The sequence below is a fragment of the Talpa occidentalis genome, unplaced genomic scaffold, assembly GCF_014898055.3.
Source record: "Talpa occidentalis isolate TD23 unplaced genomic scaffold, MPIMG_talOcc4v2.1 talOcc4.7, whole genome shotgun sequence".
NCBI lineage: Eukaryota > Metazoa > Chordata > Mammalia > Eulipotyphla > Talpidae > Talpa > Talpa occidentalis.
In genome coordinates this window covers 66581582-66825374 of record NW_023605083.1, presented here as the reverse complement: position 1 = coordinate 66825374, position 243793 = coordinate 66581582, and the positions used below count along the sequence as shown (strand labels likewise).

Below are 243793 nucleotides of genomic sequence, written 5' to 3'. Positions count from 1 at the left end.
TTAAAATGTTTAAAGAACTTCATCAGAAGAAGCTTCCTTTGTGTTGAAGGCTAGCCTGGCTGTGTGTTTGTTTTAGTTTTATTTTTTTAATTTCTGGAACCAAAGGTAAAGACCTGGACAGATTTACCAGTGCCAGCATGACATGGTAGACTATTGCTCCTCTCCTCCCCCTTCCTACCTCCTCATATTCTCCCTCCCTCCCTCCATTCTTTAGATAATTTGGTTTGCAACACTGTGTGTATTTTAGGGGTACAGGTCCACACCTCTCCAGAGGTATTTTAACACACCCACTGCCAAAGTACCCCTAATCTTTCACTAGAGTTATTGGGCCCCTTCCTTTTTACACCGTCCCTTATGGTGGCCCTAATTCTGCAGTCAGATTTCTGGGGCTTATTTTGTGTGTTCCTTTGTGTTGTTTCTTTATATTATACATGTTGGTGAAATCATCCAGTATTTGTTTTTCTCCTCTAACTTCTTTCACTTAGCATAATTCCCTCCAGTTCCATCTATGTTGTCACAAATGGCAATATATCATCTGTTTTACTGCTGAGCAGTATTCCATTGTGTATACATACCACATCTTCTTAAACCACTAATCTGTCCTTGGGACTTGGGTTGTTTCCATAACTTAGATATTACAAATAGTGCAGCAATGGACATAGGAGAGCACATATCCCTTTGAATTAGTGTTTTTGCATTTTTGGGAGTAGACACCTAGGAGGAGAGTTGCTGGATCTTATGGTAGATCTATTTTTAATATTTTGAGAACTCTCCATCCTGTTTTACATAGGGACTAGACCAATCTACATTCCCATCAACAGAGTATGAGAGTTCTTTTTTCTCCACACTTGTTTCTGCTCTTTTGGGTATGGGACCTCCTCATGGGGGTGAGTGCTATCTCCCTGTGGTTTTGATCTGCATTTCCCTGATAAGTGATGATGAACATTGTTTCATGTGTCAGCTGGCCATCAAATGTCTTCTTTGGAGAAGTTTCTATTTAGCGCATTTACCCATTTTTTTAATTGGGTTATTTTTTTTTTCTTTTTGTTGCATTGTATGAGTCCTTTGTGGATATTGGATATTAGCCCCTTGTTGGATATATAATGTGCAAATATTTTCTCCCATATTTTGGGGTGTCTTTTTGTCTTAATGATAGTTTCTTTCACTGTAGAAGCCTTTTAGTTTGATGTAGCCCCATTAGTTTATTTTTACTTTTGTTTTCCTTGCCATTGTAGTCAAGTCCTCAAATAGATCATGAAACCAGTGTCCTGGAATGTTTTTCCTATGTTATCTTCTATCTTTTCTTTTTAAACTTTTAAAACCATTTTTTATTAGACAAACTAAAACTTAGCATAATGGATTAAAAGTATTAATATATCTAAAATTGAATATTTCCACTTATCTTGAAGTGATAAAGAAGTCATTTTCCTACTTGATAGATTAAGCAGCTAAAGCCCAGTGAACTTTTGTGTTTTTGTGTGTTTGTTTTAGGGATGGGGAAGGAGGCAGAGAAGACACTACAACTATCTCCTACCTTCCAAGAGCATCTCTCTGTTCCCTGACTCCTGTCTCTGTAGACAAATCCAAGAATACAAAAGGCTATATGAAGACTTTCTATCTTGATCTTTCTATATGAGATATATTTGCATCGTTTCATGGAATTGCTCTTTAAATCTTGTTTCAATCTTCATATTGAATTGAGCTTAGTAAAACATTCTCTTTAATCATCTATCTTACTTTGCAATAATCAGTCATCTGGCAGAAATCAGCAATAGTTTTTTATGGATGTATATATATATATATGTGTGTGTGTGTGTGTGTGTATTTATGTACTTATTTATGCCTTCCTCATATCCTTCAAAAAATTTGACCTCATAAAGTGTGAAAAAAAAAAAAAAACCCTAAGGGTACTTCTTAACTTCCTACCTTTACCCTTTTATGTAATTTTTATTGATATCCCCAAAATGACCTTTTGTGCAGAATTCAACATTTCAACAGATAAACACAGACTTTGACCTGTCTTACAGTGGTTCTGCCAGCCAACAGCTCAGTGGACAGAGCCAGTAACTTCACCTTAAGGTAATGCCTGTGCAAGCACTTAAATGCTTCTAGTGTATTGTGTTTTAATTCTTTTTAAAAAATAAGTAGCTATTAGAACAATGCATGTGTTATTAATACTTGTCATAATAATTCTCACACAAATTAACATAATCTGTTGACCCAGTTCTACACACTGTGTATTTATCTTAATTTTAGCAACAATTTATAAAGTGGGCACTTTTATGATTTCATTGAACAGATGGGAAAATTGAATCTTAAAGCAATGTAATAACTTTCCATTGCTACCACATGGCTATAAGATGAAAAAAACTTGGGATCTGATAGGTAAACAAAAAGATAGTAAAACTTCAGTCTGGTTGCACATTCATTTGATGAACCCGATAATTGAGTGTTTAATTGTGACGAAAAGTAGGAAAATTTGCTCAAGCATATTGTTGAAGGTAGCATTCAAACATTGTAAGTAGAAGTGATACTCATTTTGGTTCCTGAAAACTGAGCTTTCTTATGTAAGAATGTTTTTCAATTTTTGCATATGCAAAATGTAGGTACTTTTTAGGAATTATTTGTGTAGAAGATTGGGTGCTTACTGGCTTCAACCTCATGATGCCATGATCTTTTGAGCCCAGTGTTGGAGTTCCTGTTAGTATGTACAGATGCGAGTCCTCTAGTTCCACAGCAGGTAAGAACCACACCACACATAGTGAAGCATACAAGCTATAATATATTTTCATAATATAGAACTTTAAGGTATAGTAATCAACAGTGGCAAAATATTTGTCTTTGACATAATTTTTGTGAGATCCAACCTGTAATTGAGACCAGAGAAAATAGGATGGAAAAACAAATCCATGAGACCAGGATAAAAATATCATGAACAGCAAAATATGTCTGAGTATTTAAAACCGTATAGAAAAAATAAATTAGATGAACAATTGTGTAAATATAAATTAAAAAAGATGACATTCTTAATAAATAAAGTTTGCTATTTACATTTTTATATATTGCTGAAAGACTTAACTTAGATCCATAAAAACACATAAACAGGAAAAAATAAAACCCAAAATAGGAGCAGCAAATTTATGCGCGTGAGGTACAGAGAAAGGATTGGAATCATGTTTTGGTTTTGGTGTTTTGATTGTTTTCTGTGTTTTTTTTTTTCTTTTTTATATAGTAGGCCAGTAGAATTCTCATGAGAACAGATTTTAAGCACTTCAATGGAGAATCATTTTTTTTTGGTAGTTTCCAGAAGGTGCCAAACAGATTTCAACATCATTAATAATTAGAAATACCCATAATAATTATAACAATAAAAAGGTATAATATGATACATAAATATGGAAGAGCAGTTGTAATATGAATACATTTTCTCTAGACGAGATCACAGTTTTATTTTGTAAATATTACATTTAAGTATATATATACACACATATATGTACAACTATATATACATGTGCATATATATGTAAATTTATATTTATATATAATATCTTTATATAGATAGATATCTGTGGACAGGTTATTGATTATAGAGACCCAAGAAAGCAACTCAATAATCGCTCAAAACTCTCCTCACTGACTGCTGGTGTAGAGTTTAAGAAGCCCCGAGTTGTTTACACTCAGAATGTCCTATCTTCCTTTTAATGGAACACTTGATGTGGAATTTTAAGTCAGAGAAGTGATTTTAGGAACTCCCTTCCTCTATAAAATTGGAAATGGCCTGGAAGTCTTGAGTGGAGAAGAGTGAACTGGCTTTTACACTGTAGGAAGTCATTGGCTTAATCTAATTATAGAGCTAGTCAAGGCCAGAATAAAGAGGAAAATCCAATTTCCCTAAAATGAATATTCTTAAACAGCAAGCCTCTCTCTTAAAGCAGATTATAATCCAGGAACTCCAGCTTTCTGCTTGGACATTTCCAGCGAACATTCCCTGTCTTTCTGAAATGGCCCATGGGCCGGTGCATTCTTGAAAAATAACCCCTGGACTTTGTGTCAAGCCTCAGCGCTCACAGATTGCCACAGCCCGTGCCAGACCTCAGGGCCTCACAACCCCCTGCCCTCGTACTGTGAGGTAGGTAAGTAGTCGTCTCCCCCATTTTGCAGCTGGAGAAACGGAGGCAAATGGGGAGACAACTTGATGACTTGTTCCAGGTCACTGAGCAAATGGCTGCCTGGGGCCAAGAATTCCAGGTTCTTATTCCAGGGACAAAAATGCCTCTCTGGGCTACTGTACATTTGTTTAAGAAACAACAACAACAACAACAACAACAGTTACAACAAAGAATTGGTAGAGATTTGGCAAAAGTTGACTAAATGAAGAAAGTAGGCTTGTATTTATTCACTAGTTGGTTTTGGGGGGTTTGCTTTGCTTTGTTTTGCAAAAGCTATGGGAATTACCTGTTGGTCATGTAGCAGCTTTTTAAGAAAGTGGACTGTGCTGTGTGATTCTAAGTGCGGTCTTTGTAAAGCCCAGTGCTCTACTGGTAAATACAAACATTTCAGACTGTGAAAAGTACATCACAATATGTCTCCTTGGAATTTGGTAAACCAATTTCCAAGCCTCCCCCCAACTCCCTTCTACCACTGATTTCCACCAGACAGACAAAATATGCCTCAATAACAACTACTACTTATCAAAGGGGGAAGATGTCAGATTTCCACTGTGTGCAGAGAGTTAACAGTGTTAAAAAATTCCGCTCCATGTCTCCTCCTAGGGAAATCTTTCTTTATGCTTGTGTCTACCTACATGCTCAGTCTTCTGAATAAACAATTTCCTTTAGGAGCACAAAAATAGGGTCTTTATTAGCTTTTGTTTTTAATCATGCAGGTTTGTTCCTTTTCATCTTGTCTCCTATGACTCGCTACCTGTACAGCTTTGTCATCTTCAATTTCTTGTTTGCCCATTTGAAGTAGTTCCAAAAAACAACCCTCAAAACTGTCAACTTGAATCTATAGTTCTCTTCCTTCCTTCCCTCCTTCCTTTTTTTTTTTTTTTTTTCAACACAGGCAAGACCTATAACAAACAGTTACAACCAAGTTAAAGCGAACCTGGAAGGGAGGTAGTTGGAATCTGTCTCAATGAATTATTTTCAACAAATAGCATTTAAGCATTGGCCAAGGTGGAAACAGGTCAAGAGGACTGTCTCGGTGGTGACTCTGCACACTGAAGCCAGGAGGGGCAGCAGGTACCCTCCATCTTCAAGCTCTACTGTTGATGATCATTGATCTCTCCTGAACCCCAAGTCAGCCACCAAAATGGACTTCCCCAGGACTGTCTGCCCTGAAGAGGTGGCTGGCACAGAATCTGGGGGTAATGCAAGTCCTCTAGGGAGACAGTGAGGATTTTAACTTGGAAAGGCTTCCCAAGACCAGGCTTGGAGAACTGCCCACCTCCTCTTTTCTCTCTTGCTTATAACAGGGTAATACTTCTTCAGACCCAGAACCCCCAAGTGTTTCAGGGCCCCTGAACTGCTGCTAGACAATAGAGTTTCAGAGCTGCCGCCTTGTGAGTATTCCATTGTCCTAAGCAGGAGATGATCCAATGGATGAGACTGTGAGTTTATTTCCAGAAAGAAAATGAAAGTGGGATCATTTGTATTGCACATTGTAGGAATGGAGCTGACCTTCTTGTGCTAAGGTTTGAGAAGGGCACCTGTGAATTATACCTGCCACGTGGGCAGAGGGCTGGCCAGCAATTAAGTCGCTCTCTTGCCTAGTGTCCTTGGCAGATATGAATTTGTAACAGGTTGAATGATGGTAAGGAGAGTGGGGGGATCTTTGCTCAGATGGGCTCAACTCAATCTGTGGCTCTGTGGAAGTCAGCCCCTGGGAAACTTTGCTCAGCCCAAGTGGGTGGGGAGAGATGAGGGTGTTGGTGGAGAAAGAAAGCAGATGAGGATCAATTTCAGGGACGGTGGTGAAGGTCTTCAGTGGCTCTGCCACCTCACCACTAGTCATGTCCTCTTTGGGTCTTTGAGACTTTTTTGCACTATTGGTGTAATAAACAACCAGGAGGGCTGACGCTGTTACCTTTCTTAGTCTGTAGCTTCTAAGCTAACACCACACAGGTCACTAACTCAGCCAGGGCAAGAGAGGGACTTTAAGAGTTGGCAAGAGTTGAAAGATACAGCAGAGGAGTAATGAGATGCGATCAATTCTATTTCCATAATTTGGAGGGAGCTAAGGTTTGGCCCTAGTGACTACAGAAGGGAGAGAAAAACCTGCCCTGAATATAAATGAAATATGAGTTTCTAAGGAGGAAACAAAGGGTTTGCGCCTGGCCTTAACAGTGGTGGCAGTCTCTCCCTTCTGGAGCCCAATTTAGGTTTGTAACATGGAAAAAGCAAAGTAAACTCTCAGAGCACTGCATCCTGATTGGTGGGCACCTGTGCGAAAAGCACCTGGAAAGATTTCTTAACAGCCCACAGGTGGCCAATAGATGTCTTCTCAAGTGTTCTTGACCAGCAGGTAAGTGCTGTTGCCAGTGACACAGTAAGGTTTTTGCAGTTATTTTTGGTCCCTGTGGGAGAAAGGGTGTTGATTCCAACACTACCTCGCCTTGGAGGGTCAGCACTCATGCCTGGTCTTTTCCCTTCCAGGGCTAGTCTTTGTTGTTGTCTGTCCTAGACTTGAGATGACCTGGTTTTCAGCAATCTTTTTTTGAGACATTCCTATCTCCTCGCTTTCTTAGTTCTGGGTCTCAAAAAATGTCAAATCCATTCCCTCCCCCTCATTCTGTGTTAGTCTCTTCCCAAATGATTTCATAGGGTCGGTAACTGACTGAAAAGAGTGAGAGAGAAGCCAAAAAGAGGTGGGTGCTTCCAGGTGTGTTTGACTAACTTCCCCTTAACTTTTGGAGGCTGAACATGGGAGAGAGGGACGGGCACACCAGTAGCTGGAAGACTATCAGGGCAACGGGATGACCATGTTGGGTTGTTGGGGACTGAGGCTGCGAACTCTTTGGCTTCCTTCAGACGGCCCTCTGGAACAGTCTGGAGTGATCATATCCAAGATGCTGCTCTGTTCCAGAATCATAGATACTCAAAGCAACAGTGAGGTCCTCAGACCAGAGCCTCCTCTAGCCTGCAGAGTGAGAAGACTGGGACAACGGTAATAACTCAAGGGTTCCTACAATTTCAATAATCTCGGGATGGCTCCAACATCATAGACATTTAACACTGTTCCACTTGATTATAAAATCTAACACTGGCTTCGACATTCTGGACTCAGTGAAGGTTCCAGCATCTCAAGTCCCTTGACTTTTTCCAGGGGGAAAAGTCCACCCATGGGGGACTCCTCTTGCAGAAGGGCTGAGAAGTGAGGAGCTATGGAAAAAGTGTGGGTCACTTTTAAGGCAGACTGTTTGGTTGTGTGGGGTTTTTTCTAACGTAGTCCTACCATCTTGGGGTACTCAATGTATAGGATAGAGCAGCAGGAAAAGTAGCAGCAAATGTGGTCCCAAGGCAAGATTTGGGGAATGGGTGGGTTCTGGAGGGATATCATGGCCTCAAGCAGGGGGCTGGTATAATACCTTGACATGGAATCTTAAGCCATTTCCAGCTTGACCTCAAACCCTGGAGTAGGGGTAAAATCCCTCACGGCAGAGGAATGATTGAGGGGGGGGTGCTTTGCATACCTTGGATTCTTTACCTTTTCTTGGGTCCTACATCCCTGGAAGGCAGGTGATCAGAGACATTTCACTTCCAATCCCAAAGAACTGCACAACTGTGCAGGCCTACGTATTCTAAGCCTCAGGGTGTGAGCTATCTTGGCATCTCAACACTTGGTCTTAGCAGTTTGTGCAACTCTCTTTCTCCCAAGGACAGTGTTGGCTAGGAGCTTGAGAAAGGAAAGTTTGCTCCAGTATCTCTCTGCTCAGTCTCCAAAACTGCCCTCACATGCTGTCTGCATGGGTGCGTATGCATGCATAGGTACTAACCACAGAGATGCACACTCCTAGGTACAGAACTTGTTTCTTGCTGTGGTCATGTGGCAAATGGTTAGAATTTTAGGAGGCTCTGGGACTGCACACTCTATGTGCAATCCACCTAAGACTTTGGGATGGGATTCCATTCCATCGTTCGGCAAGGTGAGACTTGGTTCATGTGCCCCCACTTAGTCCTTCCTTGGAGAAATTAAAGGCAGACCGGTTGGGCGCTAAGGATCCCTGGTGTGGAGAGGCCATTCCGTTGAGCAGCTGACGGTGAAATCAATACCAAAGGGATGCAGGTCCTGGCGCTTGGAATTCTTTCACAGCTCCTTGGCCTTCCTTAGCCATGATTGTATCCCCGGAGGTCTTTCCGGCTGTGTTCTTGGGCCTGGGGGTCCCGACAAGCACAATCACCTTGTAGGTCACAGGACATAGGGAAAGGGGTGACCTGCAGAGACAGAGAAGAGGTGAGCCACGTGGTGGGACTAGAGAGACAATTTTCAGAATGTCAGGGCAGGGGTCATCATTGGATTTGTGGGGGCAGCAGAGTCAAGTTCAAGCTGTGACTTGTGCTTCTCACTTAGTCCCATGACAATTTTTACTATGGCAATTATCATAGTGATTTCCATTTTCAGGGGGGCATTCACTAGGGGCCAGGCAATGTGCTCAGCATTCGCTAAACAGGAAAATGCAGAAAACTCTGACATTGAGGCTGGGTACCAAAACAATCCCTGATGTTCAGAAAGGGGCCAGTGTTTGTCCAAAGTCCTGGGGGACAAATCTGGTTCTTCAAGTAGGGCAAGCTACCTCTCTCTGGGGCTCAGTTGCATAGCCGTGGAGCTGATCAACTGAGACCCACCTTGCACTGTGAACTCTCAGGGTGCAACAAAATCAAGGGTTGGTTAAGGGAATTGTCCAGTGGCAGATCTCTTATAGGACCGCTGTGGTGATCCAGTAAAATAAAGGTTGTGAAAGTATCTTCAGAGAACAACTCTGCACATATTGGCAATTCTGATTTGGGGAAGCCTTCAGGAAAACAACAAAAGCATGTCTCAGCAAGTTTCTTCCAAGGACACCTGAAATCTTAGAGTTTGTGCAAAATCTGGTAGAAGGATCTCAGGAGCATATTTCAGCATCAGAAAAATTGAAAGGTATGCAATGTTTATGTTTTGATATATGTATGTGTTGAGAAATCTGGGGGAAGGATAAAAGGAAATGAAAATAAATCTGAAAATTGGGGGAAAAGGGAAAACTTAGAGGCCTGAATTTTAGTTTTCAGTATATCTTTTCACATGCTCAGTGACCTTGGGCTGGCTTTCCCTTCTAGAAACCGATAGAAAAGCCCAGCAAAGCAAATGTCTTCCCCATGCAGCAGATAAGCTGTCTTTCCAAAGAGCACAGTACAGTCCCTGCCTGAGCCCCAGCCTGGGCGACCAAAGTGGATTTCACCTCATTGCATCATGACATTTGCATACAGCTTTCCCCAGAGGGTCCCCATCTGCGCAGATGGGTTTAATGACCTCATTCGCCTCCTGCCTGGACAGGGTCTCCAAGTGCTCAGTCTCAGGGAGCATCACTGTCTTTCTAGCTCATGGACTCACTTGCCATATCTGAGGCAGCTTCTCTGTCTCATTGCCTTTCCTCCCCACTCACGTTCCCTGCCATTCCCCCTCCCTCCAAACCGCTCTCTGTTCTGCAATTTTGCAATAACTTAAAATATGGGAATTTGGCCTCCTTGGAGGAGCAGGAGTTAAGTCTCAGCTATTGCCAGCCACCAAGGCCTGAGTTCACTCCCCAGCCAGGGAGCTGACCCACATGGTGCAGCAGACCTCTCTTGTCTCACCCACTTCTCCCCTCAGCAGTGTATTTCAGTAGATCCACTTGTTCTGCTCCCCATTCTGTCTCTGGTAAATCCTCTCACCCCCTTCACCTCTGGCCTGTACTCCAGTTCTTGCATGCATAAGTAAATAAAAAATCTTTTTTTAAAAAAATTGTAGGACTGAACAGGGGACTTAAGGAGAAACCCCAGCTCTCTTTCCTCTTTAAGTGTGACCTTGGGCTTGTGACAATTTGAGCCTCAGTGAATGCATTCATTAGATGGAAAATAGTGAAAGCACACACCTCTGGAGGCTGTGATAGGGATGAGGGTAAAACTGCTGGAAAACACCGAGCACATGGAGCTTGATACGTGCTCAGTGCTCAGCCATATCTCTATTCTGTGACCCTCTCTGACCCTTTATTAGCATTGCTGGCTAATGCATCTTTTTCTTTTATTTTTTGACATTTTATTTTTTAAAAAAGATTCATTTATGCATACAAGAACTGGGGTACACACCAGAGTTGTGGGGGGTTAGAGGATTCACCAGAGACAGAGTGGGGAGCAGAACAGATGGACGGACTGAAATACACTGCTGAGGGTAGCAGCGGGGGAGACAGGAGTGGTCTGCTATGCCATGTGGGTCAGGTCCCTGGCCGGCCAGGGATCGAACTCCTGCTGCAGAGACTGTGGACAACCTCACAGTGCTGTGTTCAACCCCTTGCACCACCGGGAAGGCCCATTTAACTTAGATTCATAGGTGCTGATGCTGTGGTAGGCAGCTTACATCTTCTCCATGCACTCCCTGTCTTCTGTTTACAACTACCTGCTATTCCCAATTCAGGGCATTTGCTACCCAGCCTCTATGTCTTTGTGGAGGCTGGGTCTTCCAATCTAGATCATTGTTCTGCAACCTCTTCACTCAGAAGATGTTAGAACTGGAAGAGACATAGAGAAAGACCTTCCCATCCTAGTGGGAGGGCATAGCCAAGTCTCAGTCTGACAAGTGGGGTCTGGAGAAAAGAGTACCACATGGGTTTGGGGGCAAAGCCTGGGTTGGCATCCTCATTTGCCTCGTATCTGCTGGACAGTTTTGGGAAAAAGTCCTTTACTGCCACAATCGTTAGTTTCTACTCTGTCTATTGTAGGGTGATTAAAAGAATACTGTATTGCATAGGGTCATGAGGATCAGAGAAGAAACATGTGGAAGCCCCAGAGTGTGCACATGGAATCAAGTTCCTCACAGCTCTGATGTCACCATCTGTGACACCTTACTGCCTGTCGCCCCCTCCCGGATACGGGCAGAGCTCTGTCCTCAGCTCACCCATCCCTTTATCTGTCCCCACCTTGTCCCTGCCCACATCCCCACATTAGAACAATCCAGCTACCCCTCATGTTGTCTGCACAATTTTCCCCCCTAACTCCTCCCGTTGGGCTCTACAACCCATAGGTTCTCTCAGAATAAAACCCAAAATCCTCTCCACAAGTTCAAGGCCTCACATGGTCTCACCACCACACACTTCTCACCCTCAGCTATGTCCCTTCTTCCCTCACTTCCCAGGGCTTGTTGATTTTACAGGTTCCTCAAATACCATTAAAGCCCCTCTACCCTCACTGCTTGTTCCTGTTCATTCTCCAGGCCTTATCTCAGGCACCACGTCCCCCAGCACAGATCTGACCACAGACTATAGCATCACCTGCCTTTACTCCACTACATCCCAACTGCAGACCCTTCTTGGACGGACAGACGTCTGCACGTGCACATGGCTCAGGAGGGGGCCATGAGTGGGGAAACACATGAAAAACACGCACACGCCTACCAAATACAAGTCAGGGAGCCCCTGCCCTTGCACCCACTCACTGTGTGACTGTACAAGTTACTGCCTGTAGCGTCAGTGAATTAACAGATCTTTTATGCCACGAGCCTCTGTGGCTGTCGCCTGTGGCCTTGATAGTGTTGATGCAGAGGGTGCTTGGGAGTGGGGGCACCCATGACTGATGGTGGATACCTGGAGCGTGGGCACGGGCATATGGAAGTGTGCACACCTGAGCCTGGAGGCTGGGTATAAGGACTAAGGGAGGACAGCGTGGGATGATGGCTACCAAGAGCACGGGTGACTACAGAAGAGTTGAGACCACGAGAGAAGGCCAGATAGCACCCAGAAAAACCACATAGAGATTTGGAGGGGGGCTGGGTGGCTCAGATGCCTGCCTGCCCCACAGCCCCCCTCCTGCCCAGCCCCTCCCTGCCTCCTTGCATGCCAGCTTCCCTGCCTGGTGTACCTGGTTCCCTGAGAGAGTATTAAAGCCTGAAAAATCCACTGAGGGCTCCAGGACTCTCCTTTATCCATCTGCCTGAATCGATAGTGAACCTTCTCTTTGCTAGACTTCAATTTACTTCTCATACATTAGGATTTGATTTTAATGATCTCTACCTTCCCATCTCTGAAAATCCTTAGTCTGAAACAGAAGGTAAAACCCTGGCCAGAAACTTCCTAGAAAAATAGGCTTTCTCCAGGAGCCCTGCCTTGCATGTTCCTTTCTGACACCTCCCAGTTCTATCCACTTCTCCAAAACCAGCAGCGAGCAGGCCCTGCCACTGTGAGCTGCTCAGGCCATCCGGCCATGCTGGTGATGGCGGCGTGTGTGGCCACCTTCTTCCCTCCCAGAGCCAGCCCAGGCAGTTTCAGCATCTTCCCCCAAGGTTCCTCTGGACCCTCTGGGAGGGAAACCCCATCAGAAAATACCACGTTCTAGAGGTCTGGTCTCAGTGGCAGATCCAGAGCCTGCTTGTTTCCACCGCACGCTTATATACTCAGCCCCTGTACCGCACCCTCGCCAGGAACCGCAGAGGGGACAGATGGGCTCAGGTGGGCTCTCCGTGGAGGCGCCACCCAATGCGGGGCAAATCCCTGGCAGCTGTGCTCATCAAGCCCTGTCTGTGAGAAGAGGGCGTCGTAAAGATCTCACAGGGTCCCAGGGAGGAGTCAGTGAGAAGGTGTCTCCAACCAGCTGGCAGGGGACCCTGCACAGAACACACAGCCCTGCCCATCCCCTCTATCACCTGCCTGTTCAGAGTCCACTGGGGTGGGGGGCGGTTTCCCCAGGTCTCCACCATCCTCTCTGATCAAGGGCCTGAAAGTGGGAAGAGAGAAAGGTGGACATCACCAGGCTCCAGCACCTTATAGCTGCTCCTAGGTGCTGGGCGAGAGGGAAGCCTGTCAGGACAGGTTCACAGCAGCAAACACATGCTTTACAGCAGCGAGGCCCTCCATGAGCCAAAGGACTCCCACAGCCTCGCTCCTCGGCTCCGCACAACCTTCAGAAGGCATCTTTGTTAGTGTCTCACCTTGCAGATGAGAAATTGCGACTGCAGTATGCTTCAGACAAAACACTTGCCCCAGGCCCTTCACTACCAGTCACAGAGAGGACAGCAGGATCCGAAACCCCGCTGTGTGGAACCAATAGTCCCATCCACAACACTTCTCAGTGTTTTCCCCCAAGAGGCCGGTAGAGCAAGAAAAGGGTCTGCACCCTTTGCACAGAGAGGGAACTGAGGCCTGGAGAGAGGAGTCACATCCTGATCATCAGCTCTGAGTTGGACCCCCGGGTCTCTGAGTCCCCAAGCAGCCACCCACCTTTCTCCCAGACAGCCTCCTAAGAAAACCTGCCACCCGCAGCTCAAGCACATGGTGCCCAGTTGACAGCTGGGATTCCCAGCAGCATGGGCTTGGCCTAGTCCATAAACCGCATGGCCACCCACTCGGAGATTCTGTCAACAAGCCCAGGTTAATGATGGGAGGTCGGAATCCTTTCCTCTTTAACTCTGGGCTGGAGATGATGCTTGGGCACAGGGCTTTCTCCTGGGTGAGCTGCCCAGGCTGACACCTCCATGTGCATGTGTGAGCGGCTCAGGAACGCAGCCCAGGCAATTGCACCACCAGGCCCTGGCTGCAGGTCTTGTCTGAGGCGAGGAGACAGGCAGGGGCTGGATTCTGACTCAGACTCCACAGGAAGGTAACAAGTAAAGAGCATGCAGCAGGGAAAGCAAGAGACACCCTGTGCTGAAGCTCAGGAAACCTTACCTGCCTTCCTCTACCCCCACCCCTACCCCCCGGCCTGCTGTGGGACCTTGGGCAAGTCACTCCACCACTCTGGGTCCCACCATCTTTGGAATGTTGCTGGATGTCAAGTCTCAGGGCTCCCCTGTGGCTGAGCTTGTTGAGGCTGCGGGGCCTATGTGTGGGGCACAGGGCAGACAGCTGATGAATACAGAGGCCAGTGTGGATGTGGGTAGGTGGAGGATAAATGGAGAAAAAGCATGGGCAGAGTAGAGGGAAGGGCCAGCCTAGATGAGAAGAAGACTTGGTTGATTCCTTGCTCTGCTGTTGACTCCGCGATACAATTAGGCCAGTTACTTCCTTTGGGGGCTGCAGTGTCCCTATAACATGGAGACAATAACAGTCCCACCACATATAACTATTTTGAGTCAAGTGTAAAACTCAAAGCCCTTAGCACACTGCGTAGGCTCCACTACGTACTCATTAAATGGTGGTGGTGGTGGTGACGATGTGGTGGTGATACTGACAATCAGGATGAGGGTGACAACTTTCTGCCATACTTAACTCCTTCATAGGAGCAAGCTAACATGGGTCTAATCCATCCCCAAGGAAAGACAAAGCTCAGCCCCAAATGAGGAAAGCTCAAATACTCTTGCAGCCAGTGACTTCTGATCAAGGAGGAATGAATTTAACCTGCTGAGCTTTTGGCCTGTGGTCTTTTCCTAATCTTTCAATTTAAGCAGACCCCTCCCCTCCCAGGAAGCCTCCCAGGATCTTCTGAGGCTAGTTCAGTGCTTAAAGTCAACCAGCGCCCCCACTGCCCTTTGGAGAAAGTTCAGTTTCCCTGCTTTGGTTTATAATGGCCTTATTTGTTCCTGTAGGCACATGTCCTCCTCCCTCCCTCCTGCACTGAGATCTAGCAGTACTCTGGAGCTGTTGTTTCCCTAATACACTCCCTTAGAGGTGGGCATTTACACGGACTGTGCCACTTGCCAGAAACACTCCGTTCAGCCGCATCCTTCATCTCTGCTCTTTCCCCTACTCCCCCGACCTGGGTAGGACCCACTACCCCTTTCACATCTCATTTCTAGTGTTGTCCTCTGTTTGACCCCCCTTACGGCTGTGTCTTCATCGGCCCTTATGATATTCAAAGTGCCCGACCACTGGACCACGAGACATGGCTGGGGCTGGGTCCATCTTGCTCATGGCCCGGCAGAGTATCTCAGAGCGTCAGAATATCAGTGTACACAAGAGTTGCGTGCTCTTGCCCTCATGGATTTGCATTCTAGTGGCAAAGGGGTAGGGACTGCCAGGTAATAATAAATACGTTTTATAGTACGTGTGAAAGTGATACATGTTATGGAACGAATAAAAAAGCAGAAGCCAAGGCGAATGGGTGTGGGTGTGCTAGGGGTGAGGTAAAGTGGGTGGTCAGGGTGGGGCTCACTGAGAACATGACATGATGCTCAGGCAGACTTAGAGGAGGGGAGCAAGTGAGTCATGAGGATGAATAGAGAAGAATGTTCTCAGTCAAAGGAGCAGCCAGTGACAACGGCTTTAAGGTAGGAGCTGGCCTGGCCTGTGCAGGGGACAGCAGGGAGTCCGAAGGGCTGGAGTTAAGGGAGGGGACACACCATGAGTGGGAGGCGAGGTCAGCGAGTTCATGAGGGTGGGGAGAGCACCTGGGGCCTTGTCTGTCATTGGGAGAACTGGTTTTTATTCTAAGGAGTCACTGAAAAGTTTCACCTAGAGATTTCTCTAGGTGATGCTATCTGACTTGTTTTCCAAGCATTCTGGTGGCTAAGTGGAGGTGGTGGAGTCACTTGTTACATCCTCAACTCCCCAACACCCCACCCTTCAGCCTGGCCCACTCTGCTGAGCAGGCTGCTCTCTAATAACTACGATCGTCTTCCCCTATTAGCTATAACCACAAGCCTCATTAGTTCAATGGGCTACATTAGGGCCTATGTCCTTTCCCAAGAATCCAGAGTCCATTGTCCCCTAGATTTAGCAAAGAAATATGGCAATCCTACACTTAAAGTCATCACTTAGGCATGTGACCCTGTGCTGGGACACGCTTCTGGGATTAAACTCTTCTTACTCTTGACTGGCCCCATCTCTGACTAGCCTTCAAGTCCTTGTTTCATCATCACCCTGCCCAGGAAGCCATGCTACTTTTATCTGAGTTTTCAGGAGACAAAAACTTCGGGTGAACCTGGCATGCCCAAGGTCACAGAACCTAGCCTCCACCCAACTCCCAGACATCTTCCAGAACCAGCCTCTTAGCAGCCGCCTGAAACATGATATAGTCAGTATTTCAGTATTCTCTGTACCTTAGAGAGCCTAGGTGTGTGAATATGGCCAGGCTGTTCCCCTGCCTCCCTTCCACATGCCACTTAGAGGGATTCCAGTTACACACGACTACTTTTGTTATCAGGAGGGGTAACTGTTGAAGCAACATTTCTGGAAATCCGCTCTGTATTCAAGACTCCTCAAGGCTCCAACAGGAAAATAATAATCTGACACACTGAGAAGCTGAGTCCTGCCCTTCCTGTCTGCCTTGCTCCACAGACAGGTGTCTGGGTGGGAAACTGGTCACCCCTGTCAGACGGAGTTTCTGCATCATCTTGTTTCGTCTGACAGCTGAGTCCAGGCCACCACAGGCAGATACGCTGAATAGCAGGTGTCTGTGCAGACCAACAAGGAGAGGAAGGATGGAGGAAGCAGCGAGACATCACTCTGGGCCAAGGAACCAGGAGGCTCTGGCTCTGGGGACTGGGAAGAGATTTAGGTGGAAAGCTGGCCAGAAGGAAATGTGGGAGAAGGCGCAGAGTGCTTCATGGGGGACTCTAGTCCAGACAGTCTATGAAGCAAGAAGCCACCAATCAGGGGAAGGGAAGGCTCAAGCCCTCGGAACAGGGCTGAGAGCAGGTGCTGCGCAGCTTGGGCACACTCGGTTTGCATCTCAGCTCTACCACGCCTGCCTGTGTGACCTTGACCCTTCCAAGCCTCAGCTGCATTGTCTGTGAAATGAGAATGAACAGACAACACCTACAAGAGGGCTACTGTGCAGATCAAATAAAATGACACATGGTAAAGCACTTAGTACCATGCCTGGCCAATAGAAAGCTCTCAGTAAACAGTAGTGACTATTACTGGTTTGGAGTCCGGAAATCCTAAATTCTACATGGCTCTGTCACCTTGTACGAATGATTCCACCTCTCTGAGCCTCAAATTGCTGGGTGGTTCTGGAGTTGAAGAGTGAGAATGTACACAGAGGTTTCCCACTCATGGCCAAGAACATGGCAAGTGCTCAGTTCACGGAATTCCTCTAATTTGGGACGCAAACCTCCATATCGATGAGTTTCTGAGAGGCAGTGGGAATGCTGATGGGAAGGGGATTTTCCCACCAAGACTACAGGTGGGGACTGAAAGGTCTAGCAGGTAGGGGCAGAGGAATGAGAGGAAGAAAGCCAGCTCTCCTGCCCGCAAATGGCTTCCTGCCATGGAAGCTGCAGGCAGGAAGCTGGGCTATTTTCCGCACAGGGGAAACTCCTGTCTGGGACATCAGGGGTGTCTGGTAAGCCAAAGAGCCTCATCTCCTCCCCACCTTGACTTTGTTGCAGGGAAAAGTTACTTTCACCAAAATTTGCCAAGAGGAGGGGCCCACACCCCAGGGACCACAGTGAAATGTCACTTGTGGGAACTGGGAGAAGCAGCCCCAGGAACCCCAGCACTAGTCCTAACCGCCACCCCCCTTCCTCCTCTCAGACTCGGCCCCATGCAGGACAAGGAACTGGGCTCATGAGACAGACAGGGTAGGAATTTTGCACGCACAGCCACTGACCTCAAGCCTTCCCGAGGTGCCCTGCGCCAGGCTCACCTGTGCAGTGAGGGATACACGTGACCTGACATGTCGTGGCTGACGTGAGGATTAAACAGGTAACAAGTGAGGACGAGCATCCAATGGAAGTGGCATTCATGAAAGGTGCCTTGTGTTACGCTCTGCTCTGGGCTACTGGCTTTAGCAAGCAGCCTACTGCGGGGATGTGTGTAAGGAAGAAGTTTTCACTAAGTTGGAATTTGTTTAGAAGTTAAACTGGGACTTATGTTTATTCTATTTTTTATCAAGTTTTATGTTTATTTGCCATTTGTTTACACAACGCTGTAATTTGGGGAGTTCAGGCTCACACCTCTCTGTGCACATGCTCCACTTCTGTGCACATGCCCTTCTCGAAGGTCCACAGGACTTTTCTCTCCTCTCCTCCCTTGTAGTCATCATATTTTTCAAAGTCTAAGTTATTTTTGCTGTGTTTTGTCATCGACTGGGAAATTGAAATTGTAAGTATTCTAGCTTTGACTGGAGACACCTTTCTGCAGATGTCAGACTGCCAGGGATTTCAAATCCGCAGAAAGCCCCAAATACTTCCGAACAGCTAACAACTATAGCAGAGCCATCTGCACCTCCAGAGAGGCCTCTAGGCACTCTCCTCCGCCTGATGCACACACAGTTCTCTCCATTCTCCCACAGCTACCTCTCACCCCCACCAGGAAAACTCCTACTCATCCTCAGGTCTCGCCCCTGCCTTAGGGAAGCTTTCCGGGACTCCTCATTGTTCTCTATAGCATCTCATCACCTTCCTCCATTGCCTCTCCCAGGTAACTGAATGTGGGGTTGTGCACATCGCTGCTTAATGTCTGACTCCCCTAATACACAGTGAGCTTGGCAAGGGCAGTGCAGGGTGAATTGATCAGGCTTTTTAGGCCACTAGCCTCTGTGGCTATCACTTGTGGATACAATCATGTTAATACAGAAAGCACCTGGGAGCATGGGTGGGGGGCACGCGCACCTGATTGTGAACACCTAGAACATGCGTAAGTGTGCACACCTGAGCCTAGAGGTCAGGGCTGTTAAGGGCATCGTCACACAGAGACGGGCATGGGGAGATGGCTACATGAGGGCAAGTGGCGTGACTACAGAAGAGGCGAGACCACGAGAGAGGCCAGAGAAAAAAGTGTAGAGATTCGCAGGGGTCTGGGGGCCTCCTGGCTCCCCTGCCTGCCTTCCCTTCGCCCCACAACAGGCAGACACCGCATCGGGATGCGGCCATGTGTGTGCACACAGCGAACATAGTGCTGGGTGGATAGAGACCCTCAGGGAACCTCATCTCATTCCATGAAGGCAGCACAGCCGCAGCCGAGCTCTGCAGCCTGGGCCGGCAGAAAAAGGAAGAAGGGGCTCTTTACCCACAAAAAGCTGAAGTTACATTTCTAGTATGGATGTAAAACAAGAGGCAAGAAAAGACTAGGAAGCGTCTCTGGGACTAGCAAAGGACTCTGGGTCCTCCGCGGAGGGGCAGTCTGAAACCGCCGCAGCTGAACTCATTACAGCAACAGAGTGAAAATGGCCCCTGCATCTATGTTTTACATATAGATAAACTTCAGTGACGATAATAACGTGGAATCAGCACCTGAGCCCTCCTCTCATGACTTCATGTCCCTACCATGCACGCTGTAGAAATTGCAATCCATTTAAGAAAGTTTCCCAATAATATTTTATGTTTTAGTATGTAAGTTATGGTTGGTAGGAAAATTTTAAATCAGAGCTGCTCTTTCTCCAGCTGATAGTGTCAGATGAATTGAGTATCATAGTTTGACATAACCTTCTATTTAAAACAAACTTCATCGTCCATCCACTTGTAAAAATGCCGATGGCAATGGAGTGAAACAGTCATGGCTGTACACTATTCCTTTGGCAGTAGCTATCAAGAGCCTTATAAATGCTCGCACCATTCTCAGAATCCATTGTAAAAAAATAGTAGGTGTTTTTGTGCAAAAATGTTCAAGAGCATCATTATTTATCATTGTGAAGAAGTGAAATAACTCAAAAGATAAAATAAATTTCAGAGGAGAATGGTTATGTAAATTATCATACATCACGGCCATAGGATACAAAATGCTACAGTGAAAACTAAAGCTCAGAATTGTACACTAATATCAGATAACTCTTATGTGGCAAGTTTTTTTTGTGCTCAATAAAAAATCCAAAACTGGAAGTTCAGTGATATATACAAATGCCCACATACTCATAATAAAACACACCAAAAGGAAAGCGGTTGTTATCTTTGGGTTATAATATAATTCAGTGAATGCCTTTGTTCTCCTTGATTTTCTGGGTTTGCCAAAAAGCAAAATATGTATTGGTTCATAATTGGGGAAAATAACAAAATTAATTCATAGAAAATAATTGTATTAAAATTAAATGCATTAATACATTATTTTCTTTACTGGGTTTGACCAGAAAGTGTATTCCAAAAAAAAAAAAAAAAAAAAAAGAAGGAAAGAAGGGGTGTGGGCAAATTCTGATCCCAGAGAACCCAGCATCCTTATCCATCAACTAAAAGATGCAATAGTAATCCTGTTTGACTGAGTTCCTTGGGTCTTGCCCTGTTCATCTCTGCATTTGAGGGTCACATCTTTCTTGAAGGAACTCACTGTCTTAAGGATGCTGAAACACAAAGGGATGGGGCAGGAGGCCGGAAATCTCTGTTCTATCACTCTCTCAGCCCCCTGGGACAAACAACTCCACCAATGGCTCTCAGAATCCCATAAAGAAAATAACAAATCTGTAGAGGGGTTGTTCCCTCTAGGACTATGATTCTTTGCCCTTCCTGGCTCAGGAACATAGTTCCCTCCTCTTTAAAATGAGAGATTACCTTAAGATCTAATGATCTTTCTGTTCATACTGCAGAGAAGTATAAAAAAAAGAAAGAGTCTCCCATTAAGTCATTCGTCACAAGAACATTTCAATTTGGGCTGACCACTTCTCTCCCAACTCCTGGCTAGGGCCCAGATGCTGGGCCCAGCTCTCATCAAGGGAAAAGAGGAGGTGGCTGCTCTCCCCTGAGTGGCTGATATGCATCTTAGTTAAATATTCCAGTTTCAATATCAACGCTCACTTCAATCCTGTTGCATCCTAATACAGAAAGGAAGCAAATCACAACCAATGCCCTCTTCTTCCATAGGTGTGAAAACCAGAAGATGTAACAAAATTATCAGAGGCCATGACTGACCTTGTTATAATGTCCCATCTCCTTTCGTCCTCCAGACTTTACCCTATCTCCTAAAAATGCCATTTCTGTCTAGGATTTCACATGCTAGTCCCCGACCGCAGACATTCTTCTCTTGGCCATTTCTGCACACCATTCACTAAGCCCTTATGGAAGATACTGATATCCTTGACAGAGTCTTCCCCGCCCTCTTGCTTGGTCCCTCACAGCACTCCATCCTTCCCTTCTATAAGAACACATTGCATTTTTGTCTCCTTCCAACATAACTCTAAGCTCTGAGGGTCAAGAACCACTTCTGCAAAGATCATCCATGAGCCTCCAAACCCGGCTGAGTGCCCGCCATGTTATTAGATCAACACTGACCAACAAGAGCTACAGTCAATACAATAAAACTTGTAGACGAGTGCAGACATGACCAGCACGGGCTGTGGGCTGCCCAGCCTGCAGGGCTCATCCTGGACAGCAAGTGGAGAGACCCCCGACCTAGATGGGTACACCAGCCTACCTTTTTAGTCTTCACGGTAGAAGCACAGCAATCCCCACCATCGTAGTTGCAGAAGGCTCGGTTGTTGATGGCATCACAGTAATTGTCTCCCATGAAGGGCTGTAAGAGACAAAGTCAGGAAGGAAAGGAGGTCTTGTTAGACTCTGGCATGATCATAGGAGGATGGGTTCTGTCACGGTTTGACTGTCTCTCATCTCACCAACCTCACAGTCTCCCTGGTTTCAAGCCCCAAACCCCTGTAGGGTAAATGAAGATGGTCAGGCTTCCACACCACGAGTCTCTGTGACTATAACCTGTGGCCTTGATTGTGCTGATGCAGGAGGCACTTGGGAGCATAGGGTGGGGCACGCATGCCTGATGGTGGACACCTGGAGTATGGTGTGGGCATGCGTAACTGGGCACACCTGAGCCTGGAGGCTGAGGCTGTACAGGCTGCGCCACACAGCATGGAGAACGGCTACAAGAGGCAGGACCACAAAATGATGCCAGAGGGAACCCAAAGAGAAAGAGTAAAGATTTTCTGGGGGCTGGGAGGCCTGTCAGCCTCCCCCGCTTTCCCTGCCTGGGAAGCCTGCTGGCTTGCCCTACAACAAATGGTGCAGAAAGAGCATTGAAGCCTGAAAAAGTCACTGAGGGCTCCTGGACTTTCCTTTAACCATCTTCCCCAACCAATAGAGAACCTGCCCTGTGTTTGCGGCCAAACCAGGGTCTAACACAGACAGAGCCGCGGGCAGGCAAGAGTTGTGCCGAGAGGTGTGTGTACACAGGTACGTGGCTGAGCCCCAGGGTCACTGGGGCAGTGTCACCTCTTTTGCCATGATAACATGCACCAAAATGCTGCGTTCACACAGCAAGCAGATACAGCACATCCCCACTGCTTTTCTCTGGCAGGCCTTCGGAGATCTGCCCGTGGACTCTGCTCTGCACCTTCTGTACATGCCATATGTAGCAGACTAAAGAGACCAGTGCCCCTTCCTTAGAATTAAAAAAAAAAAAAGCCTTGATAAAAGAGAAAAAAAAATGAATGAAAATAGTTCATTTTTTAGTTTGACCCCTGAGAAAAATGTCCAGTCTCACTAGCAACTTTCCTCTCTAATCACCCTTCCCTGTAGTCACATCCATGAATCTGCCCATCCATCCACCATCCATGCTTCAATCTACCCTCCAGTCAACTCTAGTGATTGAGTGCCTACTGTGTGTGACACTGTAGGGTAAGGAAAAATGTCAGGCTTTTCTGCACTCCCGCCATCAGAACAGATGATCCTGGCGGTCCTGAATGCATGCCTGATGGCGGGTACCTGGAGTAGGGTGTGGGCATAGGTAGATGGGATTCACCTGGGCTGAGACTGGGCTTTTAAGGGCGGAGTCACGGTGATGCCAGCAGAAGCCGAAAGAGAAGCCGAGAAAGAAGTAGCAGAAGCCGAGAGAGAAGCAGAGAACACCAGAGAGCCCAGATAGAGTGAAGACTTGCTGGGGGCTGGGAGGCCTGCCAGCCTCCTGGCCCCCCAGCATCCTTGCCTGCTGTGTACCGGGTAAACCCCAATAAAAGCCTGCAAAAAGCCACTGAGGACTCTGACTCCTTCCTTACCTGGTCTGCTGGATCATAGAAAACCTGCACTGTGTCCATTCCTGACCTTTCAGACACATTGCCATTAAAAATAAAGATGCAATTGTATGTCGAAACAGAGCTCTGACTTCTTTAGACCTTATACTACAGTGAGAAAACAGACTTTAACCAAATAATCAAATGGCCCAACTTCAACTCTGGTGAGAACGCTGGAGGAAAGGTACCTGGCGCAGTCAGAGGAAAGAGCAGGAGGATCTGACCTACTCAGGAAGCTTCATCAAGGTGCTCCTGAGGAAATTTTTCAGCTGAGACCATGAGATGAGTAGGAGTCAATTAGATGAGGGTGAAGGGAGAATTTTCTAGAGTGGGAATAGTGTGTAAAAAGCACTGCTACCTAAGAGATTTTTCGTGTTTCTCATGCTGTTACTCCTATAATTTGTTCTGGCAAAGAGCTCATCCTTCAAGATCTAGCTCAAACATCACCCCTCCAAAATGTCCTCCACACCCCCCAGGGTGCCCTGTGCATCCACAGCGCCTTGCACTTACATTTTAGAATCCTCTTTTTACTTGTCTATCTCCTTTAAGTATCTGGTAAGTTCCTTCTGGACAGGAAACGTGTGCCATCCATTTAAATATCCTAGATTTACTAGCAAAATGCCTGGCGATTTGAGCAAAACTTCAGCAAATATATGTTCCTTCAATGTTACTTAGTAAAACCATATAGAGGGATGGGTGGAGGAATGGACGGACGGACGGACGATGGGCAAGATCAGCTAAACAGTGAATCAGGGGAAGAGGAATCAGGGAAAATAGTTACTCGGCGAAGGCCACTGGAATCCTCATTGCCCAGAGCTGCGCCAGGCACATATTAGGGACTCAGTGACGTGCTGACAAATGAGTGAACAGTCATTTCGGACACAGCCTGAAACAGAGGGCAGGAGGCTCAGGGGCCCCTTGCTCTGTCAGGTCCACCTCTAGATGGACTGACTCCGGGCTGGTAGTTCCTCCCTTGGTGGCTTTGGATATTTTTTTCTAAGCACACTTTTCAGCCCCGGACTAGAGACAAACTAGGAGCTCTAAGCTAAGGAGGAAAGACACCGAGGGGCACCTGCAAGGGCAAGGCGATAAGCATCAGCAGCCGGGCGCAGAGCCTGACAGGTGAGGGTCTCAAAGTGCTGAGTCAGAGGAGGGATCCAATTCTGCTGTCACACTGGTTGCCCTGACTGCCAACTCAGCAGGACGAGTGCCCAGGTAACCCAAGCTTTCTTTCTCCGAAGTGCTGGAATGATCCAGAACAATGGAAGGATGCACAGCCGCAGGGGTCTGAGCTGAATCTTGGGAGAAGCACAATGTCAAGTACCCTGAGCACAACCACAGAGGGTCCCCCTCCAATACACAGAAAGAAATGTATGCCCACGGACCGTCCTATGATACTTACAGGTCAGGGGATGGCTCATGGCAGGAGGTGAGCTGGTGGGAGAGAAAAGGCACAACCAGGCGCAGGGCAGGCAGGTTAGGCCAGGGGACCCGGAGGCTGGCAGGCCTCCCAGCCCCCGGCGAATCTTTACTCTCTTTTTGGGTTCTCTCAGGTGTTTTCTCGCGCTGTCTTCCTCTCACAGCCATTCTCTGCCAAGGCGTTCTCAGTGGGACGCCGCCCTTACAGCCTCAGCCTCCAGGCGCAGGTGTGCCCACTCCAAGGGTCACAAGCGCCCCGCCCCACACTCCCAAGCGTCTCCTGCTTTCAAGGCCACAGGTGATGGCCACAGCGGCAAGCGGCGTAAACTCCCGACCATCACTTTTACCCTACAACTGGGCTCATGATTTGCTCTGTGACTATTAGGCTGTTAACTTTGGGCTACCCATCTCCCTTCTGACCCGCCGACCCCACAAATGAGTGGGGTTAGAGCACAGTCTGAGCCCTCCAGTTTTGAGCTTACGTCAAATTTTAGATCTGGCCACTGTCTAGCTCTCTCTTAGCTTCTCCATCTTTGAAATACAAGTTTACATTTGCACATCTCAGGGAGTATTTCGGGCTCTGACCTTTTAAGAATTTCATCAAATACATTTTTCTTGAGCACGTTCTAGTCCTTTTCACTTGCATTTTCTCGAATGGGCTCTGGGGAGACTCCAGGGCTTAGGCATCCACCTGGATGGGATTTGGGTCTGCTTTCTCACTGCCAGCTGAGCACCACCAGGGGCAGAGACGCTGAAATGTCTCTGAATCCCGAGGACAGCAGCTCCCTTGAGAACACAGGTGAATACAAGAACCCTGTCCCTGCCCGTCCCTGAGCTCGTCCCTGAGAGGCAGAGACGGCTCTCTGTAATGTCAGCTTCCCAGAATGAAACGCCTCAACTGCCAAGCCAGAGAACTGAAGGATCAAAGAGGATCTTCCACTGCCAGGTCAACAGTTGGATCTAAGGTGTCTATATTACTTCTGGGGTTAAAGGTGGAGTGAATGACCAGCATGTGTGGCACAGGAAGTGACCTACAAATAATGGTCATCAGCAAAGTGGGGGTTTTTAAAAGAGCAGTCTCATGTGGTTCCACCAAGGTTAAGCATGATCACGCTGCTAAAATTCCTAGCATATGATGGATGCTAGGTCAGAGGGCTTCTCCTACAACTGCTTACAGATTTAATATCGTGCTGAACACAGATTTTGGAATCAGAAAAAGCTGTCTTGGAATCCTGACTCTGTTATCTAGTAGGTGTATATTTGGGTATATCTGTTGATAACTTTGGGCCTCAGTTCCATGGCCTGTGAAATGGGACTGCTGATTCTTGTCCCAAAAGTCTACACAAGGGATATTTGCAGCACTTACTAGATACAGGGGATGGTGGGATAAAGAGAACAATAACAATAGGATCACTTCTAGCGACTTACCTCACAACCTTTAACACAGTGGATGAGAGAAGGGTGAGGGTACCACTTGAGACCAGCTGTGCAGACAACTCTCTGGAGAGAGAAAGAGAGAGAGAGAGGTTAATGGGTTTGGGGGTGGGAGGGAGCCATCTTGCTGGCACTACATTCAACCACACCACCTCTTCTTGGATCTTCCAAGTCCTGACCTCACCCTGGCATGTCCATGGACAATTTTTCTGGGTACTTGCAATATCAGAAGCGGTAATATTAAAATATTTGTGTTCATCGGAGGTGTCACAATTCTGTCTTTCCCAGCAAGAATAAGGGATGAAGAGGAGCAGAAGTAGGGGATGGAGGTATGATCAAAGCGGCCCTCTGTGGCAGGAGTTGGGGATGAGGTGTGAGGAAAGGGGAAGGATAGTGTGTGCATGTGCATGAGTCTCTGTTGTGGCCATATGTGTGCATGTGAGTGTCTCATATGACCCACACAGGTGACTGTGCATGTTACATGTGATATTCACATGTGTCTTGTGTGTGTGTGTGTGCATGTGTGTGGCTGTTGCAGGAAGATGGGAGAATGGTAAGGAGCAGGGTTTCCCAAAGCAGGCGCCGAGGACCACTCTCACCAGCATTATTGCAGGAACACATTCGATATGTAGATTCACTGGTGCTGCCTTAGATGTGATGAATCCAAATCTCTGAGGCCAGAACTTGGGACTCTACATTTTAACAAGCCTCCCAGATGATTCTGATGCACACTAAAGTTTGAGAACAGTGAACTGAGGATGAACAGACTAACCTTTACTTGGAACCCTGGAGATGCAAAACACCTTTCTTGCCTCCACCTGCTACCAGGTCACATCAGCCTGCTTGCAATTCCATGAAATTGCCCACACTTTGGTATCTCTGTGATCTTGTTTGTGCTGTTCTCCTTCACTGAAACAAATGCCCTTCCCCATCTTGTCAACTGAGGAATCTTTAGTTATCTATTAAATTTCTGCTCAAGATTGACTTTCTCTGTGGTGCTTTTCCTAACCTCTCGGGCTAAGCTTACGGGTGTACATATATGTAGTTTTCTATAGCATCCTTTAATGATGGTGATTATGGTGAGGGTAATTACAACTGCAGTGTATTGCAGTGTCTTTTGGGAGTTGAGTATTTTATGCGTCATCTTATGTATTTCTGACCATCATGCAGAGAGGTGGACGCAGAGAGCTTTGTGACATAAGAAGGAATTTCCCAAGCTCCATAGCTGGTAAGTAGAGAAACCAGGATTGGATGCTAGGCAATTGTTTTGGAAGTGATATATGGCAGCTCATAACATAAAATCCCACATGATGATAATATTTAAAGTAGGTGAAAAAAATAATAGATAAAACTTGGGAGACCATCAGGATGGCAGAATAACAGTAGAAGTCCCCTGCTCTGTTTTGCTATAGATGCCTTACTTCTCATGCCAGATTACAAAAATTTCTTTAAAGGGAATAAAGATAACCAAGAGGCAAATGCTTAGATTTGCAATGAGGGGTAACTGTGTTGGGGCTAGCCACAGAAGTCTCTATGATCAGGGCTTGTCTCTTGGCTGAGTGCCAGTTGATTCATTTTAAGAAATGAGCATTCACAGGGCCAGAATGTGGCAAATCCATGTGACCAAACCGTTCTCTCCCTGAACACGCTTATATGAAGGCCAAACTGTAATTAAGTTTCTTGGTAAGCTTGGGATTAAGAGAATTGTGTGAATCCAAACTCTGGCCAAGATTGGTCTTTATTCTCTGCTCTGTAGTATATCTGCTTGACCCTTGGATATTCCATGCCTTGAATGGTACCTGGCACATAGAGAACACCCAGTAAATATTTATGCTATAAATGAATGGGTTCTCTTGAAAATAGATATAATTATCACAATGAACAATATTTTCTTTACTTGTCTTCCAGTCTTCTAGAGCATCAGAAGAACACTCACAATGACTAGCAGTGTCTAGTTTAGAAGATCAATTTAGTGTAGAATGAATTCAAGATCTTGGATAAACAACATAACTTGATGATCTGCCAACCAGTCTTGCAATGTGAAATCTAGTAAATACTCCCCTAATGCCGCTACTGACATGGTGATCTAAGAGAGACCTTCGGCATTGGAGTTTGACAGATGAGGCTGAAATTCTGACTTGAAATTGCATTGTAAATTTCTACTCTAGGTTGTCCATCTGTGAAATGGACACAGAAAATGTCATATGCTTGTGCTGATGTACTGAGACAAGTGATATGGAAATGGTTGATTAGAACCCAATTCTTGATGTTTCCAGGGATTACTCTGGGTTCTAGACATGCTGTCCCACTGAGATCAGGCACAGAACACAGAAAATAAATACATGTTGACCAAATAATGGAATATCACTAGTTCCAGTGTTTCTTCCTTCCAGCTTTGCTACTTTTGGGCCCTGTACTCCCAATCGTAGGGCCAGAAGTGGAGAGAATCACCTGCTTTCATTCTCTGGAAAACTTTAGTCAGACTTTCATTTCAGGGCTATTGGAGGGGCATTTGGTAATGGCTCGAGAAGAAGAAAACAGCGGGGTTAGGATCCACTGGGTATTTAGTGCCCATCCCTTCCCCTATTTATTTGAGAGCTAATTTAATCCATCTGGAGGAGTGACTTGGTGTGGTTGTATGAGTTTCTGTCAGTTGAGGTTTACCTGACGTGAGTTCAGAAAAAGGACTTTTATACTATCTGCCTGAGCCTATTTATCTTTCCAAGGCTTTTGGATTTTCCACTATTCCTCAGGGCTGCACGCCCCACCTGTCTCACTACAGGGCCCCTCTGTATGTGAAGAGAACTGGGAAAGAGGATAGGCAGCAGGATCTGAAGGAAAGACTAGGCTGTTTACACCACAAGCTGGGAGATCCCAGATGGCGCCCCTCAAATGTCAGCCTTGTTCCTTTTGATGCCAGTGAAACATTTAGCATTGAGAGAGGCCTTCCAGGTTGGTTTTGTAAGTCAGCTTTCATTTCCTACCTTCCTGCCTTTCTTCCTGGCTATAATGACCATCAGCATCAGTACCACCACCACCACCATCAGTAACATCAACACTGACTTCATCACCTTCACCACCACCATCATCACCATCACTACCATCATCAATCCCACCAGCACACAAACACCATCATCTTCACCATCTGCATCAGTAACACCAACACTACCATCTTTACCTCCACCACCACCATCACCACCACCACTACCACCATTGTCATCACCTCCAGCAGCCCTATCAGCATCTCTGCTACCACCACCACTATCCACCACTATCATCACCAGCATTACCACTATCACCTCTACCACTACTCTCATCATCTTCATCATCATCACCAACACCCTCGTTATTCTCATCCTCATGAACCAAAAAAATCTCCTGTTAGCCAATCTCTGTGCTCAGAGCCTTAATTTAATTCAATGCCTATCATAACTAGGAGATAGAATCATGCACATTTGGAGTAAAGAAATACCAAAAGGCCAGATAAGGCAAAACAACCCCTAGAATGCTGGCTAAGAACTGAAGCTACAAGAGGGGGAGAAAAAGGGTGGGGTGGGACAATAAAGTGGGGAGAAGGCACAGTGGACTGTGGGGATGGACTGGATTTTCTTTGGTCTTGAGTGTGGTGTAGTGATACACCTGAAGGGGGAGATCCTATACTTCTAAAACACAAACACCGATGCATACCAATGTCACAGAAAGGAGAGGGAGAGAGGGAAGAAAGACTTTGAAAACAGAAGGGGATTCTGGTTTATAGAAGAAACTGAGGCACGAAGAACTTGAATAACCTGCCCTAAATCATACAAATAGGCAATGACAGCAAGGAATAAACCCTGATGAGTCCGATTTCAAAGTCTGTACTTTGAACACTATATCCTCCTTCAAATTCCCCTAGCCCCTGAAGCCATATGTATAAAATAGAGGACTCTTCTTACTGAAAATTCAAGGTTGAGGAAGACAGAGCTACTTTCACACCAATACAGTAGGGACAGAGGGGCTAAAAGGTAAAGGCCACAGAGTTGACGACATCTGAGAAAGCATCTTCGGAGAAACTCCCATCCTGAGATGGGATCTGATGCCATTTACCAGCACATCCCTGGGAAGCAACCAGCAGCCATTTTTCCTTTATTACTGATACTGTACATTCAGCAGAGGCTGTAAGGGTAGCTGAAATGCAGATTTCTGGAAAGCTGGGTCCTTCTTCAATCCTTCTTAGGCTAGAGGCTCCCAGTCTTGAGGCCTCATCTCCTTCCTGGGAAAGTGGGGACTAGTTCCCACCTCAGAGGTGTGTGTGGTATGTGTCTGGGTGTGTGGTGCATGGTGTGTGTGTGGTATGTGTGTATGTGTGGTATATATATGGTGTATGTGGGGGGGGTTGCAAATGAAAGTTGGAAACTGCCTGATCTCATGTGCCCTCACAGCAGGCATTCACTCAATGTCACTTCTTGCCTGTCACCTTCTTACCCCGGGGACAAAGGTGACAGGAGCAGAGCCTTGTGCCCAGCTGGCCCTCTGCCTTGAAATGACTCTCAGAGGCACCCCTCAGAAGTAAGGAGCCCTCCAGGCCTGCTCTGGCCTAGCCATGCCTGCACCAGCAGCTCAATTTCTGTAGCTCTCACCACACCAGGGGCAAGGGTGTAGCAAAGGCCAGCTTTTCTGCCTTATTCCTGGAAATCATCAATCTCTGCCCTTCGTTCTCCTCCCCTTTTCTACCACATTTTTTTCCTCCTGGATAATGAGGCCTCCGGAGACCAGTGGAGGTCTGAACCTCGTTATGGCTCTCTCGGTAGGCCGGCATCAATAAAGGCCGCAGACCAGGGAACTGGGTGGGGGCTGGGCCGGGCAGGCGGCGGGTGGGCGACTGGGGAGGGGGAACTTGCAGGCTTTCAAATCCCTGGATTTATTTCACAGTAAATTATAACTGAACTCTTTAGTGCCCGGGGCTCATAGAGTGAGGGTGGGAATTCACTCGGGCGGGGGGCGGGGGGGTAGAGAAAAGGCCTGAGTGAGAGCTGGACCAGGACGACCTGTCTGAGTCCCAGGCACAGGCACCTCAGGTGCTGGAGTGAGGGGATCTCCTGCATCTGGGTAAGAAGGTGAGCCCCTGCCCTCTGCATTTGTGGGAGCCAGGAGGGTCAAGGCAGGGAGGCTCCTGCTCCTTCCTGTGTGATTCTGGCCTAGTGTCCCCTCTGTTCCTTAGTTTCTCCCCATCTGTACAGCAAGGGGCTTGTCTTTGATGTTCTCTGATGTCCTGAGATGCTGATCTCTGGGCTCCTGCATGCACAGGATCAGGGTTGCCCCGGGCTTGGGGAAGGGGAACCACGTGTTGAGTGGAAGTCCCCAGAGGGGAAGGGCTAGGGAAGTGGCACTGTCTTGCAGATGCCTGGGAGAGGCAGAGGCAAAGAGACAGAGACCCTGGATGTGGGGGAAGGGAAAGAGGGTAGGCAAGAGGGAAGTAGAACAAGATGATGGAGGAATCAGGAGAACGAAGAGAGAAACAGTGAAAAGAGAGGCAGGAGAAAAGGGATTAAGTTGGAGATGGGAAGAGAATGGGTTGGTGGGTGGGGAGCGTGTGGAGCCGAGGAGGGCAGCTCCAGCCACCAGGAGCGCTGACTAAGCCCTCACGAGGGTGCCCTCAGTTCATTTGAGAAACAGGACACCCGGGATCAGGTTCTGCCCAGCTATCTACTGTGATCTGTAGCCTCGGGCAGACGATAGCTCCTGCAGCACCCTGTCCTCCAACCTCCCAGACAGAAAGGCTGGTGGACAGAGATGGAGCAAAGAGCCTCAAATGCACACCTCTGCCTCCTTTCTCACGGTCTCTTGGGTAAGCAGCCAGGGCCCAGAGCTAGGACCTGAACCTGGCATCCGAGCTGCCGTGGCAGACAAGAGTGGGGTCCAGTATCCAGTCTGGGAAGGATCAGTGACTCCCAGAGTGGCAATGGCTGTGGGGAATTAGGGCCCACGTGGTCTTCTGGTCAGGGGCAAGTCAGCCTGGTGCCCTGGGCTGAGCACAGGACTTGGCCTCAGCCAGCACTGCCCTCCCAGCTCTTGGGGTTCATGAGCACAGGGACAGAGCCCCTGCACCCCATCCCCCCACAACATCCTGAGGCTTAAATGCAATTCTGTGTACCAGGTACTGGGCACACAAACAGTAGGTGCTTCAAAAACGAGAGGTGTTACTGGGTCCCTATCTGAATATTAACTGCTTTCCCAATTGAGTTAAAAAAAAAAAAAAAAAAAGCCTGAGAAAGGTGCCTGAACCCTAGGCTATGGGATGTGGAAGGCGCCTGCCAGACCAACTCTGCACACTCAACCTGGAGGACATTGGTGCCTCGGTTTCCCCATTTGTAACCTGGCACATAGTCCTTTTATTTTTAGGATGCCATCAGGATTCAGCAGGACAGTAAATAAGAGGTCCTTAGCACTGGATCTGAGTGATGGAAGGAATTAGAGGATCAGGGACTGGAGGAATGGTGGACGTGCCCCCACCCCGCAGGGCAGGCGTGACGATGAGGTGGTTTAACATGTGTGGAGAGTCTGATGTGGAACGAGAGCCTGGGAAGTGTTAAACAAGCTCGTGTCCCTCCCCTTAGCCTCAGGTGGGTGGCCCCAGTCACTCACCTCTACCCGTGTGGGGTTCAGCCAGTGGGGGATATCTCGGACGCTCACGTTCACTGGCAGGATGATGGACTCGCTGTTGTGGTCCAGGCATGAGGTGGCACACTCCGCCCCTGCAGGGAAGCAGAGCATGAGGTAGAAGCTCAGCCCTAGTCTCCTGACACCCACCAGCTGCTCCCCCATAGTACAGGCCCTGATACTCCCTGCTCCCTAGCGGACTGGCCTATCCACTTGGGAAGGAGTGAACTCCCCAGGGGTATCTGGTGTCCTGACTCAGTTCTCTTGCCTCCAATCCAGCTGGACCCACCACCATGCTCCTATGCTCTGTGTTCAATTCGGTCACTCTCCTTCTCTGCTGGAAAACTGCTCCAAAGCTCCCCAAATCCAGGGCTAAGTCCAGCACCCTTTGCCGGGCATTCTTCTTGTCTATCTCATCTCCCACTCACCACCTCACGCTTTGGTTTGTCCAACCATGTTGAACCACCTTTAGTTTTCCATCCAGGTCCCACATTCTGTGCTCTTGTTCACCTGTCCCCCACCCTCCACTGTCTGCAGGTTGCCCTAGGGGCAGTCTCACCAAGGGCTGGCCCTGGTCCTGGTGCCTCCTTTCCACAGTTACAGGGCTACTCTGGGAGGGCAGGGATGAGGCAGGTTCTTCTCGGGCCCACCTGGGTGCCCGACATGCAGTGGCTACTCAATGAACACCCACTGAGCTCTGTACCCCTCGCCTTCTCCTTCCCTGGGGGAGACATGCTCACACCCTCCCCTGTACCTTCAAGCCCCTGCCCACTGCTCTTTAATTGGTGCTTTTGACCTCCAAGCTTTATGGCACCCCTCATAGCACCCCTCACCAAACGTCACAGAACCACTTCTCATTGGTGTGGTGACTGTGAGGTTATATCAAGCTCTCTTCCCTGCTGGACTGTAAACTCCATAAGGCCCACAGTAGCCTGTGTTTCCATTCTCTCTCCAGAGCTGGCACTCTCCATGGCAAAGGGTAGGCACTCAATAATTATGTGTGACATGAATGAGACAATGATTGAAGAGTGCATGGATGATTGAGTGAGTGAGTGACTAAGTGGCACAACAAATGACCAAGCATTTAAAAAGGAGGAAGCGGGTATTAATGGATGAGTGAATGAATGAATGCTGGATAAATGGATAAAGGAAAGAAAAACATGAATCTGGGAATGAGCCTGTGAAGGCATGGATGACTGATCAGGACAGGGCTGGCACCAAGAAGTAGTCCAAGGACTTCAGGGAGAAGACAGTTGAATTTCGGCTGTGGGCTGTCAAGTTAACTGTAATTTGGCTCACTCATTCTATGCCCTGACCCCATCTAACTCTGAAGCCTCCTGAAAACAAGTCTACCCATGAGATGTCCCCAGGACTCCCTGAAGGTGCTCATTTGTGTGGGCAAATAACTGACATGTCAGAATCAGACTCAGTGACCGCTAAGGATGGTCCTTCCATGAGGCGATGCCAAGACACCTTTGAACATTAAATGGTGCATGAGCGAGAAATAATGCCTTTAAGAAAAAAATCGCTCTCTATTAGTCATTCTAAAGCTGACTTTAAAAATCCACCACATACACTCACATATTCACATAGTTTATCCATTCAGCATCCTTTCTATTGCCACCTGCTCATCCTCTTCAATCTAGTAGATTCACGAGGTCTGAAGAGGTGGCAGGGGCAAATGGCAGGCCCATGACAATGTGTGGACAGCCTCTTCATTTTAAACATGGGGACACTGAGCCCAGAAGTGAGGGAGACGAGACTTGCTGGGTGATTCTCACATCGCTCCTTCCTCTGCAAACCCAACCCCATGACAGGTGTCATCACCTCCACTTCTCAGGGAAGAGAGCACACAGTTGGTGCACAGAATTAAAACGCATGTCTCTCTGACTCCCATGTCCAGTGAGGGATTCAGGGTATAGCTACACAGAGGGCAGAAGAGGGAAGATGGCATTGGCGAGGGACAGAGATAGGAGAAGGACCAAGAAAGAGAAAAGAAACTGGAGGATGCAATAGCACACACACGGGGAGTGAGGCGTATGAGGGGGACAGTTCCTCAGAGCTCAGGGAAGCTCAGTGGTATGTGGATCACGAGATTTACTCTACTCTACAGGAGTGTTTGTGAGACGTGGTGGAACAAGGCTGGGGCCATACAATTCCTCTGAAAGAAAATGCAGCCTCTGAGAACTAGACAAGGGCTATCTTATCCCAAAAGGGGGAAAAAAATGGAAGAAATCAGGTCAACACCAGAGGCCATTGCTACCCACTGCATCTGAATTCCTCTTCTGTCTCTGTCTGCTAGGCACCCTCCCCCACAGCAGCTTCAGCCTTCAGGACCAGGCTGCTGTGTTGTGATACATGAGCCCTAGTTGGCATCTTTTCAAAGTGGTGATCTCATCAGGCCCTGCCTTTCCTTTAAGAGGAGTCTGGAGGGTGGCAGCCCTAGTGCGGTCCCACTTTGGAGGGCTGCTCACACCCCAGAAGACTCCCCAGGCTGCTTGGACAGCGGCCCAGAGCCAGGTGCTCTGGACGGCTCCAGAATGCTCCCTCCAACTCCTAAACTCCACCCGCCCCCCCCCCACACACACATACACGCACTGCTCACCCTTACTTACAAGATCTTTGTAGGTGAGCTCTCCCAAGGAGGGGCACAGGCTGGGAAGTAACATGGGGGGACATCTGGATGTGGGGAGGGCCAGGGAGCCCAGGAGTGGGGGTGGACAACCTGTTCTTCCTTCTCACTTTTGTCCTCTGTCTGTGATGCTCTCTCTCTCTCTCAGCTCTCCGTGGTGTGCCCCACCACCTACCCGAACTAGCACATTCATGCAGGGAATTTCCACACCGCAGTGGAAACATGGCACAGGGTGGGGAAAGAGTCAGGCCTCAGCGTCATCCAGACATCTTTCTCTTTTTGCTTTGACCATGATAAAGATTAGTGGGTAAAGGACTGCTGCTGTCAGACCCTCCCCCCATCTCTAGACAGTTCAGAAGGTGAATAGCGATCCCCGTACCATGGCTCACCTGCACGTTGTTGGGACAGTGAACACAATGTATGAGTCACTTGCCTTTGTGTTGGTGGTGTATACGCGGTGCATGAGTGTGTTATGTGGCTGATGTGTACATGCTAGGCATGACCTTACCATGTGATATCTGTGTTTGCGTCCATGTTGGATTATTAAGCATCTGTCTTGTGTTTATCTACACAAGATTGAATACATTTGACTATGTCAGTGGATGTATACATGCAAGAGTCTGTTTTTAAAGGCTGTTTAATAAAAGCCTCAATTACTAAATTGGGGTATTTTTCCCAGGGCCACTCAGTGCCAGTCATGAATATGACTGAATATTCACTTGCATATCCTGACTGAGATGGGAGTAGGGACCCGATCAGAAACCTATGTCCAGAACCACACACATCCATCAAGAAGGTGAAGGCCTTGGCCTAGAGATAGAGCAGCCAATGTCATTCACTATTGGCCCAATCTTCTCAAATATCTCTAAAGTGGGTCCTGCAAGGCCTTACCTCTCTGCAGCTCTGCTGCTGCAGGGCCTTTGGAATGGCAGCTCTTAAAGTAAGATCTTAAAGTGCCTCTGAACCGTCAGAGAGAACCCACTCGCGCTGGGTGTTTTCTGGCCCAGCGGGAGCATGTGCCCTGGAGTGGATGCATGAGTCCAGATCCCTACTCTAAGCTCAGATGAGGAGCTTCTGCTCTCTGAGGCTGTGTTTCTTCTTCTATGGGAGGTGGCAAGGTCCTACGGGCCTCCACTCTCCCACTGCAGGCTCACTTCTAGACATCGCTCCTGGACAACTCTCATTTTGCTGGGTAAGAATACATTGGCTTCTAAGGCTGCCAGTGAGTGCATGCAGAGATAACCTTCTGCTCCAGACAATCCTGGTGATTGCCCCATAAATCACATTGACCATGAGAAAGGACATCCAATTCCCTGGGCTTTTCATCATGGTCAATTAGGGAATCAGCCCAAGAGGTTGTTATCACTCTCCTCCGCTGAGGTCAGACTCCATGCACCCCTAGTTCCCAGGAGCCCCAAAGCCCGTGCCTGATGCATCTGTCCAGAGGCTGGTTTCACCAGCAAGCCCCGGCATCAAACCCATGTTGTCTCCCTTCACTGTGGCACTTTGTGAGCTGGCCTGTCACCATATAAACAGTATTTTGAAAATGCTATTTATCTTCATTTTGGAGGCAACTGAGATGCCACAGAAAGAACTCAGTTTTGGTTGTTAGGTCTCAGGATCTGGGGCAGGTTCTGTTCTCCCTTCAATTTTCTCATCTGCTAAAGATTACTGAGGGACTAGCTTATGATGCCTTTAAAGATGCAAGACATAATCCATAGTAGGTATGCAAGAATGGTTCGTTTTTGTGTGCAAATTTTAAAATGAATGACAACTGGACCACTGCTCTTTTCCTAATACGATGCTGTGCTTTCTGATCTCCTTCCTTTTGCTCACATAACTGCTTCTGCCTCGAAGACCTTTCTTATTCAGGAAGCTTTTGCAGAACCTCATCCCTTTCTCTGGGCACGGGTCGGCGCGTCTGCGCTCAGGTGTAACTATGCACACACACCCGCCATGATTTTGTCAATGTCCCTGCCCTTCCCTCTCTTTCTGGAAGGGCCCGCTCTTTCTCACCTTTGTCTCCCTCAAGACTCACTGGGAGAGGTACCCCATTACCAGCCCCGACATGCCCCTCCTGCTGCACCCTCGGGAGCCCATCGTACCTATGGCATAGCCTTCGGGGCACTGCAGCTTGAGGTGGCTGTTGAGCTGGTCCGGGGCGGAGCACTGGCCTTGCATCTCCTGGCAGACGTGGAAGGAGCCGCTCCAAGTGCCATCTTTCCGGCAGTGGATGACATTGCTGCCACGACCCTGGACACCACAGAAAGACATTCAGGATCCCGGCAGACCCAGGCCCCAATAGGATAAGTCTCTCAGAATAAAAAAGGAGTCATTTCTCACCTCCCGGGACTCTGAAAGTGTTCCAAAACAATTTCTTAATGATGATCCAAATTTAAGCCCTCTGCAATGGAGGCACTGACAGTGTTTCCATTTTACAGATGGGGAAACTAAGAACTCGGATTGAGAAGACATTTGCACAAAGCTTCCCAGAGAGCTAATTCCCAGGCTGCCCGCATCCAAGCTGAGTGGTCTTGCAGAGATTTCAATTGGAAGTGAATGACTTGTTTTATTTTAACTGAGAAGGTAGTTGCTCATATGCACCCCCACTTGTAGAGTGGGGTGAGCAAGGGCCCTGGAGCTGATGTGAGGTGGAAGGGCTACACCAAAGCCTGTTTCTTCTCAGCCAGTGAGAAAGCACGTCCTATCAGGGCTTATTAAGTGACCCTGGACCCCTGAGAAGCTTCTCTTCCAGGGCCCTTCTTTGTACCCTCGCCCCTCCTTTCCTCTCTTTTGTTCCATCCCATACTACCCCCCAATCCCATCCCCTCCCACCAACAGTGGTACCCACACGGTGGTATGGGATATTCCTACCTGCCCCCTCACTTTTTTGTGAAAAGTTAGTAATAAAAATGATTTTATATATTTCTTAAAAAAAATTAACTGAAGTAACATTGGCTTATACTAGAATCTAGGTTTCAGGAGTACAGCATCATGGTTGTAGAGCTATATATGCTGCATTATGATCCTTATACAAGTCCCTATTCCATCCGTCACCATACAATTCACCCCGTTCACCCATTTTACCTGCGTCCAATCCCCTTTCCCTCTGGAACCCACCTTTCTGTAGTCAGAATCTAAGAATTTGTTTTAGTTTCATTTGTTCATTTGCCCCCTCCCATTCCTTAGGCATGCACAGTTCTCAATCATTTGCAAAGTGGTAGACTAGGGAGTTTGCAGACCTGATCCTTTCTCTTAGGCCCCAATGATTCTGATGGGAGGTCTAGCTTTGTAGAAATTCAGAACTATCCCTGAATTCAAGGGCCCTTTCTCAGTGTTTATTCTATGCCCAGTTCTGTGGGGTTCAAAAGGAAAATGAGCCAGTCCCTGCCCCAGTGAGCCTGAGGAGGGTGAGCAGGATGGTCAGGTGACCACCCAGTCATAGCACCATGACTGTGCTCACTGTGTTGTGAGGGGGCCATCCAGGAAGGCTTCTTAGAGGATGTGATATATGCAAAAGCGTTTTCAAGGATGCATAGAATCACTGGCAGTAATTGAAGGGCATCCCTGGAAGACCAATGAGTGTGAGCTAAACAAGGAGGTAGAGTGAGCAGCAGGGATCCCTGGTGGCCCTGGTCCTGTGATGCAGAAAGGAAGCAGGGGAGGATGAGCTGGGAAGGCAGATAAGGGATGGGGCCCTCAAGGTCAGCTTACAGAGTTGGGGCTCAACCCTTGGAAATGGTGACTCTTGGGTGTTTTCTACACAGGAGTCCATCTCTCTGAGAACAAACAGTATACTCTCTTCCAGCCTCAAGCTTGTCAGAAGAAGAGAAACTCCACATGAAGCCAGAGTGGTGGCCTGGCTCCACTTGCTCAAACATCTATGGAATGGCTGCATGGCCTTCAGCTTCCATTCAAATTCCTGTGCCTGGCCTCCACGACCTTCACAGTCTTCAATATGCTTAATCCTGCAGCTCACTGCTCCCCAAGCAGCACTGCCAATCTTGAATATCAGTTTAAATTGCATGCATTGTGTATTTCAGTACATCTGCTTGTTCTGTTCTTCACTCTCTCTGGTGAATCCTCACACCCCCATATCTCTGGCCTGTTCCCCAGTTGTTGTATGCATAAATAAATAAATTTTAACAAAAATAAAAAATAAATAAATCTCCTGCATTGTCAAGTGTATCTATGTTGCTGCCATACTTCCTGGTCTTGGCTCCAGGCTTCCTCCCACACCAGGCCTCCCAGGCACACAGCCTCCTAACCGAGTGCCACCAGGTGCTGCAGAGCTCCCGGACTTAGGGTCCCTGATGCACAGCACCTCTTGATTTATCATCTACTTTCCTCTAGATGTTGAGTTTCTCGAGGCCCCAGACACTTCCCTACTCCTTCCTGCATCCTCAGGGTCTTCCACAAAGCCGAACAGCTTCTGGCCACTCGGTTGGGCAATTTATTCATCACTCAGTACTTATTTATGTTCAAGAACTGTTTAACAAAAGATGGAAAGAATAGGTGAAGTGTTATGAATTGTTTAACAAGCAGGAAAATAAATGAATGGATAGTTGAGGAAATAAATGAGCAAATTAGTAAGTGAATGAATGAATGAGGAAATAAATGGGTGTGTGTATGAGGAGGAGATGAATGCACTCTTTGAAAGGGCTGGTGTGAGCTGAAGCGTCCCTGTCTGTGAAAACAACTGCAAGGAGACAGGATTCAGAAGAGAAAGGGGAGCTCCTCTTTGGGCCTCTCCTAGGTCAGCACAAAGAGGGTGTGATTGCAGTGGACGCCCCTGTGGTCATAGAGAAGGGTGGCCCATCCCGAGCACACAGCTGCAGGAGGACTTGCAGAGTCCACTTTCAGAGGTGGTGTGTAAGCTCAGGGAAATTCAGGGACAGTTTCACGTGGCTGCAGAGAACTATGACTCTCCCTCCTGGAGCCCCAGGCCCCAAGCCCCATGATTCGACTGGGCCTTCAGAGGAGTAGGAAATTGACCCCAATTTCCTGGAGCCTTGGCCTGGCCTATGATGCATTTGGCCTGCAGCCCCTGAAGGGCTGCCGACCTCAGCACTACGTGGGCCAGAGCCGGCTGCGGAGCTCAGTCTGCAGCAGGGAATGTATTCGAACTTGCTGGAAGCTGCTCAGGGAATTTCAAAGTTGGGAGGCTCTAGCACAGAAGGTGGCACAATAAAGGCATTGCTTTTGCTGCTTCCAATCTCTCTGTCTCTCTGTCTCTCTCTCTCTCTCTCTCTCTCTGTCTCCTGCCTAGGTCATCTGGCACCTTCTGTTACTGACTAAATCTGCTTTACCAAATATGGCTCCTCACAGTTACACAGACATGTTTATGACTGACAAAAACAAAACAAAACTAAACAAAAAGCAAGATGGCAGCCTTCTGTTAAGATACCTTAGCCTTCCAAACAAGACGTGCTCATGGGGGGCATGCCAAGTCTTCCACAGTGAGACCCGGAGGACCTTCAGTGTGCTATTCTGCCGGGCACTCCTTCTTCCTTCGCCGCCTTGCAGGCAGACCTCTCTAGCTCCTCACTTGCCCCTGCTGTGCCCTTTGCATGGCAGACTTTCTGGAGCCTCTCCAGATTTTCAGGTCCTTCTTAGGATTAGATCTTGATGTGCTCAATGCAGATCCTCAGAACAGAGCCTTGCTGTTGAGTCCAGGTTGCCAACAGAACAGCTGATGTTGAGAATCCAAACTGGGGTGCCCAGAGACCAACTTCTCTGGGTGCTGTCAGGGAACCCACTGCTGTGTTGGGTCCAGGTGCACAATACTGTAGGCTTAGGTAAAATCTCTCACAAGAGGATTGATGCCCCTCTGGCGAAGTGTTTTGTCGCTCGGTGCTCGGGCACCCATCTTAAAAATCATGGTGTGCTCTCTCGAACTCTCCTTAGCTACACAGATCACTAAAGTGCTGAAGGCTCTTCATCACATAACAATGTTGTTGGAAAATACCTATTATGTGTCAGGCACTTCATAAACATTTTAAAGTCCTTTTAACAACAAAGAAGAAGCCCAATAATTCCCCTTCTACAGTCAGGGAAACTGAGGCTCAGCTAGGAATTGATAAAGTAAGTTTTTAGATGATGCTATTGTGGTGGCTAAGCATGTGGACTTAAGCCAAACTGCTTAGGTTCAAATCCCAGCTCTACAGCCTGCTCGTTGGGCAGACTTGGGGTGTTCTTGAAGTTTTCTCTACCAATTCCCTCAGCTGTTAATGGACACAGAGTCTACTACCCGACAGATTAGCATGACTGACTTCTTTCATGGGAAACATTCAGTGTCAGTTAAGACTCTTAACTGCTCTGTTGAACTACTTTAGGGGAACTTCAGAATCAACTCAACTGTCACCTCCATTATAGAAGCCACAGCAACCAGAATGAAGGGCAACATGCCCCGTTCACGGAGAGTGCCAATGCCAGAGCCAGCCCTCTGGTTTGTGAGCTTCTGCGCCCTTACAATGGAGGAGAGAGGAGGCGGGAAAGGCGAGAGAAGAGGCGGGGGCAGGGGGGAGACGAGTGGAGAGGAAGAAGTAAACTTTTAATGAAAATGAAAATAGAGAAAATAATGGCACAGAGAAATATGGCACACTCAGAGCAAGACAAGAGCCGACATTGTAGTGTCTGGAACAAATACTAAGCTTTGGAGGCAGCCTGCCCTCATCACAGGTATCTCAGTACCACCACTTCCTCTGGATATGTAGGGAAAGCACTTTGACTCACTGAACCTCAGTTCCTTGTCTGTAAAATGGGACAGTAAGCCCAGGTGCAGTGAGCTACATGCAATGATGTGTGAAAAGGACTTAGCCAGTGACTGGCATGTAGGAAATGCTCCACCGCCTCAGCTGCTATTGATTGCCTCTTCTCCCAGCCAATGCTGTCATACATGTTAGGCTTCCTCCAAATTAGGGTGATGTGTAGCCCCAGGAGTAAGCGTGGACAGAGAAGGCAGCTTGTGCAATAACTTAAGACTTAGTGGGCCATTACACAATGATGCTGTTTAAGATTCAACTTTGTTGGTAACTTGCTGTGTGACTTGGGGTAAGTCCCTTTCCCTCTCTGGACTCCAGTGGTCCCAGATATAAAATTAGAGGGTTGCAGTGAGAGATCGCTGAGGTCCTTCCCAGCTCTAATTTCACAAGGATGCATTATGCTTCTGACTTCCTCTAGGAGGCCCTGATGCCTGGGCAAACATTTGACAACTTTGAAACTAGAAGAGAAGCTGCTTGCACTGCACACAGGAGAGCTGCGCTTGTCCACAGCAGGACCCCAGAGGGGTAGCCGAGCTGCAAGCCTGAGAGGCAGAAAGGCTTTACAGCTATTCTCTGTGATCCTTGCAATCCACTCCCAACCTTCTCTAGCTCCTGCTGGCTGTTCACATCTACATAATTACATCACTTCTCCAAAAGGCAGCTTCCGCCTCTTCCTCTCCTGCTGCAGCCACTGCACACACATCTCCTGCAGACCCCGCCCACTCCCAGGTCACCTCCACGGTGCCTCTTGGGATGGCTGCATTTGAGTGATCACCTTGGACAGCTCAGGGGCACCTGAACTGGATTAAATGCTGAGCCGATTCAATCCTCTTTCCAGCCCCTGGAGATGGTGTCCCTGCCCTTTGCCACCAGCTGGCCTGGGAATGTCTGGAGGCAAGGGAAGAGCTGGACTGTGGAGTCACTCACCGCTGCCTGCAAACTCAAAACCATGGGCAAGAACTAAGCCTCACAGGCCTTCTTCCTTATCTGTAAAATGGGCATACTGTTTTCTGTTCCAAAGATTTATGGCAAGCTGTCAAAATGAGGGAAGGTCTATGGCCCCAGTTTAGCATCCAGGAAACACTTGAAAAGAAAAAAGCTGGTTTTAAGGTGCTCTCTCTTGGTTTGCAGTATAATGACACTACAATTGCTAGAGGTAAACTGCCTGGCCTGGTAGCCACTAAACAAGTTTGGCTATTTACCTTTAAAATTGAACTACTTGAAATTAAATAAAATACAGTATCAAGATGTTCAGTCACTCTTGCCACACTTCAAGTGCTCCATAGCCTCCTATGGCTGGTGACTACTACATTGCACAGCGCAGAGATGGAATATTTTCCTCTTAGCAGAAAGTTCAACTTCACAGCACTAGTCACGAGAGCTATATATTCTGTAGGTGTATTGAGCAAGAAATCAAGTTTCCCTGTGATTTATCCTAGTTTCCCCATTCCACACCTCAACTTTTTCCATGATGGATGGACCCTTCTCTGATTAATGGGGCTAGCTGCCAGCAGAGGGCTAACTTTCAACTCACTTCCTTTGTTTCTAGGTTCCATAGGAGTCCAAAAGGAATTTCAGGGATTCTTCCCATTAGAAGTGACCTTAAAAGTCACCTAGTAGATTTGTGCTTTCCATGCCAGGGCTGCCATGTATGGTGGCACAGGCTGTGCACTATACAAGTTTACAGGCCATTCATAGGTATTCCACTTTCATTACCACTTTTCTTTTTTATAGATTTTTATTTTTTTTATTTACTTATGCCTACAAGAGCTGGGGTATAGGCCAGTGTTTGGGGTGGGGGTGAGAGGATTCACCAGAGACAGAGTTGGGAACAGAACAGATGGATCAACCGAAACACACTGCGGATTCATTGCCACTTTTCATCGTCACAAATAGACTCTGAGATAGGTATCGCCATTCCTCCCCCCAACCACCACCATTTTATAACTGAGGAATCAGAAGCTGAAAGAGTTAAGTATCTGCCCAAGCCCTTCAGTTAGTAAGGAGTGGAGCCAAGATTCAAACTCAGAGTTCAGAACCCAGCCTTGCACTGGCTCTCAACAAATGAATGAAATGGATGTTTTATTTGTTAATTTGCTTTTAGTGTCAGTGGAAGGGAGTATGTGCATCTCTCCTCCAATAGTCCCTGTCCTCTCCTGCCAGGATGTGAACTTGTTTGGAAAGCAAAGACTTCCCATTCCACACACGCTGTTTGATTCAAGATGCTCTGGGCCGTACATTTTTGCTGTGTTTCCAGGCAGCCAGAGGGGATCTGAGGTGAAAACTAGATTTGGCTCTCAGGCCCCTGGTCTGAGGGTAGAGGAAATTCATTTTCAGTACAAACTAGAAACATCAATTGTATTAGGAGCCCATTTGGCACGCGTCCCCTCATTTTTGAGCCGACAAGCAATACCCTGCTCCTTCGCGTCTAGCCTCTCCACCAGTTGCCAAACAGAACTGCTTGAGTCGTCTGATAAATTTACATTTTCCTCTCCTTTAAATACAAACTGCCCAGGAAAGGTACTTGGCAGGCCGCAGGCAGACTGGGTTTCAGTTCGATAACATGACCATGGCCAGAATATTATTTGGCTCAGAAGTTTGGGTAGCTGTTAGCAACAGTTTTCTGCAAGGGAATGAGAATGAAGCTGATCAGCCCATGTGAGGCCATGGTAATCTCTGGCCTTTGTTTGTCCCTGCACTGGCTTCTGCTTCCCTGGCAGCCAAGGATGGGGATGACTCGGGTGCACGGATGTCCATATGTGTGTACTATCAAGGGTTTTCAGGTAGCGCCTATTGGACCCATTCTGCCCACCTTTGGGGGAACAGGGGCTCTGATTTTGACTCAGCTGACACCAGCTGTGTCACTTTGGGTGGTTGAATGACCACTCTGAGTCTTAGTTTTCTCATCCGGAAAATGAGGGTTTGACAGGGATCAACCCATCACTGCAGTTCTTTTTCATACCCTAACATTTCTTGAGCACCTACTAGGTGCCTGGAACTGTCCCAGTGCTGAAAACAGGGGCGATTAAAGATGTGGTCAAGGATTTCATGGCTTAGCAGGGAATAGAAAATGAATTACAATACAGTGTGGCCAATGAAGAGGGGGGCCCCAAGGAGGAACACTGAACCCCACAGCGAAAGGAGCATCAAGAAAGTTCCCAGAGGAAGGGATGCCTGAGCTGACTTGAAAGACTGGGAATAAGGGGAGCTATTGAAGGTAAAAAGCAGAGGTCAGAGGGGCACTCAGGCTTACTGGTGATGCAGAAGTAGCAGCAATGCCACCCTGAGGAGTTGGGATATATCTTAAGGGAATTGGTGTCACTGCTTCACCAAGAGTTTTAAGCAGAAGAATTATCAGGATCAGATTGATGCTCGAAGCAAATCACTCTGGGATGTGGTTACTGCAGAGAGAAGCAAGGGAATAAAAGCAGGAAGATGAACAGGAGGCTGCAGGGTGGCCCAAGATATAGCTGCCGGCAGGCCCGAGTTAGGGTGGTGGCCTGTGATCAGGAGAGATGTCTTTGCAGGAGAATGGGTAGGACCTGATGACTGTCTGGATGTGGAAAGCATCAGTGGAAGGAGCTGCTGATGAGCCTCTGGTAGTACCTGGCACCTGGCAGTCACGGATAAAGACTAATAAGCACTGTATGTAGGTAAAACCCACCGTGGGTCAAGCTGGCGCAACTCTGCCTCCTGTGATAAAGTCTTCCGTACCCCATGAGGCAAGAGGCATGGGGAACCAAGTCTACAGGGCTGCTTTGGTCAAGATGGAACTCTTGGTAGGCTTAGAGTTTCTCTGGAGCAGCTGGTCTCTCATTTTCCCTTCCCACTCTTGAGCCCCTGCCCTCTGAATGGTGCTGGGGCATACATAAAGATTAAGGAGAATTCACACTCAGAATACGCTCACCATAGATGGGCAGAAGTGCTGAGCTTCCAGTTACATGCAGAGTGAGAGACAGCTCAAGCCCTGCCTTCTCCTCTGCTCTCCTTTCTTTCCCAGTGTTTCCAAAACAGCAGGTCGAGACTAGAGGTGGTTTCCTTTTTCTTTAAGCTTGGGGAGCCAGTGGGTATCTAAAGATCATGGTAGTCTTGTGATTTTAAATTGTTTAGGCTCCGGCATGGGTGGTAATGGAGGTAGAGAGCTGGCAGAATAGCCCTGGACACTCCTCTTGGAGTAACTCAACTTGGATCAGGTTCCACACTTGGGATTCCATACATGATTTCCTTTGGAAGGCTTCCAATACTAACTTTTGCAAAACTAAGAATCTCTGATCAAATAAAATACAGTAATATGGGGCTATGGGATGAGGCTCAGAGAGTTCACAAAGAATGACAGTCAGAACCTAGTTTCTTAACCTCTACATTGGTGACATTGCCATCATACAATGCTGGCCTCTACAGAGTCTACCAGGGGAAGTAGTTCTTAAGACTACAGGCTGGTGCTTGGTAAGCAGAGAGGCCCAGGCATTGGCCTCATTTGCAAAGCCTTACCTGGGCAGCATCACTCTCTTCACACTTGATCCTGCACTCGCTGTTGAACTGGAAGCCGTGAGTGCACTGGTAGAGCCCATGGAATTTTGGTGGAGGTGGGTCGCAAGTCACTGGAACACAAGCTCCCTCCTGCCAGCTGCCATCCTGGGTACACTGAGTCTTGAAGGCCCGTCTTCAAGGAAGAGATAAAAGCAGAGACTTCAAGGACCAGATGGCTAGACCCAAGGCCTACCAAAAAACCCCAGCTCCTTGCGAGCCAGCTGGCCTCTCATTTCCCTTTCCCATTCTTGATTGATTTGACCTGTCTCATTTCTTTATTTATTCCTACATGTTTGATTGGGTGGGGGTATGGTCTGGGACTAAGGAAAATTCATTCATAGAACGTCTTCAGCAGCAGCAAGCAAAAGCTTCAAACTGTCTCTTATTTACTCGTGGGCTAGAGCAAAACTCAAGCTCTACATGTCCCTTGTTTCTGCCCTTCCTTCCAGAGTGTTCTGATGGCCCAATGATGACGTGAACACCCACCACTGAACAGCTCCTATGTACACTCTGCAAGCAGTTTGCATGCACAACCTCCTTTATTCTTCGCAAAAGTCCTATCCGGTTAACTATTATTCTCATCCCTATCTTACTGCTCCAAAAGAGGCCCAGAGAAGTGAGGTCATCTACCTGAGGTCAAACAGCCAGTAGGCAATTATTAACCATGCCCTTCTAGATTCTCACAGAGCAGAATGGAATCAACAGTGAGTACTGCTTCCAGCAAAGAAATGAGTGCTTCCTGCTCACCAACAGCCAGCCAGACCTGGCTCTTCTCCCCCCCAGCACCTATGAGTTTGCAGGCCCACTTACTTCTTTGACTTCCGAGAGGAGCCGGGCACATGGTATCCGGGTTTGCACTTGTACTTGCAGAAAGAGCCCACCTTGTGCTTGTTCTCTCGGCATCTGGCAGTCTGGAGGTCTGCATTGGCCACCGGGGGCGGGGCGAGGCACATGAGCTCACACAGCGCTTCTGGGAAGGACCACAGCCCATCCTCCATACAGGTCAGGAGGCTGTTGTTGCCTGGAGGACACAGGCAGACAGGGTTAGCAAAGGGAAGGCAGGGTCCCCGATAGCTGCGTTCATTCACCACCTGCCTGGACTTGAGTGAAGGTGAAAACCAAAGGGTCTTCCTCTTGCAAGCCTAAATCCTTCCACTACAACTGTGGAGCCTCCAATGAGGGAGGGAGCTGCTGCCACGGAGAAGCAGCCAGCCAACTTGGGGCATGACTTAACCCCAACCCAAGGTGAACTAAAATTCAGGGCTGGGAATTCCTTATTCAGAAACTCTTTTTTTTTTTTTAAGATTTATTTATTTATGCATACAAGAACTGGGGTACAGGCCAGAGGTGCGGGGAGTGAGAGGATTCACCAGAGACACAGTGAGGAACAGAACAGGCAGATTGACTGAAATACACTGCTGAGGGGAGCAGCGGGTGAGATAGGAGAGGTCCGCTGCGCTGTGTGGGTTGCTGCCTGGCTGGCCGGGGATCGAACTCATGCTGCAGAGGCTGCAGACAGCTTCACAGTGTTGTGCTTAACCCCTCGCACCACCAGGGAGGCCTCTCATTCAGAAACTCTTATACTGCATAGAAAAAAGTCTGATGCTCCCTCCATCCCCCTCCTTGTGTGTCAGGTGGGCATCTGAGCCCAGAGATGCAGGCACTAACAGCATAAACACACTCCAGAATCAACCCCATGGTCTGAAAACAGCATGTTGTGTGACCTCAGGCTGCCGCTCTGCTCTGGGCCCTCCTGTATTTGCCCCAGCCGTTCTTCCATCCCCCCATGGCTGGAAGTGACAGCATCGTGGTTTCTGGAGGTCTGATGGGCTTTCCAGACCCTGCATTCAGTGACGGGCTGCCAAAGCAGCTGAGAGCAACATTCCCCATCACCGTGCCAGCTCTGACAAATGTGCTGATGGCCATCGGGAAGCTGGCCCAACGGGAACGTTACAAATAAAAGCAAAACACGGAGAGTTCAGCTTTTCACTGCCAGGTCATATATTATCGACCCACGGCCTGCCCAAAACCTCCCCAGGACAATTAAAGAAGGACCTAAAACATGGGTTTCTCGACCAAACTCTCTTCTTCCTGGTTATTACTGAATGGTGTTGACAAGCAGGGCTGGAAGCACGTCGGAGGCTTCAGGATGTGAAGGTTGGAAGGTTGGAGGGGTGAAGTGAGAGGGGTGAAACTGACATTTTCTGACCATCGACTTACTGCACCCTGAGTGCTTGTGAAATGTCATCTATTCTCACAACAGTGCCCCAAGGGACTGTTCTGTGGAATTAGAGACTCAGAGAAGGAAGTGACTTGACCAAGTTCTCAGAGTTCAAAAAGTCCAGAACTGAGATTTAAAACCAATCTGTCTAACTCCAAAGCTGGAGTTAATCTTCTTTCTTTAATGGGAAGTTGAGTCAGCAGCCGTATTCCAAGGGAGCTCAAAGGGAGAGTCCAACCCAACTCTCTGTCTCTCGGGGTGATGAGATGGTAAAATAAGACAGAATTTATTCAAAATGTCCAGAAAAGTGCTGTCAAATTCCTCTTTTGCTTCTGAGCTTTCTCCTTCCTTTTCTTCCTATTTCCTCTCTCTCAACCTCCCTCCTAACTTTTGCCTCCATTATCAGGTGGAAAGGAGCATGGAGGGGCACCATATGTTCTTCCATATATGGGACCAGGCAGTGGACAAAACTAAAAAACACTGAAGGCTCTGCCCTCTTAGAGTTTATGTTCCAGTATCCTGGAGCATCAGGACAGAGCACAACCAACTGCACTCTAAAGCACATTTCTTCCTGTGCTACTTGGAAGTGGTAAGAGCTCTGGAGAGAAGTACAGCAGAAAGAGGAGAGAACACTGCAATTCTGTGTTGGCGCCTCTGCTTCTCCTGTCTCATTCATTAACTTCTTCGGTCTCCTTGCCAGTGTGATTCATCTAGTGAATGTGAGATAATCTGTTGTCTGTAGATCCCACGTTGATAAAGTGAGATGCTGCAAACTAGAGACATTTCGAAATCAAGTAAAAATATCCAGAGTTTCAGAGGAGGATCCATTTGGCTTCTGATGGAAGCAGAGAGGCTTCCAGAACACCAGAGATTACAAACTGCTTTTGACATTGCTTTTGTGATGGGGACAGTGGGCAATGTTTTGGGGGTGTCGAGGCATATCCGAAGCATCACTGGGGAGGGGAGTTATAAAACATAAAGTAAGCATACCCTCTTTAGAGTCTCCAAGAAGTGGGGAGTATCTGTGAGAAAAGTGTTGGGACTTGGAAAAAGTACAAGGCGTCAGTTATGCAAGCCATAGCCGTGGTACGAAAGTCATGTTTCTCGTGGGACGAAATAACATAAAAATTGCAAAATGTTACTCGAGAGAGACAATGTACACTAGCAACATAAATTCTAGGAGGGGATAAGCAGGAGTTAACAGTGTGCTACAGTCAAAGATAGAATTCTAAGAAAGGAGGAACGGGCAGTTCAGGACCATGGACACTCCCCCCCTGCCCAACAAAATGGAGCCAATTGCAGACACTGAACTGGGCAGAATCAGTATTTTTAGGAGCAAGATGTTGCCACTACCTGCATCCACCACATGGCTTTGAAGCCAGTATGGGATGCCATAGGCTGTTCCTGCCCTGCTCTCACCACCTTGGTGGTGAGTGCTCTGCTCCGAAGGATGCTTACCACTCACTGCCTCGCCATTGTGCACCAGAGACCTTTTGTTCTGCTTAGGGATGAGTGTTCTGCTCACATGCAGAGCACATACAAGACTCTGAGGCATCCATGCCTCTGCACGATGCCCTCAATCGGCAATGGGGTGAATGAACATGCGGGTTTCCAGAGTTGCAATAACTCTGAGGAGTGCCCTACCTTCCTTGAAGGAATGAAGTTGGGTACCATGGCAACAACTGGCTTTAGGAACAGACCTCTGGTACTTCTATGTCTCATGCTTCCTGCTCCCCTCACCTACCTATATTCCCTAGGGGAGCCTGGGTTAGGATAGGGGGTGAAAGCATGGAACTGGATTCCCAAAAAGGGGGGGTGACCCTGTGCCCTCATCTCTTCATCTTTTAAAGTCAAGACAATAAACCTTGCTCAGCCTATCTACAAATGTGGGGAAGGAAATTTCAAAGAAGTGTAATGATTGTTAAAATAATGGTTAACATGCTGCCAAAAGACATGTGCCTATTTTTACTCTTTTATTTAAGAGGCTACCCAAAAGGTCCAAATCTTGTTGGGAGTGTCTTTATGACTTGCAATTAAGCTAGAACAGAATAGAAGCAACAAAACGCCAGGAGACCTAAGGCCTGGTTTTCTGTGTCCCTCCTACGTGTGTTGGCACTATCTGCATCCTAAGGCCAAGGCTGCAGCTTATTCATTCTTTGATTCAGGAACCCAGCTTAGTGCCAAGCCCATAATAAGCCCTTCTCACCACTGGTTAGCTACTTAGTCTCATGAGTCTCCCAGTGGCCCTGAACATGTCACTTTATTCTCTGGCCTTAAACTATCTTTTGGTTCTCACACAGCTCTAACAATTTAGGATGTGAAAGGATATTGGCCACTGAAATATTTTTAGAAAACAAAAATGCAGCTAGCTGGACAGGGAAAAGGACAAGCAAGCACTTGGAAGGATATGTTAGCCAAAGGCTAGTACCAGTGGACCTGAATAGAGATTCCGTTTCACTGCCCTTGGTAAGGAAAAAACCTTAGCAAAAGTTGCAGAGGAAAGCAAAAGGAAGGAGGACCAGGAACATAAATAAAGAAGAGGTCACTGTATAAGATCCCGGGCCACGTGGGGCAAGAGGAAATGAGATCAGAAATGATTTCAGACTGGTCGCTTTCCCGAAAAGAGCCAACTAGGACTTTAGCCACCACCGGGGCTGCAGAAGATCAGAGGAAGAAACCGAGGCAGAAGAAATGGAGGCATCAAGGGAAGTATGTAAACCTTTGTCAATCTTAATTCTGAAGGCACACTTCTAGGCTCCTGGGATCCCATGTAGTGAAAGAGCACATCTGAGCTGGACTTGGCAGCCCCAGAAAGTATGTCAATTGCTCAGTAAAACTGGGCTCTCACTGTCCCAGCCTCGGTGAATCAGATTACATTTTGATTGTTTGTCCAATTTTTTCTAAATGTCTGAAGGGAATTACACCAACAGCTGTCCATCATTGAGTCCACAAGGTAGGCCTACAAAGAATTAGTAGAGCCATTTTCTTGATCTTTCTTATAATCCAGTCTGTCATCAACCCTACTTGGCAGTGAAAAACTGAGGTCCTGAGATGGAAAGCAAATTGCTCAGACTAGAGCGGGGGCTCACCCCAGGCCTGTCTGAGTCCTTGGGGCTTTCCTGAACCCACTGCAGGGTCATGCCCAGGAGCAGGACCAAAGAGAAGTTGCTGTCGAGAGAAAATCTCATGGAATCAGGGCACGGGGAGCATCCCCCACTCAAGAACGAATCATGTAATAAGGCTTCATTATCTCCACCTCTCCCCACTGTCCAGAATGCTGCCCTCACTTCAAGTTTCTTTACCACGGGGGCCCATTTATACCAAATGTTAGACACGAAGGGAAGGAAGGAGGATGTCCCCCAGTGAGATCACACTCGGGGAAAACTGGTGGATAATTGGTGGAGAGCCCTTCCTAAGAAGAGGAAGAAGGGAGCCCGAGATGGTGGAGACCTGCCAAGCAGGAGCGCCGGTGAGCACCGCGGACAGACTTGCATTAGGCAGTTTCTCCAGATCGGTGGGAGGTGCATGCCCAGCATGGGATACCATTCCTAGGGTCAGGACCCCTAGGTGCCCTTCTGGTACCCTTCTAGGTGCCCTTCTTCCACCCATGGGCCTCATTTTCCCCTCTGCATAATGAAAAAATTGGCCCTGATGACCTTCCAGGCTTCTTCCAGTGCTGATGTTCCATGTTTGATGGGAAATCTGGGCTAAGGAATATGGTTTCAAAAAGGCCAAAGGGTTCAGAGGCAGCAGATGAGAACCCTGGAGTAAGAAGAGGCCAAATTCTGAAAGCTTGACCAGCCATTCCGAGTGGAGTGTAGTCAGGGAGTCCAGAAGGGCTATTTAAGAGATGAAATTGGTCTCACTCTATGTCCTTCGCATGGTTTACACCTGAGAGTGGCCTTTCCTAAGCAGCTGTGTGGTCCTGGGGAAGCCCCTTCTTCACGGTGACCCTAAGTCCCAGGCCTAACAGTCTGCCTTAGGTATCCAAAGCTCTTTTGACCCACTGACATCCTCCAAACTCTCCAGGGAGAAGATGAAGAATGCAACTTCCATTTGGGAGTGGTTTGAGAATTCCTCTTAGGAGGTCACCTGTTAGTGGGGAAGGTCTCTTGAGGAAGCCATGAGGATAAAGCTGGAGTCTCTGGGGCCTGGCTATCTGCTTCTAAGAAAGAGGGATGGCTCTTGTCCTGAGAGAGGACAGACAAGTTGCAATTCCCAGAGGGAGGGAGGTTGTAGCAGGACTCTGAAGGGAGAGGGCAGGGGCGATGGCAGAGAAGATTAATCACTGGGCACTGTAGGATGTGGTCAGTGTCCATGTCCACCCAGCTCATGTCCCTATCTGCAGTAAAGTCTAAAAATCAGAATGTCTCAGTGGCCTTGGGAGCTTATAGAAACTAGAGAACAGATTCAGTTGTATATGTGAGATTATGTAGGAAAAACTGAGATTGAAAAGGCAACAAGATATAGAAAAAGCAGCCAAGCCTTTAAAAAAAAATGACCTTCTTGGTAAGATGGAGGCCTGCCTGCTCCAGGCATCCCGTTCCACAGTCAACATCAAGGGCGCCCACATGGTTGAGTGGAATTGAGGCTAAGTATTTTGTAAGCAGTGCTGCATTTTTGTCATTTAATTAAACATTTATGATTTTGAAGGGTTTTTTTCCCCCCTTGAACTTGAACATTTTTTTCCCCTTATGCATTTTGTAGGTTCTTCCTAAACTTCTGGTGTTTATTTGATAAAGAACCTTGGCAGAGGTCATTTCAAGGATGTGAATTCTCAGGATATTTTGCATTCATCTTGAAAAGGGCTTGGAATTTTCAGTGAAAATTAAGAAAAATTCACATACAAGTTGAGGGGCAAGAGGGTTCTGCATAACACTAGGATGCCTGGAGCTGCTGGGTGTTAGTTGCTCTTTGAGGACATTAATCTCTGGGTCCTAGGGAAGAGGGGGCATGAGGGAGAGCAAGTCTCCACAGCACCCAGGATTAAGGCCTTCACGGCATAAAGAGGGTAGGGGAGGGGAGGGGAGAGCGTTCACTGCAGGCCCTCACAGGGGAAGAGGAGCACTTACTAAGCACTGTCTGTGGGCTGGCATTCTATGCATACCACCCCTTACTCCTCAGCCCCACCCTTCCACATGGGCACTGCAAGCCCGTTTTACAAACCAGGGTGATGCTGATGCTCAGTGATGTAAAATTGTTCTCTTGAGTTCAAACACTTGTTAAAGGGCAGAGACAGGAATGGAACCCCAGTTTGTCTAATTCTAGAGCTAGAGCTCTTTTTTGCATAAATCAAGCTCCTGGGAAAGGAAAAACAGAGACTGGAAGGGAGAAAAGAGAAGTAAACAAAAGTAAAGTACAAGGAAAGATATTTTGTTCTGATCACCTCTTTAAACCTGGTTTGAGAAGAGAGGTATGAGCAACTCAAGAGACAGGTAGCAAGGTCTTTGTGCAGTCTTTGCTGCCAGTAGATCCCAGGGGAAGTCTCAGGCCTGGATTTTGAGCATCAGATGATTCTGAGAACCAAGGCACATGAAGCGCCAATGGGGCTTCCTGGGTCAGTGTGAGAATTCTTGTATTCTCAAGGGAAGACCTACATTGGGTCAACAACGATCAAAACGACGGTCCTCCTGAGGTCTTGCCTCCACAGTGGGGTCACTTCCCCCTTCTACCATAGTCAGAGGAGAAGCAATGACAGAAGGGCCTGAGTTACTTTGATTAAGAATTATTATTAGCCACACTAGGGGCTGTAATAAGCAATGCTAATTTATACACCTCCCTTTCCCCAGGGCCTCTGATTGAAAGAAGTGTGATTTCGTAGTCTGGAGTTATTAATACATCCCACATCTGGGCATATGGGGCCAACAGAAGGGCTCAGATAGCCCAAGAGATGGAGAGTTTGCATTTCCACTGGTCACTTCACATCTCTCCCATCTCATTCTTTATAGTAGCTCCTCTGCACAAATGAGTAACAATAACTAAGCTCTTAGGCTTCCTGGACCCTAATCATATCCAGCGAAATCATCACATCAGCTCAAAATGTTACCTTCTTATAATCTTCTTTATCTTCCTCCCTCCCTTTCCTCCTCTTTCTTTTCTTATCCTTTTTGCAAGATTTGCAAGATCTTGCAAGAGATTTCATTGTCACACTTACTATGTGCTACCTTTACCTGCACAGCAGGGCAGTTTGCAGAAACACAATTGGTGGGAAGAAATCGGAAGCACAAATAAAACCTCCTCCAACCCTTAGTGTTTGAGACCCAGAAGAAGGGCCTGGAAGCAGGTGAACAGAGCTGTTGGGCCCTGGGTACCTTTCAGCTGTGCTGGGTGCCGGCACTGGAAGGAGCACTTGCTGCCAAAGGTGGTGCCTTCGAGGCAGGAGAAGGAGGCAGCATAGACATGGTGCTGATCCGGGAGGCCGCAGTCCACTGGCTCACATGCCACCTGCTTGTTCCACTTGCCCTCGGTGCAGGTCACTGTGACGCTGGGGCCCGTCTGTAAGGCAGAGGTGGCAGAGTTAAGAGTGGTCGAGCCCATCCCAAATGTGAGGAACAACCACCCTTCCCTGCCTAGGCTACAGCTCAGAATCTTGTAAGGGCACCAAGAGGTCAATGATTAGTGTTCAAGTCTAGCCCACTTTGAAGGATTTCAAACTATGAACTGGGTATTTTTTGATCCCATTTTACAGATTTGGAGACTGAGGCTTGGAGACACTGAGTGATTATCCTCAAATTACACAGCTGTAAAGAGGATACGTGGCTATCCTGTCCTCCAAGGCTACTTTCTTAACTGCTATAAGCAGTCCCCGGATCATTACCTCCATTGTACTGAGAACTGTGAGATGCAGAGCTCTTGGCCATGATGATTTTCTTTCTCCAAATACCCACTGCAACATGGCCCAGTGGTGAGACACTGGCTCTTTTTCTCTGTATCTTTTCGTGACTCTGGAGGTGGTCACAGGGGCCCTGGCTTGGAGCAGGCATCCCTGCGTGCTATGTGTCCATGGGCAAGTGCCTTTCTTTAACTGCATCCTCCCACTGGCACTGGAACCAAGCATGCAAAAAGCCATGCTCTATGTGAGAGCTGATGGTTCCATAGTTGACAGACGTAGACATAAGAAGGAAGAAGGCTGGGAAAAATGAAAGTGTCCACAAGGAACTGGACCGACCTAGAAGATGGTGGGGCTGCGGGGGGGAAGGCAGAGGCCATGCCACAGAGCCAAGGGCCAGACAGTCATCACAGCCTGTGGGCTCCCATTCAAGGAGGGAGCTGCCAAGTCCCAGGAGGTTGGGGAGGCCAATTGCTAAGCTGGGATTTCAAGAGCAAAGGGCTTTTTCCTCCCTGAAGCACACATCAAAGGGAACAGAGGTTCCTCACTGCCAAAGCAGCTTAATTGTTTCCACAGGAGTTCAGAACTGCCACACCCAACACACAAAAGGAGGTGTCTACGCGAGAAACCGTGGGCCCCCAGGCTCCCAAATGGGACTCCATTCAAGCCCAGAAGCTTTGCACAAACAGGCGTTCCCAACAAGAAGCATGGCCTGTGTGCTCACTGTGTGAAGGCAGAGTCCACCACTATCAGGGCCCTGGGAAAGGCTGCCTCTGGTGACAGAGCTCTGGAGTCCTCAAACGTCAGGTTGCACCCCACCTTGCCGACACTGAGACCCCGCAGCATGTTTGGCTGGGGCCTCTTTCTGCCACATCTTTTTTTTTTTTTTTTTTAAGATTTATTTATTTATGCACACAAGAACTGGGGCACAGGCCAGAGGTGCAGGGCGTGAGAGGATTCACCAGAGACAGAGTGGGGAACAGAACAGGCAGACGGACTGAAATACACTGGTGAGGGGAGCAGCGGGCGAGATAGGAGAGGCCTGCTGCGCATGTGGGTTGCTCCTTCACTGGCCAGGGAATCAAACCCGCACTGCAGAGGCTGCGGGCCACCCCATAGTGGCATGCTCAACCCCCTGCACCATCAGTGAGTCCCTTCTGCCACATCTTAAACCCACTTACTGCCACTGTCCTCCAGGACACGTCTCTTCCTCCATAAGTTCTGCTGACTTCCCGGGGCTCTCCCAGCAGCCAGTCTTATGGCCAGACTGCAAGTCGCACCCAAGTGGGCAGTCAGAGGGCCTTTATCAACTGCAATCTGACCACACCATCTCCAACAACAGGGTCCCTGTTGCCCAGGAGATAAACCTCACACTTCTGACAAAGCAGACAGGGCCTCCCACCAGTGGACCTCGCCTATCCCTCTAGCCTCACTACTTGGATGAGTTCAGAAAATGAGAAATCTCTTTCTTACCAGTGGGTTTCCACCTACTATTCCTGCTTGTGTCCAGAGCACATATTTCTTCCCTCTCCAACACACAGCCCTCTGCCAACCCATTTAGTTTTCAGTTTCATGTCCCTTCCTCCAGGGAGCTTTCCTTGATTCCTTGTTTCCACACTCCCCTACACGCCTCTTAATGGTATGATCACACTGTGAGGTCACTGATCATTCATTGTCTGCTCTCCATCACTAGTCTCTTGAGATTCTTGAGAGGAAGGACAGGCCTACTTTAGTGACTTTCCCCCAACCCCTCTCCCCTCACCCCCGCCTGTGGCACCTAGAACAGTAATTAGTTCTCAATGAACAAACGTGGGTTTTTTGTGATGAATAAGTGAATGAATGAATGAATGCTCCATTGAGAGAGGACCCACCTCTACCTAATGCAGCCCATTCAATTGTAGTACAGTTCTGATTGTAGAAGTTTCATTCCAAAATACCAGCCATGACCTTCCAGATTTGCAAACTATACAAAGAGTCTGATATGTGTTGGGTGAAACACTTTGCACAGGAACCATTGTCTTGGAAACTCCAGATTACTCAACCAACACGCTCGTATTGAGCATAGACCAGGAGGCATCACTATTTGAAGAGCTGGGGATTCGGCACAGAACACCTTTAAGGCCCGGTTTCCGGGGTCTTAAAGCCCGTTTCCGGGGCCACGAGCCCAGCACCTGCACACACCTGGCTCTTGATCAGCTCATCATCCCGCCGGATCTGGAGCACATGGCCCGTCTGGCAGCTCACTGTGCACTGGGCGCCATGGTAGCGGTCACTGCTAGAGCAGTTGAGAGATGCGTTCTGCACAGTCAGTTCGGGGCAGTCTGTTGCTTCACAGGCGAAATGCACGCAGCTGGAGAAGGAAGAAAGCAGAGGGTCAGAGGGAGCCTTCCTGTCACTTGCTGCACGCCAGCTGGAAGATAAGGCTCACAGACTCCCTCTCCAAAATGTTAGGAGAAAGAGGAGCAGAGGAAAGGGAGAGGTGCTGGCTTGGGTGAAGAAGACCCTGGAAGCAGGGGTCAATTTTATCATTAACAGAACATGTCATGGAAACAGACACACCACGATTCATATCCTGCACTTGAAAGCTTTCTGCGTTATTATATCTCCAACCTGGCAGAGTCTCAGTTTCCCTGTGTCTGAAATGGGGACAGTGTGATCACAGCCAGGACTCACTGAGTGTCTGATCTGCCAGGCATAAAATGAAGGCAACTCTCTTCATATTTTACTATATTACTTCTGAGGATCACTGCAAGAATTCAATCAGAGAGTTCGGGAAGAGTACAGAGCATATAAAAGCCTGGCATACAAAAGCCCCAGTAAGTGGTAATCGATGGGGTAATAAATCTATGCTCCACCACCCAGAAGCTGTGTGACTTTCGGCAAGGTGCAATCACCAATCTGAGCTTCAGAGTACTCTCACATTGGGCCAACCCAAAGGGTCCTGACACTCAACTGAAGTGTTGAACGTGGAAGCCTCTTAGAAGCTGTAAGGTGACATACGAATTGTTAGTAACGCTGTACAGAGATCACGCCCTGCACCTCGCTGCAACTGCTATCCCCATGTCTCTGCCAATCTGAATGCTCCCATTCTGTGAGTTAGAGCTTCATATAAATTTCTACAGGAAGTTTCCCTGGTCACCAGGTAATCTGTGCCCCAGGCACTCTGCCCTCCCTTCTCTAATGCTGTTGTCTCACGCTTCACGCAGGGAAAGCACAGGTCGTCAGTGGCCGCCATGGGGCAGAATTTGTGCTAACCCTTACAAATATAATCGGAAACAACATGAAATCTCTGCTTGGGTGATCTTTCCCTTTCTAGTATAGTTACACAGACACTCAGTAACATTAGTGACTATTCATGGATTGCTTACATACATGAGCTCACTCCACCCGCACAACAACCCCATGAGCTAAGTGTTATTCATTTTATAGTTGGAAAAATCAGGGACCAGCAAGATTAAGTTACTTGTTTAATTCCCACCCAGATGTGGGGCTCCAAAGTCCTTGTTGTTCACCTTACCCCACACCTGCACTAGAAGTTCCCTGAGAGTAAAGATAAAACCTGTTTCCATCTTGGTATACTTCTCATTGCTATAAAAACGCCTTGCCTTCAGTAGATGTTTCTTAAACAGCAGGAAAAAAAATGGTGGCAGTGCTTGAAAGGACTCTTAAGAATTTTGTAGAACTATCATTAAGAGGGTGAGCACCAATGTAGAAAGCTTCTAGGAGCAGTCTGCTCTAACTTCTGCCCCTCTGGCTCTTTCTACCCCAAAGTCTGGCAGACAGGCTGTGCAGACAGATTTGCATCTGGAGCCTCAAGGCTGTCATTTTTCTCAGTTTTTATCCAGGAGACAGGAAGTGACTGGGACCAAAGCAACTTAAGAAGAAACTCCCACTGGATTTCTTGGTGTCTGTTGCAGCAAACTGTGCTGAGGGTTTCAGAAGAACATGGTCACTTATCTCCTGCTCTGTCCCCTGCTCAACAGTACGGTGGGAATGAAAGTGAGGTGGGCAGGTTGTTGAGGGCCTACACACCTCCCAGACGTATCACAGACAGATCCACTGTCTGTGAATCTGGAAAAGGGCAAGTGTTTGATTTAGGTCTCAGGCCCCATGTCCCATCACCACTAAAATACACAGTGGGATTAAGTGATGCTTATGGAGAGTCCAATTCTCTGACCTCCCCCCGGCTCCTGACAGCCTTGGCGACCAAGAGGAGATTGTTACTGAGGAGCCAAAGCAGGGGCTTTGACACAAACATGCATCTGTGCACTCTGTAAACACTGGGGGAAGACCACATGGTTCCAGTCAGAACAACGGACTCAGCCCCAGCTCCCAAGCTGGTCTCCTGACCTTGCCTTCCAGCTGGCTACTCTGGATCTGCACTGCCAGGGCTCCCTGGGAAATATTCCCCAGTCACATGAATTACTTGAACAGTCACCTCTATCCTTGGAAAAGGGTCGCACTGGATGAATGAGCCAGATCAGCTTTCTTTATTGCTGGACTTCTCAGAACCTTGAACGTTCCAATGTGAGGTGTGGATTTCCATAAGGGACTAGGTTAGGTACCTATCATTTTCTGAACTCTGATAACAAAGACGAGGGTCTTCCCTAGTTCTAAGAACAACTTTGGGGAGTGAGGCATCCCTGCTTTTTCAGCACACCTGTCTATACTTGGCTTACAGGCTTGAAACCAGGAAGAAAAGAAGGAATAGAAGAGTGCTAAGCCTTGGCAGCTGTGTTTTACCTGCACCCCTCATTTGCATTCTCCTGGTGATTTCCTGAGGCAGGATCACTAGTCCCATTCCCAAGAAGAGGAGACTGAGACAAGAGAGCTCAATCACTTGCCCAAAAGCTCTCAGGGTAGCCAGAGTTCCCACACGAGACTGCAGTCTGTCCCCTAAGTCCCTTCGCTCTCCTGGCAATTGGGAAGGGAGGTCAGAACACACTGTGCTAAGACTAGACATTGCCCCAGTGCCCAAATTACTCCTTCACAGAGCCCTGTCATTTCTGAAACACAGAAACAAGAATCAAAACAAGGAAAAAATGAAAAAAAAAAAAGAAAAGCCTCTGCTTGCATAAAAAATCTGGGGGGAGGATTTCATACCAGTGACAGTGATGGACGGTTAAGAAAAATAATATAAGGGAAAAATAAAGGTACTTCTTAGAATGGAAGAAGGTGACTGATGGGGGAAGGGACACTGCCAATTCAATCAATGAAATTATTACCCCAGGCCAAGGTAGAGACAATCAGATACTCGTGAATTTTCTGTTGTTCTCACATATATGGATACATACATATATATATATATATATACACACTAATATATAATATATATTAATTTATATGCACTATATATTTTTATTTATTTAAATATTTACTTATATATTTCCTTATTTGCACACTCAATTCCACATAGAGAGAGAGATTCTTAAGTCATCTGACCACCAACCCTCAGAGAGCTGTCTGCCAAGTGAATTGGACCCCGACCACGTATAACAGCACACGTGGGCACTGCTCATCCAGCCCAGAAGTTAAAGGGTTGGTAAGATCTCCCCACTCCCAGGTCAGTCCCTTGAGTCATAGCCTAACTCCGGTGGCCTGCTACGTAGCTGCATATATGCATGGGCAGGTGAAGATAATAAAACAGGCAGGTTGCTTACAGGTCATATATGTTGCTCGATGGAGACAACAAAAAGAACAGCAAGTTCAATGCTGGAATGTGAAGGGCAAAATGCCCTTGGCACAAAGGTTGCAGGATCACTGGGCAAGTGAGCCTGAGTGTTAACAAGATAGGACTCGTCTTTCTGTGTGGAAATGAGGCTTTTTGGGGAAGTGACACTAAAGGCTCTCTATCCTGGAATTCTAAGGCAGGGGAGAGGGGTGAGACTTTGATGGGAAGGGATGAAAGTCAGTGGCCTGGGGGGGTCCAGGAAAACCATGTGAGTGGGAAGAGGGCGGAGTGGGTACACCCCGTGGAGGCCGTTGTCCGACCAGCAGCAGCTCTCCAGCCGGCCCAAGGTGACCCAGTGGGACCTGTACTCTGGGTGGTCCTAGCCTTCCTGTGTCTTTAAGAGGAGGAAGAATTTAGTTCATACTAACATTTAAATGTCGACAACTATTAAATGTTGATATTTAAATCATGACAATTAATTGAAGCAGATGACCAACAGGGGCCTGACCGATGTGGCTGTGGGAGCAGTCTCGAAACTTCTGATGAGGAAGAAAGAGCTTGCCCCTAACTTGCCAGTTTTGAGCACATCTCCCCCTTGCCTGCACCTATGGGCCCCCATCTTCCAGGAGGATGGGGAAACAGAGAATCTCTTAGAATCTTCCCAGCTTTCAGGGATCTTGGACAAGACAGCAGAGATACATAGTTCAGCGTCCTTTGGAAAGGGAAAAAATAGAGTTGCCAATTCTAAGTACTGACAAGAATATGGAAGGAACCCTGGGAATTCTTGGCAGACCACTGGTGGGCACAACAGTGAGATACTGTGGTGGAGAATAGTCTGGCAGAATCCAGAGCCACCGAGGATACACGCCGGCTTAGGCACGGCTGTTCCAAGTGCAGGGAAATCCCCTACACCAGCGACTCCCAATAATGTGCTGAGAGGTTCTGGTCCCTTGGTGGGTAGTGGACATTGGGTGAGCTTGTGGGCAGCCATCTGAGGCCCGAGGTCTCTTCTATAAAAAGCTTCACGCTGGGCTCCAAATCTTACATCTAAATTCTTACTTTGTCATCCCTACATGGACTCCGATCAGAGCACAGACTCCAGGATTTCTGGGCTGCAGAGGACAGGCATTTCCACCCAGCCAAGCCCACCCCGCTGGCAGAGACTGATCTAGCTACATGGAGAAGGCTTGCCCCTGAAGTTGGCCTTCCCAAAGTTAATGCTCTGTCAGAAGTCCCTGTCTCTGGATGGACTGGCTTGGAGAAAGTGGGAAGAGTTTGCAGTAAAGGAAGGAAGAGAATGCAAGAGATGAAAGGGCATGAGGAGGAACGGAGGGAGGGAGGAAGAAAGGCAGGAAGGAAGGAATTGGAAAGTTTATTGTTCAGAGGCAATGTGTGTGTCTGTGTGTGTGTGTGTGTCTGCAAGTGTGTTCACGGGTGTGTGTTAGACACACAAAAGGCTCAATTTGTGCTTGCTGTTCTTCATTGACCAAGGTTCTCTGCTTCCCCCCCACCACCACCATCACTCTGGTCCCCTCTCACCCCCTTCCTCCCACCCCATATGCAGCTGGGATTTGACTAAAATTCCACACCCGGACCTCTCATTTGGAACCTGATCCGACTTTCTTGGTCCTCTGAATTTATTCAAGTACTGCTCCAGGACTGGAGACCCTTGAATCCAGGTCAGGACACACTGCACATGCCTGGATTGATTTTGCTGTTGTGAGGTTTCTCCCGGGCGGCCCATGAGATACCACACAACACAGCTCTGCTCTCGGGAGAGAAGGAAAATGAGGAGGGAATATAGGGGGAGGGTGGTGGGAGGGGGGAGGAGAGGAGGGGGAGGGAAGAGAGAAAGTCAGAAAGAATAGATGGGGAGGAGAAGGGGAGGGAGAGGTGGAAGGAGCAGAGGAGGGGGTGTGCGCTGGAGGGGGAGGGGAGAAGCAGCCCCTTTCACTACCTGCAAAACAACTGAGTGCAAAGTGGCTGTTTCTCCTACAGCTGAGATTTGTGCTCTCAAGTGACACTATTTACCCTGGTGTGTTGAGAGCAAGGAAAAACATCATGGCTTTTTGCAGTGGTTGCTTATTTTTCTTTTCTTTCCTCCTGGTTTATTTGCTTTAATGCAGCTGCACATTTGCACAGTCCTGCCTACTGGGGGTCTCTTCAGCTCCCCAAGGACATCTGCCATCCTGTCCTGACCCCTAGACTACTTGAGAGGACTCCAGCAGACCTGTGGCCTCCGTCCTAGAAGCTCACCTGTCCCAGCCTGGTCCAAGTTCAGGGCGAAGCCAGCTCAAGGACCTCAGGGCCGCATATCACTTGACTCAGTCTCACCGACTACCTGCTTCCATGGGACCAGCCCTGAGAAGTAAGTGCCCTCTCTCCCAGCTATGCCCAGCTCTGGTGTGCAGGGCATGACCTTTTTATGTTTTTCTGCCTAAGGTGGGCTTGACTCAGTCACTGTCCATGCACATGAAATCATGTTGCTAAAGAAATTAGATAAGGGAATAAAATGTGTGGGCCCCTACCTCTTCCCTCCTGGGAATCACAGATTGTTAGCACTGGAAGGACCGTGGACAGCATCCCACCCACCTCATTTCATAGTTGGGGAAACTGAGACCCAGAGGAAGACAGGCTCACAGTCCCACAGTGAGTCTGGCCAGGGCAACACTTGGCCCCAGTTCTGTGTTCTTCCCCAGCAAGTCAAAAGATGCAGCAAATACTTATTGATAGATTCATTTCTGAGGGCAAACACTTCTTTCTGTTTTATTCTGGGCACCGGATCTGTTCATTAAGAATTCAGAAAGAAATCAGCTGGCCTCGGGTAACTCCTGGACACTCCTGGATGGGCCAGGTGGGTGGTTCAGGATGGGAGAGCAGTGAGGAAGAGGTCTGATGGATTTGCCCATTCCATCCACACTGCTTCCCTAGGTTCTGAGAACTGACTGACTTTCATAGTTGGGAGAGCCCTTTTCGGGTGAAATATAACAATGAGTGAGACTTGAGGAGCTCTTTTGCCTCCCATGATTGCGACAGGCTTTGCACAACACCTGCTAGACTCAGTGGCACAGAACAATGTGGGTTTTGCAAGCACCTTCTGTGTCTGCTGTGGCAGCAGGGGCGTGGAAAAGGCTGGGGGGCCCCTCGGCACTCGGCTCCTCTCCTGCTCCCAGGTGTGCAGGGGCTTTTCGGAGGAGTCTTGAGTGAGCCTCTGATGACCATTTTTCTTTCTCCCTTTGGATCTCATTATGCTGATTTGAGAGGTGGTGAGACCCTGGCCCCGTCCTTCCCCTTTAGGACTCTGGGATTCTCGAGGGTAGCAGGGAAGTGGGGACACTTATATACTTGTACTCGGTGATCTCTGAGGCTTCTTCCAGGTCTAACTCTAAGAACCATAGGCAGAACTCCATGGAGTTCTCCATGGCAGAACTCCATTTTCCATGTGTCAGAAAATGGAGATGAGTGTCCTTTTTAATCTTTGCTCTTTCCGGGCTGTGTAACAGTTTGCAGAAGCATATTCATGGACAGTGCAACATTTGACCTCACAACTGCCCTATGGGGTAGATACTATTGTCTGCTCATGAAAGGGAGGCAGAAAAGCAAAGTGGCTTGTCCAAGGACACATAGTCAGGGAGGGAGAGAAACCCAGGTGAGAGTATCACCACAGCTGTGTCCTTTTCAGGAAACACCAACCCCTCTCTTGGTTCTCAACTAGGTGCATTCACAGATGCCAGATCAAAAGCACTGATGGCGAGAGGCTATGCAGTTAAAAGACAGACTCCTGGACCCTCAGGGACCTCAGTGGCTAGGGTTGGGAAGACAGAGAGACTTCACCCATCACTGAACTACACATTGATCAGTGAGGATGCAAACACCAGTCCCTCACCATCCCCCCAAATTTCGGAGGGTTATGCTTCCCGCCTGTGCTACTTAGGGAATCACAAAATTGCTGCATTTCAGAGCTTGAAGGAGCTAATCCACTTATCCTCTCTTTGTTCAAAGGAGGATGCTGAGGCCCAGAGAGGGAAATGATGGCCCAGGGTCACCCCGCACACCACTGTCCGCTCTGGGGCTGCAAGTCAGGCAGAGAAGCTTCTTTTTTTCACCACATCCCCCTCCTTCTCTCCCTCACCCCTGGAACTTAGATGCATTTCAGCCTCCCAGGCCCAAAGGCAAGCCAGCCAGGGGTCAGAGGATGGGAAAGGGAGAAACACTTTTACAGCAATGCACGTGGTTCCCTGTTCCAGAATCCCCCCATCCCAGGTCAGGCAGACCCAGGATCTCTTACCTCTTCTCCGTGGGGCTGTAGGTCTCCCCTCTCTGGCAGCTGCTCAGGGTGACGGGGTCAAAGTTGTCGAAGGAACGCAGGGCCACCCCCGAGATGGCGACCAGGGGTGAACTGAAGCTCACACGTACCGCCTGGCTGTGGTAGAAGGGCTGGCTGAGGTCATGGACCACAGGGATAATCAGAGGATTGTTCCTGCAGCTCAGGACATGGAGGCCTGTCAGGGGAAACAGAGGGCCGAGGGGCCAGGCTCATTACTCAAGGCCAGTCACACCCTCCGCAAAGGCCCTTCCCGAAGCCCCCAGACCCTTTCATGTCACTGCACAAAAGCACCATTGGGTGGCCGATGGGGATTTTGAGTTTGATTGAAAGTTTCTTTGTCTGCCCTTTTCTCTTGGTTCCAAATCTTTCCATTCCCCTTGCTTCCCTGCCCCCTAAGCTTTCTCTTCACCTACAGCCCACCACCCCTCTCCCTCCCCCAAATGGCCACCCTGGCCCAGCAGCACTGGCCCTCACCTCCCTCCCTCACTGCCTTCAGGCCTGTGGTCTGAGTGGCTAGTTCTCGGGCTGTCTTCCTGGCCAGTCATAAAGAATGGACATAATTCATAGCAACAGGCCTCTCCTGAGGGAAAAGGCCTGCTCTCCAAGGGCTTCTGGGAGCCCAGGATCAATGCTTGGTGGTAAAGACTTCTGGGCTCAGTATGCAGAGAGGAGACTGAGAAGCATGAGTAGGAGGTGGCTTTTCAGGACACAGAACGGCCAGCGACAGAAACTGCAAGTAGATCTAAGCTGACCTCACTGAACGGCCTCGGTGCTCCAGTCCAGAGAACAGGCCCCAGTTCCAGCTGAGAGCAGGCAGGGACAGAACAGGGAGGAAAGGAGAGGAAAGTCTGTGCGCATGTGCAGGGTGGCGCAGTCGTGGTGCTGGTGTTCAGGACCTCAGTGCCAGGCTTAGTCTCATGACTTTGAATGATATGATTCTAGCAAGCCCCTAAAACTCGGTTTCTGCAGCTAAAACCTGGCCTGTCCTCACCAGGTCCCGGCAGGCTTGCCTTGCTGGGATCGTTTCCCCTTATGGGAGCTCAAGCTCCAAGGTCCACACTTAGAGGAAAACTGTGAAGTCTCTGCGGGCACTGCCGCCCCTCTGAGGACAGAGCCAGAGCGCAGGGGGCCAGTGGGGAGGGACCGCTGGGGAGCGTGGAATTCAAGGAGCTTCCACAGCATTGGACACCCCCCACCCCGCCGAAAATTCTCCTGGAGCCCTCTGCAGTGCCGGGATGGCTATGAAAATATTTGTTTCTCACTTAGGGAAATTTCCCAGGAATCCAAATAAGTCCAGAGGGGTTTTCTTTCTCTTCCTTCTTCGTATGTTCCCTCTTGCCTTTAAAACTAAGCAAGTAAGTAAACATAAAAACAAAACAAAAAGCCCTCCCTGCTCCCTTGGCTTCTGCTTGACCCTGAAATGACCCCCTGCAGACTTGCTTCCTCTGGGTCTTTGAAATGAGCTCTGTGGAATGGTGTGGGCCAGGGCTTCAGACAGCAGTGCTGGCCTGCAATTCCCAGGCTCTGGACTGGCTGTCCAGAGGGTTTATCAAAATGTGGGAGGGGGGATTTTCTAGTGCCAGGCAGGGTCACCTCAGCCCCAAGTAACATCTCATTTCATTTTGTTTAGTAGCTGACTGTGAAGTCCCCGCTCTCCTGCTGTGCAGAGGAGGGAAAAGGGTTAGAGAAAGGCACTCGCAAGGTGGAAGTGAGTGAGTGGCCAGGGTGGGTTTGAACCTCAGCTGTCAGCTCTGGAGTCAGGGCTCCATTCCCCCATGTCCAAGGCTCACGCAGGCATGCCAGGGCGGCAGAGCAAGTGATAACCCCTCTGCCCAGCCGCATGCTGGAGAGGCATCTCCCTAGGTTGGTACGCCCTGACTCCTACTTCCCATTCCAGAAACCACCTGATCTCACTTCCCCCCAGGGAGCTCTGAAGGTTGCGCTGAACACAAAGGGGGCACTGGAGGTTGTTCACGGATACCACTGGCTAGAGGGTGAAGAATTCTGGGCTAGGACAACAGATACTGGCTACTGCCGTGGGACCCAGTAGGTCTCCATGCACTTCTCTGGGTCTTAGTGCTGTTAGATATAATGGGAAAGGCCTTTGCTCAGTCTTCTTCCAGGGTCTTTTGAGGATCATACAAGATGCCTGAAGTTGAAGGTCTCCAGCAGAAGGGAGGACTTAACTTTAACCCCTGGTCCCTGTATCCAGCAGACACAGGCTTCTCTGGACAGACAAACACATTCTGATTTGAATGCCAAACAGAGAAGTAAGGAAAAGCAGAGGGGAGAAGACAGTATTCAGGCAGCACATCCTCCCAGCCTCCAGGCACAGGGGAGGGAGCAGACACAAGAGGAAGTCACAGCAGAGAGAACATGCTCACCGAGGTCGTGGCTCTGGTCTTTGGTGTCCAGTAGCTGGACACTGATGGTCTCCTGCTTCTGGTCCCCATAATAGGTTCCATCGGTCACCAGGTGGACAATGACAGCTGCAGCCACCATTGGCTGAGAAAAATACGCCTGAAATCAGCAGACACAGGAGGGTCACTCTTGCTCTTGGTCATGCAGTGGGGAAGCAGCCTCGAGGGGTCGGCTTGGGGCAGATTCTTCCATTTCAGACACTGGACTGGCCGCCATGGGCCCAGCAGGGAAGCAGAGAGGCAGACACCTAGCAGTCAGACGCGCAGGCTCTGAGGTCAGACACTGTTCCAGTCTCGGTTCTGCTCCCTCCGAGGTGGGTGATGTTGAGAGGTGCTGTGCCACTCAGCACCCAAGTTCCCTCACCTTTAAATGGTGGATTAAACCAAAAGCCACTTCGTATAATGGCTGGGAGGCTCCACTATGATAATGAGTAGTGCCTGCCATGTACTAAAACCACAGAAAATGGCACTTATTATTCACCCCAACCCATGCTAACCTCTGCACTAGGCACTGAGGAGAAAAAGACGTGGTCCTGGAATTCATGGGGCCTGCGCACTCTGAAGGTGGTCAGGGACACACTGACCAAAACTCAATGCAATCCACAGACCTTGGTCAGGTAGACAGGCTCACAGACAGTTTTGGAAAACCACACAACAGATGCTCATACATGGGCAGGACAAGAAGGGAGGGCATGATCATTTTTCCTTATGGGGTTCAGTAAGACTTCCAGGAGGAGAAGGCTATGTGTAAAGGCCTGGAGCAATGAGTAAGGAGGGTCCAGGCAGATAAAAGATATCCAAACTCTTTGCCAAATCAAGAGTGACTGGGGGGCATCCCACTAGCAATTAAGGAATTCCATTTCAGGAAGCACCCCACTGTTCACTGTCAGGTTCCCTGTCCTTACAATTAACACCCTCAGTGGATAAACAAACCATCCTGAGAAAGGGCCATGGGAGTCAGGGCTTCCTGGGGGCCACTGCAGAAGAGTCTAAAGCTCTCAAAGCTTTGACTTACCCGGAGCCAGAAAGTGGTCTGAGCCAGCTGGGAATAGGGGTAACTGATGGTGCAGGGGTACCAGGCATGCTGGGAAATGCCTTCACTGAGGTCTATCACCTTGGTTCGACACACCTGGAAACAGAGAAAGAAAAAAAAAAGTTTTTAAGGGTCTGAGAGGTCGAGTTAAATTCAGTTTGACAAAGCTTTACTGTCCACCAATTTTGTTCTTGACACAGTGGGAGGAAACAGGGATAAGAGGCTAAGAGTCTATTTCGGGAGCTCACGTTCTGCCACAGAGCAGGGATCCTCAACACTGCCAAGGAAAGAATGATACCTTGTTTTGATGGTAGAGGTGAAAGAGAAATTCCCATGGGGACATGGGAGTAATGATCTTCGAGTTGGGTCTGGAAGAACAGCGTAAAGATAAGGAAAGGGTGTCACTGGTGGAAGAAACAGACAAAGACTTGAAGGAAAACAGAAACTCAGAATACTTAGGTGGTGAGCACTGCCTAAGAAATTGGGGAAAGTGGCAGAAAAAAGCAGCTTGAGAAGTTAGATCTCATCCCAGAGCCATGATTACCAAGCCGACCATTTTAGAACAAATCTATAAATTGTACCCAGTCAATATTAATGACAGAGCAAAGACTGTGACAAGATAAGCATTTGCTTTCCCCAATAAAAAGCAGCTCCACCCCTTCATATACATTTACATACACACACACACACACACGCACATACACACGTACGCCCGCATGTGTACACATTCTTAACGGTAGATCTGCCAAATGACATTAAAAGAACCACAAAGCATGTGTAGACAAGCAGAATTCTTCAAACTCAGGAGTTTCTTGTGTATCCAAATGTCATTTCATTCATTGGTTCATTCATTCAAATATTTATTGAGTAACTGCTGTTTGCCAAGCAGTCTGGGGAAGATGGCAGACACGATGCATGCCAAGGAGCGCAGAGTTGACATGTGCGCTGATATGTAAGCAGCAATCACATAGGTGTACATAACTGTAGAAGAGAAAGCAGAACAGCTCTTATAGGCTAGGAACACTAAACTGTTTTTGCGATTGATCAGCTTTTTTTCAGGTCTGCCCAAACGAATGCTTTCCCTCTGACTTGCAACGTGGCTCCTCTCTCAAAACCTCCCAGTAAACTTGGGATTGTTATCCCAAATATGCAGGCCTTGATCTACTTATCTGAAAAGTGAGGGTGACCTGGAGAGTTGCATCATCAACTATTTTTAAAAGATGAGCTAACCTAATCTCAAGCATACCAAGCACATACTGTAAAAGAAACAAACAAAAAAGAAAGGAATAAAGAAAAATTACCTAGAAGGATCAAAGATATCTATTCCAGCAATATCTATAGTAGCAAGGGTTTGAGAATAGGTTCTATGTTCACTTATTAACAAAGGGATGCACAAAATATGACATATTCACAGGACAGAATTCTATGAAACAAAAGAAGGACTGACCTAGATTTATATGCAGGATGATGCTAAAAATATTTAACACCGTATTCAGTATGGGTCCTGGCCAATGTAAACAGAGTCCTACCCGTGAACTCATAGACATCAGTAGGGAGAGACAGCAAAACATAACACTGAGGGAAAACAAAGGAGCGAGGTGTAAATGTGAAAGTACATTATCATGTCATTTGCAGAAATCATACAGAACAAGACTAAGTGTACCCCAGGCATTTCTATGGATGAATGGAGAAGAATTAAAAATGGAGTAGAAAAGTCATACATCAAATTCACAAATCAAAGTCAGGCTTAAACGCATGGCCTCATTGTTACCCAGTATCGGAAGCATCAGTATTTTTTTAGTACTTTTTGTTTTAGTGTAATTTATACTGCCAAAAAAGTCGCAAAGACAATACACGGCATTCTTATACCCTTCACCCAGTTTCCCTTGACCTTGACATCTTCAACAATTCATTCTTGAAACCTCAAAGAGAGGAAGAAAAATTGCCTAACCAATTTTGGAGAACCACACATCATCACCCAGGAAGTGCTGCAACGATGTGCTGGTTTTGGATTAAGGAGATCTGGGTCTGGTCCAGGCTCCCTCAAAATTTGACGAGTACATGTGGATTAGATACTACCCCACCTCTTTGGGGTTTTTTGTTTGTTGTTTTTTTTTAAAGATGTTATTTGTTTTTATACAAGAACCAGGGTATGGGCCAGATGCTCGGGAGGTGAGAGGATTCACCAGAGACAGAGTGGGGGGCAGAACAGGCAGATGGACTGAAAAACACTGGTGAGGGGAGCAGCGGGAGATACAGGAGAGGTCTACTGTGCCATGTGGGATTTTCGCCAGCTTCATAGTACGGTGCTCAATCGCCTGCACCACCAAGGAGGCCTTACCCCACCTCTTTGGATCTCGTTCACCCCCATATCCGATTTTGGATCAGGTCAAAGCTTTCCAAGGTGTCACCAGTGGATTCTTGGGCTCTTTGGAGGTGTCAGTCAACAGTGGAAAGGTCTACTTGGTTGCTGCTCCACTGTCTGAGCCAGAGCTTCCTCACTCATCTGTTTTATATATTGAGCTGCCTTGTAATGCTTCATTTAGGAAAAAAGCCTCAACTGCTTTAAAACACCGAAAAGGACTGGAGCTTGTTCATTGCCAATGTTCCCCGCAGCCCCCTCCCAAGGACTAGTGGGACTTGGGAATAAGAGTATTAGTTTCCAAAATATAGCAGGTAACTTCTTACAGGGAGTCAGTGCCAAGAATCAACCATCTCCTTGGCCAGGAATTAGGTGATGGCTTCAGTTATTCATATCTCCAGGATCCTAATACTGAGGAGACCGCGGGTAAAACATAGCCACTCGAGTGGCCTGGAAGACGTTTTCAAGTTTATTTATTTTGCTCAAAAACAACTGGGACCGAGCTTTGGCAGATGTGCCAGTGGATTGTGTTACATTTTACAACAGTGCGAGACTTTGCATAAACTATCTATGGCATTTGAAATCCAGGCCAGCAATTCAACATTTTTCATCTTGGAATTCTTTCCCCTAGTGCTCTTAGCAGCCTGTCCCCCAGAAGAGTGTGGGGGAGCACATCTCTGGAGTGCTGGAATGGGGGTGCTTATCTGTGCATCTAAGGCATTCACAGTCAAAGAAGTCTCCGACAGGAACAAAGCCCTCTTATTGCTTAAATCCAGTTTCCTCTTATCTGGTCAGCTCTATCAGCACTAGACAGGGCTTTAGAGGAACATGCTGCTGTTATTTTATTCTTCTGTTTTCCTATTTAGTTTTGTGTTTGTTTCAGGCTGGCTGTGATCCTGACCGGGGACAGTCAAAGCAGATCAGAGAGGGGCAAACAAATCCAGCTGAACCTTTGCCCAAAGCCTCAGTCAATCTTAAAATTATCTAAGTTCCTGGGGTGGGGTAGGGGGAGGTTGTTGGGTAAAGGGAAGCAAACATGAGCCTCCTGCTTGTATTGATCTTGTATGGATCGGCACATTCAGTGGTATTTCTGGAGTTCTCATTTCACACTGGGAAAAAAAAAAGAGCCTTGTCCCACAACATGAGGGTGGTGACTAAAGATACAGGTAGGGTCCCCAGGTGACTGATTCTCTGGGGATGCTTTGGTTTCCTTCACCCACGATTTTGCACTTTCCAAAGTAAATCCAGTTCCATAAAGCATCACAGGAGAATGTAGACAATTCTGAATATCTTGTAGGTGTCAAGCAGGAAACTGACATCCACACTCCACGTGGACTCAAGCTCTCCACCATCACCCTGAGATCCTCTTCATTTATTACCTCCCTCTCTCCACTTTCTTCAGTGTCACTTGCCCCAGCGACCATCCCAATCCTTCCTGACTTCCTTCCTTGTCACAGCCGATACCTCTCTCAAATCTTCCATTAGCCCCTCTGCTTTCCCTCACATTCCCCACTCATGCGCACACAAATCCTGACAATGCCAAGGGTTTTCCCTAGTGCCCCAGCCTCACAGATGCCCAGGGAGTGGACAGAGGAAACTTTCAGCCTCTCTGTCACACTGGAATGACCAAAAGCTGACCCCTCGCTTCACACCACTCATTGTCCAGTGGAAGATGTTGATGAGGCTCTAGAAACATGGGTGGTCTCTGGACTTCAAGTTCCTCTAGAGAGGTAAAGAGGGGGTCACCTAGGGTTGAAATCTACTTTTCAGCATTGCCCAATATTGGCTATTTCACAATAGCCAAGATGTGGAAACAACTTAAATGTCCATTGATTGGTGGTTGAATAATGTGGAATATATACACAATGGAATATTATTCAGTCTTAAAAAAGGAAATCCTGCCACATGTAACACGATGCTAAGTAAAACAAGGCAGTTACAAAAGGACAAATTGTATATGATTCCACTTCCATGAGGTACCTAAATTAGTCCAATTCATTGCATCAGGGTGGAACTTTGGTTGACAGTGGGCAGGGGAGGAAAGGGTTGTTGCTGATCACTAGGAATCAAGTTTTCAGTAAGCGAATATTACTTTGAATGACTGAAATATTGAGTTTTCACTGAATGAACATATATATTAATAAACCAATGATGAAGTGAAGGGGGGAAAGAAAATCACATAATGTTGCTAGGCAATGAGCAGGAGCAGGCGTGATCAGCCATATGTGACCTCACTTGGGTGCCTTCTCAGCTGGATAAGGGCCTGCCCAGCATCCACTCCATTGCTTCATGAACCAAACTCGTTGACATTGATAGACAGCTCTTCCCAACAGCTGGGGTGGGGATGTCTGGCCACAATTTCTCCTGCCCCTTTCTCTGAGTACCAGTGCATGCAAACATTCTTATTTGAGAGCTGTAGGGTCAAGTACACTTGGAAAGGTGATCTACTAAGACCCTTTCTCTTTTCAATGCTCATGAGAGGGTAACACCATCTCAAACAGTAAGTTTAGTAGCAAAATTGTTATGAAAATGCAAAATCTTCTGGTTCCTAGAACTGATGCCCAAGGCTCACACACTTTCTGCACCCTGTCAATCCTACCTCTGCCATGGAGAACCACCTCCAGGGAGAGTTCTGCCTCTTCCCCCAAGAATTCATGACAACCACAGCAGACAGCAATTCTGGGGCCCACACTGCTTTCTCTTCTCCAGGAAGCCAGCCCTTGGGCTCTGATGGAAGATGAGCAGGTCACTGCCTCTCATCTTTATTTTAGCACCCACTGGGACCAATGGGAAAGCGTCTGCTTCTTCTTGGCCTTGAGGGGAGCCTCTTGTCTTCAGCACCATCAATTACATGCTCACTCCCTCACTTCAGAATTATCTGTGCTACTTCACACACCACCATGGGACACAGAAGCCCAGGATCTGTTCACTGTTTCCCTACTTGCTGTACATCTCTCACCCTCAGTGTCCTCACCTGTGACATGCACAGTTGTTTGGATTGACAGCTAAGTGCCCCAGAAACATAAAGACACCCTCAGGGGTAATGTGTCCAAGGGTCTAATGGCCCCAGTATCATTTCATCCTCACAAGTATTCTGTGAGGTTGGAATTGTTACTTCATTTTCCTTTGAGGAGGAAATGAGGCCCAGAGGCTATAAAGAATTCTTTCCAGGCCATAGTCCCAGTTGTGAACAACTCTAGAAGAAGCTGGGTTTTGAGCCCTTTAATTCCATGTTCTGTGGATTTAACCATAACACGCCACACCTGGTCACCACCCCTGCCCCCCGCCTCCTCCACTGGGGAAACACGCTGTGCTTCCACCTCTAGTCACTCCTCTCACACTCACTCCCTGCCCCCATTCCATGCTCCTCATATTTAACTTTCTGAAGCGGAAAACAAACCCCATTCCCTGCTCCAGATCAACCCTTCATGGCTGCCCACAGACCACAGGACAGAACATTTTTTAGACACAGCTCACAAAGGCCTTTGGGAGATGGTTTCTGCCACATCCCCACTTTTGTTTCCAGCTGATTCCCCTCCCCACATAGCAGGCAGGTGTCTCTGTATCCACAGTGGTGTTCCCTTCTCTTGGGGCAACTTTTTCACAGGCTGTGAACTGCCCCCCCGCCAAGCACCCAGATCCCCCCTCCCCACCTTCTGCACCGGATTGCCCATTTTGTGAAATACTACACACACTTCAAAGTCAGTCTCAAATATCACCCCTCCTCTGAAAGCTCTCGCCCACTCCCCAGCAGAATTAAGTGCTGCCTCTTATGTGTCCATAGAATTCTTTATATGTACCTTGGTTATAGTGCTTGTCTAGTTGGATAATAGTTGTTCTGAGCATAGTTTTGTCCTTTGAAACTCTGAAGACTCTCAAGGTGAGAAGCTCAAATAAGTCCAAGCAGAGTGGCCAGCACTCAGGACCCACCAGGTGCCAGAGCTCAGCAGTAACAACAGCAGGAGCTGTACGTATTGGGGGCCTATTCTTTGCAGGACACTGTTTTGAGGACTCTTGGTGGCTCTGTCATCCAATCCTTAGGACAACTCCCTGAGGAGGCTGCTGTTATTGTGCCCCTTTCACAGATAAGGAAACTGAGGCCCAATCATTTGCCTAAGGTCACGTAAACAGCTAGTGAAAGAAGCAGGATGCAAACCCAGGTGTACAGTAGGCCTACACTCTGCTGACCTGGAAAGGGCGCTCCTACTCATCTCTCAGGGCTGCTGTGGACAATGGCCTTGGGATTTCGCTTGAATGAAGGCTACTTCAGCAGGTCAGAACAGGCCTGACTGGTCTACCCTGCAGAATGATGAAGTGGGCGAAAGACCCCTAACTGCCAGACAGGGACTTGCTCACCCAACTGCTCACTTCTTCTGACCCTCTTTCTCCCCTGTAAATGGATAGAGCAAGATGAATCCACCCCCAAAAGGCGATTCCATCTGACATCCTGCTAGTTTGTCATTTCCAGACTCTTCCTAGTGAATGCTACGGCAGAGCTGACTCTGCATGCACTGAAGTATAAAGCAAATCCAGAAACAACAGAAACCTTCGTCTACACTGGCCATCACACTCTCCAGCTCTCAAGTGAGCTCATGGACCCCATATCTCTGACATTCTGAGGCTCGAGACTGATTTCACAGCTGAGACAACCAGAGGAGTAACATAAAAGTTTACTACAGCTATTCCAGCAATGTGTTTTCTGCTTTGTTTTATTTTTCTTTTCTTTTGCGGCTGCAACTGTAAGTTGATAAAGAGCAGGGGGAGTTCTTCCTTCAGAGCTTTGAGATCATTGGTTGAGTGAGGAGGGTCCTCAGAGATCTGATTGCAGACATATATCCCATAAATAGATGGAGAACAGAGGCCAGTGAGTAGAGAGACAGGTTGGAATATCTAGTGATCAGCAGTTCCTGGGCTCACAGAAGCAGAGCCCTCTGTGGCCCTAGGACTCGGGGACTCTAGTCCACTCCATGCACTGCCAACCACTACATCAGCACCCCAGTGCGAGCCCCCTCCTTTACTGCAGACTGCTTTCAATTAGAAGAGTTAACGATGTCTTGCTTTCAAAGGGTTTTTTTAAATCCAGTTTATCTTCCACCCACACACGATGTACACAAAGGCGGGAGATGGAGGGAGGACGGGGAGCGGGAGTACTGGTATTTTCCCACACAGGGGAGATACCATGAGGTTTCTATTGAATTTCGCTTTTACAGATTTACATGCCCTTTTGTCAATCACAGGAGGGAGGAAGTGCTTGTCAAACCTCTAGCCCATCCTCTCCAATTTCTTCTTTCAACCCAAGGGGACCTGGGAATGGGCCTCATAGAAAAAGAGGAAAAGGAATGGGAAGGGAGGAGGGGGGGTGCATACCGACAATAGAAATACACACAAATGCAAAAGCACACACACGCGGGAACAGGCACACGTGCATCCCCGGGGCAGTGTTTCCCAATGTTCAGGTCATATTTGAATCGCAGTCTGGCGAGTTATTAGCCCAAGAATTGCAAGATTTCAAGAGATGTCAGAAGTGGGTTCCTTGATATGAAGAAGGCAGCAGGAAAGCCTGTAGGGAGTCAGCACATCAGATCTTGCCGGTAAAAGGGCTTGGGAGATGAGACAGGGTGGCCCAGCTACAATAAATACACTTTTGGATCGAGCACTACACTTGCCTTCCACCTCCATAAAGCTGTTGTGACTGTTCCTAAAAGGAACACTGCCCCTCCCCAGTGCTTCTGTGGGGAAGGGAGAGGAAGGACGTTAACTGTTAAGATGGCCAAGCAGGACTGGCACTGCCTGTGGATGACCTCATATGGACCTCACACCAACCTTGAGAAATACAACTCTTTGTCCCCATGCTAGAGATAAGGACTGTGAGGTCTGGAAGGCATTGGTCACCTGGCCAAGGCTTAGGAGTCAAAGCCAAGCTGGTCTGTCTCAAGGTCCACTCTTCCCACCGTGCGGCTGGACATCCAGATAACGCTTGGACATACCCTTTGAGTAATACATTGCAAGGTACTTCCTTGCCTGTCCACCGGTCTCCAAGCATGACCTTCGAGAACAGTGCCTGCGCTGGACATCTCTCCCCCTTTCACTGGTGTCTGATGAGGATCACTGGGCGGGGAGCACCGGAAGTTGCCTATGTTGAGCTGATGTGGCTTTTCCAAGGTTGTACTCAAGCTCAGGGGTGAGGTATTTGACCCCAATCCCCTGGTCTCTGTGGCTTAAACCAGTGTGTGGAGATGATAACCACACGGTGCAGGCCAGGCACCAGGAGACCCAGGACACTGACCCAGGGGTCACCAGTAGAATGACTCATGGGCACTAGAAGGGGGTTCACCCATCCACCACCCTAGGCTCAGATAGAGCTGAGATGTGATAATAACACAGGATAACAACAATGACAACTGGTAGTCACAGCAATTTCTCTCATTAGTCTAATGTACTCCAGAGCCTGTTTGATTCCATTGCATTTAATCCTTAAACCCATCCTATGGGAAAATTTTTAGCAGATCTTTATTTCCTGGGTGAGAAACCAAGTCTGAGAGCTAACAGGAGCTGCCATGGTCCTGCAGCTTACTGGCCCAGTCAAGGCACATGGGAGCATCAATGCTGCCCGGGAAAATTGGCATTAATTAAATGGGGCATGCTTTTCTCTTGAGTGTAAACCTCTGACGCCATCTCAACAAAATGCCATACAGCAAGACAAGCACCATCAGTCAAGATGAACTGCAAAGATGAACCCTATTTGCAATCCTTGAACTTGGCCGTTAGCTCACTGAGGGCAAAAATGGGGTCTTGCTCATTACATTTTCAGTATTAACTGCAGAAGAAGGTCTAAAGTAGGCAACTAAGCAAATGCCAAGCAAATAAAGGAATGAAGTAACAACAGCTAGCCATAAATATTATTGATCCTTGACTACATAGCAGGCTTTCTAATAAGCGCGCCACATACTTTATCTTAAATGAACACACTTATGAGCCCACACCACCCCAGTGCTCCAGGACCAGGGTCTCTTCCACTGACTGTGGTCCTTGTGTGCCTGGGTCCTGCTTCTCCCCAATCCTATGCTCATCCCAGCCTCCTTCTTATGCCCCCTTTTTTCCAAACTGACCCCCTAACGCCGAAAACTTGAAGGGTAACAGAGGGTTAATAAATACCCAACACATACACACCTTCAATCCCCTCCTCCAACCTCCTTTTTACACACTTAATAGCAATGAAAAAGAGAGAGAGAAAGAGAGAGAAGGAAAAAAAAAAAAAAAAGCCAGGCTTTCTTTTACCGACCAGACCATTAGAAACAATTATCACTTCCCCAGGCCTCTGAGCAGCTTCCCCCTTTGATGCCTGCCTTAAAGAGACAGAGGGGAGGAGGAGGGTAGGTTGCCTTTCTTTCAATTTCAGGATTTATTATTTGGCATGGACAGACAATCAAGCAAAGAAGCATTTCCTATGTGCAGGGTGGGTGTATGGAGCAGAGAGGGGCTTTCTTTCTACCACCTGGGGTTCTGGAAACAGCAGGTCTCAGGACCTCCACCGGAGACAGCTCCAGATAAGATAACTTGGCATTCAATGCCCCCAGTCTAGGGTACTCAGCTCTGGGGTGATTAGCACCTCATTGCCCTCGGGGTCTGTCCCTTACATGTTAGGCATTTCACACTTCTTATGGCTCAAATACCCTCCAGCTCTGCACCCCCTCACAAGTCTGAAATCCTGTAGTTTGGGGTGCCAACCTCCAATCTGATCAAACAGGTATAGAGAAAAAAGTCTAGGCTTTTAACCTAAAGGGAGCAGAGAAAGTGCTGAAGACACAGCGGTCCTACTGGTACTAAGATTTTTACAGGTGGGAAAACAGCAGTTCTTAGAGAGAAATGGCTGGGAATCAGAGATGATTCTGGAAGAATGCTCATTGAATAGCTTACTATCTATCGCATCTATTCTGTCCTTTGGGAAGGACAGAAACCAGGTGCCCAAGCCTTCTTCTAAGGGAAAAGCTGAAGCCAGAGGCCCGGGAAAGCAACCATGAGGAGTGGCAGAGCCCATGTGTTTTCTTGCCTATGTCCCAATGCAGATCCTTCCATTCTCGTGTAGGGGGTTCCCTTCCTCACTCGCTCTGCAAATATAGAGCCCAAGGTTCAGACAGGATACAAGGCATGCCCAAGCCAGCCCGGCAAGGAGAAGTGAAGCCTGCTCCCAATGCACAGGTGGGAAAACTGAGGCCCACACCCTGCAAACAGGATTGACAATTACAGTGACAATAAGCATCCTGCTGCTTTCACCTCCATGAACTCCACCCTGATGTCACTGTGAAGGGAGGATTCAGATTCCCCAATTTCACATGGGGAAACTGAGGCCAAGGAGAGGAAGAAATAATCACCATTGCAGAGGCAGGAGTAACTAAATGATGACACTGGCCGCACACCCACATTCTGTGAAATGTTAGCGCGCACAGCCCTCGGGCTCAGCGGCATCTCTCCCATTTCACAGACAGTGTGTCCAGACATTGGATTGCGCCTGTGCCCGGAATGCAGACGCCCATGTTGAGGAGGTGCTGGGCAGGGGGCTCAGGCTCTTCCAGCTAGTAAATCCTCTAACAAGGGAGAGTGATTAGTGTCGGATGTGGCGGTGGGCTTTTGTGCTGCTGACAACTGCTCCCTTTAAAGGCCTGGCCGGCTCATTTCACACGGGCCCTCCGCAGGCCTGCTCCCCGTCTCCATAATTATGCCATTCACTCGTCACCCAGTCCCGCCTCTGAACTCCTGACCCAGCAGTGAAAGACTTGGGATCTCATTACTAATCTCTTAAGCCACCTAGTCCTCCAAAATACATCCATTTAAGTTGGAGGCCAAGGTTTTGGGGGTGGGAGCGGCAGGGGAGGGAAAGTCCAACACAGGCGCTTCTCATGACAGGGCCATGTTCCCGATCAGGGCCGCAGCCCAGCGACAGGACAGCTGGCAGGGTGGGCCCGGCCAAGGGGTGTGTGTGGCTGGGCTTAGAGACCAGGCAGCCTTTGAAGGAGAAGGGCATATGGGTCCACCTGTTTGTAATTTCAGAGGTGGGGGTAGAGGATGAGGCTTGTGTTTGTTTTAATTATTATTATTATTGCTGAAAAGGGAGGGAAAAAAAATGAGCAGAAACTGCTAACATCTGGGGGCTGCTGTCCAGCTTACGTAATCTCCTGTAGCAGAGGAGGAACACGGGATCCCCAGCCAGATGGTCCGTGGGTGACTTCAGGCACATGTGCCTCCTCCAACAGTGAGATGTCAATGGGGTTCGGGGAGTGGGGTGGGGAACCTTCTTGATATTCTGAAGGGGTACAAGGCAGTGGGTTGGGGGCCCCCTGAGATCTGTTTTCTTTTGAAAGACTCAATTTTTTCTAGCCATTTTCTTCCTTATTTTTTCCAATATTTCATCCTCATTTAATCAGTATCCATGAATATAGCATTCCTTACATGTTACCTAATTCCATTTTGGAATTTTGCTTATAGAATAAGTATATTCCACGTTAAAAGAATAACTTTCCTGAATCCATTTTGCTCATGGCCTACATGTAGACCAAAAAACAAAGTAAACACCAATACACATAAAATCCCTTCTAAATAGCCCCCAGCACACAGGGACCACAGTGCAGGACCAGCAATGATGGCAACAAATGCCCCTAGAACTCAGTGGTGGGCTCTGTGTTCAAGGTGCGTGCAGGCTAGGGAAGGGGCATGGACAAGGCAATCTGTCCCTGAGGCCCAGGTCTGAAATGCAAAAGTCTTCACGTCAAGTGGACTCTGGAGAGCAGGGTCTGGAAGGCAAGGCAAGAGGGAAAACTGGGCCACAGCTGAGCCATGACCAACCCAGTTTCCCAGATGATGTCAATCTCTGAGGCATGAAGGATAAAGTTCGAGATGCAGAATCTCGCTGCAAACACTGTTCCGAAAACATTGTTTTTTAAAAAGTACATCACTTAACTTTCTGTGTTTCCAAATCTCCTTTCTCCCCACATTTATACTAAAAGCAATTAATGAAGTTTCATGTATTCTAGATCAGGATATAAGAGCAGTGTGGACTCTGGATTAGATCAAGAGGACGCCATTAATTTCAGCCAGAAAATTCACTCCTTCACCACCAGCATTTGATGAAAAGCCTGCATTGTGCATCATGATACTAATTTCAGATCCCTGAGGCACTGCCAGAATACTGAGATGCTGAGATTCTAGAATAGGGTCGGTCAATGATGTCTACTGTAAATCCAAACCCCCAAACTGCCTATGAAGAGAATCAGATAGCAAAGACCAAGAACACAAATCTAGTTAACTTTAATCCAGAATGGCCTGTCTCTGCACTTGAGATTGGGACAGGGAAATGCAGTCAACGCTAGAGAAATCACCACCTGGCAAGAGGCACTGAGACAGAGGCATGTTGTCTTAGAAGCCCCTTTCTTAGCTTTTCTCCGGGAGGCTCTAGATGTCCATGGGTTAATCAGGAAAGGAATGAACACATCCCAGCATGGTGCCTGGTCACTGAAACCCTTGGTCAGAAATAGTTGAGCAGAGGTTAATGGCAGTCTTGACCACACTGGTCTATTCAAAAAAGGTCAGAGGAGTGATTTTTCACTTAAAAACATCTGTGTATTAAAAGATCAAGACTTTCTCAAGTTCATAAAACTAGGAGTTTCCAGGTTGTTTTTTGTGTATTTGTTTTCCTCCCTTCTCCCCCTTCCTCCCCTTCTGCAGCTTTCCTAATTACGTCTGTGTGTTCCAAGTTGTGTCCAAATGAAGGACGAGTCACATTACCTGCAGGCAAAGCCCACTGGATGCCAAGACGACCAAGCACAATGCAGGGTCCCTGGTCCTGCTCCTTACTGCAGACTCTGGGGGCTCTGATCCCTCCTATAACCTTTGTGACCAGGGCTGGAAACCACCAAGGGACTGACTTGTTCCTCTTTGCATTTGAAGGGCAGGCGAGGCTCTTGCCAGGGCTGCCTCCAACTTGATTTCCCAAGGAAGAGGTTCCAAAGGCTGCAGTGCACTGACATATGCAAGGAACAAGGGCAGGAATCGCTTATACTTTTAATGGTGTCCTGTCAAGCTTCCAGCTCCAGCGAGGGATGGTCTTCTTAGGAACAAAGGCGGTGCTTCTCTCTGGCATGCCCCTCCAGGTTTCAGAGATAGGGGCAGGGATTGTCATAGGTTGACTGGGGGTTCTGCCTGTCAAACATCCAACGCACACTGACATTCAGTATCCACCACCTCATCAGCAGACTCCTCTGAGGGACAGAATCCTTGCAGAGTCATGGTTTCCCCCAGTGGCGCCCTTGGCCAAGGCAGCACACATCTGCACAGAAGCAGGGTGTTGAAGCAGCTGTTCAGAGATGCAGTCCCTGGGAACAACTGCAGTGTGATCTGGGATCCACCATGTGAACTCTTCAACATCCCTACACCTGCCACTTTCCTGAACCTTCCATGGAGCAGAGGAAGTCACTCACATTTTTAAGGTCAAAGGCATGTGGGTTGGAATCTTGGCTTCTATTGTTATTGACATCATGACCTTGAATCTTTCACTAAATCTAAATTCTTGCAAAATGAGAAAATGAGATGCTGGTACCTACAGAGGGTGGGGGAGAAGGGACTGTTGCCAGAATCCAAAGAACTCTTGCACTTGCAAGTGTTTAGACACAGCCCTACATGCTAGAAGCATACAATTAACATTTCCCTCCTTGAACCCCTCCCCCCCCCGTTTCTTTCTTCCTGGCTCTAGATGAAGACAGTTCTGGGTTCAAATTCTAGACTTCCCAGCCCCACCCTGGGCCAGCTGCAGAAACTTGGATTAATTACTTAACCTTTGTGAATCTCAACTTACTCCTCTGCAAAGCAGTGGCAGTTGTGGCTACCACGTAGGGTGTGCTAACACAGTGTGGAACTGGGCAGAGTTCCTGATAGAGAATAATGACTCGGCGAGTCAGGTCAATGACCTAGCTCCTATGGTTAGTCTGCCATATTATCATCTTTTTTTTTTTTTATTTTTTTTAAATAATAAATTTTTTTATATTCCCCATACAATTGCAGCCCCCCCATTCTGACCCCAATCCCTCCCCTCCCGCCCCCGCCCCCCTAAAAGTGTCTCTGGTTCATAGTTTTTTGTTGATTTTGATTTTCACTTTCTTACAGTTATTCATTTTCCTGGTCCCTTATTTAAGTTTTCTAGATTCCTGCTATGAGTGAGACCATCCGGTATTTTTCTTTTTCTTTTTGGCTTATTTCGCTGAGCATGATCCCTTCCAGCGCCATCCATGTTGCTGCAAATTGCATGTGTTTATCTTTTTTGAATGCTGAGTAATATTCCATGGTGTATATGTACCACATCTTCATCTTTGATTATTATTTAGTCATTCCCTTTTCCCTCTCTCTCTTAACTCCACAGCCTCCTTCCCTTTCCCTCTCTCTCCTTCCTTCCTTCTCTCTTGCTCTTTCATCCCCTCCTCTGCTGGGGCTCACATTGGGAGAAATTTCTGAGCATGAGTCACATTCTCAAGTTAGGAAAGCCTGTTAGATTTCCATTAGTCTGTAGTAAGCATGTCACAGGGACATCGCCGAGATGCCAATACTTCCCAAAAATAATTAGAGGCAATAGGGAGAGCCTTTATCCTGGGGTTCAGCCTCATGCCTGCCGTGTGCCCTTTTCTTGATCCTGGACAACAGCACTGAACACACCAGAGCCACAGCCACCCAGCCCCTGTCCTTCGGCAGGGGACATTCTGGAGGGTGGTAGGGGGCTGGTCATGGAGGCTCCGGAGCAGAAGGAATTCCAGGCTTTCTCAGCATGGGCTTCAGGGCCTGTTCATCCCCACCTCATGTGGTGGCCCTCACCTCATCTGTAAGCCAGGGGAAAAATGGGGGTGTGGGTATAAGAAGACCCTTCTCATTCTGCTCACCTGTTTTATTTGCAGGGGGCTCAACTGGGCCACACAAGGAAATCACTTACGGACATTTATTCATATATTTAAGCCAATCACAAGGAGCCATCACTCAGCAGATAGTGTTACCAGCAGCATCATTCAGTGAAGCCACAAACATTTTCTGAGTATTCTGTAGCATTAAATGCAGCGCTAAGCACTAAAAATCCCGAAAACTGTACGATGGAGTCCAAACGCCTAAGTGCTCACAGGCCATTTGGTATGAAAAGCTATAGACACAGGCGAATGCAAACCATAAGGCAGCTTATGCTCGGGCCCCTGGATGATTCCAGAAGGGCTATGTTTCCATTAAAAGGGTGAGGGTTACACATGGGCTGGGTGGGTCAGGAAAGGCCACAGGGAAGAGCTGCCATTTGAGTAGACTTCGAAAGACAGTTAAGCCTCCAAAAGGTGGAGGAGGGAATAGTGGTGAAACAGAAACCCCAGAGTATGGGTGGGTACAGACTGTAAGCCCTTCGGTGCTGGAAAGCACCAGTCAGGGAACAGGCTGGAAAGAGAAGCTGGTACAGATGCAAGATTTGTCTGCTAAGGCTTTTGGATTTTCTGGGCCATGGGGAACAATACAGAAAACTCCACAGGTAAGAAAGAGATCACTGAGACCCATTTTTATTGTGAATTATGGAAAATGTACTCAGTGTAAATGAAAAATCCTCCAATAAGGCTAGAGTTAAATTCAAAAGACTGAAGATGTTATGTCATGAAAAGATTAGTATGTCACAGCTCATCTGGGAAAGAGAGGAAGAAATGTTCCGTAAAAAAACAAAAACTGCTTGGGACACATGATGTGGTGTAGTAGAAACATTTGAGGTGTGGAAACTGAAAGAACTGGATCCCTCCTGTCCTACCACTTAGAACAGGGGACCCCTGGGGACCTGTGCTGCCCCATCTGTGAAATGGGGACACAGCTCCAAGCCACCACTTGGTTACCGGCAGGTAAGGCAATGCCTGGTGGAGAGCTCTCAGGCCGGAGCTAGTGGTGCTGAGCACTGTTCCATGTGTTTCACATTTGTCACCTTCTGACATCTTCACCATCACCACTGTTGTCTCCTGTTCTACACATGAGGTGACTGAGCACCCTAAAGACCCTACCCCAGATCTCACAGAAAGTGACAGCACTGGGTTACCCTCTAGGGCTGCTGGCCCACAGGGCGGCCCACCAGTCCCACATGGCTCCTTCAAAGGAATTGCAACGAGAAGCTCATTTCCTCGACTTCATGAGCCCTATTTCCAGGCTCTAGAACATGGGTGTGGCTTGAGGAGTGTCATGAATCTCCTTCATCGACATGACAAGTTCTACCAGACAGCTCATCTGGGGCTGCCTCCCTGGAACAAACTGCTGCCCAGAGCTCCCCAAGGCATTCCAGTGTTTCTCCTTCCTTCCTCGCTTTGCACTGAACTGGTCATCTCCTCCTGGACCACTTGCAGGGTAACCGCACTGCAGACCTGGGCCTCACCCAGGTGGCATCTCCATTCCTGAGAGCTATATCCTGGCGGTAGACCAGATCTCTTCCAGGTCTACACCTCCCCAGGGGCCTCTCTCCAGGATGGAGAAAAATGCGGAGACCAGCCAAGCATCCCCTCCCACAGGCTGTACCATCTTGGGAAAGGGACCCCGGGTGGGCAGAGCTCCAGGGAAGTCTGTGTTGGACTTCCCTGGCACAGAAGCCAGGCTCCCAGCAGGGCCCCCTCTCTGAATCCATCTCTCCCCAGAAAGCAAGCTGCACACATGTAGGCAGGAACTCCTGGCACTGGGATCGGGCAAGTTTAAGAATCCCATGACTGGGGTGGCAGAGGGAGCATCAGTCCTTCTTGGTCTGATTTTACAGAAAACACATCCAGGTTAATTTAAATAGTAAAGGTGGGGGGGGGGCAGAGAGTGGTGGGAGGAAGGGCTTGAAAAACAAACACAAACAAATGAACACACACACAAACAAAAAAAATGAGATCCCGCGCACCGCCAAACCCAACTCCCCCTGAAACCCCATCCTTTGTGCCTGGCTTGAGAAAGTTTACTTTCAGCCTTAGAGAAATGAGCATGTGGTTTTGGGGACAGAATTCAATCCCGCCAAAGCAGCGGGCTCAGCAAGCTTAACTGCCTGTCGCTTCCTAAGTGCGCTGCAGCCTCGGAGAGGGAACCCTGTTTACATTTTTTACATGTTTCTTGGGTACAGAACACGAAACTAAATTACATAGCAAAGGCCATGCTGGCTAAATGCTGATGCCCCCGCTTAAAACAACAATAATTAAAAAAAAAAAAAAAAAGCAAAGCAAAGCAAATGAAAGGTAAGAATGGACAAGGGTCTTAAGAGCTGGAGTGAATGACAGGGATGGAAGGGGTTCAGTCCTCAAGCTAAAAGTAGGGAAAGAAGATGTGAAGAATGAAAGCAATGAGATGGAGTGAGTCGGGCTTGGAGAAGAGGCAAGATAGAGGCCAGGGACCTTCCTAGAGGGGCTATGGCCGGGTCGGCTCCCACAGTCTGGGACCACGGAGCCATGTTTGCTCTGGGCTTTAAGTCAACGGGCAGATTCAGTCTTCAAACAAGATCCTTCTTGCTCTCCAAGGCACCTTCCCAGTTAGTATATGTTTGCTGCATGCCTCCAAATGCTAGCCCCCCCAAATGCTTTCTTTTATCACAAATATGTGTTCCTCCTCCAGACTCAATTTGTTTAATGATAATGTGCTTTTGCAGGAAACATGCAAGATGTAGCTAGTAAGGAGGTACACAGTACGCCTCCCTGGTGGTGCAAGGGACTAAGTTACAGCATTATCAAGTTATTGCCAGTCACTGCAGCACAAGTTCGATCCACATTCAGGGAGTTCGATCTGCATCCAGGGAGCTGACCCACATGGCTCAGCAGCTCTCTCCTGTCTCAGCCCCTGCCCTTCTCAGCAGTGTATTTCAGTAGATCTGCCTGTTCTGCTCCCCACTCTGTCTCTGGTGAGTCCTCTCACCACCCATAACCTCTGGCCTAGACCTCTGTTCTTATATGAATAAAAAAATAAAAAATAAATCTTAAAAAAAAGAAGGTACACAGGAATTATACCCATGACATTTGTCAGTTCACTGGATTTTCATGGTCATACCACAGAGTGACAGCAGACCCACTGAGGTTCAGAAATGTAAAGTTATTTGCCAGGCATCAGCCAACTAGCAAGGAATGGCGCTCAGATCCTGTCCCTTCTGGCTCAAAAGCCATGCTTCCTTCCAATGTGGACACACTACCATCTTTTATTTCTCCCAAATGCTCAAGTGAAAAAAAAAATGTCATTGCTAATCTCTTTTTATTCAGGCTCACTGCTCCCCCTCAATGCACACTCTCTCCCAGGTGAAGTCCATGTATGGACACCTCAGAATGTTTTGCCATTGCCAGTCTTTTCTTGTTAGAAGTCCGTACTTCCTGCCCCCTTTCCTTCGCAGACACTGCCGGCTGCTTGACAGCAGTGGGTGAACTGCTCATCTGAACTGACACCCACTGCTGAAAATGACCCTTCGGGCCCAGTAGCTTCACAATAGAACTCTGTTGATTCTAAATCCAAGAATCAGAATCATTTTATAACACACAGGGGACTCCGAGGCTCCAGGAAGTTGTTTTTATCAAAGTCAAATCCTAATTAAGTGAAGTAAGACCAAGAGACTCTCCAAGTCTCTCTTGTTTTAGATTCTGCACCTGAAAGTATTCCTTAAAAACAACCAACCAACCAAACAAACAAAAAAAAAAAAAAAAAAAAAAAAACCAGTTATTCCTAATGGGATCCCCCAGTTGCTAAAAATATATAAGCCAGACAAGGGTTTCTTTAAAATATGTGTCATTTACTACCAGAAGGGAAACCAAACTTCTGGATCAGCCGTCTCATTCTTGGCAAGTCCTGCCATATAGATATTATCACTCCAGTTCTAGAGTTAAGAAATTGATGGGGGCAAAGGGTACCGCCCCATATGTAGGGAGGTCACCAAGGGGCGAATGGTGGATCGATATCTGGAAACTAACTTGGTGTCATCTCCACTCATATTTTTTTTTTCTCTAAAATCCTCATTACTGAAAAAATGTTGGGGTCATTGACAGTGTCTGGTATTTTCAAATAAATATTAAGAGTGAATGAGTAAAGGAGGGAGGGAAGAAGAGAGGGTTGGGAGAAGCATCTGGTGAATTCCTTACAAAAGACCTTAAAAATTCCAGTGGATTTAATGCCCCCTCCCCCAGCCCAGGGTTTCCTCATGATGAGTTTTAGGCAGTTTTAGTGGGCAGCTTGGGGGCTCCGCTCAGATGCAGGTGCTGTTTGTTACTCCCTGGAGGAATTTGGGGTGCCCCACACCAACAGGACAGACTGTAATAGACCCTGGGACTGTCTGTTCTGTCTCCTCATATGACTCTCACATGTGCTCTTGAAAAATTATTCAGAAACCACCGGGAGAAAGAGGATCCCTTGGGCATTTGGGAAAAGTGCTTGGAATCTCCTCTGACATTTCAGCGTGTTCCCTTTGCCTCTCCGCCTCTCCCAGGCACAGGCAGATGCTGTCCCACTTCACCCGTAAGAAGGGCTGATGCTTTGCTGAGATGCATGGGGGAAGGCACGCCCTCTGGCATGACCTCGGCTGTGGGTGTTCAGTCCATGGTGTCCCCCCTGTCTTTTGCAAATGATGCCATCGAAGCAGCGTGGGAGAACTGCTTGTCTGTGCGAAACTTCCAGGGAAGGCTGTTTCCCTGTAGTTCCAGAAAAGGGAGCAGTGGCAGACAACGTGCCACAGGTAAGCTCCAGCTCAGGTGGGGCTACCTGTAGTCTCCCTGTGAGGCAGTTTCTTCATTTTGAGAAGTGAGAGTTCTCAGTTCTCTAATGTGCTTCGTGCCCCTAGTACGGGTTCCGGTACAGAGGACGTGTTCAGTATCATGCCTCTGCCTGAGGTGAACATCTCATCCTGTCAGCCTCCCACCCCACTTAAAACTTCTGGAAACCCCATCACCATTGGGGTTCCCCACACACCTTCCTGGCACATCTCTCTTGACTTCTTACTGGCCCTTTTTTGGAGACCTTCCTCCACCCCTCACTTCCTCCCTTTCTCCCTATTTTGGGTCCCCCGACATGCTCTGCCATCCACATGCTGCTTCTAGCCCAGCTATTCTTGCAGTCACACACAGGATTCACGTTCACAGGAACAATCTCCCTACCATCCTCTCAGGTCACCTGTTCAAGCACTGCCAACATCTCATCGTGAATGCATATAGAAACATTTTCTATCTTTGTGTCCAGGGAACCCAGTGGTATCTGATCCTTTCTTTGGACACAGGAATGAAGATGCCACAGGGGAATGGTCTCTTTCTTCCTGACTCGGACTTGGTGACCCCCAGGAGTGCACACGCTTTGCAGTTCTCTGTTACTTACATTTCAAAGTTGCTTACATATTGTACATAGCGTGGGGTTGACCTGAGAATCCCAAAGTATCACCTTCCATCTACAATCGTCCTGCTTGTGCTTTTTTTCCTTTTTCTCCCGTCACCCACAAATAGGCATTCACTCCAAAATCTAAGAAATCTGCTTTTAAACAGAGGTTGGCAACGTAAAATACTTCCTATGTCTCACCCATATTTCCGTACACACATTTTAGATGGCTTTCTGTAGAGGAAAATGCTTAACCTAAAGAATGAGTACCCACAGGTGGAGATCAAGGTAGCAAAGCAAAAAACAGTAAGGCAATATTTGGGGGACCCCTGATTTCAAGCTGGTTCTTGAAAAGATACAAAGGATGTCAGCTTGTCCCAGTTGTTCTCCTGGGTCAGTCACTGAAGCAGGTGTGAGCTGCCTCATCCGGGACTTGACAGGAACTTCACCCTGTTTCTGCTCCCTATAATGTCGGCCCTAAGCCAATCACTCAAAGATCTGAGTTTTACTGTCCCAATCAATGCAGATTCCTAGTAGGGTAGCAGTACCAGTAGGGTGCCAGGATCTTGGTAAATGTTATTTTTATAATCATCCCAGGGCCTTCTGGAAGTGGGCAAAAGATGTTTCCATCCTTGCACTCTGGCACTCATGCCTGTGGACTGAGTAAGCTGATAGGCTGCGTGGTTTCATCCTCAGGGAAACTCCCTCTGAATTTCATACTCTAGGGCCTCTGGCTACTTTTTCCGGTTGGACACAGCCCTTAGTGAAATGGTGAACAAACGGAGGGCAGCAAAAGAACCAGCACTTCTTGGGAGTTTCTCAAAATGCCTGGGACAGTCAGTCCTGAGTAAGCAGGAAACATTCGCTAATGCAACTGCCTTAACTCAACCAAATGTCCACAGAGCTTCTGTCCAGTGGGTGAATGTGGCTAGCCCTGGGGCGAGGGTGTAGAGGGGAGCTTCCCATGTTAAGGTGATCTTAACAAAGGGAATTATCATCTGCACTACCCAGTTTTGTCTTTAAGTTAGAAAAACCAGAAGAATGGCCAGAGGGAATGTGCTCATGGTTCCCAAGTGAGACTAGAAGCTAAGAGGACAATGCTGCATCTGCACCATTTCTATGTCACCCCACAATACCCGGTCTCTACCTACTCACATTCCTCAGTGTAGGAATACCTCAAATACATTTCAAACGAAGAAACAAATTGATACCTACTATATCACTGTTTGCTTCACTGTAGCAGCTGTAACACAATACAAATTATGATTTGTATTTTAATAGAGCCACAAAATACCATGGACATAACAATGAACAGACAACAGCAACTCAAAGAGAAGTGTGGAGCCCCCTCCTCTGGGTTGATGGAATACAGTTATGTGCCCCATGTGAATATTTGGGTCAACAAGGACCCCAGATATGATGATGGTGGTGGTCCCTCTACATAACCTAGGTGTGTAGTAGGTCATGCCATATAGGGTTGGGTTAGGACACCTTGGCACATTTGCACAATGATGAAATAACCTAAATGCCATTTCTTAGAATATATTCCTATTGTTAGGCAATACAGGACTGCACACAGTCAGAGAACTGATTTCCATAGAAGGAGAGATGTCCAGGTCTTCTCCTACATTTTGATGCCATGGTTGAGTCATGGGCTCAGCCTAGATGACTCCACCAGCATGAGCTGATGTTGCTCCATGATGGGGAGCATCTTCCTTCATGAGGCCCTTCATCCCACCATGGATGGTTCTCATTCTTAGAAAGGCTTTCTTTACTTTGGCTCTGAAACAACTGCCCTGGAAATGCTTCATCTAAGTCTTACCCTCAAAGGACTAACCAAATAAATTGGCCGGTTGACTGAAGATCTGTAATTCCTGGGAGAGCACCACACTTTCTAGGCAGTGCTTCCACTTCTTCCCTCGGCCACTGCAGACGGAGGGAGGTGCCTGTTTGGACGGGAGGAAATGGGCTTTGGTAGAAACACTGGGGGTGGGAGTATCTACTTCTTATTTTGGCAGCCTTTGGTGTAAAGCACTAGAGAAATGCAAAACAGGGAGACAAAATAAGAACAAGACGGGATCTTTGCAAGCACTTCAACCAAATCATTTCTGAGATTCCCAGAAGGGAGATAACTTGATTCTTTCGGTTCATTTCCATTTTTGTTCTGTTTCAGGCACTTCTTGAATTCCAGCTGGGCCAAGAAGGTACATGGCCAAAATATCCCAAGAATGTCTCTTATTATAGGATGTTCAGTCCAATTTGTACAACCAGGAAGTTTTGATACTCCTGATAACATTTGGATATACGGCTTGATGTTCAGGGTGGAGTAGCTTAGCCCTAACCAAATTTGGGAATCTTGTTTCAGGAGAATGGACCAGAAAGACTGGAAACAATTAGAAGTAGAAGACTTACACACATTCAGGACTGAAGTTTGAGTCCATTTTCTAGAGTCATGTGTACAACGGTGCCACTGCTTTACAGTAGGTGCCTTGAGAAACTGCCAACCTGTTTAGACCTGGCTGTGCCTCTGGATGGAAATCCCACACCTAAGACTTGTACTTGGACAAGGTCAGGGGCAGGGCCTTTTTTTCTTGGTTTCCTTCTAGCACAGAGCTGGGAGCACAACTCCAATAAACACCTGCGGTGATCATTTTCACAGCATCAAGAAAGCTCAAAACTGGTCTGTAGAAGAAATGAGGACAACTGTGGTCACTTCACCACCCCCATGTGAGTGGATGTCCCAGTGTGCACCAGGGAACATGGCCAAGGCCACCAGCACAGGGGGCCTGAGCTCAAAAGTGGGCTGTGAGTCTACTAGAGAAGAGTCAGTGGCTCGTGGGGTGTGCACTGCACCCCCACTCTGAGAGCTGTTCCTCTGCAGTTCTTTCTGCCCAATTCCCAGGAACCCCATCTCCCCTAGTAGCTGGGTGTGGCTGCAGGGCATGTGTGAGCAGCAGAACAAGTAGAGCAGCCAGTGGATTTTCATGACTTTTAGTTCCCTCTCCCACCGGCCTCTATCAGCGTTGGGACTCACTGGACCATGTGCCTACACAGCCTGCTCGTGTAAGGGGTGTGTGCGTGTGTGTGGTATGTGTGTGAATGTGTGTACCTGTGTGTGTGTGTGAGATGGGGGGGAAGGTGGACGAGGCAGGAATAATTGCACTGGAGGAAAGAGGGGGGATGTGGTATATTGAAGTACCTCCCAGCTCCTCTCAAGGCTTCAACCTCTTCACTGGAGGCCCTGACAGGGTGAAAATTAACTACCAGCTTCCTCTAATCACTTCACAAGGTAACGAAGGCCACAGCTACCCTTCCTCCTCTCTTCTCTGCTGTCAGAAATGAACGATGCTTCCATTCCAATGAGAGTCTTTACTCAGAATTATGCAGACTGTGTGTGTGTGTGTGTGTGTGTTTTCATGGTGCAGATAGGAATGTGTGTGTATGAGTGTGCGCATGTGCGTGACAGGGGCTGTGTGGGGATGACTTCCAGGCATGCATGTGCCTACAGATGGGGAATCCAGACACTTTTGTTCTGTCCCCCTCCTAGCCACCCTGGCTGGCCCTTGCACACAGGCTGCACACACATTCCCTCCCCTGACCCCATATTCTCCAGTGAGCTGATCTCATTATGGCAAATTTAGTTACAGCTTAAGTCTCCTTGTAACAAAAGATTATGTCCAAGCCCAGAGTAATGGAACCTAGTCGATTTCATTAAAATAAAATTGGTTACAATGAATAATTCAATAGGATGATTTTGTTTCCTCATCTCCTCTTTGTAGATCGAAGAGCTAGTATTTATAATGATTTTTTTTAATTGGATTTTTGTTTAGGAAGAGATAATCACCCATAATTCCTGACAGCACCCTCCTTACAAGATTGGAATAATTGCCCCATGAAGTCTCTTTTCAAATGCTAAGACTGGAAAATTCTTTCTCTCCTTTTCTCACATTAGTAGCAATAACCTTTGGGTGATTTTTCAGCACAGCTGCTACCCCAACTCTTGCTCATGTGAGATTCTGAGTGTGTTAATGATTCCCTTGTTTAAGTGATATTTTTTTTACATTTCCAGTTCTAGAAACTGGATGCTAGTGTTGAATTTGGAATTCCTGGCTCTGTTGATGCCCAGTTCTGACACTCCTCCAGCAGGGATTCCATGTCAGAGTGGTGATTTTGAGCATTTTTCTCAGTGTGGTTCATTGTATGTGTGTGTACAGTAAATTAAATGCACATTTCCTGAGCTTTTAATCTTATCTAGACCCTGTGCTTGAAGATAAGGGGACCGAGATGAATAAATCTCAAAACAGTTTTCAAAGAACCAGCAGCCTAGCAGCCTACTCCGGGAACCAGGCGCAGAGACAATACGGTCAGTGTGCAGAGCATAAGCAACGATGTCTTCAACAAGCACAGACATGGCGGGGAGGATGAACCCCAGAACGAACTCACTCTGAGGGGCCCTCTACATAAGAAACCTCAGAAAATACCATGCTCGCATGTCTTTCCACACTCCCCAGGGCAGTTATACACAAATGCAAATGCACCAAGAATCTAATGCATGGAAACATAAACAAACAGACATGAACGCAAATTATGAACTCCGATTGAGGAAGAGATGGCCCCATCTTATATCTCATCCAGAGATTTTCACTGAGCCCCAGAAGGCCTCATTGCTTTCATCAAGACACCAGGCCTACCCCAACCCTGCACCAGGGAGGCAATATGAGCGAGAAATAGCTGGGAGTGATGGCTCATCTGCAAGGCCAGGAGGCAGGCTGGCCTAGGCCTGGCCACTGAGCTCAGCGGCTGGACGCATTGGGTCGCATCTCTGGGAAATGGCAGTCTCGGAAGAAGGCAGGTGCTTGCTAGGCAGGATAATTGGAAAAGGGGCCCCGGGGACAGAGGAGTCATCCCTAGAACCACACAAGCTCTGGTGGCTCCAACAATCCTGTTCCCTCAACTAAGCTGACAGTCCCTTGGGGGAGAACCCTAGAGCATAAATAGTGCATTAGGGGACTGGGGGATGAGTCATAGCTTTTTAGAGTTGGGAAGGTCCTTGGAGATCATCAAGCTCTACTGTTTAAACTAAAGATAGGAAAAATGAGGCACAGAGAAGTGGTTAAATGAGTCTAAGGCCACACAGCAAATTTATGGCAGAATCATGAGCTCACAAGAGAGTGCTCAGGGAGCAGAAGACTTGGTACCTACACAACCCAAAAGTGGAACTCCCCCAAAGAATCTGTCCCTGCCCCCACTGAATTTCAGTGGTATACATGAAGTGGAGTTCTTTTCCCAAGTCTGAATTATCACAGGTGACGAAGAAGGGGAACTACATTACCCCGACTACTCTTGACCACCTTTGTGTCTAATGTATAGATGACTCTTACAGGGCCCTGGAATTCTGTTCAGCCAAAGGTGTGGTCAACGTCCATATCCAGGCCTGGGAGGCGGGCGGGCCGGAGGAAATGTCGTACACAGCGGGTGCTTACCTGGGATGCAGCTGGCTGGCCGATGACGACCCAGCCAGGACACTGCTGGTCCTGATGAGACACTGATGCATTGGATGCCCACTGGTCCAGGAAGCCGTGGGGTGTGTAGACACCACAGTCCTTAATGCTCGTCTTTTGCTCAAACTCCTCACACACCCCGTCACCATCATGGAAATAGCACCGGCTGGGCTCATCTGGCAGAGATAGACACAGAAGGGAGAGAACAGGTAGGTATTTGTCCTTTGGGCTCATCGACCATCAACAGCTGTGGTAGCAGGCCAGCAGAACCATCATGGCCATCCTGTCCATCATTCACAGGCACAAAGGAATATTATTCACCCTTTAAAAGGAACTTTTACGTGCTGCCATCTACAACAACATGGATGGATCTGGAGGTCATGATACCGAAGGAAATAAGTCACAGAAGGACAAGTAATGTATGATACCACTGATGTGATGAACATAAAGCAGTCAAACTCAGAAGGAAAAAGGAAAATGGTGGTTGTCAGAGGCTGGGGAGATGGGGAAATGGTTGAGATTTGAAAGACGCTGTTAGTGGGTAAAAAGTTTTATTTCTGGACCTCCCTGGTGGCACAGGCAGTTAAGCGCAGCGCTGTGAAGCTGTCCACAGCCTCTGCAGTGCCCATTCGATCCCTGCCAGCCTCAGAGCAACCCACGTGGTGAGCAGACCTCTCCTATCTCGCCCGCTGCTCCCCCCAGCAGTGTATTTCATTCAGTCTGCCTGTTCTGTTCCCCGCTCTGTCTCTGGTGAATCCTCTCACCCTCCCTTGCATCTGGCCTGTACCCTGGTTCTTGTATAAATAACATAAATCTAAAAAAAAAAGTTTTATTTCTATTACAAAGTAAGTTCTAGAGATCTGCTGTACGACAGTGACCTCTAATTAATACTACTGCATGTACACTTAAGAATTTGTTAAGATGGTAAATCTCGTGTTATGTGGTTTTTTAAACACACACACACAGACACAAGACAGACACACCACGCGCACACACACACACAAATCTTATGCTTAGTGAAAAGTGTTCTAGTAATCAGAGGGAACAGGGGAGAGAGAGGGGAGGGCACTGCCATGGGAGGTTTGGTGGACAGTGAGTGAAGCATGTGCACACAAGGAAGTATGAAAATGTACTCCCAAAGTTATATAAATGTGTAAACTATTGACAAATTTAAAATAAAATAAAAATTATGCCCAGTAATATTTACGTATCTTGTGAAAATTTGAATCTCTAGACAAATCAAAACATGAAGTCAACCAGATCTAGAGTATTCTTCCCGAATTCACTTCAGAATAGCAGAGGGGGACTCTTCAGGGGTGCTGAATTTAGGGCCAAAGACCAGGATCTGACTTCTGTCCTTTACATTAGCTAGGTAACTTCCCACAACTGGCTTTGCTTTTTAGCCTTTTTAGCCTGTGGTTTCCCATCTTTTTAGCCTCTGGATAGTTGATACAGAATCAACTATCCCAGTCAGGACAGCCTCTCAGGGAAGCCATAGCGCTGTGCTAGGGAAAGGACATAAGCATGCTTTGTACATCCAAGATAGTGCTCAAGAGAAAAAATAGTCTTCTTTAAGGGGTCAATTTATTCCTAAGTGGCTGAAATGAATCAGCTAGTGAAATCAGTACTAGCTTGAAACACATTCAAGCAACATTCCCTTAAACAGATTGCGGCTCGGTCAAGTAGAAATAAGACTTGGATTCCTTCGATGCTGCAGGAGTCATTGAATTTAGGGGGCAGCAAAAAGTTGAGCCCCTTCCAAGCTCCAAAATCCCTTGTTTATTTCTGCACACAGTTTATATAGTGAAATACTATCAAAAGAGCCAGAATAAATCAAATCATTATAATTCAATTATTTAAGAGTCTGTTTGAACCAGCAGAAGACTCCAGTCACCGGCAGTCTGCCTAAGCATGGAAAGACGATAGACTCAGCACTTCCCAGTAGCGCCAACCTCTAGGTGAAGGTGGCTAACATACATATAATAAAACAGACTCAATCCAAGAGTGACTGGTCACAAATCCATACTCTGGTTTTAGAAACTCAAAAAAGGCAATTGCAAAGAGCACAGGTTTTGACATCAGGTAAACTTAGGTTCGCATCCTAACGCTGTCATAGGTAAGTTGTACAGAATATAAAGAAACTTACCTTGCTAAACCGCATGTTCTCATTCAAAAAGAATACAAAGAATATGTATCAGGTGATAGTGTGGTGATTTCATGAGATGATGCTAACTATGCCAGCCTCTTCACCTACTTTATCTAATGGAAACCTAAGAGCTGTGTGGAGTACGGTGTCTCCTTCCAGGTCACATAGGGAATTAACAGAAGAGAGGGGACCTGGCCTTTTTATAGCTAGAAGAGAGATCTTCCCCTACACACTGCCTCTACAAAATGAGGAAAGCCCATCCTCTTGAGAGTAAGATCATGGGGTCACCTGACTCCTGGTACCACCTTTCTCCTTCAACACAAAGACAAGAAGGCTAAGACCATGTAAGACTGTTAGCTGAGATGACTTAATTCATTTCCTCAGCAAAGAGACCTCAGGGTGGCAGGAATGGGGGCAAGGGTTGCGTTCTCATGAAGTCTAATTTCTTCCTGATTATACTGAAGATGTCGATATATTTGTATACCTGGGATCAGCAGAACCTTGGAAATGGAGGAGCAGTAAGGGTAGTCACAGGTAGGTGGATAGGTAGATAAAAGATATATAGGCAGAGATAGTTAAAAGAAAGGAGACAGAGCTAAAGAAGAGAAGGACACCAAGAGAGAGGACACAGAAGGAGGCAGAGAGAAGATGGCCCGTTTCTCCCCCAAGATTCTTCTGTGTCCCTCTTTTGAATAACATCCTTGGAATTCACTATTCAGTTTCTCTTGCTAGGAGAGTCCCGGAGGCCCTTCAGCTACATCTGCCAGTTTTCATCTGGGGAATTCTAGCTCCCTCTCTACTTCCATGGCCCAAACACTGAAGAGAGCGGGTGAGGGATGGAATACAAATGTGGGGCCAGGAAAAACAAAGACAGCAACGACAAAACAATAAAACAAAACCTGCCTTCCTGTTTTCATTACATCAGTTTGCATGATTCTTCTATGCTCAGTGCTAAGATCTGAGCAGGCTGTAGTGAAAAGAGTTTGAAGTTAATACTGAGGTCAAATGATCACCCTGCCATCTGCCCTCTATGTATTAGCTAGGTGGCACTGATAATAATACATCCCACTGGGAGGGTGAAAACCTATTAGATGTGCAACAAACAGTTGTTGAATGAATGACTAAAATTCAGCACCTTGATGTACAGCATGTAAACTATATTTTGCGCAAATATAGTTTAGACTCTGCACACTTTGAAAAGTTTCTTTAGACTGGGGCTCAGGGTGAAGGAAAGTGAGCTGAGACGCCAGTGTTGACTGGCTTACCATGGGATCGCATTAGCAAGTCTGGTCCCCCCTCACCCTGTCTTCCCCCGACACAAGGGAACTCCTCACTGCAGATTTGCTCCTTTTAACACAGTGACATACTTAGAAATCTGTTCTACCCAGCGAAGAGGCTCGATGTGGGTGGAGAGGCACTGCCAAGTCCATCTTCTCTGGCTGAGCTTTCATTTGCCAGATACTTTCTCTCCCTTTTGGAAGAAATGAGCTCAATTCCAAGTGCCCAAGGCAGATGGCCTCACGCTAAGTGGACAGACATAGCTGATGCTGCTTCTCATTGACTTAATTTTCAATTTCCATCTGTCTGGAGCATCAAGATGAAATGCCATGCCTCTGCATTCCTGTGGCCTGCCCAAAGGACAGGGATTGGAGACACAAATGGCTACCCCTATTTGTAAGCTCGGGTGCCAAGTCTTAGGGAGATGAGATAAGTTTACCTTAAATTATTAGCAAAGGCTGGGAGTTATTGTAAAAAGCTCTTGTGCTTGAAGTCAGAAACCTTAGATCAAGCTCCTGGTCTGACCCTGATTACTGGGTCATCTTGGGCATCTACTGCACCTCTCTGAGCTTCAGTTTCCCCACCTATGAAGTGGAAGCAACATTACCTCTTAGGATGGCTTAATAAAGTGCTGGGTAATAAAAGCCTAGGAGACGGGAAAGGGATGTAGGTTTTAAAGGCAAGAGGTTCATTCTTAACAATGATGATGATGGGGGGCCTCCCTGGTGGTGCAAGGGGTTAAGCACAGCACTATGAAGGTATCCGCAGCCTCTGCAGTACGAGTTCAATTCCAGCTGACCAGGGAGCTACCCACGTGGCGCAACAGCCCTCTCCTGGCTCACCCGCTGCTCTCCTCAGCAGTGTATTTTGGTAGGTCTGCCTGTTCTGTTCCCCACTCTGTCTCTCGTGAATCCTCTCATCCCCCTCCCCTGCATCTCTGGTCTGTACCCCAGTTCTTCTATGTATAACTAAATAAATCTTTAAAAAAAAAATGATGATAATGAGGTAAGGTCAGGGGTACCAGAGAAGTTGTCTTAAGTAGAGATCCTACTTTTATTTACCCAGCTCTACATCCTAAGGACTATGCAAGAATAGAAGTGATTGAGGAGGGCACATGAACCATCTCCAATATAGGGAATGAAATGAACAAACAAGAAAGGAAGAAAGCATCAGCTTAAAAAAAGGAATGTATTAATATGAAATAGTACATTTATAGAGAGAGGAACTACTTCAGTCCTACTGGGCAACACTAACTTGGCTTGACTAAAAACATTGGTAATCTGTGATATCACTGGAGTCTTTGATGTGAATTACTGAAAGAGGTCATAGCCGGAAAGGAAAGGAAGACTTAGGTCGCTCACGTCACCTCGGTAGGAGATCTTAGAGACAGCTTCCCTGTTTTGACTTTCACCTGTCGAAGAGCCCTGCAGACCAGACAGATTTTTGGCCACTGAGAAAAATAACTTAAGTCAATGTGTTTTTCAAACCAAGCTTCAGATAATGTGTATTCTTTAGGGTAGTAGGATAATCTAAGGAATTGGGGTTGTAAGTAGACAATCCCCAATACATATAACTGTGCCCCTTCACTGAATGCAATCCTGTGACAGATTCTCACTGCTTAGAGAAGAGCTTTTTCCTCAGCTTACCCTACAAGACCTTCCACAAAGTGGCCTCTTTTTGCAGTTTTCCAAGTCCACCATTCCATTTCAGTCCTCCATGCTCTCACAAGGGTAGTTCCCTCTGCTAGAGTGTAGTTCTTAGGTTTTACTTTGCTCACTCCCACAGGTTTTCAAGATTTTACTTTAAGTGTCTCTTCCAGCAAGTCATTTCTTCACTACATTCCTTTTTTCTGACTCCAGTCCTAGCTGGGTTAAGTGTCCTCCCTCTGTCTTTTCACAATTCCCAGATTTCCTCCATCACAGAATTTTTAGTTATGAGTCTATCTCCCTGGGTACAAAGTTGTTGAGTCTTTCTACCTCATAGCATTAGAGTGAAGCAGTAGCCTAATGGCTGAGGAATATATGAGGGAATGAATGACAAATGAAAGCTAGCAAATGATTTATAATTAATCTCAAATATTTCTAGATAATGGAGAAAAAATATAGTGCTGGGGTTTTGTTGTTGTTGTTGTTGTTTGTTTGTTTTTTGTAATGTGGTTACCAGTTATATCATGAGAACACTACAAAACAAATTTCATCAGAACAGACATCTTCCAATGGAATGGCATATTTTTGCCTATAAGAGCTACTAAAATTCATGATACAATTTCTTTGAACTTTGAGATTGATTACAGTTATTCTGAAATAACCACTAAGTGGTTTTCTCTCAACATCCATGTTGCCCAGACCAAGAACTGGTAATTCATGACCAATCATTTCAACTGGGAAACAAAAGTCACCGAAGCTTTCTGGAGATTTTGGGAGTGAGGGGTGGCATGTGTCAGGCAAAGATAGCTTCTAGGCCCTGATGAGCCCTGCAGAAGACAAGTAACCCAGTTTACTAATATTTACTGAGAATCTAAGCTGTATCTGTGCTAATACTGGGGAGATACTGGTTAATCAAATCTTGCTTTCCCTCACAGGGAGAATCAATACTGTTTGGGCAAATAGGAGGAGGTTTCCTAGAAAAGATGGTCTGGGGCAGTGTCGTGGAGGATGAAAAGAATATAAGCATGTGGAAGGAATAATATGAGTGATGGATAAGCCTCAGCCAGATCTGTGCAAGGTTAGTTAGAGTTAAGGGAAAACATTGGATCCTAGAACTGACAAATGCTGATTTGAGATTAGACTGAGGAAGGCATTAACCATGCTAATGAATTTAAATTTTATTCATTAGCAATGGGGGGCTTTCGAGATTTTTCTGAGCAGGAAAGGTGTGTTGTACCTGTGACTTTCACAATCAGAGGCAGAAAGTTCTATGATGTGATTTTGCTTAGCAGGTATGCCATGTACTATGATTTGACCTGGGGCAAATAATTATTTCTAAACTTTGGTTTCCTCATCTGAATAATGGTCGAAGGACTGAATATTTATTATGATACCCAGATCACTTAATAATAAAAGCACTTACATAGCAACCAGAAATATTGACATAGTTGCTCCTGTGTACAGGAACTGTGATAAGTTGAAGTAAGAGAGAATTAAATTGCTCATGACCTTTGTCTCATGTCGCATTACACATACAGTGCAAATGTAGGTAAAGTGGTTAGCATTTAACAGCTGATTTAAAAAAGGCCTATGATGACAGTGGACACCTTGCTGCTGAAAGAAATTATTTCAGTTTATGTATGGGAAAGCTGAGGTTCATAAAATTGAAGTGATTTGCTAAAGCCTTCAGAGAAAATTTCCAGTAAGAATGAGATTAGGAATGCTGATAATTACACTCATAATACAACACATTTTCCACCCCACCATACTGCCTTTATCAGTATATTGCCAACCAGGTTTTGAGTATAAAATTCTGGCCACAAAATAGTCCTTGTTACCTTTAACTGAGTTTCAATATTACTTTTGGGAATATCTGATTTTACTTTTCAGTAGCCATGCATGGCTAACCCATAGGTAGGTTAGATATAACTAGTCTGAGAAGTTCCTGGATGGCCAAATCTCAAGACCATCGAGAGAAAAACAATCAGATGGGAGATGAATGAAGTAATTGGTTTAGGGCTGAAGAAGGAAGCAGAGGATTTGAATGTGTACTCTTCTGATATAGGTTGTCTTCTAACGATGGGTAGCTTCACCTGTCTTTCTAAAATTCTTGTTTATGAAGATGGCTCAACTTTTCAGAAATTAGCATCTGTTTCTATTTCCAGCTGAGGTAGTAATGATCGGCATGAGGATTTCTCTTTTAGTCCAATGATTACTACTTTTTGGATATTTTTTAAACACCAGAAGAAAATAGTATTTTTCAAGTTCAGCTGTTTGTTTAGGGATGGCTCCAACCACAACAAGCTTCATGCCACAGAACAATTCATCCAAACAACAACAACAAGCAAAGCCCAAAAAATGCACAATATCTGTGTCCAAATAATAGCTTCTTGGAACAGGGGAAATTGGAGTGCTTAACCCCTGAAGGTTTAAAAAGGAGAAGCTTGGGGAGGGCATAGTTATATTGACATCTATTTCATGTGGAACGGAAATATCTAGACTTTACATTGCCTATCTTTAAAAGGCTGCATGTGAAACCCACGTTGTTGACCTCATTTAATTCTATTCAAACCAAGGTTTGTTCCGAACCTCCTCAACCAGATCGGCCTGCCCAGAGTACAAAAGGCAGGGTGGTGAACGGCTCCTAAGGAACCATGAATACTCTAACAAATTTCAGATGCTGATTAGGTCTATTGAATCTGAGGAGCTTAAGTTGGTTTCTGGTTCCTTCAAGGATTGGCCACATACCGAAGTGGGCCAAAAATCCCTTCCTGTGTTTCACTGTGACAACCAGGCATTACACAGCAAGCCAAAAACACTGGGGAAAGAAGAGTGAATCTGGATGGAATCCCCAGTCATTACTCCTCCAACGCCACACTCAGGCCTATCACAGAGGGCATTCTCAGAGGACAGTCTCATCCTCTGTCCCCTTGGCCCTTGCAATATCCGCATAATCGTCTTCTCACAAAGCTGACTATGAGTGATTAACCAAAAATGTGAATCCGATCATGTGTGAAATCCATAACTGACTCCTGCAAAATGTGAACTTCCTTACCTAACACTCAAATCCTTGTGTAGTCAAGTTCCGACTTTCCCATTTACTTTCATTTCCAGTCTCACCTTCACCAGCAAATGCAGAATTCTTTCCCAGAACTCACACTGCAGAGTTTCTATCTTTATTTCTTTTGCCTGAAAGATTAGTCTCTGCCTTTGAGTCCTTCATCAAGATTTCATACGAGCATCTTCAGCTCCAAGAAGCCTCATCTGTCACTCTTTTGCATCACTTGTCTGGCACGAACCAGTTCCCTCCTTTCCTGCATTGTTATTCTCTCCTTCCAAACAGCCAAACAGGACATAGCCTATATAAAAGTTTTAATCGCAAGTTAAGCAAGTTAAATTTTAAAAATTAAAAATAAACGAAAACCTCCCTTCAATCCAGATCCCCTACCACTGTGTCTCTGCCATCATCATTCTCTTTTCATGATTCACAGTCAAGTTGATTGAGAGCTATCTAAATTTCTGTTTGTCATCTTCTCTCCAAAATTCACTCAATCATTGTCTCCAATCTAGCTTCTGAATTCACCACGCCACCAATGTCGATCTTGTCAATCACTGATCTCGGCATTTCTAAATCCAACTAGAATGTCAGACGTGCTTGAAACACATAAAGAACTAGTCATTCCTTTCTGCTTGAGGTCCTCTCTCTTGGACTCCGTGATGCTTTGCTTCCCGAGTTCCTCTGGCTGGCTTTCAGTTCCCTCCTCCAGCCTGTGCTCACCGTCGTTTGCTTTCCAAACCCTCTACCAACTGCTGCCAGTTATCAGGGGTAGGTCTTGGGCCCTTTTTCTCATCTATCTTCAAGCTCTCATCAACTTACAATTTTTATTTTTTTAATTTAAAATTTTTTATATCCCCCATACAATTGCAACCCCTTATTTTGACCCCAATTCCTCCTTTCCCCGCCCCCCACTCCCTATACAGTATCTCTGGTTCATAGTTATTTGTTGATTTTGATTTTTACTTTCTTATAGTTATTCTTTTTCCTGGTCCCTTATTTAAGTTTTCTAGATTCCTGCTATGAGTGAGACCATCCGGTATTTTTCTTTTTCTTTCTGGCTTATTTCGCTCATGATCTCTTCCAGCGCCATCCATGTTGCTGCAAACTACATGTGTTTATCTTTTTTTGAATGCTGAGTAATATTCCATGGTGTATATGTACCACATCTTCTTGATCCAGTCATCTGTTTTTGGGCATTTGGGTTGCTTGACCTACTAAAGATAGAGCTTCCATATGATCCAGCAATTCCACTCCTAGGTATTTACCCAAAGGACGCAGAAACATCGGTTCCAAAGAGCACCTGCACCCTTATGTTTATAGCAACACTATTTACAATAGCTAAGCTTTGGAAACTTACAATTTTTAAACAAAAAAAAATTAAAAAGTGATGTATTGCCAATGGCCCAAACATTTCTTTCTATATGGCTTATTTTCTGAGTCCCAATTACCTACAATGACATTTGTACTTAAATATCTATTCAAAGTCATCACAAAATCAACATGTCTCAAACAGAAGGAATGGTTTCTCCCTACATTTCTTTACTTCACATCTTAGTAAATGACATCACCATTGCCCAACAATGGCCAGATCAAAACCATCTGAGTCATCTCTCCTTTTTTTTTTTTTTTTTTTTTTTTTTTGTAGTCTACTCTCTACAACACTGCATAAAGTTCAAGAGTACATACTGTAGACTCTTTTATTATAGGACATTCAAAATAGATCTTCTTTTGCTCTGTGATGACCACTCTAGCCCAAGTCACTCACTCTTGCAGTGCTCATATAAACAGTCTTTCCACGTCTTCTATGTCTGTTTTCTAATCCTCCCTCCATCACAGGACAGTTAGAGCTCCCTCTTAAAAACAAAACCTGTATCAGGCTACTCTTCTACAGAAATCTCATCAATGGTTTCCCATATCACACGGCCCCAAATCCAAAGTCTGTACGATGGCCTATGAGTCCTTGGTTTACCTGACATTTCTACAATTAGTCCTTTGCTCATAACATCATTCTTTCATTCATTCATTCATCCTTTCTTCCAGACAACCATCCATTCAATAACTATCTATTCCTTAAACAAACAAAACTTGTTATTACTCCAGGAACTTGAACTTGCTGTTCACTTTACCTGCAATAATTTCTTTTCCTGATTTTTCTAACAATCTCTTCTTTTTCACCATTTCGAGTTCAGATCAAATATTACTTATTCAAACAACAACTCTGTCTACTTGCAGCATATACACAGCCTCTTCTTCCACCTCCACTGGAGAGCTGCTTACCTTCTTATTTTGCACCCACCACAGTACTATTCATAATATAAAAATACAGTTTTACAATTAATATTTCTATCCCCTATAGGATGTGGTTTTATGGACACACATTTCAAAGTTCACCTCTTTCTTTAGGATCAAAAATGCCTCAGCATATTATGTAATTGTTATTTAAGAATGGATGAATGAATAGATACAATTCTTGGATTGTGAGATATTTCTGAGCTGGCCCCAGTCTTATTTCTACCTATACCCCTAATTCTTAGGACAATGTCCATCAAATAGCAGGTATTCACTAAATGATGAATTAAAGTTCTTTTGGGGTTTCTGATTCTCTATTATTGATGCATTGAAGAGCTCTCAAAATTAATTTGAATTTCTTTCAACAGATTTTACTGTAGAAAGATTTTTATGAAATTTTTCATTAGAATGGGATATTACAAATCCAAGCACACTTTAGGGGGAAAAATCCAATTCTGTCTAAACCAACCCATAGTATTTTTCTCACAAAACATTATGCCTCAATATCTGTCAGAAATACTGTTTTATTTTCTTTCTTAACTGAATTTGCAAAGAAATGGAATATCGGGATAGAAAAGGTGGTGCATAGTAGACTGAAATTTGATAAAGAGATGCAATGGTATCATGAATTGGACTCTGAAGACACATTTGCATCACCATTAATTTAGATATGTGAATGGTCTAAAAAGACCACTTGCTTTGCTTATCAGCAAAGATAGTAATTCTAATAAAAGATGATGCATTCAACGCAGCAGAATGTTCAGCAGAGCAGAGTGTCCTGAATGATTTTCAGATGGGTCACTTTAAGGTTTCAATACTATCTCAGGTTAGAAAGGAGGAGGTAAAATTCAGTACCAAGATGAATTAGGTAGTGGCCACAAAATAGGCAGGCATTCTAAGCACAGACAGGGGAAGAGCGATCCAATGACCTTTAAAAGTATGAAATTGACAAAACAAAACGATACTTGTTTTGGATAATGTAAATTAATAATAAATGGAGAAAACCAAACTGAAAAACTCATCACCTGCCCAGCTATGCCTTTTCTAACCATGCTATCTTCACACAGTCTCTCCATATTCCATTGCTCTATTTTATTCTCTATATAACATTATTTTATTTCAGATGTTTACTGATCACTGCATTCTGTCTAAATAAGAATGGCAGCTCCATGAGAGCAGAAACTCAGGCAATTTTTCCTACGCTGGCATCTTATTTTCAGGACATAGAAGACAATTGGTAAGCATTTGCCACATTAATGGATATATAAAGGTTTAGGGTTGCAAAGATCTTGAAACTGTCTAGTTCACAGGCTTCCTTTTGCAAATGTGATGGCGGAGTGTCAGAAAGGTTAAGGAACTTGCTAAATGCTTCAGAGTTAATTGTTATAGGTCAAGGGTCCTGAGAGGCTAATTAATGCTCATTACATAAATATTTGGAATATGCATGTCAAACAAAACTGTTCTGAGAAATACACATATCTGGATATTAAGAAAAACCATGCATTCAAACAAAGGTCAGTATGTACAAATATGTATATCTATAATTTAATCCAGTAAAACATGCAGCCCATCCATCCGTGAAGGCATCCTCAAGATTCCAAAAAAGAGAGACTTTCAAACAAGTGGATGCTATGTGAACAGTAGCCAAGGAACTGAGGATGAATCAGGACACCACATGAAAACCAAACCAGTTACCCTAGTCTGGCAATGCTGCTTGTGACTAAGGAGACCGCAGTGTGTTGGGTTCTTGGTGAGGTTCCCATGCGACAAACTAGAGTGTCCAAATGGATCCCTCCCACCCTGAGCCCTGATTGGCTTGGCCCGCCATGAGACCAACCTCCTGCCATATGGTTCAGATAAGTACAAAAAGATGAGGCATTCAAGCCACAGTATCCTCCATCTCCAGGCTGGCAAGACATGCTACATAAGGCAAGTCTACAGGCAGAGTTACACTCAGGTAAGTTTTTTGGTTTGTTTGTTTGTTTTTTGTTTTTTATGTTACAGAAAGGGTGCAACTCTTCCAGCCTGGGGAGAGGATTTTATATTAATTGATTCTATATGCCCTTTCATTTCTATTGTTGAACTGTAATGCGTTTTTACTGAAATGTATTTGTAGGACTCTTTCTCCTCCCAATATGAAGAAAAAAAAAAGAGAGGAGGGAAGAGGGAAGGGTGGACAGGAGAGAGAAGAAAGGGAGGGAGGGAGGGAAGGAGGGAAAGAAGGAGGGAGGGCGGGAGGGAGGGGAAATTGTTCCTAAATCTTAAAGAGTTAATACGCAACATTTGAAAAATAATCAATCAAAACTGTTGCTGTTTCTGATCAGAGAGGATGTGGGTCAGCATAGCCATGTTCAAAAACATTCCCACAAGGTAGTCATCTCTGTGAGTTCAGTTTTCATCAACTGGAAAAGTTGTCTGCCCAAACAAGAGCATGGGATTGCAGCTTGTGTTACTGGCTGTGTATTTCAGATCACAGGTCAGAGAAGCTCCCCCTGTCCTAGAAATGGCTGGATGCACCAAAGTCATTGGACCCAGAATAAGTTCAGAGACAGGGGCCAAGAGAGACACCATCACTCCTCAGTGTTCATGCAGGTACGGAGATGCCTAACCTGAAGATGAGAAGGCTCAGGGCATACAGTGGAAAATTCTTCTAACAACAGAGGTCTGAAAATGAAATTGGTTGCCTCAGAGGATACTGAGTTATTCATTCAACAATTTCCCACTCAGACTTCATGGTTATTGTCAAGCCCCACATGCTTCTGGGGTATTTTTCTCTAATGCTCCAGGCGGATGAAAATTGTGTCCTCTTCCTAAGTCTACCACATTCCCCCTCACCATCCCACTTTTGCAGAAACTTTACCAAATTCCTAGCACTGTGCTTCCTCTAACTAGTCTCCATTCATCCTTTACCCATAGTTTAACCAGGCACTCTTCTGGAAAATCTCTGGCAATCCAGCCCCCAGAAGGGCTAGCTGTCCCTCTCTCTGTCTTCCCGTAGCATTATGTATGCCCCAACTAATGTTCTAGCTAGCATGCAATGGGTGTATTTGCTAAAGGAATAACTGGATGCTTAGATACAAGTTGGTGCTTAATCTTAGCAGGGCGGATCCTATGTGTTCAATGTTACTATCATGCCCATTTGACAGAGAGGAACATGGTGATCAAAGAGGGTAAGTCATCACCGAAGTGTCCACCAGTTGCAGAATCAAGAATCAGATCCAGAATGAATCAGCTTCAGATCAGTTCGATTCCCAAGTGCATGCACACCCACAGTGCCCAATTCATGTCTTTTGTTTGAATGTGATACTGAGGAAGATCTGATACCAGCTGATGTGATTCTCTCTCAGATGCCTGCAATTTTGTGGTTCTTGGGGGTTCAGGAGTCTGATGGAACTGGAGTCACATCGCTGCTCTAATTAGCTGGGTGTCAAAGAGCAATGCACTTCACCTCCAAGTCCTAGTTTTCACTTCAGGAAATAGGTGAAATAATGACTGTCTTCCCAGTTAGGACAAAAGGAGGAGCTGCATAGAAAATGCCTACCAGGGCCTCTAATGTGAAAAAGGTGTGTGAACGACAGGAGTCTCCCTTGCTCTCAAGGAAGCAGCCTGTCTCTGCTACCTTGTACCAGTTAAACTGCCTGGGCTCAATAACTTATGCTTTGGTTAAGCGTTTAAATTTTCTTTTAAGTGGGATCTGAGTTTTTGTTGGCAAGTGATTGAACATGCCGGGGCCCAGAGTCCATTAGGGAATTTACTAGGGGAGATCGGGACCTTCTCTGGAGTGCTGCCTTCAGAGGCGGTACTTACAAAGCCATCAATTTCCTTAACAAAGAGCATTGGCTTAAATGACCTTAAAGCAGCTTTATTTACACAGTTATCCACTTCCTTTGAATGCTCTGCCTGGAGGGTGGCCTACCTGCCGGCCTTTCCTGCTAGTAGTTAATTAGGTTCCCTCCTACCCCAGTGGAAGCTAGCTGGGGCTGGGACTTGGTATGGGAAAGCAGCTCAATTTTGGATTTTCAGAGAGTTCCGTGGGGGTGACCCCAGTGATCACCGAAGTCACTGGTTCTTCTCCCCTTCCAAAATCCTAAAACGTGTGGACCTTGTCAAAGAGTTATGACCACAGTCAATATTGCCACAGAGGAGGAGAGTTGCCATTCAACCTGCCTCTCCTTTACACAAAGGTAAAGTATGGCTTGAAGGGCAATGTTGGCTGACGTTCATAGTGCTTCCCAGTTCTGCCGCCCAGAGGCACATCAGTGCTGGAGGTTATGGATGTGGAAACTCAAGTAGCCCCCACCCCACTGTGACAGAGCTGGAATTTGAACACAAGCAGCCAAGCTCTGGAGCTTGAACAGGAAACCCCTACCCTGACTGCCTGGAACTGAGACTTTTTGCCCCTGATGACAGCTAAAAGGCACAGGCGGGCCATGCACACTGAGGTTTGTCAGACTCTAAGAAACCGACAGAGCTCTGCTGCATGTTGCTGCCTGAAAAATAAAACTGCCCCTTCCAAACTACATCCTCCTTTCACTCATCTATTCTATATTTTACTGAGCCACAAATTATTTGCCAAGTCCTGGGTCTCCGCACTCCAGGTCTCCCAGTCCAGTGAAAAGGGCAAGTGAGTCAATGATTGATCCCATGGTGTTTTGTTCTGAGGTCTCAGATGCTGCAGGAGCCCAGAGCCAGAGAGTCCAATCTTACCCAGAAGGCTTCCTTGAGTAGTGACACCTGGACTGAAAGTCTGAGAGGAGGAAGAAGATGGTGTAGATACTCTATGCCAAGGAAAGGAAGCTAGAAACAGGGTCATCGGGTGGACAGAGCACAGAGGTCAGAGCATACAGTGCAAATCACTAGATCAGACCCTAGTGGCCTTGAATGCCACAGTAGGGAATTGACATTTATCTCAAGGCCAATGTGGAGCTACCAGATATGTTCAAGGTTCAAGTGGAGAGTGAGAAAATGGTATTTGCATTTTAGGAAGCTTTGCTCTCACTATACTGGAAAATAGAATGGAGCAAGCAAAGACTGGAAAGCAGGCACCTGTTTAAGTTATCTTGCAATAGGCCAGAGAGAAAATGTCCTCAGGTAGAACAATGTTTGTGGTGAGAGAGGACAGGGGCTGATTTGGGGGAAAAGAAAGGCTTTCAAAATTAAAGTGGCAGAATGATGATCATTTGGATGCAGGAAATGACAGAGGGTGAAGAGTTACAGATGATTCCCAAGCTTCTGGTTCTGTTAGGGGGAAAAGGATGTCCCAAAGCTAATTCCATACAGGCTTTGTGGACTCCACCCCCACGCTAGGTCAAAGTCAAAGACACTGGGAACTCCAAATCCCATCACCACCAAAGGGAAGGTGGCTGGGACCTGAGGGTGGGGTTAAGCAGCCAGGTGGATATAAAAGGCAGACACGTGGGCTTTGGGGATCCCCCATTTTTGGCTCTCGGCCAGCTCGCAGCGTCCGGCCAGCTCGGAGAGTGACTTTGGGTTTCCAGGTCGTCGGATCGGGTAGGACGCATTAAAGACTTTATTTCCCTATTTTCTCCCTGAGTTGTACATTTTCCTTGTTTCCTTTTCTCTTGTAAATAAACCTTTTATTAACCTTTTGTGTGTGTCTGTAGTAGAGTATTCATAAGTCCCTTTAAAGCGCGCGGGTGAGGACCCACAGCCAGGAACCCGTTTAATATCGGGGCTGCTCTGTAACAGTTCAAATGTCTGATTGGCTAGTGGCACCACCAGTTGAGATGTAGAAAAGTAGGAGTTGCAGCAGGTTTGGAGAGAAAATAATGATCTCACAACATTTTGCATTTGAGTGTGGATGGGACATCCAACAGAATGATAAATATATAAGGGCATAGGTAGAGAGAAGGATCCCAAACTGAAGAGAGGGTGTTTGGTTTTGAATTATGGGAGGGGGGAAGGGATGAAGGAAGGGGAAGGGGAAGTGGAAGTAGAAGTAGAAGTAGAAGCAGAAACAGAGTAGTATCGGACTTAATATGGAACTTTTGAGAATGCTGATATTTAAAGCAGGCAGAAGAAGGTATCTGGAGGGAGGCGAGGGAACAGAGAATGCCCGGCGAACTGGTGGAGGGCAGCACTTCAGAGGTCCCAGGTGTTCAGAAGTTCAATAACACAATATGAAATATGTCTATTTAATCAAGTTATTCAATAAATCTCTTTTATGACCGCCCTGAGTGATGAGTCTCAATTTTCTGCTTCATTTCTTCTAGGGACAGAGCATTCTCTACTTGTAAGAACTAGAATATTATTAATAATAGAATGATTGATATTTGCCGATCATTTTTCGAAAGAATAGGAACTGTCCCAGGCAGCACATTCCCCGGGGTCCTGTGATCCTGGGGCCAGTCAGTCCCCTTCCCTCCCTCTCTCCTTTCAGGAATTCTCTTGGCAAACGGCACGCATACAAAGAGAAGTCAAGATTAAAGAAGCCAGTGCAACTCTTGTTGGTAATAGGCTGAGCTCAAGTTCTTGGCAGGGTTTTGGCCTCCCCAGCAGACACACTAGCTGCCCCCAGGACCTTTGACAGTGCTGCTCACAGCGACTGAAAGTTTTATACACGCTCAGTGATATTCTGGGCTGGGATTCTGACTGGTGCTGAAATTGAGATGACTCTGATTTTTCTTGGGGGCAGTACCTTGCTGAACTTTGCTTGAGGAGCATCCCCCTAGGGGGAGGTTGGACTTAAAACAAGGTTCCTTGATGGGGAGCTTCTGCACGAAAAACCAGGACCTGTGGTTCACATCCACCTACCCACTCATCTGGGGGCTCCCCCGGGAGCTGTGCTTGGGACTCACTAGTCTTTTCCTTCTACTCTGAAAGAACATTCATTGCAGACCTTCATAGCAGCAGTGCTGAACCCCACTTTCTTAGCCTACCAGTCCCAGGGAGAGTTTTCACAGACTCACCATCCCCCACCCAGTGCTTCCCATTTCCCCTGGGGGCCCCTCACACCATCGGTGTGCCCTCTGAGCCAGGCCTTCTGAAGCCCCCTGCACGAGGGGCTCCTGCTGCCTGTCACCCCATTCTGCACCTTCACAGGCACAGAGCTTTGTATGCAGTGGGTGCTTAATATAGACAAAAACTAGTGCTGGTTTGCTCCCCTTCACTTCCAGCTGCCTTTGCAGGATGGCCAAGCTGCTCTCCCTTGGCAGAGAAAGTGGCCAGCCCTCAGCCCTTGTGGGAGGGGCTTCGTTATCTTTCTGTCTGGCAAATTAAAATTGAAAACCCAGCCCCTTAAAAATGAATGTAATTTCAGATTTGCTTTATCTTAACTTCCCCTTGGTCCTTAATCAGTAGCTGCCAAGAGAAAGTCACATTTGGTTTCTCCCCCTGTTAAGTATTTAATGGTCTGTAAACAAACACTTCAGAGAGCTGTTTCTTAAAGAGACCCTGGGATCCTTTTGTTATGTGAGGGTTCCTTGGGTACCTGCATAGTCTTTCCTTCTCATTATTTGCTGGTCGCCTCTTCAGCTCTTGAGAGTACAGATTTTATTAGATAACCTTAACCATCATCCAAGGGAGTGGCAATTAGTCGTTCAGCCTGAGGACTTAAGAGCTAGAATTTCAGGGCTAGAATCTCTCACTTGGAACTTGGAGTAAATTACTTAACATCTCTGGGCTTTTCGCTTCTTCATGACAGCAGCATAACACTGAAACTATTTCATCGGGTCAGTGCAATTAATCAAAGGAGTTAATAGAGAAAAGGCATTAAATTAACTCAATAACAAATTATTTCTCTTATTATGACTATGGTTTATGTTGATGAGATGGAAGAGTGTGGAAATATACAGACATATCTCACCACCCTTACTTATTCTGTAAGTCTGGTATTTTGGAGAGGCGCACCGGTGGGCTCATGTAGGGACGCTCTAGTTTGGGAGCTGGGCAGATATTAGTTCAAATCCCAGCTCTGCTGCTTAAAGATGACCAGCACTGAACAAGTCACTTCATCTCCCAGAGCCTCATTTTTTCTTATGTAAAATAGGGACACTGACCCCCACCTTCCTCCACCTTGTGAAAATCAAGAGGAGAGTGAATGAAGTACTATTTGGAGCAACTGGTTGGCCTGGGATGTAGCTTTCAGGAAGGCTGGTTTTCTCTTGGGGTGATTTCCCAGTTCAATAAATATTTTTTAAGTGGAGGCCACATTCTTAAATGACACTTAAACATTTGGGGACTCTATGTCACTGGAAAGTAGCAATCATAATGCCTGGCTGCAGGGGTGCTGGGGGTTTGAAATGAAGGTTCTTCATAAATACTGACACACTCCCTTCTGCAGCCTAGAAGGGTCTGGAGCTGCCAGGACCTTTAGGAGCTAAGTCATGTCATTCAAGTCATCAGACAATGTTACCAGCTCACAGTGGTGGTTGGAGGATGAAGGAAAACGATGTGTAAAGGGGAAATGTGGGGACTCAATGTAACTGCAGCTCTGCTACTATAGATCCAGGAGCCTATGGAGGAGGTGTACCCTCACCTCACCATCTCTCCTCTGCTTTAATCTAACGGCTGTTCTTTCACCCACTTATGCACTTATGCCAAAAGTTGGCCAGCAACTTTCTCTGTTCAGGGTCAGAGAGTAAATATTTTGGCTTTGTAGGCCACACCAGGTCTCTGTTGGAACTACTTAACTCTGCCTTTGTAATGGTCCATAGCTAAACCACGGGGCATAATTGTGTTTCAGTGAAACTCTATCCTGAGAAGTAACAGGTCACGTTTGGCCATAATTAGTTTTCTGATCCCATCTATGCCAATCGAGCCTGCTTTGGAGCTGGGCATGGAGTAGGCACACATGCACAAGGGGTGGCCTTCCCCTTATTTCAAGCTCCACCATGTTTCATGACCTGCCATGGTCTTCAAGGTCCCCAAGAATCACAGCTTGCGAGGCTCCAGCCTCACCTTTCTCTTCTTCCTACAGACCTACAGACCTGAACCCTTCTAAAGCGTGCTCACCCCCGGAGAATTTAATAGTCTGAACATTGTGCAGTTCTCACTCTATCACCCTGCTCTAGTCCCCTAATTTGTCTACCTCCTACTCAACCTTTAAGTCTTGCCTTAAATGCTGTGTCTTCAAGAACCCGCCTGAACCCTCAATGTAAAGGCAGTCCCTTGTTTATTACAGTCTATACACCGCCATGTATTTCCACTTGGTGGCACTTTCAACAATGACATTGAAGTAACTATTATCATCATTGGCCTTCCTATTCATTGTTGTTTCCTTTGTAACTAGCACCGTGCTGGGCACACAGCAGGCACTGAAAAATGTGTGAAGGCGGCCAGTGTGCCCCACCTTCTGCCTGGTTGTGGCTGTATATGTGGGGCACATGGCCGAATTCCTCTGTGGGCTGCAGAAAGCGGGGTTTTCACACAAGCCTGAATGCTCATCCATCATTTTATTTTAAGCACATTACTTCTCTATCCAAAAAGAAAAGGAGGACACAATTAGGTCTCTATCCCTCGCTTGCTTAATATTTCAAGTTCCCCCAGGGCACTCCCTTCAAGTGGAGATCACAGCTCATGAATATTAAATGTCTCCTCCAACCCAGCATGGTCCCCAGAAAGAGTGGCAGGCCAGGAGCATGGAAGGGCCCGACACTGACACCAACCAGGACCCCCCAGTCCTGCCCCCGCTGCACTGAGCTGGCCTTAGCCGCCTGGACGCACAACATGGCACACGTCATGCCTGCGTGGGCAGGTTACTGGTCACTTTAAAGGCCACAAAGGAGCCCTTGTTCTTGGCTCCCCAGATTCACCTGCCTTGGTTGGGGCTGCCTCTCAAAGGCGCACTTCAAAGTTTGGTCTCGATTCCTCGATTCCTCGAGTTCAGGCAAGCTCCAAGTCCTCTGAGCCTGACCCCTTGTCGAGATTCAGGAAGCCGACCTGGGCTGAGGGCTAGAATTCCTCTCTTCTGGCGTCAGAGGCCGTCCTGTTTCTTTTCATTCCAGCCTGGCCTCTCTGTGGGGTAGGCCTCCTGGGCTTGCAAAGGAGGTGGTAAGCTCTGGTCTGAGATGGGCTGGCAGGCTTGATCCTAACCGGTGCTGACTCTAGGGGGTTTGAATGCAGCCATCAGACCTCCCCGGTGAGGACTTCAGATCTTTGGCCCCACCCTGCATGGGCAGCCTTCCGCCCCATCGCCTCCTTTTCCTGCTCCTTTGTCCCCTCGGTGACCCCCTTTGACCCTCTGGGTTAAAGGAATTCCTTTCTCCTCCCCAAGCCCTCATTTCTTTTAAAACGCACAGTTTAAAAACAATGATGATCTGGAATTTAAATTCTGGAAGTCAGAGCTGAAAAGACTCTGAGAGCTCATCTGGCTCCCCCAACTCCTTTGTAGTTGGGGAGACTGAGATCAAGGGGTTTGGTCATTTGCATAAAGTACAGAGGCATTTTTATGGTGGGATCTGATTCAGGAGACTTTTCTCTCCAGATAGGGGTTGGTGGCCTTCACCTCACTCACAACTGAGATGGGCAAAAGGAAGTGGTGCTTCTCGAGTGTCCACGACTGCCATGCACAGTGCCAAACACTCTACAGACATTTCCATCTTTCTCTGAGCAGAACTCTGGGTATTATGTTTACACCCATTTCCCAGAAGAGGAGACTGAGGCTCACAGAGAGGGTGGGAGAGACCAAGGTAATCCAGGTAGTAATAGGCATTTGCACCCACACCCTCTGTCTCCATCACATTGCCATGACAATGGGATTAGTGTCAAACTCCTCTTATGTTTAAAACAACAATGTGGACATTGCCAAAGGAAGGCAAGCTGTTAAAAAGTGAAACACAGCTCAAGACATGGAATGGCCCTTTGTTGGGGCCCGGGCTCATGGAATGGAACATGCATAGGGTGTTGATAACTGAAAGTTGCCGTTTTCGTGATTCATGAAAAAGGCTCAAGTGCATTAGGGGGAAAAGGATGTCCTAAAGCTAATTCCATACAGGAGGAACAGAAGCATTTGCCTTCATTTCCTGCCTCGAGGGGTGACACCAAAGCCGACATAGAAGGAAAGAGAAGCTCTCAACTGCTTTCCCGCTGGTCCCTTTGGATATTGGACATGGTCTTTGTGGGCAGGCGGGTGGGGTTTGCAGCCTTCTCTGCTTTACCTGGCTGCGCTACCAGGGCAATTCACTTAAACGCTCAGTGCCTCAGTTTTCTCATCAGCAAAGTGGGCTTATGGTTCCCGTTTTGACTATACGGTTCTGAATACCCGGAGTCTCTGGGAAACTGGACAGATAGTTTCCATTTGACAAACTGTCAAATGGAATCATTTGAAAGACAGGTTTTTAGCACAGAGACTGGCACAGCTGGGTGCCCGGTAAGTAAGTAGAACGGTAAGTAAGTGAAGTCTCACAGTTAAGCAGGCAGGCTAAGCCTACGCATTGCGAACCCCACCTCTGCTATTTCTAGCTGTGTGGCTTTGGGCAAGTTACCTAACCACTCAGAACTCTAGTTCTTTCCGCTATGAGACCTAGACAGCCATATTATTTATCTCAGAGCATTGCTGGGAGGATTGCTAGACCTTCTGAATTAATAATAAACACAATAAAAGCAGCAGCAGACACATGTGACACTTACCAGGCACCACTGCTTTGGAGCGAATTACAAGTATACCTTCATTTTATCCTTACCACAATTGTAAGGTGTGGGAACTATTAGCAATCCATTTCACTGTTGAGAAAACTGAGGCCCAGATCAAACTTTCTGCCCCAGGCTTTTTGCCCAGAACCCATGTTCTTAATCATTGTCCACTGGCCACGAGGCCAGGGCTCAGCGTGTTACCGGCACAGCTGGGCTGCCACCACCGTCTCCTTCAACACCTTCACTGTCACTGCCGCTGGTATGACTCTTTTCTTCATTTAAAGGTCCATCCTCCAGCCAAGGGAAGCTTTATTTCAAGTAGGTGTTTTGGTGAAAGTTACTGTTTCCCACAGAGGGACGTCTGAAGGGATACTTGCAGTGAGAAATTTTAGTATTCATTTTTTTTTAACTTTAATTTTTTTTGTTAAGGTGAGAGATGGATTGTCCATTACTATTTCACGTTGTTAGAAAGAAAAATAATAAATGGAACTCCCAGCAGAGCCCATCCTTCCTCCCCCTTCCACACCCGCCACTGCCAGATGCTGTTTTCCTTTTTAGTCATTGTTGTTCTAAAGTCTCATCAGCACGTCCACCGAGAAGATGTGGAGATTCATCTTCTTGTTTTCCTTTCTCGCCTTGGCTTGGAGCAGGCCAGGGAGGCCTGACAGAGGGCCCCCGAGGTTCAGCGACCCCCTCCCGTCCAAGTGACTGGTGGGGCGGTGGGTTGATCTGCCCTCCTCCCACTTATCTGCCTTGCAGATAACAGGGCTGTTGGCCCTGGCCCTGGAGGGTCCCAGAGATGCTGTGTGAGGGCCCAGAGACCATGAATGCCAATGGCAGGCTGCGGGGGAGAGGAGCGGAGTGCGTAGGGAGTGAGCGAAAGAGACACACAGGAGTCTCTGCAGGGCTGGGAAAGACAGCCGGGGGTGGGGGGGGTGGGGGGGGGGGGGGGGGGTCCCTTGGCTTTGTTTTCCTAGCTATAGATCAACATCAAGCAGGATTTGAAACTCCAAAGCCTTTAAATCAATGTTTGACAAATCGGGGATTTACCAGCCTTGCGCGGGGAAATAGACTGTCGAGCCCTCTGTGCAGTCACTCCCGGTTCACAGAGTGGGAGGCTGTGCTAGGCCCGCGATGCTAACTCAGCCCAGGCTCCCCAGTCTAACCTGGGATGCGGACCGGCTCCCCTGAAGGACCCAGGGTGTACGGGAGAGGTGGGCGAAGGCTTTCCAAGATCACATCTGCCGGGATGGTGTCAACATCGTGGCTGAAGGTAGCACGTTTTCCAGCACTGGCTCAAGATATATTGCTACGTCTAAGCCCTTTTGGGGATGCTTCACATTTTGTCTGACTAATTTGACCATTACCTTCCCTCCTTCAGCTTTTATCAGCAGCCTGTCTGTAGTTTATGACTCAGTGTTTGAGAAACAGAATTCCCAGCACAGCTGAACAATGCCTCCAGCCAGCGTCTGTTGGGGGGCAGTTATCTTTTTACTGATACCACATTTTTTAGCTGAAACCTCAGGCCTGGTGTATGTTATATTCTAAAAAGGGGGGAAAGGACAAGATAATTTCCTCATTGCCGGCCCTATAGCCTCATTGCCTAAGAGGTCTTGTGGGTGGTGTTCCTTTGAACAAGCAACTTATTATGTGCTGGGGGAAGCAGTGGGACAGTGGGAAAGGGAAGTCCCGGGGTGTTGCCTAAGAACACACGGGCACCTTGGGAATACTTCCGGATGTGTGGGCTTCTGAAAAGCGAATGGGAATGCCACCATAAATCTGCCACCCACCCGCATGCTGGTGTTACCAAATCTAGGGAAACATTCGTTCTATTGAATGGCCAGTGACAGAAAAACAAAACAAGAATAAGAAAAAAGAAAGAAGGGAGAAAGGGAGGGATGGAGGGAGGGAATCACTAGGGTGGGAAGGAGAGGAGAGAGGAGGAAGGAAGATCATTTAGGTGGAGTGGCAGAGTAGAAGAAGCAGGGCTCTCCATCCAACCTGGGATCCAATCTCAAGACCAGCTCACACCTCTATGGGCCACATGACCGTAGGCAAGTTAAGACCTCACCATCGGTGTCAGGTCCTTCATCTGGAATGAGACCTCACGTTTACTTTGAACAAAGGTGATGATGACACAAGGCATCCACCTGCATGGGCAGTCATAAAATGGTGGTTGCTGCTGCTATCCCTGCCCCTCCTCACTACAAACAGATACCCACTAAGGGAAGCGACGGTCAGTGGGCACCACACACATCCATCTCGCTAGGCACAGGGGGTAAACCTCATAGTATCTCATGACAATCATTTTCAGTCCAGATTCTAAGTGGCAATCAACAGAAACCAACTTTGGCTAACTAAGGCAAACAAGCAAACAAACAATATCCATTCAAAGACTCTTGGATACTTCTGGAAGACTCTCTGACAGGGCCAGACAGCCTGGCTTACATGTTCTAAGTCCAATCCCAAGTCCAAGATGAGTCCCTAGGACAGGTCTTCTGAGGGCACCTAAGAACTACTGCAGCTCACAGTCACTTCAGCACTAATGCTACCTCTGTCATTAGTACTTTGGACATATTTGGAATGTAGATACTCCCACCATTCCGGTCAAAATGGCTTCTGAGTGAGTGATGGGTTGGTGTGTCTGACTGGGGGACAGAGGGAGCACATAGATCGTATGCCCACACTCAGCTACAAGGGGGACTGGGAGATAGATGCTTATATTTCAACTTCCATAATTGGGGTGGGGCTCTGCCTCATTCATATCATGACAAGGACAATCATTTCCTAAATCTAGGGGAGTCAGATTATAAGTATCCAAATATATTGGTAATATCTCCCACAATGGAGTCATCCCACAAGGCATTCATCATTTTCTGGATGAGAACGCTGAAGTTTGGTCAAAGTCACACATCTAAGCTATGATAAGAACCCAAGTCATTTTTACTCAAGCCTATTCTCTTGGCCCCTCTCTTGACCACTGTCTTGACAAATGTAATGATGAGGACAATGTTCAGCTCAGCAAAGCTCCCCACAGTCCAATCCCATTTCTCTGATTCATTAAGGCTAGAACTGCTGTCTATTCTTCAGCTGTTCTTTTTATGAAGATTTGTTTCTAGACTTAAGTTCATGCTGTTCCCAGGAGCTGGGGCCTCTGGACAGACTCCTTTCTTCCTGGAATGCCCCATGTCTCTGTGAGTCTCTACAGCTGAGGTAGAGGGCAAAGCAGAGATGCTTCCGCCAATAAAACCATAGTCAATATACAATATTCATTTGTTCACACAGACAGAGCATGGCATTTCATTCCATTCATTTGTTACATGAGCTAAACTGTACTGGTAAGTTTTCTAAGACCAAGGGCTATTTCACCCCAACCTGATCCCACAGGCAGCTTATTTACCACTATGAGTGGAGTCAGACTTTCTGGGTTTCAGTCTGAGCTCCCCCACTTACATAGCTCACCTCCCCCAAACCTCAATTTTCTCTTTTGTGAAAGCAGGGCAATTAAAGACTTGTGTGAGAATGGATGCTTACAAATGTGCTCTGAAGATATTAGGTGCTCAATAAATATCACCAGCAGAAGAATACTTAGTATCTAGTAGCAAGTACCAGTATACAAAGAGGTTCCAGGCAGGTCCATGTCTCATCTGCTTGGTAGCTCCCTCATCTTCACTCCTTCTCTTTTTTTTTTTTTAAAGATTTATTTTATTTAAGATTTATTTATTTATTTATTTGTTTGTTTGCTTGTTTATTTATTTATTTATTTATTTATTTATTTATTTATTTATTTATACATACAAGAACCAGGGTACAGGCCAGACGCACGGGAGGGTGAGAGGATTTACCAGAGACATCAGGGAACAGATCAGGCAGAAATACACTGCTGAGGGGAGCAGTGGGGGAGATAGGAGAGGTCTGCTCACCATGTGAGTAGCTCCAAGGCTGGTGGGGATCGAACTGGCACTGCGGAGGCTGCGGACAGCATCACAGCGCTGCACTCAGCAGCCTGCACCACCAGGGAGGCCCCACTCCCTCCTTCTTAAGACCTCTATTAATGCCTTTGGAAAATAGCTGGTCTAGTCTAAGACAGTCACTTCGGTTGAAGCATAGAAGGCCCAGGGAGGCGAGGTAAGCTAGGGCTGGACTGGCCAGTCAGTGCCTTTTTAACAAAGACTGCCAGCTCCTACCACTATATGCTTACAATTCAGTTCTGCCTCTAAGAAATGGTGAACCATATCCTAATATTCACCTCTGCTCTGCTGGCTCCAAGAGCCAAGAATATCAAAGACCGGAAAACTATGAACCAGGGCTCGACAAATGTCTGTAAAGGGCCAGAAAGTAAATAACTTAAGATTCTTTGAAACATAAGGTCTTTTTGCAGCCACTTCTCTCTGTTTATAGCATGAAAGTGGCTATGGAACTGTGCAAAGGGTCGTCCAGTAGAGAATTGACAAACTGGGCACTAGGCCAGTTCTGACCCACAGGCCAGAGTATGCAGACCCCTTCATGGATTATGCTCTTCTACCTGATTTTTGCTTATTATCAGCGCTAAAGCCACAGAGAACATGGAAGTCAAGTTCCAATCATCTTGACGCTACCACATCCTATTTTCACCACATCCTACCTTCTTCCCAGAAGCGCTTCAGTTATATGCCACTTTAGGGGAATAAAAAAGGTAGATATTTTCAGCATGATCTGGGAGTAATGTTGGGGGGTTCTGAGTGATGGAGGACAAGAATAGAAAAAAGAACTGAAAAGGAGGTGTGCCACAAGACCAGAAACCTGGCTCACAAGGAAGTGGGGGTAGAAGAGATTAGAACAGCCATTGACACAGCTATGGAAACCAAGATCTTTAGGCAAAAACAACACAGTTGCAGAAACTAGTATCCTTAGGCTCGGACACCTAGACTACAAAGCATAAAATCCAAGCAGGTATCAGACTGCTGTCTAGGCCCAAGTGTAATGACATGGAGATTAGGCCCAACAGATCCCAAAGGTAAAGATACTGAGATTAAGCCCATAGTGGAATCTCCAGTCCTTTTCAGATTCTGCAGTTATCCAAAATCAGCAACTAACTGAAGGCTCACAAGGAGTGATCCCTCCCAAACAGAAGAAGACTAAATCAGCTCAGTCTCTGCACAGGCCCTGTCTGCCCACCTGTGACTATGCAGGTGCTTCTTTTCACCAACTCTCTCCTCTGTAGGGCAGCAGACTTCCTGCCTGCCCGTGACCTGTCAAGGCCGCCCATCTGCAACCATGAAGGCCTCTCTTAGCAAACCTGTCCCTTTGGGGCAGCTCTTCCTGCCCACTTGTGTCCATGCAAGTGTCTTTAACTGTTTTATCACTTCCCTAATAAACCTGCCCTTTAAATATAACTAATGTCTCTGTCTCATGGAGAAACTTGCCTGAGAAACTCGCCACGTGTCGCTGAAATAGGAGGTCTGGTGAACCCTTTCCCAGAGTGAACCCAAGGACCCCGCACTCCAAACCCACAGACTCCAAAAAAACCACAACACTGAGGATGATGGCAAAGGTATGGGTTTGGTTCAGGCAGAGCTCATGGTATGAAATGTAGTCATACACATAAGAGAGGGGTGGGAAAGACTTGGAGACCACCTAACACAATTCTTTCAATCTACAGGAGGTAAACTGAGGCCCAGGCAAGGGAGGCAACTTGGCCAGGTTTAGGTAGCAAGTTCTCAGACAGCCTGAACCAGAGCCCAGTTTTCTTCAGTTCAGTCCAAGGCTTTTTCTGCCCAAACACTCATCTAATATCAAGCTCTTACCATGCATCAGACTCAAATCAACACAGAGAAAAAAACAAACAAACAACCCTCTCTTTTGCCAATTAAAACCCTGAAAACCTGGCTGCAAATGCACCTGCCCTCATCCCCTCTCTGCTCCTTCCATCCTCTGGACGCAGGTGTGTGACACTTCTGCTGTATTGCTCCTACTCAGCCCCCACTTGGTGCCAAGAAGCTAGTAGGTGCTCAATAAATGTGTGCAGAGACTGATACAAGGCCTTTATCCTCATAAAACTCACAACCCACTGACAGAGGAAGGTCTAAGCACACCCTGTCATTCACTGCAAATGTGAGGAACTGATGACATTTCCTCCCTTCAGTGCTGGAAAGCTGCCTTTCAGTGAGAAATCTTCCCACCAAGGTTTTCATCTCCCCTGCCCTCTCCCCTCTTCAGAAGGAGCACCTCTGTCTTTTGTACTTGCAAATGAATTGTGATTAGTTTTCACCTCCAGCCCAGGGGATTAGCTGGGGGACCTTTGATCTTCAGGTATCGATTTGCATCTTAAAGGAAGCATGAGCTCATCGGGGCCAGCTCAAAATTCCATCCCTGCCTCCCAAGCCCTGTCTGTTTACCAGCTCCAGGCTGGTGAGGGCCTCCCAAGTGGGGCTGAAACAACAAGATCAACCAGACTCCCAGAGAGGGCAGTGGAAAACAAATTTCCCATCTGACTCAGTAAAGGTGGGAAAAAGAAGTTTGCTTTCTGAACACAAACTGGTCTGGGATCCCACCTCCCTCAAGCCAGAGACACTGGCCCAGGCCCTGCGTATGCAGAGCCTGGGTTTTGGGTCCTGGCAAGAACATGTGTAGCAAAATGACCTGAACAAGTGAGCTTGAGAATCAGATAAAATCAGGTTCAAGTCCTGGTTCTGTCTTCAGTCCCTTCTAACCTGCGTGACTCTGGGCAAGTTTTATAACATCACTGGTTTTTGATTTTTCTCATCTCTAAAGGAAGAATAAAAGCCTTAAAATTGACAGGCTAACCTTCCTGGACAGTTGGCATGAAGAAGAGTGATAATGTCTATAAGACAAGATTAGGTCCAAAGGTGTGACTGCGGTCTTTTGCCATGGGCTATGAGAATATAAGCTCCTCCCTGGGGGCAGGGATAACTGTCTTTGTTACTGCCCTCCCCTCCAATGTTTCTGTGTTCTCTGGTACCTAAAACTGTGCCTGGCCCACTGGAGGCGCTCAATAGCTGTTTGTAATACAAAAGAGTAAAGGATGACTTAGTTGTCACCATTGCTGTTCTTGTAACTAATTATTCTGCACTGTCCATTTCACCAAGGAAACCCAGACAAAGGACAGAGACTTACCAATGCAATTGAAGGAAACTTCCTGTCTGCAGAAAAGGGAGCAGCCATCACCATTGATCTTATTCATGTCATCGCATTCTTCACCTTGGCTTCTGCATAAAGGATACAGGAGGAAAACCTGTCAGATGGGCTTCAGAAGAGTGGCAGGATATGGGATAGGCCCTGGATGGGTCCTGCACTATTGGGGGACCTGGGGAAAGTCCTTTCCCTGCATGGAGCTGTGTCTTCGTCTTCGAAATGAGTTGTGTAAATGGTGTGGATTTTTAAGATCTGGTTACATTTACCTTATTTTGTTTTTCTGATGACAAAGTCAAATTCCCACTTCAAACTCATTCTCTGAGATGTTGGCAGTTAAGGGGTGAGTCAGGCGGAGTAAGAAATGGATGAACTCCTGAGCAGTCCTCCTAGCACTGTGTCTGGGAAACCTCATGGTTGTTCAGCAATGAAGGAAATACTAGCGTCCCGAAAACATAAATGATGTTCTTCACTTCACTATGTCCTGCTTCAGCCCTCCGCCTCTCACCAAACACACTTAAAAGCAAAGATTTCTTCTATTCACATGCTCAGGTTTAGCCCTTCTTAAATCAAAGCTTTTTTTTTTTCCATTGGGTTTGTCCCAGTGGGTTGTTCATGGTGTCAAGAACTCCAGAGCCTGTGGAATGATGCTGCCTCCCTTTGCTTCCTTAAATTATTTCCATCACCTAAGGATTCTGCAAAGACTAGGAAATAAAAATGCCTCCCTTTGCTTCCTTAAAGTATTTCCATCACTTGAGGATTATTTTGCGGAGATTAGGATGAGTAGAAGACGAGCAATGTTCTCTGAATTGGACCAAGAGGAAGAAAACTTATAATAAGAATGGAAAGAATGAATGGGTTGCTGTTTTCTGGAAATTCCAGCCTTTTAGAAAAGAAAAAATTGGTTTAAGGCACCATGTCCCTAACTCTCTGTGAGATCTTAGACACGTCACTTAATTTGTCTATCTGACCTTTCTACCTTTGACTATTTATCTCAATTAAAATTAAGTATAATTAAATGTTTCATTCCTGAGTCACACATTTCAGGCACTCAGGAGCCAGATGTAGCTTGTGACCACTACACTGGACAGCACAGAAGACATTTCTAGCATTGCAGAAAAAAATCCTTTGGATAATGGGAACCTCAATTTTCTCACATGTTAAAACAGGGTTCTTCTGCCTACTTAGAATTGGTGCAAGAATGGAATGTTAAAGTGACAGAGGCACATAGTAGGAACTCACAAAAGGACAGTCCCTGTCCCCACTTAGTTCTGGGAGGTCTCCACAGGGGGTGAGACAGCTGTCCCTCCCTCTCTAGAGACCAGCTGGGATGGGTCACAGCATGGAAGAGGTCTCAGACTTTTCCTTTTGCCCAAGCAATTAACACTGGGAAATGTTTGTTGCTCTTATGAGGTGTCAGAGTAACAGGACAGCGTCTTACAATCAATCCTGAAATGGCCGGGACATTGCATTGCTCTCAGGAGAGCCACCCAAGTTCTCTCTGTCTACAAACCCATCAGCAAAGAAGAAACACATTCTCTGGGCTGGGCCTGGCAATCTCTGCTAGTGAAGCCAGAGGCTGAACACTGGCGATGGCCTTGTGCTGCTCAGCTAGTCCATGGGTTATCTGGGGAGAGTTTTTTTTTTTTTTTTTTTTTTTTCAACCTGGGCTGGTTTCCCTAAACCACAAAGAACACTTCTAACCCACTTTCCCTCACCACCCAAACAGTATGTTCTATTGGTTTAAGCAAAACATTAGGGTCACCACAAATATCTTCTAGGAATGACAGATCTATCATTGGAGAGAGGGGTTCTGAGAAACCTCCTTTGACCTCCTAGGCTGGAGTGGGAGGCCGTCTTCTCTGTGTCCGCATCTTCGCAGTACTTGTCAAATGGACTACTTGTGCCAATGACTTGGGAACTCCCAGCCTGGGCTTTAAGATGCCCCAGGAAGTGACAGGGCTGCCATCTGAGTACCCCAGTGCCTGGCAGTGCTCCTGGGGTGGCACAGACAGCATGCAGCCGCTCCTTCACGAGTGGCTTTGCAGAAGCACAGTGAGCAAAGGATGACTCCAGGTGAGACATGGGCCCTGGTGCAGGTCTTGGTCTTGCTCCTTGCTGGGTGTGTGAGCTGGTGAAAAACACCTTAATCTTTCTGTACCTCTTGACTCTTTCAGGACCTACCTCATAGATTGGAAGGAGATAATCCTGATGCCCAGTGACTGAGGCACATTTGAGGCTCAAAAATAGCTAAAAACATTATTATCAATATCCTAAGAAGACACTGGGAGTATCTGCTATTGTGAATTATTTATGGCTGAAGGCTCATCCCTCAGGGATCTTGTTGAGTATTAAGTAGTGAGCATTTCTTTGTAAATTCTCTTACATACATAGTAAATTAAAGTCTGTATTATCAGCCCATTGCAAATCCAATTAGCTGAGAGGTTGTGCCTTCTTTTCCTCAATGTAGTTTTTTTTTTTTTTCTTTCTTTGTTTAGGGAACCATTCATAAGCTTCATTTGTTCTACAGAACAGTCAATAAATATATGGTATTTAAAGGTAGCTCCATGAGTATTTGATGTCCATGCAGGACACCAGAGCTGGTCAAATACAGTAGAAACAACATTTTAAAGAATGCTATTTAAAAGGAATGACAATGATGCTGATGATGGTAATGGTTGTAGATCAGTGAGGAGAATGACTGTTGGCAGTTTTGCCAATGCATCTGTATCTGGCCCTGAGATGGATCCAGTGGGTTGTAGATCAGGTTCCACATCTAGCGAATTTCTTCCTTTATTCTTTGTGCTAAATTAGAAAGTCCCAGATCACAATTATGGGTTGTCAGGGATTACCGCAAGTATTTCCTGGATGTTCTGATGTTCAACTCAATCATGGACCCACAAATGAGGGGGCACTCTCCCTGGAGATCGCCTTGTTCTCTTGCTCCATGTTCCATCAGATGCTAGCGGCATCTGAAGCTAGAAGTTGATGTCTTAATGTGGGAGATAAGAGAAAGGCTTCTCTCTTTGCTTGATTCTGTTGCATGAGGCACTGGAAGGCGTGTCTCCATGTCTGGCTGCTACTTTAGGAGGCAGGTCTTAAATACACACAACAGCACAACATCCCTTTCATTTCCTGACCAGTGAGGAACATTAACTTCTATGTTTGGGAGTCAAATTCTTTGCTATCAGGTGGTCTGCACCAAAACTGAACACTGAAAAATCTTAATGTTATTCCCTCAATATTAACATTGCCAATATGGATTGAAATTATAGATACAGGACATTTAAGATAAGAATCCCTGAGATACATCATTTCAGCAGGCCACTGAGCTTGTGCAATAATCATCACTGGCCTTATCAGCATTGACATTAAATGCAGTGCAAATCCCTAACTCAAAAACATGAATGGATGCTTTCTTTTAACAGCAGGCAGACTTGAGTGTGTGTGTGTGGAGAGGAGCAGAATCTTCAACACACTACTATCTTTTTGCACAGCCATTTGAAATAATGTAACCCAGCAGTCCTCAGCTGATTGCATTGACAGCATTCACAGTTTTCTCCAGCGCTAAGCCAGGATCAGAAAGCACACTGGGGGTCCACGCAGATGTCCCAGTGCATGCAAGTCTAGGAGCAAGCTGATCTCACTTGCCTGACTGTGCCATCCTTGAATGTGTTCTGCTTTCATCCCGAAGTACAGGTGGCCAGAGGACATTCCATACCACAGAGTCATCACTATCACATGACCCTGCTCTTCTTCTCCAGAACCAGTGTACACAAGAAGCAGAGAAGAATAGTCACAAAGCCCTTCTCTTTCACATCTGCACCATACCGGTGGGCTGATTCCTGTTCTGGGCATACATGGTTTCATCCAACTGTCAAACAAATACTCCTTACATTGCTCTGCCCCTTGCAGGCCCAGCCCTGGTGTTTGTCAGATATGGTCTGACACCCAACCACGCCACTTAATGGAGGGATTTGGCCACTGTTTGTTTTGCCATCACCACACGTAAAGTTTATCATTAAACCTGACAATAATTTCAGTGGTTTCTTGGCCGTACTGTGACTTGGAGCTATGTTACAAAAAGGAATATAATTTTGGCAATAAGAACCTTAGCTGTGAATAATGTTGGCCTCTTCCTTACATCTAGGGACAAACAAATTGATTGTGTGCCAGAAAACATTTTTGTGCTTATTCTGAAGAAGGAAAAAAAATTCCAAGGTTTACTTTTTCTTTTCTTTTTTTCTTTCTTTCTTTTTTTTTTTTTTTAGTAATGCAGAAGTCTCAATGGCTTCTTGCCCCTACTTTGAAGTTGCATTGCATCTGCCCTGTGGACAAGGAATGAATGGACTGATAGTTCAATAAAATCCTTTTTTTCAGACTTTCAGCTTTCTATTTTCTGTTCACACTTTTTTTTTTTTTGGCTGCTCATGTGGAATCTTTACACTTACTGGTTCATTTGCTTCTCTGTACTCATATTCACATTCAATATTTACTCGAGTACTGTTTACTACTTATGGTTTCTACATCATAGCGAGTTAGAATACTTTACTATTTTTATGTAACTTGGACCCATTTTGTAAATTGTTGATAGAGCATGATACAGTTACGATCACAAATACATATACAGTTTTAACAAATGTAAGTGGCAACCAGCAAAGAATGTACAAAAGTGTTCTGACCTAAACACACTGTGTCCTATTAACTGAACGTGGCCTGTGATGGAAAAGACTAATTGAACCCTGAGCTTACTTGTAAAACTATTAAGAACAAAAGCATTATGGCAGCAAGTGCATCATGGTAACTTTGTCCAAATCACATATTACTATACATACTTGAGAAATGTATGCATTCATAACACAATCATTGCTTTCCTTCAGAAGTCAGTGAATTGCTGGCAGACCAACTGATAAGCTGTTTGGAATCCTTGGTAAGTCAGTCCACACTTGAAGATTATCCCCTAAGCTCTTCAGTGTGGCAATCTGACCACCCCTGTCCAGTTACCATTGGCCCTCTTCATTCTTTGGTGAGAACTACTTACTTTTGGATGATGCCATCGCCACAGTACCCATTTCCATGGATGTATATGGCAGCAGGTGATGGCTCACTCTCTTCACTTCCCGCAATGGTGATGACTTGGTAATGGTAGACACTGCCGAGAGTGAGATCCCTGAAAAACATGAAGAAGACTATGAGCTCTACAGACACAATGCCGGGGGCAGACAAGGACAGAGAAGACAATAGATCCCTCTGAGTGCACTCCATCAGTCCTGCTCATTTTTAAGCTTATTTGTATTGCAGTAATGTTGGTTTTCAGCACTATCTATACTGGAGGGATACAGGTTCACACCTCTTGAAATGTAGGCTGTCACACCACATCCACCAAGAAAGCACCTATAACTGCACCACTGTCTATGGGGCCCCCTTCCCTTTGCACTTCCTACTCCCATCTTCCCTTATAGTGACCCCAGTTCTCAGTCATGCTCATTTGAAACTACATCTATAGTTATTAGCCAGTAATTTCATAGTCTACTGTAGTTAAGGCACTCTGCCAAGCATGATGAATGACACTAAAATGTACAGTAGTAATAACTAACATCCGTTGACAGATAACCATGTATATTCCTGGGTACATTTTATCTTTATTTTGACCTTTAGAATAACCTTGGTAGTTAATTATTGAATGGCCATGTGGCAAACCATGAAGGTGCTTGGGAGAATGTCACCCAAGAAAAATATATGAGATAAGCAAAGACACAGAGGTGGGAGAGTGCCATGCCAGATTCTCTGGTAACTTTTGAGCTTATTGCCTCATTGGAGATCTGAGCATACGCTCCATTACATGCCGGCAGCCCCTTTTCTGATAGACCAAATTGATTCTCTTTTTCTGTGCTACTTGTTCCTCCTTATGTCACTCACTCTTGACTATAATAATGATAGTAGTAGCATCTGTTTACTGAATGTCAGGTCTGGGAACAAACACTTTCCATTTATCTTCTCTTTAAGGAGAAGAAAACAACCCTATGCATGTACCAGTATATTTTCATATTTATATTACCATGGAGAATCTGAAGCACAGAGAGGTTAAGCAACTTGCATAAAATTATACGCTATTAAGTAATATCCTACATTCTGCTTCCTTGATCCCTATTTTAGGTCTTATCTCTTACAAAGTATGGTTTCATCCTGGAATTGCAATCCCAGATGCTGGTTCCTACCAAATTTCCAACTTGCCTCAATTGGCTCTCTCCTGTGCTTTTAGGACCTCCTAAAGCAGTTCCACATTCAATCATACACCAATTACTTTCCTCCTCTGACTTATTCCCTCTCATCTCCCCACTTGAGCTCATTCTACCATCAAATGAACCTGGCTATTGCCAATTATCCTCCAAAGCAAGGACATATTTATGTCAATTGCACATGTCCAAATCACTAATCCCATTTCCGTTTTGACTATTTTCAAAGGCAGATGTTATTCCTCCTTTTCATCTCCCTCTGTACAATTATTTCCTTTTTAATAATAAAAAAGTGCCATGGGAAGAAACACAAAGCAATAATGAAGAGAATTCCTATCATATTCCAGAGTGTGTGTGTGGAGGGGGGATTTCATAAACAAAGGGGCAATGTCAAAAAGATCTCAAGTTCTCCTGCCCATCTGTTATTTCAGCTGCTATTCAGGCTGGAGCTGTTTGGATAAGGCCAGTAAGATAACAGGTGCAGAGGCAATGGACAGACAATGTCTCCTGATTCTCAACGTAACAATGAGTTGGAGTTTTATGAGCATTGAACATAGCTTTCCTAAGAATGTTGGGCATATTATCCAAAGAGTTTGTTTAATAGTACCGGAGCAACTGGTAATATTGGGAGTAGACCAGACCAGAAGTCCCTAGGGATTCCATTAGTGTTCCGTCCATAAAGACTAAGTGGGTGAAAGCCTAAATAAAACTCTTGAGATACTATTTGCATGAATGTGTGAACAATGGTTTTCTTGTAAGTCTTGTAAGTCTCTGGAATGCTAATTTGTTGGTACAATTATCTTCTTTTCTTTTTAAGCTTATGAGTTATTTTATTTACCTCTAGATCAATGAATGTATGTTGTTTTTTGGGTTTTTTTGATGGTGCTTTTAAAACTGGAATATTATCATGGGGGAGGAGTGGTTTTCCCAGGGGATACATGAAGGCAAAAGATAAAGATGATATGCATTCTACGTACATTCATTTTGCTCTAAAACACAGAGGCATGCTTATTAAGCAAATTTGGCCACATTACTGAATAAAGTAAGAAATTTTCATCAGGCTACCTCCCAGGTCACTAGGGGCAGATGGTCACTGTCTGAAGCAGATGGAGCACTTTTGTGGAAAAACATGAGAGGGGGAGAAGCACTTCTCTATGTTATGTTTTTATCTGTGATATGTGTCATGAGTGATTTATGGGTGATAATATTTAAAGTGCTCTGCTAATATTTGTGAATGTTTTCTTCCTCCCCCCTACCTTGCCCTCTTTCCTCCCTTCTCCCCAATCCTTTTCAAGAAACACAAGCCTGAAGCACACAAACATGTGCTACCCTCCTAGTTTTATCATGTACTAGCTGAGAACTCATAGGCAGATATTCATTGCTCTGAACCCACTTCTAATTAGTCATGAACCTGACCACACTGTCTTTCCTGGCACATTGACTGTGAAGATGTGTATCAAGAACATAGGTACTCAGCCTACCACATATAGTCAATAAATATTAACCCATTACTATAAATACCTAATGATCAACATTCTCATTAACTGGAGGTATGCTATGCCCTCCTAAGTAAGAGACATGGAGTTACAGACAATAGCTGGAACCCTAGTCAGGCTAGCCTATAAAGAAGCGACCAGCATCTGGGTGTCAGAGCATGATGGAAAGTCTCCTTTTTGCCACATTGTTTGGTAACTACAAAGTCCTCAGTGCTAGGGGGCTTCCCTGGTGGCCTAGGGGTTAAGTCACAGCAGTCTCATCTGCTGTGAACTACCAGGGAACTACCCACATGGTGCAGTAGGCCTCTCCTGTCTCACCTGCTGCTCCCCTCAGCAGTGTATTTCAGTCAATCTGCCTGTTCTGCTCCCCACTCTGTCTCTGGTGAATCCTCTCAACCCTGCACCTCTGGTCTACATCTCAGTTCTTCTAAAAAAATAAATAAATGAAAAAAAATAAATGAAATCTTAAAAAAAAATCCACATTGCCTAGGAGCTTGGTGCCTTTCCAGGTGGTTATTTTACCTCCTGAAAATTCTGGGTCTCAGAGGTTTGTCTTTGGCCTGGGGCATTATCTGTTTCCCCAAAACTTCCACCCATGGTCTTGCTACTCACCAGTAATTCCTAGAACACATCTGATTGGAAGAGAAACTTAAAAACCCTCCTTCTTCCCACTGTGTGCTGGGCTACTGTATTTCAGGGAAGCCTGTCAGCAGCTCTTCAAGAATGAGATTGTTAATCCAAATTTTCAGATGGGAAATTGGAAGCCCAAGTCATCCCCTTTCTAAAAAGGGGAAGAAGTGATAGGAACAATCGCTACATATATAATATAAAAAGAAGATTGTTTTTCACTTTATAATTTCCCCAATGCAAAGTCAAAATGAATGCAAAACAAGAGCTCTTCTAGAAAGAACCAATGCAGAATAGATTTTTTCCAAAAGGACACGCTAGTGGCTTCTGAATACTTGGCTGGAGGGGTCAGGACCTATTTCATGGTTGATCTCAAAGTAGAATATTTATGTCAAGTTGTTCCTTTCAGCTGCTCCTGAAACCATCTGGAAAGTCTTACACTGTCACTTGAACTCCTTCCCCTTCTGTGCCTCCCACATACAGGCAGACCCTAAGTCTTGTCAATATTCCCCACCCAACAACTTCCCCATCATTGTTTCTGCATCCTACTGCCACCAGCCTCTCAGCCTTGCTGGCTGAAGCAGCCTGTGGCTTGCCTTTCTGCCTCCAGTATCTTGCTTTCCCCTCTTGCCAACACCCTCAGAGTATTCTTAGATCCAAAGCCACTCTTCAGCTCTGAGTCTCCGCATGTAGACCACTGATGTTATTGCCAAGCTGAAGCTTCCTCTATGCTCTGTGTTCAGACTAGTGTTTCAGTCCTTCATCTGAAGCACAATTATTTTTATCACTTCTGATTGTTTTACAAGAATTCTGAGGGCCACATTATTTATTATTTATTTATTTATTTATTTAGGCTGTTTTTTAAAATTTTATTTTATTATTATTTAAATTTTTTTTACATCATTGTTCATTTTTAAACAATATTTGCTTCTCCCACCCCCTCTGGTGTAGTCCCCATGGAATTTCCTTCCCCAAGGCACCTGTGCACCATCACCTCAGTCCTCTGTGCTCCTCCCTCCCTCTGATTCCTCTCCCACCTCCTCCCCCCGCAGGATGTCTCTGATTTATAATTGTCTGTTTTTGCTAGCTGTGTTTTGTACTGTTATTATTTTTTACTCTGATGTCTTATTTGGTTCCCATATATTCCTGCTATAAGTGAAACCATCCAATATTTTTTTTTTCCTTCTGGCTTATTTCACTGAGCATAATTCCTTCTAGCTGCATCCATGTTGCTGTGAATGGCATGAGTTTATCTTTTTTGATTGATGAATAATATTCCATTGTGTATATGTACCACATCTTCCTGATCCAATCATCTATTTTTGGATATTTGGGTTGTTTTCCAGGTTTTACCTATTGTAAGTAGTGCCGCAATAAACATAGGGGTGCAGGTGTTCTTTTGAATCAGTGTTTTTGCGTCCTTTGGGTAGATCCCTAGGAGTGGAATTGCTGCATTTATTTTTTTTTAAAGATTTATTTTTATGCATACAAAAACTGGGATATAGGCCAGAGGTGTGGGGTGGGGGGAGAGGATTCACCAGAGACAGAGTGGGAAACAGAACAGGCAGATTGACTGAAGTACACTGCTGAGGGGAGCAGCAGGTGAGTTAGGAGAGGTCTGCTACACCATGTGGGTAGCTCCCTGGCTGGGGATCGAACTCATGCAGCAGTGGCTGGGGATGACTTCATAGGTTGTGTCTTAACCCTTATGCCACCAGGGAGGCCCTTTAATTTATTTTTTAAAGCTAACCTTCATTGCTATTTAATCATCAAACCTTCAAATCTCATCTCAGATGAATTTCATGTTAACAAATGTTTTTAAATGCCAGTGTTTACATGCAATGAGATTGTGGGGCTAGTTTGGAAGAGCTTTCTGTGAATCCTTTGCATCAGTTTTTTGTTAAACTTTTTAATCACTGAGCCATCATTCTTCCACAAATGTCTCGAATGACATATCTACTTTAAGTTTGCATTTCTGGCAAACCGAAACAAACATACTGGCATTTCCAACTGGGATGATTTCTCAGTACACCTCCTCAGAAATAGCACATCAATGGTAACATGTATCACAACTGGGGCAGAATCTTATGGTTAAATTTAGTTACTGATTGTGAAATTGCTATCTTATGAATGTTCATCTACATATAAGGAGACTAAGCACTCTATGCCTTAACTTTTTGCACAAGGGTATTGTTCTAAAAGTGTTTTTGTGTAGCTAACTATCATGATAGGTTAATTAAAACCCATCTGAAATCTGTAGGCAAATCTGTAGTCACTTTACTTCTGAGGTTCTCTTTTTCTACCTTTTAATTAGGATAATGATTCTCCATACCAATAAGAAGATCAAATAAGAAATATGAAGGCAAGCCACATTGCAATATGGAAATAACAGTTTGTTTCTTCCAGGAAAGCCTCTGTGGGCTCCTTAATTACTCTTTATTGATCTTCTTATTGTCTTCATATCACAGCATTCATTTATCATGCTCTATCTCTCCAGATAGTCTGTGTAACTAAACTCTGTTACACTTCTTTGAAATTCCATCTTCTGCAATAATAATAGCAATTGTAGTTCCCATTTGTTGCCAATTCATCATATGCTAGCACTTTTTATGCCTACACTTCCTGTGAATAATCTCAATTAATTAAAAGAACAGTCCCTTCAATAACTATCATCATCTCATTTTTAATGAAGAAAACTAATATGCAGGAGGTTAAGCTGCCTGCTTATAGTCAGATTGCTTTTGTTGTGGGGGAGACTTGAGTCTGCGCTAACTCCATGCCAACACAGCGTTTTCTGGAAGTTGAAGTTCCCAGCTGTTATATGAGCTGGAAAACGGAGCTGGACAGAAGCTAAAAAGACTAGTTTTGAAACAAGTAGAGTCTGCCTATAATGACAATCAGAAAGTTCCAGATGTCAGGAGAAACACACATCCTCTTAAACACCATAATGAAGAACCATTAATTTCTTCATCTATGAAATGGGAGTCTGGGAAAAATGTGATCAGTTCTATAATCCACAGTTCCAATTTAATGAGAAAGAGTGTACATCTTTCTATCACAAGCTGTTCCACAGGCTGGAAGCTATCTTGGTTGCTCAATCTGCACTGACAATGGGTGAGGTTCAGGCTCTAACAATGAGTTTGTCTGAGCTTGAAGACATGGTGGAGGGACCGCTTAGGAAGCTTCTGGTTCACGAGGAACCCAAATACTCCAGTTCTGCCTTGGGCTAAGCCTCAGAAGTTAATGCCTGGGCACTCTGAATGTTGCTTCCAGCCAAGAGTAGGAAGAGAAGGAAACAATCACCTTCCAAGCTTGAGATGAAGCAGCAAGGGACTTTACACGTACTATTATTATTGCCCAGTTACATAGAAAATGCTATATCTGGAGAACAATGTAAGAAATGTCCTTAGACATTTGCCAAATTATACCACCTTGTGTAGTTGTTTCAACCTACCTGTGTGCTCTTCCTCTATTCCATCCCCTCTCTCCCATGAACATTTTATACTTCTTGTACATATTCATAGTTTTGCATATTTTAAACTTCATAGATGTTTGAATACTACATGTATCAGTTAGGCAACTGGCTTTTCTTTCCTCAGCATTGATTTCGAGAACATATATATTGAGAGAACTAGAGCTAGCTTGTTATTGTCACTGACATACATATTTGAACATGAAATACACCACTTTGACATTCTTTCCTAGTTCGGCATTTAGGTTGTTTCTATTATTGCTACAATTACGACTACTATTATTTAAACATTGTGTTCATTATTTCCAATAATATTGATCTAAACATCTGTGTTCACATCTCTTTGCACACAAAACAAGAGTATTTTGAAGGAAATGCATTGCAATATATTTTATACAGCATCTCTAGGTTGAAGGTAATTGCATTTTCTACTTTATTAGATATTGCCAACTTATTCTCCAAACTGGTTATACCAATTAACATGTTTCCCAACAGCCTTCCCATTGATCCACATCCCTGCCAGCATCCGAACTTGCCAAACATTTAATTTTTGCCAATCTGATGGGTATTAAGTGATATTTAATTACTATTTTATTTCTTTGATTTTATTCTTCTGGTAACACATCTGACCATCATTTCCTGTTAGTTGTCCACATAGACATTTAGTGCTATTGCAGATTATTCATCACTTTTCCTGTTAGTTGTCCACATAGACATTTAGTGCTATTGCAGATTATTCATCACTTTTGCCTATTTTAAATGGGCTCCTTTTCCCTATTGATATCTAAGTATATTTTCACATACTGGATAATAACCCTTTGTAATTAAAGGCACTACAAGTACCATTTTCAAGTCTGTGACTCTTTTTACATTCTGCCTTATCCTGTTTTGTTGAAGGGAATTTCTAAATCATTTTCTCCATGATTTATGTCTTTCATACTGTTAAGTAAATGCTTATGCTCCAAGGTCATAAAATAGTCTCCCATGTTTCCTCTGAATAGCTTCAAGGTTTTCATTTTTAAGTGTATAGATTCACTCACAATGTATTAATAGCTTAAAAAATAATGTGTAGGGAGAATTGTTTTTGTCTCAAATACAAATGATTCCATTTGTCCAACATTTTGTGTGTTTAATAGCTAATCCTTTCATATTGCATTGTGACACCATATATCATTCATTACTTAGATGAGCTGTTTCCCGGGTTATCAGTTTCATTGGTCTAATTTTTTCCCTATCATCCTATCAATAGCAGTTGGTCTTGATTTTCATAGCTTTATGGAAGTCTTGCTTTATATTACAAGTTTTGCTACACTTGGATTTTTCTCCTTCAAAAGGGCACTTTGATCTTGAATGTAATTTTTAAGTTTTATTTTTTAAAAAGTTCTATTGAGGATTTTATTCAAATTTCATTGAATTTTATTCAAATTTATTCAGATTTTATTCAAATTTCATTGAATATTTGAGGAAAAAGACAATTTTTTGGCATTGCCTTTCCCCTTTATACACACAGTTTATCTTTTAAAAAAATTATTTAGGTCTTCTTGTATGGTTTCATGAAATTTTAAAGCCTTCTTCATAAAAGTTGTGATGAATTTTTATTAGGAATGTATTCTTAACCGTAGATACTTTATAGGTGACAGTGCTTTAGTAACTGGTAGCTTCTATCTATCTGTCTACCTACCTACCTACCTACCCATCTAGCTTCCATGTATCTATCTATCCTCTATCTATTGACTCATGTGCATATATATCTATACTTGCATTTTCATATTTGGGAGCTAATAAAAATATCTGAATTTTATAAATTGATATTCTATTTGGAAGCCCTTTTAGACTATTACATTGATTCTCATAATTTGTGGATTCATGTTAATTTTTCTATGGCCTCTGACAAATGTTGAATAATGATGGTTTTGTTTCTCCCTTTTCAATTCTCAGATTTTGTTTTACATTAATTTTCTAGCTGTGCTAGGTAAGGCCAATGGTATCCCTGGGTTTGTCTCTGGGGTGAAATTCTTGTATTACACCATGAGGCACAATTCCTGCTATTTCAGTGCATACCCTTTATTAGATGAGGGATAGTCCTTTTTTATCCCCACTGTACTTCCTATTTTGTTTATCACGAAGGGACTTGATTTTATTTTTTATTTTTTTAAAGATATATTTATTTATGCATACAAAAACAGGGGTGTAGGACAGAGGTGTGGGGGGTGAGAAAATTCACCAGAGACAGAGTGGGGAGCAGAAGAGGCAGATAGATGTACTGAAAGACACTGCTGAGGGGAGCAGTGGGCAAGACAGGAGAGGTCTGCTGTGCCATGTGGGTCAGCTCCCTGGATGGGGATCGAACTCTACTTGCAATGGCTGGCAATAGCTTGATAGCACTGTTTTTAACTCCTGTGCCACCAGGGAGGCCCCAATTGAGCTTTTAAATTCTGCATCTAGTAAGACATCTCATTTTAAAACCTTACTTTAATATGCTACAGTTGTGAATATATTCACAGGCCATTAATCATTAAAATCAGTTCTTCTTATTGTGGGATAACCCAGTCTGGATACAATGTGTGCTTATAGGAGTATGTGGTATTATTTGCTTGATTTTATTTGTTAATATTTTATGTAAAATTTTTGCTTCTAGGTCATAAATCTCATTGGCTGAAAGCTTTTATCTTTGCTATTGATTTATTTGTCAATTTGTTTGTTTGTTTATTCATTGACTCGTTCATTTACATATTGTGTCCCAGATAGAAATAATATTCTAGGGCCTCCCTGGTGGCCTAGGGGTTAAATCTCAGCAGTATCACCACTACGGCCTGAGTTCAGTCCCTGGCCAGGGACCCACATATAGCACAGCAGACCTCTCCTGTCTCACCTGCTGCTCCCCTTAGTGTGTATTTCAATAAATCCATTTGTTCTGCTCTCCACTCTGTCTCTGGTGAATCCTCTCAGCCCCTGAATCTCTGGCCTATACACCAGTTATACACAAAATAAATAAAGTTCAAAAAAAAAAAAAGAAAGAATGTCCTGTGTGGTACTCATTCTTTGATATTTGTTGAGACTCCCTTAGAATACAGTACATTTTTAAAAAGTCCTACATATCTTATAAGAAAATATTTATACTTCAGTTGGGTAGCAGTGTTCTTCCATACTTTTTTTTAATCAGATGACTATTTTTGCATTGTTCAAGATATATAGATCATTATTTTAATTTGAGTCATTAATTATGGAAAAGGTGTTAAAATAACATGATAATATTATGGATATATCATTTGTTTAGGTAAGTGTCATCTTCGATTTATATATTTTTAGGTCACGTTATTTGGTATATTCAAGCACAAAATCATTATATGGCCTCATGTTATTACAGTGACCTCTTTAATTTTTTTTTGCTTTATTGTTTCCTCTGTCTGATAATAATATTAATGTGTTTGGGTTAGTATTTTCCTGGTAAATTTTCTATTCCTTTACCTTTAACCTTTTGGTGAACTTATCTTTGGTTAAATACAACCTGAACATCTCCACCCTTATATGTGACTTTAATCTGATTAATGACTGCCATATTGGATTCATTTTCCGATCCTGTCATGCTGTCCATATATCATTCCTTTTCCTTTATTTATTTCCTTCCTTTCTTGTCTTCATTTGGATTTTATTTTTTATTTCTACTCTTCCCCACTCCTTAGCACATGTAATCTTTGGAGATTATATTTTTCCTATTTTCCTTAAATGTTAATATGATTACTTGTTAAAATCAAAATTCAATAGAAGCCCTGATGTTGTTTGCTGATCCTTGCTCTTGATGCCTCGTTTACTTTAGTTGTACAGTTTTGATTTTGAAATTTGAACTCACGTTCATTCAGGTTTAATCTGTGGGAAACACATGTGTCTCCTGGGTCAAGAGTATATGATCCAGAGTGATTTTATGTTAATTTCTAGATATCCTTGCAACACTACTAACACAGAGCCTGCCTGCTCATCTCCCTCCACCCCCAACCCCCACTTTCTTCTTCTTTCTTTCTTCAGCGAGTTTCTCAGCTCAGGCATTCCCAGAACATACTGAGCAGTACAAATTCAAACCTCAAATCTTTGCAAGGTATAAGACATGTACACAAGTATTTTCTACTCTAGTATACTCTTTCATTATGTATGCAGATGCTCAGATGTCCAAACCTTATTTCAAGGCATTAGACACAGTTTTCTAACTTGCAGAGTTGAAGGGCCAAATTTCCTCTCCTGGAATAACAAGATTTACTCCACTATTGCCAAAACTGATGGCCCTCCCTTATTAAGCTATGCCAATAAAACATAAGATTAAGGGTTTACCTGTCTAGTTGTCAGTTCCATTTTATTTCTTGTCCCTGGCAACATATTTTTTTATGATTTTCTGATCTCAGTCAGATTTTGAAGGGTGACAGTTCTATCAATTATGTTTTATCAAGACTGTCCACATAGATGCTTGTATTGGAGATATTTTTAGATTAGCTAGCTCACCAAATTTCCACTTACTCTAATATTTCTAATATATTTCTAATTTCTAATATAATCTTGAAAGGTAAAAATATTCTGTATGGCTCAGCTGAGGTTCCATATAATTTAATGATCTGCCCAAGGTAAGGAAGGTAATTATAAACCCAAATTTAAACCATGCTGTTTGACTTTAGAACTTTGACCTTTCCATGACATAGAGTTGACATCTTGAATGAACGCACACTCGTAAGTAATGTGTTAATATTGAGTCAAATACAGAACATTAAAACTACCTGAACATAAGATAAGCCATCCTTCGTAGAGCTACAGGTTTTTTTTAGGAAACTCAGACTAAATTACATTTTATTTCTCATGTAGAACTGTAGAGGAAAATAGCTTTAGTCTACCATTAGGATGAGAGCTTTTTTTTTTTTAATTCAGAAGTGATACTATATTAACACAATTGCTTTATTTTTATTTTCTAACCATAAACATCACCCACGTTTGTTTTAACAACTTAGAACACACATGAAAGAAATAAAAATAAAATAAAATCCTCTCAAATTCCATAACCTTATCACAGTTGCCAAGAAAATTCTGGTCAGCATCCTTTCCTGTATCGTTTTATGTACAAACACACACATACACATGCATATAGATATATGTATATATATTTATGATCACAAATATATGATCACAAATTTATAATATCACTCCATTTTTGGTGTTCATTTAAAACAGAGTATGGGGGGGCCTCCCTGGTGGCTCAACGGGTTAAGCACTGCACTATGAAGCAATCTGCGGCCTCTGCAGCACGAGTTCGATCCCCCTCTGGCTAGAGAGCAACCCACATGGTGAAGCAGACCTCTCCTGTCTCGCCTGCTGCTCCCCTCAGCAGTGAGTTTCGGTCAATCTGCCTGTTCTGTTCCCCACTCTGCCTCTGGTGAATCCTCTCATCCCCCGCACCCCTGGCCTGTACCCCAGCTCTTGTATGCATAAATAAATAAATCTTTGAAAAAATAAAATAAATAAAAAAGAGTATAAGGGAAATAAATCCAGCTAATTAGCTTCGTGCTAGCTAAATACATTTATGACTTTGACCACTTTTTCAAATTCTGGATAAATATATCATTTGTTTTATTTATCTAGTCATTCACCCAAATAGCACTCAAAGAGTCACCCCAGTTTCTACTGGGATTTGTAGATCAATAAACTATGGTCATGTCTTCAGGATATTCATAGGCTTGTTGAAAAAAAGACATTAAAAAGGATGGACTTAACACAACCTAAAAAAGCATAGAGGGCTGTGGAAGCACAAACTAAGGAGGAAAGAGTCTGAGATTTCCCCAAGGAGTTTTACTGGCTTGACTGGAGAAAAGGAAGAAGTCAGCTCAGGGAAAGGAGAGAATTTACTTCCTACAAAAGGTCAGCCAAAGACAAACATTAAAACCAACCCTTGTAAACTGCCCACAGATCTGAGGCATCCAGATGGGGAGGGGAGCACACCCTGGACTATGGCGGAGGACTGTGGGTGCTTTGGTGGTGGGAGAGATGTAGTGACCCCACCTGAGGACAGAAATCCCATACTGTCAAAAATATTAACAATGATGCTTCATTGAACAACAATAATAATAGTAATAAGGAATTGGCTTTCTATATAAGTGACATCTGTTTTGTTAAAGATTGTTTTGGTAGTAGTATTGATAATTGGTTTTAGGGAGAACTGGGAAGGGGATACCTGATTATGTAGAAACTAGCATTTCCTGCAGGATGGAAGATGCAAAAATAAAGCAAATACCTACCAGGTTTTGGCAATATGCTACATGTTTTCCTATTCTATTTCCTTTAAAGTAAACTAAAGTTTGCAATAAAATATCCCTTTTCATTGAATGACTATGGAAATGTATAGTCATCTCAAAAGAATTTGAATCTTAACAGGCATACATTAAAGTAATCTACCCTCAGTTTCATCCCACATGTGATAACAATATACTTTTTAATTCCAGTTTTCTCTGGGTATCACACTGAATTCTTGAGAGAAAACATTATTTTTATTCTGAGCTCAGAGCTACCTTGGTCTTAGTTTTATTGCAGGCAGGTGGATGTGGAGCACTGGGGATAGAGTACTCATGCCCTTGGGAAGGGATGCCCTACTCTGGCACCACTATAGACAACACCTTGACCTCATGTCAGGAAAAATGACTAGGCGTCTTCCATTAACTTTGGCTGTGACTTGAGATGAATCAGTTCTCCGCTCTGGATCTCACTTTATGTGCGATGAAAAGAAACATGGAGTTTCTGGTAAGAGTCCTCCAAGGGGAAGAAAATGCCATCATTGTTTCAAAATGGAAACAGAGAGAACAGGTCGGGGCAGCATGGTTGTTCTACAAGGTAGTCTGAAGAGCACCAACAGAGAGGAGGATCAAACAGTAGTTGGGAGGTTGAGAAAGTTTTAGGGTTTCTCTTTGACACTTGGATCAGGCTGGTTTTCTTTTACAGTGCCTTCAACACCCTATTGTTTATTACAAAACTCAGCACAACTTTGTTGCCATCAGATGTTGAGTGCCTACCTTCCTTGGTGAATGTTAAGTATATGAAGTAGAGAAAACACATTAGCTTTTTATTGCTACATCTCTATGCTGAACACAGTGCCTGGCACAGATTAGGTTTCAACAATATCTGTTGAAAGAATATTCAATGTATGGGAAAACTGTCAAAAGACACAAATGATGAATATGGTGTTCTGAGCAGTAGAAACAACATACAATAAGACTGAACTTTAGGGGAAAATATAAGAAGTGCTAACGTTTTACTAGAATGATACAGTGGAGAGTGTATAATAGATGGCAGAAGACTCTGGAAAGATGCTGTGTCTTGAATCACTGAGCAATGGAGAGGCACTAGGGGATTGGATACAATGATTTTCCAAGTCCCACTTCCAGGTGCATAAGTCAAAACTTGTAAGTGTGAACAGTTGTCCAGATGCTGAACAAGCAGCCCCTTCTGTAGACAGCCTGGGATCCTTGAACTCCCCACCTCAATCCTCCCAGACCAGGCACTCAGGCTGCCACACTTGCCACGTCAGGTCCCGTTACTGAAACAAAGCTGTGATGCTGAGATCTCGTGCAAAGAAAGAATCTTGGTTTGAGAAAATGGACTTTTGTCTTGGAATATCCATCAGCTTATTTATTCTGGTGACCACTGTGAGTTCCAAGCCATGGTCTGGATTAAATGGATGAAGAATGAGATGACAGGAATCTGAGAATCCAATGGGTGTCAGGTCTCCCCCAATGGGACTATGGCCCGCCCCTCTGACACAGGTAACACAAAACTCATTCCTTTCATACTAGAAGCTGCCCTTATCCTGTATAAGACTCAGGAAGGAGCAAATGCATACATGCAACTGATTAATTCCAGCAGCCTTTGATATAATTGTCCAAAGACTTGCCCTGGTACCAATTTAAAACACAGTAGCAAATTTAATAAAACTAACAGTTTGCAGCCAAGGCCTTTGTTATTTTGTTTTAAACATCTTTTACCACCAATTGAAGTGATTTTCTACTTTCTTGGTGCAATGAAATAAAATACAAGGGAAAGAATGGATGGGCAATGTGGAAATTATAAAAGATCCAGATCTTCAAATCCTGGGATACGGTAAAAGCAGTTCTGAGATTCAACTGGTTTTTTGTGTCAGGCCAAGACGTGAGGGGAAGTCATTTACCAGTTGGGGGGCAACACCACACCTGGATAGCATTAAAGAAAGGGGAGAGGAGAAGATCTACAAGGAACTCTTGTTTTTCCTTAATGCAACCAAAGGCGATGTGTGACAGCTTCCCCCAAACACCCCTGCTGGTGATGGACGGGTCTCTTGATTACAGAGTAGGGGCTTGTGACAAGTTGACCCGTCACCAAGGTCCCTGGGAGCCAAAACACCAGATACAGTCAGAGGTAAACAGGCATGCGGCATAGTGTGAAAATCGAGGCCAAGCCTGGGCCAGGCAGTGGAGCGAGGGGCCAGTGACAGCTGGTGATTGAGCGGCACTAACTGAACACAGTTGCAGAGGACCAGGGGCCAGTGGGGAAAGCAATCTCCTTTCTCCTCCCTGTGGCCTCTCTGGGTGGCCAGCAATTTTATTACTGGCAGAGGGCGAGCCCAACAGCATTTTCAAATTTGGCACCACATCTAAAACCATTTGGGGGCTGGGCTTTTCTTTCTTCTCTCCCGTCCCCCCTCCTCATGAATGCTTTGGGATTCGGTGAAAGCAGTTAGCAAACTACATTTCCCCTCAAATTTTGAAACCCATGTGCACTTGGGGAAAATGTAATCCTTATGTTTCTGATTCATTTACACTTAACTCATCAAAACGCTATTTTGTAAGAGCTATTTGATGTCTACAAAGTCTTCTGAGCCCTTTTGTAAGCCTCGCTTCTTAGAAGCAGGAAGTCACGTTTCTGAGGGAGAACTTGAACCTAAAAGGTTGAGTTTGTTTTGAAATGAGGGCTCTTGGAGGGTCACGTGGACCCTGAGCTTGGCCAAGTACATTTTCTCATTTCCTAGACCACCCCCTCACCAGCACCAGCCGCCATGTTACCCACAGCAGCTCTCCATGATTTCACCCCAAGCAACCAATGGTGACCTCTCCCTGATCACAGAGAACTAAGCCTAAGTTTGAATCCCATGTCCGGCCAAACTGCAGTGCTCTGTGATGTGGGAGAAGGGGCACCTAGATTGGGAATCAGGGGCTCTTCTATTCCCTGTTCTGCCTTCAAATGCCTGTGTGACTCTAAGGAAATGGCCTCCTCTCTCTGGGTTCAACTGTCTCCATTTGTAGAGGGTAGGTGCTTCAATGCTCCTCCCAGGTCTCATAATTTTTAATGGAATTCCTAGAGAGTGGGATGTTTGTGCACCTCACAATACTCCCTATAGAAGTTTTAAAGACTAAGTGTGCTTAGAAGAAGTAGCTTGGCTCAAAAAGGAAACACAAATATGTAGAAGTCAGAGCTAGACAGCTTCAGATATTACCTCCTCCAAGTTTTTCATTGTGCTGTGGATACTGAGGCTCAGAGAAGGGGAATAAATGCCCCCCCCCACCTCGGATTAACGGCCGAGTCCAGTTTTACTAGCAGGATGGAACTTTCCAAACTTTTCAGTTCATAGGATATTGAAGCTGGGACCAAAAAATCAACTTTGCATTTTGATAAGAATGTGAAAGCCCACATTTAGAATGGAAGTAGAGACTGGCACTGCTTTGCATGAGGCACAGTGAGGTGGTGTCTGGCTTGTATTAAAGCCCATGAGTGAATGATTAATCCTGGGCAGAAAACAAAGTCCATGCCTTGTAATGTTATAGGTATTAGTGCTACAGAAGATTAACCCCACAACCCCCCCACCCCAGAGACTTTTTTCAGAATGTTAGAGTACACTTTGAGAATCAGTGGATGATGAAAACAGGCAGCCTTGAGGGTCCTGTCTGCTCACCTCCACACATAAATACACACACACTCAACACACATACTCATACATGCATGCACATGTGTGTACACCTGCACCTGAAAATCTCACCTTGGTGGCTCCTGCATCTTTATGCAGGGAGTAAATGTTACGCCTCCATGTGAACCAGTCAGAGAAGTAATCCTGCATGACCTACGTGCCCCCTCCTCCCTCTGATCATGAATCTTCCATCCATCAGTACCATTTAGGCCCAATCAGGCCATCTCCATTCTTACCATCACTACCACAGTTCCTGTGTCATCACCTCCCTACTTCAATTTTGGTGACGCTGTCTTATCTCCTCAGCTGTGCCTCCATCCCTACATCCACCCAGCTACACACAGCCAAAAAGCTTTTTTTTTTTTTTTTTTTTAGATTTATTTATTTATTTATACAAGAACTGGGTACAGGCCAGATGCATGGGAGGGTGAGAGGATTCACCAGAGACAGAGTGGGGAACAGAACAGGCAGACTGACTGAACAAATACACTGCTGAGGGGAGCAGTGGGCGAGACAGGAGAGGTCTGCCGTGCAATGTGGGTATCTCCTTGGCTGGGGATAGAACCAGCACTGCAGAGGCTGCGGAAAGCTTCACAGTGCTGTTCTCAACTGCCTGTGCCACCAGAGAGGCCCTATTAGAGTATTTATTATAATATTCCCACTGTTTTAGTTTATTTATATTTTTTAAAGATTTATTTATTTTCATACAAGGACCAGGTTACAGGCCAGATGCGCAGGAGAGTGAGAGGATTCACCAGAGACAGAGCAGGGAACAGAACAGGCAGACTGACCAAGGGGAGCAGCTGAGGGGAGCAGCGGGTGAGACAGGAGAGGTCTGCTTGCCATGTGGGACCCTTGCCAGCCGGCCGGGATTGAATCGGCACTACAGAGGCTGCGGACAGCTTCACAGTGCAGTGCTCAACCGCTGGCGCCAGCAGGGAAGGCCCAAAAAGCTTTTCTAATTCTATAGCTAGTCATCATGCTCTCTGACCTAGATACTCAATGACTCCCCACCAAACTCAGGGTGAAATCCAGAGCCTCTAGGACTTTCAGGACCTGATTCCCCTCCTCCACCACTTCTGTTCAAACTCCTCTCAAATTTTACCCATCAGTCACCATAAACACATAGTCTGACCTTTCCTGGCTAGGTACCCTGGCCTTAGCTTGGATATCAGCTTTTCAGGAGATTCTCACTGACCCTTTAAGCTTCACGTGGCATTCCTAGCCCATGTGGCTCTCTTATCATGACACCTTTCTCACTGCTTGTTACTTCCTGTTTATCTGTTCACTTCTCATATTAATTAGACAGAGCTTCTAGAGGACTGAGACTGTCTCTTATTGCCTGGTTTATCTCCACTGCTTATCACAGGGCAGGTAACAAAGACAATGTGAAATAAATGACTCTTGAATGGATGGAAGACTGACTTATGTCACCTGGCCCATTCCCTTTACTTTAAGGATAAGGAAATTGAGGCCCTAATAGGGGATCTGTTAGATTCTCTTCTGTGCTCTTGATCTTGTGACTAGCCCACCTTGAAAGTTAAAGGGCCTCCTTTAATATACCAGATATCACCTGCATTACCATGTATTGTGGACCACTATGGCTCTGCCACAGGGTTTATGCATCTATTCCCCTGTGAATGCTTTTTATTATCTACATTATTGACCATCTACTTGACACCTGACCTTGCATGAGAAGCTAAGGATAATATGTGGTAGATACTACCAAGCTACCATCTCTAGCAAGTTGCTGTCAAACTACAATGCCTCTGAGCAGAAAAATTTCACCCAAACAACATGAATTGTCCTGAGGGGAAAAGCTGGCAAGCTGTAAGAGAGAGAAGGGAGGTCAAGGAGGAGCTCAAGAGACTCAGTGTGACCAGAAGACTTTCTTTAGAGGTGGCCTGACTCTAAGTCCAGACTCACCACTAATGAAACATGTGACCTTACTGAATCAGACACACTCAGAGCAAGTGAGAGCTCAAGGGTGGTGTAGGCAGAAAGGCAGAGCCATAAATGGCCTTTGGAGTCATCTCCCTACACCTTCACCTTAATGAATGGGTGCTTGGGTCTAGGAAGGATAAGTCACTGACCAGGGACAGAAAAATTTCAGATCAGTGCTGGTATCTAGGTCTCCTAATTCCAGGGCCAGCAACGGTGGTGGTTTTCTTTCTTTTGTTTCCCTCCTTAGCTTAGCTACAAAGTGTAATGTATCTGTTCTGTCTTCCAATCCACACTGAATCATAGCAACTTTGGTCAGAATTTAATGCGAAGGCCTCCCTGGTGGCACAAGAGGTTAAGTCTCAGCACTATGAAGCTATCCTCAACCACTGCAGCATGAGTTCAATCCCCAGCCAGTGAGCTGACCCACATGGCACAGCAGACCTCTCCTGGCTCACCCGCTGCTCCCCTCAGCAGTGTATTTCAGTAGATCTGCCTATTCTGCTCCCCACTCTGCCTCTGGTGAATCCTCTCATCCCCTGCACCTCTCGCCTGCATCCCAGTTCTTGCATGCATGCATGCATAAATATTTACAAAAAAAAAGAATTTAATGGGAAACTGTTTCAAGTGTGTCTGTGTGTCTGTGTGCTTGCCTTTCACACACCCTCTTGGGTCTGGCCCTGGCTGACAGCAAGCCTAGTGAAAACCTAACAGCAGAAGGAACCATGAATATCTAGATCTTTACAGTCCCCCAGATTGCATCACATTCATACAAGTCCATTGTCTTGTCCCTATTTCACAACACCCATGTGAGACTACATCCACAGGAATTATCACCCACTTTTTCTAGGGGAAGGAGGTGAAGCTGCAACAATTGAAGGGACCTGGTCAGTGTCACCCAGCAAGGCAGTCATGACCTGATCTGGTCTGGGTACTAGACTTTCTGGTTTCAAATTCAGCATCTCTAGAGGAATGTCTGAGGTTCCTATTTTAAACAGACACAACACAAACCTATGAAGACTTGTGCTAAGGATTCTCACAGTTTCTAAACAGAGACTGAACGGATTTTGTCACCCCTCTTGCCAATGCCCAGTGTGAGATCAATTCCTCCATTCTTCTCACATCTGCAATTGTGCTGATAGTTATTATTTCTTTCTCTTTCCTATTCAATTATTTGGTGTTTTGAAAAGTCAGGAATTGGAGCAGCAAAACTATGTACAGTCCACCCTTCCTTCCCCCAAGGCAAACAGCAAAGAACAAAATGGCAGGTGGCATCAGACTATGCATTGCAATCTGAATTCACTAACTCATTGTTTTCCAATGGAACTGTCCTCAGGAAGATGAGTTCTCGGGCACATGACAAGAAACAGGATTCTCTCAAGAAACATCAGGAAAGACAGGGTGAAGCATTCCCCCAACTCTGGGAAGGTCACAGCAGCCGGGAATACCCAGGTTCTGTGTCCCATTGCAGTGTTTGAACTAACATTCCCCTCATTAGTAATGAAATTAACCTTCTCTTAAAACTACATATCTTCTTGCTCTAAAATTCCTACTGACAAACCATGAAACCATATATAGAGAGATCTAAACAAATATTTGGACATCCACAATTATTTCATTTTTTTTTTATTTTCTACTAGCAGGTATGGACACCTCTACGGTAACTACACCATGGACCTGGTGTGCTGAGGCCCACCAGCCTCTCTCTCAACATAATAATCATATACATTTCCTCTGCCATCTATATGGCTTTTTATTCCCTTTCAAACCTCCCTCAGGAGTATTATCTCAATTCAAACCATCAGTCCATAAAGAAGCTTCTTTTCAATCAGGTTTATTTCATTCATATGTGTTTCTTCCTCCTGGAAGAAGTTTCTTAAAGCATCCAAATGTCACTGTCCATAGTTGTAAAGTGGAGTGAATAACAAAACTTAAAGGATTTTTTTTTGAAAGGATGAAATGATATAAAATATTTTAAAGTGTTTGTCAAAGTTTGTCTGATAGATACATAATTGATAAATGATAATTATCATTTTTACACTTTATTACATTTGGATAACTACACAAAGGGATCCTAACATGGGCTCATGTGGGTAGAGTCCTAATCCACCATTTTATCAGTTGAGTACATGAGTCAGTTATGAAGATTCTCTGAGCAATTTCTATGAAATGGAAAAAAAAATCTATCTCTTGGAAGGAAATGGGAAAGGTTTATCTTTCTAGGATGTCCAATTGAGCATATGTATTAAGGACAATGTATCAGGCCCATTGTAAATACTTAATGCATTTATCCTATCAATATTCAGAGAGGAACCTTCTACACTGAGAACAATTAATTCAAATATACATTCAAAAACCCTCCACAAAACCTTTTAAAATAATGCTCAGCCAGGAAGTGTTATGTAAACTACACACAATTTTCCATATAGAGAGTTGCTGCTTGCTCTATCTACCTGCCTGCCTGCCTGTTAATTTACTTGATTATTTACTTATTTAACTTTATTACTCTCAGAAAAATGTGGATGGCATCAGAAGTGGGTAGTTATATTGTCTTTAATGATTTGCTGAAGGAAAGGTAGGGCAGACAACATAATGGAAGAAATAGTGACTTTATGGTCACAGAACTAGATTCAGCTATTCTGTAGAGAAGTTGTTTGACACTCAGTGAGTAGAAATGGACTGTGTTATTAATTCAGGAGCAACTCTAGTCTTGTGTATTGACCAACAAAGCTAGCATTGCTCCCCAAGACAGTTGGGCAACTCAGACACAATATGTCTAAGATTGAGCTTTTGATCTACCCTATCTACGAATAAAATACTAAATTAAAATCCATCCTTATATTTCAGGAAATAATATTTATTTTATTCCGATACTCAAACCAGGTACTTGGAAGTCACTGAACAGTGACTTTGCATCCAAGACATCACCAAATCCTCTTGCTTCTATTGTAGTTTTCAGACACACCTCTTATTCATCCATTTCTCTGGGCAAACAATCGTAATCTCTGGTTTGGATGTTACTAACATCCCCTAAATGGACTTTTTTACTGTTCCTCAATCCTTTCTTCACAGAGCATTCTGAACAATTTTATAAAAACAAATCTGATTGGTTTAGTCCTCTATTTCCCAATGAATGAATCCAAACTTCAGAACATGGACCCAAACTCCTTCACAATCTGACCCCTACTTACCTTTCCATTCTTTTCTTTCATATATTCCCTCCTATTTTTACTTGGGCTATTATTCAGCCAAGTCCTCCTATCCAAAGATAAGATTCAGAATTACAATGTGAGATGGATATCACCATGCAATAATACTTGCTAAATGGCTGGTATATAAATGAATGAATGAATTTATCCATGGAGACTTAGGTCCATCATTTCACTTCTTTGGGTCTAGTTTAACATTTGTAGGAGAGACACCCTAGTGGTCCACTGACTCTAAAGTCCAGTAGTGCATCAGGTTGATCCACAGAAATGTTCATCAGTGATTTCAAAAGTGTTTCTGCCAAAAAGGGGACCTCCACATCTTCAAAACTTGAAGAAAGTCAGCACTTCTACGGCCGCTGCTGACCCAGGAGATCTGCTGATTTTATTAAATCCTTTAGCTTATCCTAATGTTCCAAGAACACGTATTTCATTCTGAGAGGTATTTGGCTTTAGACTGACGAGAGGGAGTCATAGATGGATGATGCCCAGCTTCCAGAAATAGAACACGATTGTGCTGACTATGTACCTGCTAGTGTTGGCTAAGATCAGAGGTATTTGTTCTGGGCTTGGAGAAACGGCTCTTACCCTGATGTTGCTCATCCTGCTCTGGTGGGCAGAACAGCAGAATGCAGGCATGACAATGTTGGGTGAGTGTGGGAGAAGGCCTTGCTCAGGAAGGGGTCAGCCTGGAGTAAGCATTCCAGCAACAGGTTACTGGAAACCACACTGATCTGACAATGTCCACACTTCATCAAGCCTTTCCCTCCTCATGTACTTAAATGTTCAAGAAAAATTGGAACAATTTGTTCTTTTCTCTTTTGTGTGTTTATTCTATTACTTCTTGGAAACAAGAAAAGCTAATTTTAACATCACTTTCCATCCATCAAGATGCCACCTTATCCTTTGCATGTGATCATAGCTCTATAGTTTACCAGACACACCTTTTGGAATCAGGCAAGGAGATTTTAAACTTGATTCTATCCTTTATTAACTGTGGGCTTAAATAAATGACTTTACCTCTTGACTTTCAAATTTCCCCGTATAAAAATAAGGCATATAGGTGTGTCTATACCTCATTAGTAGACTTGGAAAATATACTGAGTGTGTACAAACTATTCAGTATATGGGAATTACTATTGGTGATATTAATAATACTAGTAGCATAGAATGTAGTGGCAGTATACCATGGAATACTATACAGCAGTTAAAAGGAATGACACAGATTTAATAACTAACTAATGAGGATTGCTATCCCTGTTAACCATATTTTCCCCTTAAAGGGCTACATTTTATTTGTAATTGAACATGACATGAAGTGTAGTATGTCCACTCATTCATTCATTCATTCATTCATGTTAACGTTTACTGAGTATCCACTTGTTTTCAACCCTTCACACTGTGGTAAATCTCATCAATTATCAGCTCCTATTCATCAGGTATCAGCTTAGATATAACTTTTTCCATGAAACCTTTGTTAACCACTTCGAGCTAGGTTAAACACCCTTCCTTTGCCCACATTCTCATTGCTCCTCACACCACAGCACTTTTCATGCAATATAACCTGATTCCTGTCTGCTCCCATGTTTGAACATATATGTTCATAAAACCAGGTATCAAGGCTATATTCCTAGTTCTACCACAGTGCACAGCACAGAGCAGACAGTAAATACTTGTTAACTGAAACAAGTATTATTGAACATGATTATATTAGATTTTCACTGCTAGGTTGATGAATGAATTAATATATAAACAAATACAAGAACAAAGAATGAATGACTGGGTAATTTACAGAAAGAACCAGGAAAATAAAATGGCACTAAGGAAAAAAAAAAAGATGTAGTGTTTCAGATTGAGAGCCAGAAAAATACAGCATGAAGGAACTACCTGTTCCTTCATCTGACCCTGATTTGGGTTAAACTTTGCCAGTCCTCTGAGGCCCAACATAGTATTGTGTGTCAATGTTATGGCTAAGGATGGGAGCAAGAGACCTACCTTCTAAGAGTCCCTAGTGTGCTACCATTGGCCTATTCACCACTCATTGATTTAGCACATACTCTCAGAGGCCAGATGCTGTTTCACGCAAGCATGCTAAATATGTATTTAAGAATCTGAATCAGGGGTGATGGGGGTGGGGAATAATCACAGTTAAGTAGTAAGACAAACCAAACAGTGACCAAGCACCAAGGATATCATGACCAATGACATCAATGTTCCAAATAGAGTGGGATTTCAGTGATGGCGGCTGAGGTAGGCTTCCTTATGAGTCACTAGGGGACACTTCAGTGTCTGTTCAAATGTCACCTTAGCAGAGAGGCCTTCTCTCACCACCTATCTAAAATCATTAAATCCCACCCAATGGGGATATTATGTAATTGCTTCTGGTTTGTCTCTCCCAACTCTATTGCAGGAGTCAATGAGCTCAGGGACCTTTTCTGCTCTGTTCACTATGCATCCCTAGCACTTAGAAATTAGTTGGGTTCACGATGGTAAACAACAAATATTTGATGAGTGAATGAAGTAATGAATTAACTCAAGTTCTTGAGCTGCTTGACGGGAATTCTAACCCCATGGACTACACAGGAAAATATGTTTGGGATCTGATTTGTAGAATTTGAACACATACTCACAAGAATTTCCAGCCAGATCATATGAATTTATCCTTTCCTATTATTTTTTTTTTCATTTTCCCTTGGAATTATAATGAGAATACCAAAAAGGCACAGTGTAATTGAAATTGTGTTGGCAGCCTAACAGGTCTGTATGTAAAAGAAGAATCAATAGATTTAATCAACCAGGAGAAACAAATAGGCAGTTCAGAGAGATGATTTCTCAGAATTCTTCTAGCTCTAAATAAAGGATCCAAAGAAGAGAGAGGTAACATAGGCATATTTGTTCAACTAAAGGGTCAATGACTAGAATGCTAGCATTGGAGTTGATAGATCCATGCATAAATCCCAGGAAGATGCTTGAACTGAGGGGCTCTGAGTGTCAGGTCCTCATATGAAATCTGAGGATAAGAACACCTACCTCATTAGATTAACTCAAGCAAGAGTATCTATGTAAAGCTCTTAGTAACTACTTGACAGTTAGTAGGTGCTTAGTAAATGATAGCATCTCCATTTCTCTTCAACTGCTTAACTCCTTCTTCCTGTCCTTTCTTCAAAAGCCACTCAAAAATATTTATTTATTATTATTATTTATTTTTATATATTTTAAAGGTTTATTTATTTATGTATACAAGAACTGAGGTACAGGCCAGAGATGTGGGGGGGGGGGTGTTGTGGGAGACGATTCACCAGAGACAGATGGGGAACAAAACAGGCAGACTGACTGAAATACACTGTTGAGGGGAGCAACGGGCAAGACAGGAGAGGTCTGCTTCACCATGTGGGTTGCTCCCTGGCCGGCCGGGGATAGAACTTGTGCTGCTGCAGAGGCTGCATATTGCTTCATATTGTGGTGCTTAACCTCTTGCACCACTAGGGAGGCCCTCAAAAACTACTGAGTGGTTACTTTGTGCCTGAAATTGTTCTAGGCGCTCAGAGTACATCAGCAGCAGACAAACAGGCAAAACATCCACCCATCAGTAAATTTATATTCTAATTCTGCCAAGCTAAGGTTAGAAGCCTCTGACTCTGTTTCTTCTATTAGAACATTACTATACCGGAGTGACACCTCTCTATCTTTCTTCTCATAGAGTGGGAGCACCATGAGGGCTGCCCCCACTCCGGCTGTTGTGCCACCAGAGTATCTTCATTTCCTGTCAGTTCATGCACCCAACAGGCATTCAGCTAATTGCTGAATGAATTGATGATGGATGGATGGATGGGCAGTTAAATACATGAACAATGACCTGCTCTTCACTCCTCCTCATTTGCTATATACCTCATTTATTCAAACTCTTGGTTTTGTTCAGAGTCTTTACTTCTTGGAGTAATTGGAAGACCTTATGCAGGCCTAACCAACATGGTGCCCCGTACAGGGGCACCTGATAGGTTGACAAACCGAAGTGTTCTTGCACTCACTCCCCAACTGGATGCATAATAACTTGTGTTGCTGGAACCCAAGTGTGGGTAACAAGAGCTGATTGTGGGCCTCCCCGGTGGCGCAGAGGTTGAGCGCTGGGTTGCGAAGCTGCCCGCAGCCTCTGCGGCGCCGGTTCAATCCCCGGCTGCTCCCCGGCCACCGGAGGAGGATCCCACATGGCAAGCAGACCTCTCCTGCCGCCCGCTGCTCCCCTCAGCAGTGTACTTCGGTCCCTCTGCCTGCTCTGCTCCCTGCTCTGGCTCTGGTGAATTCTCTCACCCTCCCGCGCTTCTGACTGTACCCAGTGCATGTATAAACGAAACAAACGAACAAACAAACAAATAAATAAATAAATAAAAACATGCCTCTATAAAAAAAAAAAAAAAAAAAAAAAAGAGCTGATTGTGAGCTAGTGACCTGGGAGTTGTAATTCTTTCTTCTACCTGCTGTTTCTTGATCCTTGGCCAACTTGGAGTACTAGAATTCTGCCTTTGCATTGTTGCAGCAAGAGGAAGTGTGGTTTTGTGGTTAGGAAGGTGAAATTTGGGATTAGACCTGGGTTTTAAACCTGGCTCTGCCATTACCAGTTGTACTAGTTTGGATAAGTCACTTCTCCGAGTTTCAGTTTTTTCTAAAAGTTTCACCTGCTTCATAAGTAAGGCACTTGAAGCAGAGAAAATATTCAGTAGAGGGCTGTGGCTGTCGCTGTTGTCCACATACTACACATTGCAATAGAGCATCAAGCTTCAGTGAGGTCCCCTTGAATTCTGATGCTTATTGGTAATTTCAACTGAATCCCTTTTACTATAAAAATATAAAAGCTGAATAGAATATAATATTATATAATATTATTCTTATATAATAAATATATTACTGTATTATATAAAAGCTGAATGAGTCACCTATCACCCTAGAGCGAGGCCTATCAACAGAGAAGAATTTAACCTGTCATCCCCTCATTTCAGAGATACGGAAACTGAAGCCAAGTGGGTGACCCAGGGTGGCTTTGTGCACTCGGTGAGTTAGTAGCAGGATCCGTACTGATACCACTTTCCTCTACTAAGGTCAGTTCTCATTCAGTGGGGAGGAGAGGTTTCCCCTTAAGGGAGATGTTCCACATTTCTTCCCTGTCCGGGTCGAAAGTAATCAGTCTATGAGAAACTTCCATTGGGTAAGGATAAAGGTTTCTCCCTTCATCAATGTCATACCTTGGGAAACTATCTCCAGTATAGATAGCAGAAAGAATAAATATTTTTGCTGAGAGAAAAAAATGAAGACAAAGGTCAAAGGGCATCATGTAATGGGTTGAGTCAGGGAAGGAAAAAAAGCATTTTTTCCCCTCTCCTTTTCTCCACAACAGTCTTTATATAGAACTTGTATAAGAGCCAATTTATTTGATATGGAAAAAATGTGAAAGCAGCAAAAACACACATACACACGCACACGCACACACACACACACACACACACAAAGAGGTATTTGTGTTGGAGTTCAGAACTCAAATCACCGAGAGATAAAGAAGTTGAAATCGTAAGTTTACTTGGAATGATGTTTGACTTTTTTCAGAGTCTCTGAGAACATTCAGGTCAGAAGCATAGTCCAATCCAGTCCTGGTCGCCAATAAATTCTTTGGGACTCAAGAGAGACAGAGAGGAAGGCCAGTGAAGACTTCAGTCTAGCATTTGTGCTGTCACATAGTCAGAACTAAAGAGATACATGTTGAGTAAATGGAAAGACAAATGATCACAAAGCATGGAACCCAATAGTGGTAGTTTTAGAAACAAATTCACATGACTTGGCATTTTACCAAATAGTTACGGTCTTCATACTAAATGTGAGTGCCCAAAACATTAAAAATAGATCTAATGTATCCGGCAACCCAGTTCCTTTTGTATTTTGCATTTGAAAAATGCAAAAACATGAATTCAAAGAGATGAATGCCTCCTCTGTCCATCACAGCACCATTTACAGTAGCCAATCTATGGAAACAACCTACATGTCCAATGACAAGAGGAGTAGCTAGAGATGATGTGGTCTACTCATATAATGAAAGAGTGCTCAGCTATTAAAAAAAAAAAAAGATGAAATCTTGCCACTTGTGACAACATGGATGGAGACAAGAAAAATAGTGAATGATTTTCTTCATATGTGGATTATAAAGAAATAAGGCAAAGGAACAGAAAAAAAAAAAAACTAAAACAAAATAAACCCTTAAAATTGGATTGCAGAAATGAGGCTACCGGACCGGGAGGATAGAGGTTGGGAACAGATGGAGGAGGGGGTCTGATAGGCTACTGTAGAGGATTACGAGTGCTTTGGTAGCAGGTGTAGTTTAGGAACATACACCTGAAGAGTTGTGAACTTGGGCCTCCCCGGTGGCGCAGCGGTAGAGCGCTGGGTTGCGAAGCTGCCCGCGGCCTCTGCGGCGCCGGTTCAATCCCCGGCTGCTCCCCGGCCACCGGAGGAGGGTCCCACATGGCGCGCAGACCTCTCCTGTCGCCCGCTGCTCCCCTCAGCAGTGTACTTCGGTCCTTCTGCCTGCTCTGCTCCCCGCTCTGGCTCTGGTGAATTCTCTCACCCTCCCGCGCTTCTGACTGTGCCCAGTGCATGTATAAACAAAACAAACAAACAAGCAAACAAATAAATAAAGAAAAACATGCCTCTATTAAAAAAAAAAAAAAAAAAAGAGTTGTGAACTTAAATCCCTAAAATATACACAACGGGGCCTCCCTGGTGGCGCAGGGGTTAAAGACAGCTATGGAGCTATCACCAGCCACTGCAGCACAAGTTTGATCCCCCACTGGCCAGGGAGCTACCCACATGGTGCAGCAGACCTCTCCTGTCTCGCCCGCTGCTCCCCTCAGCAGTGTATTTCAGTAAGTATGCCTGTTCTGCTCCCCACCTTCTCTGGTGAATCCTCTCATCCCCTACACCTCTGGTCTACACCCCAGTTCTTGTATGCATAAATAAATCTTAAAAAAATTAAAAATATATACACAATGTTGTAAACCAACATTACCTCAACAAAAATGACTGAATTCAAAACTAATAATAAAGAGTGAGTGTCTATAGGAAAGTGGCCAGGCCTGAGTCATCTCTATAGTCTCTAGCTCCCAGGGCAAACTCTGGCACATAGAATGTTCTCAATACCTACCTGTCAATCAAAGGATTAGTTGAATGAATGAAAGAGACCTTGGAGATTGCTGGGTCTTGGCTATCACTTAGAACAGTGGCGATTATACTTTAACTGGCATCAGAGTCACCTGGGGGGACCCTGGTCTCACTTTCTGATTCACTCAGCTGGGAGGGGCCTTAGAACCTGGCCTTTCAAAGGACTGAGGTCATGTTGATGATGCTTTTCAGGGGTACAAGTCAAGAACCTGATTTAAGGCAGAAGTTCTTAAACTTGGCTGCATCTTCTAATCAACCCCCTCAGGTGGGGGTGAGGGGGAGGGGATGCCAGTAAGATGCAGGTGATTTTAAAATGCCCCAAGCTTCCATAATGTGCAAATGAGTTTGGGAACCACTTATCTACTGCAAGCCTAAGATCATCGAGCAAGTATGTGAGGTAGCTGAGAATAGAACTCAGAGTGCGCTTAGTTCTTCAGTTTAGTTTTCACCATTGCACACTTATTAACCCATTTCAGTTTTCACAGGTTCATAACTGAAGGCAGAAAATGAAAAAGAAAAGAAAGCAAGCTGTGTTCCAACTGAGGTTTTAAATATTTCTTCTCTCCATTGTTTTATAAGGAAATTTTAAGTGGATGCATATTTATAGAACTTTGCCATTCAAGATAAGTGAGGAGATGGAAGAGATGGAATATTTTTAAAGGCAAGACGATCCTTTAAATTTTAAGTACATTCTCCAACACAAACTAAGGGTGCCCTCTGAGTTCTTTAACAGATGTTCTTCATCTTTAAGTCAATAAATGGGAAACGTTTTGGTTGTGATGTATACATGAATTGCTGGCATGTAAAAGGAAGTCCTGGTAAAGTGTTTGAAAGTGATTCTATCTCTTAAAAAGATTAAATGTTTCCTCCAGAATTTGGTTTTTATTAATGTTTGGCTTAGTAAATATTTTTAAGTTGACAGGGATGAGATTGTGACTTATACTATCTTAGAAAAATAGAAAGAACCACCAAAGGCTCATTAGAAACCATTAAGTTCAACATCTTCATCACACAAGTGGAAATTTGAGATTCAGAGAGCTCTATTGATTTATCTAATATTAATATTGGACTGGCTGAGGTTGGACACAAGGCATCTCACTCCTGAGCTATTATTCTTCCCAGTATTCAAAGTGTCCCGTTCCTATGTCCCATGCACATAGTATATGTTCAACAAATGTTTAGTGTCTGGCTTCACAGATTCCTGGTATCCACATTCGATGTCTCAGGTCCTTACACCTGTTAAAGCAGAAGTTGAAACCATATATTTAATTGAACACTGGCTAAGTGCACTGGCTGAGGAACTGGACACAATTCCAGTCCTAATCTCACCACTTCCTACTGTGTGATCTTCGACACATAACTTTGGACCTCTCAGCTGCAGTTTCCTTCCTTGTAAAATAAGAAATGAAAATGAAATGAGTAAAAGATGTGAAGATCTTAGTCCATTGCCTGGCATGTAGAAAGAGCACTTAAGGACATTATTATAAGGTGGTCTTTCTCGGGCCTCCCTGGCGGCACAGTGGTTGAGCGCTGGGCTGTGAAGCTGCCCGCAGCCTCTGAAGCGCCGGTTTGATCCCTGGGCACCAGTGAGGGTCCCACATGGCGCACAGACCTCTCCTGCCATGCCTGCCGCTCCCCTCAGAAGTGTACTTCATCAGTCTGCCTATTCTGCTCCCTGCTCTGGCTCTGGTGAATTCTCTCACCCTCCCACACTTCTGACTGTACCCAGTGCTTGTATAAATAAATAAATAAGGGCTTCCCCGGTGGCGCAGCGGTTGAGTGCTGGGTTGTGAAGCTGCCCGCAGCCTCTGCAGCGCCGGTTCGATCCCCGGCTGCTCCCCGGCCACTGGAGGAGGGTCCCGCATGGCGCGCAGACCTCTCCTGCCGCCCGCTGCTCCCCTCAGCAGTGTACTTCGGTCCTTCTACCTGTTCTGCTCCCTGCTCTGGCTCTGGTGAAGTCTCTCACCCTCCCGTGCTTCTGACTGTACCCAGTGCATGTATAAACAAAAACAAACAAACAAGGGCCTCCCCGGTGGCGCAGCGGTTGAGCGCTGGGTTGCGAAGCTGCCGGCGACCTCTGCGGCGCTGGTTCGATCCCCGGCTGCTCCCCGGCCACCGGAGGAGGGTCCCACATGGCGCGCAGACCTCTCCTGCCGCCCGCTGCTCCCCTCAGCAGTGTACTTTGGTTCTTCTGCCTGCTCTGCTCCCTGCTCTGGCTCTGGTGAATTCTCTCACCCTCCCGCGCTTCTGACTGTACCCAGTGCATGTATAAACAAAGAAACAAACAAATAAATAAATAAAAAAAAACATGCCTCTATTAAAAAAAAAAAACAAAACAAACAAAAAAAACAAATAAATAAATAAAACACGCCTCTACTTAATAAATAAATAAATAAATAAATCTTAAAAAAAAATGTGATCTCTCTCATCATAGATAAAACCTGAGGATATCTGAAGAAGGGTTGATGCAGAGGTGGCTTGAAAGGTGAATATTAAGGATAAGTATATTTTCCAGGAAAGCAGCGAGTATCCAAAATGAATTACTGAATTATCCTTATAGAGCTACCAGGATTCTTAATGATCAAATGGTTTGAATCTCTGTCCCATTTCACAAAAGAAAATAAGGACCATGGCTATTACTTTCATGTTTCAGCAACATTCTTATGTAAATACTAGGGACTTGCCGAACTCCTAGGCCACCTGCTATAAATTCTCCCCTTATCACCCATTGATAAAACAATCAGAATACATGTATCTTCTTCAACTTACTTGAAAAAATCATTAGTAAACCTTAGCTTTTCCATTTTTATTAGTAATAAATAACTTTCCCATCATGACTCTTATTCAACCTTCTTCATGTTACTGTTGGGTAGTGTCACACGTTAAAGCTCTCTTGAAAATTCAGAAATCCTGGTTCCTTGCCTATTGCTCTTACCACCAGAGCAACTCTGCCTTGTTAAGACAATTCTACACCCGATACTAGGTTCCTAGACTCTAGAAGTGTGTCTGACTATAATGAGCCAACTTCCAGTCCAACCTCTCTGACTTCCTTTACATCTGCCTATTCAAAAAGTGCACTTACGTGTCCATGAATCTTCTGTTGAGGTGTAGGATGGAGGCCACATCCACTTGGAGAGGAGGGTCCCGGACCACCTTGTATTGCAAGGGCTTACACTCTAGGCAGAGTGGGCTATCTGCAATAGAGGTCAACATGGCAGCATCGATTTCCAGGTGCTCATCCAATGTGTAGATCTGGATGCCATACACTTCCTCACCCACATCCCGAAGTTTGATGGTCAGTGGGACATCACAGAAGACATTCTGAGGGCCAAGGGAGATGTTCTTCCCACTGACGGTCAACAGTTTGATGTCATTGACAGCCCCACTGGAGTCCCAGTCAGTGGAGACAAAGGTCACCCAGATGGTCAAAGACTCAGGGACCAAAGGATAGCGGAATTCCAGTTCAAGGTAGCAGCCTTGTGGCTCAGGACAGGCTGGAGGAACTGTGTGGGGGTTGACAGCTGAATTTGGGCTCCAGGTACGGACACTGGACTTACAGGGCTGTTCAACATCTGGATGACCTAAGGAGAAGAGATGAGGGTATGAGTTCTTGCTAGAACTTCAGTTTGGTTCTCAGAGTTTCCTGCAGACCTAATGAGCATTTGACATGACTAGAAAGCTGACAGAGGGGGGAAAGAGAGGGAAGATTCTGTGTCTTGGTAAGTTTACTGTATGCATAGAGCCCAGCTCCTCCTCACCTCTGCAATATAGGTATTTGAACAATCATCATACGCTCAGTCAAAACTACACTCATATGTCTTACTATCAAGTTGATGCCCAAACAAGCCTTCTTCATATTCTACTTGTAGCTTTTGCTGCCCCAGATGGAAAAAAAGAAGGGACACACATTTGCTAAAGACCCAGTGTGTCCCATGAACTTATTTTATTCTTGCAAGGACTCATTTAAGAGGAGTGGGAATGGTGTGAGGTAGTGGTCAAGCTTCATTCTTTTGCATGTAGCGACCCAGTTTTCCCAGCACCATTTATTGAACAAACTTTCTTTGCTCCAATGCATAGTCTTTGCTCCTTTGTCAAAGATTAGTTGACCATAAATCTGTGGGTTTATTTCTAGATTTTCTATTCTATTCCATTGGTCTGTATGCCATACACAAATATCAACTCAAAATGGATTAAAGAACTAGACATAAGACCTGAAACCAAATATATAGAAGGAAATATAGGCGAAACACTATGTGATTTGCACATCAAAGACATCTTTACAGACACATCACCCAAAGCAGTGATAGTGAAGGCAAAGATAAACAGCTGGGACTACATCAAATTAAAGAGCTTCTGCACAGCAAAAGAGACAATAACAAAAACAAAGAGAAACCCCACCAACTGGGAGAACATTTTTGCACACAACGCTAATGATAAAGGACTGATCACAAAAATCTGCAAAGAGCTGATGAGGCTCAACAACAACAAAGAAAATAACCCAGTCAAAAAATGGGCAGAAGAGCTAAAAAGAAACTTCTCTGAAGAGGAAATGCAAATGGCCAACAGGCATATGAAAAAATGTTCAACATCACTTGTAATCAGGGAAATGCAAATCAAAACTACCATGAGATACCATCTTACACCAGTGAGAATGGCACATATTAAAAAAACTAGCAACAACAAATGTTGGCGAGGGTGTGGAGAAAAAGGAACTCTTCTGCACTGTTGGTGGGAGTGCAAACTGGTCCAACCACTATGGAGAGCTGTGTGGAGATTTCTGGACCTACTAAACATCGAGCTTCCATATGATCCAGCAATTCCACTCCTAGGTCTTTACCCAAAGGACACAGAAACATCAATTCCAAAGAGCACCTGCACCCCTATGTTTATAGCAGCACTATTTACAATAGCTAAGCTTTGGAAACAGCCCAAATGCCCAAAAATAGATGACTGGATCAAGACGATGTGGTACATATACACCATGGAATATTACTCAGCATTCAAAAAAGATAAACACATGCAATTTGCAGCAACATGGATGGCGCTGGAAGGGATCATGCTCAGCGAAATAAGCCAAAAAGAAAAAGAAAAATACCGGAAGGTCTCACTCATAGCAGGAATCTAGAAAACTTAAATAAGGGACCAGGAAAATGAATAACTATAAGAAAGTGAAAATCAAAATCAACAAAAAACTATGAACCAGAGACACTTTTTGGGGGGTGAGGGGCGGGAGGGGAGGGATTGGGGTCAGAATGGGGGGGGATGCAATTGTATGGGGAATATAAAAATAAAATTTATTATTAAAAAAAAAAAATAAGAGTGGGAAATAAGAGTCAGAAATGTGGAGTGACCAAAATCTCACAGCTTGAAGTATAATGCTCAGCAGCAGAACCCAATTTTGTAACATCCTGAAGAAGTTCATATTCTTTATTCTTATTATTGGATGCTGGAGCCTCTATGCTAAAATCCCTGCGGTTCTGCCTTTGGTACAACCCACCTGGAATGACAGATAAGCCAGAAGCCATCAGCAAAGAGGAGCTTCTGCCCCTTGGACTGAGGATTCTGGGAGGAAACTGTCTAGAACCATGAATGACAGAGCTGGAAGACAGTCCTGGAGTCCTTTTATCTCTCCTCCTCCTCTGCTTCTCCACATGAGGTCATTCCACACTACTGAGCTTCTCTGTGCTCTGTCCAGTCTGACTCAGGAAGGGGAGGGCTGGGTGAGGGGCGGGGGAGAAGGAAGAAGGGATTCTTCTACTCTTTCCCCAGGGATACTATGCCTCATCCCCACTGATCTCAGCCTGCAACGACTTCTGAATTTTTCTCCACTGAGATCATTAGTCTTAGACCCTCAGAGACCTCTCTTTTGCACGGCTGAGAAAAGTAATCAGGAGTCAATGTGGTGATTGACTCTAATTTGTTTAAGGGAGTCTAGCAAGAGATACAGATCAGCTAGTAAGGGTAGCATGGGGGATCTCAAATTGTCCTATTAGCACATTCTTTTTTTTTTTCCTCTGTGCATCAGTGGTTGGTGGGGGTTGGGGATGCTGGATCTCTCTAAAGAAAAGGAAAAAAACAATCTTTGTCTGAAAAAGCTTTGTGGTAATGTTACAGAATAACAGGAGTCATCACAATTTGAAAATTAGAAAGTAGTTTTACATAGATAATCTATTCCAGGGAAGCTTTAAGTGCCTCTGATCTCCTTGTCTTTGCCCAGCCAAGAAAGAAGGGAGAAGATACCAAGCGCAAGTGGGTAAGGGAAGAGAAGAAACAAGAAAGGGAAGCAAGACAAGAAAATTCACAATGGCATTTTAGAGATAGTGCATCAGAACAGGAGAGATGGACATAACTCTGAGTCCCTCTCTACCCTTCGTTGGCTGGAGTCATTCACTACTGGCAGCAAATATTGGCTAGAAGTGACCAGTTGTTTCATTCAAGGGCACAATAAAACTCCCTACCCAGACTGAAGTCTTTCTTTCCTATTTATTCGCCCACCTAATGAGTTCCTGATTCTCTTGATTTTGTGGGTTGTTGCTATACATCATTCATTCATGCATTCATTCAATAAGCTTTGATGATGACAGCATATGTATTTTCATATAACTGAAGCACATTCCCCAGATTCACCTGATTGTCATCAAACTGCTGTAAAAACAATTATAAACACGTCTCTATTTTGTAGCTGTTTTCACTCCATGCCATATGGCTATTGCTTACTACAATGACTAGTCCACAGAGAGTGCACATAGTGGATACTCAAAATATTTGTTAAAGGAAGACTCTTCTATCCTGTTTACATGGAATTAAAAAAAAAAAAGAAGTTAATGCTCCATGGAATATCAGAGCCTGCTGTGCTATGGTGAGCGCCAGGTGAACATTCCACCCCTCTGTGGGCTTTTTCCTGGAATTGGCAAGGGATGGAGCCATCTTTCTCCCCTCTTCCTTGGAGAAAACAACTGTCAGTGGTGGGAAGCCACAGGAGAGAAAAGATGACAAATCTGTTTGGCTCATCCTTTCTCCCTGGTTTCTTGTACATCAACAGAGGGACCAAATGCTTTCCAAAGGACAGGAAGGTGAGCCTGGTCATTATGCTCAAGAAAGTTAAACAGGAATAGCAATTGTAGCATAGCTTGTGCTTGTCTGGTTATCAGAGGCAAGCAAAAAAGAGCACCCTGGTTCATGGAGTCCAACCCGTTCCTATAGCAGCAACCCCTTTAATAACAGCAGGTTTCACGAATCGACCATCCTCTCTGTGTTGGGCACCGGGCCAAACATGTTACATGCCTCAGCTCTTTTCATCCTGGCAATAAGTCTATGACGCAGGTCTTATGAAACTCATTTCACAGAAGAGGAAACTGAGACTCAGATGGTTAAGTAATTCCCTAGTGGGGAGTAGAATATTATGTGATACTGTTGGTCCAGGCAACATGCCAGGCTTTGAAGCAATGAAAGTTGGGCTAAAATATCAGCTACACAGCTTTTCATTGTGTCACCTACTGTAATGATACCTGCCCCACAGGGCTGCTGTAAAACTCAAGTGGGATGAGATATTTAATAGATGCTTGCAAATGTATAAGCTCTGATCTGTAAAGGAAGGGGGAATGAAGAGGAAACTGTTTGGGAGGAAGAGGTATCTGAAGCAAAGAGGTATCTGGGAGCAGTTGAGAGAGAATGTGAGTTGAAATCACTGTGATTTTGAGTGCAATGGGAGAGCACCAAGGAATGAGGCAAGCAGTACCCATATTGAGAAGGTTCTTGTATGCCACTATAAGAAATTTAAATTTATACTGACAGAGATGGGGAGCTACACAAGAGTTTTAAGCAAACAAGTGAAATGTGTCTTTAAAAAAAATAAGAACCCTGTTAAGAGACGCACACACCATCCATACATTTGGCCACCTATCCACCCAAAGAAAAATTACTGCGTGCCTGATTTGTGTCTGGTGCTAAGTTAGTCCCCCAGGGAAACAGTTTCTGCAGACCTGGTCTCTGCCCTCATGGAGTTTCCATTGTAATGGAACCAGTTAAGCGATCGCTGGAGAATGCAAACAATACACAACTGTGGCCTGGATGAAGGGACCATCAGAGGAGATGAGGACAAATTAAAGTTCCTAAGGAGGGACAATGGATACCACTGGGAAATTTTGGATGTATGATGGGGAGGTAAGGAAAGAAGAAGGGGAGGGAAAGAAGGAGAGAGAAAGGAGGGACAATGGGGAAAGGGAAGGAAGAGGAGATAAGGGAAAAAAAAAAGAAAAAAGTAAAGAGGAAGGAAAGAAGGAAGGAGGGCAGGAAGGAAGGACAAAGGTCCTGTTGCTTCATTATTAACACACACCCTTTTGTATATCTGGCAACTAAAGAAAAAGTTCCATGTTTATATAAACTGTCCACCCAAAACGGGGCCATATATGTGTGTGAAACATATTTATATATACTTATGCTGATTTTAATTTACATTTATGAAGATCTATATAGACATCTATTATATATATTTATGTGTATATACCACAGCTGTTGACACAAATACAGTCACAAAAACTTGGTGCCAAGTTTCTTCCAGATGAATACTTCAGCACACCTGAAATATTCTGGGCAGAAAAACGGGGAAAGACTGACACAAATAAGCAAAAATGAAAACATCGCCATGTGTTCATCTCTCCTGGAAAACTCAACACTTGGTGTATTTTACGCTTGTAGAAAGTGATCTAAATTGGGATTTGAAGCACTTGGATCCCAGCTATCTAACTGCTAGATTCGTACAAAGCACGGCTTTGAATTCATCAGGAAATGTTCATCTAAGAAATAAAGTTTTTGCTAAAAAGAATAGGAAAACAGGGCTTCTTCCTTTTTTTTTTTTTTTTTTTTTTGGTACAATCACGTTCTATGGCCAAAGTCAAGAATTTGCCTAAAGTTCATGGACAGGAGTTAAAATGGGACATAGAGGGCATTCAATAAATATTTGTTGAATGAAGAATCATCTATCTTGCTAAGAGGGCATTAAAATAAGGGAGCTATAGCCCATGGACTATCAGAGCTGACAGGATGCTCACTCTGTAGACAAGACGACATCTTCAGAGAAGTGAAGTGACTCACCCAGGGGCCAAGGGCATGGGGATGGCCAGGCTGGACCAAGGACAAGTCTTCTTCACCCCCCCCCCACTACCCCCAGCCCCTGGCTCTTTCCCCGACCCCAAAGATATGTCTGGCATCGCTCATGGATTTGGGAGTTTTATGTTAGTTTGGGAAGTCCAAAAACTTAAACACGCAAAGATAAATAGGATGAAAATGAGTTGAGAAATAAATTGCAGAGTTTGGCTCATGGAAAAGTTTATTTCTTCAAGGATATTAAAAGGGTCTGAGCCAAACGGATCACAGAGCCTGTAATAGGATGCTCTAAAAAAAGAACAGTGTCTTTTCCTGGCCTGTGTGTACTAAATTTACATATCCTGAAGGAAAACCCGGGGTTGCTGGGTTTCCACGGAGGCCTGAGTCAGCTTGGGGAACTCGGGGGCTCACGCTTCTGGTTGAACTCCCTTCTGCAGATCACGCTTGAGGAGGGTCAGGGACAGACAAACCAGGAACAGACTTAACCGATTGACATTTGGGTTGGATGGAGGTGTGGGGAGATGTCTGGAAATTATTTCATTCACACAATGGTAGAACAAACCAAGATGATGTTGGCCAGAGAAGTCTCAGGGGGAGAATGTGGCTGATACTACTTTTCAAATATCTTGCAATTCTGTGACTTCTTTCCAATATCACTGGCACTGACCTTACCAGGCTGCCACCCCTCCTTCTCTGGTTCCTACAAGTCACTTTGCTGTTTCCTTTCCTCTAGCCTACTCCTTCCCCAGCCTGGTTGCCACAGAGCAACCTAAGCAATCTTTCTAATAAGATGCATGACTCTCTAAATAAGGCCTCACTGGCCTCGCTGTAAATCCAAACCCATCCTCATCTGGTTGCTATATATCTTGACCGGTCCTACTTCTCCCCCACTCCCCACCTTGCTCTTCATGCTTCAATCCCATTTAAACTCTGACAGCATGACCGGGGAGCTTGTGTTTATGTGTTACATCCCTTAGTAGTTACCGCACCATAAATTAAAATTGAGAAACTTGAAAACACAAGATCACGTGTTTCATTAGCTACCACAGCAGTAACCGCATCACCTTCCAGGTAGCCACTGAAAAGCTCCCATGTACTCTCGGGAGAGAATGGGAGTGAAAAAGGTAAGCCCTGTATGAGTACTAACTGGGAAAGCAATTTTGGATTTTGAGGACACCCTAAAAAAACTGTCCAGGAACCCCATAAGCCTCCGGGTCGTGCAGAGAAAACCACTACTCTGAAAGTGCCAAACTCCTTTCACATTTTCAAATGCACCTGGCAGGTTGGTTTGACCTTGACATTTCCCAGGAAGTATGAGTCTCAGTTCTGGGTGAAGTGTCCTTCTGGCTGACGAGCCAGGCCGCTGCCCTTCTAGCAGGGTGGGCTTCCTCACACTGAGTGGTAACTACCTGTTTACTTATCTGACACCCCTATCAGATGCACAGCTCAGCTGTGCCAGTGTGGCACCTGCACCCAGCTTCTGTGGTAGGTATCACTCTCACCAGTACGTGAAGTGTTCTCAAAGGGGACAGACACACCTTCTATGAGAACCCAACATGGGCTCAGTTTGGGTGGAAAAGTCTTGATTGTAGATTTCAGGAAGAAATTGCTAGAAACGGAACCAGCAGAGGAAAGCCAGGGAACTCTACAACTGGGGTAGGAGAACATCGGCGAGGGAAGGCCCAGACGGGTGTCCGGCCTGGGTGGGAACAGGCTGGCTGACCCCAGGCGTCCCTTCCGAGTCTGACAGTGTGTGATTCTGCTGGCTGAGTGGAGGGCTCCTCCTGGCATCCCTCTGCTTTACATTCCAGATGGATTTGTTTAGAGTTGCCTGGTTGGACTGCATTTTTATTTTAAGCTACTTTTGAAGATAGCAAAGTACAGGGCTGTCATGTTTCTCCTTCAGTCTCCTCTCTGACCCCTCTCCCTTGCTTTATTCTATCTCTGGCTTTTTCTTCTTGACCTCTTTCTAAAAATATAGAGAATAATGGAGGAGGTCTCACTGAGGCTCAATAAGGACTCGGATTCTGTCCTCTGTGATGGACCGGCGTCCCCACCCAGGAACAGACAGCAGGTTCTGACCTGCGCAGGAGCAAGAGGCATGGGGCGACTGTTCTAGTTGTTAGTCTGAAGGCAAGGGATGGGGAGAGAGAAGGGGTCTCTCTGAGCCTGGTTTCAGGGACTAGATCTGAGCACGAGAGAGAGAGAGCAAGAGAGAGAGAGAGAGAGAGAGAGAGAGAGAGAGACACCGAGAACAGAAGGAAACCTAACAGGCAATTTTCCACGAAATTCTCCACATCCAAGCAGCCCTGCTGGAGTCAAGTGTGTGGGTCTGGCGTGGCTGCTGCTGTAAAATGGAGCACAGAGATCACTGGCCCTTTGGAAGAGACATGGAAGACCCCGGAGCAGGGAAGAATCTGGTCATGGTGTTACCTACCACAGTGCCATTCAAGGGGTGCTTCCCTCAAGTGTCTTATAGAGTGATAGATCCCCAGAAGGGGGTCATGTGGCAGAAACAGAGAGGAACAGTGTGACACAAACAAGCATGCCCCGGGGATTCCCAGAAATAACTGAAGAAGAATCAAAGGCCACTGATGCTTTGAAGCCCCAAAGATGTGTATTGATTCCAGGATGACCTTGCTTATACCCAGAGGCTCTCAGGGTCTGCCAGCACATATAAACATGCACACACAGACGGTCTATATCAGGTGTGTGGCCTTCGGCACTTACTTAATGTCTCTGTCCTTTGTTTCCTCATATATGTAAAGAGGGATGACACAGGACTGTACATAAGTTCAAAAGACGTGTACTGAATGAATGAATGCATGAGTACTGGCCTTGATATTGGCCAAATCTTGCAATTATAAGATGAATAATTTCTGGAATTCTAAGTTATAGCATGGTAACTACAATGAATAAAGCTGTACTGAATACTAGAATGTTGCTAAGAGAAGGAAATGTTAAATGTTCTTTAAAAAAAAAAAAGATGGGGCCTCCCTGGTGGCACAAGGAGTTAAGACGGAAGCTATCTGCAGCCACTGCAGCACTTCGATCCCCAGCCAGGGAGCAATCCACATGGCGCAGCAGACCTCTCCTGACTCGCCCACTGCTCCCCTCAGCAGTGTATTTCACTCAATCGGCCTGTTCTGCTCCCCACTCTGTCTCTGGTGAATCCTCTCACCCCCACACCTCTGGCCTACACCCCAGTTCTTGTATGAATAAATAAACAAATCTTTAAAAAAGAAGAAAGATGGTTATGTGAGGCGATGGATGTATTGATTAACCATATTGTGATGACCACTTTGCAATTTGTATGCACATCAAATCATACTGTTGTCTACCTGAAACCCATGCAATGTTGTATGTCAGTTACAGCTCCATAAAGGTAGGGGGGAAAAAAAAGTAAAAATATCTATATTGGTCTTGCAGGGAAGTCTTACATCTGAATGAGATGGGCTGTGGAGAAGACCACAGGAATCATACTTTATCTTCATGGAAAGTGCTATTCTTTGCACACCCAACCTGTAAATGACTCTGCAAGCTGGCTTACCTTCAGCTTCCCGAGGACTCCAGTGTCCTGATGGGCCGCAGGGCATTGGGGAGGAGGCATTGAAGGCATACTGCACCAGGATTCTCCCTTCCAGGCAGAGGTCACATGCTGATCCCAATTCTCTAGGAGGCCAAGGAAATAGGGAAAATGCACCGACTTAGGAAAAGTTGAACGAGTCCCTGACTCTAGTAGGCCAAAGGCAACAGGGCAGAAGACACAATAATTCCATGTTATCTCCTTCCTATCTGTGCTAAAGCTTCCAGAATAGGACTGTAGATGAAGCTCCTCCCCACTGTCCAGCAATGATCTTCTGTTATGATGGCAGATACACTTTAAATTTCAAGCAGCACAGAATTAACAGGCTAACAACTAACTACCTGCGTGGATCTTAATTTCTACATCCACTGAGACTTTCATACATGGTTGTGAGAAAATCTGCCCGATCTGACCTCAAGTTTTATTCTTTGAACAATATTTATTAGGCTCCATCCTGTGTCATAGGTATTGAATAGGAAGAAGACACGGCTCAGGTCCTCCAGCTGAAAATGAGCAGGTAGATGCCTAAAGTACTTTGCAGCCCTTATATTTTACAGATGGATGGAGTCAGCCCTTGATTTGACAGTCAAAAGCAGTTTCCTCGCCATGTCATCTACTTCATTTTAGCAGCTTTCCAAGGAATGAGCCAATCCCTCAAAGAGATCGGTCCCGGAAGTGGAAGACTGTGGTGGCTTTCCCTACCATCTATTGTCTTGTGTTCTGGATGCAATCTCCCGTTGGCCACAACAGCCTCCAGATCTTGCTTGGCATCTTGCCAGGCACTGCATCCATTTAGGAGGTAATTGTGGGGAAGAGGTTGGGGTGAGCCTCCTATGCTATGATGGACCAAAACTGCAAACTGAGTCACCTCTGCACAGAGAGTGGAAAGGGAAGATGTCAAGACATAGCCAAGTCTAACCCATTATTTCTCAAGAGGCAAGGTTTCTGCCAATGCCTCTTTCATCTCCCTAAGAGAATCTCTGTCCTTTGACTATAGAAGGATACATGGATGAGTCCTGCCTCAAGCCTTGGAACATTCCCTTCCCAGGAAATCTCTGCAGCTCCTAGGCTCATGGTAAGGAAGACTGCATGTGAGCATCATCCCCTCCTCTCCACACAGCTGAAAGGGAGCTCATTCCCAAGCCTAGATCTAAACTAGGCCATGTGCCTACTTATCTGCTTATATAGTGGTCAACACACGCACATCCAACACATGGATGAATAAATACCAGACATGTGGCTAGGGCTCATGACTAATCTAGTCTAGATCCTCAAACTGCAGATTTTGCGTCTTCAGCTTTTTCACTGTAAATATGAAATCACATAAAGGCAGACAATTCGCAAGCACATTAATACACAGTGATTGGAAAAAATGATTAAATAGTCTAAGGTTGACCTATTCAATGGAATAGTAAGCAGTTACTACAAAATATAAGAATTATGAAATTTCATGGAAAATGTATGCTAGAAAGTTAAGTGAAAAACTCATATCAAAACTCAATCTATGACAGCATCTCAATGCTGTTCTAATAACTTTAATATGACAAAAATATTATTGGTTGTAAGTACTGAATGGTGGAACTTAAGATGAACCCCCTTCCTATTCTTTCTGATCTTTTGAATTTTCTATATATTTTGAATACATAGGTAATGCCCTGTGATAGCAATAAAAATAATTATACAAATACTCTTATAGACAGGCATCAAGGAGTGGCGAGAGAAAGATTTCCACAGCACCACTCTGGAGGGCAGAATTCCATTTCAATGACCACAGTCCTTGCATAGCAGCTCTGAGTCACATGACTGGCTTAATGATGACAATAAGATTACCGGAGACAGAATTAGGAGCTACACTGACCTTAATGATCATTGAGTCTTTCTTTCTATTTCTTTAGCTGTTTTGTTTTGGATGATGCACAGAGTCACCTACCCTTCATTGCATTCTTGATATATCCTTGGTTTATAATAAATAATTTAACATTATTCATCTAACAGTAAATGTGCCTTCTTTGCAGAGAGCTCCACAGAGTGCATTACTTCATGTTCTACCGTTGAGTCACATATTTGTTCATGGTCTCACCTATAAGTTCAGTGGATAATCATGGAACAGTCTTTGATTATTAGTGTCCAAGTGCATATTGGCTATCTAGGGTGAGTAAATTAGTGATGGTACCTGCGCTCTCAGAGCCTGCAGTCCAGTGGAGGCAATAGTTCAAAAACAGATAGCTAAATATATAAAATTACAGATGCAGTAAGTTCTAGAAGGAAAGTAAGGAGGGGAAACAGGAGAGGATGGGGGAAAGAGTAACTCTGATCTCCGTAAGATTGGAATAGTCATGGAAGATCTGATCAAGGGAATGCCATGTATTTATATTGAGATTGGAAGGATGACACAAAGATTGGATGTAAAACATTTCAGACACAGTTTCAAGAATTCTAAAGGGCCTAAGCAGGGATAAAAGTTTTTGGTCGATAGGGTTCCTGAAGTGATCCTGATGGGATCACAAATGAAGGAAAGAGTCTTAATAGAGGCAGTTGGGCATGTAGGCAAGGGCCAGATCTTGGGAGGTCCTGTGATTATATATAAAACTAATGGGAAATCACTGGAGAGGTATAAGTTATGGAGGGACATGATCTGATTCACATTTTTAAAATATCAGTCTGAATGCTAAATGTAGAATGGATTGGTGAAAGGAAGGCAAGAATAAAAGCAAAATCAGCAATTATAAAGCAATGGTATGATTCTGTGTATGGTAGATGATATTCCTCTTTCATAGATTAGGAAACTGAGGTTCATAAGCACAAAGTAATCACCCCATGCCATAGTGCAGAAAGTCAGCCTCAGTACAGGCTTTGTTGAAATTAGTATCTATGCATCCAGGAATACAGTTTCCCCTGCTACTGAAAGTAGAACATTCCTATGTAACGTTTGATAAGCCAAAATAGTGTAAAACAAAGAAACAATTACCACTTATTTAGATGGAACAATTTTTAGGATCCCCAGATGCAAAAATGACCTACTAAATCACACCAGATAATATACCAAATCTACAATAACACTAACACAGTAAAAGCTGGAAAGACATGATTAATACACAGCTTGCACAAGGTAGATCCCAGAGAAAGAGCATGGAGCTGCCACTCTTGCTGTTCAGGGTGCTGCAAAATAAATGCTGAATTCTATTTCACTTTTTGCTTTTTATCATAAGAGTAAAAACTCTCTTTGGATTTTTTTCAGTAAGCAAAAACAGTAACTAATACAGGTCTTTCAGAAAAGCAAAGTTTCTAACACAAACTTTCAAAAAGGGGCATGTATTTCATCTCTTGACATTTATATGATGTTTATGGACACCTGTATCTACACATACCCAGTCACAGAAACACAGAAAGATGCACCCATACATGTACACACACCTGGAATCATAGATGCACAGGATACAAATACCACAAGGGATCCTCTTTCTAAACCGGGTTCCATGAGAGTAATAGCTTACAGTTCCAAGTCTGAGCTGTCCAATAAGGCAGCCACCAGCCACATGAGATTATTTAAATTTAAATTAATTAAAATGAAATAAATTAAAAAAATCCAATTCCTCAGTCCTATTCATCACATTTTAAGTGTCCCATTGTCAGAGTTGGTTAATGGCTACCATATTGGGCAGTGCCGACATATATCATCCATTCATGCAGCAAGTCCTGCTAGATAGGGCTTCTGTAAGGCCTCCAGTATATATAATAATTTCTCTACTATGCATCCAGAATGGTGCCAGTTAAGGGCCATCCTTGTAAGAACTGAGAAAATAGTAACTCAAGTCATTTTCAGCATTCTGAAATTTGCAAGAGGAACTTTGGTTAAGAAAGGCTGGACTCTCTTTGGCTTACAGATCAGAAAATAGGCTGAAGAGGAATTGGGAATGAATGAGATCACAAGACTGGACCCTAGTCTCTGGATTCCCTGTCCAGTGCTCTTTCCAATGCATCAAATCCAATTGTTCAGATAACTAAAACCATCCAGTCAACACATGTTTGCAAGGCAGATAATAATAAAGCAGCTAGAAAAGCCAGGGGTGGCCTTGAATTATTTATTCAGTTGCCCATGTGTGAGGACACAGGCTGTGGGAGGATCTGAATATGTTTTTTTAAGGAAAACCCTTGTATTCTCTTAGACCACAGATGTGAGGAACAGCAGGAGGACATGAGGATGGCCAGGGGCGAGAGGTTGGCATTGATGGATGTAGTGGAAAACACCAGAGGTTTTGCAGGGAGAGAGAATTTTCAAGTAGCTAAACAGCTCTGGAAATCTGCACAAGATGGGAGCTAACATTTCTTGAACACTGAGTGTGTGTGCCAGGCATACCACATGTCATCCTGTTGAGTTCCCCATAAAACCTGGGTGACATGAGCATAATTAGCACATTTTTATGGAAGAAGACTCAGAGGGTCAGAGAAGATCAGAGAGGTGAGGCGGCTGTCTCACCAGAGGTCCCACAGATTAGGGGTGGAGAAGCTGAGACTGGAACACAGACAACCTGACATCAAAGCTTGTGCACTTTGTATGAAGCCACTTTCCATGAGTGTAAACTCTGTGTATGGGAGAGTGATATAAATAGTTCCATTTCTTTACAACAATTTATTGAACTTGTGGACTGACTTCCTCTAGACATAGACTATGGTCTACATAGCTGTTAACCCTAATTAGACATGTTTCTGAAATGTCAGTTTTAATTTAACATATGATAACTCCGTTATGAAATCTTAGACTGAACAGAATAGCTATTGTAAGAGCCTCAAGCACCAACTGACTATAGGTTATTAAAAACATATTGATTGAAGCTGAGGGCACTATGTAATAGAGACATATCTCATTACACAACAATTAACCCTCCAATAGCTTTCCAACAATCAGATGGTATTTATTTAATGGACAATAACTGCTTTATGAAATACAAATTAAATACATACACAGGAAACTTCATTTACAAAACTTCCATTTTTAAGTAGAATTGAGGCCAAGGCTTGACCAAAAGTCTGATACTTCTCATCGCCACAGAAAAAATAAATAAATCTACAGGCTGTTGGAAAGCCTGCTCTGAAGTGTCACATGAGGTTTCCCAAACCAGCTGTGAGGTCCCAGTGAGGGTGGCTGGGCCAGAGGAAAGGGGGTCTCTGCAGAGGGCGGAGGGGTACTTTTCCTTCCCTGCAATCACATTCGACCAGCTGACAAATGAAGGCTCTCGGAGCGGGGACTGATGGTGGTGGGGAAAACTGGAGCCTGATTATATGATGCCAAAATCTCATATAATCTCATATTTTTTTTTATACTACATGCATATACACTCACAGCCGTAAATGAGAGCTACCCAGTAACTTTTGTGACCCTTGGCGGGTGGAGGGTAACACCTCCATCATAACTGGAGCTTTGGAAGGACTTAGTGAAAGTGTGTGAGCCCCAGACAAGACCCTAAACCCTGAAGCTAAGAGCGAGCCCAGCCCCCACCACTTCTGTGGGTTCTTGGTTAAACCGCTCTACCTCTTTCAGCTCCAATTCCGTCCTTACTGAGCAAATGAGGATGATAATTCCCTCTTGATGAACTCAATGGAAAGATTAAATGAGACTCTGTATATATACCATTCAGTACAGAATCCAACAGAGTGAGTGCTTAATAAAAGGTAGCAACCACAATAGGGTCATATTAATGAATCCTTAGCTGGTAATTGTTTTCGCCATCGTCTTTGTCATGCCATCACTATTAGGTAAGATATGCAAGAAGGGCGTGGAGTGGGTAATATATGAGTCCTAAATTATATCTAAGCACCAAAAAAGAGGTCAACCTCTTAGTCCATTTCCATGACCCTTTGGAATTGAGTCCCCTTAAAGTCTGAGCTCCTCCCTCAGGAGATCTCAATGCTGGAAGGCACCACAAGACACCTTTTGACTCAGGTCTCCACCTTGAGGCCACTGAGATATCACTAGATCCATCCTTCAGGGGAAGAGGCTGACTCAACTTGGGAGGGAAAGTGACTTGCCAAGGTGATAGAGCTAGTAAGCGTCAGAAAGGGGAACAGAACAGAGAAATGTTGTGCCTGTTTTTCATTCTCTGGCCTGAAAGTTCTACCTTCAGCACTACAAAGAAGCACTAGGCACAAAGACTGAATTATATACTTTACAAATATGCACACATATTAATGTACAATGTATGAGAATGTATACATATACATCTGAATATATATTTATATATGTAGTTTGCACATGAAGGTGTGTGTCCATTAACCAGAGCAATTTCAACTCCTGAGCTCACAGAGACAAGACTCACGTCTTGATCCCAGGTTTCCAGGTATTCCAAGGTTTCCAGGTATTTAATAATAAAATAAAGTGAAACATTCATGTGCTTAAACTATGTATTCTTACTCATTAATTTCTATTACCTATCATTATTCTTTCACTGAACCCTAAATTAACAACATAAAGACCAGTGACTGTGCTAAGTGGCAGGGGTACCCGCTGCACAAGCCAAGGACAAAGAACACAGCATAATCCCTCTCCAAAGCGGCTTCCCTTCCAAGTTTTCTCCTTCTTGGCAGCAGAGAGAGAGAGGGATCAACACTTTACAGGCCACACTCACCTTTCAAAGAAGTGGCCGTCAATGGGTGGGAACCACTCCAGCGTCACAGAGTCAGTCGTGTGGCCCACTATCTGGGGGGCCAGGGCGACAGGCGCCGGCTTCCTGGAAGGCTGCCAGCTCTGGTAGACCAGGTCCAGGTAACAGTGCATTCTGGCGACTTGATTGGGCGTGAAGGAGTCTGTACAGTCGTCATCTGCAAGCGGGAAGGAAGAGAGATAAGAACAGGGCTGCACAGGCGGGCATGCGAGAGAATTATGACGTCTCCCGGCACTCTTGGAGAGCCAGCACGCCAGGCCTTGCCAACTCAGAGCTGGCCTCTTCCAGTGCTCAAGAGTTAATGGTCTGTGAACAAATTAGTGTAGTCATCACTTCTGGAGACAGGTGAGGGGGAAGCAGGAAGGGGCGGGTGGATGGAACTGAAAAAGTACTTCTGAGACTAGAGAGGGAATAGCACAGAGGTCATGGCCAAGGACAAGGGCAAGGTGAGCTGCTTTCCAGGGGCCCCAAGTCACTGGTCAGTAAGTCACACATTTCCTTATTCCTTCCTTCCCTCACCACTCATTCCACATGTCTCATTCATTCATTCATTCACTCACTTATTCCTTTATGCATTCCCTGTTCTTTCACTCATCCTTCCTTCACTTCATCCACTTGTATTATTCATTCTGCTCTCCAAGATGTCACGATATTAACTTTCAAACAAACCCACTGAGCATCTATTACTAACACTGTGCTCTGTGCCAAGAGTAGAGAAGTGATGAAACGTTGAATTCCCTGTTCCTAAGGAGCTACCAGCCTAATTATAGAGTGGAAGATATTTTGTCAATGGAGCCAAGGTTGTCATGAAGCTGGTCAACCACATGTTGGGGAAGAAGGGTGACCCAAAGGGGCCTGGGAAGGAGATAATTGAAGTCAACTAGACCACCAGGCTAAGACTGGGAGAGAAAGTTGAGGGATTCAGGTGAGGGAACAACAAGACCCCAGAGCATGGCATCTGAGACAGAGAGCACAGGCCCCAGTCAGGCAAACCTAGAAAAACCCAGACTCAGTGTCCTGCTGGGACTGGACACCATGGCACCTGCTGCCCAGAATTGCCCATGGGCAATGACTAGGTGATTGGTGTGAGCCAGGCCCAGGCCACTTCCCTTTGGACATGTTGAACTCTCCAACAATTTCTGGAATAAATACAATCCCATAATTTCTGGAATAAATACAATGATTTTCTCCACTTTTCAGAGAGGGAGAAACTGAGACAGTCAAGAGGAGGTAGGGTGAGATCTGAAATGTGAACCCAGACATTCCTGATACCAAGGCCATGGTTCTCGCCAATGAGAGGACTTTGTGCGCATGGTGAACATGGATGAGACCTTGGACTGATAAGGTAGCCTGCAGGTGCTTGATAAACGGAAGTGGATTCTGAGTCCAAAGGGCTGGAAGACAATCGCTTAAATGCCTTTACATCTAATGACCTTCAATTCTACTCTGTCTTTTATAGGCTGTGAACCAAGACCTTCCTCCTAAGGAAGAAGCTTGCTTCCCATCTCTCCCTCCAACAGCTTTATTCAGCTGCCCCAGGGGCACTGTTTTGGCTTGGTTTCCAAAAACACCACTTCCCAGGAGTGTCCGCCTGGTCAGGGTTTCTGCAGCTGGGCCCCAGACAGAGGAGCACAGGGCTTGCCAGATCTTAAAATAAACCCACCACTGGGAATCCTGCAGCATAAACTCACTTCTCCTTATCAAATAAACAAAATACAATTGGGCAGGTGCTGGGCAGTTAGACATGACCTTGAGAATTCAGCTTAGAGAGGGGACAGGGGTGTGAGGAGGTTATACACGGAAGCTACTTCTGATCCCCTTAGTAATTATTGACAGTCTCTTTTCCAACACCCTGGGGAAGTCTTTCATGCATCTGGAAGAAGCAGAAGAGGCTGGTGTCTACTGTGAAAAAGAGACTACGGTGTCAATCTCTCTCAAGCCTAGATGGCATCATGTAACTCCTTCCGTACCAACCATTCTATGGCTCACCATTGCCTGGAGAATAGAGTCCAAACATTTCAGTATGAGAAGTGACAGATCATCCAGCATGTGGCTACATCTGCCTTTGTTACTATGAACCTTGCACTTTGACCTAAAGTCTTGTAAAAGGCACTGAGTAGGTTAGAGGCAGGAGGAGGGATGACAGCTAATGGCACATGGCTGTCCAATTAGACTAGTGCATGAAGGGTCTGGAGTCAAATGGGCAAGAGACTTCATACCCTCGGTGCCTCAGTTTCCACATCTGTAAAGAGGAGGTGCTGATGATAACAAGCACGTTCATCGTCGAATACAGCTGAGGTTAAGGGCAGTGGAGCACCAAGAACCATAAGTTCAATCGGAAATTGTGTGTGTGTGTGTGTGTGTGTGTGTGTTTCTGTGTGTATGTGCATGTGGGAGTGTTGAAAAACTGGAAGTGAGGGGAAAAAACAGATAGAAAAAGATCCACTGTCTTGGACCTAGGATTATCATATTTAGAAATCCAATGGATAGATCGATACTCAATGGATGATCGATAGATCATGGACAAAATATATGGAAAAAATATATGTCTAGGAACGTTTCCTTAATCATCATTTATAATAGTAAAAATGTAATAGAAATAATACAACTGTTAATAGAGGAATGGCTGTGTACATTAAGGCTCAGGAATAGAATAGAATACTAGTTAGTCCTTTTCTGAAGAAGAGAGTCAGTTTAAAACTCAGTTCCTTTATGTATAAATTGGGGATATTTAAAAGAACCCTACTACCTAAAGTTGTGGGGATCCAGGAGTGGAGGCACCCCCCCAGCATTTATCATGGTGCATGGGGAAGATAAACAGCATTTTGTTCTCTAATATACCCTAGTTTGTTTGCTCCTCCTCCCCTTGACTACCCTTCCCCCATTATCCTTTTATAATGTAAACTTAAGCCTTTTCCATGTTTGGTGGTAAAAAAGAGTTTGCAAAAGCTGATAGGTGATAGAGCCTGGCAGGGGAAGAGGAAAATACCTGACTTAAAGCTGAAGTCAGGAAATGCTAGTGTCAGGGGACATCACTTAGAGACTGCATTATTATCAGATTCTTAGGTGAGGCAGCAAAAGGCTCCCATTTATCACAAGACTTGGTCTCAATTAGCTAATGTCTAGCGTCAGCCTCTCCTGGATGGCTGCCACCACATGCTACCCCTCCTGACATTGTGGCCACTTGATCCTGGTCTCCAGGACCAGCCAGTCCATTCCTTTTTCTCTGTCTCCATCTGGTCCTTAAGCAGAAAGGACAGTGGGGGTTTCGGCACTCAGGGATCCTGATCAGTCCCCACGCTGTTGATACAGTGCCCTGAGTTCGTGAACTGAACTGTTTTCAAGGACACATTTCCATCTGTAGCTGGGAGGCCACAGATCACGAAGCTTCAGAGCACAGACTCAGTGCCTCACTCCCTATGGACCCCGGGGCAGAACGGTGACCTTGACACCCTCGTTTTCATCCACTGTAAAATGAGGAATAAGGATGCTGCATGCCTCCTATAGCTAATAAGAGCATTTAACAGGCTAACTCACTCTTAGTGCATGGATAACTGAGTGCCTCTTGTAAAAGTCCCTGCCTTTTAGAGATAATGATAATAATAGTAATAACAATATATGAGTATGAAAATAACAGCTCTCCATTGTTTAACATTGGGAATAGGTTGTAAAATGTTACAAAGACATAAATTATCACCCTAAACTAATTACCTATAGATGATACAATTACTGTTTAGTGTATGAATATGTATGTATGGATATGATTTTGTGAATTTCCATAATTCTCATTACCATAAACAGATATACATCTTATAGATGTATAGCAAGTCTTACAATTTGCATAGGGCTCATGTCGTACATAGTTAACACATAATCCTACCAATTGTCATTTATTGTGCGCTAATTATGGTATGGAGGACAGTTCTAAGTCTGCTACCTGTCTGACTCCACCTACCAAATAAGGGAGGTGTGACTGTCCTCCATGGCATCGATGAAGAAGGAATTGAAGTTCCCAGAGAAGTGGGAACTTGCTAGCATCAAAGACTACTGTGTGGAGATTCAAGTGCCCACACCCCAGACTTCACATTCTGAACCACGGTGTGGCCCTGCCATTACCCTTCACGTGGTCTTCAGGACCCCACAATGCTGTCTCAGGTGGATGCCTTGAGACTTATTTCAGTGATCCATTCTCTAAACAGACTTTTTAATTTTTCAAACATGTTAGCATTTTTCTTGTATGCCTGACATGCCTGTTTAGTATTTGGAGAATGATCATTGCTAAGAACAACCTTTTGATTAAATCTTTAAAGGCATCGGCAGATTTCTTTCCCTAGATATATTCCTTGGAGGTGGGGCTACTGGGTCAGAGTGTATGTACATATTAAAAGGCCCCAACACAGTAGAAAGGCTCTTGTAGGCTGAAGAAAGCCCCACACCCTGGAGGGGGCCCTGCCTAGTGGGTGCACTTGGTGGGCCCTCTCTGTCCAGGGTGCTACCTTTCCACTCGCCCAGAGCTTAGCTAGCACCTAATCATGACCACACACGCTGGTGCAGGCCTAGATTTGCCCCCATCACCTGCCTGGTGCAGGTTCAATCTGGTCACTGAGGATCTTCTCCACCTTTCCCAGGGACAGAATGAGAGCCAGAGAATGAGGGATTAATAACACACGCATGTCTTGTTCCTGCTGTGTGACCATGGGTGAAGCCTAGTTATTAAGCTTCCTAAACCACACTTTCTGCATCCATAAAATGGGTGCAATAATCACAGCACTTCACCTGGTTGGGTTATTTTGAAGATTCTAGAATATAAATCTATGCAGCATTTCCCACAGGGTCTGACATGTCACGGACAATTGATTACCTTAGACTTCTGCTGTCGGGATGGTAGCTACAGGTCAGGTGAAATTATTTCAGTTGAAATGAACTACAATCCCTTAGGACTAAGAGTGCAGTCCCCTGTTTCACCGGGCATACTTGCAGTGCTAGCCAGACAGACCTGATTGAGGCCCGCCACAGTGGGCAGCACAGGCATGGAACACACTGGACAGTGCTGCACTGGATTCCAAATAGGGGTCAGACCTGAGGACTCAGAGCCCAGGAAGGGCAGAAACCCAAACAGCTGGACTGGCGCTGTGTCTGCCTCTCCCTTGGACAGCAGGGGCCTTGCGCACGGCTCTCCCCAGCCCTGAGAACCCGATCTGGTTCTGCATTTTGAATTTCATCCAGCTGCTTTTGTCACCTCATCTATCAGAGATCCTAAGGAAAACAAACATTTCAAAGCTCGTGGTTGCCTTGAATATGCTTTTGCGGGTGTAAGTTTGTTATCGTAGCTCAGTGAATTAGTTCTGCTGTTAATGGGTCACTGAGCTGAGGGGTTCCTTTAAAAAAACAACAGTAAATCAATCGCCCTTTAGATCTGTACAAAGGGGAACAAAAAAAGATTTGGTTTATGGGGGTCTGGTAGCGAGTGGCAGCTCCTAGGCCCCTGAGAGACCGGCAAATTTCCAAACTCCTGTTATTGTTTATTTTCCATGTGCGTTGAGCTGGCCAAGGGAAGGTGCTACAGAAATGGGACGCAAGCAGGGCTGTGTGAGGGGACAGAGCACCGGATGTGAGCTGGAGGCTTGGCTGGGACTGGGAGCCCAGTGGGAATCTGCTTTTGAGGAAATACCCCGCACTCTGGGCTTGTTTAGAGATCTACACGTACAGCCTTGTTATGGTGCCGGGGGCGGGTTAGCCAGCCCTCAGGAAACCTCAGCTTCTGACTATATGAATCTAAAAGTGGAGAGGTCCCCAGGGGTCGTCAGCCGAAATGGAAAGCAGAAGACCCGCTGGGGATCATCTAATTGACTGGATTTTAGTAGGGAAATCCTCTCTCCAAATGCAACCTTGAGGCAAAAGCCCAACAGAAATAAGAAACAGTTGGAAGGGGGCATCCCTGATTCAAGGGGAGATGGGAATCGGGAGTTGCACCCACACAGAGGCTCAGGGCTGGCCCCCTAGGCATCTCTGAGGACCTGGGTGCAAAACCAGCCAGCCATTCACCTTCCCACTCCTGCATCATCTAGGTCTCTGCACAAGAATGTCTGACATAGAAAACACTTGTGACCTGGGGCAGATGACCGTCAGTGGTCCAGGCTGGACTTCTGCAAAGCGGGGAGAGCTCCTGCCCTACAGATGTTTGTGAGAATTAAATGCAATGGTGTGTAGCAAAGTCCTTTATGAACAAGTTTTCATTCAAGTAGAAATACTTCTATTGATAGGAATCAGTTTTGTTTAGTTGTTATGGGAGAATTTATTCACAGTCTCCTTCTCTCTCTTCCTCCCTCCTTTTCTTACTAACAAATGTGTGGTGCATCAGCCCTGTTTTAGGTTCTGGGAATAAAGTAATATATTACAGGCAATCTCTGCTTCACAGAACTTGCTTGTTCTAGTGGGGGAAATAGTCACCTGGATGTAATAATAATAATAGGATTTGACGTCAGGCTACCACGTGCAATTCTACAGTCCATGCCTTACATACGGCTCTTGGCTGGAGGGGCCAGTGGTGAGGGATGTGGCTGCCCTGGGAAGGCTTCTTCTCATTGCTGAAGATGCTATAAGCACTAGAAGTGAACTTGCCAGATGCTAAAAAGGAGTGCAGGGTATCTTAGAACTCAAAGAATGAGTTCCTAATACTGTTATAGCATGTAGATTTTTCCTGATAGGAGGTGGGGGGTAATAAGAGTAAAGGAGGGTGTAAGAATCTCACAATTAGGAAAACTCATCAACCACTGGCGTAGAAAAATACAGATGCAAAACTAGAAGGGGGCTTGGAGAGCAAGTCCAATGATTTCACTTCCTTGAGAAAAATGAGACCCGGAGATGGGATGGGATAGTCCCAAAGCCTGTAGGTGACCTAGTGGCAAAGCCAGACCTTCCACCCAGCTTTTCTGCTTCTGGTCATCACCAGCTTCCAAAAGTGTGTCTTTCTAAGGAGTTTTCAGATGTGACATTTTCCTTACGCCCCAGAGGTTCTCACAGAAGGAATATTATATTGATTATCTGGGATGAGGAATTGTTGGGGTGGAAGCAACTTAGGAAAGGTAAGCGGCTTGCTCCTGGCTCCTTGGAGCCAGGCCTGGACCCATGTCCGACATCCTGTCCCATGACCCTACCTGCGTAGCTCATGAAGTTGTTATAAGGAGTGTTAAAGAAGCTGTGGAAGCCGCAGGTGTCATTCCCTGGCCCTGGGTCACCGCAGAGTTTGTGTTTGGGGGCTGGGTTGGTGTCACTGCAGAGGTCTCCAGTCTCGAAGGAGGGCTCCGTCTCCATGCAGGGGTCACTGCAAGACTGGATTTCTGAGATGCCCCGGAAGATGTGGTATAGGCCCAGACTGTGCCCGATCTCATGGATCATGGTGTGGGTATGGCCAGGAATGCCATAGAAGGATGGGTTCAAGACAATGCCACCTGCCAGGGGAGAAACAGAGCATTAGCCGAGCTTGGCACAGTGCTTCGTGGAGCCAGAATTCACAAGTCCATCAAGGTGCTGCCTAAAACACCCCAGGCTTCTCCACCCTAAGACCTCACGGCACTGAGATCTCTTAGGACTGGTGATATGAGTCACCAATAGAGTAGGAAGGAGTCTCAAAAGTCATTTTGTGCAATTCCTTGATTTTTCTTTCTTTTTTTAAAAAAGATTTATTTATTTATGCATACAAGAGCTGGGGTCAGCTGGGGCAGTGAGAGGATTCACCAGAGACAGAGAAGGGGACAGAACAGGCAGATTGACCAAAGTACACTGCTGAGGGGAGTAGCGAGTGAGTCAGGAGAGGTCTGCTGAGCCATGTGGGTTGTTCCCTGGCTGGCCAGGAATCGAACTTGTGCTGCAGTGGCTGCAGATAGCTTCATAGGTTGCTTCTTAACACTTGCACCACTAGTGAGGCTCCTCCCTTGATTTTTCAGATGAAAATACCAATTCCTAAAGAAGTGGACAACTTATCCAAAGTGATTTCAAAAGAAGCAACATGATCAGAATTTCAAGAGCTTCGGTTTCTAGGCTGGTAAACATTTCTACTGCAACCTTTTCCCTAAATAGCAAGGCATGCCCTGATTTACAAACATTCTACACACTCTTGTCGAAATAATGTCCTCATGGCCAGACACCTGGGTTCCAGTTTGTGCTTTGGCTTCGATAGCTCTCTGACTTTAAGCAAGTCAATTCCTGTTTCTTCATCTCTGTACTCTATGACTGTGAACATTCCTGAAAGCCAGTGTAGTTCTAGCAGTTATAACCATTTTAACAGTGATAATAATAGCCAGTGTTTCTTGAGCATTTATTATGTGCCCTTTCCTTGCACCCTTGCTAAGTGTTCTATGGATCTAGTCACTCTTAGATCACAGTCCAGTGAGAGGGGCACAGATTTAGAAAAGTGAAGTAAGTGGCCTATGATCAAAAGGCAGTATGTGCATACTGGAACTTGAACCCAAGATCCTTGGGTCCCTAAGCCAGTGCTCTTAAGCTTAGTGCTATCACTTATGCTACACCAGGGCCTGGAATTGGGCATCTCATTAAAGGTAGCCTGAGTATCTGTTGAATGCTGACTCAAGCCAAGATGTTTTGTGAGGTCTAATTGTGTGTGTGAAGCTGGTACAGCACCTCCCATGAGAGGGTGTCTTTCTTATTAGGCACTTACTGCTTCAAGTGTGGTCTGAGAACACACAGTGTGAGCATCACCCTTAGGTTATCAGAGTCTCAGGCCCCACCCAAGACTGACAGAATCAGAAAATGTGTTTTCACAAGAGCAAGAGACTACGGCGACTTGTCTGTGTGCTCTACTCAAGAAGCAATGTTTTGCCTCCTGGGTCTTAGAAGATCAAATAGCACTTAACTTGGGGAGACAGCGGGACTGGACCCCAGCAGAATTGGATGCTAGCATTGCTCAAGATCCTTTGAGACACTGGAGAAATACTCATTTGAGACATTGGAGGCTAGCAGAGAGACATCTAAGTTTTAAAGTCCAAAAGGATTTCAGAAATGATTCAGACCTAAGTACCCTGCAAGTGGCAACTTTAAGGGCGAAGTGGAGGCCTGAAGAAGAATGGAGAGGAGGAAGAGTCTTGGTGGTGTGTACTGGCAAGCCTGGAGCAGGCACTGGGGCTTGGGGTGGGGGTTTATCTTGAACTGAACTGCTTAGGGCAAAGCTTGCTCAGTCATGGAGCCCACAGAGTCTCTTAATTCTGACCTGCTCAGCCTTCCAGAACACAGATAAAGATGTATGAGAGGGAGTGGTGTGTGTGTGTATGTGTGTGTGTGTGTGTGTGTGTGTGTGTGTGTGTGTGTGTGTGTGTAGGGGAAGGCAGAAACAAGGAGAATTGAGACAGGAAATCTCTCTCAATTATTTTCTGTCAATCATAATATGAAACATAATCCCCTTCCCACCCAAGGCTTTTTTTTCCAGGTGTAACAGCAGGTAAGAAAAGTCATGTGTGCGCGTGCGCGTGTATGTGTATGTGTGTATTCTGACTATACATATATATATATACACACACACATATATATATAGGGTTTGAGTTGGGTTTGAGTTACATCTCTAGGATGGTGGCAGCGGAGAGGCCAACTGAGGTCAGAATTCACAAGAATAGGACTGTACTCCTATTCTTCTTTATGCTGGCTGTGTAATCTTAGGAAAATGACTTTGCATCTCTGGTGAGCTGTCACATAAACAGCTACAAGAGAATTGATGACTCTCTGGCTCTCCGTGGAGCTTTAACATTGAAATAACAGAGGGGCAGGACCCCACGGGTAATCCAGGGATAATGATAGTATTGCAGAAAACACCAGGCCAGCCCTGCTTATTTTACCTCATCCACTCCCAATTCACCCCTTTCCACAGAGCAACAGCACAGAGCCCCCGAGTCCTGTTTCATTGCTTCTCTTAAAAGTGAAATAGCTGCAGCCTGACATCATCCTGAAATACTATAACATGCTATGGATTTATAGCTTTCCGTATTCCTGGTCCTGAGCCAGTTTCTGAAATTCATGGAATTATCAGGAGTATTTTTCTTTAACTTTAGAAACTTACTGCTCACCCTTCTCAGACTCTGATCATGGTGCTTTTGCTTGTTTTACCAGTAAGACACAATTTCAGGACTGAGAAGGGGCTGTGGGGCCTAACATTAAAAATCTGGGGAAAATGAGGCATGGGGCAGGAAAGAGACTTGCCTAAGGCCATTCTGCTAAGTTAAGTCACAGCTAAACTCAACCATATATACTGTCTCATCACAGAAGACACATAATAGCTAAGCACTGATCTTCAAGTTTGCTTAAGGGGCACAGCATCTTCAATCTAATCCCTGTCTGCCTACTTGTCTGTCTATCCAACATCTATCTCAGGTCTTCTAACATCTATCTCAGGTTTTCTTGATTTCATCATTATTCACATTTTGAACTGTTTAACTTTTTTATGGGCATTGTAGGAGATTTAGCAGCATCGCTGGTCTCTCTACACACCAGATGCCAGTAACATCCCCCTATTCGTAACAACCCAAACTATCTCTAGAATGTCTCCTTCATGCATAGAATCCACCCAGTTGAGAACTACCTGATATTTATTTTTGTATCTACCTCTAATTACACAGCCACACATGTGCCCACACATCCACAAATTGGTTTCATTCTCCTAAAAACAACTGGGAAAAAAGACCTACCTGGAGCAACTAAGTACAGAGTTTGATTCTGTACAACTTCACCATTTCAAGTTGTAGTGCCCCTTATCAACAGATACTGTAGCTACAGTACACCTGCTGGAGACTACTGTATCTGGGAGATCCAGGCGGGAGCTGGGGAGAACACCCAGCACTGTCACTGATGAACCCTACCATTCTCACAAGAGGCTCACTGGGTCATCAGTGTTCACCCTAACAGATAATGGGGACACACCACTCAGGGAAAAGTGGCTACATAAACTGCAGGGCCCTCACTCAATGGAATATTATATAGCCAAAAATTTTTCACCATTAGAGAGATGAAAATAACCCAGAGAGATGAGTTTTACTTGTGATGTTAGGAGGTAAAAGTTGGATGGGATGTAGTTATGAAGACTACCTCAACATGGAAAATGTAGATGACATCATATTACATGAAAAAGGAACATGAAATTGCTATGCTGTGATTTCAGATATGTGCAAGTTAAAAATGCATGTCTACATATAGACGTGTACTGGAAAAGAGCATGGAAAAATCAAAATGAAAGGACTACAATGTTTGCTTACAGGGCCTGGTTCAGAAACCATTGTCATTTCTGACTTTTGGAGATTGGTTTGTATAAACACAAGTCTTGTTTATCGACATGCATAATTTGAATGTAAAGAGTTCCTGGTGCTGGTGGTGGGTGGAATACGGAGGAACAAGCAGTTCTTGCAAACTCACTTTCTCTTGACTCTTTGGTGTCTTTCAAGCCAACCCATGACTGACTGTGCCAGCACAATGTGGTTGCCAGGCTAGGAAGATATTTGCATGAACAAGATGCAGGGGATATAAGGAGAAAGTAATCAATAGACAGAACTGGAGACTTGCACTTCAAATATGGCTCTGTCATTGATGTGTGGGTGTGATCACAGATAAGACCCATTCCCTCTCTGGATCTCAACTTCCCTATTAATCAAACAGGGTACCAATATTGTGTTGTTTTCTTCAAAGCATTACTTGGTGGTTAATAGGCGATAAGGAATGTTAGAGTTTTGTGCATCAAAGTGATAAGCAAATGGATTGTTGACCATCACCACCTCTACCACCATTGTCACAATCACTGTCATCATCCTTGCTACTACTAAATTTATTCCTGTACAAATCCATTTTCCTCCTGAAGGTGTTTCCAACTCTTACCCAAGTGCATTAGGGCCTCCTTGTCCCAAGGCCACGTTGCTACTCCAGCCAATTCCTCTTCCGAGGAGTTTGCGAAGAAGATATTGAGATGTGTTGATCCATCCAGTCTTAGAATGTTCTTCAGTTCGTTAACATCCAAATATGCTCTGCAATAAAAAAAGAGAAAGCTTACGGTCATCATCATCCCAAAAGAGATTGAAGTAACAGGCACTTCCATTGAATTAAGAGCTACAATGTGCCAGGCACTTTAGTAAGCATTTTATAAACATCACCTCATTGACTTCCTCCAATAATATCCTAAGATAAGTGAGACAATCCCATTTCACGGATAAGAAAGTCCTTGTGAGTTTAAGAGACTTGCCAAGGTTGCTCATCCTACAAATTGCAAAGTTCAGTTTAGAACCTAAATTTTTCTAGTCAACATCTGTGACTCAAAGGATGCTGCAATATTGACTGATGACAGGATCGTTCATGTGGGTATAGATCAAGAGACAAAGTATTCTCATTCTCATTTTGGCATCTTGCCTTCTTTGCTCATTTACAATGCATCTTGGGCCATTTATTTATTAGATACAGAGCAGCATGAGGAGGCCTGCTTTGCATCTCTATACCAACCTTTCAAGGGGTTTTTATTTCTTTGCAAGAGAAGCAGCATGTGGTTCAATGCTATTATACAGGTTGCCCAAAGTTACTGAACTGTGTTTCAAATCCAATCTTGTCTAGCCTGGACACCAATAATTTTTTTCACTGGGGTATCACATTGTCTCCCAAAGATGAGTCTGCATTCTGTTAGCCTCTATTTCTCTATCTGCACAATAGATAACCAAGGGATATTGCACTTGAAGCAGCTGTCATTGTAGACTGACATATTCAGGAAGTGAATTAGCGTCCCAGGCTACAATGGTGAGCTCTTTTTTTAAAAAAAAAAAAATTTTTTTTAAAGATTTATTTATTTATACAAGAACTGGGGCACAGGCCAGAGGCACATGAGGATGAGAGAATTCACCAGAGACAGAGCAGAACAGGCAGACGAACCAAAACACACTGCTGAGGGGAGCAGCGGGCAAGATAGGAGAGGTCTGCCATGCCATGTGGGTATCTCCCTGGCAGGTCAGGAATCGAACCTGTGCTCCAGAGGCTGTGGACAGCTTCACAGTGCTGGCACTCAACCTGCTCCACTACCGGGGAGGCCCTACAATGGTGAACTCTTTAATAAGTGCAATAAATACATGATGCAGAGAGGAAGACAGGGTCTTTGGAAAGAGACTGGCATATCCTATGTGCCCCATAAACAAGAATCCTTCCCTTGGGAAGGGTAACTCTCATCAGAATAGAAACACTAAATAATGCTTTGGATCACCAATAGGCATATTATTCAACAGTTCATTCTCGAAATACAGAGAAGCCTCTTGCTCCTCTCTCAGGCTTATTTCAGGCCCCATTTAAGTCTGCCATCATGTACCTTAGGGATCCTTGTGAAAAACTAATAGTCATTTCTTGAGTAAGGTTGGAAATGAATCAATGGATAAATTAATAAAAACATAAATAAGCCAGTAGGCAGCTTCAAATAATATGTGAGATAAAGGCTATGAACAATTATATTTAATGTTTGTTGGGCCTTTCTATGTGGTCTGACTTTACATGGATTAGCTCCTTTAATCTTCTTAATAACACTGAGATGGATAGTACTATTATCCCCATTTTCCAGAGGAGGAAACAAAGGTTTAAAGAAGCTTCAGACCTTGCTAAGGTCACCCAGTTAGTTGACAGAGTTTTCCTTTTACATAAAGCTGAATATACAGGGGGTCTGGCATGGAGCCTGGGCACTAGATCATATAATCATGACTCCTTTCTCTTTCCTTCCTGGAATCTCAGATGGGCCTCCTCATACGGAGTCAAGCCCAAGCCCCCCTGCATTTCCTGCAAACTCCTGCCCCCATCTTCAGGCCCCTATTTGCTCTCTTGAAGTTCCCCCTGTGCACTGGCAGTACCCACCGTGAGGCCTCTATGCATGCTGTTTCCGTTGTCAGGGACTCAGCTCCCCGTTTTGTCTCTGATGAACAAATCCAAGTCCATTCTGACACTACTCTTCCAGGATGACTCCCCTGACTCCCACCTCACCTTCACCCCCTTTGCCATTCCTTTGCTTGTCTACCTCCTAAGAATAGGTACTCTGATAACATCCCACCTCATTGCTTCACTTTCTATGTCTACCAGTCTTTGTGGGGCTGGGAATGTGCCTTATTCATCACTGTTTATCCAGTTCTCAGCACAGGGCTGGATACCTGGCAAATGCTCAGTAGATGCTGATGGGGTTGAGTTTATACTGGGAAAGAGAAAAGCTGAAATACATAGGTCCTGGTCTCAGTTTCCTGATCAATATGCTGAGATCTGTCCCAGCTGCCTGGGACTTCCCAGAACATTGCTATGAGTCACACATCTAAGACCTGATGGCAAGAGGGTAAGTCTTGAGACCAGCAGCCCTCTTGGCTACCTACAACATCACTGTCTCAGACTCATGAAACCCAATGTTCATGTGACCATAATTTGTATGGTTTTTCAAAAAAAAAAAAAAAAACAAAAAACAAACAAACAAACAAACAAACAAGCAAACAACAAAAAAAAAAAAACAAGGCTAACAGGAGCCAGAGATGCAGGTAGGGCCTAAACAGGTTACATCTATGACTGAGTTGAACTGACTAAATCCAAGGAAGATCATACAAGGTAAGGTATTGACCCCAGATCATGCTGCTGTGCCTTCTCTGTGTCAGATCCCTTCTTTAGCCCCTTGCATTGGAAGTCCCACAGGGCATTCAAATGAGTCTTCACAGTGATCAGAACAGGAAAGAGGAACGAACAAGGCAACATTTATTAAGCACTTGATGTATAGCTATCCCCGTGCTCGTGGAACAGTAGTCCATCTCTGCGCAGTATTTGAAATCATGTGGCCAAGTGGCAAGATGGCTCCTTCTCATGTCAGAGTCCTGAATTCAGACTCTGAATTCATCTCTTTCACCTGAAGTGTGGGCCACTCTGGGGCAATGTACTTAACTTCCTGTGTCCTAGTTTTCCCTAAACACAAAACAAGGATGATAATAGACCCTACCTCGTAGAGCTCAAAGGATTTGGTCATTAATAATGGAAGTGTAAAAGACTTCAAATAACTCCTGGCATGTGGAAAACCTCAATAAATGTTGAGCTAAGGAGCAGATTCAGAGATCACATGAATAGTGACAAAGCCAAGTGAAAATTTAGAAGAAACCAACTCTTCCTATTTCCAAGCTCACCCAGGACCATGGTATAAAGGGAAACAAAGTGAGGGAGGAGAATGAAAACACATAAAAGCTGAAATTTTCTTGGATCAGCCTTTTTCATATTGTTCATTATTTTCTAATTCACTTGTCCATTTGTATCAAGTGTTCTCTCAGGCAGAAAACACAAATGTCACCTCTTTACCCCTTTGCTCTAGGCTGAGAAAGCTTCATGAGTGGAAGAGAAGGGGTGGAGTAGGGGCAAAGAAGACATTTTAATTGGTTGTTTATTCAGTGGTAGTTGAAGAAGCCAATCTTTTTAGGGGGTGGTATTCAATCTGGCCCAAGGCAGAGATGTGTGATGCTGGAGTCACTCCCTGTTTGTAGGTGAATTTCCCCCCACACACACTTTGGGGAGCTTTCCTTTCCTCAAAGAGGAAGAATCTATGGCAGCAATTCATAGCCCAGGCCCCACTTGTCTCTCTTCTCTCCACCTCTTTTTTGGGGGCCCACCCAAAGAAAAGCAGCTCTGTGGCTAAATGTTTTCTTTCTGATGACTGAAGTTTTTCCACTAATACAGAGCCAAGCTGGGTGTCTTCCAAAAGGATTAGAAGAAAATCTTGGAGAGAGGAATTCATGTAGGTATCTATCTCCCTCCCCTTACCTCTCCTTAAGATACTGTTTCTCTCCTGTCAAAGGGTAGAGAAGAAAGCATAGAAGATCAAACTTAGAATCATAGAGTGCACGGAAACTGATGTTGAGAGAAGGAAAAGGACTTGACCAAGACCACTGGGCTTTCCATTTTCTAACTGTGGAAAGGTTGAGCCCATGTTTCCATTATAAAGTATTCATATTTAATTAAAAAAATCAATACCTCAAAGAAAGCAATCCAAATCCATCCATATTCAAAACTCATCCTACTACTCAGAGTTGAAGAGACAGACCTATGTCATAGTTACATTGCTTTTCCTCTCCAAGTGTCTGCCCACAGGGATGCTATAGGATGGAATGAGACAGCTAACCCAGGCCCGACACGTACTCCACATAATCTTTCCATATTCTATCTTCTATTCTCTTCCGCTGGGGAGAAACCTAAACGGATAGCTCACTCTGGGTGATGTCCTTAGTCTCGGTTTTCAGCATCTTTATTTCTTGCCCTCCACCTAACTCTCTTAATTCAACCTCAACCACTCAAGTCAAGTCATCCTGGTTTCTGATCCTGAGAACCTCTGATTTTCCCTTATTATGGCTATCCCCTAAGCAAGTCTGTTAAGTTTCCTTCCTCTGCCTCATAACCTCTTCCTGAATATCTTTTAAAACCTTATCCTGGGCTTCCCTGGTAGTGTAGGGGTTAAGTCTCAGCACTATCAATTCTATGGCCTGAGTTCAATCCCTGACCAGGGAGCTGACCTCCATGGCGCAGCAGAACTCTCCTGACTTACCCACTGCTCCCCTCAGCATATATTTCAGTAAATCCTCCTGCTCTGTTCGCTGCTCTGTCTCTGGTGAATCCTTTCACCACTACACCTCTGGCCTACACCCCAGTTCTTCTACATAAAAATATTTAAAAACAACACCTCACTCTGCTAGCTCACATGTGAGGTACTCCATGTCTCTGCTCCTGGCCACCCAGAGAGATGGGATGTTGACATGCACCTCTGAGGGGCACTGGGGGGAAAGAAGCAATGCAGAGAAAGTGCCTGGAATAGCACCTGGCATGGAGAAGGCATGTGCTGGTTGGACAGGCTATTCTTCTGTCGTGATGGATTACTACACAATATTAGTCACAAGGAAGTCATGGTCATCACTTCTAGCTGTGATGACTCCTTCCTCCTCCAAGTCCCCACTTGTGATTTTGTATTTATCACCCTGCTTTGTGGCAGCTCCATGGTGTAAGCACTTGTCTTCCCCATCAAGCTGTGTGTTTCAAGCAGGTGCAGCCCAAGTCTTTACCATCCCTGTGATGTCATCCCTAAACGTTTCCTTCAAGAGTAAGAGTTACCATGGACTGGAAGCGTGTGAGCACCCCTCTCTTAAACTGCACAACAGGAGGAGGCAGTCTAGGGCCTGGGAAGTGAAATGACTTGTCTGAGGTGTTGAGGAAAGGGCATAGGAGGACCTGGCAATAAATCTGTGCTCCAGCCTGTGTGTGCATGGCAGCGCTTTTGTTTCTAATGAGTCCAGTCATCTCTTCTGTTGGGTGGACGCAGTTCCCCTGCAGGGGTGCCTGGCACACCAGGTTGAGCATGTGGGAGATGCTGTCCCCACCTCCACAGGCTGGACATCCCTGCGCAGAACCTGTAGGGCCTGCATTTCTGGGCTAGCCCTACTTCCCTGCTGCCTGATCTGCAGCTCAGAGCCCCTATATGTTTAGTGAACTTGTCAACTAGACTAGAGTATTCCAAATTATGTCTTTAGGAGGCTAAATGCACAAGAAGCAGAGACGGAGTTAAAGGGAAAGAGCTTCAGAGTCAAATGGGTGTAGGACCTGATCTGTTAAGCAACCACAAATACAGATATTTTTTAATTGCAGGAATTTTCACAGCCTTTAATATGCAAAACAGGAGTTCGACAGATGACCATAATCCTTTCATTCCTTCCCTGCCCCACCTCTGCCTTTGCCAAAAACCAAGTAACAGCATAACCAATAGAGTTTGGGAAATGTTGGGCTAAATTGGCAAATCTCTTAGATCCTTTCCCCAGCTGCCTTTCAAGAGAGGTGTTTCAGTGTCTTTTTTCTTCCCACAGAGCCCATGCACCTGGATCCAACTGTGAAGGTTGCAGGTCCCTGGAATGTCTGTTTCGGGGTGCCAAGGCACCCAGACTTTACCCCTCTGCCAGAAGTGCATTTCAAAGCTATGAGAGCAATTCTGGAGGGAGATCAAAGCTCTCTTAACTCAACTGTCATTAGAATATTTTCTTTATGCATCTCACTTGCTGGTGAGTGCCAACAACATATTTCCTAAATGCACTGGTCTGAGATGGTACAAGTCTGTAATAATCTCAATGAGAGGGCTGTCAGGGCCTGTTTTATTGAGCGAGAAGCAAAAGGAAACTACATTCAAAATACAGAACAACAATAACAACAAATCTCTTAAATGCAATCATGGATCACGCCTTTCTATCCTACTCTGGAAGCACAATCTACCTACCTTCCTGCTTTAAAAATGACTGGCCAGAGGCTCAGCTCAGGGACCCTAGATCAAGACAGGCTGGTCTCAAGTTCTAGTCGCACTCACAGCAAATTGCAGAAATGACAGCCAAGGAGAGCCTGGAGAAGTGTCACTCCTAAGTCCTGCTCCCTGGGCTCTGGAGTTTGCAGAGGGTTTGTGGGCCTGGTGCTGGTCATGTGCCAGCACCCTCAGTTTTAGGAGGGTTCACATGGAAGCGTCATTTCTGAGCTAGCAGTAGGTGAGAAAGCTCTTTCGGGTTATTACAGGGGACTATGGAGAAAAGCACATCAGAAGAGAGACACGCTGGTGTTCAGATCTCCCCATTCCTGCCAAGCAATCCTGTGACCTTGGAAAAGTGACTCAGTCTTTGTACCTCAATTTCTCATCTTTAAATTGGGGCTATAAAATTTGACCTAAGAAAAGGAATCAAGCTCACTCTTATTTTGTCTTACAGGGTATGGTTGAACTACACTTACCAGCATAGAAAGCAGGAGCAAGGGCACTTCAGCTTTCTAAGGAAAAGGTTCTCACCCACATTTCTGGAGCCCAGAGATCTTAAGAAGTGGCTCAGAGTTCAGTGGAAGGTGATGGGGGTGTGGTTCCCTACATCTAGCAACTTCCATCCTAAGGAGTACCCACTCTACCTACTCTGCAAGTTAGGCTCCTGTAAGATTTGGTTTAAGAACAAACTTTAATAAAATGTTTGAAAACCACCATCACTAATATATATATAGCAGAAAAAGTTATATATATATATATATATAGAGAGAGAGAGAGAGAGAGAGAGATAGACATATAGATAGATAGATAGATAGATAGATAGATAGATAGATAGATAGATAGATATAGATATAAAACTTCAAGGAGGTGGCATATCAGAACGTACCCAGAGGAGCGCGCAAGTCATGGAAAGGTGCAAAATGCATCAGTTCTCTTTGGACCTTGCCCGTGGTGGAGCTGCAGGAACCTGAACTTGGCCCCCGGTGCCTGCTGCATTTCCCTCCCTTCAGCCAGTCCTGATTCCCTTTCTGGACTAACTGTGTTTACCGTCCTCACAGGTGGTTGCCCTGTTTCCACAACTCCAGAGAACTACAAGAGCAAGTCCTGTGACACTGCCCACTTCCAGATTCTGACTGCAGCCTGTCCTTCCCAGGGAGCATCTCAAGTCCGTGAACCACTTACTCTACTTTCCGAACACACCAGACCATTTGAAAGTGATTATCAAATATAAAGATCAAAGCCACTCCAGGCAAGTCATTAAAGCAAGATAAACCTCAGAATGTTTATTGCATCCATATCCTTGTTCCAAATAATAAGCTTTCTCTGAGCTGTGACCAGTTCTAAAACCTGGATTTTGTACTTTATCCCAGGGTCCTAACAATTTGGACTTATATTTCCTGCTTAGTTCCATCATTATAAATACGAAAATCTGAGTCTCTTGTCTATGAGAAAAGCCCCCCCGCCCCAAAAAAAAAGTACTTGGATAGTTTATTAAATTCTCAGAATCCTGAATAATTTATTTTCCAAGTCACAGCTTTTGTACTAAAGCTGGGTACACAGTAAGAAAAATGTAACAGCACCAATCACTGATCAACAGAAAAATTGATTATTCTTTCATTTGTTTATTGAATCAGACATTCATTCTGACCTCCCTCTCCAACTGCCCCCGCCGCCTTCAATCTTTCCTTAACAACCTACCTCCCTATATATCATTCACTCAGCCTTTCCCTCTTTCATCCCCAACATTTATTGAGATTCTATCATAGATCATGCTTTATGCTAGAAACTATACCTACAAATACGAAAGAGAAACTTTACATTATCAAAAAGCTAGGAGTTTTATGAAGGAAGCAAGACAAATTATCAGATGATCACAACACAATGTGATAATACTAATAAAACCTACCATTTTGGGGAGTTTGGGGGAGTTTATTACATACTGGCACAGCTGAAGTAATTTTTATAGTATCTCTTTGAAGCTTTACAAAATCCTTATGTGTTAAGTATGAGTATCCCCTATTTACTGGGGAGGAATCAGGGCTGCATGAGGTGGCACTACTCCAAAATTCCCTCTCCCGGGGGTGAGGTGTCAGAGGCAGGACAGGGACCCCAGCTTGAGGGGGACAATAGATAGAACAGACCCTTCACCACCTCTCTCAGCTTTATCTTAGGATATCTGAGTGCTGAATGGGATGGAGCACAGAGCAATGAGAATTGCCCAGATGAACGTAAGATCGCTTTGAGATTGTCACGTGAAAAATAAACCTTGGTTGGCTGTTGGACCAAGTGTGGGGATTAGGGGAAAAGATGGAAGCTGCAGAACGCGGATGGTTCTGAAGGAGCATGGGGAAAGTGAGTCCTTGCAGAAGCTCAGGTGTGGTGGGAAGGCTGGGATGCAGGGCAACCTCACAAGGGGAGGCTGGAAGGCCAGCAACGGCCACACCAGGAAGGACCTTGTACCTTGTACCCAAGTTATAGAGAATGGAGAGTGGCCTGAAAGCTCTAAGTCAACCCTGGCAGGTTTTATGGCAACAAATAAGAAAATCTGGTTGTTAATTTTCAAAGAACTTCCTTTTCTAGAGGAAAGTGGAAGATGGACTAGAGGAGAGAGGAAGTGAAGAAGTCGCTGGCAGCACATGCAGGAAGAAGCAGCTACAGAGAGACCGAAGGAGAGGTACAATCGCACAGGAGCAAGTGATGCCAACGGGTGTGGGAGGGAGGGGGTGCCACGATGGGTGTGGGTGCTCACTTGGTCTATGGGAGTATGTCTCCTGTATCACTCTTGGGTTTTATATGTCCGTGCTCCCCTTAGCGCTGTCCTAAACTCTAGGTTCAGCTGATTTGTGTCTCTGAGGCTGTGCCCTCTGTGAAGTCATGGGGGAAGGCCAATCCCTGGAATGTCACTCACCTGTTGCTCTCTTCTGCATAGGGTCGTAGTGAGAGCAGAGAGAGTGGGATCTAGAATCCTGAGGATTTGGATGAGGGGAAAGGAAGGTACTGATTCAGAGAGGTGAAGTGGGCTAGCGGAAAGATTCATGAGATCATATGAAAACATTGAGGTGAAAGAAAAATTTTTAATTTTAATGAATAAAGTATTCAAAAGGTGAACCTCCCACCATTGATGGAGGGCTGATACGATATGATAGAAATGATACTGATTAGTACTCCAAAAGAAAAAAAAAATAATCTCAGGCTGAAGGACACTACTTTAAAATGAAGACTTTTTCTTGGAACTACTCAGCTCCTATTTTTCTCAGTTTTCTCTTTGAAAATGGTTTTAGCGACTGCCAGGGTGGAAGGCAAAGTGTCAGAACACCTGGTTCCTGGCAGGCTCAGCTAGTTGGTTAACATGACTCATCCTTCGGGACTCAGAAGCCACTCTGACCCTTATGAGTCAAGTACCCACCCTCTGTGCTCCCTCAGCACCTGTAATGACACTACCCACATAACTACTTCTCTTCCAGAGGGAAATTCCATGAGGGCAGAACCGTACCTGCCTTGTGAAATGTACATTATGGAACTCCCCTCCACACACACACACACACACACACACACACACACACACACACACACACCCCTAGCACTCTGCCTGCACTTATTAGGTGTGCACATGCACACACCACTGTCAAATGGTCCCTTATCCCTAATCTGTTTCCGGTGTTCTACAATCTCTGCTTTGATAGTCCCAAGGACTCAGTGCTTAACTAATTTTCAGGATAGACGTTAAGCATAAAGAATTCCTTGAAAAGCAGGAGGGGTAATGCTTCAAGCATGATGGTGTGTCCAGAGGCACCAGAACAGTAACATGACTCTCTCACGTCAAACTTTTCTTTTCACAACAGAAGCATGCAATTCCAGGGCCCACAGCTATCCCTTCCCACCTCCTCACTTTCTTCTTTGAGAATCAAAACCACAATTGATAAATAATACAATTGACCACATGGAGTAGAGCACACACAACTCACAGACAGCCCTGTGGTTTGTCTTATACTTGGAACACAATTAAATAAAGACAAATCATTTTTATTTTATAAGTTGAAGCAGCCACAATGTTCTAGGTAGACTGTGCAGTTTGGTGCTAACAGTTAGCCACGCAAAACACATAACCAAGCAATATTATGCTTGGGACGGATAAGGTAAGAATCACATCGTCAAATGTGTCAATATGGCAACTTCTGGATTTTTGTCTGGCCCCATAAAAATAAATAAAATCCACCGAGCTTCCAGCAAATAACAAACTTATATAAAGTTAGAACTACACAGTTTTTACAGTAGCTGTAAATATTGCTGGATGACCTTGAACAAGTCTAGAAACTTATCTAAATTTGGGTTTTTCATCAGGTTAAAAAAGAGCTGGCTCTCAAAGGGTCATGTGACAAGCTAACAGTTCGAGTATGGAGAAATAACGCTGGAAACCATGACATTGTATGTGAGATTCTCAAAAGCAGAATTAAATTCAAATTGATTTTTGGAAAGAGGATGCCACATTTGGGGCCCGAGGGAAGATAAAATAGCAGACATGCAGACTGCCCAAGGTGGTGTACCTCCATTAGTCTGCTGCTGGGGTTGAGTAATGTGAGTAGGAGTCTTTCAACTGGTCATAGAGTAAAATTATTCCTTCCCTGCCACTCTGAATACATCACACTCAATTAGATAAAGGGGCTGGTAAATACGGGGAAGGTGGGGACTCTCTCCTATTTCCCTGAATGCCTCCTGGGATTAATACATGACATTATCTCACCCTTATTAAGTCCCCTACCCCACACACACACATTAGTACTCTAGCCCTGGTCTCACAAGCCTGGGACCAGGATTATGTCTGATTTGAACATGTTTGAGCAGGAACAGAACTTTAGAAATATTATCCCCACATTCTCCCATTGTACAGATGAAGAATCTGAAATTAACAGAAGTGACTTACTCCATGCTGGTTAGGAAGTTACTGGAACGATCCAGTCACTTCCTTCCTCATGCTTTGCCAAGCCACGGTGTTTTTTTACCTTGAATCCTCATGGGAAAGAACTCTCCCTTATGTCTGTTTTCCAACCTCTTTAAGTTCCTGAGATACTCCACACTCTTGTGGTACTGTCGTTACCATTGCCCTCTGTGACTATAAAAACAGTTCAGTAATCAGAAGTCAAGCTCAAGGCTATGAGACGCAGCTGGCTGTCTGAACTCCAAAAAGGTGGGAATCACCAACATTAGAAGCTTGCAATGAAGACAGTGGTCTCCTTCCTTTTCCCTTTCACTAGAAGACCACCAAAACAGCCTAGAAGACGGAAAAGGAAAGAGAGAAGCAGGGAGGGGAGGAGAAAGACAAAAGATGCCCTTCCAAAAAATAAGGGGTGGGGTGGGGAGCCTGTTTGACTTAAGCAAACAAACCCAACAGCAAATCCACTAGGGAGATTTCCAGAAAGTGCATGTGGAGGGGTCCTTTTAGGAGGCAGAAGACAGCCCAGTTGTGAGAGATGGTAAGGCTGAACGGAAATCAGTTTAAGAACTTTGTTTCCCCGACATAAAATGCACAGTCTGTCAGTTCAACCCTCCCTCACTCCCCACCCCACACCATTGCTTTGTTCCCTAGCCTGGAAGGGCATCTGACCAGGCTCTGAGGCTGTCATGAGTGGTCAGTGTCACCTGCAGATGGACAAGGGAAAATAAGCGTGCTGACGACGCCAAACCCAGGGTGGAAAAAACCCAACTGCCTCCCGCTGAGGCCCTTGGAATGGGTAGCAAGATCGCCAACCCTTCAGGAAAATGGAGCTGGAAAGGCACACCTAGAAGTGGTGAGAGAGTCAGCCCCCTGGACCTCAGCATGCTGGGGGGCCCGAGAAGAGTTTCAGCTGTCTGTCACCTGTAAGCACTGGGAGATAGTCAGTTGCTGAGGAGTTCCAGGCAGGGAGGTGGCATGCCTCAGCTGTCACACTGTTTGCCTGGTGCTGAGCATGGAGGTGGGGGGTGTCCCTGGCTTCCAGCACCTTCCCTAGGACATGGGAGAAGCACACAGTGAATCCATCACGGGACGCAGGTGTGCCTTTCCTTTTTTTTTTGCTGGAATGCATACACTTGGTGTGATGGGGTACTTATCTCTAGGGGGAATAAATACATCAGCATTTAGTATGAGCAAGGCTTTTGGAGTAAAGAAAATCTCTTAACAATGGAACCTGAGGGAGCCAGAGAAAAGAGGCCTGTGGTAGTAGGGAGTGAGTAGGTGTTTTCCAATTCCCATGCCAGTTCCAAGGTTCTAGTGAGGGGCTCAGGATGGAGAGGGAGCTGGAAATGAGGAGAGATGCACACGAGAGGTCAGAAGATTTTCCAGAGATGGAAAATCCCCAACACCACACATATCCAGTGTGTTTATTTTGAGTCACCATTAAGTGCCAGCTGCTGTTCTAAAGGGCCGAACATGTATCATCTCATCAAATCCTCCAAATCTCCCCGCACAGTAGACTGTTACTTTCATCCTTGATTTTGTTCAGGACACAGTGAATCTTTGATAAAGGAAGAGACTTGTTTAAGGTCACGGAAATGTTAAGTGGTTTGATTCAAATGTGCCTTATGTCTTAAAGTTGTATTCTTATTTATTTGCTAGACTATGTGAGCTTCCACTGCTTCTCACAGGTCACTGGTTCCAGTTCATCACACACATCTTTAGGGGTCATGAGAAGTTCCTTTGCTCTCCATTCACCCCACTATTCTGCTGTCAAAAGACCAAGGTCACCTGTGCACAAGGGTGACAGATGGTACCTCTGAGTGCAGGTTCAGCTGGAGAGCATGAGGGAAACCCAGACTAAATCAGCAAAAACTGGACATTGTGTCCAGTGTGCCCAGATATATGTTCGCATCCTACACTCAAGCAGTCATGTGGGCTGGAGAGAGTGGAAGAATCAAAGCACTTCAACCATACTGGCCTGCCACCCAGTATGACCCATCCCAACACTGCCTGGAATCAGACAATGTCGACATATGTCCTCTAACACAGTTAGACATTTGGGCCATTTTCAAAATATACTAGTGTGAAGCTCCATAAGTTTCATATAAGTGATGTGGTCTTTATTTTAAAATTCCAGTTCTGTGGCCAGGCCTCAAAAAAAATAGTATTTTAAGAATGAAAGAATCTGGGCCTCCCCTAGTGGCGCAGGCAGTAGAGCGCAGTGCTGTGAAGCTGTACACAGCCTCCGCAGTGCCAGTTTGATCCCCACTGACCACAGAGATACCCACATGGCGGGGCAGACTTCTCCTGTCTCGCCCGCTGCTCCCCTCAGCAGTGTATTTCATCAGTCTGCCTGTTCTATTCCCCGCTTTGTCCCTGGTGAATCCTCTTACCCTCCCACACATCTGGCCTGTACCCAGGTTCTTGTATAAATAAATAAATAAATAAATAAATCTTAAAAAAAAAAAAAAAGAATGAAAGAAATCTGGGTAAATGCCCTCAATGTGTGTACTGAAGTTGCAAACAGGTCTTTTATATGAGCGTGCAGGAAGGCAGAGTCCACAAAACAATGCTGACAAGGAGGAATCTACGTGTGCCCAGAAGGGAGGGAATGTCTTCCCTGAACCTACTATGTGCCAGGTACTTCACATGCATTTCATGTGTAAGTTTGAAGACATGCCATCAGATTGCTGTTCTCATCCAATATTTGTGCATGAGAAGCCAGTGACTCTTATTGAGTCACTGAAATGGGCCAAGGTCAGGCAGTTAATGAAGAATGGAACCAAGACTCCATCCCTGGTCAGTCTCCAGCACGCATCATTTTTCCACTACACCAGGCCTGACTCCTGCTATTGCTTTAATGAATATTAGTCACATTAAATAAACTCTGATATTCTGATTATAAAATTCCAAGCAATTTCTCTAACATGATTACTGGAAAAGAATGAGCAAAGTGACTGCAAAAATAACAATGCCCTCTTTCATCTGCATGCGGGTTAACTCTTCCCAGAACTCTTTCTGGGATATCAATTTTTGTCACCCTCAAGGCAATTGTGTGATGTAGGCGGTCAGATATTATTATTATTCCCTTTCAATAGATGTGGAAATGGAGGCTGAGAGAGATTCAGAGACTTGCCCAATACTGCATAGCTAAGAGACTGTGGAGCCAGAGCTGAACTCGTTCATTCTATCTATTCTCTGTGAGGTCTACAACCTGAAAAACGAACTGTGGGATTACCAGCTCAGAGTCCCCAGCAGACTCACCAACACCTTCCCACCTCAACCCCCTCACCCAAGTCCAGCTCTTTTCTATCATCACAAAGCCTAGTACTGTTGGGAGCCTATTTATATACCTTCTCCTCCAGAAAACCTTTCCTAACTTCCCCAAACCACAGTCTTTCCTCAGAGCTCACGTAAGCCTTATGGTCTGTGTGGTTGATTTGGAAATAGTCGTCAGTGTTTTTGCCATTTTTTGAATGACTGTAACAAAATGTCATTGAACCACAGCAGGCAAACCCTGCAAAAACGAGGTTATGTCTTGGGCCCTGGTACTAAAGCATCTTAAAATTCAGTGAGGGGTAGGAATAAGACGAGGGGAAACACAATGTTTCCAATTGCTAGTTTCAAGGATACAAAAGCCATGCAAGGGCTCTGACATGCTGTGGGGCCAGAAGATCCAAGTCTGGATCGTAGCTCAGCCCCCTCTCCCTGTGTGACCTGGTCACACACCTCCTGCCCCTCTAAGGAGCTCAGTTTCCGTGTCTGCTGTAGGAGAGGACTGGGCTACTCTATTGCTCTTTCTGCTCAGAGAGTTCCTGATTTCATATGACTTTCACAGATCTGCAGGCAGCTAGAGAAAAGGAAATGTATATTTTGTGAGATGTTTCAGAAAAGAAGTGAAGGCTCCAGTGCATGATGGCAACCTGTATAATGGCCCCCGACATGGGGAGCGGAGAAACTGAGCTCCCAGGCACCAGAGGGCTTCGAGGCTAGTGCTGTGCTTCCCAAAGCCTGCCAGCAACGTCCACTTGGGTCCAAAAAAAAAAGTGACATGGTGCTTGTTACATTAAAAATAATAAGAGAACACGTAGATAATATTTCCCGATGAGCCAACAGTGCATAAGGAAGTCCTGTTTGTCCATCTGTCCGAGTCCGTATGAATACACACCTGTGGACAAAGGTGAAGTTCACCTAACAGCACCCCAGCTTGCAGCTTAGAGGGGCCAAACAGGAACCCAGTGGGTTCGTTGTAACATCCTTTCACATTGGCGTGTGGACAGCTCATGGTGTCAACTGACCCTGGATTTCCTGACATGGGGACTTTCTATTATTAACCAGGTTTTCATTTTATTTATAAAAAGATATGTGATGTTCTTTTTGACAGCTTTGTATGTAGTTATCTCGAACAGCTGCAGTGAAGTTCTGCCTATCTGGACCATTTCCACCACTGGAGAGAATGGCCGTGGTGCATCTGGACTGTCTTTTTCTAACTAGCCATCTGCACACACAGACTGCTTCTCCTGGCTCACACCAGCGATGGCAATCGTGTGCGGGGTGTGTTTGCCTGTCTTACCCACTAGATGAGGAGCTCCAAAGGGGACTGGGCCAGCACCAAAGGGGGCAGCCAGCACATATTTATGGAGAGAAGAGAAGAAAAACAGGAAGGAAGGGAGGGATGGAGGAAGGCAAAGAGGAAGGGTAGGAGAAAGCTAAGGATGGAAAGAAGGAAGAAAGTGAGGGGGAGTTAGAGAGAGGGAAAGAGGAAGGACTGAGCTTGCTATTAGAGTTTCTGTGAGAGAAATGGAACCCTTCTCGGCTGTGGTCTGGATCCCAGCTGCACTTAATGTCTCTCCAGAGTTCAAACCCGTCCTCGCCCCATCCTCATCTCTTGTTCATGTCTCGGTCTTGTTTATACCTTGTCCTCTGCTTGGATGGGCTTCCCCTGTGTTTTGGACACTTCCCACCTGCTGATTCACACCCACCCATTCCCACCCTCTGTGCTTTGGGAGGTTGGCCTCTTCAAGTTGCATCAATGCGCTCCTTTGCCTGGACTTCCAGTTTGGGTCACCCAGTGGGAAGCCCTGGCAGGAGGCTGGCAGGCAGAAGAGGAGGAGGATGTGGAATTCACTCTCCTGGCTCCCTCTGGCAGGTCGTGGTAGGTTTGGAGCTCTTCTACCCTGACAACCACCTCGGCCACCTGGAAGCCCTCGCCACACAGCTCCTCTCTTTGCCCCAGTGGTACTGACTGACTCGGCTGGTTGCCCCAGTCCTGCTCACACTGTTGTAAATAGCCTCGCCTTCAAAATCAACTCTCCTTGATTATTCTGGGGGAAAGTGCCATCTGTATCCTGCCGGGACCCTGACTGAGGCAGGACGTAACTCTCCCTCCCGATGTGGTGCTTGTTCCCAGGTGGCTAACCACACACCTCTTGCAGCTCACGTGTCTTGCTTTTCCAGTTTCTTGTCCCACTGTGTGTCTCTAAAACCAAAGATCAGAGTTTCTTGGGTTTGTCTCTGACTCTTCCAGTAAAGTAGAAGCCCCTTAATCGTGAGGAACATGTCCAATTCATTGCAACATACTCAGTGAGTAGAAGAGAGGCTGGCAGGGTTAGAGATGCCCAGTAAATGCCTGTTAAAGAGGATACAGGACGTTACCATGTGGTTCCCTTGGAATAAGGTATCAGCCATAAGCTGAGTGATGCCATGGTCAATTCCAATAGCACCAAGGCTACTTTCTCCACGAGTGCCAAATCCCAGCTACAGCCTGCTGAGCATGCCACAGGTGATGGGGAGCTCACAACCTGTAGAGAGAGGTCCCCTAGAAAGACCATTCTGACAGGGAATGACATCATGTTACTCAGCTCACAGCTGCCTCTTGTTATGGCAACACCCTGGTCCAGCCATGGCTTAGAATCCACACAGCACAATTCCAAAGAGCGGGGTCTTGGGAGGCTTGAAGAGTACGTGCCCTGGCTTTGTGGTCATGACCTTGTGAGAAATTTTCTCATCCAGGGCAAACATCAAATAGTGCTATGCCATGGTTCCTGATCCCCTCATCAGCCCAGGCCCCTTCTTTGGGCACATGTTCTCTGGCTGCTCTTATCATTGCCTCTTAATAAAGAGCTAGGAGTGCTGGTGTGGCTCATGGAAGCCCTAGGCTGTATCTAATCCTCTCTTTCAGACTCACTCGGCATTTCTTAATCCCAAACTCTCAGGGTGAGTTGGGAAGCACAGACCAAGGACATACTCTGTGGGCTGGCAGACATCAGGGTACTTCTGGAAAGCTGTGCCCTAGCATGTGTTTGGGAGTGAGATATCCTGAGCACTTGTGACCCCAGTCTGATCACCATGGAGTCTTGGCCTGGGATGAGGGGCTTTGGACCCAGTGACAGCTGAGGAGGTTTCCTGGCCTGGAAACAGCTGACGCTGTTCTGATGTCTTCTCCTGTAACTCATGAACTCCTGTGAACATTCTGAGGACCACTAGAAAAAGGATGATGTTAAGTGTGTGGAAGGAAACCGTGCTTCTCTGATGGCCTTTGCAGGCCTGCCCAGCTGCATGACTGGTGGATCTTCATTTACTCAAGGGAACCGCTATGCAGTCATCAGAATGATGGACTTTAATCAAAGCTACTCAAAGTAGGTGGCACAACACTGTTTCTTACTAGCTCATGCTGCAGCAATTACAGAAGGGGAGAGTATGTCTTTAGAAAGATCTGGAGAATTCTGATACTGCCTCAGCATTCTTCAGGGTTTTTTCATTTTATTTCAATTTTGTTGTATATTATAAAAGTTTTGGTTTTATACACAGAGGACAAAACAAAACCAAAGTCGTCCCTCACTATAAATCAAGAAGTATAATTAAAATATCCATGGGGAGGAGGGGAGAGCAAGTACATGGGCATCCTGGGTGGCAAAGAAATTCAACTGCTTATTTAAAATCACCTAGATAATGTCAATCAAATTTTTACTGCCTCTATTTCAGGTTCGTTCCTCTCTCCCTCCCTCCCTTCCACCCTTCTCTCATTCCTTCTTCCCTCTTTCCTTCCGTCCCTTTTTTTTTTTAAGTCACAAAGCAAGTACCTCCCCAAAAACTTCCCATAGGTTTCTCTCTGCACTCCAGAGAGCTGATTCAGCCAGAACCGACACCCCCCAGCCCTGTTAGGAGAGGACACGCTGCCCAGGACACATGGCTTTCCCTGTGAGCAAACAGGCCCTGGGGTGGGGCCAGTTCGCAGTCACTCACAGACGTTCTGGGTGTGCAGGCCCGGGACTCTGGGCCTCCAATGCCCCGCCACCCCAGCTCCGCTGCCCTCGTCCTGACCTGAAACACTCAGCTACTCTCTTCCAAGACTTCCAAACCACCTTCCAGTTACCTTCCCCGGTCACTCTGCCTCTTGTTCCTTGGACTAAAAAACACCCCCCTCCAGTGGGGACCTTGGGTTAAAATTGAAGTTCTCCATCTAATAGCTGAGTGACCTTGGCTAAATCCCTTCATCTTTCTGAATCCTAAATTTCTTTCATCAAAACAGGATTAGGGGTATCCCCCTTCCTGGCACTTGATAGATGCTGAAAAAAACATGTTGCATGAATGACGGAATGAGTGAATAAATGAAGGGATGGACAAATGAGTGAATAAATTCCAGCTACATGTGCCCCTTTGCTCTTCCTCACGCCCACCCTGCCTGGACACAGGGTCATCCTGGGAGTGTAGCTTAGTAGTCCACACTGCATGATTCTTGGGAAACCTGCATTTGTGACTTAGCTGAGGGCATTTCCTGATCCGTGACCTTGACCAAGTCACTTCACGCTTAGGCTCCTCTACTTCCCCATCAGTCAAATGCAAATGCTAACCCCTGTCCTGTCTTCCTTGCCAAATTCTGTCAAAGCCCAAATGAGAGCACAGATGAAAGTGCATCGTGACCTGGAAGGAACTGGCCACACGCTAAGGCTTCTTCACACATGGGCTGTTCACGCCTCTGAGCCAAGGTGAGAGTCCAGGGGCCCGCCTGGTGCCAGGCAAGCTGACGTGCTCTTTGGCTGGCTGCCAGGCACGACATTCTCCTGCCAGCACCGTCATTCCTTTGCATGTAGGTATTTTGTCTGTGCACGAGAGGCCCTTGCTCTTCTGAGAGAGACCTAAAGAGAGGAGTCAGCAGGAAAGCTGCAGAGGTCAGCACATGTGCTGGAGCCATCAGCAAGTCCAGGGTCCTGTGTGCTGGACAGAATGGAAAAGTTCAGCACGAATCGGGGAAAAACAGGAAAGTGGATGCTGACTGCCACTCTGGCTTGGAACTACCTCCTCTGAGGCCCACATCTCATAGAGCTCACCCTCGGATTCACCCTTGCCTGTCCCTTTGGGGTGGCTAGTCAGAGTGGAGAGCTGTGTCGAGCAATAAACAGAAGATCCCCTTTTCTGCCCTTCTTACAACAGCACTTGAAAAAGCTCCCTCTCTCTGTCTGGGGTGCCCTCCACCCTTTTCAACTCAATCTCAATGTCCAAACTGCACCTAAGATTTCCCTGAGCTATTCAGGACATGAGTCCATTTTCCCAAGACGTGTCCTTCCATAGTCCCCACTCACGGCACACTCTGCCTCCTGCTATACAGGAGTCACGAATCCACGGAGAGTCAGTACTGTCCAGTCACTGCAAGAGACTGTACTTTCCTGACCTTCCCTCAATTAATACCCAGAGCAGTTGAACAAGGTGGGCACAACTCTGATTTCTGTCTTACAGACTAGGAAACAGCTTCTAAGAGAGCATGATGTGTGGAAATAGCAGAGCTATGAACCGAGATTCATGATCCCAGCTGGCTCCAGCTCACTGCCCAGTCCCGAAGAAGGTACCACAATGTCTGAAGTGCCCCTTCCAGCTCTGCCCAGGATGGCAGGATGGTTCCATGTGGATACTTAGTCCTTGAACTGTGGCTAGCATCACTCAGGAACTGGATTTTACATTTACGTTAACTGATTTAAAATTAACTTGTCACACATGGTGGCGAGGGACCCCATATCCGCCAGCCTGGCTCTAATCTGCTCTACCACACCGGGGGCGACAGGTATTTGCACTTGGCTCACATCTCCCAATTTAGACTGAGCTCTGAGAAGACTGTGTTTTGGGTTCTCCTTTGTAGCTCACAGTCAGCACCGACTAAATATTTCTGTAATGACTCCACTCGCCTGTGGGGCCCGTGATGGCTTGAGGTCACCAAGCTGCTGTGTGACCGTGAAAATTCCTGTTATCTGCCAGGGGCCTCAGGGGCCTGGCCAAGGTAATGGGGAAGGGGGGACGCATTCCGCTTTCTCCACTGGGCATCACCTGCCCACGAGGGCTTACCTGTGTGGCGAGTCGGGGTCGAAGCAGGTCTTAGTGACATCGGTGATGTCGGGGTCACAGCACTCCCCGCCGTCGAAGTTGAAGCGCTCGTAGTTGCAGTCCATGTCGCACAGCCCATTCTGCTGCTTCTTGGTGAAGGCGGGGTGGCGCAGGTGGCGGCAGTCACCACCGTCGTGGCCGGTCAGCGTGTGGTTGCACTCAGGGTCACAGTTCTCGTCCCCGATCTTGCTGATGTCGCAGTTGGCCAGGATGAGGCGGCGGCGCAGTGAGGAGTTGCTCACCTCCAGCACCTCCAGCTCCCAGGAGATGTTGTAGTGCTTGAAGGCCTCGGCCAGCTGCCGGTGCTGGAAGTCGATCTGCTGGCGGCTGACCGTGGGCTGCTCGCGGCCGTCATCCTGCAGGTTGACCACGCGGTAGCGCACCACCTTGGGCCGGCGGAAGCGCGGCAGTTGGTTGTAGCTGGCGATGACCTCGGGGTTGTCGCACAGCGTCTGCCCGCACAGCGGGGGCTCCAAGCTCGTGTCCAGCAGGAAGCCGTGGGCGCCGCTGAGGTCCACCTGGGGCATGTTGCCATCCTTCATGGGAGACCAGGCCCGCTTCAGGTTGTCCCAGTTCTCCTGGAGGAGGAGCTGAGGTAGAGGGGGGTGGAGGTCGTGGACGGCCATGTCCTGGAGGACCTCCCGCTGCGTCCTGGCCACCTTCCACAGACTGAAGCGCTCGATGTAGCCCCGGTAGTTGTGGTTCAGCGCGCTGCCCCCCAACATGAGCACTTTACACTTCTGGGTCAGTGGGCTGAACAGGCCACCCACCTGGTCCCCAGAGGTTGCCACCTGGGCGCCGTTCACATAGAGCTTCATCAGCCGCCCATCATAGGTGGCGGCAAGGTGGACCCACTGGCCTGGGAGGTAGCTGCGGTGGGCATTGATAGTGGTCACTTGCCGGGCCCGGTCTGTCTTCAAGGAGAAAAAGTAGCGTGGGTCTCTGTTGCCTTGGTCACTGACGGTGTGAATGCCCACGACCCATCCTCGGTCACGCGAGGTATAAGAACATTTGTCATACAGCCCTAAGTGGCCCCAAAAGAGAAAGAGGAATAAATAAAGGATGGAAGGGGGGTTATTTCTCTCTGATAAAATTTCCACCAGGATGTGCTAGATCACTGGCTTTCACAGTGATCAGCGGGGTCCTGGCAGGTCCTAGTGGTGCCTCTGGGACCACCCCAAGGACCAAGGGCAAGCAAGCGCTCGTGGCACTGAGGGGGCACTGAGTTGGGGTGAGGAGATTCTCACCAACACTGTCACCCAAGCATTGGACTTTTTCTGGTTTTGAATACGGAGCACACAGACCACTTTTTGTTTACAGAGTGAATACTTGAGCTAAAGAGAACCAAGACATGGACCAAAATAATAATGACAATCTACAGACCATAGATTTGTGCAAAGCTCTTGGGGGGAGAGAGGGGGAAGAGAGGAACTTCTAATTAAGAGAGTATCTTCTAATTAAGAGAGTATCTTAAGTGTAGGCCAGTGTAAGAGGTGAGAGAAAAAATAAAGGAGATGATAACAAAAACAAAGTGTCGGTTTGGAAGGATGGTCCTCACTAGAGTCACTCTATCTCAGACAGCGTCAGTGGTAAGCAGTCACCAGATGATCAGGAGCGGTGGATGTTGAGGAAAGAAGCAGGGATTGAGGGCTGCAAAGTCAGTGCTTCTATCTTTATTATTTAAAAGATTTATTTTTATTTTTATACAAGAGCTGGGGTACAGGACAGAGGCGCGGGAGGGTGAGAGGATTCACCAGAGACAGAGTGGGGAGCAGAACAGGCAGATGGCCTGAAATACACTGCTGAGGGTTGCAGCAGGCATGACAGGAGAGGTCTGTTGTGCCATGTGGGTGTCTCCCTGGCCGGCCGGGAATCGAACCTGTGCTGCAGAGGCTGTGGACAGCTTCACAGCACTGCGCTCAACCTGCTGCACCACCAGGGAGGCCCAAGTGCTTCTATCTTTTGCGGGAGTCCTGCCTAACCCTGACACTGATCCCCAAGAAAGGCAGACCCCTTAATACCTGAGCTGGGGACTGAGGGGTGAGGGGGCTGAGACCCAGGCAACAGAGGATTACGTCAAGTTACATAGTGTCATTGACAAGTTTCTTGAGACCCAGACCCAATTCAGCTCCCTTTTCTGGAACACTAATGCCATATTTTTTTTTTTTTTTTTTTTTTAGCTATTATTTCTTTTTTTTTTAAAGATTTATTTATTTATTTATACAAGCACTGCGTACAGTCAGAAGCACGGGAGGGTGAGAGAATTCACCAGAGCCAGAGCGGGGAGCAGAGCAGGCAGAAGGACCGAAGTACACTGCTGAGGGGAGCAGCGGGCGGCAGGAGAGGTCTGCGCGCCATGTGGGACTCTCACCGGTGGCCGGGGATCAAACCGGCGCTGCAGAGGCTGCGGGCAGCTTCGCAGCCCAGAGCTCAACCGCTGCGCCACCAGGGAGACCCCTACTAATGCCATATTTTTTAAAGTGAATACCCTCTTAACATAAAAAGGTGTTGGGGACTCCTACATGATAGCAAATAACAAGTAAAACCCACTGATAGCAAATTAGAAGTAAAATCCACTGAGACTCTATGGCAGGTCAGGCACAGTATGAAGGTCAGTCGAGGCATTAATTCACATAACCCACGTAACACCCCCAAGGTAGTGATCTCAAGTTTCTCATTTAACAAAGGAGAAAATGGAAATGAAAGGCAGTAAAGAGGTGGGTTTAAGGTCAGGTAGTGGATACATGAACTCCAGAGCCATCAGCCCCTGGGGTCCACTGTCCTGTGCACTAACTGTACAACCTCCCCCTCTCTCATCAATGGCCCCAGGGGTGTGGATCACATCATGGGCCTGGGGTGGGGGTGCTACTAAACTTTCATTGGGTGTCTGGGAAAGTTTCAAGCCAGACTCTGGGAACCCCAGTAAGTCGCTTAACAGATTCTCTCTGGATCTAATTATCTAACCAACCCCCATTTCCCAGCCTTTCTGGAATATACCCAGTGTCCTTGGCACAGACAAAGGTGTTGGATGGGGAAGAGGACTTTCTAATTAAGAGAGTAATTTCAGTGTCTGATGATGTATGAGGCCAGGTGGGAGGAGAAAGAGAAGGATAGGAGAATGAATAAAAGATACTCATTTAGAAGGACAGCAAGCCCCTACTTTCAGCTGGAGAATTGTTGCGGTCACCATAACTTTGTGCATCTGCCATCAATGCTCATCAAAATGAGCATGGGAAGCTTTGAGCAAAATCAATAGAGGAGGCCCACAGTTTTTCCTCCTTTATGGCCACTGGGGCCTTAGAATTTGTGTGAATATCTGTTAGCAGCCAACATGGCTGGCAGTTTTGGCTGGACATCTAAGCCCACCTATACCGCTCCCCTGCTTAATGCCCAGCAGTTCTTCAAGTAAAGGCCAGAGTCTGCTCACGAAGTCAACCTGCTCTCTAAGCCCAGGCAGCCTTGGCCAAGCACCCAAGCCTCCTCTGGAGCGTGGGTCTCCATCTTGTAACAGAGGGAATGAATGAATGTCTCCAGCACATGATCAGTCCAAGTCTGCTTTTCTATGATTCCACATTTCTCAGTGGCTAACACAGAAACCATCTCTTCCAAGAAGCTTTCCCTGATAGCCCTAAAAGGAATGGTCATGTTCCCCTGTAAGCACATTTTACTTTCAGGAAACTGGACACTTGCTCTTGGTTTTGGAGTTCTCCTTACAAAGGATGCTTCTTGAGGGTGAGACTCTCCTGATTGTCCTGGACCCAGCACCTTGCACCAGGCCACGCCTGCAGCAGACGCTCAGTAAGCATCACGTGAATTGTTCTAAATAGGATTGGAGAAGAGAGACTTTGACCGAACCAAGGGCACTGATTTTTGTCTCTGAGGCTACAGAACTGGGAGACTCAGAAGACAGATTGTGTTCTTGGTAAGAAAGAAAGGGCAGGTTTTTTGGGCTCCACTCAGGGTACTGTGCTTTGAATTGCAGTGACAGCCACCACTAGTCATATATCTGGGGCAAAATCACTTCACCTCTGTGGATCTTCCTCATCTGTATCTTGCTGGAAGTAGGCCACCATATATAAAAGGCAGTGGGTATACATGCTAGCCTTGGCCTGCAGCACTGTCCAAATAGGGGTTCATTTTTAAGATGCTGGAGGGTCCAGGAGTGACATCAAGGATGAAAATAGGAAGTAACTGGAACAAAAGATCTCAGAGAGAAAGTACCCTGAAGGTATCTTGCCTGATGTCCCTAGTTGATAAAGAAGAAGGCTCAAAACTGTACAAGTCCTCAAATCCACTGGCAAACCCTACTTAGAAATCATGAATCCCTGCTGGCTTAGCAGCTGATTGGAGGCTGTCGGAAGCTACCTCGCCACAGACCCCTCCAAAGCAAGACCTCTGACTCCCAATTTGGAAGGAATTGCCCCACATCTCTCTGTTGCCACTGGCAATGGGAATCAATGAGTGCAGAGGTTTCCGGGGTCCCCGACCTGGTGCACGCCCCCCTCCCGACCCCCCAGCCAACTCTCAGCTCTACTTCTCTTCCTCTCCTAGACCAACCTCCTCCTTCTTAAACAGAAAAATCTTCTAATGAGAAAATTAACATCTGAAACAGTATCCTTTTTCCTTCTCTCTATTGCCCCCCTCCCTCCCTGCAGGTTTTTATTTTGCTAGCGGCTCTCTTAGTCCCTGGTTTTCCTGTTGCCTTTGGAAGGCAGCTAGCAGGGTTAGCAAGGTAAAATGTTTACACATCTGTAGGGTGCCCTCAGTTCAGAACCTTCCTGGGGCTGGGGACCCGGCTCAGGCCACCCCTGTTTGCAGTTGAGAGGGAAGAGGGAAACAGTGAGAAAAGTCAGACTCTGTGACACAGCGCAAAGGACAGAAGAGGTGGCTTAGCCACAGGAGGCAGAGAGGAAGGGCAAAGAGAAGGCTCTCGGTGGAACCAGGAGGAAACATATTAAGGGAAATGAGAACCTTGAAGCAGTGGCTTCAGAAGTTCAGAAGGAAATATTTACCTGGAGTGTGAGTGGCCAAAGGAAATCACTGGACTTCAATAGGGGTTGGGGTGGTTGGGTGGGTGGGCATAGTGATGATTTATTTCTGTATGAAAATACCTTAATCCATAGTAGTCTTAGTCATATCTCAGGAGACTAGAAGGGAAGACCTGTCGTATCACCAGCCTAGAACCTGAGATCTGGGATCAACTTGCTGGGTGACCGTGGCTAGGGCAAGCCACACCACCCCGAATACTGCTTAGCCTCATTTCCCTTCTCTCTCAAAGGAGGGGTGCTGATGAAATGATCACCCACTACAATTTCAGAGCTCTTTTGTTCACTGTTAGAATGGTTCCTTGTAAGTAGGAGTTGCTCAAAAGTATGTGTTGGTGTGACTGGGCTGCCACGTCATTCCCAGTGTTTACATGCCGGGGCCCCTCTCCTGTGTGTACCCACACTGGACATGAGCAGATCCTCTCATCGCCATCTGTGTGGTCCTGGAGGTGAGTCCCAGAGGAGGTATCCCCTCGCAGCAGGATGGAAGGCACAGGCGCAGGCCAGCCTGCAATCTACACCTGATTGGCATAAGCCTGCCTCCTGGCTACAGGCACAAGGAACCCAGCAGTAGAAGTGAGGAGAGTCCATCACAGGCCAGTGAGGAAGTGGCTGTGGCACAGATGGAGTCATCGAGGCCCAGACCAGGTAAAGGACTTGCCCTGGGCCTCATGGGTGACTGCTGGACATGCAAACCCTGTGCAGGGCCCTCCAATTATGTCCAAACTTCTTGCAACTAGGCTTGCTATGGAAAGGACTTCATACCACCTCCCCCCAAAAAAACTTGAAGCTAATCTATTTTCATAAAGGAACCTTCTTAAACTATTGGTGGGGATGTAGACTCATCCATCCCCTCTGGAAAGCACTGAGGAGGATCCTCAAATCACTAAAAATGGATCTGCCATATGACCCAGCGTTTCCACGCCTAGCCAGGAAACACAAACGCACAAATTTGAAAGGAAACCTGCACTATGTTTATAGTAGAACTGTTTACAATAGCCCAGACATAGAAATAACCTAAGTGCCCACTATCTAACATGCTTGTAGTTGCCCCATAGAGTAAGTCATTGAAAATGAAAAATATTGCTGTGTTCTTTAGAAGAGCACTATTACCCTTTTTATTTAGAACCTGCTAACTACCGTGTGCTCTACAGCAATTCTCTCACTTAAGCTTCACAATGGAACTAGCAGGGCAGATGTTTCTTCAGAGAAAATTAGGACCAAGGGGGTGGCTTACCAAAGGCAACAGATCTTAGAATCCAAGTCTACAGGATTCTCAGGCCAGGTTCCTAATCATATCCCTACGTTAAGCACCCACATTAACTCACCACCTTATAGTGGGTTGTTGAAGGTATTGCCCCTCCAGAAATACTGGTCTGCAGTGCCAACTCAAGCAAGTTGAACTGAAAGGCATGCCAGGAAGCTGCTTTCCACATCATTCTTCCTCACGGGCCTGAAAATGCTTGATTAAGAACCCACTTTTTTTTTTTTTTTTACTAATGGTGCTTAATCTGTTCTACTTGGCTCACCTCATTTACTGGATCCAAAGATTTGTGTGGACCTGGAGTTCAGAAGGCCTTCCTTCCAGAGCTGGCCCTTCAGCAAGATCACCATCATTGCCTCTCTGCCTTTTGGTTTCTCAACCAGAGTCTAGGCTGTGATGGTCTTTTTCTTTAGCATTTCTGGCTCACTCTTGACTGTCTCTGATCTCTCTTTCCATCTGTTATGATGGAATTGTGTCGTCCCCAAATTTATATGCGGAAGCCCTAACCCCCAGTAACTCAGAATGTGATCATTTTGGAGACAGGGTCTTTACAGAAATAATCAAGTTCAAGTGGGGGTCCTCAGGGTGGACCCTGAACAACAAAACTGGTTGGAACATGGAAATTAGGACATTGGTGCATACCGAGGAAAGACCATGGGAGGATGCAGGGAAAAGATGGCCAACTGCAAGTCAAGGAGAGACACCTCAGAAGAAACCTCTAGAAGTCTCTGTTATTGGAGTCATCCAGTCTGGGTGCTTTGTTATGGCAATGTGAGCAAACCATAATACCATCACCCTACAAGATTTCTACACTCTCCCACCAAAATGTCCCTAAAATCTGCTCCATCTGCTATTGTCTAGTGCCCAGTTCAGAGTTCCCTGCTTACGATACACTGCCTCCACTTACTCAACTCTAGTCTAAGAAGAGCAAAGTATACTAGCAGGACAGAGCCACTGGGGGTACGGATACCATATATAGTGCACTTTGCACAGATAGGAGAGTGCTGCTGTATTTCAGCCCCAGTGTGCATTTCTGAAGTGCTTGTGGTGCAGAGTATGTAGGTGGTTTGGTCGACGTCAGTGTGTCTCACAGAATCCTCATAACAAACTGGTATTACAGATGAGAAAACCAAGATTCAGAGAGGCCAGTTACCCTGTCCAAGATGACCAAGAACCAAGGGTAATAAGACTGTACTTTAAGATTCCTGACTTCAAATTCAGTTTCCCCACAGATGAAAGGTAACTAGCAATGTTCCCCCCTGACTCTGTCTCTCTGTGTGTGTGAGTGCGTGTGTGGGTTCCCCAGAATGTTTTTCTGGAATGGTTGGACTTAACACAAAATCAGCTTTGAAAACCTCTGACCTTTTTTTCATCATTGCCAAAGGAGGATAATGAGCAAAGGATGACAATTTTTATCAAGTTTGTACTATTTGTTTTGTTTTGTTTTGTTTTCCTCTCATTGGGAGAGTGCACATGGGAGGAGAGAAAATTCTACTCAGGTCACTTCTGCTTGTGACAAAACATATTACTAATAAATAACGATCCTACCAACAAATGACTGCTGAACGCCTTTGTGTGGCAGACTCCCTGCTAAGCATAGACACTCCATTTCATGATCCATCCTCATGGCCCCAGGGGGCTCTCCTGATATTCTTTGGATGGAGAAGGAAACTGAGATACAGAGAAGCTAAGTGATTTCTTCCGAGGGTCCCAAGCTTGAGAGCGGGAAATTCACAACTGAACAGAATATAAAGCCAGTGTTCCCGGCAGGGTGCTTCCCTTCATGGGGAATAACTCTTCAGTCCACAGTCAAGGTTTCTGCATCCCAGCTCAGCCCTACAGTGCTGTGTGTCACTGGGAAAGCAGTCTCCCTCTCTGGGCTGCCTCGTTTCCCTATCCTATGAGCTTGACGGTCACCCCGGGTAGGTTACCTATCCATCTCAGGCTCCCTGGGATCCTGAGATCCTCGTCCTTCTGACACTCCAGCCTTGGCTCTCACAGTGGGAGATGTAAAGTGGTGGGAGAGGGGTAGGAAAGGAGGCAGTTTCAGGAGTACAATTTAAGGACGCCGTCCAGTGGTGGGACCTCTTCCAGGGGAATACAAACAGAAGTGAGAAGATGCAGGGATAAAAGGGGGAATTTAGGTCAACAGTTGGGTTTCTTTCAGGAGGCTAAAAAAATTAAAAGCCAAAGGTTGGAGTTGATTCTTTTTTGTTTTGTTTTCCCTTCCATGATTTAATGTCTGTTATCAAAGTCACAGAGGAATGCTTGAGAGAGCAATCCTATGGAAAGCTTTTATCTGTCCAGCGGATAGTGATTAAAACAGACAGATATGGGTTAAGTGTAACCCAAGGTCCCTGCACTCGGTTCAGTGTGGGAGGCAGGAGAGGGAGGGCCACCAAAATGACCCTGGAGGACTAGCAGCACCAGGCACTGGGGGGAAATTTGGGATGTCACTGAGGTGGGTACCTAAGAGATTGCCCCGTGGTATCTTCCTCCTTCTGTAAGAGGGTGGTCCCCAGGGAAAGGGGAGGTTCCAGGTTCCCTGCCCCACCCAAAGGAGGGTGGAGCTGAGCAGGGAGGAGAAGCTGGAGAGGAGACTGGGGAAGGAAGGAAGCAGGATGGAGAGCCAGAAAGAGACCTGGAGGAGGCACATGGAGCAGACAGACACATGAAGAAGCCGCACTTGCTTTTTGGTCCTGGACTGGTTGAAACAGATATGGGTGAAAGATCCATGAGGAGGTTCACAATGGCAGCTTTCATCTTCATTTGATTTTGCTCTTTTCCTCTGGAAGGTGTGGGGGGCAGGTTTCCATTTGCAGGACTGCATGGGACGGTGAGAAGAGCACCCAGGTGGTACTGTCTACGTCTTGCCTATTTCTTTTTCTGTGCTGGGAACCATTACCTGAAAGCCCTCTGACCACAAACATCTGCTTACATTTCATTTGGCTACTGGGTGAGTAGCCTGGGATGAGTTCATTTACTTCTCTGAGCCTCAGTTTTTCCAAGTGTACTCCTGGGATCAAAAAGTCTTGTCCTGTCCACTTCACACATGGCTGTTGAAAAAGGTGGTGGATGTATGCTTATTTTCTTGTAACTATCTAAGTTTATCCAAATGCAAGGCGGGTCGACAAGAGTCTGCCATGGGTTTCAAAGACCCATAAACTTCATTAATACCCGGGTGCATTTGGGATTTCAAAGTGTTATTGAGGATTCATGGTATACTTGTGTTTCTCTATAGCACTTGGCTCTGCAGTTTGCCTCCTCTGCTCCTATGTAAGCGGGCTGTATGCACATAGAAAGGTCAGGGTCTTAGAGACCAAAAAAGGTGCATTCCGATGCTGGCTTTACCTTTCATTAATCACATGACTTGGGAAAATCAGGGTATCTTCCTAAGTGTTAGCCTTCTCATCTGTAAAATGGGGTGATACAATCTACCTCTGTTAATTGTAGGAGGAACTAATAAGATAATGGGTGCACCAGAACTTGGCACGGGTCGCTGGCAACATAACAAGTGCTAAGCACATGTACTGTCGAGTATGGAGTATGATCTGTTGGAATCCCAGCTCTGCCCTTGTTAGCTTGTAGCCTTGGGCAAAATCCCTTCTTCAAAGGATAACAGTGCTTAACGCAGAGTGCCATTTTGAGGATTAAGTGAGAGAATACAAACACTCATTTGCATAGTACTTGATAAACCTTAGGTGCCCTCTTTATTGATATCCATGATAAATGTCTGTTCCTCTTCCACAGAATTGGGACAGTTGGCATTTTTTTCCTTCCTTCATGCTATTAAACTTGATCTTTTCTGATACTGCTGTCTAAAATAGAGAAACATGTTTGTTGCTCTCTCTGTCACCTGTTGTCTGTGAAATTGGTGTATATCAACTTAAAAAAATGGAAGTGGGAGATGGAAAGTAATAAAGGAGGGAGAAGAGGTAGAGGAGGAGAAAGAGGAGAGGAAAAGGATCCATGTATTTTCTACCCTTAAAGATTGCATTAGTATAAGTCAGAGCCTGCGTGACTGAGTGGTGCTGATGTGGGAGCTGCCCTGGAGAAGAGTGTCTGCTTTGGGTCATTGTGATGCTTTGAGGACATTAAGTTCTCTCTGCTCACTCGACAAACCTTACAGGCAACAATCTCTTCCCAGAAAACTGCAGCACCAGTCCATCCTGAGGAAGGCTTTTTTTTGTATCTAGAAAATGGGAGGCTGGCCGTAGTGGTCACTGGGTTTGGCTGTGTAAAATACTGTAAGTAGCAGTAAGAGATCAGAAAGCACAACTTCACCATGGGCTGGGATGACTAAGTTGTGTGACCCAAGGCAAGCTGCACCCTCTCTGGCCCCATCATGGGAGAAGACTATAGTAAAATAAGTTCTAGGGATTTTCTTGAAAACATAGGGAAACTATTTCTAAGTTGAGGGTGCTAAGACATGAACTTTTGCCCTGATATTCCACTAATGTTCTCGATTTGGGGGAAGTTCTTTTTCACACAGGGTTGCATCATGAAAAGTCCCGGGCACTTTTCCCTTCCACCATGAATGCATAGAATTAGTTTATGATTGTGTTGGTCAAATAAACAATATAATTAAGAAACTGGATTCATTATTATTTATTAACTATTATTATTATGTTAACTTTTTCCTTCTGCTTTTAAAAGTAATTAAGTCATTTTATGGGCCCCTAAAATTACTGTGGGCTCCCAGCACTGTGGTTGACTGTGCTTGATGATGCATCTCTGAACCCCTACAAGACAGATCGGGATAGAGGCCCAGAGCACCTGCAGCCAATCCAAGGAACTGGGTGGAACAGGAAGGTTCCCACATGGGTGAGCCAAATGATGTAGATTTCATAACTGACGCAGGCCCACAACCAGTTATATAAAAATGCACCCCAGACAGTGTGGGCTGAGTTCTGGAAACAAAAGCTCCTCTCTCGGGTGAGCCTGCCATCACCTCATCCTGGCCCACACAGCCAGGGGTGAGCCTTTCAGGAAGAGAGATAGAAACGGAGATAAAGAAGGGACCCAGCCACAGGGGCAGATCCCAGCTTCACAGCTCTGGGGCCACGGGGAGCTCCTCTACCAGGCTTGGGAATGCTGAGAGAAGGGTTCCTGGATGAGAGGTCTGAGAACTGAGCTTTGTGTGAGGGACAGAATTTTGGTGGGAAGAGGCTGAGCAAAGACCTCCTAGTAGGTGGTGGAGCATGAGCAAAGTCCCAGAGCTGTAAAATCACTGCAAGGTGACTTTGCAGGTGGGGAGGTCATCTGCTTTGGATGGCACTGGGGGTGCACACAGTCATAGGAGGGAATGAAGCTGTAGATGTTAACTGTAGCTAGATTGCAGAAGATACAACAAATGATCTGAAATTGATTCCATAGACAATAGGGGATATTTGGCTACTGAGATAGCAAGTCCATGAGGAGTGGGGATTACTAATTTGGGATTTCATGGTGTTTTATTGATAGAGTCACAGAACTGAAAAAGTTAGGGATAATATCCCAGGACTCCTGTCCAAGACTCAGTGGCAATCTGAAGTCATTCAGCCTTCAGATTTAATAATGAAGAGGGTGAGAAAAACTTTGAAGAGAGAAAGCTGTTGACTTTTCAGAAACTAATTTTCTATTGTTTTAGTATTTGCTATGAAACTATGAATTACAATTCAATTCAAAGGTGCTCTTTAAGCCTCTCAATGGAGAAATGATATTTTTTTTTCCATGGAGCTTCAAATTTAAATTTTGTTCTACTAGGTGGAGGATGGTCTATTGCAGTCTTGAGCGTGGTTCCTAGTTGACCTTCACCAATATCATCTGCCTTCTGGGATTTGGTTGCCCCAAATAATCAATTGGAAGAGAGCAAAGAGTTGATCTGCAGGCTCATTTCAGCTCTGACAGTCAACCACATAAACTCTAGAAGACCTAGTATCATATCTCCTTTGACTTCATATTCTAGATGCTTAGTCTGGGAACTGACAAATGGTTGACTCAAAGAACAATTATTGAATACATGGAATGAATTGTGTTCTTAATTCAAGATTCTTGTGGAATCTTTAGGGGATTTTAAATGGAAAGTTAGCAAGGGGAGACCATATTTTAAACAAAAGCATAAAAGCAAGCAGCTCAGTTCTTCAGACAAGCTAGTATTTCCTCTCTGGCTGTAAAAGACATTGAGGAACTGAAAGACTCTGGAATAGAGAAGACTGATGAGGAGGGTGCCAAGGACACTGCAAGGTCAATGGGGAAATCAAATATGAAAAAGTGCAGAGGTGGGAATATATATTCTAGGAATAACATAAAATTCTGTTGAATAAAAAGAATCCAAGTTAAGTCAATTGTTCTCAAAGTAGTAGAGATTTTCTCCCAGGGGACATTTGTTAATTTCTCTGCAGACATTTTTTATCATGACAACTAGGATGGCGGGGCAGTTACTGCACCTAGTGGGTAGAGGCATGGATGCTGCTAAACACCCCACGTGGCAGGACAGACTCCCACGACAAAGAGTTACCCATTCCAAATGCCAGGGTTGCTATGGTTGAGAAACCTAATATGAGGAACTTAGAAAAGTTATGGTAGGAAGTAATGCTTGGGGAGGAAGTTAAATGTGAAGTTACGGTACTCAGACCTGATCTAGAGAGGAGCGGTTAGAACATGGGCCGTACGGACCGATTCTACAGCTTACTCGCTGCTGTAACCTTGGACTATAGCCACTTAACCTTCCTGGACCTCAGTTCTCTCATCTGGAAACCTAGGTGTATAATAGTATCTACTTCAGAGGGCTGCTGTGAGGATTAAAGAGTTAATTATGCAGAATCACTTGAAACAGTGTCTGGCACATGTTATGTACCAAATCTGTTAGTTACTGACATTGGCAACGTGTAAGTAAGAGGCAGCTACAGTGGACTCAAGTTCAAGGGCAAAAGAGTCCCTTCTGACAATGTAGAAAAATGACTGAGAGCTTCATAAGCATCTTGTGACTATTGTATCCAACCATAAACCTTCTTCAATAAGTTTCTGCTTCAGGTGGTCGTGTTTGGGTCTGTCTGGCTATTTGCAAGCAACTCTGTGTCTGGACTCTATTTCCCAGAGAGCCACAAGCCCTGGCCAGCATCGGCTGCCTATCCAGTCCAGGCTCCTCATGGTTTCAATGAATAAACAGAGGAAGCCAGACAGAAGACAGAGGGAGAGATGGAAAGGCAGGAAGCCTTCCACGAAAGCTGCAGTCAGTGGTACACACTATGCACCAGGATTTCAAAAACAGAGTGGGGGCATATTTCAGGGGTTTGTTTGAGCCCCTGATATTGTTCTCTTGGAGCCTTTGTTTGTAAACAGATCTTTCTGCTGACACTGGGTTTTGTAAGGGAGGACAGAGAAGGGGAGGGGGGCTGGAGAAAAAGGCAGGTTGTGTCCGTGAGTCTTAGACCATGTGTTTGTTGTTGAGAATACAAAGGCCTCACTGTATTAAATGAAAATGCTTGTTTTACAAGGCGAGTGGGAATATGATAGGTACATGTCGAAAATGCTTCGGGAACTGAAACAACTCCACGCCATGAGGGCTTCCTGCAGATCACGCGTTACGCGTTCAGGGGCACAGACAGATCGTGATGGCTCAGAATCACTCTACAAGGGCTTCAGGGGGTGTGGGCAAAGAAAGTGCTAGAAGCTAAGTGACTAGCAGCTCCCTGTAGGAAGCCTCCTGTCCTCTCACTGAGTCCTACCTCTGTTTCACTTCCTCTATTGGTTTCCCGTCACCAATAAAGACCTAAGGGTAGAAGTTGTTACTGATCTAAAATAACACTGTTGATAAAGAACCCTCCAGTAGTCTAGACCCATAGTCAGAGCCCTACTGGGGATACTTACAATTATATAACTATACAAGCCAAGCACTGTGATTATTTCAGAGTAGTTTTCAATTTCTGAAGTGGGGTTTTCAAATTGAACTCCAGTAGAAGCAAAGGGGACAGTGAAGCTGTCTCAGGTGATTTTTTTCAAGGACTTGTGGTGGCCCAAGAACAAGAACTGGAGTCTCCTAACTCTTGCCCTAGCCCAAGTGGAAGATTACGTGGACAACAGAGGGACAGATGAATGAGGACATGGACTGAAAGAAAGGAGGGTGAATGAGATGAAAGGAGCGGTGAATAGATGGGATGGGTAGGTGGATGAGTAGCTGGGAGGGAGAGAAGAGGAGAAAAAGGGAAGGGAGGGAGGGAAGTTTAGGAGAATGGTAGAGTAGATACATAGTTGGATTCATAGATTCGTGGGTGAAGCCCACCGTGAGTAATTATAGTCAGGACCACCTCAGGCCACATTTGAAGTGAACTTGCCTATTTTAAAACTCAAAGAAACTAAGAGACGAGAGTTTGAATAAACAAAGTTGTAGATTATATTTCTAAGGAATAAACTAACTTCTCCTTAGAGGAAAAAAAGGCCCAAATTCTATTTACTCCAACAAGGGCAGAGATGAAGGAAAGTGCAATTCCTCAGTCTGATATGACAACTCAACATCAACATTCTCATTTTCACAGATCTGCTAGAGTGTTCAGATTTTAGAGCTGGGAACAGGCTTCAGGAAATGACCTTGTATGCCCCCTGCTTTTAGGCATTTAAGTCATCATTTTGGGGCCACAGACCCCTTTAAGAAACTGATGACAACTTTGGAAGTTCCCCCCAGAAAAAAATGTACACATCCTCACATTCCACAGAAAATGTCTTGGGATTCACAAATCTCTCTTCAAACCTTCTTGGTCTCAAGTGTAAGAACCGCTGCTCTTGTCTTCTGTGGATCTAAATCACTAGTGCTATTCAGGTATTTTAGTTGGTACTGGTATTGGCAATCCCATTAACAAAAATATTGTCATAACAAAATAATGGCATCAACCATGAATTCATACCATCACTGGGACTCCACTTTAGGCTTCATGCAACTCATTTTCTGCAGAGAGTGTGGAACAATCTTTGAAAATCATACATCAGATCTCAAAGTTCCTCATTTGAAACTCTCCACTAACTTCCTAGTTCATCCAGGTTAAAATCCAGGTACACTAATCCAGCCTGCCTTCAGCACCGGATATTCAAATTCCTCAGTGGCTCATCAACCCACTGAAGTTGCCCCCCAAACAGCCTCATTCAAGCCTCATCCTGACCATCAAAGCCAGTGTTCTTCTACTGCAGTCTTTCCTTCTAGCACTTACTTTTATCAGTTATCACTATTATTTATATATTAGCATGTAATATTTATGTATCAGTACATACCAATACATCTATAGCTCCTTACCATTGTGCCTTTGTTATTGCCTTTCTTTCTTCCTAAGACCGTAAAGTCCATGAGGGCAGGGACTACTAAGATTTGCTCACTGCTGTATCTCTAACAATGGCAGGGATATACTTTACATTTGTTGACTCTACAGAAACACACAGAGGTTTTTTGAAGCCTCAGTGTGGCCACTATCTCACAGTGGGATCCTGGACAAATCTCTCTCCCTCATTGGATTTCAGATGTCCCAGTTGTAACAGGATAAATTCAGTTCTATCCAACTATAGGGTTCAATGATCTGAAATCTTTTTGGTCTAGTTCAAGAGACCTGGGCCCAGATCCCAGGACAAAATGACAGGATTAGAAGGAGTGGTCAGGAAAACGAGACTCCAGTTTTTCTCTGTCCTAGTTTGGGATGGAACTTGACATATTTTTCTTGTCTCTTCTGGACATCAGAGTCTCCAACTGTTAACAGAGGAGACTGGACCAGATGATTTGTCAATTTACACTGTGTCTTCTTTTAGAATCCACCCATGCATATCTGTCCAAGCCCTGCAAAGTGTGCATTGAGCATGGGCAGACATAATGCCCACAATCACCCTACTCTCACATCCTCTAGGAAGGCTGCAAAGAAAAGGTGAAGGTTGCAGGTAAGCATGGATGCATAATTATACCTAGTTCTTCAGCAGCTCCCTCCAGGGGTGGAATGAAGAAGCTGGCAGCAAACCATGGGGGAAAGGACTTAAAGCCAACAGAAAAGTACACTGGTTCATAAGAAAGAAAGGTACAGAGTAATAGGTCATCTTGAAGAGAGCAGGCCAGACCAATACCACTCATAATGTGTTTGCCTTTACTGCTTGGCACTTGCTAAGGCCCATGATATTTTTCAAAGTGCCTTTTCTTCACAGCACCCATTTCTGTCACCTTATCTTCCCCCTTATTTGAAGGCATCTCCAATTCATTTGGGCACTGAGCACTGACCTACACAGCTGGTACTGCCAAGATAGGAACAAAGTAGAAATGAGGACAGAAATGGCCTCCTCCAAGTGAGCCTGGAGACAGATGGGGAGAGTTGATAATATGAAGGCAATCACAACAGAATAATAAGGGCAATGAGGGGAGAATATTGGGGCTGTTGGAGTTGACAGAGATGGTGATGAACTGAATGTCCAATCATCTCCTAGTGTCATACTCCTAAGAGCTACTCTGGGTCAGTGTCCTCACCTGGGACACGAATCAAAAGTGTTTACTGTTCTCATGTGATTTATGGATCTCCATTACAAGTGACATGCATGATAATGCACATGTAAGACAAGGCATGTACTGCACATATGTACACATGGCCGCCCCTTCAAGCACATATGTACTTATATCACCCAGCCTCTCCAGGTGGAAGGGATCGCTTATGCCCCTGCAATCTCCAAGTGCTTTCTGGCCACCATAACTAACATAAGTATTAAGCATCACAGTGTTCCTGCCTCTGTGCGTCCCCAGGACTCTATTGCTTAGTTATAGCAGTTACCATGATGTCATGCATCTGTTTACCAGTCTGCTTCCGCCACTAGGACTGGGAGCGCCTCAAGGGATAGCACTGTACCTTCTTTTCAACCTCCATCTTCCCAGTGCAATGTATAATACATAAGGACATAAAGATTGCTCAGTGATTATCTATAGGAAGGAAGGGGGAAGGGGTTCAGGGAAGGGGGAGGGAGGGAGGGAGGGGAGGAGGGAAGGGGGTGAAAGAGGGTGTGAGGGAGGGAGACTTAATTCTCTCCAACTGTCATTTCCTACGGAAGCTCACAGAATGTCTAGGACACAGGTTTAGCACATGAGAATTGTTTAAGAAAAGTTATTCAATGGCTGCACAATGTTTTCTAACACATTATTAATGTGAACCCACAGATATAACTTTCACCCCTTATTGTAAAGGATGAGCCAATGGAAAGAGCACAGATTTGGGACTGAAAAGATGTGAATTCTAGTTTCAACTGTTCTGCCAATGTGCTGCTTAGCCTAATTCAACTCAACTTGGTTTAATACGTTGACTTAACTTCTATGGTTTGGTTTCCCATTGATAAACTGAGCAGATCTGATAAAGCAGACTCCCAGTTCTTCCAGAGTGGAATTTGGGAAAAGGATGAACAAGATCTATAGCAGCTGTTTTCAGCAGATCAGCTCTGATTAGCCCAGTGGGACTGATCTATAAAGGAGTCACTCTGAGAGCTTAATACAGGCACTGCAGAGCCGTGACTGTCTCCAGTGAGAGCACATCACAAGTCGGCCTCTTCCATCCAGATGCATTCTGCTGCTCAGAACCCCCGAGTTCATGCAGCATGAGTACCCATTTATGTTTCAGATGTGGCTTAGAACACATCAGGGCCCTCTTCAGAGGGTGACAATGTGTCTCTCTTGAGCATGAGGGACACACACTGGGATCCGATTCCCCTAAGAGAATCCAGAATCAGAAACAGCAGAGAGCACCTTGGAAATAATTGCATGTCTCTCAGTGACTACTTAAAGGTTGGGAATGCTGGTGGATGTAAATGATATTTATGTTCAAAAGTCATCTGCAAATAAAATATACTTTGCATACACAAAGATTTTTAGCCAATCTCTTTTAAAGTTCATTTGAAATTATCCTCCATCTCTCTCTTCTTTCTTACCTCTGTCCCTCCCTCCCCCTCTTACCTTTTCATTCTAGAAAAATCTCCCAATGCTCCTATTGGCAAAGATTGGAGGCACCATCATTCATCCACCCATCCGTTCATTTATTCATTCATGTATACATTCTCTCATGGAACATTTACTGGACAACTACTGTGTTCCAAGCAATGAGCTAAACCCTGTGGATAGAGATATAATTAAACTGGCCTGCATTTGAACCCCAGTTCTACTACCCTTTAGCTGTGGAGCCTTCAGCAAAGTCATGTAACTTTATAAACCTAATTCAGTGGGTTCAAACTATAGCACTGAGCACAATGCCAGCACATAGTAAGTGCTCATTATAAGCTAGCTGCTTTTATTACTGTTATTACTGCTGAGAATGCGTACTCTCCCCCAAGGATATATAAACAGTGAAGAGAGAATTCCAGATCCTGAGGTCACCACAAGGTCTCATAAGATCAAGGGAAGCAGACAGAAAGGCCCCCCTATCAGGAAGGAGGGAAATGGATGAAAACCCAGGCAACAGATATGACTGCCAGGACATTCGAGGCCCAAAAAGAACCTGATAAGGGGGAGAGGGGGAAATCTGAGAGGAGAGCAAAGCTTGGGATTATGTGCTGCAGTGCACACACAAAACAAATGCTTTGCAAACAGGCCAGGGGCTGCGAGGGGAGGACCAAGGCTAAAATGTGGCTTGGATTAGAAAGGCCGAAATGTGAGTTGAGGAGGCATTTAAATACAATGCCCCTCCCCCTCTGCTTTGGAAAGCCAGGTTTCTTTTACTTCTGACTTCTTTGCTCAAGGGGAAAAGGAATTAAGCACTGTATAATGTTTTTGAGTGTGACGCACGGGCTAGGTCATGTGCTTCCATTACGTAATGTGACATGCCTGAGGTTCTTGAGTTCTTTCTCCCAGAATCATTAGATATTTAGCTGGCTCTCTTATCCAGTCATGCAGTTAGTAAACAAAAATACATATAGCTCCTTTATAAACCAGGCACTGTGCTAGGTACTGGAGAAGTTGTATAATCCTAACTATGTACACAGTTAAAGGTGATAAGGAAGTCTAGGTGTTCTGATACACATGTGCAGAGGGCACAGCAGAAACAGACGGATTAAGTGAGTTCGGAAAGACTTGGGGAGAGTTTCCAAAAGAGGGGAACTTTAAATAGTGTCCTAAAGAGGCTTCAGCATTCTTCACATGGTTTCTAGGGATACACGAAGTGCACAAGGAATGACATGACAAGGTCTAATGTGTCTGGGGGAACTGTAAAAAAATATTCCAGGGTTACTGAAGGCTTTTTAGTCAAAGGCAATAGAGTCAGATGCATTTTTTGGAAGATCTGACTATGGGATGTTAGAAGGTAGGTGAAAAGGGGCTATAGGGCTTTAGGCTCAGAGAAATGGATCTTACAAAACTAGAGAAATAGTCAAAGCAAGAAAGGCAAATGGCCCAAGAAGAAAGGTTGGCTATGAAAATGTAAGGAGGTTAGATAGACAGGTATTGATGACTGATTGAATATGGAAGGTGATGTATCTAGAGTAGGCAATAGTAGGTGAGGACATTGGAAATTTGGAGGAATGAGAGTTTGGATTTGGACATGCTGAGTTTGAAGTGCATGTCGATATTTCCAGTGGGTAGCTGAATCTATGAGTTGGGAGTCCAGTGGAATCTGGAGATAAATGATGCTCATCAACAGGGAGATGGTAATTACTCAAGGGGAAGGGTGAAAAGCCTGGAGACAAGTAGAGCTAGCAGTGGCCTAAGACAGAAAACAGTGGATGTCACCAAGTTTCGTCACTGATTTCACTTTCCTAAACAAGCCTCAGTTTCTCATGCATGGAATGAATAGCTCAAATGAGTCCTTCTGACTCTCATAGATCATGCTTCTTTGCATTTACATGAATGTAACTTACCAAAACAGAGTTCAGTATATCTTCACTTCTTATGTCCTCTGCTGGTATACTCTGCATCTCTTAGAATAAGGCAGTCTTGCTTGTGATTGGCCTATTATATTTCTCTATTCTCTCATCAGCCTTTGCAGCTGAAAGACCTCCAAGCTCATAGGGGAAAATAACTCCTTTAATGCAAATACATTTGGTCACCTTCTGCCCAGCCACATTTCTTGCTGAGAGAACAAGAGGAATTGAGGAAAATGGCAATGGGGCAGATACAGGAATGCATTCTTGACTAAACAGGCCACAGGTATAAGTCAGACTGCTAACTTGAAGGGAAAAGTCTAGATCAGTGTTCTGTACTTTATCACATATTCCCACTATCTGCATACTTAGATCCCAAGCTCTGACCTACCTTATCCTAGACTTTCTGTCTCTGTTTCCTTCACATGAACTGGAATCTGGAATCTTTTCAGGGTCTCTAAGATTGAAACAGGATCATCTTTCCTACTGTCCAGGGTTTATGGACCTTGGGTTGTATCATAAAATATTAGGAAACAAAATTGCTTTCTCTCCTTTGAAGAAAAATCTAAGTGGCCAGACTAAATGTGTTAGGGATGAGGAGTAGGGAGAGAGTGCAAGGGAGGAGGGCAAGAGCGAGCAAGAAGTACTTTATCTATGACAGAAATAGGGATTCCGGGAAGGAAAACAGGCTAAGAGGTGGCCGTAGACTTGAGAGTTTTAGATTTTTATTCATGATATGATTTGATTAGAAATGAAAAGACTGAAAGGTCAGGAGCTTGCTCTGATGTCTAGGAACTTGCCTGGAATGACTTTTGTATAGCAAAAAAATTATGAAATTTGAATATGCTAATCATTAGTCATGTAAATAGTCATTAAGACAGTCATTCAGTATTTTGGATATTTATGTCCACTATTATTAATAATATTATTAATGAGATGACTTCCAGCTATTGGGAAGTACCAGTATTCCCTAAATAATGTCTTCAGTCAGTCTTTGACTGTGTGCCGTTAGTACATTGCTTTCTTAATACAACCTTTTGGGGGAGGCATTAATGTCTATATGTCAATGCAAGAGTAACATTCTGAGTTGTTATCAGTCAACAATCCTTTAGCAAAAAGGAATGGCATGTCCTTTTTCAAGGAGTGTTGCTGGCAGACAGGAAGCAGAGTGTGTGGGCACTTGGCCCCTGAGGTGGACAGGCCCAGGCACCACCTAGTGGAGGAAAGTGTACCTAAAAGGGAAGAACACTGGAATTACTGCCAACTTTACAATTCTGTCTTAGAACAACCTTGATTAAGATTATACAACCCTAGGAGATATCTGCTAGAAGGGTCTCTAGGGCAAAGATAAATAAACTCCTCCTTACCCCGTTGTTCGGATGAGGAAAATTGGCCCCACGAGGGAAAGTGACTTGCCTAGAGTCACTGACTAAGCTGGTCTAGAACTAATGTCTCCCAGCTCCCAGCCCATGGCTCGTCCTTTCCCAGCACGCCCTGGTTTTCTCCAGAGCCTGGGGTCTGCCCTGAGGTCTCTCCTCCATGCCACTTCCCACTACTGTCTCCCCATGACCTTCAAATCTTACTCCTCCTGTACCCCCATCCCACATTCCATTCCCTAGACACCTTTCTTTATTTTTCTTCATAAACATTCACCAGACGTGGCATGATATATTCCCTTATTCATTTATACTCCGCCTCCACCCTCCTTCCCCAGAATACAAATTCTCTGAGGGCAGATATACTTTCCTCTTCACTGTATCGCACTCAGGCTCTAAAACTAGACCTAGCCCACAGCGAGAACGCAATAAATCCTTGCCAAATGCCTACCCAGGGGAAGGATGCATTTTACTTTGCTCCTTTCTTTTAGTTCACATGTCTTAGATTCTCTACAAGGATCATACAAACTTTTTGTAACATGAAACAATGATGTGTATCTTCTGCTTTGTCTCTCATTTTTATTTTTGTCTTGTGTTAAGGTGAGACCAATCCACCTTTCCTTAGTTATAAGGGAGGGAAAGACAATTCCCAGCTCTGGCAAGGAGATAAGCACACCTAAGTCACAGAGTGAGAGAACTGGAAGTAATGTGTGGCAAGGACAGGACACACATCATAGCAATATGAGTTAACGTTTACTGGATGCTTACCCATGGTCTAGATTCCATTACTAAGCGTTTTCCACATGGAGGCCCAGTTAATCTTCAAAACAACCCAATGAAGTAGGAGCCAGTATTATCCGCATTTTGCAGAAGAGAAAAGTGAAGCCAGGAGATATTAAGTAACTTGTCCAAGGTCGTGCAACCAGCAGGTGGGAGAGTCGGGTAATCAAACTTAGCCAGTCTGACTCCCAAGTCCTGTGATTAACCACTACAAAATACTTCCGCATCAACACGCCCCTTAATCCCTATTTTCTGATGGTGTCAACTCTTCCTGAGATCAGGCAATGGAAGGTAATTCCCTCAGAGTTCTAGGAGGTTCCCCAGACAGCTGAAGATAAACAGAAATAAGGATCCTGGAAAATGGGACTTATGGGTATGTGTAGATGGGGATGAATGTGTCTATATTGTCACAATAGGTTTGGGACTGTCACAATGACTAGCAGATCCCAGGGGTAGACTCAAGGAGGTTTAATGTTTCACAGTGTGTGGGATATTCCATATAGCAAAGTTCCCACTCAAAAGCTTCTGACTTCCCAGCCAGATTCCTCTTGCCCTTCCTAAGGCTCCGCTACTTCTTTCCTTCTCCTCAAGCTCTCCCAGGATGGTCCATCACCTGAGTTTACAGGTGAACAGATAGAAGGTCAGAAGAAGCTCTGAGAGTCTGAATTCTGGACTGGGCTCTGACTGCACAACCTTGGAAAAGACCCTAACCTTCTCCAAGTTGTGGCCTCTGTATTTGGAAACCTATCAACTCATAAAATGTGCAGGGACCTAAGACTTCGACACTTCCTGTGGCTCTCAAACCCATAACTTTAGGTCTTTTTATCAGGGAAATCTTCAATCGCACACAGAGGAACTGCCAAAAAGGTAGGAAAGCCCAATGTCTCTGTCACCTGGTTTCAATAATTATCAGCTTGTCGATCTTCTTTCACCTACCACCCTAACACCCCCAGTACCCAATTTTAAACAAACAAAAGAGACATAATGTCTTTGTATCCATAAATTCTTCAGTATGACTGTCACAGTCTAAGAGCCTTAAAAACACACAATAAAAATATCATATCTACAAAATTAATAATTCCCTGAGGTCAGTCCATGTTCACTCAAACTCTGTAATTGAAAAACCTGTATAATCCTTCAAAAGGAATTTTTTACAATTTAAGCAGAATAAGGTGAAGGGAAGGTGGGGAGAGCCAGAAATCACCCCTTCAGCCTCCCCCCAGGGGATCTCTAAGATGGTGGGACAGAGTTTGAGAGCCCTTGCTCTTCCTCACCTTCCTTTTACACCCTGAGGACACTAAAGCTCAGGGACGTGCAGTTAGGTGGCCAAGGTCACACAGCAAGTGGAAGGATCTGATGCTGGTAAAATTCTGACATCTTGGGCCTCCAATGAGTCACAGATATTGAAAGTTTACTAATTTGATCACTACTTATCATGCACAGTATGAATATTTGTAATTAAGGCACTCTTCCAGGAATGACCTTGATTGCACAAATGCCTCCCACCTCTCACTCTGGCTCCTCCTACTGCTGACATGTGGATGGACGGGGTTCAGATCATGGTCAAGAGTTCCTGTTGTCTTACCTGGTTCCTGAGACAACCCAGACAGACAGGGATGCTGAATGCACCACACCTGAAATGCTCTCACCTGAGGCCACTCTGGTGGAGTCAGAGACCCAGGTCACAAGGCCAGTACTTGAACTCAGAGCTCCTGAGTCCCAGTTTTAGGTCTTTAAAGGAGCCCAGGGGCCAAGAGCCTTCAAGTCCATTCTCAGTTGAGCATTTCCAGTGAATGCATCAAGGTATAAAGAGGAACTCAGGACAGCAAGAAGATAACACTGAAAGAAAGAATTCATGTCCAATGAGGCGGTGACCAGTAAGGGGAGGAAAAGGAGCCTGCTGGATTCCCTAGTCCTAGGCCAACAGCAGTCAGGCCAACGGCAGACAGGGTGCACGGTGGCTGGGGGAGGTATCTGGGGTCACTGGAGGGCTTTCTTTCTCATCTGAGACACAGTAGACAGTGCTGATTTCAGAGTGACCTCTAGGATCACACCCCTTGCTACGGGACCAGCCCAGAGCAAAGGGGGAAATATCTCAGAGCTGAGCCTCCCTTCTTTATACCCCCTATTCCTGGAGATTCGTTTAAAATTAGTGGCATAGTATCAGTGTGTTACCTCCTTACAGAAGTGTTTTCACTTTAAGGCAGCACCACAAAGAGAGGGTAAGTTTTAATACATGGGACCCTGGGCCCTGAGAGGTTTGGGGTCACAAGGGGAACTGAGAATGGAAAAAAGGCCCTTCTTGTGTTTGGCAGCTCAGCATTGGAACAGCTGAATTTCTCTAAAAGCTCAGCCACTAATGAGTCTGGGAAGCAGAGGGTGCCAGTTCCCCCTTGAGCCTCAGTTTCCCACATGGAGAGCTGAGAGACAACGACCTGGATCAGTGATTCTCCCCCCTGGGAGAAGGCTTTGAAAAGTCCCCAGTGCCCAGCCAACCCCAAAACCATCACATCAGAATCACCAAGATGTGGTGTGGGCATTGAGATGTCATAAAGGCAGGTGATTCCACATGCTGCCAGGGATAGGCACTCCTGGACCAAATGATCTCCAGGTGCCTCTGAGAGAGGCAGCCCCTGAGTGATGCTGGTCTTCAGTTTCCCTAAGGACCTGAAAATGAGTTTCTTCATCCAGTCCATGCAGGGATGACCCTGCATACCCCACACTCTTGAACTCTACATGTCTGATCCTCAAGTTTGCTTTCCTCTGCACTAAGGGGCTAGGGCAATGAGGTCGTTGTCACTCCTATCTGTCCACATGAATGGCTGCTCAGTGAAAGAGGAAGTTGAAGGGCATCTGGACCTCACATTGACACTGTCAGCCTTCGGTTCCTGAGGAATTCCTGAGGCTTATGCTCCCCCTGATGCAAAATGATTTTGCTATCAACTGATCCCAGTATTTCATCAAGCTCTTAGCACCAAGCAGTCATTCCAGGGCAAGGAAAGGGATTTGAGGGATTCTATAACTGTCCCCTGAGATGTGCTGTCTATTCTAGATAGACTACCCCAGAAACTCAAGGAGAAGCTCCAACAGTGTCCAATGGACCCCCCTTCTCTGAAGGCCAATCTCCCAAGCTGGAAAAGGGCACGTGCTTACTCACTAGATCCAGCTCTTCCACTGACGAAGTTCCTGTCATGAGCTGACACGGCACCACCTACTAACTGCCTGTCTATTCCAGTGAAATATCCTGCTATCAATACACCCATTTTACAGATGAGGAAACCAAGGAATATAAACTGCCTTGATTCAAATCACACTGCAGGTAACTGGCAATAGAAATCCCAAGACTGGTCTGCCTGATAATTTGGCATGGAAAGACAGGTCTGCTGGTTCAAATCCAGAATGTTCTTTCACCTGTAGGTATATGGTCAGTCACAGCAATGCAGCATTTGGGCTCTGCCCACCTGATGTGCTGTGGGGCTTCGGGCTAAGTCACTTCGACTCTCTGAGACTTATTTCCTTGACGTAAAAAGGAGCTGACGATACCCACCTCCCTGCATGAGCTGAGGAAGAATTATGCAAGCAGACAGGTCCTGGCACCTTGAAAGATTCAGTTTCCTTCCTGCTTGTAAGTGTCCTTACTTAGAAAGCCAAGACTGTACAACAGTCTTGTTGTACATGTACAACAAGAAAATCATGTACAACAATTTGAGGGAAGTTTCCTGAGTTCTTGCTGTCCACCAAGACCTGTTCTAAGTACTTTTCACATATGAGCTCACACAATGAGATAGGTCCTCAAACTAGCCTCACCTTGTCAGAGAGGAGGCTGAAGCCCAGAGCAGTCAACTAGCTTGCCAAGGTCACACAGCCAATTAGGGACAGGGAACCTGGCGACTAAAACTGTCTTCTGATCACTCTAGACCCCAGGTGTGACTGTAAATTTTGGGGGAAGAACATGATAATATATGGATGCCTTGAAATCTAGACTTCCATTTTACCAAACTCATGAAGTTGGGCAAATGGAAACACTCATTTTGGGGGACTGGATGGGAAATGGGCAGTGAGGGGTACAGAAGGGATGGATGAAAAGAGACTCTTTGGATTGGCCCGCAAACTCAACAGTCCAACATATAGAACAAAAGAAATGAACCTGGCAAGCAGAGGTGCTGGGTGGGACTCAAGTAAAACTTCTCTGAGCAGGGCTTCTGGATAGCTAAGGGGTGAGGCTGGGGGCACAGGCACACTTGGGGGGTCCACATTTCACTTATCTAACAGGTCAGGAGAAACTTTAACAAGATCAACTGCTGCTTTTCTTTTTCTTCTTTTTAATTTCAAACTAAAGGGACATGGGGGGGGGCGGGGTCATTTGGGAAAGAGAGGCAAGATTCTGGATCCTCCTGGTGTGATACAAAAGTAAAGGGATGTGTCAGAAAGTACCTCCCCCCCCCCACCTCTGGACTTGAAAGGAAGCCCAGATTACTGGGCAGGAAAGCTGAGGCTGTGCTGGCTGGTGGGCCGGGTGAGAGGTGATGGTGCTCATTAGACACCTTCTCTCAGCAGTGTCGGAGCCAAGCCTGAAGAGGGGACGCCCAGGAATAAACCCTAGTTCCTGCCATTGAGGGGCCGTGTCATCCAGCACCCACCCCTCCCCTTTCTGTGCCTCTGTGTCCCAATTCAGCCAGAGAAAACTGACCCTGGTAAGCTCTGAGGACCCCTTTGACAATAGCCTTGAAGGACTCTTCCATCCTAAGACCACCCATCCCTGACGGGACGTGGAGGATCCTGCACACCAGTACTTTTCAACTTTGGCTTTGTTTTTTGCCTGCATAAGCCTGTCCTGTGTGTACGTGTGTGTGCGTGTGTGCAGATCCACCCCCCTTCCCTTTCAGAAAAATAAAAGGCAAGTTTTCTGAGCTTCAGAAGCAAACTGCTCCTCCTCGCCTTCCCTCTGCCTCTTCCAGCGCCTGTCTGAACCGGTGTCAGTGAAGTTTGAACCGGGGCAGAAATAGCATCCCGGGTGGATCTGGGAGCACAGCCCGCCTACCAGGAGCAGCAAGGCCTGCCTCTGCCAGACGACAGACCCGGTTAACAGCACCGTAAAATTAGACCTTGACGAAACCCAATTGAATCCTGCAGCAAAGAGTGATGTAAGGCGGCCTGGCCTGACAGCCTGAAATAGCAGCGCGGTCCCTGCTGAGCGGTGCCTGCTGTCTCCAGATAGGTGACCAGGGATTCCTGCGAAAGTGGCTACGCCCAGGCAGAGGAAGTCAGCAGAGGTCAGGCAGCGAATGGGCACCCGAGGTCGCAGCGGGAAAGACGTGGCCTGGCACCGGCATGCCCGCTGCCCACCTTGGCCCTGCTGCTCCCAGCCCCGACTTACACGAAGGAAGGAGCTGAAAAAGTGCTTCGGCAAAGAACCTCTGTTTGTTTGCTTTTTAATTCAAGGAGAAGCAGGTTCTTTTTAGTCCAACAGCCTGTACGGTGTGGAGGATACGAGAGAGTGAGTCTTTTCTGGCTGAGGGCCAGGTGTTTACACACCGCCAAATTTGGCTCAGACTCAACTAGGGGAGGGAAAAAAATCCACCCGAAACCTCCGGAGAAAAGCTCCTGGCTTTCTGGGGCTACACGACAGCAGTGCTTTTTGCTTTTTGCTTTCTTTCTTTCTTTCGTCTTCTTCTTCTTCTTCTTCTTCTTCTTTTTTTTTTGTTTTGAGTGGAATGTTATTTCCACACATAAAATGGACCAGGCATTTTATACAAGCAATAATAACCTTACGTCCCCCGTCCAATTAAAGTATTTTACTGCACGATCTTTGTGTGTGAGTGAATGAGAGTGCTCAGCAGAAGGCGTGTGAAGAGAGGCTCCTTGTCTGAATTACAGATATTTATAAAGCAGGCTCCCGAGGAACCCGAGGTGTTCTATATATACAGATTTCTTTTTTTAAATGTATCTGCTACCTTTTCATTGACAATACCTATATAACCCTGGGCTCTCCTCTCTGGAGGGGAAGGCTTCCGAATCACCGCATGACAGGTAAACACCAGGAATAATCAGAGCTATTCATTTTTTTATCATCGGGACCCAGCAGGCTCTGAGCTGGTCATATGTTCCGAAAGAGAAGTAAACATAACACAACCCTGAATATCACCATCATCATCACTATTATGAATAACCTCTCTCCTCTCCTCTATACTATACACCCCCTCCCTGGCCCCCGTGTCTAGGGCTTGGGGGCTCAAAGCCAAGGAGCTCAGTTTCCCTCTCCTTCCTGGGGAAAAAAAAAAGAGAAAAAAATAGCATATGATGACGTCAGAGGTGGGGGAAAGTCACTTTCTTGCTCTGGGCAGCGGCAGCGGGAGAGAGGGAGCTTTGAAGGCATATTCTTGTAGACCAGCGGAGTTTGGTTCCCCCGAAATGGACTTCATGTAAATAGGGTAGAGTCAGCACAGTGTTTACGAAAGTCCACGCCAAGAGAGAAAGAAGCAGGACTGGCGGAAGAGCTCAGAGCTTTCCCTTCTAAGAAAGTGTGTGTGTAAGGGGGTGGGATCGCAAAACGCCTCCACACGTTCCCTGGCTGCTTTGAAGGGGGAACCCCTTCTCACTTTAAGACGTCCTAGGAGATGGCAAGACTGTTTGCACAGGAAGGGAATCTCCCGGGCAGAAGAGGCAAAACTTTTCCTTCTCTCCTCCAGCTCTGTCCCCCATCCGCCCCCCAATTTTATTAAAGGCATTGCCGCAGATTCATTTAGAGAGGGAAAAATGGATGTTGGAGCATTTCTAAGGTTTGCAGCCCTCGCAAAGTGTCCGGTTTCACTACGGGCTTTGCTGTGGAACTGCGAAGGGGAGAGGGAGGGAGGGTGAGGAGGGAGAACTCAAATTCATTACGGGCTCATAAAAGTCCCAAATGAGAAAAGCGCCCCGTTCTCAGCCGAGCAGGGGCAAGACTGGCGGGGTGTGCAAGAGAACGCTCTCGCCCCTGCCCTGTGTGACTTGCAACGTGGGCTTTAAAAGCAAAGACTTGGGATGGTCGGGGGCGCGGAGGGATTGAAGGGGGTGAATCCCAGAGGCAGGCGCCAAGCAGAGAGCAACTTTGGGGCACTTGGAGGACTTCTAAGTCTTGGCGATCACAACAACCTGTCTTTGCAGCCTTTCAGGGTAAAGGGGCCAAGGGAAGGGGGTTCACCTCCATTAAAGTCAAAGAAATCAACAGCCCCCCTCCCCCGGCTCTTTTCACATGCCTCTCAATTGGGTCACCCTCGCCTCCATCCCAAACGGAGGCGGACGTCTCACCATCCCCAGCACCGTTTGCGTGCACGAGGTTTCCCCAGGGACCGGCTCTCAGCGCCTGCAAGTCCCGGGAGGCCAGGCGCTCTCCCTGCGCTCCCGCCTGGGGGGCTAAGCGGCGACCCCTTCCCAGCGCGCCCATTCCGCAGATGGGGCAAAGCGAGGCTCAGAGATCCCCTGGGTGCCGGGGCGCTTCCCGCGCCAACACACCCGCAAGCCCCCGACCCGCCCGCACCCGCGCGCCCCTGGGGCCGCGGGGACCGCGCGCCACCCGCCGCGGCGCCCTCGCCTACCTGTGATCACCGCTGGAGACCTCTGGCCCCCCTCAGCTCGCAGCCACACTTGCAGCGTGAACGCGTCCCGGGGCAGCTCCAGGTCGGCCCGGAGGCGCAGCTGCTCGCCTCGCCCGCTGAAATAGAGCGCCCGGCTCGGCGGGCTCGGCTCCTCCGCGGCGCCCCTCGCCTCCCGCTGCTGCCGCCGCCGGGGGACGCGCACGGCTTCCCAGGCACCGCCCGGCGGCGGCGGCGGCGAGGCGCGGCGGCCGCGGGCCGCCCGGGTGGCGCAGGTGGCCGGGCCGGCGGCGGGGCGCGGGGGGCGGCCGGCCCGCGGGTCTCTCCGGGCCCGGCGGGGGCGCTCGGCCAGCCCGCAGCCCAGCGCGGCGCTCAGCAGCCCCAGGCGCAGCACCCAACTCCAGAGCCGCATGTCCGACGGTCCCCCCCGCCCCCCCTTCGCCCCTGCACCGCCGCCCGGAGCTGCCAGCTTTGGGAGCCTCAGCGCCTCGACTTTCTTCGCTTCTTCACCCTTCTTGGGCGAGCCCCCCCTTCCACTTGCTTTTTTCTTTTCCTTCTCGCTTTCCTCCTCAAGGTGTGCTCCACTCCCCCCACCTTTGAAAAATACAGCCCAATTCCTCCTGCTTGGCAATTAATTTCTCTCCCCGCTCCTTTATCTGCCTTATTTCCCCCCCCCCCTAACAGCTGGTTGCCTTCCTCCTTGTTTTATTTCATTTTATTTTATATGAATTCTCGTTCTTAAAAAAAAAAGCTCCTCTAAGACACCGATCCGCTGAATTCCCTCCCCCCCAAAGATGCTCTAATTTATTTATTTTTTGCGTCCTTTATAACACAAGCCACAGCCCCCTTTCCCCCCCCAAAGTCCCCCCTCCCCTCCCTCCTTCTTCACAAAATGAAAGGAAAGAGGGGGAAAAATCCCTCAGAAGATGAGTAAACAAGCGTATGCTAATCTGCTCCCGAGCGCTCCACCTTCCCAATTGAATGAGTCCCTGTTAAAACTGCGGGGATCATGACTAATCAATCAGTTTGGAGAGGCCGAGCTACCCAGCCTGCCTCCACTTTGCCGTTTGCCTCCTTTTCCTTCGCTCCGCTCCTCCACCCCTCCTTTTCCCTTTTTTTTTTTTTTTTTCGGAAGACAATCTTAAAGTAACAATTTAATGAAATTCTGTACACACCCCCTTACGGTCCTCCCAGCTCCCCTCATGCCTGCTCAAAACACACATTCCTGTTTTTGTTTTGTTTGCCTATTTTCTCCTCCACCCCCTCTCCCCTTATATTAATAATAATAATAATATTACTAATGATAATATTGTTATTTTCCCCCTGGCCAGAGAAAAATCTCTCTCAGGAGAGATTTGCACTTCGCTGGTAAAGCTCATCCTTCTGCATAGTACATAAAGAGTCTTGAAACTTGAGTCTCAGATTTTTTGAACGCTGTCTGTGGAGCCCTCCCTCACCTCTCGCCTCCCCGCTCCCCTGCTCTCCCTCTTCCCTCTCTCAAATCCCCTTCTCCCCTTTTCTTCTTCCTTCCCTGTCTTTTAATCCCTTTCTTCTTTTCCCCTTGGAATTTCCTTCAAGTTGTGCACTGATGAAGGTTGCCCTCTTCCACGAGCCCTGGGGTTCTGGGGTTCTACCCTCTTTAGTCCAAATATTGTTTTCTCCAGGAATCTCAGAAGAAACCAGAGAAAAGGCAGCTTCCAAGGCTTTTGCCTGTCAAAGCTGTAGACTCAGCACAACTACGTTTCTTTATACTCCTGAATACTCTTAAAAAATATTCTGCTGGTTGTGGTTGTGAGAAACTGTTTTAGTTTCATATAAAAAAATGAAAAAAAAGGATAAAAAATGCCATCTTTTTTTTTTCTAAGAAATGCAGGTCCTCTGACATTGTTCAAATCACAGGTAAGGATATGACCATTAGCTGCTTTGTAGATATGTTTTCAACTGGGACATATATGCAATATATTTTTGTTCTTTTCTTTCCCACTTTAAAGAACTCAAAAGCTCCCCCTTATGGCAAAACTGTTCTTTTTTTTTCCCCCTCCAAGTATTTAATAAGTCAAAATGAGTTAGCAGTGGTGGATTACAAATTATTAGTTCCCAGTCTGTTCAAATAATGCAGTGATAAGAATATGCTACTTGAGGCTTGCATGCGGATGGTATGTTGCAAGTCTGGGGTGAAATTAACTGACTTTCCTCCTCGTAAACCCTGTCCTCAGGGCTGCTCCAGACCCTTCCAGGCGCTGGGATCATTCCTGCACGCTTCGGGCAGAGTGAACACCAGTAGAGAATATTTGTTGGTGAAAGTATGCAGATTTGTAGAATGAGCAAATGACTCAGACATCCCCTCTATAAAAGCCGGAATGTGGTATGCAGGGATTATGGCGCCATTCTGAAAACAGGAGATCTAGATTCAGAGCTGCTTGGTTTGGGAAGAACTTGCTGTATAGTCTTAGGCCAAGAATGTTTGAACTCAGTTTCTCCAGTTGTAAAATAAAAGTGGTATTCTATCCTAAATGTGTTTCCAGAGACTGGCTGAAAGAAGAGGATCTTCGATGCACAATGCCGTGGATAAGGCATTTGCCCGAGCAAAGCTTTAACTTTTTGCGACTCCAAGTCATCTATAAAAGTCATGAAGTTGGCATTCATAACAACAACAACAATAGAAACCTGTGTTGAACTACACAAATTATATCTGACAAAATCCCCTTTTCCCTAATGGAGTGCGGAATGTGACTACTCTTTCACTTCAAAGTGGCACTTCAGCATTTGGAAACTGTATTTCTTGCAGAGATTTCTCAGTCACTGCATATACGAGTTTTAAATTCTCCTAGACCTGGTCCTCCCCTGTGGCGCAGTGGGTTGAGCGCAGCGCTGTGAGGCTGTCTACAGCCTCTGCAGCGTGGGTTCAATTCCTGGCCGACCAGGGAGATACCCACATAGCACGGCAGACCTCTCCTGTCTTGCCCGCTGCTCCCCTCAGCAGTGTTTTCAGTTGGTCTGCCTGTTCTGCTCCCCACTCTGTCTCTGGTGAATTCTCTCACCCTCCCGTGCCTCTGGCCTGTACCCGGTTCTTGTATAAGTAAATAAATCTTTAAAAAAAAATAAATTCTCCTAGACTTTTGGAACTTTGTAAACTCTCCCATGAAATGTCAGAACACGAGGGTTTAGTGCTAAGTCCCCACTTAATCCAACACTTGAAGCTATACCCTAAGTGACTTACTCATTTCACTGGCCCTCTACTTCCTTGCATTTAAAATGGGATATGTATTTTATAAATCAATTTTGAGGACAAAATACACATTGGGGTATAATACTTTGGAAACTATAAAAATGCTTTATAATTAACATTTATCCTATTTTTGTTATGGAGGACAAAATACTTCTTAACTTCTTAAAGACAAAATACTAGGAGGCTGAGTTGTATTTCTCTCCTGTCGCAGGTAGGAAGACAGAGACGGAGACTCATGTCTCAGCTTCTTGAGCTCCTTGACCTCAGTTCCTAAATGAATTGGGAGCGATTGGCAAAGCCTTCCACTGGTCTTTT

General features: G+C 45.6%; 1 protein-coding gene and 1 long non-coding RNA gene across 2 annotated transcripts; one reads left to right on the top strand and one right to left on the bottom strand.

The window, feature by feature from the left end:
* Positions 1 to 3523: 3523 nt before the first annotated feature.
* On the bottom strand, positions 3524 to 240665 carry PAPPA (pappalysin 1). The gene is made up of 22 exons (XM_037491904.2): positions 240253 to 240665; positions 210348 to 211410; positions 189655 to 189800; positions 184944 to 185237; positions 177751 to 177943; positions 171092 to 171213; positions 161519 to 162017; positions 129342 to 129470; positions 124286 to 124377; positions 95143 to 95336; positions 68944 to 69057; positions 67893 to 68028; positions 65470 to 65683; positions 57692 to 57860; positions 54993 to 55176; positions 47271 to 47481; positions 46422 to 46593; positions 37272 to 37419; positions 32520 to 32629; positions 25890 to 25961; positions 21440 to 21538; positions 3524 to 8435 (listed from the first exon to the last, which is right to left on the bottom strand). Exons 1-22 carry the CDS (start codon positions 240659 to 240661, stop codon positions 8328 to 8330), a joined length of 4878 nt encoding a protein of 1625 aa, XP_037347801.1. The 5' UTR covers positions 240662 to 240665; the 3' UTR covers positions 3524 to 8327.
* LOC129144864 (uncharacterized) lies at positions 24292 to 28064 on the top strand. Its single transcript, XR_008549626.1, has 4 exons — positions 24292 to 24471; positions 25188 to 25426; positions 27066 to 27123; positions 27804 to 28064. It is a non-coding gene; the product is annotated as an uncharacterized LOC129144864 (long non-coding RNA).
* Positions 240666 to 243793: the final 3128 nt, after the last annotated feature.

Bases quoted from the DNA above. Each gene is read 5' to 3' on its own strand.
- PAPPA (XM_037491904.2), bottom strand. From the start codon at position 240,661: ATGCGGCTCTGGAGTTGGGTGCTGCGCCTGGGGCTGCTGAGCGCCGCG. The intron at 171,214-177,750 runs GTGAGTGTGGCC...TTGGCCTCCTAG, and splicing joins GACGGCCACTTCTTTGAAAG to AGAATTGGGATCAGCATGTG. The intron at 32,630-37,271 runs GTACGATGGGCT...GCTTCCCTGCAG, and splicing joins CCCCGAAGGCTATGCCATAG to GGGCGGAGTGTGCCACCTCA.